The 213,811-nt window shown below is 47.3% G+C and overlaps 4 protein-coding genes across 4 annotated transcripts; all 4 read left to right on the top strand.

Moving 5' to 3' along the window:
• The first annotated feature begins 44,345 nt into the window (after positions 1 to 44,345).
• LOC136609245 (oocyte zinc finger protein XlCOF29-like) lies at positions 44,346 to 48,552 on the top strand. Its single transcript, XM_066589151.1, has 3 exons — positions 44,346 to 44,489; positions 46,489 to 46,586; positions 48,191 to 48,552. The coding sequence occupies exons 2-3, from the start codon at positions 46,509 to 46,511 to the stop codon at positions 48,422 to 48,424; spliced, it is 312 nt and encodes a 103-aa protein (XP_066445248.1). The 5' UTR covers positions 44,346 to 44,489; positions 46,489 to 46,508; the 3' UTR covers positions 48,425 to 48,552.
• Positions 48,488 to 51,261, top strand: LOC136616019 (zinc finger protein OZF-like). Its single transcript, XM_066594196.1, has 3 exons — positions 48,488 to 48,572; positions 49,549 to 49,677; positions 50,234 to 51,261. The coding sequence occupies exons 1-3, from the start codon at positions 48,488 to 48,490 to the stop codon at positions 51,253 to 51,255; spliced, it is 1,236 nt and encodes a 411-aa protein (XP_066450293.1). The 3' UTR covers positions 51,256 to 51,261.
• An 18,532-nt stretch (positions 51,262 to 69,793) lies between these two features.
• Positions 69,794 to 204,258, top strand: LOC136616003 (zinc finger protein 850-like). The gene is made up of 17 exons (XM_066594195.1): positions 69,794 to 69,945; positions 71,907 to 72,004; positions 73,613 to 73,792; positions 73,876 to 73,999; positions 80,812 to 80,943; positions 116,612 to 117,573; positions 118,820 to 118,990; positions 119,777 to 119,928; positions 120,532 to 120,709; positions 121,456 to 121,465; positions 150,634 to 150,737; positions 154,990 to 155,169; positions 155,253 to 155,376; positions 161,050 to 162,279; positions 182,439 to 182,599; positions 190,114 to 190,231; positions 202,502 to 204,258. Exons 2-17 carry the CDS (start codon positions 71,927 to 71,929, stop codon positions 204,166 to 204,168), a joined length of 5,571 nt encoding a protein of 1,856 aa, XP_066450292.1. The 5' UTR covers positions 69,794 to 69,945; positions 71,907 to 71,926; the 3' UTR covers positions 204,169 to 204,258.
• LOC136608494 (gastrula zinc finger protein XlCGF66.1-like) lies at positions 107,032 to 111,775 on the top strand. The gene is made up of 4 exons (XM_066589113.1): positions 107,032 to 107,173; positions 109,185 to 109,282; positions 111,198 to 111,377; positions 111,461 to 111,775. Exons 2-4 carry the CDS (start codon positions 109,205 to 109,207, stop codon positions 111,626 to 111,628), a joined length of 426 nt encoding a protein of 141 aa, XP_066445210.1. The 5' UTR covers positions 107,032 to 107,173; positions 109,185 to 109,204; the 3' UTR covers positions 111,629 to 111,775.
• Positions 204,259 to 213,811: the final 9,553 nt, after the last annotated feature.

The raw sequence follows: 213,811 nt of genomic DNA, 5'->3' as shown, positions 1-213,811 counted from the left end.
TGAGCCGCTACGGGCCAGCTTTTGCTTTTTTTTTTTTCTGGTGGACATTGTGCAGGGCAATCCTCTGCTAGGTTTCTTTAGCTGGTTCCCATTCTTCCTGTGCTTGTATTAGCTTTTAGAAGGTCCTCTTGTGTGGAGCTTAAAGACTAGCAACCGCTCTGGTCTCCATCCAGGCCACGACCCCCCTGAAAAAAGATGAACACATCGGGTTTTGCTTTCTCCCTGTCCACGGCAGTGATTTCGCCAATGGTAATTCGCTCGCGTCGGTTTTGTGCGATGCATATTTAACGCGCACGAATATGAAATACATTCATTTATTCACATGAGCAATTTTTTTCACTCACTCTGCGAGGAAATGTGATCACAGCGTGTTCTAGTTTTGGACGTTCCTGCAGGAGAGATCGCTCATTGTTCCTACATGACCTTGGAAAAAAATACATGGCACTCGTATGCCATGTGACGTGCACGTGACTGTTATGTGACTTTTTCTCATTATATATTAGAAATGAGCGAACGTACTTGTCCGAGCTTGATGCTCGCTCGAGTATTAGGGTACTCGAGATGCTCGTTACTCGAGACGAACACCACACGGTACTCGAGTCAATTCCATTTCCTTCCCTGCATGTTTTGCGCCATTTTCTGGCCAATACAGTCAATGAAGTAAAGGAACGTCAGGCAGCAGGTTTTCAAGTGCAATGTATTTTTATGTATCCTTTGGAGTAAAAGGTAAATGCTTCTGGATACATAAAAATGCATTGCACTGAAAAACCTGCTGCCTGACGTTCCTTTACTTCATTGACTGTATCTGTTGCGATTTGGATCTAATCCCGCTCTAGGCGTGCAGACTGCGTGTATAATAGAAGAACCCCCCCCCGGATTGGTGGTGAGTGCTGTTGGTTTCCTATTTTCTCTGTATTTTCTGGCCAATAGACATGCAGGGAAGGCATTACAACTTCCTCCTGTGAGGTTCCAGCCCTATCCCACCCCCCTGCAGTGAGTGGCTGGGGAGATCAAGTGACTGAGTATATAAAGCAGTCCCGCCCGTTGATCGCCTCAGACACACACGGGCAGAGATGAGGGAGGGTGCTGCTGGTGCTATAGTTAGTGTTGGCGTCTTCAAAAACCCCAACGGTCCTTCTTAGGGCCACATCTGACCGTGTGCATTACTGTTGTGGCTGCTGGGAGCAGTTTTGCACAAATTTTTAGTTTTCCTCTTGGGCTATGCAGACTATTGTGTTCTCAGTCTGCAGCCAATTATACAGAGTATAGGGGCAGTACTGGTCAGGCAAGGACAGTGGTAGTGTAGAATCCTGTCAACAAGTACCCCAAAAAAGCTCCTCCTTAGGGCTACCTGTGAGCGTGTGCATTACTGTTGTAGTGGCTCACTGTTAGCCAGCTAGGCCTTTCTGTAGCCCTGCGTATATTTTTTTCGGCCTACAGTGTGTGTTACATAACCACTGTGACCCTCCAAGTGCAGGCCAATAATTGCCTAATTTTTTACACCGCCCTGTGCGTCCCTTCAACTTCACGCACAGCGTACGCCCACAGCCGCTGATAGAGGGAAAGACATATACACGGCTGTTTGCGTTTTCAAAAATTTTTTTTTAAAAAGCTCCTTCTTAGGGCTACCTGTGACTGTGTGCATTTTACTGCATGGCCGCTGGGAGTTGTAGTGGTTCACTATTACCCAGCTAGGCCTTTTTGCAGCCTTGCGTATAATTTTTTACGTATTGTAGTGTGCGTAACAAAATCGCTGTCAGCCTTCAACTGCACACCACTAATTACATAATTATTCAGACCGCTCAGTGTCTGCTTTATTGGTAATACACCATGCTGAGGGGTAGGGTTAGGCCTAGAGGCCGTGGACGCGGGCGAGGACGCGGAGGTCCAAGTGAGGGTGTGGGCACAGGCCGAGTTCCTGGTCCAGGTGAATCGCAGCCGGCTGATGCGGGATTAGGAGAGAGGCAAGCTTCTGGGGTCCCCAGCTTCATATCACAAATTTTGGGTCCACGTGGTAGACCTTTATTAGAAAATAAGTAGTGTGAGCAGGTCCTGTTGTGGATGGCAGAAAGTGCATCCAGCAATCTATCGACCACCCAGTCTTCTACGCTGTCCACCGCTGCAACTCTGAATCCTCTCGCTGCTGCTACTCCTTCCTCCCAGCCTCCTCACTCTATGAAAATGACACATTCTGATGAGCAGACAGACTCCCAGGAACTGTTCTCGGGCCCCTGCCTTGAGTGGGAAAAACACTTCCTTTCCCACCTGAGGAGTTTGTCGTGACCGATGCCCAACCTTTGGAAAGTTCCCGGAGTCCGGGTGATGAGGCTGGGGACTTCAGGCAACTGTCTCGAGCTTTTTGTGGGTGAGGAGGATGATGAGACACCGTTGTCTGTCAATGAGGTAGTAGTAAGGGCAGTAAGTCCAAGGGAGGTGCGCACAGATTATTTGCAGGAAGAGCAGTTGGACGATGAAGTGACTGACCCCACCTGGTTTGCTAAGCCAACTGAGGACAGGTCTTCAGAGGGTGAGGCAAGTGCAGCAGCAGGACAGGTTGGAAGAGGCAGTGGGGTGGCCACGGGTAGAGGCAGGGCCAGAGCAAAGAAGGACCCAACTGTTTCCCGTGCAGAGGGTTAGGTGTTCAAAGGTGTGGATGTTTTTCAGTAAGAGCGCGGACGACTGACGAACAGTGGTGTGCAACCTGTGTGCACCAAGATCAGGCGGCGAGCCACCACTACCAGCCTCATCACCACCAGCATGCTCAGACATGATGGCCAAGCACCCCACAAGGTGGAACGAAGGCCATTCACCGCCTCCGGGTCACACCACTGCCTCTTCCCCTGTGCCCCAACCTGCCACACAGATCCAATCCCCCTCTCAGGACACAGGCACGAGCGTCTCCCGGCCTGCACCCACACTCTCACCTCCACTGTCCTCCACCCCATCCAGCAATGTCTCTCAGCACAGCGTTCAGCTGTCACTAACACAAGCGTTGGAGCGAAAGCGCAAATATGGCGCCACGCACCCGCACGCACAAGCTTTAAATGTGCACATTGCCAAATTAATCAGCCTGGAGATGCTGCCGTACAGGCTTGTGGAAACGGAGGCTTTCAAAAACATGATGGCTGCGGCGGTCCCGCGCTACTCTGTCCCTAGTCGGCACTATTTTTCCCTTTGTGCCGTCCCAGCCCTACACCAGCACGTCTCCTGCAACATAAATCATGCCCTCACCAATGCGGTTACTGGGAAGGTCCACTTAACCACGGACACCTGGACAAGTACTGGCGGGCAGGGCCACTATATCTCCCTGACGGCACATTGGGTGAATTTGGTGGAGCCTGGGACCGCTCACGTCCTACCCACACCCAGAATAGCGGTTCGTACCTCGGTGCTGGTATCTGCGGCGTTTTATGCCACCTCCTCTAAACCCTCCCCCTCCTCCTCCTCCGCCACCCCTACCTCTCAATTAAGAAGCATGAGCATGTCGCCAGCAGTCTGTATCGCACGTCGCGGCAGCACGGCGGTGGGCAAGTGTCAGCAGGCCGCGCTGAAACTGATCAGCTTAGGTGACAAGAGGCACATGGCCCCCGAACTGTTGCAGGGTCTTACAGAGCAGACCAACCTCTGGCTTTCGCCGCTGAGTCTCCAACTGGGCATGGTCGTGTGTGACAACAAGCTTAACCTTGTGGCGGCTCTGCAGCTCGGCAGCCTCACACACAAGCCATGCCTGGCCCACGTCTTCAATCTGGTGGTTCAGCGGTTTCTGAAAAACTACCCCCACTTGTCTGACCTGCTCGGCAAAGTGCGCCGCATCTGCGCACATTTCCGCAAGTCCACCACGGACGCGGCCACCCTGAGGACCCTGCAACATCGGTTAAGTGGATCTTGGCAGTAACCGCGTTGGTGAGGGCGTGTACAATGTTGCGGGAGACGTGGTCGTGCAGTGCTGGGACGGCACATCGGGAAAAGTAGTGGCGACTGGGAACCGAGTAGCGCGGGGCCGCCGCCGCCATCATGTTTTTGAAAGCCTCCGTTTCCACAAGCCTATACGGCAGCATCTCCAGGCTGAACAACTTGGCTATGTGCACGTTTAACTCTTGAGCCTGCGGGTGCGTGGCGGCGTACTTCCGCTTGCGGTCAAACACGTGCGCTAGCGACGGCTGGACGCTGCGCTGAGAGACATTGCTGGATGGGGCCGAGGATAGCGGAGGTGAGGGTGTGGGTGCAGGCCGGAAGACGGTCGTGCCTGTGTCCTGAGAGGGGGGTTGGATCTCAGTGGCAGGTTGGGGCACAGGGGGAGAGGCAGTCGTGCAAACCGGAGGTGGTGAACGGCCTTCGTCCCACCTTGTGGGGTGCTTGGCCATCATATGCCTGCGCATGCTGGTGGTGGTGAGGTTGGTGGTGGTGGCTCCCCGGCTGATCTTGGCGTGACAAAGGTTGCACACCACTGTTGATCGGTCGTCTGCCGTCTCAGTGAAGAACTGCCACACCTTAGAACACCTTGGCCTCTGCACGGTGGCTTGGCACGAGGGGGTGCTTTGGGAAACAGCTGGTGGATTATTCGCTCTTGCCCTGCCTCTACCCCTGTCCACCCCACTGCCTCTTCCAACCTGTCCTGCGGCTGCAATTGCCTCCCCCTCTGAAGACCTGTTCTCAGTTGGCTTATCACACCATGTGGGGTCAGTCACCTCATCGTCCAGCTGCTCTTCCTCCGAATCCTCTGTGCACTGCTCCCTCGGACTTACTGCCCTTACTACTGCCTCACTGATAGACAACTGTGTCTCATCGTCATCGTCCTCCTCACCCACTGAAAGCTGTTGAGACAGTTGCCGGAAGTCCCCAGCCTCATCCCCCGGACGCCGGGAACTTTCCAAAGGTTGGGCATCGGTCACGACAAACTCCTCCGGTGGGAGAGGAACCATTGCTGCCCAATCTTGGCAGGGGCCCGAGAACAGTTCCTGGGAGTCTGCCCGCTCCTCAGAATGTCTCATTTTCATGGAGTGAGGAGGCTGGGAGGAAGGAGGAGCTGCAGGCAGAGGATTCAGAGTTGCAGCTGTGGACGGCGTAGAAGACTGGGTGGTCGATAGATTGCTGGATGCACTTTCTGCCATCCACGACAGGACCTGCTCACACTGCTCAGTTTCTAATAAAGGTCTACCGCGTGGACCCAAAAATTGTGATATGAAGCTGGGGACCCCAGAAACTTGCCTCTCTCCTATTCCCGCATCAGCCGGCTGCGATACACCTGGACCAGGAGCTCGGCCTGTGCCCACACCCTGACTTGGGCCTCCGCGTCCTCGCCCGCGTCCACGACCACGTCCTCTAGGCCTACCCCTACCCCTCAGCATGGTGTATTACGAGTAGTGCAGAAATAGAATGCTGTAATTAAATGTGGCGCTTATTGGCCTGTGGTTGGAGGCTGACTTCGCTAACAGAACGCACAGCAGAGCCAGGAAAGAATTATGCGCCAGCCTGTAGTGAGACATAGGTGCGTAAGACTGAGCTGCTGGCATTCACAGCGCAGAACCAGTGAAGTGGCCAAAGGCCAGTGGTAGGCTTTAAGTTATTTGCCTCTATTTTTTTTAAATGGTGAGGTGAAAACGCAGACAGACACCGTATATATATGTATACTGCTTCCCTGTGCCGGGATGACGGCGATGACGTTACGGAACGCACAGCAGAGCCAGAAAAGAATTATGCGCAAGCCTGCTGTAACGCTTAGCTGGGTATAAATTAGGGACTACTACCCCCAGCAGACACGCAGTAAACTGCAGACGGTCACAGGCAGCCCAAATACAGTGACTATTTTGAAAAAGCCCACTGCCTATATAGCCAGTATACTTCTTTCCCTGTACCACTGTCCCTGCCTCACCAGTACTGCCCCTATACTCTGTAAAATGACTGCAGACTGAGGACACTATGGTCTGCACGCCCAATATACAAAAAAAAAAAAAGTGCAACACTGCTAAAAGCAGCCTCAACATTACTGCACACGGTCAGATGTGGCCCTAAGAAGGACCGTTGGGGTTCTTGAACACTAAAATCACACCTAACACTCTCCCTATAGCAGCAGCAGCACTTTCCCTGATCTCTCTCAGCGTGCATCTGTGGCGAGCCGCGGGCGGGGCAGATTTTAATACTCAGGTGACACCTGATCTCTCCAGCCACTCACTGCAGGGGGGTGGTATAGGGCTGGAATGTCACAGGAGGAAGTTGTAATGCCTTCCCTGTCTTTCTATTGGCCAGAAAAGTGCGCACATTGCTCAGGGAAGAAAGTGAAAGTAACTCGAACATCGCATGGTGCTCGTCTCGAGTGACGAGCATCTCGGACACCCTAATACTCGAACGAGCATCAAGCTCGGACGAGTATGCTCGCTCATCTCTACCCAATTCCCTTTTTGAAAAAAAAATTTCTTTTTTGCATTACTTTTTTTTTATGTTTTTTTTTATCAATGCAGCCATGTGAGGGCTTGTTATTTTAGTTACAAGCGATAGTTTTCATTGGAACCATTTTTGTGTACATTTTTTTCATCACTTTTATTGCATTTTTTTGGGGAGGAAAAATGAACAAGTATGCATTTTGGCTCAGCTTTTGTTTAGTTTTTGTGTTAAATAGTGTTTGCCTTGCAGGAGAAAAAGTGTGTTCAATAGAGATGAGCGAGCACCAAAATAAAGTCAATGGGTGATTCAATCATTTTTGTATATGACCCATGCTCCGCTAAGGTTTTCATTTGTGAAAATCTTCAAAACCCAAGAAAGTGATTGAAACGACACAGAAACGGATAGGGCAGGCGGGGGGCAACATGCTGGGCTCCATCTCAGGATCCCAGTGTTAGGAGGAAACTTACCAGCAGCGCTGTCGGGTCTCGGCAGCATGCCAGTCCAGCTGCAGGGGTCCAGGCACGATGTTCTTCCTACCAGGTCCGGCGCCGGTTCCCTTAGGGCGGCAGCGCGGCTCTCTGAGCCTTTTCTGTTGTGAGAGGGTGGTCTTCTTCCTCCACCCACCAGCTTGTCATTGGCTCCGCCCCCTTGCTAGGGATAAAAGGCAGCAGCTGGCTAGGTTCATTGCCAGTGTTTGTTTGTTCCTAGTGAGGTTAATTAGGTCTCTCTGGTCCTCTTACCCTTTCTTCAAACCTTGCTTTTATCCTTGCTCCATCCCTTGCTGTAGGTTTTTTCCAGCCTCGAGTTTCTCTCTGTTTTTGTGCTGCTTTTCCCCTTTAGGATCTAGGTTCCCTAGACAGTATAGGGACCGCCGCCCAGTTGTCTCCCTGGGTTTAGCCAGGGCGAGGCAAGTAGGTAGGGTCAGAGGGGTGGGTGGTTTTTAGGGACTCCCAGCCTTCTTCTGTACCCACCTAACATCCAGGTCCCACTATTAAGCCACAACAGCGGCAAGAGTGACCCCCCCCCCCCTAACAATTCTTACTTCGGACAAACCCTCATTAGCAAGGCACACCTTAGCTAACCACCACACTACCTCCAACTAAGCACAATCACTGCCTGCGGGACACACTGCTGCCTCTTCTCCTGGGTTACATGCTGCCCAACCCCCCCCTTCCCCCTCACACGACCCTGCGTCCGCAGCGCACACAAAAATGTCTCTGCGCAGCCTTCAGCTGCCCTCATGCCACACGCTGCCTGCATAGCCACGCCACCCTCATGTCTATTTATAAGTGCCGTCTGCCATTAGGAGGAACCGGAGGCACACATTGCAGAGGGTTGGCAGTGCCATGCAGTGACCCTCTTTAAAAGGGGCGGGGCGATAGCCCACAATGCTGTACAGTAGCAATGCGAAATCCAATCCTGTGCCACCTCCGTCAGGAGCTGCAAACGTAGGCATAGCAATGGGGAATCCATGTGCCCACACAGTATTCATTCTGTCAAGGTGTCGCATAGCTCAATCGACACCGCAAGGGGAAAGCCATCTGCACTCTGCCCCCTACCCAAGTCAGTCAGTGTCTTTGTGCTAGACAGGTCAAACACCGTGATGGGATCTACGTGGGCACCAACAGCATAGGTGGGTCCTAGGAAACCCAAGACATGAACAATTAATAAATCTGAGCGGCCAAACATGGCAGACTTGCACGGCGCCCACGGCATAGGCCTCGGCCAACAGCTTCAGCAATCGTAGGTAGGAAGCGGACTTTCACTGCACCCAGGACATAGGCCTCTGCACAAACCCTCAGCAATCGTGGGCCGAGAGCGGACTCCTATGCTAGCATAGCTGTGCACGTCTCATTAGCGCTGTATTGCTCCTGTAGTTTGTCCCAATGCAGTGCCCTGGATAGTAGAGCTAACGTCAGATGAAATACAGGTGGGCTTCGGCCCACACTGCATGCCCCAGTCAGACTGGGTTTTTTTTAATAAATAGTCACAGGCAGGTACAACTCCGCAATGGGAATTCCGTGTGCACCCACAGCATGGGTGGCTCCCTAGAACCCACCGGCGGTACATAAATAAATCCCAATTGCAGTGCCCTGCAGAGCTGAGCTAACGTCAGCAAATACAGGTGGGCTTCGGCCCACACTGCATGCCCTAGTTAGTCTGGGTTAGTTTTTTTGGGGCCATGTACGTTGAACACCGCGATGGGAACACTTAGTGCAGTCCATAGTATGCACAGACCCCTGTAATACTCCTGTAGCAAAGGTATAAGCTGACCCCACTACCAGTTATGTTGCAGAAGTCTAGGGAGACCCTAGTAACACTTCTGTAGTTATAGTATAGACAGACCCCAGTAACATTTCAGTAGCTGCAGTATAGGCAGAGCCCAGTATCAGCTACATTTCAGTAGTAACAGTATCAACAGACCCCTGTAATATTTCCGTTACAGCAGGATAGGCAGAGCCCAGTATTAGTGGGATTTCCAGAGTAAGAGTATAGACAGATAGACAACACCTATGTGGAAAAGCTAGTATTTTTTTTTTAAATCAATGTTTATTAGGTTTTTTGATACATACATACAGAGAAAGCAATGCAAAGAAGACCAGATGTCACCTGTAAGGGCACCATTTGTACCGCTCTTAGACGTCGCAGCCTGGAGAAGCTAAATATAGCAGGCGGTGAGACTCTGCTAGACAGTATGCTTAGTAAACATGAACATCATGAACATCTATATATATATAAAGCTGAAAGCCCTCACTGACTCACTGACTCACTGACTCACTCACTCGCCAAAAGTTCTCCAACTTCCCAATGTCGTAGAAACATGAAATTTGCCACAAGCATAGATTATCTCCAAAATAGGAAAAGTAATTGGGTCCCAACTCGATTATTCAATTCTATGTGCAAAAGAATTGGCGTCAAAATTTTTCGTACGGAATCTAAATCTCTCACTACCCAATGTCATAGAAACTTGAAATTTGGCACGAGCATTGATTATGTCATAAATAGGAAAAGTTAATAGGTCCCAACTCGATTATTCAATTCTAGCGCAAAAGAATTGGCGTCAAAATTTTACGTGCGGAATGTAATTTTTTCACTTTCCGGTGTCATAGAAATGGGAAATTTGGCACGAGCATTGATTATGTCATAAATAGGAAAAGCTAATTGGTCCCAACTCCATTATTTAATTCTATGCGCAAAAGAGTTAGCGTCCACATTTTACGTACATAATCTAAATCTCTCACTTCCCAATGTCATAGAAGCATGATATTTGGCACGAGCATTAATTGTGTCATAAATATGAAAAGTTAATGGGTCCCAACTCAATTATTCAATTCTGTGCGCAAAAGAATTAGCGTCCAAATTTTACGTGCGGAATGTAATTTTCTCACTTTCCGGTGTCATAGAAACGGGAAATTTGGCACGAGCATTGATTATGTCATAAATAGGAAAAGCTAATTGGTCCCAACTCCATTATTCAATTCTATGCGCAAAAGAATTAGCGTCCAAATTTTACGTACATAATCTAAATCTCTCACTTCCAAATGTCATAGAAACATGATATTTGGCACGGGCATTGATTGTGTCATAAATATGAAAAGTCAATGGGTCCCAACTCGATTATTCAATTCTATGCGCAAAAGAATTAGCATCCAAATTTTACGTACGGAATCTAATTTTCTCACTTTCCGGTGTCGTAGAAACGTAAAATTTGGCACAAGCATTGATTATGTCATAAATAGGAAAGGTTCATAGGTCCCAACTCGATTATTCAATTCTAGCGCAAAAGAATTGGCGTCAAAATTTTTCGTGCGGAATGTAATTTTTTCACTTTCCAGTGTCATAGAAACGGAAAATTTGGCACGAGCAATGAATATGTCATACATAGGAAAAGCTAATGGGTCCCAACTCTATTATTCAATTATATGCGCAAAAGAATTGGCGTCCAAATTTTACGTGCGGAATGTAATTTTCTCACTTTCCGGTGTCATGGAAACGGGAAATTTGGCACAAGCATTGATTATGTCATAAATAGGAAAAGCTAATGGGTCCCAACTCAATTATTCAATTCTATGTGCAAAAGAATTAGTGTCCAAATTTTATGTTCGTAATCTAATTCTCTCACTTCCTGATGTCATTTTATATAAAGGAAACGTCGCATGGTTACCTCCACATGGTGTTTCCTGGGTAGCGCAGAGAACTATGCAAAATGGTGAACATATGTTTTTCCTCAGTATCTCAAAAGTAACCACGACTTCATAAGATTTTCCGTGTGAACACCAGATAAACACCAGTAACAAATTAACTCGGGCGAAGCCGGGTATATCAGCTAGTCTATATATATATAAAGCTGAAAGCCCTGACTGACTGACTGACTGACTGACTGACTGACTGACTGACTGACTCACTCACTCACTCGCCAAAAGTTCTCCAACTTCCCGATATCGTCCCATCTCGATTATTCAATTCTAGCGCAAAAGAATTGGCGTCGAAATTTTACGTACATGATCTAAATCTGTCACTTCCCAATGCCTTAGAAACTTAAAATTTGGCACGGGCATTGTTTATGACATAAATAGGAAAAGCTAATGGGTCCCAACTCGATTATTCAATTCTATGCGCAAAAGAATTAGCGTCCAAATTTTACGTACGGAATCTAATTTTTTCACTTTCCGGTGTCATAGAAACATGAAATTTGGCACAGGCATTGATTATGTCATAAATAGGAAAAGCTAATGGGTCCCAACTCGATTATTCAATTCTTTTTTTTTTTTTTTATAAATCAATGTTTATTGGTTTTGTGAGAATTACAGAAACAAAAACAGTCAGAAATAATAATAAGAGGTACAAACAGCATTCCAATATACTTTTCGTGTCACCTTGGTTATCCCAGTTGGAGACAACCAAAGTGGCTAAAAACGATTCAGAGGGAAAGGAACTTTACTAGAATCAAACACTATGAACCTCTTCTGTGAAAAAGAAGAGAACGAAAAGGGAGGCTGTGGCAACCGCGCTGATAGCCCTGAATATATAAACAGCCACCTGCTGTTTTCTGACGCACAGGACGAATAACGGTACAAATAGGATAAGTTGGGGGTGGAGGGGGGGAGGGGAAGGGGAGGTGGGGGAGAGGGAGGAGGAAGATGGTGCTCTCCAGGATAGGCCAGTCCCGGAATGTCAGTTTGAAATGCTGCCCAAAGGGTTTTTCACCCGACACCATCAGGTGCCGAGAAGATCAACTAGGGAGCAACATGGGCGACAGGGGGGGGAGGGGGGAGGTTTCAAGAGAGGCATCCGTGGTATAGATGGGGTGCCTGTCCGCCGTAACCCTTACGCTTCCTCTATGGCTCAACCCTGAATCGCTCTCCTGATGGCCCGCCAGGGCCCCCAGATCTCTAGGAACCTGTCATGCCTTCCATTGGACCAGCTTGAAAGTTCTTCTAGGTTTGCTAGCATATCGACTCTGGCCCTCCAAAGAGTTAACGTGGGAGGGTCCTTCTGCTTCCACATCACTGGAATAAGGGATCTAGCTGTATCCACCAGGAGAGCAATCAGTCTATGCTTGGTCGGGCGAAAGGTAGGGGTAGGTCTCCACAGGAAGACCACATCAGGGGAGAGCACTAAATCGGGGGAGATCTTTTTCATCTCACCCGCCACGCTGCTCCAGAAGGGAGCTATAATCGGACAGTCCCACCATATGTGGAGATAAGAACCCGTGGAGCTCCCACACCTCCAACACTCATTCCCTGCCACCAGCTTGTGATCGTGTAGCCATTGCGGGGTCCTGTACCACCGCGCCAGGAGTTTATAATGGGACTCCTGGGCGGTAACACAAGCGGAGAGCCCAAATGCTGTTTTTAAAATCGATCTGGTCTCACTATCAGATAGAGTGATGCGAAGTTCTATCTCCCAGGAGATGAGGAAGGCAGGTTTCGTCCGGGAAGGGCGAGATACGTAGTTCTTGCGAATGTGAGCTATTTTTCTCAGGGAGGGAGTGGAGAGGTTACTAATCGCGGTTTCAAAAGGGGTAAGTGGCCTGGAGGAGATGCAGGTTTTCCTGAAATCATTTAGGGTTCTCACCATATGGGTCAGAGTCAGGAAGGGGAGGGGGTGATTAGGTAGGAGCTCATTTAGGGTAGTGAGGGGTGCTTCCTGGGTGAGGGCGAATACATCTTGAAAGTGTTTTTCAGAAAGCATCCTCCAAGCCCGTGTCGAGCATGAGTCCAAAGGAAGATTCATATATTTGTAAAGGGCAGATAGTGGTGTGCGTGGGGAAGGGGGAGGCGCCAGAGTTTTCCCTAGGGCGTCCCATGATTCCATCGCCCCCTCCAAAAGGGTTTTTTTTCTGCGAACCTTACACCTCCTGTTCTCTGGGAACCAGAGGTCCTCCACCAAGGTAGGGCCATAGGACCCTTTTGCTAAGCGCTGAATCAATGGGTCTCTATTTGGATGTGTGAGTTCTATCCAGTGATTCAATAGGTTAGCTAGATAGAATTCACGCGGACAGGGTAGGTCCACTCCTCCCTCCGTGCGCCTCCTAGTCAGAAGGCTGTAGGCCAGTCTGGGTTTTTTTCCCATCCAGAGATATCTGGAGAAAAGTGAGTGGAGCGCCTTAAAGAAGCTGGGTGGGAGATATATAGGGAGGAGCCTCATCTTATAGAGGATAATGGGGATAATATAGGTCTTCAAGATGTTCTTACGGCCTAACCAAGAAATAAAGGGGAGATCGTAAGAACGTAATAGCTTCTTGATCTTCGTTAGGGTGGGGAGGAAATTTATCGCAAACAGGTCCTCCGCCTTCTTCGTTAATTTTATACCCAAGAAGTCTATTGCCGAGTCGGACCACGAAAAGGGGGATATTTTCTTGATAGCCTTGAATCGGGAAGTGGGAATTGAAACGTTTAGGGCCACGGATTTAGTCAAATTAATTTTAAAATTAGAAAGGTCTCCGAAGGTCTCCAGTAGGGAGGTAAGGCGAGGAAGCCCCTCCTCCGGGTTAGTAATAAGAAAGACGATATCGTCGGCATATGCTGCCGTCGACAGGACCTCGTTCTCGATTCTCAAACCCTGTACAAGCGGGTCTAGTCTGATCTTTTGGAGGAGTGGCTCCAGAGCGAGTATAAAGAGGGTGGGGGAGAGGGGACACCCCTGCCTAGTACCGTTTTTTATATCAAATGGTGGGGAGAGAGAATTATTAATCTTAAGCCTTGCGTGGGGCATTGCGTAAAGAGAAAAAATTGCCGATACAAATTTGGGGGGAATGTTAAAATGGAGCAAGACTTGTTCCATGTACAGCCAATTCACGCGGTCAAACGCCTTTTCGGCGTCCGTGCCTATTAAGGCGAGTGGTATGTTATGAGTTTGAGAGAATCTGGCTGCATATAGGAGCCTTAAGCAATTATCTCGTCCTTCATTACCCTCTACAAAGCCCGTTTGTTCTGGGCTGACTAGGGAAGTAACGTGTTTCTCTAGGCGTTTTGTTAAGATTTTGGCCCATAATTTCATGTCGAAATTAATCAGGGAGATGGGACGGTAGCTCCCACAGGACTCAGGGTCCTTATTATCTTTATGCACCAGGGTAATGTGCGCTTCCTGCGCTTGTCTAGGCAGGGGGGTCCCACTCAGGAGAGAATTATAAAGCTCAGTTAGTTTGGGGATAAGGGAAGCACCAAGGGATTTGTAGTATATAAGGGGGAGGCCATCCGGGCCCGGGCTCTTGCCGGGTGGAGACGAATTTAGAAGGTCGCCCACCTCTTGTGGAGTGATCGGAGACAGAAAGGATGCAGCTTCATCCTCTTGGATTTTGGGGAGATTTAAGTCTATGAGAAAATGGTCAATTTGTTTTTTAACGATGGGAATGTTTTCAGCGGAGAGGGGGTCCCGTAGGTTATAGAGGCAAGAATAGAAAGCTTGAAATTCTTTGGCAATTTCGGGGGTGGAGGTGACACGCTGACCTGAGGGGGATTTAATGGCCTTTATGAGATTTCTTGTTTGGGCTTTTTTAATGAGGGACGACGTAAACTTACTACCTTTGTTTCCTTGCGCGTATGAAATGTGTTTGAGGTAGAGATATTTTTTATTAAATTTAGCTACTAGGAGAAGTTTAAGTTCTGTGCGAAGGAAACCAAGTTTTTCAGCAGATGCTTTACACTGGGAGAGTTTAGTCAGGCGCTCTAACTTGGCAATTTGAGAAAGTAGGTCGTCAATGTCCTTTTGCTGCTTCTTCTTTGCCCTGGAGCCAGCGGCAATCAGAAGTCCTCTCATAAAGGCCTTATGGGCCTCCCACACTGTCGGGACTGACAAGTCCTCTGAGGTGTTAAGTTGGAAGAATTCCTCTAGAGCTTTGCTTAACTGGGATCTGTCTTCCGCTGAATCAAGGAGAGATGGGTTAAGCCTCCACCTCCACTCACACGGGAGGGAATTTGGAAGGTGGAGATTCAGGTGGACTGGGGCGTGGTCCGATATGGCCATGGCGTCTATCATAGCTTTTTTTGAGTGTTGCAACAGGGAGGAGGAGACGAAAATGTAGTCTAAACGCTGGAAGGAGGAGTGGACCTGCGAGAAAAAAGTATAATCCTTGGTGGATGGGTTAAGACATCTCCAGGCATCAACTATGTTTAGCTGTGAAATGCACCTAATGAGTTTGCTCAACTTTTTCTGCGAGATTTGGGATTTCCCTGACGAGGAGTCCATATCAGGGGATAGAGTGAGGTTAAAGTCCCCTCCTAAAATGACCTGGCCACTAGCGAAGTGTTTGAGTATTTCTAATTGAGTTGTAAGCCATACTATCTGGTCTTTATTGGGGGCATAGAGATTTGCAAGGGTCACTTTATTTTCGTTAAGGCGTCCTCTCAGAAAGAGAACCCTGTCCTCATCTGCGTAGCGAGCCTCACAAAAAAAATGAAGGGATTTGTGTATTAACGTTGACACACCTTTGGAAGCGGAGGAGGGGTGGGAGCTATGAAAAGCCATCGAGAACTGACCTCCAGGGAGGGATAAGCATCTGTCCCCTTTAAAATGGGTCTCCTGTAGGAACACTACCCCTGAGCCATACCTTTTCAGAAGAAGGGCCACGTGGTGTCTCTTGTTTGGGGAATTCAAGCCGTTGACGTTAAAGGTCGAGAACTGGAGAGGTCCTGTCATCTCGATCTCGTGGGCGGGCAGACGATTTCCTAACTAGGAGAGGAAAAGAGCAAGCAAATTACACAGGTGTAGGCCTAAATATCAAATCCAGGGGGGATCCCCTGGGCGAGCACCGGGTTAGAGGTAAGGAGTGGGGAGAGGAGGGGGAAAGGGGATGGAGCAAAATAGGAGGTAGACACAAGAGGAAAGAGCGGGTAGGGAGGTAGGTTGCAAACCACAACCTAAAATAGAGGGTTAAGGTCAGCGGTTCCTAAAATTAAGGAGTCCGCTGAGGTGTGGGGCGAGTTGTATGGGCCCTACAAAGGAGGTCCAACAACTACTTTGGTATCGGCCTAACCAGATAGGCGCCCGCAGAGGCCCCGACACCAGCAGGTAGAAATAGGGAGCATATAATCGCTACTAAAGGAAGAAAAACAGCGTTAGTGCAAATAATCTGCTTAAAACAGCAACAACGAACAATGTGATCAAAATAGGCGATAACATAAGATCTTCAATAACGAGAAGTGAATGTCAACTTGGAGATACATCACAAAAAGTCGCAATCACCCGGAGGGTCCGAACTGGATAAGTGTGAAGCCACGTCGGCGTCCGGTGGGAGGCATAGTGAGAGTTCTAGATGACGTCACTTCTTCAGTCGTCAGGGGCAACAGGAGGGTCTTTAGCCTTCTTCTTTTTGTTTCTGGGCGACTTAAGGTTACTCGCCACCTGCCAGGATTCTGGGAGGGAAAGCTTTGGAAGCTTAGGGAACTCCGGGAGGGGGAGCCAGTTTGGCAGCTCTATTGGGTCCCTCTCAAGGTGCTCCCAGCAATTACTGAGGTCGTCTGGAGTACGAATCAATAATCTGCGGCCGTTGTATGATATATTAATGCCGAAAGGGAAGAGCCACGCGCAGCGAATGTCTCTTGCTCTGAGGGCTTCCAGAAGAGGTCGCATAATTCGCCTCTTTGTAAGAGTAGCAGGGGATAGGTCCTGGAAAATTTGGATTGAAGAGTCCCCGTATGTTAAATTTTTGTGTTGTCTGGCAGCTTTCAGGATGGCAGACGTGTCCTGGAAGGTGAGGAGCCTGCAGATAACATCCCTGGGGGGCTCTGCAGGTGGGGGAAGGGGTCTAAGAGCGCGGTGGATGCGTTCCACAGAAATTGTCGCCGCTCTGTCTTGCCCAAGTAGCTGGCCAAATATTTCAATGGCAACTTTAGACAGGGCCTCCGCTGCCCAGGATTCAGAGATTCCCTTGAAACGGATATTGCACCTCCGGTTACGATTCTCCAGGTCCTCCTGGAGAATGAGGGCTTTATTTAAATTGTCGTGCTGTTCCTTTAAGACTTTAGCCATGGCCAGGGCATGAGATGTAGCAGAGGCAGAGGCAGACTCCAGCTCCTCAACTCTGCCACCCATCTGCCTTATGTCAGCTTTTATCTCTGTTAGCTCGTTTATGAGGGGGGACAGAGCCTTTGAGATAAGCTCCTTCATAAATCCCCGGGACACAGGGCTGGAATCCTCTTCATCAGAGGAGAACTCTCCCTCCCCCTCCTTACTGTAGGCAGATGCAGCCTCCGAGGCCGGCACTATCTTGATGGAAGGGTGGGGGGAGCTGGAGCTGTGCTCCTTCAGAAAGCGCTGCATCCCCGTCTGGCTTTTGGAGGTCCTGGGTGTGCAGGCTTGTTCTCCAACTTTGTCCCTTACAGGTTTGGGCATTTTGATGCTGCTATCAATGCTGTGGGTCCTCTGTGGGCGCCTCGCTGAGGGAGCTCTGGTCTCAAGCGGCCATCTTGCTCAGGAGTTAGGCCACGCCCCCTCGATTATTCAATTCTAGCGCAAAAGAATTGGCGTCGAAATTTTACGTGCGGAAGGTAATTTTTTCACTTTCCGGTGTCATAGAAACAGGAAATTTGGCACGAGCATTGATTATGTCAAAAATAGGAAAAGCTAATGGGTCCCAACTCCATTATTCAATTTTATGCGCAAAAGAATTAGCGTCCAAATTTTACGTGCGGAATGTAATTTTTTCACTTTCCGGTGTCATAGAAACGGGAAATTTGGCACAGGCATTGATTATGTCATACATAGGAAAAGCTAATGGGTCCCAACTCGATTATTCAATTCTAGTGCAAAAGAATTGGCGTCGAAATTTTACGTGCGGAATGTAATTTTCTCCCTTTCCGGTGTTATAGAAACGTGAAATTTGTCACGAGCATTGATTATGTTATAAATAGGAAACGCTTATGGGTCCCAACTCCATTATTCAATTCTAGCGCAAAAGAATTGGTGTCAAAATTTTATGTATGTAATCTAATTCTCTCACTTCCTGATGTCATTTTATATAAAGGAAACGTCGCATGGTTACCTCCACGTGGATGTTTCCTGGGTAACGCAGAGAACCAAGCAAAATGGTGAACATATTTTTTTTCCTCAGTATCTCTAAAGTAACCACGACTTCATAAGATTTTCCGTGTGAACACCAGATAAACACCAGTACCAAATTAACTCGGGCGAAGCCGGGTATATCAGCTAGCCTATATATATAAAGCTGAAAGACCTCACTGACTGACTGACTGACTCACTGACTGACTCGCCAAAAGTTCTCCAACTTCCCGATACCGTAGAAACATGAATTTTGGCACGAGCATAGATTATCTCCAAAATAGGAAAAGTAATTGGGTCCCAACTCGATTTTTCAATTCTAGCGCAAAAGAATTGGCGTCGAAATTTTACATACATAATCTAAATCTGTCACTTCCCAATGCCTTAGAAACTTAAAATTTGGCACGGGCATTGATTATGACATAAATAGGAAAAGCTAATGGGTCCCAACTCCATTATTCAATTCTATGCGCAAAAGAATTAGCGTCCAAATTTTACGTACGGAATCTAATTTTTTCACTTTCCGGTGTCATAGAAATGGGAAATTTGGCACGAGCATTGATTATGTTATAAATAGGAAAAGCTAATGGGTCCCAACTCGATTATTCAATTCTAGCGCAAAAGAATTGGCGTCAAAATTTTACGTGCGGAATGTAATTTTCTCACATTCCGGTGTCATAGAAACGGGAAATTTGGCATGAGCATTGATTATGTCATGAATAGTAAAAGCTAATGGGTCCCAACTCCGTTATTCAATTCTATGCGCAAAAGAATTAGCGTCCAAATTTTACGTGCGGAATATAATTTTTTCACTTTCCGGTGTCATAGAAACGGGAAATTTGGCACGAGCATTGATTATGTCATGAATAGGAAAAGCTAATGGGTCCCAACTCGATTATTAAATTCTAGCGCAAAAGAATTGGCGTCGAAATTTTACGTGCGGAATGTAATTTTTTCACTTTCCGGTGTCATAGAAACAGGAAATTTGGCACGAGCATTGATTATGTCATAAATAAGAAAAGCTAATGGGTCCCAACTCGATTATTCAATTCTATGCGCAAAAGAATTAGCGTCCAAATTTTACGTACGGAATCTAATTTTCTCACATTCCGGTGTCATAGAAACGGGAAATTTGGCACGAGCATTGATTATGTCATAAATAGGAAAAGCTAATGGGTCCCAACTCCATTATTCAGTTCTATGCGCAAAAGAATTAGCGTCCAAATTTTACGTACGGAATGTAATTTTCTCACTTTCTAAAGTCATAGAAACGGGAAATTTGGCACGAGCATTGATTATGTCATAAATAGGGAAAGCTATTGGGTACCAACTGCATTATTCAATTCTGTGCGCAAAAGAATTAGCGTCCAAATGTTACGTACATAATCCAAATCTCTCACTTCCCAATGTCATAGAAACATGAAATTTGGCACAAGCATTGATTGTGTCATAAATATGAAAAGTTAATAGGTCCCAACTCGATTATTCAATTCTCAGCGCAAAAGAATTAGTGTCCAAATTTTATGTACATAATCTAATTCTCTCACTTCCTGATGTCATTTTATATGAAGGAAACGTTGCATGGTTACCTCCACATGGTGTTTCCTGGGTAACGCAGAAAACTATCTAAAATGGTGAACATATGTTTTTCCTCAGTATCTCTAAAGTAACCACGACTTCATAAGATTTTCCGTGTGAACACCAGATAAACACCAGTACCAAAATAACTTGGGCGAAGCCGGGTATATCAGCTAGTCATCTATAACGGGCGGCTGTATCCGTAGCAAAGACAGCAATGAAAGGTTCAATTAGCCACTTATATCTTTCTATCAAACCAAGACCGACATCGGGGAGGGGAAGATATGTATGGTAAGTAAGAAAGGGTGAAAGAGGGGGGAGGGAGGGGGGCGGATTTGATAGGAAAAGGGAAGGGAGCTTAGTGCTACCAGAAAGTGATTGATATCCAGGATGACGGTCTGGAGGACCGATCGGAGGGTTCTCCCTAAAGGCTGGAGGAGGGGACTCACTCGGTGGTATTTTCTGAGACGAGAGGGGCATCTGATTGCAATGAAAAGGATATTCAAGGTACTGAAAGTCAGCACTCCTCCTCATCTCAAGCTGAAATATGGAAAGGCTTCATTCATATGTTTTCTTTTGTCCATTTCAAAGTGTTAGCAAATAGCAATCCAAGTTTCCAGCTACTACCACGCATCTTTCTTAGGAATTACCAAAGATGATCACAAGTAAAGGCCTCATCATCGGTCAGTCCAAAATCATTCAGGGAGTATGTGGTTCTCAGCTGGCCTGCTTCCACCAAGGATCGGTGCCTGCTGCTACTCTGTCCCTTGCCCTGCAGGGATGCTGTGTTCTATAGTCACCTGTATTCCGACTTCAGCTGTACGCTTAGCTTTGAACTTAGCAGTACCAACAAGTTGAAAGCCACCATTGCTCTACCAGTCGGCAGAAAGCTTCAGCTAGGGATAACGGACTACTACCGTGGTTTTGTTTAGTTTGTTTTCAGAATGTGGCCAGGATGAAGTTGTGGAGTGTAGACATAGTAGCGCGGTTTTATTTAGTTGGTTTTCGGAATGTGGCCAGGATTAAGTGAGCGGTGGTGGGGGTGGAGCTTTCTTATTGTGTCGTTTAAGGTGAAATTTTTGGACTGCGAAAGCATTTGCCAAGAATGTTTTCATTGTTGGAGGAGGAGGGGGATGTTTTTGAGCAGTAAGTGTCCTGTCCGTGGTTATATGCACCTTTCCAGTAACTGCGCCGCCATCATGTCTTTGGGAAGCCTCCATTTCCACAACCCTGTAGCATAGCATAGTATTTTTAACATTTCAGTACTTGCAGTATAGACAGACCCCAGTAACATTTACATTCAAGCAGTATAGGGAGAGCCCAGTATTAGTTACATTTCAGTAGTAGCAGTATAGACAGGCCCCAGTAACATTTCTGTAGAAGCAGTATGGGCAGAGCACGGTATTAGTAACATTTCAGTAGTAGCAGTACAGACAGGCCCCAGTAACATTTCCGTAGAAGCAGTATGGGCAAAGCAGCAGATTAACATTTCCGTTGCAGCAGTATAGGGAGAGCACAGTATTTTTAACATTTCAGTAGTAGCAGTACAGACAGGCCCCAGTAACATCTACGCAGAAGCTGTGCAATATGCAATACTGATACTCCTGAGCTCACACCAGCCACGCAGTGAAATGCAGAGAGTCACAGCTAACCGTAAGGATTTTCTGTTTTCTTTTGGTAATTTTTATGCAATGCAATGCAGGCTATATTGCGCCAATGTGAGTTCCCCGGTATGGGGGTCTGTCACCGTGCGTGCAATTTACAGCAGACACACAGCGGTGTAAAAAATGTTTGAATTTTTATTGGCCTGCAGTTGGAGTGAGACAACGCAAACTGCAGCCAGGAAAAAAATTATTCGGAAGACTGCAAGCACGCCTAGCTGTGCAATAATGAGGTACTACAACTGCCAGCAGCAACGGAGTTAAATACAGACGGCCACAGATAGCCCAAAACAGGTGCTTTTTTGGGGTACTTGTTGACAGGATTCTACAGTAGCACTGTCCCTGCCTCACCAATACTACCCCTATACTCTGTAGAATTGGCTGCAGACTGAGAGCGCAATATTCTGCAGAGCCCAAGATGAAAGAAACAATTTGGTGCAAAGCTGCTCCTAGCAGCAACAACTGAAATTCACACGGTAAGATGTGGCCCTAAGAAGGTGTTAAGAAAATTGTAGATCAATGTATCAGTTAATTGTTCTTTTATTGCATTGTAGGCTAGAAATATATAGCATGGTACTAGTGTAAGTAGTGAAGGGGTTAAACGAAACCCTTCTATAGGCTTGCATGTCTTCTGAGGTAGACAGACGGACGAGATTAGACAGTCTGCTAGACCACCCATGTATGTATGTTTATAGACAATGTATACAGGAAACGCAGTAGACTATAAGCCTCCCATGCATTCCTTTTTCCTCAACTCATAACGGTTTTATTGTATGTAATAGATACACCTTAGGAGGTGTAACTTATGTTAATCATTTTTTGTTTTAGCCTATTATGTATTCTTATTAATCTTGGAGGTATATACTTTTGCTGTGATGTCATTTATGGTATATAATCTTTGACCACCTTAGAATAAATTAGAAATCATCTGATACTGCACAGGCTGGTGTGATTTGTATTTCTCCTGGGCCCAGACTTCTGCACGAGATCTGGGATCGTCTTCTCTTTGATAAACACATAAATTCTCCTTACATTTTTGGTCCTTCGAGCCGGAAACACTCACTGCAGAGGGAGAGGACAGCCTGGCTGTGAAAAGGTGGGTCTGAAGTACTCTCCGATCATTAAAAGACCTCCGTCTTGCTTAGACGTCATTAGAGGCCAGTTGGGCATCCTGTCTGAAACAGTGACGTTTTTCCGAACTAGCCGGAGAATTTAGAAGCCTCCCAGATAACGTGTAGTAAGTATAACAATGGTTAAACTTTTCTTCTCTCTCCTTCTTCTTCTGTATACTTTAGTGTTAGTAGAATTTACAATGTGTATTGTAAATGAGAGGCAAGTATAGACAAATGGGTTGTCAAGGGACAATAGCAGTAGTCTATGTGAAATGTGTAAGGTAAATGAGAAGTATAGACGAATGGGTTGCCAAGGGGCAATAGCAGTAGTCTATGTGAGACCATAGCTATTGTGAGAAGGCTACAGGAAAGAATTAACTCCGTGCGACACGTAAAAAGTGGTTAGATGACGTCATGGGACACAGGGGTGTCCAGGAACTTTACTTCTTATCTTTCTATTACTTTCTCTTTAATATTGTGTTATAGAGTAAATAAGAATATAAAGAGGGCGGCCGCCTACTAACATAATGTACTATTTGTATTGCTGTCTTATATTGCATGAAGCGAATGTGTGAGTGATTGAGATAAGTGGATCCGATACGTGGGCACTGACCTCTAGGACACATTAAGGACCAACCTCGCTGCGCAGGTTGTTTTCGGACAAGCCCCTTATTGTATTCAATGTTCACAGGCCCTACTCGGTGAAATTATAAGGGGTCTTCGTGTATATAGCGAAGCAGCAATTCTGGTAAGGGACCTTTGCATTTTCACTAAACATTTTAGTGGCCAGAGGCTTGTTTTGTGTCGTTTGTCTTGTAAATCGGCGCCAAGAACATGATTACTAACAATGGGAAATACAAACTGTAAGGCATTTTCCTGTGCATGTCTATGTTGTTGTTGTCAATGACAGGAAGTCCTTGAAGGGAATAAGAAGTACATGCACAAGTTAGATCCTGACTATGTCAAATGTTGTGACATAAGTGGGAAAAATATGGATTTAAAAAAAATAAATAAATTAAAAGTTCCTAGTTGTAAAGAATTATGTGATAAAATATGGACAAAATCAGCTAAAAGATCAGCAGAAATACGGATTATCCACTGCTGAAGTCTGGTTAAAAGAAGCCCCAAACTGTCACGCCCATATAAAAATAGACCCCCGACAGTTTGATGAACAATTCAAAGGGTTAATGAGGAGTTCCAATTGAATGAAAAATAGAGAGAGCAGATAGAATAATTCTATGGCCAGATTGGAGTTCTGTAGACAGAAATTAGAATGGGAGGGGAGGAGATGGTAGACCCTTTCCATAGTATAATCAGGGGGAATGACAGATGATCTTAATGCTGCATATAATCAGCCATTAAGGAACACGTTAGTAAGTGCAGTAAAGAAGGGAATAGGAGGTTATATAATGAGGGACATGGTTACCCTGAGGATGGGATCGTTGCAGGATGTTTTGCAATATGCAAAACATGCAGAAAAGTGTTACAAAGAAAAGGGTGAGAAAGTGAGGTTTTTTTTATATGGGGAGAAGAATGTGATATGATGGTTCAAGAAAGTCAGAGAGGTCATTGGACAGCGAGAGGATGTGAAAGCAGAGACAGAGGAAGAAGCAGAGGTGGGATGCAGCTCGGGGATTTAAATGTGTGTTGGAATTATGGGAAGTCTAGTGATTTTGCCCGAGAGTGCCCTGAAAAACAATGTTCTCAGCCACCTTGGGGAAAAATGACTAGGAGGGGTCGATGTACAACACTTGGAGGATCTCATGGCAATTTCTACTGCCTGAGATAGATCTCCAGGTGAATGGGCGGATGATTACTTTCCTGGTGGGCTCAGGAGCCACCAGGAAATTAATACATCCCAATATGTAGCCAATGTTAAATGTAGTAATAGTCATATCCTAGTAAGAGGGGTTAATGGCTGGACCCACAGGGAATCCCTCTCTGAACCAGTTATAACAGACCTAGAGACAAATAAGCCTGTGAAATGTCAGATAATGTAGTCTCGAATATGTCCAGTAAAATTGTTGAGATGAGCTATTATGATAAAATTAGGTATACCTTCACCAGAATACCTCAGGGCTGCTGTGAACCTCCAACAATTTTCTCCCAGGCTATGTCAGCACACTTAGCCCAGTTCCAGCCTCTTAGAGGTAGTCAGCTACTACTTTATGTTGGTAGCCAGCAGCAGACAGTGGAGAGAATTGTGGGGGGACACAGTCGCACTTTTGAGGTTTCTTTATGAGCAAGGCCATAAAGTAAACAGGTAGAAACTCCAATACGGTCAGCAAACGGTTAAATATTTGGGGTATAACCTGTCAGATGAAGGTAGGCAAGCAATTCTGGAGGTCCCAAAACTATGAGCAAATGATGTCCTCTTTGGGAATGACAATGTTACGTGTACTGCTGAGATATGTTGTTCTATTGTGTTTCCAGCAGCACAGCACTCACAGGGTTAATGATTGAGCTGGCTGGGTGTGGTGCTGTCTGCTAGCCAATCCCCTGGTCAGTCTGTATGGCCCCTCAGGTGAGCAGTCATGAATACTTGTCTGGTGGAGTTTGCAGTGTGATCAGGTTCATGTCCATTTGTAAGTTTAAATTCTGTCAGTTTTGTGTTAGTTTGCTGTGTGACCTGCTATCTGTGTCCTGTCCTGTTGCAGCATGCGGTGTGAACGCTGTCCGGTTCTGCTGGACTCCTGGTTAGTGTAGGGACTAGCAGTATAACTAGGAGCCGTGAAGTGGCCCGCTAGCTTCCACATATTGTACAACATGTCAACTAATACCTGGTATTTATATTCAGCTTCCAATCTGGTACTAGTGGTTGCATGTTGTATGCGGTGTATTCTGGGTCTGTCATGTGGCATGTGAATGCATCCTGTTCTGGTGTGTGGCTCCTAGGATCAGCTAGGGCCCAGATCCGAAGACCGCTGGGCTGCCCTTATTAGGGCAATGTCCCCGCTTAGGTAGGGCCACTGTCATCCTCCCTTGTAGCACAGGGTCAGTTGCCTGAAACCGGTGTGAGTCCCGTGTGACCCTGGTAGTACCAGTATGTTTCCCCTTTGGTCATGATCATGTGGGTTCCGTGGTTTTCCTGCCCACACGATCATAACAGACAAACTTCTGCAGCTCCTGGATCTCAAATTCTGCATCTCTGACAGCGCTTCTTACCAGACTCATCTATGATGACCCTCTGGCTGCAGCTGATCGGATCCAGTGAGATGGGCCCTCTGAGGAAGTCTTTGTCAGGTTAAAACAGACTCTGGTGGGCACATCAGTCTGGGGGGCTGCTGAACTACAGCAAGCCCTTTGTGCTAACTGTTGACTCAGGGGAAGGATATATGACCTCTGTGTTAACTCAGGAACACGGTGGGAAGCAGACCGCTGGCATACTACTCTGCAGACTAGATCCAGTGGCCGAGCGCTCCCAGCCTGTGTACAAGCGGTAGTCAGACCTTCTGCCACTATAGTGCTGTCCCCCCACACACTGAGTACCGCACGCAGTTAGTTATACTCTATATCTTAGTCCTTCTAGACCTCCCCCTGCAGGACACTACTGCTCTCACAGCCACACCTGACAACCTCGGGATGTACTACGCTCCATCCATCTACCTTACTGCCTATTTCTTTAGACGGTCCTCCATACAATTGTCTAGGAGAGATGGCACATGAGGTGTTACTCAGACCAGATCTGCAGGATGTATCTCTTGTGGATGCTGAATACACTCTTTGTAGATGGGCGCTGTACATCTCCGTAGAGAAGGGAAAAAGAGAAAAAAACTATCTCGCCTAAATCGTTGTTCAGATGTGCAGCAGTTTTGAGCCATGGCCGTGTCATGTCTCAACAGGGGGGATGGTAGCACTCATATGGACAGTGTTCACAGCCTAGGGGTTTACAAACTACTCTAAAAAATTTTTTTGTCTTGTATTATTTGTGCTAAACAATGCAGAAGGGAGTATAAGACCAGGAGGGGGCGCCGTCCTACACATGGGGGATGCTGGGAGAGCTCTGAGTGTAACTTCTATAGGAGTGACGAGCGCCATACTGGTAGATCTGCTCCCTGACTTATTGACTGCAATCCCTGCTAGCCATCATGAACCGCTCCTGCAGTCACACAGTTTCTGCTGTCACATGGCTAAATGTCTGACCATTTGTCTATGTGTATAGAATCCCTCACTCTCCACTTCGCCATACCGTGCACATCTCCACCCCACCATACCGTGCACATCTCCACCCCGCCATACCGTGCACATCTCTACCCCGCCATACCGTGCACATCTCCAGCCCGCCATACCGTGCACATCTCCAGCCCGCCATACCGTGCACATCTCCAGCCCGCCATACCGTGCACATCTCCAGCCCGCCATACCGTGCACATCTCCAGCCCGCCATACCGTGCACATCTCCAGCCCGCCATACCGTGCACATCTCCAGCCCGCCATACCGTGCACATCTCCAGCCCCTTTACCTTCTGTATCACCCCATTATCTGTAGTATGTAAGCTCGTTGGAGCAGGACCCTCACCCCTATTGTCTCCATCAGCTGATTACTATGTAACCGTGGTTCTGTAATGTTTGTATTTTGTCTTTCTGTATTCCCCCTGTCTATGTAAGCGCTGCGGGATATGTTGGCGCTATAGACAAAGATTATTATAGATGTGTGTCAGATGAGAGACTTGTTGGCATTGCACACGAAGGTATAAGGTGTGGCTAGATGCTTGCCTGGCTTTGATAGTACTCCTAGTCAGGCCACGTCCCTGGCGGCCATCTTAGTGCTAGTCATGGCCTGCGGCCATTTTAGTACTTGCTGTAAGACCTTCAGCCGCCGCCCAGGCGCCATCTTGGCTCCTTACATCCCATAGCTGTACCTTCTACCTGGCATCTCAATGCTTGCACTTGTAGTATACAACACCAGTGATTAGTGCCTTCTCTGAATTGCATAGGAATAGTCAGAAGCCTTCATTACTGTCTTCTGTGTGTTGATGATATGTTGTCTACCTTATTAAGTGTGTGCTATAAGATAGGGTCAGTATGATATTTAGTCGTAGCGAGGAATATGTAAGGTCTCCTTCAGATAAGTGTCAGGTAGTCAGGGGACAGGTTGCTATGGGTGACGGTAGTGAGGGGACAGGCTGCTATGGGTGACGGTAGTGAGGCGACAGGTTGCTATGGGTAACGGTAGTACTGACAAGGATCAGGGATAGTAGGCAGCCGGACAGAAGGGATGATTACATGATGCAGATAGTCCTGGGATGAGACAGTGAGGGAATGAAAGTTTACAGTAGTATTAGATGAAGATGACAATGGCGTGAGTGCTGCTCTGTGTGCTGGGGTCAGCTCACAAATGGTTACATCCTCTGTTACATGGGAATGCTTGTTTCACCCTCACCCCCACCTTTCAGCTTTAGAGTTCAGTGAGAAAAAGGGAGGGGGGAGTGTGACTGACTAGCAATGCTCTGCTTGCTTGATATGAATAGACCTGTAATGAAGAGTTTAAACCTGTGTGAATAGGGAACGTCCATTCTTGCTGTTATTTGTGTACATGTCAGTTCTGTGATTGGTTTGCAGTGAGTTTGATTGTTAAATGGTGTTTTCAATGTGATAATGTCATGTAAGATATAATAATAATGAAGTTGTTGATAATATGAGAGCTGAGTGTGCCTATTACGGGAAGGATATCACAAGCATGCTGCAGTTATCTGTAGGAGTCCAGACACAGCTAAAGCTCTGTTTATCTTACTCCATCACCTCTCCTCGATAAGAGAAATTCCAGAAGGGGGGTTGTTAAGGTTGGAGGATCAAGCGACTGCAGATGATTGGAGTAGTAGTAGTTGTGTGAATCTTTATGTTATGCAGTAAATATTGTGTATAGAGAATGTTAATAATTATATGCGCTAGAAAGACTTGACCCCACGATAGATAAAAGTTAATGACAAGTCTTCAAGCTGTGATGAACGTAAAATGTGTGATTAAGCTTCTTAACTGTACCTACCCCCCACAGATAAGTGATCCATGTTATACATTGAGTTTGCTGTTTCCACCTGTGGGTGGGGACCAAATACCTGCTGTTGCCTCTGATCCTGGGGTTATACTTGCTTCGCGCTGCTACCTGGTAATGGGACCAAGGCAGACTACGGGAGACTGCCTGAGGGATGCTGTGCGGAGAGGAGAACCGTAAGGGCACGCTGTCTCTGGGATATGGCCTGAGCTACAGAGAGCACGTGCAGACGTGTGATGGTTGTGTGGTGACCAGGCCTAGAACAGGTGCCAGGTACAGCCCCTAACGGGATTGTGCTTGGTACAACTGATAATGCCTGTGTACCTCAAGACCTCCGAGGGCAACAGCAAGGGCCGTGTCTGGAGAACTAGGAACACCTCTCCCAAAGGTTCCTCTGACCCATCGGGGTCCCAAGGGGGGTACCAGACGAGCATGGGGCGAGAAATCGGATGGCTGCAGGGGGTTTGAGTCTCTTCTTGTATAGTGGGTAACAGTGAATAAAGATGTAGACTGGATTATATATATAACCAACAGAGATTTGTTAATTATACAAGAGATGCAATCAGGGGCCTAGAGGAACAACTAGGACATACCTTACTCATTGCATGGCAAAATAGAATGGCTCTTGTTATATGTTACTAGCAGAGTTTGTAAAATGATTGGAGGATATTGTTGTACTATCATTCCTAATAACACGGCACCAGATGATACCTGAGCACTGGAAGGGTTAAATGCATAATAAAATGAACTAGCTGATAACTCTGGCATAGACGATCCATTCAGGGACTGGTTGAAAGCTTGTCCGGACATTGGTCACAAGTCATATACTCCACACTAGTCTGTGTCAGTATGTGCCTCCATTCTAGTACTTTGCGGTTGCTGCTGTATTCCGTGTATCTGAGGACTGTTACAAAACCTTATTGACACTTCCATCACCAAAACTATGTTCCAAAATATACAAGATCACGAAGAACAAGATGGCTTACTGGGTCAGGTGACCACCTCTGTCTGACAAGTGATGGGTAAAAGTTGTATGAAGGAAGCGCCATTTTACTTTGATGATTTTGAAGTGGGACATTTTGATTCCAGTGCGTTCTGATTGTACCGGAGGATTGCTCTAAATAACTGATTGACACTTCGATAAGTAAGATTTTATATCAGGATGGACAATCATTTATATATGAAGAAAGGAACATCAATCTCATAATAAATCAAGGCCAAGCTTCTCTTGGAGGCGGGCCTAATTGTGGATACAATTGGTGGAAGAACTTTATAAAGATATATTTGCATAAATGAAATATTTTTATATGAAATAATTACATACTTAGTTTTGAAGTGTGAACCCGGATCTTCTGGCAATAAAGTTTTGGGCCTGATGAAGCCAGGGGGTCTGTGGTAGAGTCATTTTATATGTGTATTTACTATTATAATGGGTTGATGTATTGATCTAAAGTGGGGAATGTTAAGAAAATTGTAGATCAATGTATCAGTTAATTGTTCTTTTATTGCATTGTAGGCTAGAAATATATAGCATGGTACTAGTGTAAGTAGTGAAGGGGTTAAACGAAACCCTTCTATAGGCTTGCATGTCTTCTGAGGTAGACAGACAGACAGACGAGATTAGACAGTCTGCTAGACCACCCATGTATGTATGTTTATAGACAATGTATACAGGAAACGCAGTAGACTATAAGCCTCCCATGCATTCCTTTTTCCTCAACTCATAACGGTTTTATTGTATGTAATAGATACACCTTAGGAGGTGTAACTTATGTTAATCATTTTTTGTTTTAGCCTATTATGTATTCTTATTAATCTTGGAGGTATATACTTTTGCTGTGATGTCATTTATGGTATATAATCTTTGACCACCTTAGAATAAATTAGAAATCATCTGATACCGCACAGGCTGGTGTGATTTGTATTTCTCCTGGGCCCAGACTTCTGCACGAGATCTGGGATCGTCTTCTCTTTGATAAACACATAAATTCTCCTTACAGAAGGACCGTTGGGGTTCTTCTAGACAGGATACCACACTATCTGTTATGATCGTGTGGGCAACCTAAGCCCGGGAGCCCACACGATCGTACCCAAAATGGGATAGAATGGATGGGATGGATGCAGACAGGTAGCACCAGGGTCACACGGGATTCACACAGGTTTCAGGCAACTGACCCTGTTCTACGCGGGAGGATGGCATAGCCCTACCTAAGTGGGGGATTCGCCCCAATAAAGGGCGGCCCAGCGGTCTTCGTATCTGGGCCCTAGCTGATCCTAGGAGCCACTCCACAGAACAAGAGACATACACATGCCACATGACAAAGACTGAACAACAGGATACACAGAGCCAGAAAACACAGCATACAGCAGACAAAATGCAACCACTAGTAACAGATGATAAGCTGAATATAAATACCAGGTATTGGTAGACATTTTGTACAAAACATGGAAGCTAGCAGGCTACTTCACGGCTCCTTGTTATACCGCTAGTCCCTACACTACCAGGGCACATAGCCAGACAGACTCCACCCAGAGCTCACATGTGCACAGATGGAACTCACAGCAAGTCTATGTGTCCTCATACCAGGGCGAATAGACAGTAAACTACACAAGCTGACATAGGGAACCGTGTCAAGTTACACCAACTGACACACAGAACAGACAGTCAACTACTCAAGCTGACATAGGGAACAGTGTCCAGTTACACCAACTGACACCCAGAATAAGACATAAGACCTTTAGAGGTTGCACCTGTACAGGGGGAGGAAAGGGGGGCTGCATGTACTGCAGACTAGGACTACAGGTGTCCAAACAATCTTGGAGAAGCAGAGAGACAATAGACCTACTTGCAAACACAGATCAGGGTGGGAACAAGCTGAACATGACTGATAACAAGTTACAGGACACAGAAGTAACATGAGTGCTCACCTTAGGGTCCAGCCAGAGACTGACCAGGAGCTGGTTTATATGTGAGCACAGATCCAGGAGATTGGCTAGCAGGAAGTACCACACCCAGCCAGATCAATTAATCCTCAACCACCTGACCATGCTGCTAGGAGTACATAGTACAACAAATCCCAGCAGCACACGTAACAGTACCTACCCTTTAAAAAAGGGGCCTCGGGACCCTTTAAGCATATCAAAAATTATGCAACTCCTCCAAAAAACACAGACGCAGTACAGGACTTATCACTACGGGCCTAGTACTGCCGAACATGTCACCCAGGATAGGCGTAGCACAGGACTTATCCATACAGGCAAACACACAAACACCTGTGAAGGAGGCGACAAACGTAACAGATACCATGCACGTAGCCAGAGGGGAAACATGATAACCCACTCTACTGACATAACGTACACAGGACTTATCCATAAGGGCCTAGTGCGGACACCAGCCAGTCAGCAGGAGAAGGGAAAAAAACTCAGGTACATACCATACAGGGGTCTACAGCAAATTATTTCTGCTGGGCGCACCACGCCGCAGGACGGACACCAGGACAGGAATCTAAACTGCATAATGCAGGACGGGTAACAGACAGAGCTGGAACTCAGACAAAACAGGGAAACAGACCCTAACATCCGCCTACCAATGGACAAAGGGGTTAGAATACAGATCGGGCGTCCGCCCACCAATGGACCGATAGCTATACAGGAGTCAGGCATCCACAACCAATGGACTGGTGGCTCAGACAGACAAGGCCCTACATCCGCCTACCAATGGACTAGGGGGACAGGATACAGATCAGGCGTCCGCCCACCAACAGACGGGTAGAAATACAGGAACAGGAATCAGGCGTCCACAACCAATGGACGGGTGGATCAGACAGACAGGAAACAGAAACTGTCAGAAACAGACACATCTAACAAAACGGAGTTTACATGCATACCAAGAACATAGCAAACATACTCAGAACAGAACAAGAACATAGTCAGAACATAGCAGGATAACATATGTGTACAACATACTCAGAACATAACATGGTGTACAACATACAACATAGCAGGATTTCATACTAACATACTCGCATAGCAACATAACATACTACATAGAACATACTAACATATCCAACAACATACACACATATGACATACAACATAAGCATAACATAGTGCCCCCCCCCCCTTTCGTAGATGGGGAGGCGTTATGTTACGACCGTGTGGGCAGACTAAGAATGGGAGCCCACACGATCGTACACAAAAAAGGGTTAGAATGGATGGGATGGATGCAGACAGGTAGCACCAGGGTCACACGGGATTCACACAGGTTTCAGGCAACTGACCCTGTTCTACGCCGGAGGATGGCATGGCCCTACCTAAGCGGGGGATTCGCCCCAATAAAGGGCGGCCCAGCGGTCTTCGGATCTGGGCCCTAGCTGATCCTAGGAGCCACTCCACAGAACAAGAGACACACATGCCACATGACAAAGACTGAACAACAGGATACACAGAGCCAGAAAACACAGCATACAGCAGACAAAATGCAACCACTAGTAACAGATGATAAGCTGAATATAAATACCAGGTATTGGTAGACATTTTGTACAAAACATGGAAGCTATCAGGCCACTTCACGGCTCCTTGTTATACCGCTAGTCCCTACACTAACCAGGAGTCCAGCAGAACCGGACAGAGTTCACACAGAAAGCTGCAACAGGACAGGACACAGATGGCAGGTCATACAGCAAACTGACACAAAACTGACAATTTAAACGTACAAACGGATATGAACCAGCGAGACAGAGATTACACAGCAAAGCTTGCAACAAGACAGAACAGAGCACTGGACACACAGCCAGCTGCATCAGGAACAGGACAGAGTACAGGGCACACAGCCAGACAGACTCCACCCAGAGCTCACATGTGCACAGATGGAACTCACAGCAAGTCTATGTGTCCTCATACCAGGGCGAATAGACAGTAAACTACACAAGCTGACATAGGGAACCGTGTCAAGTTACACCAACTGACACACAGAACAGACAGTCAACTACACAAGCTGACATAGGGAACAGTGTCCAGTTACACCAATTGACACCCAGAATAAGACATAAGACCTTTGGAGGCTGCACCTGTACAGGGGGAAGGAAAAGGGGGCTGCATGTACTGCAGACTAGGACTACAGGTGTCCAAACAATCTTGGGGAAGCAGAGAGACAATAGACCTACTTGCAAACACAGATCAGAGTGGGAACAAGCTGAACATGACTGATAACAAGTTACAGGACACAGAAGTAACATGAGTGCTCACCCTAGGGTCGAGCCAGAGACTGGCCGGGAGCAGGGTTTATATGTGAGCACAGATCCAGGAGATTGGCTAGCAGGAAGTACCACACCCAGCCAGCTCAATTAACCCTCAACCACCTGACTATGCTGCTAGGAATACATAGTACAACAGATCCCAGCAGCACATGTAACACTATCACTGTCCCTGCCTCACCAATACTTCCCCCAAACTCTGTAGAATTGGCTGCAGACTGAGAGCGCAATAGCCTGCAGAGCCCAAGATGAAAGAAAAAATTTGGTGCAAAGCTGCTCCTAGCAGCGACAACTGTAATACACACGGTAAGATGTGGCCCTAAGAAGCACCGTTGGGGTTCTTCTACACTACCCACTGTCCCTGCCTGACCAATACTGCCCCTATACTACGTAGTACAGACTGCAGCCTGAGAACGCTATAGCCTGCACGTCTGATATATAAAAAAAAAATATTGTGCAAAACTGCTCCCAGCAGCCACAACAGTAGTGCACTAGGTGAGCTGTGGCCCTAAGAAGGACCGTTGGGGTTCTTGCAGACGCTAACACTCTCCCTATAGCAGCAGCAGTACTGTCCCTAATCTCTGCCAGCATGTGTCTGAGGCGAGCAGCGGGTGGGGCTGCCTTATATACTCTGCGGTCAGTTGATCTCACCAGCCACTCACTGCAGGGGGGGTGGGATAGGGCTGAAACGTCACAGGAGGAAGTTGTAATGCCTTCCCTGCATTTCTACTGGCCAGAAAAGCACGCAAATTTTTCAGGGAAGGAAATGGAATTGACTTGAACACCGTGTGGTGCTCGTCACGAGTAACGAGCATCTCGAACACCCTAATACTCGAACGAGTATCAAGCTCGGACGAGTATGCTCGCTCATCTCTAGTGTTCAACTTATTGTACAGGATATTATATTACAACACCAAACATTTTTTTTAACAAAAAGTTGGAAAGTGTGCAAAAAAACTTTTTTACTTTTTCTCTTTACAATTGGTTTTTTGAAAATTTTTATGTCCCATGAACCTGCGATGCTATGATTGCTTTGATAATACACTGCAGTACTTCTGCACTGCAATTAGTTAGGTTGGCCTTCTTGAACTCCTTCAAGGGTTTTTCCTTTTTCCTCAAAAAAAACATGGGTATTCGGTCATAAGAGAACTTGTCTGCACATGGGTTACACTCTAGGTCCCTTCAGTAGAAAATCCTGTTAACGAGGAGAGAAGGCAATCGTCTTTAGACAAAATCTTAAATTGTCCATCCAAATGGGCTAGTGAGTCTGGTTGGGGAGCACAAGCGACAGATGGGGAACAGTAAGGTTCCTGTGCAGCTCTAAATGTCTGCTCTAAATCCTAGAGCTATACAGAGCTCAAAGCAGTTTGGGAAATGTTGCTTCCAGCTGAAGATATAATTCGTGGGAAACACATAAAAAATATCAGAGGATCGCGGAGTTTCTCCCATTGTCTTCAATCGTTTGGCTGTTGCCGCTGATCCCTTTGAAAGCAATGGGGCTTCGATGCGAGATCATGCAGCCAGATAGATGATGCTGCGATTTGTTTCCCGCTTAGCATTGTGGTGCCATGTGGGAAAACATTACTCATGTGTATGAAGCTATTCAAAAGAGTGGGGTTCATATTTGTGCATCTCGCAATGCAGAAATCTCACGTGAAGCCATTGGGAGCAGCATGTAGTGTCTTAGACTATGAATACTTATGTACAGGTAGTGAGGGAAGTGGTTCGGCCATCTTTGTTTGTCTAGGTCTGGAGAGTCACTTTAATGACTATTGCAGTCTTAGAATTATTCATTAGAGATGAGCGAGCACCAAAATGCTCGGGTGCTCGTTACTCGGGACGAACTTTTCGCGATGCTCGAGGGTTCGTTTCGAGTAACGAACCCCATTGAAGTCAATGGGCGACCCGAGCATTTTTGTATTTCGCCGATGCTCGCTAAGGTTTCCTTGTGTGAAAATCTGGGCAATTCAAGAAAGTGATGGTAACGACACAGCAATGGACAGGGCAGGCGAGGGGCTACATGTTGGGCTGCATCTCAAGTTCACAGGTCCCACTATTAAGCCACAATAGCGGCAAGAGTGGGGCCCCCCCCTCCCAAAAACTTTTACTTCTGAAAAGCCCTCATTAGCAATGCATACCTTAGCTAAGCACCACACTACCTCCAACAAAGCACAATCACTGCCTGCATGACACTCCACTGCCACTTCTCCTGGCTTACATGCTGCCCAACCGCACCCCCTCCCCCCCACAGCGCACACCAAAGTGTCCCTGCGCAGCCTTCAGCTGCCCTCATGCCACGCCACACTAATGTCTATTTAGAAGTGCGTCTGCCATGAGGAGGAACCGCAGGCACACACTGCAGAGGGTTGGCACGGCTAGGCAGCGGCCCTCTTTAAAAGGGGCAGGGCGATAGCCCACAATGCTGTACAGAAGCAATGAGAAATAGAATCCTGTGCCACCGCCATCAGGAGCTGCACACGTGGGCATAGCAATGGGGAACCTATGTGCCACACACTATTCATTCTGTCAAGGTGTCTGCATGCCCCAGTCAGACCGCGGTTTTTAATTCATAGACACAGGCACGTACAACTCCCTATTGTGAAGTCCCTGTGGACCGACAGCATGGGTGGCTCCCTGGAACCCACCGGCGGAACATAAAAATATCCCATTGCATTGCCCATCACAGCTGAGGTAGTAATGTCGTGCTTAATGCAGGTGGGCTTCGGCCCACACTGCATGCCCCAGTCAGACTGGGGTTCTTTACAAGTGGAAACAGATGCATTTATAATTCCCTGTGGACCCACAGCATGGGTGGGTGCCAGGAAGCCACAAGCGGTACAAAGAAATATCCCATTGCATTGCTCAACACAGCTGAGGTAGTAATGTCGTGCTTAATACAGGTGGGCTTCGGCCCACACTGCATGCCCCAGTCAGACTGGGGTTCTTTACAAGTGGACAGATGTAGGTTAAACTCCGTGTGCACCTACAGCATGGGTGGCTCCCTGGAACCCACCGGCGGTACATAAAAATATCCCATTGCAGTGCCCATCACAGCTGAGGTAGTAATGTCATGTTTAATGCAGGTGGGCTTCGGCCCACACTGCATGCCCCAGTCAGACTGGGGTTCTTTACAAGTGGAAACAGATGCATTTATAATTCCCTGTGGACCCACAGCATGGGTGGGTGCCAGGAAGCCACCGGCGGTACATAGAAATATCCCATTGCATTGCCCAACACAGCTGAGGTAGTAATGTCGTGCTTAATACAGGTGGGCTTCGGCCCACACTGCATGCCCCAGTCAGACTGGGGTTTTTTACAAGTGGAAACAGATGCATTTATAATTCCCTGTGGACCCACAGCATGGGTGGGTGCCAGGAAGCCACGGGCGGTACATAGAAATATCCCATTGCATTGCCCAACACAGCTGAGGTAGTTATGTCGTGCTTAATACAGGTGGGCTTCGGCCCACACTGCATGCCCCAGTCAGACTGGGGTTCTTTACAAGTGGAAACAGATGCATTTATAATTCCCTGTGGACCCACAGCATGGGTGGGTGCCAGGAAGCCACAAGCGGTACAAAGAAATATCCCATTGCATTGCTCAACACAGCTGAGGTAGTAATGTCGTGCTTAATACAGGTGGGCTTCGGCCCACACTGCATGCCCCAGTCAGACTGGGGTTCTTTACAAGTGGACAGATGTAGGTTAAACTCCGTGTGCACCTACAGCATGGGTGGCTCCCTGGAACCCACCGGCGGTACATAAAAATATCCCATTGCAGTGCCCATCACAGCTGAGGTAGTAATGTCATGTTTAATGCAGGTGGGCTTCGGCCCACACTGCATGCCCCAGTCAGACTGGGGTTCTTTACAAGTGGAAACAGATGCATTTATAATTCCCTGTGGACCCACAGCATGGGAGGGTGCCAGGAAGCCACCGGCGGTACATAGAAATATCCCATTGCATTGCCCAACACAGCTGAGGTAGTAATGTCGTGCTTAATACAGGTGGGCTTCGGCCCACACTGCATGCCCCAGTCAGACTGGGGTTCTTTACAAGTGGACACATGTAGGTTAAACTCCGTGTGCACCTACAGCATGGGTGGCTCCCTGGAACCCACCGGCGGTGCATAAAAATATCCCATTGCATTGCCCAACACAGCGGATGTAACATCAGCTGTAATGCAGGTGGGCTAAAAATTCATTTGATTACACTGTAGGCGAGGGCCCACAAAAATTGCTGTATCAACAGTACTAATGTACATCCAAAAAATTGGCCATGGCCAACCAAGAGGGCAGGTGAAACCCATTAATCGCTTTGGTTAATGTGGCTTAAGTGGTAACTAGGCCTGGAGGCAGCCCAGTTTAACGAAAAATTGGTTCAAGTTAAAGTTTCAACGCTTTTAAGAGCATTGAAACATATTAAAATTGTTTAGAAAAATTATATGAGTGAGCCTTGTGGCCCTAAGAAAAATTGCCCGTTCAGCGTGATTACGTGAGGTTTCAGGAGGAGGAGCAGGAGGAGGAGGAGGAATATTAGACACAGATTGATAAAGCAGAATGTCCCCGTTTTGGATGGTGAGAGAGAACGTAGCTTCCATCCGCGGGTGCAGCCTACGTATTGCTTACGTATCGCTGCTGTCCGCTGGTGGAGAAGAGAAGTCTGGGGAAATCCAGGCTTTGTTCATCTTGATGAGTGTAAGCCTGTCGGCACTGTCGGTTGACAGGTGGGTACGCTTATCCGTGATGATTCCCCCAGCCACACTAAACACACTCTCTGACAAGACGCTAGCCGCAGGACAAGCAAGCACCTCCAGGGCATACAGCGCGAGTTCAGGCCACGTGTCCAGCTTCGACACCCAGTAGTTGTAGGGGGCAGAGGCGTCACGGAGGACGGTCGTGCGATCGGCTACGTACTCCCTCACCATCCTTTTACAGTGCTCCCGCCGACTCAGCCTTGACTGGGGAGCGGTGACACAGTCTTGCTGGGGAGCCATAATGCTGGCAAAGGCCTTGGAGAATGTTCCCCTGCCTGTGCTGTACATGCTGCCTGATCTCTGCGCCTCCCCTGCTACCTGGCCCTCGGAACTGCGCCTTCTGCCACTAGCGCTGTCGGATGGGAAGTTTACCATCAGTTTGTCCACCAGCGCCCTGTGGTATAGCATCACTCTCGAACCCCTTTCCTCTTCGGGAATCAGAGTGGAAAAGTTCTCCTTATACCGTGGGTCGAGCAATGTGTACACCCAGTAATCTGTAGTGGCCAGAATGCGTGTAACGCGAGGGTCACGAGAAAGGCATCCTAACATGAAGTCCGCCATGTGTGCCACAGTACCTGTACGCAACACATGGCTGTCCTCACTAGGAAGATCACTTTCAGGATCCTCCTCCTCCTCCTCTTCCTCCTCCTCAGGCCATACACGCTGAAAGGATGACAGCCCAGCAGCATCTGTACCCTCAGCAGTGGGCCAAGCTGTCTCTTCCCCCTCCTCCTCATCCTCCTCATGCTCCTCCTCCTCCTCCTCAACGCGCTGAGATATAGACAGGCGGGTGCTCTGACTATCCAGCGACATACTGTCTTCCCCCGGCTCTGTTTCCGAGCGCAAAGCGTCTGCCTTTATGCTTTGCAGGGAACTTCTCAAGATGCATAGCAGAGGAATGGTGACGCTAATGATTGCAGCATCACCGCTCACCACCTGGGTAGACTCCTCAAATGTTCCAAGGACCTGACAGATGGCTGCCAACCAGGGCCACTCTTCTGTAAATAATTGAGGAGGCTGACTCCCACTGCGCCGCGCAAGTTGAAGTTGGTATTCCACTATAGCTCTACGCTGCTCATAGAGTCTGGCCAACATGTGGAGCGTAGAGTTCCACTGTGTGGGCACGTCGCACAGCAGTCAGTGCACTGGCAGATTAAACCTATGTTGCAGTGTCCGCAGGGTGGCAGCGTGCGTGTGGGATTTGCGGAAATGTGCGCAGAGCTGGCGCACCTTTCCGAGCAGGTATGACAAGTGGGGGTAGCTTTTCAGAAAGCGCTGAACCACCAAATTAAAGACATGGGCCAGGCATGGCACGTGCGTGAGGCTGCCGAGCTGCAGAGCTGCCACCAGCTTACGGCCGTTGTCACACACGACCATGCCCGGTTGGAGGCTCAGTGGCGCAAGCCAACGGTCGGTCTGCTCTGTCAGACCCTGCAGCAGTTCGTGGGCTGTGTGCCTCCTATCTCCTAAACTGAGTAGTTTCAGCACGGCCTGCTGACGCTTGCCCACCGCTGTGCTGCCACGCCGCGTGACACCGACTGCTGGCGACGTACTGCTGACACATCTTGATTGCGAGACAGAGGTTGCGGAGGAGGAGGAGGAGGAGGAAGGTGCTTTAGTGGAGGAAGCATACACCGCCGCAGATACCACCACCGAGCTGTGGCCCGCAATTCTGGGGGTGGGTAGGACGTGAGTGGTCCCAGGCTCTGACTCTGTCCCAGCCTCCACTAAATTCACCCAATGTGCCGTCAGGGAGATATAGTGGCACTGCCCGCCTGTGCTTGTCCACGTGTCCGTTGTTAAGTGGACCTTGGCAGTAACCGCATTGGTGAGGGCGCGTACAATGTTGCGGGAGACGTGGTCGTGCAGGCCTGGGACGGCACATCGGGAAAAGTAGTGGCGACTGGGAACTGAGTAGCGCGGGGCAGCCGCCGCCATCATGCTTTTGAAAGCCTCCGTTTCCACAAGCCTATACGGCAGCATCTGTAGGCTGATCAATTTTGCAATGTGCACGTTTAACGCTTGAGCGTGCGGGTGCGTGGCGTCGTACTTGCGCTTGCGCTCAAACTGTGGCACTAGCGACGTCTGGACGCTGCGCTGAGAGCCATTGCTGGATGGGGCCGAGGACAGCGGAGGTGATGGTGTGGGTGCAGGCCAGGAGACGGTAGTGCCTGTGTCCTCAGAGGGGAGTTGGATCTCAGTGGCAGGTTGGGGCACAGGGGGAGAGGCAGTGGTGCAAACCGGAGGCGTTGAATGGCATCGTCCCACCTTGTGGGGTGCTTGGCCATCATATGCCTGCGCATGCTGTTGGTGGTGCCTCCCCAGCTGATCTTGGCGCGACAAAGGTTGCACACCACTGTTCGTCGGTCGTCAGGCGTCTCTGTGAAAAACTGCCACACCGTAGAGCACCTTGACCTGTGCAGGGTGGCATGGCGCGAGGGGGCGCTTTGGGAAACAGTTGGTGGATTATTCGGTCTGGCCCTGCCTCTACCCCTGGCCACCGCACTGGCTCGGCCTGTGCCCACACCCTCACTTGGCCCTCCGCGTCCTCGGCCGCGTCCACATCCTCTAGGCCTACCCCTACCCCTCAGCATGCTGTATTACCAGTGATTTGATTTCCCAGTCAGGAAAGACAATGGCGCAAGCCTGCAGTAAACCGTAGCTGGTTGCGTCTGATTTTTGTACGTTCCCCACGCAGCACACACGTACACGGAGCCCTTAGGACTGATACAGGCAGGCCAAATATAATTAATTGAATTCGCTTTTTTGCAAAGGGAGGGCCCCACTGCGGATATTCAAAGAACAATACGTTTAATAACTGTGGTGTGGCCCTGAAAAAGTGTCACACAACTTTAGTGTAGCAGAGTTATTAACTCTGGCAGAGCAGGTATTTGCCAGTCAGGAAAGACAATGGCGCAAGCCTGCAGTAAACCGTAGCTGGTTGCGTTTGATTTTTGTACGTTGTCCACGCAGCACACACGTACACGGAGACCTTAGGACTGACACAGGCAGGCCAAATATAATTTCTTTTCCTTTTTTGCAAAGGGAAGGACCCACTGCGTATATTCAATGAACAATAACTTTTAGAACTGTAGTGTGGCCCTGAAAAAGTGACACACAACTTTAGTGTAGCAGAGTTATTAACTCTAGCAGAGCAGGTATTTGCCAGTCAGGAAAGACAATGGCGCAAGCCTGCAGTAAACCGTAGCTGGTTGCGTCTGATTTTTGTACGTTGTCCACGCAGTACACACGTACACGGAGACCTTAGGACTGACACAGGCAGGCCAAATATAATTTCTTTTCCTGTTTTGCAAAGGGAAGGACCCACTGCGTATATTCAATGAACAATAACTGTGTTGTGGCCCTGCCTACACAATTCTGCCCTGTAGTATCAATGGAGGGTGCAATGCTCTGCACAGACGATTTTTAGAAAAAAAAAAAAATGCAACACTGCTAACAGCAGCCAGCACAGTACTGCACACGCTTAAATTTGGCCCTAGAAAGGACCGTTGAGGTTCTTGAAGGCTACACTCACTCCTAACACTCTCCCTGCCTATGCACCACTTCTGTCCCTAATACCGGGTGCAATACCGCGGGAGGGGCCGACTTTTATACTCGGGTGACATCTGATCGCCCCAGCCACTCACAGCAGGGGGGTGGTATATGGCTTGAATGTCACAGGGGGAAGTTGTAATGCCTTCCCTGTCTTTCAATTGGCCAGAAAAGCGCGCTAACGTCTCAGAGAGGAAACTGAAAGTAACCGGAACACCGCGTGGTACTCGTTACGAGTAACGAGCATCCCGAACACCCTAATATTCGCACGAATATCAAGCTCGGACGAGTACGTTCGCTCATCTCTATTATTCATCCTTTCATCACGGGCAGTGGTGAGTTCTACCATGGGAGGTGGTGAGTTCTCCTTCAATGGAAGTGTTCAAACAAAGGCTGGACAGACATCTGTCTGGGATGATTTAGTGATCCTGCATTGAGCAGGGGGTTGGACCCGATGACCCTGGAGGTCCCTTCCAACTCCACCATTCTATGATTCCACGATTAGCCCAGAACAATGGGTACTGTGATTTGCCAGTCCTATAGGGTACAGTTAGCAACCTCACAAGCCCTGGTGAGGTGCTGAGCCCAGTTTTGTGATATCAACATAAGCTCTGCTGGGTCTTCTGCTCCAATATCCCACAGAAGCTACAGAATGCTGCACTGAGCTGTAGAGCATGGGTGTGGGACCTCCTGCATTGACCCACAGGACATGGGTCTGGAGCCTCCTGGCCTTACCTGCGGCACAGGGGCGTTGGGGCCTCCTGCCCTGACCCATGGAACAGGGGCGTTGGGGCCTCCTGCCCCGACTCGCGGCACAGGGGCATTGGGGCCTCCTGCCCCGACCCGTGGCACAGGGGCATTGGGGCCTCGTGCCCCGACCCGCGGCACAGGGGCGTTGGGGCCTCGTGCCCCGACCCGCGGCACAGGGGCGTTGGGGCCTCGTGCACCGACCCGTGGCACAGGGGCGTTGGGGCGTCGTGCCCCGACCCGTGGCACAGGGGCGTTGGGGCCTCGTGCCCCGACCCGTGGCACAGGGGTGTTGGGGCCTCGTGCCCCGACCCGTGGCACAGGGGCGTTGGGGCCTCGTGCACTGAATGTGGATATGATTTCTGCTGGAGTTGCTTGTCTGTTTGTACGGACAATTCTAGCCAGATGCTGCCAGTCACTATCATTAAGCACCCGTAGGTAGTCACTGTGCCATCCACTGTGAGTGGTAGTGCCTTCTATGATGTATCGCCAGTACGCATGTGATCGAGGAAGGCTAAATGCCCACACAAGTTTGAAAATGGAACATCCCACCAGTCTGACGCCCACTATTGTGTCTTGTTTGAACTCCGATAACGTCGTCTTGCCATGAGCATGCTGGCCCTTGTTTATCCTCACTTGCAAGATAACACCTCACAACTTATATAAGCCATCCCTTGAAGTTTCGCCACTTTATCAATTTACATACCGCTATCCCAGGATTTTGGCACATCGGTGTATCAACTAATGTTTATTGCTGTGGCAGAAGCTGGAGGAGCCGGGGGTGTGAGTACTTAGTACTTGGTGTGGTACACCTAGAAGACGCTGGACAGCCGTCTGATCTCATAGTATGGGGTCACTAAGTATCCCAGCACTTTTGTCATGTCGGTGTAATACACAGAAACACTTCAGACAGTTCTACAGTTGGGATACAATATGGCCAAACAGCGAGTAGTAATAATCCAATGGCGTCCTGTTGTGTTGGCACTAACCACGGATGTATGGGACGGGGGCGATAGTAACAACTACAACACCTACAAGTCGGAAAGGGGAATCCCCGTGGCTGAACATCTCCGTCTCTGGTCACGGACTGGTATCAGTGGTACTCATATACTGAAAGCACTCTCTAGCTCCATGTACCCCTGAGAACGCTGGTCGTCTGGTGACAGGTCGGGGGCGCTCTAGTGCTAGGCTTTAGCTTCAGATCTCTGCTGTAGGTATTTATCTCTTCACTACTGGTTGTGGTGCTTTCAGTATATTAGTACCACTGATACCAGTCAGTGACTAGTGTTATATATGCACTAGTTCACATGGTCATACTGGTTTCTATGACTCAGTGTGCATGAGCCATTATGCTGGAGGCGGTGGAGTGAGCGCCGGCTCTACCAGTCCCAATTAAGTGTATATACACCCAATGTGAGGCAGGGAGTCTATATGTTCAGTCCGTATAATCATTGTTTACTGCTGCTGCAGCATAATCTGTTCTTTTTCTATCGTTTTGAGGTGAAATTTTATATGTGATTAATAAAAGTGTACTTTTAAGGGGATCCATTCAGGTTTGTTGCTTCTGGCAAATATATTGATTTTGGAACAAATCCACAAAGTCTTCAATTTCTTCTACTTCATACATAACACAGAAGCTCCATGCTGTGTGTTCACATGACATATCGCCACTTCTTATCATCTGCACACTGAGCTCCATCCCTTATATACTGATCACATGACGGTGACATCATCACAGCTCCTTCTGTCACCACTCCTCACTGCTGAACTCCGCCCCTTATATACTGATCACATGACTGTGACATCATCACAGTGTAGCAGGTCCTGGTCCCTGCTGTTATCAGCCAGCGGATACATATACGCCACATGGTCACTGATATCAGCTACATTCACACCGGTCGGTTGCTGCATTTTACAACAGTACCAGATCTCTGCGTGTGACTCCGGCCGGCAGGTAAGAGACGCCGGAGGGGTTCTGCAATGTTGTTGTGTTTTTCTTGTGTCATTTCTGTACTTGTGTAACGAGGAGAGCCCAGCTCTCTGCAAGGACTTGTGTAGCACAAAGGGTTAACGGGGTTGTACTATAAGGCCATATGCACACGGGTGGAAATTCTGCTGCGGGATTTCCGCCCGTGCACGCCTGCATAGGATTGCATTAAAAAACGCAATCCTAGGCAGATGGCCGCGGTTTGTCCGCATGAAATCGCACGCAGAAAACAAATCGCGGCATGCTCTATTTCCGTGTGGGTCTTGCAGAGGCCCGCACAGAAATGTCACCCCCAGCTCCGCTCTGCGCACATAAAAGAGTCGGAGCCGCGGGATAGGTGAGCATCGCACTGGTCCCTGCAGGGGCTCTTGCAGCGGGATCCGACCCGGCCGTCTGCAGGCGGCCTAACTGAACGAATATGAATTTTGAATAGTCACATGAGCAATTTTCCTCGGAACGCATAGTTTTTAATGGGGCCGGAAGACGCATCGCACGCGTACAACGCGAGGTCTCCCACTGAAAACAATGGGAAAACACTCACGGCTGTGAGCGGCACCGGAGGATCGCAACCTCACGGACGTGATGGGAGGCATTGCTAACAGAAAAACGCCTCGCATCCGCCAGCACATCGCACGGGTGTGAGCGTGATATTGGGACGGGTTTCATGGCTTGATATTGTGCTCAGCCGTGTGTAGGTTTGGCGCGCCAGAATGCGGGGTTGTGGTGATGGCGGTCTCTCTGCTATCCACCAAAACGACAGCCGACAGAATGTTTGGCATGAGACTTTATAATGGGCTCCAGTAGGGAATGATGGTAGCTGTTGTCGTGACGCCAGTTCATAGCCCGGCCTGACCCGCTATGAGCAAAGTTTTTGTGAGGGGATTTGGGGGGTTGCAGACCCTTCCCCTGGAGGGTGGTGTAGTACTCAGTGCCATGCAGGGGGTCTTGGGTGAGACGGAGATCCAGGAGTTAGGGGAACAGGTAACATAATATAACTCAGTTATTCCTAATTCTCAGTGACTTTAGGCCGTTGGCCGGCGGCGGGGGTCCTCTCTGGAGTTGGAGGATTGGGGAACTGTCTGCTTTCTTTAAATAAATTTCTCCTCTATTCACAACTCTCTCTCTATCCTTCTTTCTATATTCAGTGAATGACATCACTGAATGACTGTGATTGGCTCATCGAGTGCCGGCTGTGATAGGCTGCTGGTGCTCGATTAGCCAATCACAGCGCTCGCTTTGCTGGAGGTGGGGTATTCAAAGCTCCGTCACTAGCAGAAGCTGAGATGGCAGATTGGCAGATGGGGAGGAATCTGCAGTTTGCCGCAGCGCCGCTGGAGGCTATCAGGACGCCGTGGACCAGGTAAGGATTTTTTTGGGGGGAAGGGGGCATGATAGCTAGGTCTTATTTTCATTGGAGGACATATATTTCAAGCCTCCCCTAAAAACCCGGTAGGTCTTACTATCAGGGTATGACCTATTTTTGGGGAAGCACGGTAGCAGTAGTATTCCCCCAAAAAGCCATCTACAGTCACAGCCACATTGCCTCCCCAGTATCAGCCATGGGTCAGGTTGTAATGAGTCGGGTCATTTTGTCTGCTCGACTGTTGCCTAAACTCCCATAAAAGTGAATGGAGAGAGCCAAGTATACCCTTCTCTCCATTCATAATCTGCCTGGAAGTGGTGGCCGCCTCACCAAACAGGTAGGGGACCCCCACTCTTCAAATTGGTATGGGTCTTGGAGGTGGCACCTACTATGGCTATATCATATACGCTTGTGTTGGGGATACCCCTTTAAACCATGGGGTTGAGGGCTTTGAGACCCTGCTGCTCTTAATACTCATTAAATGAGGTTCTGTATATCTTACATGATGATGTCCCTTGTATGATTTAGAGTCTTTATTCTTAAAGCCAGCAGTTCTAGAACCCTCCAGTTGATCCATTTTTCTGATGTTCTTATCCAAAACAGTTCTTCATGATTCACTGAGAATGGACAAAGACAGCAATGAGATTACCAAGAGAATATTAAACGTCACCTTGGAGATCATCTACCTGCTGACCGGAGAGGTAAACTTTTGAATATTTTTATGTTCTTTATTGTATTATGTAGCAAGTCAGACAAGGATAAGGGAAAATACATCATAGGAAGTAATAGGAACAATCCAGTGTCCTGTAGAACGGCTTCCAAACCTTCCAAGTGAGGGAGAACTAAAGAACTGAGCAGCAGAGAATGTGAAGATCGGCCACCAATATGGTCAGTTCTGTATGGTGGGAACCAATGAGCTAATAGTAATGTTGTAGGAGCAATGAGAATGGGAAGTAGGCTCCTTGTAATGAGGAGGAAAGGGAGGCAGGAACCAGCAGGATCACCTGGCCGGAGGTTAGCCTGGTCCAGCTAAAATTAATTGTATATCCTTTAGATTGATGATTCCCAACTTTTATTACAGATGTGTTTCACAAATCTTTGTTAAAAAAAAGTATATCAATCCAGGGAATGGCTCTACCCCTCCTGTCCCAGTGATGGTTGATGGAGATCTTTAATTTGGGGTCAGCCACATTTTGGACTCGTTGAGTGAGGAATTCATTACAGTACTTTGTTCATTGGCATGGTTGCGGGCCAGAAGAAAAGACATGGGTTCCGGCCATAAATGTCTATACGAAACGGCTAGTTATGAAGTTTCATAGACCTAATCCAAATGGACCTGGTCCTAAGGGTCCTGAGGCCTCTTCTAGCATAGGAGGTACTGTTGCTGTAGGTTTTGAGTTTTGTTCACAGAAGTCTGGTTTACGCTGGAAATATCAGGACGGGACATCCGTATATATGGAAAGTTCCCCTCCATCTGTTATTTCACATGATACCTGTGCTGGTTTATGTTCTTTGTTCCACTGTGTGAACATAGCCCAGGGACTGTTCAGGGGACTGGTTTCAGTACATCCTGGTCTGATATGACACTGTGGAGAATTGCAAATTTCTCAACGTTATTTAAAGTGGATCTTACATTGTCACTTTAATAAAAAATACCTTGACAATGTTGTGACTACAGAGCATGGCATAGGAGGCTCTGTGTGTTGTGAGGCGAGGCTGTACATGCCTATGGGGGTCTTAAGTAGTGTCTTCCTGTTCATAGAGTGGTTGTCCTGACAAGGATGAAACGTGACAGTGGCACAGTCTACAAGATGTGAAGGAGTTCAACTGGTGCTTCTGACTGTGAAAATAGCGTTGCTAAGGAGGACATTGCCGTTAGGGAATAAGAATGTGCAAATATAATTGGCATAGTGGCATTATATCTGCAGAGTGTGGAGCCATTGCTGATGAAAGCCTGAGTTCCACCCAATGAATAATGCATGGGGAGTGTGATTACTAGAGATTATATAGAGCTGAGCCAGTATTGAGTGCCATTGCCATATGCTGCTTCCATCAGTTGGCCAGCTTGAAGTCTGGTGACACCTTGTCAGTTCTTTGCTTAAGACCTTTCACCATTTTTATAACCCATCTGTGGACTTGGTCTATTTTATCAAGGTATTTTAGTAGATGAGTTCTCCAGAACTGAACCCAGTATTCCAGATGTGGTCTCACTAGACCTCTATACAGCGGGATCACTATCTCCCGCTTTCTACTGATGGATGAATACTTGGTTCAGTTCTCTACATGTCTCTCTCTCCATACACAGGATTACACAATAGTGAAGAAGACATCGGGTGATGGTGCGACTCCCAACAGCCATCTCCATGAGTCAGGAGGATGGAGCCAGAGGCCCATCACAGAGGCTCCACCTCACTTATTGATACATGAACAGAAGATCCTAGAACTCACCAACAAGATCACTGAGCTGCTGACTGGAGAGGTGACCCTGCTGGGAATGCTGGGTAATTATACAGTAACAGCACTAGAGGAGTCTGGGTAATGACGGTGTCATTGTGTGTGTCAGGTTCCTATAAGGTGTCAGGATGTCGCTGTCTATTTCTCCATGGAGGAGTTGGAGTATTTAGAAGGACACAAGGATCTGTACAAGGACGTCAAGATGGAAAACCACCAGCCTCCGATATCACTGGGTAAGAAGAGAGTTACATATGTAGTGGAGAAAACAAATAAATATATTTTGTCATATTTTTTTTCAGACTATTAGATGCACTTTTTATCAGAACAAAATGCTGTGAGCGGTTTGTGTCTAAGGCGGCTTTTACACAGAACAATTATCATTAAGTTTATATCTGGGTGGTGCGAAACAATCATTCAGTGTAAACGCTGCCAGTGAATGAACGAGGAATGACAATTGGTTCGCTTGTCGTTCAGTTTCTGTAGGTATAAAAATCAATTGCCGATCGGCCCGTGTAATCGGACAATCATTCATCTATGAATGACTGCCTGTCTGCTATGAATGGTGGCAGGAGGTGATCCCCAACCTGCTCCATCTCCATTCACTAAGGCTACCTACACACGGCCATACACATTAGACTTTAGTTGTCCAAAACCTGCTATTAATGGTGGGTTTGGCAGCTGGACAAGTCTCTAACGTGTCTGGGGTGGCTCAACTTTCATTTGGCAGAGGATGTTGGAGAAAAGACGAAGCGGGGATTTTAACTTTAATAGCCGGATCCTCCTGTTCCCTGGGAGATGAGAAGGCATCAGAGAACTAAGCCAAAATAACATACAAAAACAGTTGTTTCAGGGTGCTTGCCCCTCATCAGTGTATAGTAGATTTCTGGCGTGACTATAGATGTGGGTTGGGAACGCTATCTTTTCTCCTTAAGTAGAGCACCTACTACACACTGATAAGGGGCAAACACCCTGAAACAGCAGCCTGTGTATGTTGTATGGGCTTGTTTTTCAATTCCCAGTCATTGTTACAAGGCTTTTATAAAGAGTCTAACAATGACTTGCAGGAAAGCTGCCTTCCAATAGGTGGCACTACAGAGGTATTGTTCCATCTCCCTTATTTCAAGGTTACTACAAATTCAATCAATTTCTGTACTTTAGTGATTTAAAAAAAAAAAAACCACGAAATCCTTTTTTTCTTACTCTTAGCAGATAATCCACTTGAGAACTCAGAAGGAAACTTGATGTTATCGTGTAATTATAAAGTAGAAGATGAAGATCTCATGCAGCGCTCTTCAGCAGAAAACCTCATCACCCTTCATGTACAACCTGTTATTAATGGTGGGTTTGGCAGCTGGACAATTCTCTAACGTGTCTGGGGCGGCTTAACTTTCCTTTAGCAGAGGATGTTGGAGAAAAGAAGAAGCAGGGATGTTAACTTTCATAGCCAGATCCTCCTGTTCCCCGGGAGATGAGAAGGCATCAGCGAACTAAGTCAAAATAACATACACAAACAGTTGTTTCAGGGTGCTTGCCCCTCATCAGTGTATAGTAGATTTCTGGCTTGACTAGTGAGAAGCCTCTAGATGTGGGTCGGGAACGCTATCTTTTCTCCTTAAGTAGAGCACTTACTACACACTGATGAGGGGCAAACACCCTGAAACGGCTGTCTGTGTTTGTTGTTCGGGCTTGTTTTTCAATTCCCAGTCATTGTTACAACGCTTGTATAAGGAGTCTAACAATGACTTGCAGGAAAGCTGCCTTCCAATAGGTGGCACTACAGAGGTATTGTTCCATCTCCCTTATTTCAAGGTTACTACAAATTCAATAAATTTCTGTACTTTAGTGATTTAAAAAAAAAAAAAACACGAAATCCTTTTTTTCTTACTCTTAGCAGATAATCCACTTGCGAACTCAGAAGGAAACTTGATGTTATCGTGTAATTATAAAGTAGAAGATGAAGATCTCATGCAGCGCTCTTCAGCAGAAAACCTCATCACCCTTCATGTACAACCACCTCTTATCAGTACATTTCTGTCATATAATTCCCCTAATCATTTGAAACCTTCTCCTGACCAATCACAGCTTGTCAGTACAGACCTGTCATATAATCCCCGTAATCATGTGGAACCTTCTTCTGGCCAATTGCAGATTGTTACCAAACCTACAGCTCCCAAAAGGGGTAAAACATTTCAGTGTGATGAATGTGGAAAGCATCTTCCAAGCAGAATACGTCTTTTTACACATAAAAATGTCCATACAAGGGAGAAACTGTACCGTTCACACTGTAGGAAACGGTTTTTACATAGAGCACAGTTAATTGCACATGAGAGAACTCACACAGGAAAGGAGCCATTTTCACATTCAAAATGTGGGAAATCTTTAATCAAAAAATCAGATGTTGTTCAACATCAGAGCAATCACACAGAAGAGAAGCCGTTTTCATGTTCAGAATGTGGAAAATGTTTTGCACATAGATCAAACTTACTTGTACATGAGAGAGTTCACACAGGAGAGAAGCTGTTTTCATGTTCAGAATGTGGAAAATGTTTTACACGTGGCTCACAATTACTTCTACATGAGAGAGTTCACACAGGAGAGAAGCCATTTTCATGTTCAGAATGTGGAAAATGTTTTGCACGTGGCTCACAATTACTTGTACATGAGAGAGTTCACACAGGAGAGAAGCCATTTTTATGTTCACACTGTGGGAAATGCTTTGCACATAGATCAAACTTACTTGTACATGAGAGAGTTCACACACGAGAGAATCTGCATTCATGTTCAGAATGTGGGAAACGTTTTGCGTTGAAATTAAATCTTATTTTACATCAGAGAAGTCACACAGTAGCGAGGCCTTATGTTCATAATGTGGGAAATGTTTTACTACTCATACCAGTTGTAAATAGCAATAAATAATTTACACGAGGAAGACGTTGTTTGATTTCTGTATGTGGAAAACATTTTACAAGGAAACCAGATTCCTATTTGAAATGTGAAAAATAATGAAAAAAAAGATTTTTAATTCCGTTCATTTTTATTGTGATGACAGATAAAACCGCGCATTGGTTAGATTTACAATTTACATTTCAGATGGTGAATCTGTCCATCAATCTTTTCTTCATACAAAACCACATAAACATGACATTTTAAAGCTAAAGAAACATAAAAGGTGTGGATTGGGTAAAACAAGGAGGGGGGTGGGGTGAGGGGCAGGGGAGAGAGGGGGGGTACATTTCCAGAACCATCACAACCATGACCCGAAAGAACCCATCCCTCTAGACCTTTATTACAATAATAATAATAGCTTTTTAATCCATTTTTAGCCAAGTTTCTCCTAAGCTATGCATTCTTCTCTGCCTTAGGCCTAATAGTTTTTCATACGAGCAATGCTCCAATGTCATACTGATCAAATTTTGGATTGTGGGTGTGTTAGGGGCCTTCCACTCTCTGGCTATTAGCAGTTTAAGGGCTTATTCTGATGACCGTATATCGGCCTGGTTTGCATGCCCCAACGATATACAGCGTCCTTCTCTGCAGGGGAGGAAGGCTGGAAGTGTTGGGAGCAGTGCACTGAGCTCCTGCCCCCTCTCCGCCCCTCGCCACTATTTGCAATGGGAGGGGTGGAGGAGGAGCTAAGTTTTCAGCTTCTGTGTCAGGGGACTGTGAGCTCTGTATAAGTCCATGTCTTTCTGCCCACAGTGAGCTCTGCTGCAGCTGCAAGGAGTGAGAGACACTGCTGGGAGAAAGATCAGGCGCTACCTTAGGTGTCCCTGGTGTTGTGAGGTGATTTGTTGGGCTCTAGGAGCCGGTGGTCAGCAGAAGTTTTCTTACCCATTCCTTGCTTTGTAGCGTCCTCCAAAGACACCGCTCCAACGGGTCTCTGCTCTGTGCGGCGTGTGCCGGCAGCCCACTCCTCCTTCCCTCCTTCACTCGTGCGAGCAGTGAAGAAGCTTGTGAGCCGCTACGGGCCAGCTTTTTCTGGTGGACATTGTGCAGGGCAATCCTCTGCTAGGTTTCTTTAGCTGGTTCCCATTCTTCCTGTGCTTGTATTAGCTTTTAGAAGGCCCTCTTGTGTGGAGCGTAAGACTAGCAACCGCTCTGGTCTCCATCCAGGCCACGCCCCCCCCCACCCCCCCTGAAAAAAGATGAACACATCGGGTTTTGCTTTCTCCCTGTCCACGGCAGTGATTTCGCCAATGGTAATTCGCTCGCGTCGGTTTTGTGCGATGCATATTTAACGCGCACGAATATGAAATCTATTCATTTATTCACATGAGCAATTTTTTTCACTCACTCTGCGAGGAAATGTGATCACAGCGTGTTCTAGTTTTGGATGTTCCTGCAGGAGAGATCGCTCATTGTTCCTACATGACCTTGGAAAAAAATACATGGCACTCGTATGCCATGTGACGTGCACGTGACTGTTATGTGACTTTTTCTCATTATATATATATATATATATATATATATATATATATAATTAGAAATGAGCGAACGTACTCGTCCGAGCTTGATGCTCGCTCGAGTATTAGGGTACTCGAGATGCTCGTTACTCGAGACGAACACCACGCGGTACTCGAGTCAATTCCATTTCCTTCGCTGCATGTTTTGCGCCATTTTCTGGCCAATACAGTCAATGAAGTAAAGGAACGTCAGGCAGCAGGTTTTCAAGTGCAATGTATTTTTTTGTATCCATAGGAGTACAAGGTAAATGCTTCTGGATACATAAAAGTGCATTGCACTGAAAAACCTGCTGCCTGACGTTCCTTTACTTCATTGACTGTATCTGTTAGGATTTGGATCTAATCCCGCTCTAGGCGTGCAGACTGCGTGTTTAATAGAAGGACCCCCCCGGATGGTGGCGGTGAGTGCTGTTGGTTTCCTATTTTCTCTGTATTTTTTGGCCAATAGACATGCAGGGACGTCCTGTGACGTTCCAGCCCTATCCCACCCCCCTGCAGTGAGTGGGTGGCGAGATCAAGTGACCGAGTATATAAAGCAGTCCCGCCCGCTGCTCGCCTCAGACACACGTGGGCAGAGATTAGTGAGGGTGCTGCTGGTGCTATAGTTAGTGTTGGCGTCTTCAAAAACCCCAACAGTCCTTCTTAGGGCCACATCTGACCGTGTGCATTACTGTTGTGGCTGCTGGGAGCAGTTTTGCACACAGTTTTTGTTTTCCTCTTGGGCTATGCAGACTATTGCGTTCTCAGTCTGCAGCCAATTATACAGAGTATAGGGGCAGTACTGGTCAGGCAAGGACAGTGGTAGTGTAGAATCCTGTCAACAAGTACCCCAAAAAAGCTCCTCCTTAGGGCTACCTGTGACCGTGTGCATTACTGTTGTAGTGGCTCACTGTTAGCCAGCTAGGCCTTTCTGTAGCCCAGCGTATATTTTTTTTGGCCTACAGTGTGTGTTACATAACCACTGTGACCCTCCAAGTGCAGGCCAATAATTGCCTAATTTGTTACACCGCTCTGTGCGTCCCTTCAACTTCACGCACAGCGTACGCCCATAGCCGCTGATAGAGGGAAAGACATATTCACGCTATCTAGGCTGTTTGCGGTTTCAAAAAAATTTGAAAAAAAGCTCCTTCTTAGGGCTACCTGTGACTGTGTGCATTTTACTGCATGGCTGCTGGGAGTTGTAGTGGCTCACTCTTAGCCAGCTAGGCCTTTTTGCAGCCTTGCGTATAATTTTTTACGTATTGTAGTGTGCGTAACATAACCGCTGTCAGCCTTCAACTGCACGCCACTAATTACATAATTATTCAGACCGCTCTGTGTCTGCTCTATTGGTAATACACCATGCTGAGGGGTAGGGTTAGGCCTAGAGGACGTGGCCGTGGACGCGGGCGAGGACGCGGAGGTCCAAGTGAGGGTGTGGGCACAGGCCGAGTTCCTGTTCCAGGTGAATCGCAGCCGGCTGATGCGGGATTAGGAGAGAGGCAAGCTTCTGGGGTTCCCAGCTTCATATCACAATTTTTGGGTCCACGTGATAGACCTTTATTAGAAAATGAGTAGTGGGAGCAGGTCCTGTTGTGGATGGCTGAAAATGCATCCAGCAATGTATCGACCACCCAGTCTTCTACGCTGTCCACTGCTGCAGCTCTGAATCCTCTCGCTGCTGCTCCTCCTTCCTCCCAGCCTCCTCACTCTATGAAAATGACACATTCTGATGAGCAGACAGACTCCCAGGAACTGTTCTCGGGCCCCTGCCTTGAGTGGGAAAAACAGTTCCTCACCTGAGGAGTTTGTCGTGACCGATGACCAACCTTTAGAAAGTTCCCGGAGTCCGGGTGATGAGGCTAAGGACTTCAGGCAACTGTCTCAAGAGCTTTTTGTGGGTGAGGAGGATGATGAGACACAGTTGTCTGTCAGTGAGGTAGTAATAAGGGCAGTAAGTCCAAGGGAGGTGCGCACAGAGGATTCGGAGGAAGAGCAGTTGGACGATGAAGTGACTGACCCCACCTGGTTTGCTAAGCCAACTGAGGACAGGTCTTCAGAGGGTGAGGCAAGTGCAGCAGCAGGACAGGTTGGAAGAGGCAGTGGGGTGGCCACGGGTAGACGCAGGGCCAGAGCAAAGAACGACCCAACTGTTTCCCGTGCAGAGGGTTAGGTGTTCAAAGGTGTGGATATTTTTCAGTAAGAGCGCGGACGACTGACGAACAGTGGTGTGCAACCTGTGTGCACCAAGATCAGATAGCGAGCCACCACTACCAGCCTCATCACCACCAGCATGCGCAGACATGATGGCCAAGCACCCCACAAGGTGGAACGAAGGCCATTCACCGCTTCCGGGTCACACCACTGCCTCTTCCCCTGTGCCCCAACCTGCCACACAGATCCAATCCCCCTCTCAGGACACAGGCACGAGTGCCTCCACTGTCCTCCACCGTCCTCCACCCCATCCAGCCATGTCTCTCAGCAAAGCGTTCAGCTGTCACTAACACAAGCGTTGGAGCGAAAGCGCAAATATGCCGCCACGCACTCGCACGCACAAGCTTTAAATGTGCACATTGCCAAATTAATCAGCCTGGAGATGCTGCCGTACAGGCTTGTGGAAACTGAGGCTTTCAAAAACATGATGGCTGCGGCGGTCCCGCGCTACTCTGTCCCTAGTCGCCACTATTTTTCCCGGTGTGCCGTCTCTGCCCTACACCAGCACGTCTCCTGCAACATAAATCATGCCCTCACCAATGCGGTTACTGGGAAGGTCCACTTAACCACAGACACATGGACAAGTACTTGCGGGCAGGGCCACTATATCTCCCTGACGGCACATTGGGTGAATTTGGTGGAGCCTGGGACCGCTCACGTCCTACCCACACCCAGAATAGCGGTTCTTATCTCGGTGCTGGTATCTGCGGCGTTTTATGCCACCTCCTCTAAACTCTCCCCCTCCTCCTCCTCCGCCACCCCTACCTCTCAATTAAGAAGCGTGAGCATGTCGCAAGCAGTCGGTATCGCACGTTGCGGCAGCATGGCGGTGGGCAAGCGTCAGCAGGCCGTGCTGAAACTAATCAGCTTAGGTGACAAGAGGCACATGGCCCCCGAACTGTTGCAGGGTCTTACAGAGCAGACCGACCTCTGGCTTTTGCTGCTGAGCCTCCAACTGGGCATGGTCGTGTGTGACAACAACCTTAACCTGGTGGCGGCTCTGCAGCTCGGCAGCCTCACACACGTGCCATGCCTGGCCCACGTCTTCAATCTGGTGGTTCAGCGGTTTCTGAAAAACTACCCCCACTTGTCTGACCTGCTCGGCAAAGTGCGCCGCATCTGCGCACATTTCCGCAAGTCCACCACGGACGCTGCCACCCTCAGGACCCTGCAACATAGGTTGTTAAGTGGATCTTGGCAGTAACCGCGTTGGTGAGGGAGCGTACAATGTTGCGGGAGACGTGGTCGTGCAGGGCTGGGACGGCACATCGGGAAAAGTAGTGGCGACTGGGAACCGAGTAGCGCTGGGCCGCCGCCGCCATCATGTTTTTGAAAGCCTCCGTTTCCACAAGCCTATACGGCAGCATCTCCAGGCTGATCAATTTGGCTATATGCACGTTTAACTCTTGAGCGTGCGGGTGCGTGGCGGCGTACTTCCGCTTGTGGTCAAACACTTGCGCTAGCGACGGCTGGACGCTGCGCTGAGAGACATTGCTGGATGGGGCCGAGGACAGCGGAGGTGAGGGTGTGGGTGCAGGCCGGAAGACGGTCGTGCCTGTGTCCTGAGAGGGGGGTTGGATCTCAGTGGCAGGTTGGGGCACAGGGGGAGAGGCAGTCGTGCAAACCGGAGGCGGTGAACGGCCTTCGTCCCACCTTGTGGGGTGCTTGGCCATCATATGCCTGCGCATGCTGGTGGTGGTGAGGTTGGTGGTGGTGGCTCCCCGGCTGATCTTGGCGCGACAAAGGTTGCACACCACTGTTCATCGGTCGTCTGCACTCTCAGTGAAAAACTGCCACACCTTAGAACACCTTGGCCTCTGCATGGTGGCTTGGCGCGATGGGGTGCTTTGGGAAACAGCTGGTGGATTATTCGCTCATGCCCTGCCTCTACCCCTGGCCACCCCACTGCCTCTTCCAACCTGTCCTGCGGCTGCAATTGCCTCCCCCTCTGAAGACCTGTCCTCAGTTGGCTTATCACACCATGTGGGGTCAGTCACCTCATCGTCCAGTTGCTCTTCCTCCGAATCCTCAGTGCGATGCTCCCTCGGACTTACTGCCCTTACTACTGCCTCACTGATAGACAACTGTGTCTCATCGTCATCGTCCACCTCACCCACTGAAAGCTGTTGAGACAGTTGCCGGAAGTCCCCAGCCTCATCCCCCGGACCCCGGTAACTTTCCAAAGGTTGGGCATCGGTCACGACAAACTCCTCCGGTGGGAGAGGAACCAGTGCTGCCCAATCTGGGCAGGGGCCCAAGAACAGTTCCTGGGAGTCTGTCTGCTCATCAGAATGTGTCATTTTCATAGAGTGAGGAGGCTGGGAGGAAGGAGGAGCAGCAGGCAGAGGATTCAGAGTTGCAGCTGTGGACTGCGTAGAATACTGGGTGGTCGATAGATTGCTGGATGCACTTTCTGCCATCCACGACAGGACCTGCTCACACTGCTCCGTTTCTAATAAAGGTCTACCGCGTGGACCCAAAAATTGTGATATGAAGCTGGGGACCCCAGAAACTTGCCTCTCTCCTATTCCCGCAGCAGTCGGCTGCGATACACCTGGACCAGGAGCTCGGCCTGTGCCCACACGCTGACTTGGGAGTCCGCGTCCTCGCCCACGTCCACGTCCTCAACATTACTACACACGGTCAGATGTGGCCCTAAGAAGGACCGTTGGGGTTCTTGAACACTAAAATCACACCTAACACTCTCCCTATAGCAGCAGCAGCACTTTCCCTAATCTCTCTCAGCGTGCATCTGTGGCGAGCCGCGGGCGGGGCAGATTTTAATACTCCGGTGACACCTGATCTCCCCAGCCACTCACTGCAGGGGGGTGGTATAGGGCTGGAATGTCACAGGAGGAAGTTGTAATGCCTTCCCTGTCTTTCTATTGGCCAGAAAAGTGCACACATTTCTCAGGGAAGAAAGTGAAAGTAACTCGAACATCGCATGGTGCTCGTCTCGAGTGACGAGCATCTCGGACACCCTAATACTCGAACGAGCATCAAGCTCAGACGAGTATGCTCACTCATCTCTACCCAATTCCCTTTTTGAAAAAAAAATTTCTTTTTTGCATTACTTTTTTTTAATGTTTTTTTTTATCAATGCAGCCATGTGAGGGCTTGTTATTTTAGTTACAAGCGATAGTTTTCATTGGAACCATTTTTGTGTACATTTTTTTCATCACTTTTATTGCATTTTTTTGGGGAGGAAAAATGAACAAGTATGCATTTTGGCTCAGCTTTTGTTTAGTTTTTGTGTTAAATAGTGTTTGCCTTGCAGGAGAAAAAGTGTGTTCAATAGAGATGAGCGAGCACCAAAATGCTCGGGTGCTCGAGTCGAACTTTCCGCGATGCTCGAGGTTTCGTTTCGAGTAACGAACCCCATTGAAGTCAATGGGCGATTCAAGCATTTTTGTATATGACCCATGCTCCGCTAAGGTTTTCATTTGTGAAAATCTTCAAAACCCAAGAAAGTGATTGAAACGACACAGAAACGGATAGGGCAGGCGGGGGGCAACATGCTGGGCTCCATCTCAGGATCCCAGTGTTAGGAGGAAACTTACCAGCAGCGCTGTCGGGTCTCGGCAGCATGCCAGTCTAGCTGCAGGGGTCCAGGCACGATGTTCTTCCTACCAGGTCCGGCGCCGGTTCCCTTAGGGCGGCAGCGCGGCTTTCTGAGCCTTTTCTGTTGTGAGAGGGTGGGTCTTCTTCCTCCACCCACCAGCTTGTCATTGTCTCCGCCCCCTTGCTAGGGATAAAAGGCAGCAGCTGGCTAGGTTCATTGCCAGTGTTTGTTTGTACCTAGTGAGGTTAACTAGGTCTCTCTGGTCCTCTCACCCTTTCTTCAAACCTTGCTTTTATCCTTGCTTCATCCCTTGCTGTAGGTTTTTTCCAGCCTCGAGTTTCTCTCTGTTTTTGTGCTGCTTTTCCCCTTTAGGACCTGAGTTCCCTAGACAGTATAGGGACAGCCGCCCAGTTGTCCCCCTGGGTTTAGCCAGGGCGAGGCAAGTAGGTAGGGTCAGAGGGGTGGGTGGTTTTTAGGGACTCCCAGCCTTCTTCTGTACCCACCTAACACCCAGGTCCCACTATTAAGCCACAATAGCGGCAAGAGTGCCCCCCCCCCTAACAATTCTTACTTCGGACAAACCCTCATTAGCAAGGCACACCTTAGCTAACCACGACACTACCTCCAACTAAACAGAATCACTGCCTGCGGGACACACTGCTGCCTCTTCTCCTGGGTTACATGCTGCCCAACCCCCCCACACGACCCTGTGTCCGCAGCGCACACAAAAGTGTCTCTGCGCAGCCTTCAGCTGCCCTCATGCCACACGCTGCCTGCATAGCCACGCCACCCTCATGTCTATTTATAAGTGCCGTCTGCCATGAGGAGGAACTAGGGGCACACATTGCAGAGGGTTGGCAGCGCCATGCAGTGACCCTCTTTAAAAGGGGCGGGGCGATAGCCCACAATGCTGTACAGAAGCAATGCGAAATCCAATCCTGTGCCACCTCCGTCCGGAGCTGCAAATGTGGGCATAGCAATGGGGAATCCATGTGCCCACACAGTATTCATTCTGTCAAGGTGTCGCATAGCTCAATCGACACCGCAAGGGGAAAGCCATCTGCACTCTGCTCCCTACCCAAGTCAGTCAGTGTCCTTGTGCTAGACAGTTCAAACACCGTGATGGGATCTACGTGGGCACCAACAGCATAGGTGGGTCCTATTCAACCCAAGACCTGAACAATTAATAAATTTGAGCGGCCAAACATGGCAGACTTGCACCGCGCCCACGACATAGGCCTCCGCCCACAGCTTCAGCAATCGTAGGTAGGAAGCGGACTTTCACTGCGCCCAGGACATAGGCCTCTGCACAAACCCTCAGCAATCGTGGGCCTAGAGCAGACTCCAGTGCTAACGTAGCTGTGAACGTCTCATTAGCGCTGTATTGCTCCTGTAGTTTGTCCCAATGCAGTGCCCCAGATAGTAGAGCTAACGTCAGATGAAATACAGGTGGGCTTCGGCCCACACTGCATGCCCCAGTCAGACTGGTTTTTTTTTATAAATAGTCACAGGCAGGTACAACTCCGCAATGGGAATTCCGTGTGCACCCACAGCATGGGTGGCTCCCTGGAACCCACTGGCGGTACATAAATAAATACCAATTGCAGTGCCCTGCTCAGCAGAGCTAATGTCAGATTAAATGCAGGTGGGCTTCGGCCCACACTGCATGCCCCAGTCAGACTGGGGATTTTTATAAGTAGACACTGGCAGGTACAACTCCACTATGGGAGTTGCATGTGCACCCACAGCATGGGTGGGTCCCAAGAAGCCACCGGTGGTACATAAATAAATCCCATTGCAGTGCCCTGGACAGCAGAGCTAACATCAGATAAAATACAGGTGGGCTTCGGCCCACACTGCATGCCCCAGTCAGACTGGGTGTTTTTAATAAATAGACACAGGCAGGTACAACTCCCTTATGTGAAGTCCGTGTGGACCCACAGCATGGGTGGCTCCCTGGAACCCACCAGCGGTACATAAATAAATCCCATTGCAGTGCCCTGCATAGCTGAGCTAACGTCAGAAAATACAGGTGGGCTTCGGCCCACACTGCATGCCCTAGTCAGTCTGGGTTAGTTTTTTGGGGGCCATGTACGTTGAACAACGCGATGGGAACACTTAGTGCAGTCCATAGTATGCACAGACCCCTGTAATACTCCTGTAGCGAAGGTATAAGCTGACCCCACTACCAGTTATGTTGCAGAAGTCTAGGGAGACCCTATTAACACTTCTGTAGTAATAGTATAGACGGACCCCAGTAACATTTCAGTAGCAGCAGTATAGGCCGAGCCCAGTATCAGCTACATTTCAGTAGTAACAGTATCGACAGACACCTGTAACATTTACGTAACAGCAGGATAGGCAAAGCAGCAGATTAACATTTCCGTTGCAGCAGTATAGGGAGAGCACAGTATTTGTAACATTTCAGTAGTAGCAGTATAGACAGGCCCCATTAACATTTCTGTAGAAGCAGTATGGGCAGAGCACGGTATTAGTAACATTTCAGTAGTAGCAGTACAGACAGGCCCCAGTAACATTTCCGTAGAAGCAGTATGGGCAAAGCAGCAGATTAACATTTCCGTTGCAGCAGTATAGGGAGAGCACAGTATTTTTAACATTTCAGTAGTAGCAGTACAGATAGGCCCCAGTAACATCTACGCAGAAGCTGTGAAATATGCAATACTGATACTCCTGAGCTCACACCAGCCACGCAGTGAAATGCGGAGAGTCACAGCTAGTCGTAAGGATTTTCAGGTTTTTTTTTTGGTAATTTTTATGCAATGCAATGCAGGCTATATTGCGCCAATGTGAGTTCCCCGGTATGGGGGTCTGTCACCGTGCGTGCAATTTACAGCAGACACATAGCGGTGTAAAAAATGTTTGAATTTTTATTGGCCTGCAGTTGGAGTGAGACAACGCAAACTGCAGCCAGGAAAAAAATTATTCGGAAGACTGCAAGCACGCCTAGCTGTGCAATAATGAGGTACTATAACTACCAGCAGCAACGGAGTTAAATGCAGACGGTCACAGATAGCCCTAAACAGGTGCTTTTTTGGGGTACTTGTTGACAGGATTCTACAGTAGCACTGTCCCTGCCTCACCAATACTGCCTCTATACTCTGTAGAATTGGCTGCAGACTGAAAGCGCAATATTCTGCAGAGCCCAAGATGAAAGAAACCTTTTGGTGCAAAGCTGCTCCTAGCAGCAACAACTGAAATTTACACGGTAAGATGTGGCCCTAAGAAGGACCGTTGGGGTTCTTCTAGACAGGATACCACACTATCTGTTACGATCGTGTGGGCAACCTAAGCCCGGGAGCCCACACGATCGTACCCAAAATGGGATAGAATGGATGGGATGGATGCAGACAGGTAGCACCAGGGTCACACGGGATTCACACAGGTTTCAGGCAACTGACCCTGTTCTACGCGGGAGGATGGCATGGCCCTACCCAAGCGGGGGATTCGCCCCAATAAAGGGCGGTCCAGCGGTCTTCGGATCTGGGCCCTAGCTGATCCTAGGAGTCACTCCACAGAAGAAGAGACATACACATGCCACATGACAAAGACTGAACAACAGGATACACAGAGCCAGAAAACACAGCATACAGCAGACAAAATATAACCACTAGTAACAGATGATAAGCTGAATATAAATACCAGGTATTGGTAGACATTTTGTACAAAACATGGAAGCTAGCAGGCCACTTCACGGCTCCTTGTTATACCGCTAGTCTCTACACTAACCAGGCGTCCAGCAGAACCGGACAGAGTTCACACATAAAGCTGCAACAGGACAGGACACAGATGGCAGGTCATACAGCAAACTGAAACAAAACTGACAGAATTTAAACGTACAAACGGACATGAACCAGCGAGACCGATCACTCAGCAAAGCTTGCAACAAGACAGAACAGAGCACTGGACACACAGCCAGCTGCATCAGGAACAGGACAGAGTACAAGGCACACAGCCAGACAGACTCCACCCAGAGCTCACATGCGCACAGATGGAACTCACAGCAAGTCTATGTGTCCTCATACCAGGGGAAATAGACAGTCAGCTACACAAGCTGACATAGGGAACCGTGTCAAGTTACACCAACTGACACACAGAACAGACAGTCAACTACTCAAGCTGACATAGGGAACAGTGTCCAGTTACACCAACTGACACACAGAACAGACAGTCAACTACTCATGCTGACATAGGGAACAGTGTCCAGTTACACCAACTGACACCCAGAATAAGACATAAGACCTTTGGAGGCTGCACCTGTACGGGGGGAAGGAAAAGGGGGCTGCATGTACTGCAGACTAGGACTACAGGTGTCCAAACAATCTTGGGGAAGCAGAGAGACAATAGACCTACTTGCAAACACAGATCAGAGTGGGAACAAGCTGAACATGACTGATAACAAGTTACAGGACACAGAAGTAACATGAGTGCTCACCCTAGCCTCCAGCCAGAGACTGACCCGGAGCTGGGTTTAAATGTGAGCACTAGAGATGAGCGAATCTACTCGTTTCGAGTATTTACTCGATTGAGCACTGCAATTTTCGAGTACTTCAGTACTCGGGTGAAAAGATTCGGGGGGCGGCGTGGGGGGTGGCAGCGGGGAACAGGGGGGAGCCCTCTCTCCCTCTCCCCCCCACTCCCCGCTGCAACCCCCCACTCACCCACGGCGCCCCCCGAATCTTTTCGCCCGAGTACGGAAGTACTCGAAAATCGCGGTGCTCGGGCGAAAAAGGGGCATGGCCGAGTAGGCTCGCTCATCTCTAGTGAGCACAGATCCAGGAGATTGGCTAGCAGGAAGTACCACAGCCAGCCAGCTTAATTAACCCTCAACAACCTGACTGTGCTGCTAGGAGTACATAGTACAACAAATGCCAGCAGCACACGTAACAGTACCTCCCCTTTAAAAAAGGGGCCTCTGGACCCTTTAAGCATAACATCAAAAATTATGCAACTCCTCCAAAAGACACAGACGCAGTACAGGACTCATCACTACGGGCCTAGTACTGCTGAACAGGTCACCCAGGATAGGCGTAGCACAGGACTTATCCATACGGGCCTAATGCAAACACACAAACACCTGTGAAGGAGGGGGCAAACGTAACACATAGCGTGCACGTAGCCAGAGGGGAAACATGGCAACCCACTCTACTGACATAACGTGCACAGGACTTATCCATACGGGCCTAGTGCGGACACCAGCCAGTCAGCAGGAGAAGGGAAAAAACTCAGGTACATACCATACAGGGGTCTGCGGCAAATTATGTCCGCTGGGCGCACCACGCCGCAGGACGGACACCAGGACAGGAATGCAAACTGCATAATGCAGGACGGGTAACAGACAGAGCTGGAACTCAGACAAAACAGGGAAACAGACCCTAACATCCGGCTACCAACGGACAAAGGGGTTAGAATACAGATCGGGCGTCCGCCCACCAACGGACGGGTAACTATACAGGAATCAGGCGTCCACAACCAATGGACAGGTGGCTCAGACAGACAAGGCCCTACATCCGCCTACCAATGGATTAAGGGACAGGATACAGATCAGGACGTCTGCCCACCAACAGACAGGTAGAAATACAGGAACAGGAATCAGGCGTCCACAACCAATGGACGGGTGGCTCAGACAGACAAGGCCCTACATCCGCCTACCAACGGACTAGGGGGACAGGATACAGACGGGTAGAAATACAGGAACAGGAATCAGGCGTCCACAACCAATGGACGGGTGGATCAGGCAGACAGGAAACAGAGACTGTCAGAAACAGACACATCTAACAAAACGGAGTTTACATGCATACCAAGAACATAGCAAACATACTCAGAACAGAACAAGAACATAGCAGGATAACATGCGTACAACATACTCAGAACATAACATGGCGTACAACATACAACATAGCAGGATTTCATACTAACATACTCGCATAGCAACATAACATACTACATAGAACATACTAACATATCATACAACAATGCATATAACATAACATATACCAACAGATGTTGCACAACATACTACATAGAACATACTAACAAATCCAACAACATACACACATATGACATACAACATAAGCATAACATAGTGCCCCCCCCTTTCGTAGATGGGGAGGCGTTATGTTACGACCGTGTGGGCAGACTAAGAATGGGAGCCCACACGATTGTACCCAAAAGAGGGTTAGAATGGATGGGATGGATGCAGACAGGTAGCACCAGGGTCACACGGGATTCACACAGGTTTCAGGCAACTGACCCTGTTCTATGCGGGAGGATGGCATGGCCCTACCTAAGCGGGGGATTCGCCTCAATAAAGGGCGGCCCAGCGGTCTTCGGATCTGGGCCCTAGCTGATCCTAGGAGCCACTCCACAGAACAAGAGACACATATGCCACATGACAAAGACTGAACAACAGGATACACAGACCCAGAAAACACAGCATACAGCAGACAAAATGCAACCACTAGTAACAGATGATAAGCTGAATATAAATACCAGGTATTGGTAGACATTTTGTACAAAACATGGAAGCCAGCAGGCCACTTTACGGCTCCTTGTTATACCGCTAGTCCCTACACTAACCAGGAGTCCAGCAGAACCGGACAGAGTTCACACATAAAGCTGCAAAAGGACAGGACACAGATGGCAGGTCATACAGCAAACTGACACAAAACTGACAATTTAAACGTACAAACGGACATGAACCAGCGAGACACAGATCACACAGCAAAGCTTGCAACAAGACAGAACAGAGCACTGGACACACAGCCAGCTGCATCAGGAACAGGACAGAGTACAGGGCACACAGCCAGACAGACTCTACCCAGAGCTCACATGTGCACAGATGGAACTCACAGCAAGTCAATGTGTCCTCATACCAGGGGGAATAGACAGTCAACTACACAAGCTCACATAGGGAACCATGTCAAATTACACCAACTGTCACACAGAACAGACAGTCAACTACTCAAGCTGACATAGGGAACAGTGTCCAGTTACACCAACTGACACCCAGAATAAGACATAAGACCTTTGGAGGCTGCACCTGTACAGGGGGAAGGAAAAGGGGGCTGCATGTACTGCAGACTAGGACTACAGGTGTCCAAACAATCTTGGGGAAGCAGAGAGGCAATAGACCTACTTGCAAACACAGATCAGAGGGGAACAAGCTGAACATGACTGATAACAAGTTACAGGACACAGAAGTAACATAAGTGCTAACCTTGGGAACCCAGCCAGACTGACCAGGAGCTGGGGTTTATATGTGAGCACAGATCCAGGAGATTGGCTAGCAGGAAGTACCACACCCAGCCAGATCAATTAACCCTCAACCACCTGACTGTGCTGCTAGGAGTACATAGTACAACAGATCCCAGCAGCACATGTAACACTATCACTGTCCCTGCCTCACCAATACTTCCCCCATACTCTGTAGAATTGGCTGCAGACTGAGAGCGCAATAGTCTGCAGAGCCCAAGATGAAAGAAAAAAATTGGTGCAAAGCTGTTCCTAGCAGCAACAACTGTAATTCACACGGTAAGATGTGGCCCTAAGAAGGACCGTTGGGGTTCTTCTAGACAGGATACCACACTATCTGTTACGATCGTGTGGGCAACCTAAGCCCGGGAGCCCACACGATCGTACCCACTTCTACACTACCCACTGTCCCTGCCTGACCAATACTGCCCCTATACTACGTAGTACAGACTGCAGCCTGAGAACGCTATAGCCTGTACGTCTGATATAAAAAAAAAAACATATTGTGCAAAACTGCTCCCAGCAGCCACAACAGTAGTGCACTAGGTGAGCTATGGCCCTAAGAAGGACCGTTGGGGTTCTTGCAGATGCTAACACTCTCCCTATAGCAGCAGCAGCACTGTCCCTAATCTCTGCCAGCGTGTTTCTGAGGCGAGCAGCGGGTGGGGCTGCCCTATATACTCTGCGGTCAGTTGATCTCACCAGCCACTCACTGCAGGAGGGTGGGATAAAGCTGGAACGTCACAGGAGGAAGTTGTAATGCATTCCCGGCATTTCTATTGGCCAGAAAATGGCGCAAATTCTTCAGGGAAGGAAATGGAATTGACTTGAACACCGTGTGGTGCTCGTCACGAGTAACGAGCATCTCGAACACCCTAATACTCGAACGAGTATCAAGCTCATCTCTAGTGTTCAACTTATTGTACAGGATATTATGTAACAACACCAAACATTTTTTTTAACAAAAAGTTGGAAAGTGTGCAAAAAACCTTCTTTACTTTTTCTCTTTACAATTGGTTTTTTGACAATTTTTATGTCCCATGAACCTGCGATGCTATGATTGCTTTGATAATACACTGCAGTACTTCTGCACTGCAATTAGTTTGGTTGGCCTTCTTGAACTCCTTCAGGGGTTTTTCCTTTTTCCTGAAAAAAAAACATGAGTATTCGGTCATAAGAGAACTTGTCTGCACATGGGTTACACTCTAGGTCCCTCCAGCAGAAAATCCTGTTAACGAGGAGAGAAGGCCATCGTCTTTGGACAAAATCTTAAATTGTCCATCCAAATGGGCTAGTGAGTCTGGTTGGGGAGCACAAGCGACAGATGGGGAACAGTAAGGTTCCTGTGCAGCTCTAAATGTCTGCTCTAAATCCTAGAGCTATACATAGCTCAAAACATTTTGGGAAATGTTGCTTCCAACTGAAGATATAATTCGTGGGAAACACATAAAAAATATCAGAGGATCGCGGAGTTTCTCCCATTGTTTTTAATCGTTTGGCTGTTGCCGCTGACCCCTTTGAAAGCAATGGGGCTTCGATGCGAGATCATGCAGCCAGATAGATGATGCTGCGATTTGTTTCCCGCTTAGCATTGTGGTGCCATGTGGGAAAACATTACTCATGTGTATGAAGCTATTCAAAAGAGTAGGGTTCATATTTGTGCATCTCGCAAGGCAGAAATCTCACGTGATTTTATCGCCTGTGTGAAGCCATTGGGAGCAGCATGTAGTGTCTTAGACTATGAATACTTATATACAGGTAGTGAGGGTAGTGGTTCATCCATCTTTGTTTGCCTGGGTCTGGAGAGTCACTTTAATGACTATTGCAGTCTTAGAATTATTTATCCTTTCATCACGGGCAGTGGTGAGTTCTACCATGGGAGGTGGTGAGTTCTCCTTCAATGGAAGTGTTCAAACAAAAGCTGGACAGACATCTGTCTGGGATGATTTAGTGATCCTGCTTTGAGCAGGGGGTTGGACCCGATGACCCTGGAGGTCCCTTCCAACTCTACCATTCTATGATTCCACGATTAGCCCAGAACAATGGGTACTGTGATTTGCCAGTCCTATAGGGTACAGTTAGCAACCTCACAAGCCCTGGTGAGGTGCTGAGCCCAGTTTTGTGATATCAACATAAGCTCTGCTGGGTCTTCTGCTCCAATATCCCACAGAAGCTACAGAATGCTGCACTGAGCTGTAAAGCATGGGTGTGGGACCTCCTGCATTGACCCACAGGACATGGGTGTGGAGCCTGCTGCCCTTACCTGCGGCACTGGGGCGTTGGGGCCTCCTGCCCCGACCCGCGGCACAGGGGCGTTGGGGCCTCGTGCCCCGAACCGCGGCACAGGGGCGTTGGGGCCTCGTGCCCCGACCCGCGGCACAGGGGCGTTGGGGCCTCGTGCCCGACCCGCGGCACAGGGGCGTTGGGGCCTCGTGCACTGAATGTGGATATGATTTCTGCTGGAGTTGCTTGTCTGTTTGTACGGACAATTCTAGCCAGATGCTGCCAGTCACTATCATTAAGCACCTGTAGGTAGTCACTGTGCTGTCCACTGTGAGTGGTAGTGCCTTCTATGATGTATTGCCAGTACGCATGTGATCGAGGAAGGCTAAATGCCCACACAAGTTTGAAAATGGAACATCCCACCAGTCTGACACCCACTATTGTGTCTTGTTTGAACTCCGATAACGTCGTCTTGCCATGAGCATGCTGGCCCTTGTTTATCCTCACTTGCAAGATAACACCTCACAACTTATATAAGCCATCCCTTGAAGTTTCGCCACTTTATCAATTTACATACCGCTATCCCAGGATTTTGGCACATCGGTGTATCAACTAATGTTTATTGCTGTGGCAGAAGCTGGAGGAGCCGGAGGTGTGAGTACTTGGTGTGGTACACTTAGAAGACACTGGACAGCCGTCTGATCTCATAGTATGGGGTCACTAAGTATCCCAGCACTTTTGTCATGTCGGTGTAATACACAAAAACACTTCAGACAGTTATATAGTTGGGATACAATATGGCCAAACAGCGAGTAGTAATACTCCAATGGCGTCCTGTTGTGTTGGCACTAACCACGGATGTATGGGACGGGGGCGATAGTAACAACTGCAACACCTACAAGTCGGAAAGGGGAATCCCCGTGGCTGAACATCTCCGTCTCTGGTCACGGACTGGTATCAGTGGTACTCATATACTGAAAGCACTCTCTAGCTCCATGTACCCCTGAGAACGCTGGTCGTCTGGTGACAGGTCGGGGGCGCTCTAGTGCTAGGCTTTAGCTTCAGATCTCTGCTGTAGGTATTTATCTCTTCACTACTGATTGTGGTGCTTTCAGTATATTAGTACCACTGATACCAGTCAGTGACTAGTGTTATATATGCACTAGTTCACATGGTCATACTGGTTTCTATGACTCAGTGTGCATGAGCCATTATGCTGTAGGCGGTGGAGTGAGCGCCGGCTCTACCAGTCCCAATTAAGTGTATATACACCCAATGTGAGGCAGGGAGTCTATATGTTCAGTCCGTATAATCATTGTTTTCTGCTGCTGCAGCATAATCTGTTCTTTTTCTATCGTTTTGAGGTGAAATTTTATATGTGATTAATAAAAGTGTACTTTTAAGGGGATCCATTCAGGTTTGTTGCTTCTGGCAAATATATTGATTTTGGAACAAATCCACAAAGTCTTCAATTTCTTCTCCTTTATACATAACACAGAAGCTCCATGCTGTGTGTTCACATGACATATCGCCACTACTTATCATCTGCACACTGAGCTCCACCCCTTATATACTGATCACATGACGGTGACATCATCACAGCTCCTTCTGTCACCACTCCTCAATGCTGAACTCCGCCCCTTATATACTGATCACATGATGGTGACATCATCACAGCTCCTTCAGTCACCACTCCTCACTGCTGAACTCCGCCCCTTATATACTGATCACATGACTGTGACATCATCACAGTGTAGCAGGTCCTGGTCCCTGCTGTTATCAGCCAGCGGATACATATACGGCACATGGTCACTGATATCAGCTACATTCACACCAGTCAGTTGCTGCATTATACAATAGTACCAGACCTCTGCGTGTGACTCCGGCCGGCAGGTAAGAGACGCTGGAAGGGTTCTGCAATGTTGTTGTGTTTTTCTTGTGTCATTTCTGTACTTGTGTAATGACGAGAGCTTAGCCCTCTGCAAGGACTTGTGTAGCACAAAGGGTTAACGGGGTTGTACTATAAGGCCATTTGCACACGGGCGGAAATTCTGCTGCGGGATTTCCGCCCGTGCACGCCTGCATAGGATTGCATTAAAAAACGCAATCCTAGGCAGATGACCGCGGTTTGTCCGCATGAAATCGCACGCAGAAAACAAATCTCGGCATGCTCTATTTCCGTGTGGGTCTTGCAGAGGCCCGCACAGAAATGTCACCCCCAGCTCCACTCTGCGCATGTGTCGGCTAGCCGGCCCATCAAAGAGTCAGAGCCGCGGGATAGGTGAGCACCGCACTGGTCCCTGCAGGGGCTCTCGCAGCGGGATCTGACCCGGCCGTCTGCAGGCGGCCTAACTGAACGAATAGTCACATGAGCAATTTTCCTCGGAACGCATAGTTTTTAATAGCGGCCGGAAGACGCATCGCACGCGTACAATGTGGGGTCTCCCACTGAAAACAATGGGAAACACTCACAGATGTGAGCAGCACCGGAGGATCGCAACCTCACGGACGTGATAGGAGGCATTGCTGACAGAAAAACGCCTTGCATCCGCCAGCACATTGCACGGGTGTGAGCGTGATATTGGGACGGGTTTCACTGCTTGATATTCTGCTCGGCCGTGTGTAGGTTTGGCGCGCCAGAATGGGGGGTTGTGGTGATGGCGGTCACTCTTCTATCCACCAAAATGACAGCCGACAGAATGTTTGGCATGAGACTTTATAATGGGCTCCAGTAGGGAATGATGGTAGCTGTTGTCGTGACGCCAGTTCATAGCCCGGCCTGACCCGCTATGAGCAAAGTTTTTGTGAGGGGATTTGGGGGGTTGCAGATCCTTCCCCTGGAGGGTGGTGTAGTACTCAGTGCCATGCAGGGGGGGGGGGGGGGGTTAAGGGAACAGGTAACATATAACTCAGTTATTGCTGATTCTCAGTGACTTTAGGCCATTGGCCGGCGGCGGGGGTCCTCTCTGGAGTTGGAGGATTGGGGAACTGTCTGCTTTCTTTAAATAAATAAATAATTTTCTCCTCTATTCACAACTCTGTCTCTATCCTTCTTTCTATATTCAGTGAAGGACATCACTGAATGGCTGTGATTGGCTCATCAAGTGGCGGCTGTGATTGGCTGCTGGTGCTCGATTAGCCAATCACAGCGCTCACTTTGCTGGAGGTGGGGTATTCAAAGCCCCATCACCAGCAGAAGCTGAGATGGCAGATGAGGAGGACTCTGCAGTTTGCCGCAGCGCCGCTGTTGACCATCAGGACGCTGTGGACCAGGTGCGGATTTTTTGGGGGGGGGGGGGGGGGTGATAGCTAGGTCTTATTTTTAGGGAGGCCTTATATTTCAAGCCTCCCCCAAAACCTGGTAGGTCTTACTATCGGGGTTAGGACCTATTTTTCGGGAAGCACGGTAGCAGTAGTATTCCCCCCCAAAAGCCATCTACAGTGACATGGGTCAGGTTGTAATGAGTCGGGTCATCTTTGTCTCCTCGACTGTTGCCTAAACTCCCATGAAAGTGAATGGAGAGAGCCAAGTATACCCTCTTCTCCATTCATAATCTGCCTGGAAGTGGTGGCCGCCTCACCAAACAGGTAGGGGACCCCAACTCTTCAAATTGGTATGGGTCTTGGAGGTGGCACCTACTATGGCTATATCATATACACTTGTGTTGGGGATACCCCTTTAATCCATGAGGTTGAAGGCTTTGAGACCCTGCTGCTCTTAATACTCATTAAATGAGGTTATGTATATCTTGCATGATGATGTTCCCCGTATGATTTAGAGTCTTTATTCTTAAAGCCGGCAGTTCTGGAACCCTCCAGTTGATCAATTTTTCTGATGTTCTTATCCAAAACAGTTCTTCATGATTCACTGAGAATGGACAAAGACAGCAATGAGATTACCAAGAGAATATTAAACTTCACCTTGGAAATAATCTACCTGCTGACCGGAGAGGTAAACCTTAGAATATTGTTATGTTCTTTATTCTATTATGTAACAAGTCAGACTAGGACAAGGGAAAATCCATTCTAGGAAGTAATAGGAACAATCCAGTGTCCTGTATAACGGCTTCCAGACCTTCCAAGTGAGGGAGAACTAAAGAACTGAACAGCAGAGAATGTGAAGATCGGCCCCCAATATGGTCAGTTCTGTATGGTGGTAACCAAGGAGCTAATAGTAATGTTGTAGGAGCAATGAGATTGGTAAGTAGGCTCCTTGTAATGAGGAGGAACCAACCAACAGCCAGGAACCAGCAGGATCACCTGGCCGGAGGTCAGCCTGATCCAGCTAAAATTAATTGTATATCCTTTAGATTGGAGATTAACAACTTTTATTACAGATGTGTTTCATAAATCTCTGTTAAAAACTATATCAATCCAGGGAATGGCTCTACCCCTCCTGTCCCAGTGATGGTTGATGGGGATCTTTAATTTGGGGTCAGCCACATTGTGGACTCGTCACACAATCGTCGAGTGAGGAATTCATTACAGTACATCGTGCATTAGCATGGTTGCGGGCCAGAAGAACGACATGGGTTTCGGCCACAGATGTCTATACGAAACGGCTAGTTATGAATTTTCATAGACCTAATCCAAATGGACCTGGTCCTAAGTGTCCTGAGGCCCTTTCTAGCAGAGGAGGTACTGTTGCTGTAGGTTTTGAATTTCGTTCAGAGGTCTGGTTTACGTTGAAAATATCAGGACGGGACATTCGCATATATGGAAAGTTCCCCTCCATCTGTTATTTCCCATGATACCTGTGCTGGTTTATGTTTCCACTGCGTAAACATAGCCCAGGGACTGTTCAGGGGACCGGTTTCAGTACATCCTGGTCTGATATGACACTGTGGAGAATTGCAAGTTTTTCAACGTTATTTAAAGTTGAGCTTACATTGTCACTTTAATAAAAAATACCTTGACAACGTTGTGACTACAGAGCATGGCATAGGAGGCTCTGTATGTTGTGAGGCGAGGCTGTACATGCCTATGGGGGTCTTAAGTAGTGTCTTCCTGTTCATAGAGTGGTTGTCCTGACAAGGATGAAACGTGACAGTGGCACAGTCTACAAGATGTGGAGGAGTTCAACTGGTGCTTCTGACTGTGAAAATAGCGTTGCTAAGGAGGACATTGCCGTTAGGGAATAAGAATGTGCAAATATAATTGGCATAGTGGCATTATATCTTCAGAGTGTGGAGCCATTGCTGATGAAAGCCTGAGTTCCACCCAATGAATAATGCATGGGGAGTGTGATTACTAGAGATTATATAGAGCTGAGCCAGTATTGAGTGCCATTGCCATATGCTGCTTCCATCAGTTGGCCAGCTTGAAGTCTGATGACACCTTGTCAGTTCTTTGCTTAAGACCTTTCACCATTTTTGAAACCCATCTGTGGACTTGGTCTATTTTATCAAGGTATTTTAGTAGATGAGTTCTCCAGAACTGAACCCAGTATTCCAGATGTGGTCTCACTAGACCTCTATACAGCGGGATCCCAATCTCTCGCTTTCTACTGATGGATGAATACTTGGTTCAGTTCTCTACATGTCTCTCTCTCCATACACAGGATTACACAATAGTGAAGAAGACATCGGGTGACAGTACGACTCCCAACAGCCATCTCCATGAGTCAGGAGGATGGAGCAGGAGCCAGAGCCCCATCACAGAGGCTCCTCCTCACTTACCGATACATGAGCAGAAGATCCTAGAACTCACCAACAAGATCACTGAGCTGCTGACTGGAGAGGTGACACTGTTGGGAATGCTGGGTAATAGTACAGTAACAGCACTAGAGGTGTCTGGGTAATGACAGTATCATTGTGTTGTCAGGTTGCAATAAGGTGTCAGGATATCGCTGTCTATTTCTCCATGGAGGAGTGGGAGTATTTAGAAGGACACAAGGATCTGTACAAGGACGTCAAGATGGAGAACCACCAGCCTCCGATATCACAAGGTAAGAAGAGAGTTACATATGTAGTGGAGAAAACAAAAAAATAATTATATTTGTCATATTTTTTTTCAGACTATTAGATGCACTTTTTATCAGAACAAAATGCTGTCAACGGTTTGTGTCTAAGGGGGCTTTTACACGGAACAATTATCATTAAGTTTATATCTGGGTGGTGCGAAACAATCATTCAGTGTAAACGCTGCCAGTGAATGAACGAAGAATGACAATTGGTTCGCTTGTCGTTCAGTTTCTGTAGGTATAAAAATCAACTACCGATCGGCCCGTGTAATCGGACAATCATTCATCTATGAATGACTGCCTGTCTGCTATGAATGGTGGCCGGAGGCGATCCCCCAACCTGCTCCACCTCCATTCACTAAGGCTACCTACACACGGCCGAATGTGATATCTGGGCGTGACACTCAGCCCAATATCGCGCTCAGGCATATGCAATGTGCTGGTGGATGCAAAGCAGCTTCTGGGAATCAGCGATCCCCTGGCGAGTCTTCTAGCCGCGGCGGGGGATCGTCAACTGTTTCCTATTGAAATCAATGGGCAATGCGATTTATGAATATGACTCCATTCAAATGAACGGGGTTCGTATTCATGCAAGATTTATGCGTCTCGCAATGCAGAAATCTTGTGTGATTTTCTCGGTTGTGTGAAAACAGCCTAAGTAATTATCACTTCTGTTTTAAAAGGACAGAAGCCGTAATCTTCAAGACGACTTTGGGACACTTAAGTGGACAACAATCATTCCGTGTAAAAGGACCCTAGAAGCCCCCCCATACACATTAGACTTTAGTTGTCCAAAAGCTGCTATTAATGGTGGGTTTGGCAGCTGGACAAGTCTCTAACGTGTCTGGGGTGGCTCAACTTTCCTTTGGCAGAGGATATTGGAGAAGAGAAGAAGCAGGGATGTTAACTTTCATAGCCCGATCCTCCTGCTCGCCGGGAGATAAGAAGGCATCAGAGAACTAAGCCAAAATAACATACACAAGTAGTTGTTTCAGGCTACTTGCCCCTCATCAGTGTATAGTAGATTTCTGGCTTGACTAGTGAGAAGCCAATAGATGTGGGTCGGGAACGCTATCTTTTCTCCTTAAGTAGAGCACTTACTACACACTGATAAGGGGCAAACACCCTGAAACAGCTGTCTGTGTATGTTGTCCTGGCTTGTTTTTCAACTCCCAGTCATTGTTACAAGGCTTTTATAAAGAGTCTAACAATGACTTGCAGGAAAGCTGCCTTCCAATAGGTGGCACTACAGAGGTATTGTTTAGAGATGAGTGAGCACCAAAATGCTCGGGTGCTCGTTACTCGAGACGAACTTTTCGCGATGCTCGAGGGTTTGTTTCGAGTAACGAACCCCATTGAAGTCAATGGACGACCCGAACATTTTTGTATATCGCCGATGCTTGCTAAGGTTTTCGTTTGTGAAAATCTGGGCAATTCAAGAAAGTGATGGGAACGACACAGCAACGGATAGGGCAGGCGAGGGGCTACATGTTGGGCTGCATCTCAAGTTCCCAGGTCCCCCCCCCCCCCCCCCCCACGACCCAGTGTCCACAGCGCACACCAAACTGTCCCTGCCCAGCCTTCAGCTGCCCTCATGCCACGCCACCCTCATGTCTATTTATAAGTGCGTCTGCCACAGGAAAAGCAGGCACACACTGCAGAGGGTTGGCACGGCTAGCAGCGACCCTCTTTAAAAGGGGCGGGGCAATAGTCCACAATGCTGTACAGAACCAATGAGAAATCCAATCCTGTGCCACCTCCATCTGGAGCTGCACACATGGGCATAGCAATGGGAAACCTATGTGCCACGCACTATTCATTCTGTCAAGGTGTCTGTGCCAGGAAGCCACTGGCGGTACGTAAATATATCCCATTGCATTGCCCATCACAGCTGAGGTAATGTCATGTTTAATGCAGGTGGGCTTCGGCCCACACTGCATGCCCCAGTCAGACTGGGGTTCTTTAGAAGTGGACACAGATGCATTTACAACTCCCTGTGGACCCACAGCATGGGTGGCTCCCTGGAACCCACCGGCGGTACATAAATACATCCCATTGCAGTGCCCAACACAGCTGATGTAACGTCAGCTGTAATGCAGGTGGGCTAAAAATTAATTTGATTACACTGTAGGCGAGGGCCCCAAAAAATTGGTGTACCAACAGTACTAATGTACCTGAGAAAAATTGCCCATGCCCAACCAAGAGGGCAGGTGAAACCCATTAATTGCTTTAGTTAATGTGGCTTAATTGGTAACTAGGCCTGGAGGCAGCCCAGTTAAAATAAAAATTGGTTGAGGTGAAAGTTTCAACGCTTTAATGAGCATTGAAACGTCTAAAAATTGTTTAGAAAAATTATATGACTGAGCCTTGTGGGCCTCAGAAAAATTGCCCGTTCGGCGTGATTATGTGAGGTTTCAGGAGGAGGAGGAGGAATATTATACACAGATTGATGAAGCAAAAAGGTCCCCTATTTTGATGGGGATAGAGAACGATGCTTCCATCCGCAGGTGCAGCCTACGTATTGCTTAGGTATCGCTGCTGTCCGCTGGTGGAGAAGAGAAGTCTGGGGAAATCCAGGCTTTGTTCAACTTGATGAGTGTAAGCCTGTCGGCACTGTCGGTTGACAGGCGGGTACGCTTATCTGTGATGATTCCCCCAGCCGCACTAAACACCCTCTCTGACAAGACGCTAGCCGCAGGACAAGCAAGCACCTCCAGGGCATATAGCGCGAGTTCAGGCCACGTGTCCAGCTTCGACACCCAGTAGTTGTAGGGGGCAGAGGCGTCACGGAGGACGGTCGTGCGATCGGCTACGTACTCCCTCACCATCCTTTTACAGTGCTCCCGCCGACTCAGCCGTGACTGGGGAGCGGTGACACAGTCTTGCTGGGGAGCCAGAAAGCTGTCAAGGGCCTTAGAGAGTGTTGCCCTGCCTGTGCTGTACATGCTGCCTGATCTCCGCGCCTCCCCTGCTACCTGGCCCTCGGAACTGCGCCTTCGGCCACTAGCGCTGTCGTATGGGAATTTTACCATCAGTTTGTCCGCCAGGGTCCTGTGGTATAGCATCACTCTTGAACCCCTTTCCTCTTCGGGTATGAGAGTGGAAAGGTTCTCCTTATACCGTGGGTCGAGCAGTGTGTACACCCAGTAATCCATAGTGGCCAGAATGCGTGTAACACGAGGGTCACGAGAAAGGCATCCAAACATGGTCAGCCATGTGTGCCAGGGTACCTGTACGCAACACATGGCTGTCCTCACTAGGAAGATCACTTTCAGGATCCTCCTCCTCCTCCTCAGGCCATACACGCTGAAAGGATGACAGGCAAGCAGCATGTGTACCCTCAGCAGTGGGCCAAGCTGTCTCTTCCCCCTCCTTCTCATCTTCCTCCTCCTCCTCACCGCACTGAGATATAGACAGGAGGGTGCTCTGACTATCCAGCGACATACTGTCTTCCCCCGGCTCTGTTTCCGAGCGCAAAGCGTCTGCCTTTATGCTTTGCAGGGAACTTCTCAAGAGGCATAGCAGAGGAATGCTGACGCTAATGATTGCAGCATCGCCCCTCACCACCTGGGTAGACTCCTCAAACTTTCCAAGGACCTGGCAGATGTCTGCCAACCAGGCCCACTCTTCTGAAAAGAATTGAGGAGGCTGACTCCCACTGCGCCGCCCATGTTGGAGTTGGTATTCCACTATAGCTCTACGCTGCTCATAGAGCCTGGCCAACATGTGGAGCGTAGAGTTCCACCGTGTGGGCACGTCGCACAGCAGTCGGTGCACTGGCAGATTAAACCGATCTTGCAGGGTGGCAGCGTCCGTGTGGGACTTGCGGAAATGTGCGCAGAGCCGGCGCACCTTTCCGAGCAGGTCTGACAAGCGTGGGTAGCTTTTCAGAAAGCGCTGAACCACCAAATTAAAGACGTCGGCCAGGCATGGCACGTGCGTGAGGCTGCCGAGCTGCAGAGCCGCCACCAGGTTACGGCCGTTGTCACACACGACCATGCCCGCTTGGAGGCTCAGCGGCGCAAGCCAGCGGTCGGTCTGCTCTGTCAGACCCTGCAGCAGTTCGTGGGCCGTGTGGCTCTTCTCTCCTAAGCTGAGTAGTTTCAGCACGGCCTGCTGACGCTTGCCCACCGCTGTGCTGCCACGCCGCGCGACACCGACTGCTGGCGACGTGCTGCTGCTGACACATCTTGATTGTGAGACAGAGGTTGCGTTGGAGGGGGAGGAGGAGGGTGCTTTAGTGGAGGAAGCATACACCGCTGCAGATACCAGCACCGAGCTGGGGCCCGCAATTCTGGGGGTGGGTAGGACATGAGCGGTCCCAGGCTCTGACTCTGTCCCAGCCTCCACTAAATTCACCCAATGTGCCGTCAGGGAGATATAGTGGCCCTGCCCGCCTGTGCTTGTCCACGTGTCCGTTGTTAAGTGGACCTTGGCAGTAACCGCGTTGGTGAGGGCGCGTACAATGTTGCGGGAGACGTGGTCGTGCAGGGCTGGGACGGCACATCGGGAAAAGTAGTGGCGACTGGGAACTGAGTAGCGCGGGGCCGCCGCCACCGCCATCATACTTTTGAAAGCCTCCGTTTCCACAACCCTATACGGCAGCATCTCCAGGCTGATAAATTTGGCTATGTGCACGTTTAACGCTTGAGCGTGCGGGTGCATGGCGGCGTACTTGCACTTGCGCTCAAACACTTGCGCTAGCGACGGCTGGACGGTGCGCTGACAGACACTGCTGGATGGGGCCGAGGACAGCGGAGGTGAGGATGTGGGTGCAGGCTAGGAGACGGTAGTGCCTGTGTCCTCAGAGCGGGGTTGGATCTCAGTGGTAGGTTGGGGCACAGGGGGAGAGGCAGCGGTGCAAACCGGAGGCGGTGAACGGCCTTCGTCCCACCTTGTGAGGTGCTTGGCCATCATATGTCTGCGCATGCTGGTGGTGGTGAGGCTGGTGGTGGTGGCTTCCCGGCTGATCTTGGCGCGACAAAGGTTGCACACCACTGTTCGTCGGTCGTCTGCACTCTCGGTGAAAAACTGCCAGACCTTTGAGCACCTCGGCCTCTGCAGGGTGGCATGGCGCGAGGGGGCGCTTTGGGAAACAGTTGGTGGATTATTCGGTCTGGCCCTGCCTCTACCCCTGGACACCGCACTGCCTCTTGCAACCTGCCCTGCTGCTGCCCTTGCCTCCCCCTCTGAAGACCTGTTCTCAGTAGGCGTAGCAAACCAGGTGGGGTCAGTCACCTCATTGTCCTGCTGCTCTTCCTCCGAATCCTCTGTGTGCTCCTCCCTCGGACTTACTGCCCTTACTACTACCTCACTGATAGACAACTGTGTCTCAACGTCATCGTCCTCCTCACCCACTGAAAGGTCTTGAGACAGTTGGCGGAAGTCCCCAGCCTCATCCCCCGGACCCCGGGAACTTTGCAATGGTTGGGCATCAGTCACGATAAACTCCTCTGGTGGGAGAGGAACCACTGCTGCCCAATCTGAGCAGGGGCCCGAGAACAGTTCCTGGGAGTCTGCCCGCTCCTCAGAATGTGTCATTGTAATGGAGTGAGGAGGCTGGGAGGAAGGAGGAGCAGCAGCCAGAGGATTCTGAGTTGCAGCAGTGGACGGCGCAGAACTGTGGGTGGACGATGGGTTGCTGGAAGCACTTTCTGCCATCCACGACAGGACCTGCTCACACTGCTCATTTTCTAATAAAGGTCTACCGCGTGGACCCATTAATTGGGCGATGAATGTGGGGACGCCAGAAATGTGCCTCTCTCCTAATCCCACAGCAGTCGGCTGCGATACACCTGGATCAGGAGCTCGGCCAGTGCCCACACCCTGACTTGGGCCTCCGCGTCCTCGGCCGCATCCACGTCCTCGAGGCCTACCCCTACCCCTCAGCATGCTGTATTACCAGTAATGCAGAAACAGAACGATGTAATTAAATGTGCCGCTTATTGGCCTGTGGTTGGAGGCTGACTTCGCTTACGGAACGCCAGGAAATAATTTTGCGCAAGCCTGCTGTAACACTTAGCTGGCTGCGTATGAATTTGGAGAACTACTACACCCAGCACAGACCCAGAACACTGAGGACACTCCCAGGCAGCCCAAATAGATTTTTTTTCCACAAATTTTTTTGCAAAGGCCCACTGCCTATATTCAATCAATAATATGTCTTCTGTCCCTGCCTAAGCACTTCTGGCCCGGGAGTATTACTGCAGGGCGCAATGCTCTGCACGGCCGATATACCAAAAAAAAAAAAAGTGCAACACTGCAAAAAGCAGCCTCCACAGTACTGCACACGGTTAGATGTGGCCCTAAGAAGGACCGTTGGGGTTCTTGAAGCCTAAAATACTCCTAACGCTCTCCCTATAGCAGCTCCAACAAGATAGCACTTTCCCTCCTCTATGTCAGAATGCATCTGTGGCGAGCCGCGGGAGGGGCCGATTTATATACTCGGGTGACACCTGATCTCCCCAGCCACTCACTGCAGGGGGGTGGTATAGGGCTTGAACGTCGCAGGGGGAAGTTGTAATGCCTTCCCTGTCTTTCTATTGGCCAGAAAAGCGCGCTAACGTCTCAGAGATGAAAGTGAAAGTAAACCAAACATCGCGTGGTACTCGTTACGAGTAACGAGCATCTCGAACACGCTAATACTCGAACGAGTATCAAGCTCGGACGAGTACGTTCGCTCATCTCTAGTATTGTTCCATCTCCGTTATTTCAAGGTTACTACAAATTCAATTAATTTCTGTACTTTAGTGATTTTAAAAAAAAAAACACGAAATCCTTTTTTTTCTTACTCTTAGCAGATAACCCACTTGAGAACTCAGAAGGAAATTTGTTGTTATCGTGTAATTATAAAGTAGAAGATGAAAATCTCATGCAGCGCTCTTCAGCAGAAAACTTCACCACCCTTCATGTACAATCTGTTATTAACGGTGAGTTCAGCAGCCTGACAATTCTCTAACGTGTCTGGGGCGGCTCAACTTTCCTTTGTCAGGGGATGTTGGAGAAAAGAAGTGGGGATGTTAACTTTCATAGCCGGATCCTCCTGTTCCCTGGGAGATGAGAAGGCATCAGAGAACTAAGCCAAAATAGCATACATGTTTCTGAGTGCTTGCCCCTCATCAGTGTATAGTAGATTTCTGGCTTGACTAGTGAGAAGCCTATAGATGGGGGTCGGGAACGCTATCTTTTCTCCTTAAGTAGAGCACTTACTACACACTGGGGGGCAAACACCCTGAAACAGCTGTCTGGGTATGTTGTCCGGGCTTGTTTTTCAATTCCCAGTCATTGTTACAAGGCTTTTATAAAGAGTCTAACAATGACTTGCAGGAAAGCTGTCTTCCAATAGGTGGCACTACAGAGGTATTGTTCTATCTCCCTTATTTCAAGGTTACTACAAATTCAATAAATTTGTGTTTCACTTTAGTGATTTAAAAAAAAAAATAAAAATCACGAAATCCTTTTTTTCCCCTTAATCTTAACAGATAATCCACTTGCGAACTCAGAAGGAAACTTGATGTTATCGTGCAATTATAAAGTAGAAGATGAAGATATCGTGCAGCGCTCTTCAGCAGAAAACCCCATCACCCTTCATGTACAACCATATTTTATCCGTACAGATGTGTCATATAATCCCCCTAATCATGAGGAACCTTCTCCTGGCCAATCACAGATTGTAACCAAACCTACAGCTCCCAAAAGGGGTAAAACGTTTCAGTGTGATGAATGTGGAAAGCATCTTCCAAGCAGAATACGTCTTTTTACACACAAAAATGTCCATACAAGGGAGAAACTGTACCGTTGTTCACACTGTAGGAAACGGTTTTTACATAGAGCACAGCTTATTGCACATGAGAGAACTCACACAGGAGAGGAGCCATTTTCACATTCAAAATGTGGGAAATCTTTAATCAAAAATTCAGATGTTGTTCAACAGCAGAGCAATCACACAGGAGAGAAGCCGTTTTCATGTTCAGAATGTGGAAAATGTTTTGCACATAGATCAAACTTACTTTCACATGAGAGAGTTCACACAGGAGAGAAGCCATTTTCATGTTCACACTGTGGGAAATGCTTTGCACATAGATCACACTGTATTACACATGAGAAAATTCACACACGAGAGAAGCTGCATTCATGTTCAGAATGTGGGAAACGTTTTGCGTTGAAATTAAATCTTATTTTACATCAGAGAAGTCACACAGTAGCGAGGCCAAATGTTCATAATGTGGGAAATGTTCATAATGTGGGAAATGTTGTACTACTCATACCAGTTGTAAATAGCAATAAATAATTTACACGAGGAAGACGTTGTTTGATTTCTGTATGTGGAAAACATTTTACAAGGAAACCAGATTCCTATTTGGAATGTAAAAAATACTAAAAAGATTTTTAATTCCATTCATTTTTATTGTGATGACAGATAAAACCGTGCATTGGTTAGATTTACAATTTACATTCAGATGGTGAATCTGTCCATCAATCTTTTCTTCATACAAAACAACATAAACATGACATTTTAAAGCTAAAGAAACATAGAAGTGTGGATTAGGTAAAACAAGGAGGGGGTGAGGGGCAGGGGAGAGAGGGGGGTACATTTCCAGAACCATCACAACCATGACCCGAAAGAACCCATCCCTCTAGACCTTTATTACAATAATAATAATAGCTTTTTAATCCATTTTTAGCCAAGTTTCTCCGAAGCTATGCATTCTTCTCTGCCTTAGGGCTAATAGTTTTTTATACGAGCAATGCTCCAATGTCATACTGATCAAATTTTGGATTGTGGGTGTGTTAGGGGGCTTCCACTCTCGGGCTATTAGCAGTTTAAGGGCTTATTCTGACGACCGTATATCGGCCTGGTTTGCATGCCCCAACGATCTACAGCGTCCTTCTCTGCAGGGGAGGAAGGCTGGAAGTGTCGGGAGCAGTGCACTGAGCTCCTGCCTCCTCTCCGCCCCTCGCCACTATTTGCAATGGGAGGGGCGGGGCGGAGCTAAGTTTTCAGCTACTGTGTCAGGGGACTGTGAGCTCTGTATAAGTCCATGTCTTTCTGCCCACAGTGAGCTCTGCTGCAGCTGCAGGGAGCGAGAGACACTGCTGGGAGAAAGATCAGGCGCTACCTTAGGTGTCCCTGGTTGTGACACCCTGCTTCCGTCTGATCACGGGCTCCCTGCTGGTGCAGGGTGAGGTGATTTGTTGGGCTCTAGGAGCCGGTGGTCAGGAGAAGTTTTCTTACCCATTCCTTGCTTTGTAGCGTCCTCCACAGCCGCCGCTCCAACGAGTCTCTGTTCTGTGCAGTGTGTGTCGGCAGCCCGCTCCTCCTTCCCTCCTTCACTCGTGCGAGCAGTGAAGAAGCTTGTGAGCCGCTACGGGCCAGCTTTTGCTTTTTTTTTCTGGTGGACATTATGCAGGGCAATCCTCTGCTAGGTTTCTTTAGCTGGTTCCCATCCTTCATGCGCTTGTATTAGCTTTTAGAAGGCCCTCTTGTGTGAAGCTTAAAGACTAGCAACCGCTCTGGTCTCCATCCAAGGCCGCCACCCACCCCCCCCCCCCCCTGAAAAAAGATGAACACATCAGGTTTTGCTCTCTCCCTGTCCACGGCAGTGATTTCGCCAATGGTAATTCGCTCGTGACAGTTTTGTGCGATGCATATTTAACGCGCACGAATATGAGATCCATTCATTTATTCACATGAGCAATTTTTTTCACTCTGTGAGGAAATGTGATCACAGCGTGTTCTAGTTTTGGACGTTCCTGCAGGAGAGATTGCTCATTGTTCCTATGTGATCTTGGAAAAAAATGCATGGCACTCGTATGCCATGTGATGTGCATGTGACTTTTTTTCTCATATATATTAGAAATGAGCGAATGTACTCGTCCGAGCTTGATGCTCGCTCGAGTATTAGGGTACTCGAGATGCTCATTACTCGAGACGAGCACCACGCGGTACTCGAGTCAATTCCATTTCCTTCCCTGCATGTTTTGCGCCATTTTCTGGCCAATACAGTCAATGAAGTAAAGGAACGTCAGGCAGCAGGTTTTTCAGTGCAATGTATTTTTATGTATCCATAGGAGTACAAGGTAAATGCTTCTGGATACATAAAAATACATTGCACTGAAAAACCTGCTGCCTGACGTTCCTTTACTTCATTGACTGTATCTGTTGGGATTTGGATCTAATCCCGCTCTAGGCGTGCAGACTACGTGCTTAATAGAAGGACCCCCCCAGATTGGTGGCGATGAGTGCTGTTGGTTTCCTATTTTCTCTGTATTTTCTGGCCAATAGACATGCAGGGAAGGCATTACAACTTCCTCCTGTGAGTTTCCAGCCCTATCCCACCCCCCTGCAGTGAGTGGCTGGCGAGATCAAGTGACCGAGTATATAAAGCAGTCCCGCCCGCTGCTCGCCATAGACACACGTGGGCAGAGATTAGGGAGGGTGCTGCTGGTGCTATAGTTAGTGTTGGCGTCTTCAAAAACCCCAACGGTCCTTCTTAGGGCCACATCTGACCGTGTGCATTACTGTTGTGGCTGCTGGGAGCAGTTTTGCACAAATTTTTTGTTTTCCTCTTGGGCTATGCAGACTATTGCGCTCTCAGTCTGCAGCCGATTATACAGAGTATAGAGGCAGTACTGGTCAGGCAAGGACAGTGGTACTGTAGAATCCTGTCAACCAGTACCCCAAAAAAGCTCCTCCTTAGGGCTACCTGTGAGCATGTGCATTACTGTTGTAGTGGCTCACTGTTAGGGCTACAGAAAGGCCTAGGTGGCTATGTATATTTTTTTCGGCCTACAGTGTGCGTTACATAACCACTGTGATCCTCCAAGTGCAGGCCAATAATTGCCTAATTTTTTACACCGCCCTGTGCGTCCCGTCAACTTCACGCACAGCATACGCCCACAGCCGCTGATAGAGGGAAAGACATATACACGCTATCTAGGCTGTTTGCTTTTTCAAAAAAAATTGAAAAAAAGCTCCTTCTTAGGGCTACCTGTGACCGTGTGCATTTTACTGCATGGCCACTGGGAGTTGTAGTGGCTCACTATTAGCCAGCTTGGCCTTTTTGCAGCCTTGCGTATAATTTTTTACGTATTGTATTGTGCGTAACATAACCGCTGTGAGCCTTCAACTGCACACCACTAATTGCATAATTATTTAGACCGCTCTGTGTCTGCTCTATTGGTAATACACCATGCTGAGGGGTAGGGTTAGGCCGAGAGGACGTGGCCGTGGACGCTGGCGAGGACGCGGAGGTCCAAGTGAGGGTGTGGGCACAGGCCGAGTTCCTGGTCCAGGTGAATCGCAGCCGGCTGGGTCCACGTGGTGTCAGGGTAAATTCTGCGTACAGCACCAATCAGGCCCACCCCAATGCCCTGCTGCCGGCGGTAAAGAAGAGACACCACACACGGAGGTCTGGTATAGTTCCTCACACGGGGACATGACTGTGCACTTTATTACAGATTACATGGGATCTTATACCCTTTGGTCTCATCACTAGGAATGGGTGATGGGCTCATTGGCTCAAATTCACCACATAACCATATATGGGAAGTCCAGATTTCCAGCCTGAGACAGTGAAAGTTATATACATAGTTGAACAGTCGTTATCTAGATATGGCGCTTCTGGGAAAACAGCCAAGTACGCGGCCTTCGTGCTCGGTTCTGTATCATCTCTGAATTTCTGGAAACATCTCTCTCAGCCTTGCAAACTTTTGGAATATCTGATGTAAGGCGACATATAAGTTTTTCTCATTTTAACTTTGAATAGAACTTGCATACAGGTATAAAAGCATAAAAAACATATGGCAATATATACATATACCCTCACAAACCCCCCTAAAAACTTATATGGAGATCAAGCACCAGACCTTGCACTCTTCCTCGGTCGCCTCTCCCTTGCGTCAGGGTTTTCCCACTGCCCGTAAGTCCCTACTCCTAAAAGCGGGGATCCCTACCTCACCTCAGAAGGAGGCCATGGATTCCCTGGGCTCATTTCCGGGCATCCATACTCTCTATCTGTACAAGTTAACACCCCACAGGGTGTGCCCTTGCTCGAACCTAAGGTCTTCTGCACTATCCCTAGGCAAATGGGAATTCCACTGACAATCCATCTTAGGAGATCGGGGCGGCGCAGTACTAGTACATTTCTCCATTCTTCTGGTAATGTACGTGGTTGGCATTATCGGAACTGGCTCTTCATCTTTTTCAAACAAGGGAAACGGTGTCACATTGTCCAGTCCCTTACTCATACTCTTTTTGGGATAATACACGCACAGGAAGTTACATACCCCACCTCTTTCTGCTAAAATCATATCCAGGGCCACTCTATTTTGGAACGCCATGGATGCAGTGGGCCCTAACTGGTCAGCTAACCCTTGCAAAGCATCCCTGGTGTAGTTTACAAACCTCTGCTGATTGTAATAGATATAATTCATCCGATCTACAATATTAACAGTGACAGTAGCAAGTAAGGACTCAAAACCTGCTTTAACCTGATCTCTAGAATTAAATTCATCTGGCACCCCCCTTGGCACTCCTCTTGCATCTATGTATACATGTGGATCAAAGTTACCACCTGGAGCGTCAACTTCTCTCTTAGCACGATGCGGTGTTGGATTATCACCCTCAGTGTAGTCTACATATTGCACATTTGATTGTATTAATTTGTTCTGATCTCTGAAACACGGGGCTAGTGTACAGTAGTCAAAGGTGTGTGTTAGAGGAATTGTACCACATTATAGCATGTAAAGGATATGCAGGATCATGAGTTTTTTCAGTGCAAAGTGTGGATCCAAGTGGGGTTTCCTTCGAGCTTGACTGCAGTTGGGGTGGTGAGCAACATCTGGTAGGGACATTCAAACAAGGTTTCTCTCTCAAACTTTTTCACATAGACCCTGTCACCTGGTTTCAGATTGTGACACTCATCTGTAGGACCTGGGAGAAAAGCAGAGACTACAGAATGCATTATTGACAATTTCTTGGAGAGGCCTATGACAAAATTACCAAGAGAATCATTCCCCAAACTCTGATACTGTGGCATGTACCCTCCTGGAGAAAAGAAAAACTAATGGAAGACACTAAATTCAAGATTTGCCCGTTTCCTTCATTGCCTTTTGTATTTACTTTCCCCCTACTCCGCGGACGGTAGGGTGTGTGAAAAGCCTGGGATATACCCAAAGCAGACATGATGTGTTGCATTATTTCACCTGTGAAGTTTGTACCTTTGTTTGACTCAATCACTTCCGGTGCCCCGTATCTGCAGATTACCTCATTCATGAGCTTCTGAGCGGTTACCTGCTTATTTACTTTGGTAACAGGGTAGGTCTCCGACCTGAAAAGACATCAACAACAACAAGCACATATTCATACTTCCCAACAAGTAGGAGCTGAGTGTAGCCAATTTGCAATCCCTGAAATGGGTAGAGTGGCCCCGGCAAGTGTTATGTGGCAAATTTTACTTCTGCCCTGTTGCTTACGGCAAAGATCATGCAAAATTGGACAAATGATGAAGCAGCTACAGAAAACCCAGGAGCCCCCCGTCCTTGTTCAAGCGTCGACATCATTGCTGCTTTGAGAGGTGCGTCTTTCCGTGCGTCAGCTGGGCCATCATGGGGCACAGGGGCCGTGGTAGGCAAGTGCTGTTGACTGCTCGCCATACACCGTCTCTTTTTAGTCCATTTTTCCTTTTCTTCCTTGCTGGCTTGTAACTGTAAAGTCTTTAGCATATCAAAGTCCAAGTTTTTATCAAAGTCCAAGTTTTTATCAAAGTCCAAGGTTTTTATCAATGTCCAAAGTTTAGTCAAAGTCCAAAGTTATTGTTAAATTCTTCTTTTCTTCTTTTCTTCCACGGCTTGAGGGCCGCTGCCTTGCTGTGTGGTCTGTGAGGGTGTTGCCTCTTGTTTCTCCAGTGTAGGAATTGGTGTGAGCTCTCTACTTTGTCAGGTAGAAGTAGGGCCTCCATGAGACTCTGCACTGCTGCTTCATTTTTAATTGGCTGTCCTGCTGAGGTAAAAAAACTGTCTGGCCTTCCATGTTGGGCCGTAATCATGAGCTATGCCAAATGCATACCGGGAGTCAGTGTAAATGTTTGCCGTCTTACCTCTGCCACTCTACACGCCTCAGTGAGTGCCTTTAGTTCCGCTTCTTATACTGCAACATGCGGAGGCATTCTGCTTTTAGGACATCTTGTTGTGTGACCACTACATATCCAGTGTGGCGTCGTCAATCACCCCTGGTACCATCTATAAAAAACAACTCAAAATATGCATTGTTAACAAGGGCTTTCAGTAACTTTTTAAAACTAAAATTTTCTTGTTGCATCACTGCCAGACAATCAGGCTGATATTCTATTTCAAAAAGATCAGAATCTTGTTGCAAAAAATTTAAAAATGGTTGATTTGCAATACCTAGATCACCTATGCCTTCTCCTCCCCCCCTTTGAACCAGGGTACTCAATTGTAAGAAGAGTAGCCGGGTTTAAGGTAGTACAACATTGTAAAAAGATTTGATGGATGCAGATAAGGCCTGTAAGATGCTAGCACCAATAACAGAGACATAAGTTACATCGGGGCAGAATATTCTACAAACATCTATTAATATTTGAAATGTGATATCCTTTAAGCAAATTCATTATTAGTCTGATCCTGCCTGCATGTCTTATCAAATTTGAGAGAGAAAAAAACAAAAACAAAACAAAAAAAACTTTTACTAGCTGCTCAAGATCCTCACCCCCTCCCTTGTGGACAAGAGGGATGAAACATTACATCCTTTACATCATCTAGCTCCACCCCTTCGATACTGGTTGCTTGCGTCTTTTTTCACAGCTTCATTTAAGCTCTACAGTCTAAGCATCCACATCACAACCAAATAAAGTCTTATGCATTGGGGGGGACTTTTATACCCAGTCAATACCTGTATCACACATTTTACATTCACCACAGCCTGAACACGGGTCACTAACTCTCATCCATCCATGTGCTCAAGTCTGCCCCGTCACCCCCCATTGAAGGTATCCCAGTACATACAGATGCACAGACAAAAAAAGTTTGACAAACATACATACATCAGTTGAAAAACATTGAGGTGAGTGCTATAATGTTATAAAGTACATGATTCTATTGAGATGAGATTGTGAATGAGCACTATTTTTGACAAATTATGGGAAAAAGTTTGCTGAGACATTTTATCTTTCTTATCTACTTAAGCTATTATATGCTGTATTAAACGCTGAAGTATTTTAGAATGCGTGGGTATTAGAGATGAGCGAACGTACTCGGTAAGGGCGATTTCGCAATCGAGCACCGCGATTTTCGAGTACTTCACTACTCGGGTGAAAAGTACTCGGGTGCGCCGGGGGGCGGGGGTCACTGTGGCGGCGCGGGGGGTAGCAGCGGGGAACAGGGGGGAGCCCTCTCTCTCTCCCTCTCCCCCCCACGCCCCGCTGCAACCCCCCGCGCCGCCACGCTGACCCCCGAATTTTTTCGCCCGAGTACGGAAGTACTCGAAAATCGCGGTATTCAGGCGAAAAAGGGGCGTGGCCGAGCATGTTCGCTCATCTCTAGTGGGTATCTTTCAGCCCCCCTTGTGTTTCTTTCTCTGTATTTGACCCTGAGCTGAAAGCCCCCACCTTTGCAAAATAAGCCTTGAGAAGCTAGACTAAGACACTGCAGCTTCAAGTAAACAACCCTTCTCTCACTAAAAGCAAGCTCAGTTAACCATTTGCACACATATATACATATACACATACACATACATATATATCTATTATCTATCTAGTATTATACACCTTTTCCTCTCTCTCTCTTTGCCAACAAATCACATGCATTGTAACCTTCTTCTCGACTTTGCTTGTTCCCCATATTTCTCTCCCTACCTAACTGCCAATGTAACCTTCAGTAGACACTCTCCCGACACCCTCTTGATCACTTACTGTACTTTCTAACATTTCACTTACGGATACTTTCTTAATACGTGTACATACTTAACTTTCTCTGACTGTCTCTCACTCTAGCACTTTCTAGCAACCATTGGTCTTTCAAGGTGCCCTTCTTGGTCCTAAAGACCTCCTCCCAGTCACCATGCTGTAATCTACCTTGCGGGTCCTTGTTACACATTTTCATAAGTTTTCTTACATTTTACAGATTGGGACCCTTGTCTCTCCTACTGTCTCTCCTCCATCAATTGATCCACACGGCGGCGGCCCATAAAGGGCTCCGTCTTCTTTAATAAGGTCTTACGCATATTAGAACAACAACAACAATAATAATAATAACACGCTCCATAGAGTGCATCCTTCTGACCCGAATTGTCAGCCGCTTATATATGGCAAAACAACCGAAGGCATCTCCTTCTATGGAACTAGTCCCATAGAGTGCGTCTCCTCCTCAGCTAAACTATCAACAACTAACTAAATTAAAACCGAGGGTCCCTTCTTCTATGAGACCTATCTCATAGAGTGCATCTCCTCCTCAGCTAAACCATTAACAACTAACTAAACTAAAATCAAGGGTCCCTTCTTCTATGAGACAAAATGAAAAGTAAGAGAAAAAAAATTCTGCAGATACAACAAACAATCTCCACTATCGTTAAAACGCTACGGACTTCAAAGTACAAATAGACTACAGACTAGTTCCTGGGTGAGCGATTGGTGCGCATATCACGGTCAGTGGTCCGTGACGGCAAACCTGAAGCCCACACGAGCTACCGTGTAGAACTCTTAACCCAACCCGTCCGGTCACAAACCACAGATAGTCCCTCCCGCTGCAAGACTCTCAGCGTAAAACACAACATAAATATATGCCGGTCTTACCTGGAGTTCTGTGAGTTGATCAGGCTCGGTTTGCAGCAGGACGGCTTCCCTGTGGCGTGGATCCGGGTGGACTGCGCTGTACGGCTCCGGTTTTACCGCCCCACGTTGGGCGCCATTGTCAGGGTAAATTCTGCGTACAGCACCAATCAGGCCCACCCTAATGCCCCGCTGCCGGCGGTAAAGAAGAGACACCACACACGGAGGTCTGGTATAGTTCCTCACACGGGGACATGACTGCGCACTTTATTACAGATTACATGGGATCTTATACCCTTTGTTCTCATCACTAGGAATGGGTGATGGGCTCATTGGCTCAAATTCACCGCATAACCATATATGGGAAGTCCAGATTTCCGGCCTGAGACAGTGAAAGTTATATACATAGTTGAACAGTCGTTATCTAGATATGGCGCTTCTGGGAAAACAGCCAAGTACGCGGCCTTCGTGCTCGGTTCTGTATCATCTCTGAATTTCTGGAAACATCTCTCTCAGCCTTGCAAACTTTTGGAATATCTGATGTAAGGCGACATATAAGTTTTTCTCATTTTAACTTTGAATAGAACTTGCATACAGGTATAAAAGCATAAAAAACATATGGCAATATATACATATACCCTCACAGTGGTAGACCTTTATTACAAAATGAGTAGTGTGAGCAGGTCCTGTTGTGGATGGCAGAAAATGCATCCAGCAATGTATCGACCACCCAGTCTTCTACGCTGTCCACAGCTGCAACTCTGAATCCTCTCGCTGCTGCTCCTCCTTCCTCCCAGCCTCCTCACTCTATGAAAATGACACATTCTGATGAGCAGACAGACTCCCAGGAACTCTTCTCGGGCCCCTGCCTTGAGTGGGAAAAACAGTTCCTCTCCCACCTGAGGAGTTTGTCGTGACCGATACCCAACCTTTGGAAAGTTCCCGGAGTCCGGGGGATGAGGCTGGGGACTTCATGCAACTGTCTCAAGAGCTTTTTGTGGGTGAGGAGGATGATGAGACACAGTTGTCTGTCAGTGAGGTAGTAGTAAGGGCAGTAAGTCCAAGGGAGGAGCGCACAGAGGATTCGGAGGAAGAGCAGTTGGACGATGAAGTGACTGACCCCACCTGGTTTGCTGAGCGAACTGAGGACAGGTCTTCAGAGGGTGAGGCAAGTGCAGCAGCAGGACAGGTTGGAAGAGGCAGTGGGGTGGCCACGGGTAGAGGCAGGGCCAGAGCGGAGAAGGACCCAACTGTTTCCCGTGCAGAGGGTTAGGTGTTCAAAGGTGTGGATGTTTTTCAGTAAGAGTGCGGATGACTGACGAACAGTGGTGTGCAACCTGTGTGCACCAAGATCAGGCGGTGAGCCACCACTACCAGCCTCATCACCACCAACATGCGCAGACATGATGGCCAAGCACCCCACAAGGTGGAACGAAGGCCATTCACCGCCTCCAGGTCACACCACTGCCTCTTCCCCTGTGCCCCAACCTGCCACACAGATCCAATCCCCCTCTCAGGACACAGGCACGAGCGCCTCCCGGCCTGCACCCACACTCTCACCTCCACTGTCCTCCACCCCATCCAGCAGTGTCTCTCAGCACAGCGTTCAGCTGACGCTAACACAAGCGTTGGAGCGAAAGCGCAAATACGCCGCCACGCACCCGCACGCACAAACTTTAAATGTGCACATTGCCAAATTAATCAGCCTTGACATGCTGCCGTACAGGCTTGTGGAAATGGAGGCTTTCAAAAACATGATGGCTGCGGCGGTCCCGCGCTACTCTGTCCCTAGTTGCCACTATTTTTCCCGGTGTGTCGTCCCAGCCCTACACCAGCACGTCTCCTGCAACATAAATCATGCCCTCACCAATGCGGCTACTGGGAAGGTCCACTTAACCACGGACACATGGACAAGTACTGGCGGGCAGGGCCACTATATCTCCCTGACGGCACATTGGTTGAATTTGGTGGAGCCTGGGACCGCTCACGTCCTACCCACACCCAGAATAGCGGTTCTTACCTCGGTGCTGGTATCTGCGGCATTTTATGCCACCTCCTCTAAACCCTCCCCCTCCTCCTCCTCCGCCACCCCTACCTCTCAATTAAGAAGTGTGAGCATGTCGCCAGCAGTCGGTATCGCACGGCGCGGCAGCACGGCGGTGGGCAAGCGTCAGCAGGCCGTGCTGAAACTAATCAGCTTAGGTGACAAGAGGCACATGGCCCCCGAACTGTTGCAGGGTCTTACAGAGCAGACCGACCTCTGGCTTTTGTCGCTGAGCCTCCAACTGGGCATGGTCGTGTGTGAGAACGACCGTAACCTGGTGTCGGCTCTGCAGCTCGACAGCCTCACACACGTGCCATGCCTAGCCCACGTCTTCAATCTGGTGGTTCAGCGGTTTCTGCAAAACTACCCCCACTTGTCTGACCTGCTCGGCAAAGTACGCCGCATCTGCGCACATTTCTGCAAGTCCACCACGGACGCTGCCACCCTCAGGACCCTGCAACATAGGTTGTTAAGTGGATCTTGGCAGTAACCGCGTTGGTGAGGGCGCGTACAATGTTGCGGGAGACGTGGTCGTGCAGGACTGGGACGGCACATCGGGAAAAGTAGTGGCGACTGGGAACCGAGTAGCGCGGGGCCGCCGCCGCCATCATGTTTTTGAAAGCCTCCGTTTCCACAAGCCTATACGCCAGCATCTCCAGGCTGATCAATTTGGCTATGTGCACGTTTAATGCTTGAGCGTGCGGGTGCGTGGCGGTGTACTTCCGCTTGCACTTAAACACTTGCGCTAGTGACGGCTGGACGCTGCGCTGAGAGACATTGCTGGATGGAGCCAAGGACAGCGGAGGTGAGGGTGTGGGTGCAGGCCGGGAGACGGTCGTGCCTGTATCCTGAGAGGGGGGTTGGATCTCAGTGGCAGGTTGGGGCGCAGGGGGAGAGGCAGTCGTGCAAACCGGAGGCGGTGAACGGCCTTCATCCCACCTTGTGAGGTGCTTGCCCATCATATGCCTGCGCATGCTGGTGGTGGTGAGGTTGGCGGTGGTGGCTCCCTGGCTGATCTTGGCGCGACAAAGGTTGCACACCACTGTTCGTCGGTCGTCTGCCGTCTCAGTGAAAAACTGCCACACCTTAGAACACCTTGGCCTGTGCACGGTGGCTTGGCGCGAGGGGGTGCTTTGGGAAACAGCTGGTGGATTATTCGCTCTTGCCCTGCCTCTACCCCTGGCCACCCCACTGCCTCTTCTAACCTGTCCTGCGGCTGCAATCGCCTCCCCCTCTGAAGACCTGTCCTCAGTTGGCTTATCACACCATGCGGGGTCAGTCACCTCATCGTCCAGCTGCTCTTCCTCCGAATCCTCTGTGCGCTCCTCCCTCGGACATAATGCCCTTACTACTACCTCACTGATAGACAACTGTGTCTCATCGTTATCGTCCTCCTCACCCACTGAAAGCTCTTGACACAGTTGACCCCGGGAACTTTCCAAAGGCTGGGCATCGGTCACGACAAACTCCTCCGGTGGGAGAGGAACCAGTGCTGCCAAATCTGGGCAGGGACCCGAGAACAGTTCCTGGGAGTCTGCCTGCTCCTCAAAATGTGTCATTTTCATGGAGTGAGGAGGCTGGGAGGAAGGAGGAGCAGCAAGCAGAGGATTCAGAGTTGCAGCTGTGGACGGCGTAGAAGACTGGGTGGTCGATAGATTGCTGGATGCACTTTCTGCCATCCACGACAGGACCTGCTCACACTGCTCAGTTTCTAATAAAGGTCTACCGCGTGGACCCAAAAATTGTGATATGAAGCTGTGGACCCCAGAAACTTGCCTCTCTCCTATTCCCGCAGCAGTCAGCTGCGATACACCTGGACCAGGAGCTCGGCCTGTGTCCACACCCTGACTTGGGCCTCCGCATCCTCGCCCGCTTCCACGGCCACGTCCTCTAGGCTTACCCCTACCCCTCAGCATGGTGTATTACGAGTAGAGCAGAAACAGAACGCTATAATTAAATGTGGCGCTCATTGGCCTGTGGTTGGAGGCTGACTTCCCTAACAGAACACACAGCAGAGCCAGGAAAGAATTATGCGCCAGCCTGTAGTGAGACCTAGGTGCGTAAGACTGAGCTGCTGGCATTCACAGCGCAGAACCAGTGAAGTGGCCAAAGGCCAGTGGTAGGCTTTAAGTTATTTGCCACTATTTTTTTAAATGGTGAGGTGAAAAAGCAGACAGACACTGTATGCAACGTATATATGTATACTGTTTCCCTGTGCCGGGATGACAGCAATGATGTTAAAGAACGCACAGCAGAGCCAGGAAAGAATTATGCGCCAGCCTGTAGTGAGACGTGGGTACGGAAGACTGAGCTGTTGGCATTCACAGCGCAGAACCAGTGAAGTGGCCAAAGGCCAGTGGTAGGCTTTAAGTTATTTGCCTCTATTTTTTTAAATCGCGAGGTGAAAACGCAGACAGACACCGTATATATATGTATACTGCTTCCCTGTGCCGGGATGACGGCGATGACGTTACGGAACGCACAGCAGAGCCAGGAAAGAATTATGCGCAAGCCTGCTGTAAAGCTTAGCTGGGTATAAATTAGGGACTACTACCCCCAGCAGACACGCAGTAAACTGCAGACGGTCACAGGCAGCACAAATACAGTGACTATTTTGAAAAAGCCCACTGCCTATATAGCCAGTATACTTCTTTCCCTGTACCACTGGCCCTGCCTCACCAGTACTGCCCCTATACTCTGTAAAATGACTGCAGACTGAGGACGCTATGGTCTGCACGCCCGATATACAAAAAAAAAAGTGCAACACTGCTAAAAGCAGCATCAACAGTACTGCACACGGACAGATGTGGCCCTAAGAAGGACCGTTGGGGTTCTTGAACACTAAAATCACACCTAACACTCTCCCTATAGCAGCAGCAGCACTTTCCCTAATCTCTTTCAGCGTGCATCTGTGGCGAGCAGCAGGCGGGGCAGATTTTAATACTCGGGTGTCACCTGATCTCCCCAGCCACTCACTGGGGGGAGGGGGGTGGTATAGGGCTGGAACGTCACAGGAGGAAGTTGTAATGCCTACCCTGTCTTTCTATTGACCAGAAAAGTGCGCACATTTCTCAGGGTAGAAAGTGAAAGTAACTCGAACATCGCGTGGTGTTCGTCTCGAGTGACGAGCATCTCGAACACCCTAATACTCGAACGAGCATCAAGCTCGGACGAGTATGCTCGCTCATCTCTACCCAATTCCCTTTTTGAAAAAAAAATTTCTTTTTTGCATTACTTTTTTTTAATGTTTTTATTTTATCAATGCAGCCATGTGAGGGCTTGTTATTTTAGTTACAAGCGATAGTTTTCATTGGACCCATTTTTGTGTACATTTTTTTCATCACTTTTATTGCATTTTTTGGGGGAGGAAAAATGAACAAGTATGCATTTTGGCTCAGCTTTTGTTTAGTTTTTGTGTTAAATAGTGTTTGCCTTGCAGGAGAAAAAGTGTGTTCAATAGAGATGAGCGAGCACCAAAATAAAGTCAATGGGTGATTCAAGCATTTTTGTATATGACCCATGCTCCGCTAAGGTTTTCATTTGTGAAAATCTTCAAAACCCAAGAAAGTAATTGAAACGACACAGAAACGGATAGGGCAGGCGGGGGGCAACATGCTGGGCTCCATCTCAGGATCCATGTGTTAGGAGGAAACTTACCAGCAGCGCTGTCGGGTCTCGGCAGCATGCCAGTCCAGCTGCAGGGGTCCAGGCACGATGTTCTTCCTACCAGGTCCGGCGCCGGTTCCCTTAGGGCGGCAGCGCGACTCTCTGAGCCTTTTCTGTTGTGAGAGGGTGGGTCTTCTTCCTCCACCCACCAGCTTGTCATTGGCTCCGACACCCCTTGCTAGGGATAAAAGGCAGCAGCTGGCTAGGTTCATTGCCAGTGTTTGTTTGTACCTAGTGAGGTTAACTAGGTCTCTCTGGTCCTCTCACTCTTTCTTCAAACCTTGCTTTTATCCTTGCTTCATCCCTTGCTGTAGGTTTTTTCCAGCCTGGAGTTTCTCTCTTTTTTTGACAGTATAGGGGACCGCCGCCCAGTTGTCCCCCTGGGGTTAGCCAGGGCGAGGCAAGTAGGCAGGGTAAGAAGGGTGGGTGGTTTTTAGGGACTCCCAGCCTTCTTCTGTACCCACCTAACACCCAGGTCCCACTATTAAGCCACAATAGCGGCAAAAGTGCCCCCCCCCTAACAATTCTTACTTCGGATAAACCCTCATTAGCAAGGCACACCTTAGCTAAGCACCACACTACCTCCAACTAAGCACAATCACTGCCTGCGGGACACACTACTGCCTCTTCTCCTGGGTTACATGCTGCCCAACCCCCCCTCCCCCCCCTCCCACGACCCTGCGTCCGCAGCGCACACAAAAGTGTCTCTGCGCAGCCTTCAGCTGCCCTCCTGCCACACGCTGCCTGCATAGCCATGCCACCCTCATGTCTATTTATAAGTGCTGTCTGCCATTAGGAGGAACCGGAGGCACACATTGCAGAGGGTTGGCAGCGCCATGCAGTGACCCTCTTTAAAAGGGGCGGGGCGATAACCCACAATGCTGTACAGAAGCAATGCGAAATCCAATCCTGTGCCACCTCCGTCAGGAGCTGCAAACGTGGGCATAGCAATGGGGAATCCATGTGCCCACACAGTATTCATTCTGTCAAGGTGTCGCATAGCTCAATCGAGACTGCAAGGGGAAAGCCATCTGCACTCTGCCCCCTACCCAAGTCAGTCAGTGTCTTTGTGCTAGACAGGTCAAACACAGTGATGGGATCTACGTGGGCACCAACAGCATAGGTGGGTCCTAGGCAACCCAAGACCTGAACAATTAATAAATCTGAGCGGCCAAACATGGCAGACTTGCACCGCGCCCACGACATAGGCCTCAGCCCACAGATTCAGCAATCGTTGGTAGGAAGCGGACTTTCACTGCACCCAGGACATAGGCCTCTGCACAAACCCTCAGCAATCGTGGGCCTAGAGCAGACTCCAGTGCTAACGTAGCTGTGAACGTCTCATTAGCGCTGTATTGCTCCTGTAGTTTGTCCCAATGCAGTGCCCCGGATAGTAGAGCTAAAGTCAGATGAAATACAGGTGGGCTTCGGCCCACACTGCATGCCCCAGTCAGACTGGGTTTTTTTTATAAATAGTCACAGGCAGGTACAACTCCGCAATGGGAATTCCGTGTGCACCCACAGCATGGGTGGCTCCCTGGAACCCACCGGCGGTACAAAAATAAATCCCATTGCAGTGCCCTGCTCAGCAGAGCTAACGTCAGATTAAATGCAGGTGGGCTTCGGCCCACACTGCATGCCTCAGTCAGACTGGGGATTTTTATAAGTAGACACTGGCAGGTACAACTCCCCTATGGGAGTTGCATGTGCACCCACAGCATGGGTGGGTCCCAAGAAGCCACCGGTGGTACATAAATAAATCCCATTGCAGTGCCCTGGACAGCAGAGCTAACATCAGATAAAATACAGGTGGGCTTCGGCCCACACTGCATGTCCCAGTCAGACTGGGTTTTTTTTATAAATAGACACAGGCAGGTACAACTCCCTTATGTAAAGTCCGTGTGGACCCACAGCATGGGTGGCTCCCTGAAACCCACCGGCGGTACATAAATAAATCCCATTGCAGTGCCCTGCACAGCTGAGCTAACGTCAGAAAATACAGGTGGGCTTCGGCCCACACTGCATGCCCTAGTCAGTCTGGGTTAGTTTTTTTTTGGGCCATGTACGTTGAACACCATGATGGAAACACTTAGTGCAGTCCATAGTATGCACAGACCCCTGTAATACTCCTGTAGCAAAGGTATAAGCTGACCCCACTACCAGTTATGTTGCAGAAGTCTAGGGAGACCCTATTAACACTTCTGTAGTAATAGTATAGACGGACCCCAGTAACATTTCAGTAGCAGCAGTATAGGCAGAGCCCAGTATCAGCTACATTTCAGTAGTAACAGTATCGACAGACCCCTGTAACATTTACGTAACAGCAGTATAGGCAGAGCCCAGTATTAGTGGGATTTTAGTAGTAAGAGTATAGACAGATAGACAACACCTATGTGGAAAAGCTAGTATTTTTTTTTTTTTAAATCAATGTTTATTAGCTTTTTTTTGATACATACATACAGAGAAAGCAATGCAAAGAAGACCAGATGTCACCTGTAAGGGCACCATTTGTACCGCTCTTAGACGTCGCAGCCTGGAGAAGCTTAAATATAGCAGGTGGTGAGACTCTGGTAGACAGTATGCTTAGTAAACATGAACATCATGAACATCATCTATAACGGGAGGCTGTATCCGTAGCAAAGACAGCAATGAAAGGTTCAGTTAGCCACTTATATCTTTCTATCAAAACAAGACAGACATCGGGGAGGGGAAGATATGTATGGTAAGAAAGAAAGGGTGAAAGAGGGGGGAGGGAGGGGAGGCGGATTTGATAGGAAAAGGGAAGGGAGCTTAGTGCTACCAGAAAGTGATTGATATCCAGGATGACGGTCTGGAGGACCGATCGGAGGGTTCTCCCTAAAGCCTGGAGGAGGGGACTCACTCGGTGGTATTTTCTGAGACGAGAGGGGCATTTGATTGCAATGAAAAGGATATTCAAGGTACTGAAACTCTGCACTCCTCCTCATCTCAAGCTGAAATATGGAAAGGCTTCATTCATATATTTTCTGTTGTCCATTTCAAAGTGTTAGCAAATAGCAATCCAAGTTTCCGGCTACTACCACGCATCTTTCTTAGGAATTACCAAAGATGATCACAAGTAAAGGCCTCATCATCGGTCAGTCCAAAATCATTCAGGGAGTATGTGGTTCTCAGCTGGCCTGCTTCCACAAAGGATCGGTGCCTGCTGCTACTCTGTCCCTTGCCCTGCAGGGATGCTGTGCTCTATAGTCACCTGTATTCCGACCTCCGCTGTACGCTTATCTTTGGACTTAGCAGTACCAACAAGTTGAAAGCCACCATTGCTCTACCAGTCGGCAGAAAGCTTCAGCTAGGGATAACAGACTACTACCGTGGTTTTGTTTAGTTTGTTTTCGGAATGTGGCCAGGATGAAGTTGTGGAGTGTAGACATAGTAGCGCGGTTTTATTTAGTTGGTTTTCGGAATGTGGCCAGGATTAAGTGAGCCGTGGCGGGGGTGGAGCTTTCTTATTGTGTCGTTTAAGGTGAAATTCTTGGACTGCGAAAGCATTTGCCAAGAATGTTTTCATTGTTGGAGGAGGAGGGGGATGTTTTTGAGCAGTAAGTGTCCTGTCCGTGGTTATATGCACCTTTCCAGTAACCGCGTTGCTGAAAAATTGTCGCGCCTGGGGACCTAGTAGCGCAGCCTCGCCGCCATTATGTCTTTGGGAAACCTCCATTTCCACAACCCTGTAGCATAGCATAGTATTTTTAACATTTCAGTACTTGCAGTATAGACAGACCCCAGTAACATTTACATTCAAGCAGTATAGGGAGAGCCCAGTATTCTTTACATTTCAGTAGTAGCAGTATAGACAGACCCCAGTAACATTTCCGTAGAAGCAGTATAGGCAAAGCAGCAGATTAACATTTCCGTTGCAGCAGTATAGGGAGAGCACAGTATTTTTAACATTTCAGTAGTAGCAGTACAGACAGGCCCCAGTAACATTTACGTAGAAGCAGTATAGGCAAAGCAGCAGATTAACATTTCCGTTGCAGCAGTATAGGGAGAGCACAGTATTTGTAACATTTCAGTAGTAGCAGTATAGACAGGCCCCAGTAACATTTCTGTAGAAGCAGTATGGGCAGAGCACGGTATTAGTAACATTTCAGTAGTAGCAGTACAGACAGGCCCCAGTAACATTTCCGTAGAAGCAGTATGGGCAAAGCAGCAGATTAACATTTCCGTTGCAGCAGTATAGGGAGAGCACAGTATTTTTAACATTTCAGTAGTAGCAGTACAGACAGGCCCCAGTAACATCTATGCAGAAGCTGTGCAATATGCAATACTGATACTCCTGAGCTCACACCAGCCACGCAGTGAAATGCAGAGAGTCACAGCTAGCCGTAAGGATTTTCTGTTTTTTTTGGGGGGGGGGGGGGATTTTTATGCAATGCAATGCAGGCTATATTGCGCCAATGTGAGTTTCCCTGTATGGGGGTCTGTCACCGTGCTTGCAATTTACAGCAGACACACAGCGGTGTAAAAAATGTTTGAATTTTTATTGGCCTGCAGTTGGAGTGAGACAACGCAAACTGCAGCCAGGAAAAAAAATTATTCGGAAGACTGCAAGCACGCCTAGCTGTGCAATAATGAGGTACTACAACTACCAGCAGCAACGGAGTTAAATACAGACGGTCACAGATAGCCCTTAACAGGTGCTTTTTTGGGGTACTTGTTGACAGGATTCTACAGTAGCACTGTCCCTGCCTCACCAATACTGCCCCTATAGGGAACAGTGTCCAGTTACACCAACTGACACCCAGAATAAGACATAAGACCTTTGGAGGCTGCACCTGTACAGGGGGAAGGAAAAGGGGGCTGCATGTACTGCAGACTAGGACTACAGGTGTCCAAACAATCTTGGGGAAGCAGAGAGACAATAGACCTACTTGCAAACACAGATCAGAGTGGGAACAAGCTGAACATGACTGATAACAAGTTACAGGACACAGAAGTAACATGAGTGCTCACCCTAGGGTCCAGCCAGAGACTGGCCAGGAGCTGGGTTTATATGTGAGCACAGATCCAGGAGATTGGCTAGCAGGAAGTACCACACCCAGCCAGATCAATTAACCCTCAACCACCTGACTGTGCTACTAGGAGTACATAGTACAACAGATCCCAGCAGCACATGTAACACTATCACTGTCCTTGCCTCACCAATACTTCCCCCATACTCTGTAGAATTGGCTGCAGACTGAGAGCGCAATATTCTGCAGAGCCCAAGATGAAAGAAACAATTTGGTGCAAAGCTGCTCCTAGCAGCAACAACTGAAATTCACACGGTAAGATGTGGCCCTAAGAAGGACCGTTGGGGTTCTTCTAGACAGGATACCACACTATCTGTTACGATCGTGTGGGCAACCTAAGCCCGGGAGCCCACACGATCGTACCAAAAATGGGATAGAATGGATGGGATGGATGCAGACAGGTAGCACCAGGGTCACACGGGATTCACACAGGTTTCAGGCAACTGACCCTGTTCTACGCCGGAGGATGGCATGGCCCTACCTTAGCGGGGGATTCGCCCCAATAAAGGGCGGCCCAGCGGTCTTCGGATCTGGGCCCTAGCTGATCCTAGGAGCCACTCCACAGAACAAGAGACATACACATGCCACATGACAAAGACTGAACAACAGGATACACAGAGCCAGAAAACACAGCATACAGCAGACAAAATGCAACCACTAGTAACAGATGATAAGCTGAATATAAATACCAGGTATTGGTAGACATTTTGTACAAAACATGGAAGCTAGCAGGCCACTTCACGGCTCCTTGTTATACCGCTAGTCCCTACACTAACCAGGCGTCCAGCAGAACCGGACAGTGTTCACAAATAAAGCTGCAACAGGACAGGACACAGATGGCAGGTCATACAGCAAACTAAAACAAAACTGACAGAATTTAAACGTACAAACGGACATGAACCAGCGAGACAGATCACTCAGCAAAGCTTGCAACAAGACAGAACAGAGCACTGGACACACAGCCAGCTGCATCAGGAACAGGACAGAGTACAGGGCACATAGCCAGACAGACTCTACTCAGAGATCACATGCACACAGATGGAACTCACAGCAAGTCTATGTGTCCTCATACCAGGGAGAATAGACAGTCAGCTACTCAAGCTGACATAGGGAACCGTGTCAAGTTACACCAACTGACACACAGAACAGACAGTCAACTACTCAAGCTGACATAGGGAACAGTGTCCAGTTACACCAACTGACACCCAGAATAAGACATAAGACCTTTGGAGGCTGCACCTGTACAGGGGGAAGGAAAAGGGGGCTGCATGTACTGCAGACTAGGACTACAGGTGTCCAAACAATCTTGGGGAAGCAGAGAGACAATAGACCTACTTGCAAACACAGATCAGAGTGGGAACAAGCTGAACATGACTGATAACAAGTTACAGGACACAGAAGTAACATGAGTGCTCACCCTAGGGTCCAGCCAGAGACTGGCCAGGAGCTGGGTTTATATGTGAGCACAGATCCAGGAGATTGGCTAGCAGGAAGTACCACACCCAGCCAGATCAATTAACCCTCAACCACCTGACTGTGCTGCTAGGAGTACATAGTACAACAGATCCCAGCAGCACATGTAACACTATCACTGTCCCTGCCTCACCAATACTTCCCCCATACTCTGTAGAATTGGCTGCAGACTGAGAGCGCAATAGCCTGCAGAGCCCAAGATGAAAGAAAAAATTTGGTGCAAAGCTGCTCCTAGCAGCAACAACTGTAATTCACACGGTAAGATGTGGCCCTAAGAAGGACCATTAGGGTTCTTGTAGACAGGATTCCACACTATCACTGTCCCTGCCTCACCAATACTGCCCCTATACTCTGTAGAATTGGCTGCAGACTGAGAGCGCAATAGCCTGCAGAGCTCAAGATGAAAGAAAAAAATTGGTGCAAAGCTGCTCCTAGCAGCAACAACTGTAATTCACACGGTAAGATGTGGCCCTAAGAAGCACCGTTGGGGTTCTTCTACACTACCCACTGTCCCTGCCTGACCAATACTGCCCCTATACTACGTAGTACAGACTGCAGCCTGAGAACGCTATAGCCTGCATGTCTGATATATATATATATATATATATATATATATATATAAAAAATATTGTGCAAAACTGCTCCCCGCAGCCACAACAGTAGTGCACTAGGTGAGCTGTGGCCCTAAGAAGGACCGTTGGGGTTCTTGCAGACGCTAACACTCTCCCTATAGCAGCAGCAGTACTGTCCCTAATCTCTGCCAGCATGTGTCTGAGGCGAGCAGCGGGTGGGGCTGCCTTATATACTCTGTGGTCAGTTGATCTCACCAGCCACTCACTGCAGGGGGGTGGGATAGGGCTGGAACGTCACAGGAGGAAGTTGTAATACATTCCCAGCATTTCTATTGGCCAGAAAATGGCACAATTTTTTCAGGGAAGGAAATGGAATTGACTTGAACACTGTGTGGTGCTCGTCACGAGTAACGAGCATCTCAAACACCCATATACTCGAACGAGTATGCTCGCTCATCTCTAGTGTTCAACTTATTGTACAGGATATTATTTAACAACACCAAACATTTTTTTTAACAAAAAGTTGGAAAGTGTGCAAAAAACCTTCTTTACTTTTTCTCTTTACAATTGGTTTTTTGACAATTTTTATGTCCCATGAACCTGCGATGCTATGATTGCTTTGATAATACACTGTAGTATTTCTGCATTGCAATTAGTTTGGTTGGCCTTCTTGAACTCCTTCAAGGGTTTTTCCTTTTTCCTCAAAAAAAAAACATGGGTATTCGGTCATAAGAGAACTTGTCTGCACATGGGTTACACTCTAGGTCCCTCCAGCAGAAAATCCTGTTAACGAGGAGAGAAGGCAATCGTCTTTACACAAATTCTTAAATTGTCCATCCAAATGGGCTAGTGAGTCTGGTTGGGGAGCACAAGCGACAGATGGGGAACAGTAAGGTTCCTGTGCAGTTCTAAATGTCTGCTCTAAATCCTTGAGCTATACAGAGCTCATAGCAGTTTGGGAAATGTTGCTTCCAGCTGAAGATATAATTCGTGGGAAACACATAAAAAGTATCAGAGGATCGCGGAGTTTCTCCCATTGTTTTCAATCGTTTGTCTGTTGCCGCTGGCCCCTTTGAAAGCAATGGGGCTTCGATGCGAGATCATGCAGCCAGATAGATGATGCTGCGATTTGTTTCCTGCTTAGCATTGTGGTGCCATGTGGGAAAACATTACTCATGTGTATGAAGCTATTCAAAAGAGTGGGGTTCATATTTGTGCATCTCGCAAGGCAGAAATCTCACGTGAAGCCATTGGGAGCAGCATGTAGTGTCTTAGACTATGCATATTTATGTGTAGGTAGTGAGGGAAGTGGTTCAGCCATCTTTGTTTGTCTGGGTCTGGAGAGTCACTTGAATGACTATTGCAGTCTTAGAATTATTCATCCTTTCATCACGGGAGGTGGGGAGTTCTCCTTCAATGGAAGTGTTCAAACAAAGGCTGGACAGACATCTGTCTGGGATGATTTAGTGATCCTACATTGAGCAGGGGGTTGGACCCAATGACCCTGGAGGTCCCTTCCAACTCTACCATTCTATGATTCCATGATTAGCCCAGAACAATGGGTACTGTGATTTGCCAGTCCTATAGGGTACAGTTAGCAACCTCACAAGCCCTGGTGAGGTGCTGTGCCCAGTTTTGTGATATCAACATAAGCTCTGCTGGGTCTTCTGCTCCAATATCCCACGGAAGCTACAGAATGCTGCACTGAGCTGTAGAGCATGGGTGTGGGACCTCCTGCATTGACCCACAGGACATGGGTGTGGAGCCTCCTGCCCTTATCTGCGGCACAGGGGCATTGGGGCCTCCTGCCCCGACCCGCGGCACAGGGGCGTTGGGGCCTCCTGCCCCGACTCGTGGCACAGGGGCGTTGGGGCCTCGTGCCCCGACTCGCGGCACAGGGACGTTGGGGCCTCGTGCCCCGACTCGCGGCACAGGGACGTTGGGGCCTCGTGCCCCGACCCGCGGCACAGGGGCGTTGGGGCCTCGTGCCCCGAGCCGTGGCACAGGGGCGTTGGGGCCTCGTGCCCCGACCCGTGGCATAGGGGCGTTGGGGCCTCGCGCACTGAATGTGGATATGATTTCTGCTGGAGTTGCTTGTCTGTTTGTACGGACAATTCTAGCCAGATGCTGCCGCTCACGATCATTAAGCACCCGTAGGTAGTCACTGTGCCATCCACTGTGAGTGGTAGTGCCTTCTATGATGTATTGCCAGTACGCATGTGATCGAGGAAGGTTAAATGCCCGCACAAGCTTGAAAATGGAACATCCCACCAGTCTGATGCCCACTATTGTGTCTTGTTCGAACTCCGAGAATGTTGTCTTGCCATGAGCATGCTGGCCGCTGTTTATCCTCACTTGCAAGATAACACCTCACAACTTATATAAGCTATCCCTTGAAGTTTCACCACTTCATCATCAATTTACATACCGCTATCCCAGGACTTAGAAGACGCGGGAGAGCCGTCTGATCTCATAGTATGGGGTCACTAAGTATCCCAGCACTTTTGTCATGCCGGTGTAATACACAGAAACACTTCAGACAATTATATAGTTGGGATACAATATGGCCAAACAGCGAGTAGTAATAATCCAATGGCGTCCTGTTGCGTTGGCGCTAACCACGGATGTATGGGACGAGGGTGATAGTAACAACTACAACACCTACAAGTCGGAAAGGGGAATGTGGCTGAACATCTCGTCTCTGATCACGGACTGGTATCAGTGATACTCGTATACTAGCTCCATGTACCCCTGAGGACGCTGGTTGTCTGGTGACACATTGGGGGCGCTCTAGTGCTAGGTTTTAGCTTCAGATTTCTGCTGTAGGTATTTATCTCTTCACTACTGGTTGTGGTGCTTTCAGTATATTAGTACCACTGATACCAGTCAGTGACTAGTGTTATATATGCACTAGTTCACATGGTCATACTGGTTTCTATGACTCAGTGTGCATGAGCCATTATGCTGGAGGCGGTGGAGTGAGCGCCGGCTCTACCAGTCCCAATTAAGTGTATATACACCCAATGTGAGGCAGGGAGTCTATATGTTCAGTCCGTATAATGATTGTTTTCTGCTGCTGCAGCATAATCTGTTCTTTTTATATCGTTTTGAGGTGAAATTTTATATGTGATTAATAAAAGTGTACTTTTAAGGGATCCATTCAGGTTTGTTGCTTCTGTCAAATATATTGATTTTGGAACAAATCCACAAAGTCTTCAATTTCTTCTACTTCATACATAACACAGAAGCTCCACGGTGTGTGTTCACATGACCATCAGCACAGATCCTCCCGCCACTACTTATCATCTGCCCACTGAGCTCTGCCCTTTATATAATGGTCACATGACAGTGACATCATCACAGGTCCTTCAATCACTTCTGAACTCCGCCCCTTATATACTGATCACATGACAGTGACATCATCACAGTGTAGCAGGTCCTGGTCCCTGCTGTTATCAGCCAGCGGATATATATACGCTACATGGTCACTGATATCAGTTATATTCACACCAGTCAGTTGCTGCATTATACAATAGTACTAGACCTCTGCGTGTGACTCCGGCCGGCAGGTAAGAGACGCCGGAAGGGTTCTGCAATGTTGTTGTGTTTTTCTTGTGTCATTTCTGTACTTGTGTAACGAGGAGAGCCCAGCCCTCTGCAAGGACTTGTGTAGCACAAAGGGTTAACGGGGTTGTACTATAAGGCCATATGCACACGGGTGGAAATTCTGCTGCGGGATTTCCGCCCGTGCACGCCTGCATAGGAATGCATTAAAAAACGCAATCCTAGGCAGATGGCCGCGGTTTGTCCGCATGAAATCGCACGCAGAAAACAAATCGCAGCATGCTCTATTTCCGTGTGGGTCTTGCAGAGGCCCGCACAGAAATGTCACCCCCGTCTCCGCTCTGCGCATGTGCCGGCTAGCCGGCACATCAAAGAGTCAGAGCCGCGGGATAGGTGAGCACCGCACTGGTCCCTGCAGGGGCTCTTGCAGCGGGATCCGACCCGGGCGTCTGCAGGCGGCCTAACTGAACGAATATGAACCTCATTCTTTTGAATAGTCACATGAGCAATTTTCCTCGGAACACATCATTTTCATTGGGGCCAGAAGACGCATCGCACGCGTACAATGTGGGGCCTCCCACTGAAAACAATGGGAAACACTCACAGCTGTGAGCAGCACCGGAGGATCGCAACCTCACGGACGTGATAGGAGGCGTTGCTAACAGAAAAACGCTTTGCATCCGCCAGCACATCGCACGGGTGTGAGCGTGATATCGGGACAGGTTTCACTGCTTGATATTCTGCTCGGCCGTGTGTAGGTGTGGCGCACCAGAATGGGGGGTTGTGGTGATGGCGGTCACTCTGCTATCCACCAAAACGACAGCCAACAGAATGTTTGGCATGAGACTTTATAATGGGCTCCAGTAGGGAATGATGGTAGCTGTTGTCGTGACGCCAGTTCATAGCCCGGCCTGACCTGCTATGAGCAAAGTTTTTGTGGGGGGATTTAGGGGGGGTTGCAGTCCCTTCCCCTGGAGGACGGTGTAGTACTCAGTGCCGTGCAGGGGGTCTTGGGTGAGACGGAGCTCCAGGAGTTAGGGGAACAGGTAACATAATATAACTCAGTTATTCCTAATTCTAAGTGACTTTAGGCCGTTGGCCGGCAGCGGGGGTCCTCTCTGGAGTTGGAGGATTGGGGAACTATCTGCTTTCTTTAAATAAATAATTTTCTCCTCTATTCACAACTGTCTCCTATCCTTCTTTCTATATTCAGTGAATGACATCACTGAATGGCTGTGATTGGCTCATCGAGTGGCGGCTGTGATTGGCTGCTGGTGCTCGATTAGCCAATCACAGTGCTCGCTTTGCTGAAGGTGGAGTATTCAAAGCCCCATCACCAGCAGAAGCTAAGATGGCAGATGGGGAGGACTCTGCAGTTTGCCGTAGCACCGCCGGTGGCCATCAGGAGGCCGTGGACCAGGTGAGGATTTTTTTTTTTGGGGGGGGGGGGGGGGGGGGGGGAGAAACGATAGCTAGGTCTTATTTTCGATGGAGGCCTTATATTTCAAGCCTCCCCCAAAAACCCGGTAGGTCTTACTATCGGGGTTAGGACCTATTTTGGGGAAGCATGGTAACAGTAGTATTCCCCCAAAAGCCATCTACAGTGACATGGGTCAGGTTGTAATGAGTCGGGTCATCTTTGTCTCCTCGACTGTTGCCTAAACTCCCATGAAAATGAATGGAGAGAGCCAAGTATACCCTTCTCTCCATTCATAATCTGCCTGGAAGTGGTGGCTGCCTCACCAAACAGGTAGGGAACCCCACTCTTCACATTGGTATGGGTCTTGGAGGTGGCACCTACTATGGCTATATCATATATGCTTGTGTTGGGGATACCCCTTTAATCCATGAGGTTGAAGGCTTTGAGACCCTGCTGCTCTTAATACTCATTAAATGAGGTTCTGTATATCTTGCATGATGATGTTCCCCGTATGATTTAGAGTCTTTATTCTTAAAGCCGGCAGTTCTGGAACCCTCGAGTTGATCCATTTTTTCTGATTTTCTTATCCAAAACAGTTCTTAATGATTCACTAAGAATGGACAAAGACAGCAATGAGATTACCAAGAGAATATTAAACTTCACCTTGGAGATCATCTACCTGCTGACCGGAGAGGTAAACCTTAGAATATTTTTATGTTCTTTATTGTGATATGTAAAAAGTCAGACAAGGATAAGGGAAAATCCATTCTAGGAAGTAATAGATACAATCCAGTGTCCTGTATAACGGCTTCCAGACCTTCCAAGTGAAGGAGAACTAAAGAACTGAACAGTAGAAAATGTGAAGATCGGCCCCCAATATGGTCAGGTCTGTATGGTGGTAACTAGAGATGAGCGAACGTACTCGGATAAGCACTACTCGTCCGAGTAATGTGCCTTATCCGAGTACCGCTGTACTCGTGCTGAAAGATTTGGGACGCTCCGCTGCTGACAGGTGAGTCGCAGCGGGGAGCGGGGCAGAGCGGGCGGGAGAGAAGGAGAGAAAGATCTCCCCTCCGTTCCTCCCCGCTCTCCCCTGCAGCTCCCCGCTCCGCAGCGCGTCCCGAATCTTTCAGCACGAGTACAGCGGTACTCGGATAAGGCACATTACTCGGACGAGTAGTGCTTATCCGAGTACGTTCGCTCATCTCTAGTGGTAACCAATGAGCTAATAGTAATGTTGTAGGAGCAATGAGAATGGGAAGTAGGCTCCTTGTAATGAGGAGGAACCAACCAACAGCCAGGAGCCAGCAGGATCACATGGCCGGAGGTCAGCCGGGTCCAGCTAAAATTAATTGTATATCCTTTAGATTGGAGATTCCCAACTTTTATTACAGATGTGTTTTACAAACCTTTGTTAAAAAAAAGTATATCAATCCAGGGAATGGCTCTACCCCTCCTGTCCCAGTGATGGTTCATGGGGATCTTTAATTTGGGGTCAGCCACATTGTGGACTCGTCGAGTGAGGAATTCATTACAGTACTTTGTGCATTGGCATGGTTGCGGGCCAGAAGAATGACATGGGTTCCGGCACAGATGTCTATACGAAACGGCTAGTTATAAATTTTCATAGACCTAATCCAAATGGACCTGGCCCTAAGTGTCCTGGGGCCCTTTCTAGCAGAGGAGGTACTGTTGCGGTAGGTTTTGATTTTCGTTCACAGAAGTCTGGTTTACGTTGAAAATATCAGGACGGGATATCCGCATATATGGAAAGTTCCCCCTCCATCTGTTATTTCCCATGATGCCTGTGCTGGTTTATGTTTCCACTGCGTAAACATAGCCCAGGGACTGTTCAGGGGACCGGTTTCAGTACATCCTGGTCTGATATGACACTGTGGAGAATAGCAAGTTTCTCAACGTTATTTAAAGTTGAGCTTACATTGTCACTTTAATAAAAAATACCTTGACAACGTTGTGACTACAGAGCATGGCATAGGAGGCTCTGTATGTTGTGAGGCGAGGCTGTACATGTCTATGGGGGTCTTAAGTAGTGTCTTCCTGTTCATAGAGTGGTTGTCCTGACAAGGATGCAACGTGACAGTGGCACAGTCTACAAGATGTGGAGGAGTTCAACTGGTGCTCCTGACTAAAAAAACAGCATTGCTAAGGAGGACATTGCCGTTAGGGAGTAAGAATGTGCAAATATAATTGGCATAGTGGCATTATATCTGTAGAGTGTGGTGCCATTGCTGATGAAAGCCTGAGTTCCACCCAATGAGTAATGCATGGGGAGTGTGATTACTAGAGATTATATAGAGCTGAGCCAGTATTGAGTGCCATTGCCATATGCTGCTTCCATCAGTTGGCCAGCTTGAAGTCTGATGACACCTTGTCAGTTCTTTGCTTAAGACCTTTCACCATTTTTATAACCCATCTGTGGACTTGGTCTATTTTATCAAGGTATTTTAGTAGATGAGGTCTCCAGAACTGAACGCAGTATATCAGATGTGGTCTCACTACACCTCTATACAGCTGGATCCCAATCTCTCGCTTTCTACTGATGGATGAATACTGGGTTCAGTTCTCTACATCTCTCTCTCCATACACAGGATTACACAATGGTGAAGAAGACATCGGGTGACAGTACGACTCCCAACAGCCATCACCATGAGTCAGGAGGATGGAGCAGGAGCCAGAGCCCCATCACAGAGGCTCCTCCTCACTTACCGGTACATGAGCAGAAGATCCTAGAACTCACCAACAAGATCACTGAGCTGCTGACTGGGGAGGTGACACTGCTGGGAATGCTGGGTAATTATACAGTAACAGCACTAGAGGTGTCTGGGTAATGACAGTATCATTGTGTTGTCAGGTTCCTATAAGGTGTCAGGATGTCGCTGTCTATTTCTCCATGGAGGAGTGGGAGTATTTAGAAGGACACAAGGATCTGTACAAGGATGTCAAGATGGAGAACCACCAGCCTCCGATATCACAAGGTAAGAAGAGAGTTACATATGTAGTGGAGAAAACAAAAAAATAATATTTGTCATATTTTTTTCAGACTATTAGATGCACTTTTTATCAGAACAAAATGCTGTGAACGGTTTGTGTCTAAGGGGGCTTTTACACGGAACAATTATCATTAAGTTTATAGCTGGGTGGTGCGAAACAATCATTCAGTGTAAACGCTGCCAGTGAATGAACGAAGAATGACAATTGGTTCGCTTGTCGTTCAGTTTCTGTAGGTATAAAAATCAACTACCGATCGGCCCGTGTAATCGGACTATCATTCATCTATGAATGACTGCCTGTCTGCTATGAATGGTGGCCGGAGGCGATCCCCAACCTGCTCCACCTCCATTCACTAAGGCTACCTACACACGGCCGAATGTGATATCTAGGCGTGACGCTCAGCCCAATATCGCGCTCAGGCATATGCAATGTGCTGGTGGATGCAAAGCAGCTTCTGGGAATCAGCGATCCCCTGGCGAGTCTTCTAGCCGCGGCGGGGGATCGTCAACTGTTTCCTATTGAAATCAATGGGCAATGCGATTCATGAATATGACTCCATTCAAATGAACGGGGTTCGTATTCATGCAAGATTTATGCGTCTCGCAATGCAGAAATCTTGTGTGATTTTTCTCGGTTGTGTGAAAACAGCCTAAGTAATTATCACTTCTGTTTTAAAAAGGACAGAAGCCGTAATCTTATATATATCTTATAGCTAGGTCTTATTTTTGGGTGAGGCCTTATATTTCAAGCCTCCCCCAAAAACCTGGTTGGTCCTACTATCGGGGTTAGGACCTATTTTCGGGGAAGCACGGTAGTCACAGTAGTATTCCCCCAAAAGTCATCTACAGTGACATGGGTCAGGTTGTAATGAGTCGGGTCATCTTTGTCTGCTCGACTGTTACCTAAATTCCCATAAAAGTGAAAGGAGAGAGCCAAGTATACCCTTCTCTCCATTCATAATCTGCCTGGAAGTGGTGGCTGCCTCACCAAACAGGTAGGAGACCCCCACTCTTCACATTGGTATGGGTCTTGGAGGTGGCACCTACTATGGCTATATCATATATGCTTGTGTTGGGGATACCCCTTTAATCCATGAGGTTGAAGGCTTTGAGACCCTGGTGCTCTTAATACTCATTAAATGAGGTTCTGTATATCTTGCATGATGATGTTCCCCGTATGATTTAGAGTCTTTATTCTTAAAGCCGGCAGTTCTGGAACCCTCCAGTTGATCCATTTTTTCTGATTTTCTTATCCAAAACAGTTCTTAATGATTCACTGAGAATGGACAAAGACAGCAATGAGATTACCAAGAGAATATTAAGCTTCACCTTGGAGATCATCTACCTGCTGACCGGAGAGGTAAACCTTAGAATATTTTTATGTTCTTTATTGTGATATGTAAAAAGTCAGACAAGGATAAGGGAAAATCCATTCTAGGAAGTAATAGATACAATCCAGTGTCCTGTATAACGGCTTCCAGACCTTCCAAGTGAGGAAGAACTAAAGAACTGAACAGTAGAAAATGTGAAGATCGGCCACCAATATGGTCAGGTCTGTATGGTGGTAACTAGAGATGAGCGAACGTACTCGGATAAGCACTACTCGTCCGAGTAATGTGCCTTATCCGAGTACCGCTGTACTCGTGCTGAAAGATTCGGGACGCTCCGCTGCTGACAGGTGAGTCGCAGCGGGGAGCGGGGCAGAGCGGGCGGGAGAGAAGGAGAGAAAGATCTCCCCTCCGTTCCTCCCCGCTCTCCCCTGCAGCTCCCCGCTCCGCAGCGCGTCCCGAATCTTTCAGCACGAGTACAGCGGTACTCGGATAAGGCACATTACTCGGACGAGTAGTGCTTATCCGAGTACGTTTGCTCATCTCTAGTGGTAACCAATGAGCTAATAGTAATGTTGTAGGAGCAATGAGAATGGGAAGTAGGCTCCTTGTAATGAGGAGGAACCAACCAACAGCCAGGAGCCAGCAGGATCACATGGCCGGAGGTCAGCCGGGTCCAGCTAAAATTAATTGTATATCCTTTAGATTGGAGATTCCCAACTTTTATTACAGATGTGTTTTACAAACCTTTGTTAAAAAAAAGTATATCAATCCAGGGAATGGCTCTACCCCTCCTGTCCCAGTGATGGTTCATGGGGATCTTTAATTTGGGGTCAGCCACATTGTGGACTCGTCGAGTGAGGAATTCATTACAGTACTTTGTGCATTGGCATGGTTGCGGGCCAGAAGAATGACATGGGTTCCGGCACAGATGTCTATACGAAACGGCTAGTTATAAATTTTCATAGACCTAATCCAAATGGACCTGGCCCTAAGTGTCCTGGGGCCCTTTCTAGCAGAGGAGGTACTGTTGCGGTAGGTTTTGATTTTCGTTCACAGAAGTCTGGTTTACGTTGAAAATATCAGGACGGGATATCCGCATATATGGAAAGTTCCCCCTCCATCTGTTATTTCCCATGATGCCTGTGCTGGTTTATGTTTCCACTGCGTAAACATAGCCCAGGGACTGTTCAGGGGACCGGTTTCAGTACATCCTGGTCTGATATGACTCTGTGGAGAATTGCAAATTTCTCAACGTTATTTAAAGTTGAGCTTACATTGTCCCTTTAATAAAAATGCCTTGACAATGTTGTGACTACAGAGCATGGCATAGGAGGCTCTGTATGTTGTGAGGCGAGGCTGTACATGTCTATGGGGGTCTTAAGTAGTGTCTTCCTGTTCATAGAGTGGTTGTCCTGACAAGGATGCAACGTGACAGTGGCACAGTCTACAAGATGTGGAGGAGTTCAACTGGTGCTCCTGACATTGCCGTTAGGGAATAAGAATGTGCAAATATAATTGGCATAGTGGCATTATATCTGCAGAGTGTGGTGCCATTGCTGATGAAAGCCTGAGTTCCACCCAATGAGTAATGCATGGGGGAGTGTGATTACTAGAGATTATATAGAGCTGAGCCAGTATTGAGTGCCATTGCCATATGCTGCTTCCATCAGTTGGCCAGCTTGAAGTTTGATTATACCTTGTCAGTTCTTTGCTTAAGACCTTTCACCATTTTTATAACCCATCTGTGGACTTGGTCTATTTTTATCAAGGTATTTTAGTAGATGAGGTCTCCAGAACTGAACACAGTATATCAGATGTGGTCTCACTACACCTCTATACAGCTGGATCCCAATCTCTCGCTTTCTACTGATGGAAGAATACTGGGTTCAGTTCTCTACATCTCTCTTTCCATACACAGGATTACACAATAGTGAAGAAGACATCGGGTGACGGTACGACTCCCAACAGCCATCTCCATGAGTCAGGAGGATGGAGCAGGAGCCAGAGCCCCATCACAGTGACTCCTCCTCACTTACCGATACATGAGCAGAAGATCCTAGAACTCACCAACAAGATCACTGAGCTGCTGACTGGAGAGGTGACACTGCTGGGAATGCTGGGTAATTATACTGTAACAGTACTAGAGGTGTCTGGGTAATGACGGTATCATTGTGTTGTCAGGTTCCTATAAGGTGTCAGGATGTCGCTGTCTATTTCTCCATGGAGGAGTGGGAGTATTTAGAAGGACACAAGGATCTGTACAAGGATGTCAAGATGGAGAACCACCAGCCTCCGATATCACAAGGTAAGAAGAGAGTTACATATGTAGTGGAGAAAACAAAAAATAAATATATTTTGTCATATTTTTTTCAGACTATTAGATGCACTTTTTATCAGAACAAAATGCTGTGAACGGTTTGTGTCTAAGGGGGCTTTTACACGGAACAATTATCATTAAGTTTATAGCTGGATGGTGCGAAACAATCATTCAGTGTAAACGCTGCCAGTGAATGAATGAGGAATGACAATTGGTTCGCTTGTCGTTCAGTTTCTGTAGGTATTAAAATCAGCTGCCGATCGGCCCGTGTAATCGGACAATCATTCATCTATGAATGACTGCCTGTCTGCTATGAATGGTGGCCGGAGGCGATCCCCAACCTGCTCCACCTCCATTCACTAAGGCTACCTACACACGGCCGAATGTGATATCTAGGCGTGACACTCAGCCCAATATCGCGCTCAGGCATATGCAATGTGCTGGTGGATGCGAAGCAGCTTCTGGGAATCAGCGATCCCCTGGCGAGTCTTCTAGCCGCGGCGGGGGATCGTCAACTGTTTCCTATTGAAATCAATGGGCAATGCAATTCATGAATATGACTCCATTCAAATGAACGGGGTTCGTATTCATGCAAGATTTATGCGTCTCGCAATGCAGAAATCTTGTGTGATTTTTCTCGGTTGTGTGAAAACAGCCTAAGTAATAATCACTGCTGTTTTAAAAAGGACAGAAGCCGTAATCTTCAAGACGACTTTGGGACACTTAAGTGGACAACAATCATTCCGTGTAAAAGGACCCTAGAAGCCCCCCCCCATACACATTAGACTTTAGTTGTCCAAAACCTGCTATTAATGGTGGGTTTGGCAGCTGGACAAGTCTCTAACGTGTCTGGGGCGGCTCAACTTTCCTTTGGCAGAGGATATTGGAGAAGAGAAGAAGCAGGGATGTTAACTTTCATAGCCGGATCCTCCTGTTCCCTGGGAGATGAGAAGGCATCAGAGAACTAAGCCAAAATAGCATACATGTTTCTGAGTGCTTGCCCCTCATCAGTGTATAGTAGATTTCTGGCTTGACTAGTGAGAAGCCTATAGATGGGGGTCGGGAACGCTATCTTTTCTCCTTAAGTAGAGCACTTACTACACGCTGAGGGGCAAACACCCTGAAACAGCTGTCTGGGTATGTTGTTCGGGCTTGTTTTTCAATTCCCAGTCATTGTTGCAAGGCTTTTATAAAGAGTCTAACAATGACTTGCAGGAAAGCTGTCTTCCAATAGGTGGCACTACAGAGATATTGTTCCATCTCCCTTATTTCAAGGTTACTACAAATTCAATAAATTTTTGTTTCACTTTAGTGATTTAAAAAAAAATAAAAATCACGAAATCCTTTTTTTTTCTTACTCTTAGCAGATAATCCACTTGCGAACTCAGAAGGAAATTTGATGTTATCGTGCAATTATAAAGTAGAAGATGAAGATATCGTGCAGCGCTCTTCAGCTGAAAACCTCATCACCCTTCATGTACAACCATATTTTATCCGTACAGATGTGTCATATAATCCCCCTAATCATGAGGAACCTTCTCCTGGCCAATCACAGATTGTTACCAAACCTACAGCTCCCAAAAGGGGTAAAACGTTTCAGTGTGATGAATGTGGAAAGCATCTTCCAAGCAGAATACGTCTTTTTACACACAAAAATGTCCATACAAGGGAGAAACTGTACCGTTGTTCACACTGTAGGAAACGGTTTTTACATAGATCACAGCTTATTGCACATGAGAGAACTCACACAGGAGAGGAGCCATTTTCACATTCAAAATGTGGGAAATCTTTAATCAAAAATTCAGATGTTGTTCAACAGCAGAGCAATCACACAGGAGAGAAGCCGTTTTCATGTTCAGAATGTGGAAAATGTTTTGCACGTAGATCAAACTTACTTGTACATGAGAGAGTTCACACAGGAGAGAAGCTGTTTTCATGTTCAGAATGTGGAAAATGTTTTGCACGTAGATCAAACTTACTTGTACATGAGAGAGTTCACACAGGAGAGAAGCCATTTTCATGTTCAGAATGTGGAAAATGTTTTGCACGTGGCTCACACTTGCTTGTACATGAGAGAGTTCACACAGGAGAGAAGCCATTTTCATGTTCACACTGTGGGAAATGCTTTGCACATAGATCACACTGTATTACACATGAGAAAATTCACACACGAGAGAAGCTGCATTCATGTTCAGAATGTGGGAAACGTTTTGCGTTGAAATTAAATCTTATTTTACATCAGAGAAGTCACACAGTAGCGAGGCCTTATGTTCATAATGTGGGAAATGTTCATAATGTGGGAAATGTTGTACTACTCATACCAGTTGTAAATAGCAATAAATAATTTACACGAGGAAGACGTTGTTTGATTTCTGTATGTGGAAAACATTTTACAAGGAAACCAGATTCCTATTTGGAATGTGAAAAATAATGAAAAAAGATTTTTAATTCCATTCATTTTTATTGTGATGACAGATAAAACCGTGCATTGGTTAGATTTACAATTTACATTCAGATGGTGAATCTGTCCATCAATCTTTTCTTCATACAAAACAACATAGACATGACATTTTAAAGCTAAAGAAACATAGAAGTGTGGATTAGGTAAAACAAGGAGGGGGGTGGGGTGAGGGGCAGGGGAGAGAGGGGGGTACATTTCCAGAACCATCACAACCATGATCCGAAAGAACCCATCCCTCCAGACCTTTTTTTTTTTGTTTTTGTTTTTTTTTATTATTAATTCACTTTTTATTGAAAGAGTTTTTCATACAGGGTATTCAACCTTACATAAGTACCAACTGTTTGTCCAGAATTCAATAACATGGAGTACAAGGAGTTTCTTACAAAATTGTATGCGAGTGTTACCATCATAACATTATATCCTTATTAAACGGACATGTATCTGAACTGCCCAGCCTGGTCAGACACCCGGCTCAGAGGCTTTATTTATCTGGCCAGAGTGGGCATAGGTCATCACTTTCAAGTACCTATACTTATAAAACCTTTACAACTTATCAGTAGGGTAAGGCTTAAAGGTTAGGGTGGGGGGTACCAAGAGGGGGGGCGGGGGGAGGGGAAGGAGAGGGGGAGGGGGAGGGGTGGTCTCAAATCTCCGTATTCAGACTTCAACCTTTGGTTCTGCGCTTGACGCAACTTAGGTGGGCGTGGTACATAAACCGTTGTCTCCCACGCGACACCAACTTTAATCAATTTGTGGCTAACAATGTTATTTCCCCATATCTCTTAAGACCCTAGGGCGATTTTCAGGTTTAGTCGCATGTGTGCGGGCGGTCACGTCCCCACCGGGGGGTGCGGGGACGCGAGCGCCCGAGCGACATCCTCCCGACATATCCTAGTTGGTAGCTCTCTAGACACCCTGAAGCTCTGTGGTCTTGCAAGCGGAAGGGGGTTGATCAGTCATGTCTCAAGTCTGGTGGGATGCTATGGCTCGGTGCTGGTGTGAGAGAATTGTTCTAGTGTATGGCATTTAAGGGTTGAGTTTGTTGTGTGAGGTGGATTATTTCCAGCTAGTGTCTTTACTTGTTCGCTACTTGGGTTTGTCTCTATTTCAGCGCAGTCTGGTCTCCTCTCAAGTGGTATTAACTGGAGAGAATATTATAGAGACTCTGGTCGAGCTACTCGCCTCGAGTTTAGAGGGGTCCGCTCCGGGGAATCAGCCTTGTGATGTGGTGCTAGAGCAAAAGTTTACCCAAGGCGACCATATTGTCAAGAATGCTGACAAAGTATGTCCAGCTAAGGGTCTCCTCAAACTGGTATATCTGGTTGAGCTTTGTTTTCCACATCGTAATGGGGGGGGGGGGGTGCTGGGCTTTTCCAGTGGAGGGGGATTAACGCTTTAGCTGCCGCCACCAAGAATGCGGCTAGTTTGTCCTTTAGGGGATTGAATGACTTATTTGGTCTATTTAAAATTATCGTGTCTGGAGTTAAGAGAATTGCTTTTCCCAGGATTCTATGCATTTCACTTTCAATCTCTGACCAAAAGGGTTTAATTATTTTGCAATTCCACCAGATGTGTAAGTAAGATCCCAACTCCTCCTGGCATCTCCAGCACCTGTTTGATTCTGCAAGTCTGTAGTTATACAACCACTCAGGGGTTTTATACCATCTGGACAATAGTTTGTAGTTGTTTTCTTGGAGGCGAACGCATGGAGAGACGCCATAAGAAGCTTTAAATATCGTTTTAATTTCTGCTTCCGATAACTTAATGTCAAGCTCCTTCTCCCACGAGGAGATATAAGTTGGTCTGCCCAGTGTGTGAGGCGTTGTAAAATTTTTGACTAGAGAGGAAATTTTCCTGGATTCTGTATTTTGTGATTTTATTTTCAAATTCCGTTGTTGGTCTTGTGGAGGGGTGATCTTTTTTAAATGAAGCGATTGTGTTCGCAATGTGCGTAATGTGGAGAATTTGTAGTTTCTTTTGTAAGCCTAGGGAGTTAATAATAGTGGTGGGTTCCTCATGCATAATGTTTTGAAGGTCATGAATTGTGTTTTCTTCAAAAATGTTCCAGAGGTTCTCCGGAATCCAGGTCTTAGGATTTTTGATGGTGTTGGGGAGCAGGCTTAAAGGTGCGCATGGTGATGGCAAGGGGGCCAACTTGTGGGATAGGGCGTCCCAGGTCTCGCAGATACCCCTCAGCAGGATACTAAAATCTTTGGCTCGGTATGTTTTTGGGCAGGGAAGCCACAAATCTCTTATAAGGTTGTTACCATAGGTTTGTTGTGCGATTATTTTTTTTTTTTTCCCCTTAATTTATGGTTTTTGGTCGGGGCTACAATTCCCAGCCATCTGTTAAGGTTTATTGCCTTGTAGTATTCCAATATGTTAGGGAGGCCCACTCCTCCGTGTTGTCTTCTTCTAGACGTTAAAGAGTATGCAAGTCGCGGGCGTTTGCATTTCCAGAAGAAACGTGAAAATTGTGAATTGATTTTCTTGAAGAAGGATTTGGGTATGTGTATTGGTAGCATTTGTAATTTGTATAGGATTTTAGGTAAAATATATGTTTTAATGAGATTTTTCCTCCCAAACCAAGAAATTATGGGTAAGTTATATGTGGTAAGGAGTGATGTGATTTCTGTTATTAACGGTCCCAAGTTGATTTCATAAAGTTTGGAGAGGTTATTTGTAATTTTGATACCTAGATAATCTAATGAATGATCTGCCCATATAAACGGGGATGATCTCTTCACTTCTTCTGCCCTGTGGGGGGGGGGGGGGGGGCAGCGAAATATTAAGTATTACCGATTTGTTTATATTCACTTTTAGGTTGGAGAAGCTGCCGTATTCATCTAGCAGGAGATTTAAGCTATTGAGACCCTGTGCCGGATTTGTGATCGGGAATAGCACATCATCTGCGAATGCAGCAGATTGTATACAATCCCCTCCAACTTCCAAGCCTCGAATTTCTGGGGATTGTCTAACCGCCTGGAGGAGAATTTCCAATGTAAGGATGAATAGTGTGGGGGAAAGTGGGCATCCCTGGCGCGTGCCGTTTGTTATGTTGAATGGTTGGGATAGGGTATCATTAATTTTTATTCTGGCGTAGGGTTTTGCGTAGAGGGAGAAGATGGCGTCGGTTAGTTGGCGAGGGAAATTAAATTTGCCTAGAGTCGCTCTCATGAATGACCAGTTTACTCTATCGAAAGCTTTTTCAGCATCGATCCCCAGGAAAATTAGGGGGATGTTCTTTTTCTTAGCATATTGTATCGAATGCAGGAGTATGGCGGCGTTGTCCTTTCCCTCTCTACCTTTAACAAATCCTGCCTGTTCATCAGAGACTAGTTTGGGTATAATTCTGCTCAGGCGATTAGCAATTATTTTTGCCCAGATTTTTATATCTACGTTCAGTAGAGAGATTGGGCGGTAGTTGTTACATAGGGTTGGGTCTTTGCCTTCTTTATGTATTAAGGTGATGTGGGCTTCCTGCATTTGTGTGGGGAATGTGGCTCCGTTCATAATTGCGTTTAACGTAGTTCTAAGATGGGGTTCCAGACTTTGTAGTAGTGTTTTATAGTAGCCTGTAGTGAGGCCATCGGGGCCCGGACTCTTGCCGTTAGGGAAGCTATTTATTACTTCTGTCAGTTCTTCTTGACTCACAGGGGTCAGTAGATCTGTGGCATCTTCTGTGTTAATTTTGGGGAGAGTGAGCTTTTTAAGGAATATCTCCATGTTCTTGTGTTTTCTTTCAAGATCTATTTGTGTGAGTTTACCTTCAATGTTGTATGGATTTGTGTAGTAGTTATGGAATTCTGTCGCTATATCTTTAGATGATGTAGCTTTCCCTCCCGAGTCTTTTTTAATTTCTTTGATATGGGTTTTTTCCCTCGCTTTTTTAATAAGGGTTGACATCAGCTTGCCACCCTTGTCTCCGTGTGCATAGATCTTTTGTTTGTAATTTATAGAGGATTTAGTGAACTTTTTGTCAAGGATTGACCTTAATTGATCTCTGAGGGAATTTAGTTCGGTTTGTGCCTTTTCTACGAGTGCTAGTTTTCTTTTTCGCTCTAAGACTGCAATTTTTGTTAATAGGTCATCTATTTTCTTTTGTTTCTGTTTCTTAAGTTTCGAACCCAGGGAGATAAATAAGCCTCTCACGAAAGCCTTGTGCGTTTCCCATATCAAGGGAGCATTTGTGTTGTCTTTTGAATTAATTTCAAAAAATTCAGAGAGATTTTTTATCAGCTCTTGTTTATATTCCTCTTCTCTTAGTATCGACTCGTTCAGAGACCATCTCCATTCCCCTAGGTTGTTCGAAAATATATTTAGACTCGTGTGCATTGGGGCGTGGTCTGAAATTGTTATGCAGTCTATTTGGGAACTGTGTATTGCTTTTAGTAGATTGTTTGACACAAAAATGTAATCGAGTCTCTGATGTGAGGTGTGAATGTGCGAGTAAAATGTGAAATCTTTTTCTCCTGGGTGTCTAAATCTCCAAGAGTCAGTTAAATTTAGATCCTGCAAGGCTAAATTAATTTTTTTTTAGAGCTCTCTGCGAGACCTGGGACTTGCCCCTTGAGGTGTCTAGCAACGGGTTTAATGTCACATTTAGATCCCCGCCCAGAATCACGTGGCCCGCCTCAAAGGCTCTCAGTGTATGCAGAGTATCCGCGAGCCACTTGGTTTGGTTCGTATTGGGCCCATAGATGTTAGCTAGGGTGTATGGGACTCCTCCTATTTTACCTTTAACGAATATAAAGCGTCCCTCTGTATCCGTTAGTTGTTTTTCACACTGAAAGGGGAGATCTTTGTGAATTGCAATAGTAACTCCCTTAGAGGCTGAGGAGGGGTTGCAGCTGTGGAACTATTGTTTAAAATAGTTTTTTGGGAGGGTTGGAATCTTGTTACTTTTAAAATGGGTCTCTTGGAGGAATACGATTTTGGTTTTGTTTTTTCTTAATAGCCATATCATATGGTGTCTTTTGTTAGGGGAGTTTAAACCTTTAGCGTTAAAGGTGGTGAATGTTGTGCTACCTGTTTGGGGGGATGTGGGGTATTTCTGTTGTTTTTTCTGTTTGTGTTGTGGGGTATCAGCATTGTTAAGATGTCTCGCAGACATATTTCTGGGTTCTGTATACGTATAGATTTGCGCGGAGAGTGAAGGTGGAGGGGAGAGCGGGTTAAACTGTTAGCAGAAGGTCTGCAGTTAACGTTGGGTTCTTGACTGGGGTATAGGTGTCCAGTCTACTGTTGTATGGTCTGTGGTTGTTTTGTGTGGATCAGAAGCACCCCGGCAACCTCCCCTTGCAGGTCTCTGTTGTCGGTGTCTTTCTCATCTCGGTGCTGCCCTTGAATAAGGGTGAATGTTGGAGTTCTGTGTGTGGTAGGTTCACTCACGTGTGTGGCCTACCCTGCTGGCGCGTGGTCGGATGTTATTCTCAGTTCCGCCTGTGCCGTCTGGAAAATTTCTCTCCGCCCTCTGGGCGGGCACCTCCCTCCATTGGCAAAGACCTGGTGTTTTGGCTTAACCTGGGTATGGAGAAAGGCTAGTCGGAGCAGCAGAAAGTGGACGAGATGAGAGGTAGAAGGAAAAAAAAAAGGCACGTTAACTTAAAACAATAATAAGTGCAACTGTATCCTTCGTTGCCCACATGACACATTCTGCCTAGAAACTTCTTATAACTAGAGTACGCAGGTGAGCCAGCTTGATCAAATAGCTCTCGCGCTGTGATCCCCGGGCAGGGAGGGAACCCGGCGGGCCAACCCCCGTACGACCCCCAGGCCCCACCCAGCCCCAGGACCCACTCCTCCAGTCCGATCCCCCCCATGCACAATCCCAATCATTTAGGGCTAGTACACTTCCACCAAAACGGATATCACTTAAAATACTTTGCTTTAACGTCTGGTGCTCATACCCTCTTCTTATGCTGGTTTGGAAGTGCACGAGGAGGAAAGCACAAGAACTCCTTCATGCATACTTGAGTCATGCGAGGGGAAGCCCACCAACGTCTCTTTTGTAATAACGTTGCTGGTGAAGAAGGCAGTGTGAAGAAGGCCGTTTAATTCTCAGAAAGTAAAAGTCTCATGTCTGAGTCTCACTCTCATTGGTCCACAGCGCCACTCCTCCGGGAGGCCATGACCACTCCAACAACAAAGAAAAGTCTCTTAAAGTGACCTAAGATGAGGTTTTTGTGCCATGTTTTTTGCTTCTGGGTGATTTGAACTTTGTTGTTAACTTCCAAGGCTCTACCTCCGGAAGCGGGGGTATAGTTAGATCGTATTGTGTCGGCATCCAGGAAGGAATACCTATTGGATCTATTTTCAGTTGTTGCCAAATCGCCTCGAGATCTTCCGGGGTTCTGACCGTCAATCTGTGTCCTGCATCATTGATTGCTAGGCCAAATGGAAACAGCCAGGAGTATTGAATTCCTTTTGATTTCAGAGCTACTAGAAGCGGTTGCAGTATCCGCCTTTTTGCCAGAGTGGATGGCGCGATGTCTTGGAAGAAGAGTAATGTCGCGTCGTTATATTTAAATGTCTGGCGAGTTCTTGCGGCATTTAAAATGGCACTTGTGTCTGTGAAGGAAAGCAGGCCGCAGATTACATCCCTTGGCGGGTCTCCATTTTTTGGTTTGGGTCTGATTGCTCTGTGTATTCTTTCGATTTGGATATGTGTGACCCTCTCTTCTCCCAGTAAGTCTGTGAAAATTTCTTCAGCCACTTTGCGTAAGGATTCTGCTGCCCAGGATTCCGGGAGACCTTTTATCCAGATGTTGCAGCGCCTGCTACGGTTTTCTTGATCTTCGATTAAGGTAAGCGCTCGGTCAAGGTATGAGCGGTGGACCCCCACTACTTGCGTGGTGGCTTTTGCGTGTTCTATGATGGCTGAGCATGAACCTTCCAGGTCCTCCACTCTGTGGCCTATTTGTTGTAACTCGGTTTTGATGTCCGCCAGTTCTGACATTGGTTGGGTGACTTTCAGAAGTGCTTTTTGAAGGAAAGATTTGGATATTTGGGCACTGAGGTCACACTCTTCTTCTTCCATATCGCTATCTAGCTCTGAGTCTGGGGTTGCTTGGTCAGAAGTGTTTTGTGAGGGAAGCAATTTTGCGGTGGTGCTTGGAGATTGTAAGCTTTTCTTTTTTAGAATTTCTGCATGTCAACTTTATTTTTTTGTCCTCTTGGTGTATTTGGTGGATCGCAGCTGCGATCTCTGCTACCCTTCACCATTTTGTGCGATTGTAAGAGGTTTGTTGGAGTTTGTTTGACGGTCAGAAAGGTCCCGAGAATCAGCCGTGTTTTATTGTGCCCGGCGTTATGGGTCAGGTCAAGGTGCAACTTCCTCCACACTAGTTAGAATTCAGCCTGTCACCTTTGTAGGCAAGTTTCAGCCCATGGAAAGATGGTGTTGCAAGATGACAGAGGGAAAATTGAATTTTGCGGTTTTGGCAGACTTATTTCTATAGTCCTAAAAAATTTTGTCGCAGATCTGTGTGTTACAGTTCCGTAGGGAGTTTGAATTATGCTTTTGGAGGGGTTTCTTCTTTTCTGTGAGCCAGTAAGCTATTTGCTTGTTGGTGATGAAAAATTGTTTAGTGGGTTGCAGTGCTAGCCCACGTGCGTCTGAAGACTTCAAAAATTGAAAGAGTTATGGAGCTGGGTAAACCAGCTCCGAAAAAATTAGGGCAGTACCCTTTAATAAGACTTTGTCTTGCTGTAACTTGTGCCGTTTGGGCTGACAGCTCCTTTAGGATAGAGCCTCTGCTCTCTCTAATGGCCGCAGGCACGGTGGGGGAAGAGGGTGGGGGGGGCGGGATGGCGGGAGATTCTGGTGGGAAACGGGTTTGCTGGCGGGGAGCTGGCGTTCAGGTTGAAATGAACGATCCCTTAGCCCTGGGGAGATTGCCTAGTATGTGGGAAGGCTTATCAGGGTCTCCGGTACTCACAGCTTTTGTGATCGTTGTTTTCTCTCCTTCCTGCCTGTTGCCACGGCTCCCGCTCGCGGGGCTGTCTGGGGGAGCGTCCTGTGAGCTGCTCCTGTTCTCCGGGCTCTCCTCAGCTCCTCTCCGCTGGCGCTGCCGGTAGAAGCTCACCGGGGATCCTCCGCTACAAGGGAACAGTTCCCTAGGGGCTCCTCCGTGCGCACCGCTCTCTCTCCTCTCCCCCGCTCCCGTGCAGGACTCCGTGCCGGCTCAGCGCTCCGAGACTCCCGATGTCCCGATTTCGTAGGGAGACCGCTCTAAATAATCCTCACACTGCAGGAAAGTTCTTTCTGTTAGTGTGGGAAGCACTTGCTGTCTGAAAACGCCAAAAGATGCCTTAAAAGCCTCTATGGCTCCGGAGCCATGTTTCAGTGCGTCCTCACACTCTGCAGGCTTGGCCACGCCCCCTCCCTCCAGACCTTTATTATAATAATAATAGCTTTTTAATCCATTTTTAGCCAAGTTTCTCCAAAGCTATGCATTCTTCTCTGCCTTAGGGCTAATAGTTTTTCATACGAGCAATGCTCCAATGTCATACTGATCAAATTTTGGATTGAGGGTGTGTTAGGGGGCTTCCACACTCTGGCTATTAGCAGTTTAAGGGCTTATTCTGATGACCGTATATCAGCCAGGTCTGCACGCCTGTAGATATACGGCGTCCTTCTCTGCAGGGGGAGGAGGCTGGAAGTGTTGGGAGCAGTGCACTGAGCTCCTGCCCCCTCTCTGCCCCTCGCCACTATTTGCAATGGGAGGGGTTGGGCGGAGCTAAGTTTTCAGCTACTGTGTCAGGGGACTGTGAGCTCCGTATAAGTCCATGTCTTTCTGCCCACAGTGAGCTCTGCTGCAGCTGCAGGGAGCGAGAGACACTGCTGGGAGAAAGATCAGGCGCTACCTTAGGTGTCTCTAGTTGTGACGCCCTGCTTCCGTCTGATCGCGGGCTCCCTGCTGGTGCAGGGTGAGGTGATTTGTTGGGCTCTAGGAGCCAGTGGTCAGGAGAAGTTTTCTTACCCATTCCTTGCTTTGTAGCGTCCTCCAAAGCCGCCGCGCCCAACGGGTCTCTGCTCTGTGCGGCGTGTGCCGGCAGCCCGCTCCTCCTTCCCTCTGAGCTGGATTATGGTTTTCTCCAGCAGGTTTCGGGGTATTTTGTAGCTTCCAAATTGTATAGTGTGCACACATCATCGACCAGATCAGACACAAATGCTGGTCTAAACCGGGAGAGTCTCCCCAATATGTAGAGGCTCAGGCTTTTTATTATAACACATGACACCTGCCCTTTAAAGGGGGTGCAACAGATTACATCAGTAACATAAAAGATTCTCATTTGTCGGATCATATAGAATCTCCCGCCTCTCTGCCCACCCTTCCTCAAGTCTTGATGTAGCTTGGACTTTGTCCTAGCTGAAGGAATTTCTGTGTGCGTGACAAGCCATTGTTTAAACAGTGTCTGTGGGGGGGGGGGGTGGTAGAGGGCTAGGAAAACACCCAGTATGTAATACTATGACCTTTAACTCTTTCCTTATGCAGCAGAGTTCCACATTAGGCTGAAGTCATTACAATAGCAAAATACATTTGGTTTATACAAATCAATAGACATTTTACACTGACTAATAATCATGTCTAGCACACCTCCTTCACTCGTGCGAGCAGTGAAAAAGCTTGTGAGCCGCTACGGGCCAGCTTTTGCTTTTTTTTTTTTCTGGTGGACATTGTGCAGGGCAATCCTCTGCTAGTTTTTTTTAGCTGGTTCCCATCCTTCATGCGCTTGTATTAGCTTTTAGAAGGCCTTCTTGTGTGGAGCTCTGAGACTCGCAACCGCTCTGGTCTCCATCCAGGCCCCCCCCCCCTCCCCCTGAAAAAAGATGAACACATCGGGTTTTGCTTTCTCCCTGTCCACGGCAGTGATTTCACCAATGGTAATTCGCTCGTGTCAGTTTTGTGCGATGCATATTTAACATGCACGAATATGAAATCCATTCATTTAAATGGATTTATTCACATGAGCAATTTTTTTCACTCACTCTGCGAGGAAATGTGATCACAGCGTGTTCTAGTTTTGGACGTTCCTGCAGGAGGGATCGCTCATTGTTCCTACGTGACCTTGGAAAAAATGCATGGCACTGGTATGCTATGTGATGTGCATGTGACTGTTATGTGACACTTTTTTTTTCTCATTAGAGATGAGCGAGCGCACTCGTCCAAGCTTGATGCTCGCTCGAGTATTAGGGTACTCGAGATGCTCGTTACTCGAGACGAGGACCACGCGGTACTCGAGTGAATTCCATTTCCTTCCCTGCATGTTTTGCGCCATTTTCTGGCCAGTGCAGTAAAGGAACGACAGGCAGCAGGTTTTTCAGTGCAATGTATTTTTATGTATCCATAGGAGTACAAGGTAAATGCTTCTGGATATATAAAAATACATTGCACTGAAAAACCTGCTGCCTGACGTTCCTTTACTTCATTGACTGTATCTGTTGCGATTTGGATCTAATCCCTGTCTAGGCATGCAGACTACGTGCTTAATAGAAGGACCCCCCCCCCCCCAGATTGGTGGCGATGAGTGCTGTTGGTTTCCTATTTTCTCTGTATTTTCTGGCCAATAGACATGCAGGGACGTCCTGTGACGTTCCAGCCCTATCCCACCCCCCTGCAGTGAGTGGCTGGCGAGATCAAGTGACCGAGTATATAAAGCAGTCCCGCCCGCTGCTCGCCTCAGACACACACGGGCAGAGATTAGGGAGGGTGCTGCTGGTGCTATAGTTAGTGTTGGCATCTTCAAGAACCCCAACGGTCCTTCTTAGGGTCACATCTGACCGTGTGCAGTACTGTTGTAGCTGCTGGGAGCAGTTTTGCACACATTTTTTGTTTTCATCTTGGGCTATGCAGACTATTGCGTTCTCACAAGTAAGTTTCATAGAAGGGGAGGCACTGGTGTGAGAAACTTGCTGCTTTATTGTTTAGAAATTGTGCATATTCACAGAAAAACAAGGACCGGTTTCAACTCTGTCAAGAGCCTTGATCACCTTCTGCGTTCTCAGTCTGCAGCCAATTATACAGAGTATAGGGGCAGTACTGGTGAGGCAGGGACAGTGGTAGTGTACAATCCTGTCAACAAGTACCCCAAAAAAGCTCCTCCTTAGGGCTACCTGTGAGCGTATGCACTACTGTTGTAGCGGCTCACTATTAGCCAGCTAGGCCTTTCTGCAGCCCAGCGTATATTTTTTTCGGCCTACAGTGTGCGTTACATAACCGCTGTGACCCTACAAGTGCAGGCCAAGAATTGCCTAATTTGTTACACCGCTCTGTGCGTCCCGTCAACTTCACGCACAGCGTACGGCCACAGCCGCTGATAGAGGGAAAGACATATACACGCTATCTAGGCTGTTTGCTTTTTCAAAAAAATTTGAAAAAAAGCTGCTTCTTAGGTCTACCTGTGACCGTGTGCATTTTACTGCGTGGCTGCTGGCAGTTGTAGTGGCTCACTATTACCCAGCTAGGCCTTTTTGCAGCCTAGCGTATCATTTTTTTACAGACTGCAGTGTGCGTAACATAACCGCTGTCAGCCTCCAACTGCACGCCACTAATTGCATAATTATTCAGACCACTCTGTGTCTGCTCTATTGGTAATACATCATGCTGAGGGGTAGGGGTAGGCCTAGAGGACGTGGATGCGGGCGAGGACGCGGAGGTCCAAGTGAGGGTGTGGGCACAGGCTGAGTTCCTGGTCCAGGTGAATCGCAGCCGGCTGCTATGGGATTAGGAGAGAGGCAAGTTTCTGGGGTCCCCAGCTTCATATCACAATTTTTGGGTCCACGTGGTAGACCTTTATTGCAAAATGAGCAGTGTGAGCAGGTCCGGTCGTGGATGGCAGAAAATACATTCAGCAATGTATCGACCACCCAGTCTTCTACACTGTCCACTGCTGCAACTCTGAATCCTCTCGCTGCTGCTCCTCCTTCCTCCCAGCCTCCTCACTCCATGAAAATGACACATTCTGAGGAGCAGGCAGACTCCCAGGAACTGTTCTCGGGCCCCTGCCTTGATTGGGAAAAAATGGTTCCTCTCCCACCTGAGCAGTTTGTCGTGACCGATGCCCAACCTTTGGAAAGTTCCCGGAGTCCGGGTGATGAGGCTAGGGACTTCCGGCAACTGTCTCAAGAGCTTTTTGTGCGTGAGGAGGATGATGAGACACAGTTGTCTGTCAGTGAGGTAGTAGTAAGGGCAGTAAGTCCAAGGGAGGACCGCACAGAGGATTCGGAGGAAGAGCAGTTGGACGATGAGGTGACTGATCCCACCTGGTTTGCTAAGCCTACTGAGGACAGGTCTTCAGAGGGGGAAGCAAGTGCAGCAGCAGGACAGGTTGGAAGAGGCAGTGGGGTGGCCAGGGGGAGAGGCAGGGCCAGAGCAAAGAATCCCCCAACTGTTTCCCAAAGCACCAACTCACGGCAAGTCTCCGTGCAGGGGGCTAGGTGTTCAAAGGTGTGGATGTTTTTCAGTAAGAGCGCGGACGACTGATTAACAGTGGTGTGCAACCTGTATGCACCAAGATCAGCCGGGGAGCCACCACTACCAGCCTCATCACCACCAGCATGCGCAGACATATGATGGCCAAGCACCCCACAAGGTGGAACGAAGGCCACGCACCGCCTCCGGGTCACACCACTGCCTCTTCCCCTGTTCCTCAACCTGCCACACAGATCCAATCCCCCTCTCAGGACACAGGCACGAGCGCCTCCTGGCCTGCACCCACACTCTCACCTCCACTGTCCTTGACCCCATCCAGCAATGTCTCTCAGCGCAGCATTCAGCTGTCGCTAACACAAGCGTTGGAGCGAAAGCGCAAATACGCTGCCACGCCTCCACACGCACAAGCATTAAATGTGCACATTGCCAAATTAATCAGCCTGGAGATGCTGCCGTATAGGCTTGTGGAAACGGAGGCTTTCAAAAACATGATGGCTGCGGCGGTCCCACGCTACTCGGTCCCTAGTCACCACTAATTTTCCCGGTGTGCCGTCCCAACCCTACACCAGCACGTCTCCTGCAACATAAATCATGCCTCACCAACGTGATTACTGCGAACGTCCACTTAACCACGGACATGTGGACAAGTACTGGTGGGCAGGGCCACTATATCTCCCTGACGGCACATTGGGGGAATTTGGTGGAGGCTGGGACCGAGTCAGAGCCTGTGACCGCTCACGTCCTACCCACACCCAGAATAGCGGGTCCTACCTCGGTGCTTTTATCTGCGGCGTTTTATGCCACCTCCTCTAAACCCTCCCCCTCCTCCTCCTCTGCCACCCCTACCTCTCAATTAAGAAGTGTGAGCATGTCGCCAGCAGTCGGTATCACGCGGCGCGTCAGCACAGCGGTGGGCAAGCGTCAGCAGGCCGTGCTGAAACTAATCAGCTTAGGTGACAAGAGGCACATGGCCCCCGAACTGTTGCAGGGTCTGACGGAGCAGACCGACCTGGCTTTCGCCGCTGAGCCTCCAACCGGGCATGGTTGTGTGTGACAACGGCTGTAACCTGGTGGTGGCGCTGCAGCTCGGCAGCCTCACACACGTGCCAGGCCTGGCCCACATCTTCAATCTGGTGGTTCAGCGGTTTCTGAAAAACTACCTCCACTTATCTGACCTGCTCGACAAGGTGCGCCGCGTCTGTGCACATTTCCGGAAGTCCACCATGGACGCTGCCACCCTCAGGACCCTGCAACATCGGTTTCAGCTGCCAGAGCACCGACTGCTACGTGCGACGTGCCCACATGGTGGAATTCTACACTGCACATGTTGGCCATCCTGTACCAGCAGCGTAGAGCAATAGTCGAATACCAGCTGTAACATGGGCGGCGGAGTGGTAGTCAATCTCCCCAATTCTTTACTGAGGAGTGGGCATGGATGGCAGATATCTGGCAGGTCCTCGGAAACTTTGAGGAGTCTACCCAGACGTTGAGCAGCGATACAGCAATCATTAGCGTTACCATCCTGCTGCTTTGCCTGCTGAGAAGTTCACTGCAAAGCATAAAGTCCGGCGCTTTGCGGTTGGAACAGGAGACGGGGGATGACAGTATGTCGCTTGATAGCCAGACCACCCTCATGTCTATATCTCAGCACGTATGGCAGGAGGAGGAGGAGGGGGAGGAGCAAAAGGAGGAGGGGGAAGAGACAGCTGGGCACACGGCAGAGGGTACCCATGCTGCTTGCCTCTCATCTGTTCAGCGTGTATGGGCTGAAGAGGAGGAGGAGGATCCTGAAAGTCATCTTCCTAGTGAGGACAGCGATGTGTTGCGTACTGGTACGCTGACACACATGGCTGACTTCATGTTTTGCTGCCTTTCTCGTGACCCTCGCGTTAGACGCATTCTGGCCAACACGGATTACTGGGTGTACACCCTTCTCAACCCACGGTATAAGGAGAACCTTTCCACTTTCATTCCCGAAGAGGAAAGGGGTACGAGAGTGATGCAATACCACAGGGCCCTGGTGGAAAAAGTGATGCTAAACTTCCCATGTGACAGCGCTAGCGGCAGAAGACGCAATTCCGAGGGCTAACTAGCAGGGGAGGCATGGGAATCAGGCAGCATGTCCATCGCAGGCAGGGTAACACTCTGCAAGGCCTTTGCCAGCTTTATGGCTCCCCAGCAAGACTGTGTCACCACTCCCCAGTCAAGGCTGAGTCGGACGGAGCACTGTAAAAAGATGGTGAAGGAGTACGTAGCCGATCGTACCACCGTCCTCCGTGATGCCTCTGCTCCATACAACTATTGGGTTTCAAAGCTGGACACGTGGCACGAACTTGCGCTGTACGCCCTGGAGGTGCTGGCCTGCCCTGCCGCTAGCGTCTTGTCAGAGAGGGTGTTTAGTGCAGCTGGGGGAATCATCATGGATAAGCGTACCCGCCTGTCAACTGACAGTGCCGACATGCTTACACATAAAGATGAACAAAGGCTGGATTTCCCTAGACTTCTCTTCTCCACCGGCGGAGAGCAGCGGAACCTAAAGATTCTTTTAGCTGCAACCGGAGAAAAAAGCATTCTCTATCACCGGAAAAAAAGGGGGAATTAGCTTTGTCAATCACTCTTGGATATTATTACTCCTCCTCCTAAAACAGCATGTCATCACGCTGAACTGCCAATTTTTCTGCGGCCCAAAAGGCTCTGCTTATAAAATTTTTTTTACAATTTTTCAAAGTTTCAAAAATATTGATACTTTAACAGAAACCAATTTTTTCCAGGGCTGCCTCCAGGCTCTGTTACAAATTAAGTAACAGCGTGCTGTATCTTTAAAAAATGTTTCTGGGTTTCACCTGCCCTCGCGGTTGATAAATTTTTCAGGGGTACACTTGTACTTTTGGTACACCAATTTTTCTGGCCCTCGCCTATACTGTTATCTAACTAATTTTTCCGGCCTTCGCCTACACTCATGGTACACCAATGTTTCAGGGGTTTGCCTATACATTTGCTACAGAAATGGTACTGGGGTCTGTCTATACTTTTACTACAGGAATGTTACAGGGGTCTGCCTATTCTTCTGCTACAGAAATGTTACTGAGGTCTGCTTATACCTTTGCTACAGAAATGTTACTGGGGTCTGCCTATGCTTTTGCTACAGAAATGTTACTGGGGTCTGCCTATACTTTTGCTACAGAAATGTTACTGGGGTCTGCCTATACTTTTGCTTCAGAAATGTTACTGGGGTCTGCCTATACTTTTACTACAGGAATGTTACAGGGGTCTGCCTATTCTTCTGCTACAGAAATGTTACTGAGGTCTGCTTATACCTTTGCTACAGAAATGTTACTGGGGTCTGCCTATGCTTTTGCTACAGAAATGTTACTGGGGTCTGCCTATACTTTTGCTACAGAAATGTTACTGGGGTCTGCCTATACTTTTGCTACAGAAATGTTACAGGGGTCTGCCTATACTTTTGCAACAGAAATGTTACAGAGGTCTGCCTATACTTCTGCTACAGAAATGTTACAGGGGTCTGCCTATACTTCTGCTACAGAAATGTTACAGGGGTCTGCCTATACTTTTGTTCCAGAAATGTTACTGGGGTCCGTCTATACTTTTACTACAGAAATGTTACTTGGGTCTGCCTATACCTTTGCTACAGAAATGTTACTGGAGTCTGCCTATACCTTTGCTACAAGAATGTTACAGGGGTCTGCCTATACTTCTGCTGCAGAAATGTTACTGGAGTCTGCCTATACCTTTGCTACAAGAATGTTACAGGGGTCTGCCTATACTTTTGCTACAGAAATGTTACTGGGGTCCGTCTATACGTTTGCTACAGAAATGTTACTGGGGTCCGTCTATACTTTTACTACAGAAATGTTAATGGGGTCCGTCTATACGTTTGCTACAAAAATGTTACTGGGGTCTGCCTATACCTTTGCTACAAAAATGTTACTGGGGTCTGCTTATACCTTTGCTACAAAAATGTTACTGGGGTCCGCCTATACCTTTGCTACAGAAATGTTACTGGGGTCTGCCTATAGCTTTGCTACAGGAATGTTACAGGGGTCTGCCTATACTATGGGTGCACAAAGACTTCCCGTCGCGGTGTTTTCCCTATCTGGCACAAATACATTGACTGACTAGGGCAGATGTGTGGGCCGAGGCCAAGATCCTTGCCGGGGTGAAACTCTCCCATGTTTGGACACTCTGATTTCTTCCTGTGTAATACCATCTTTGTGCACTAACAGCATAGGCGAGCCCTAGGAACTCAAAGACTTCCTCTTGCGGTGTTGAGCTATCTGACACCTACACAGAATGAATTGTGTGGGGACACATGGATTTCCCATTGCTATGTAACTCAGGGCACCTTGGGTCACACAAGGTGGAAGTTGGGACCGAGCCTGACCCAGGGCCCGCTCACATACTTCCCACACAGACTATAGCGGGTCCTGGCCATGGTTTCTTGGCCTTGTTATGCCACCTCCTCCTCCTGCTTGGGGTCAGGGGATCAGCACTGGGCCACATGTATTTTCTCTTGTGCTACCACAGTTATCTGAGGCACTGGTTTGGGCCAAACAGAAGGAGCGTTACTGCATTAATGAGACATTCACTGTTGTACTAGCATTGGAGTCCGCTTTATGCCCACGATTGCTGAGGGTGTGGGCAGAGGCCGAGGTTTCTTGGTGGAGTGAAAGTCTGCCATTTTTGGGCACTGTAATTGCTTCGTGTTTAATACTTTCCTTGGGTTCCTTTGGCTCGCCTATGCTGTGGGTGCACAAAGACTTCCCATAGCGGTGTTTTACCTGTCTGGCACAAATACACTGACTGACTTCGGTGGGGTGCAGAGTGCAGATGGCTTTCCCCTTGCAGTGTTGATTGAGCTATCTGACACCTACACAGAATGAATTGTTTGGGGACACATGGATTTCCCATTGCTATGTAACTCAGGGCACCTTGGGTCACACAAGGTGGAGGCTGAGACAGAGCCTGACCCTGGGCCCACTCACATACTTCCCACACAGACTATAGCGGGTCCTGGTTATGGTTTCTTGGCCTTGTACTGCCACCTCCTCCTCCTGCTTGGGGTCAGGGGATCAGCACTGGGCAACATGTATTTTCTCTCCTGTTATCACAGTTATCTGAGACACTGGTTTGGGCCAAACAAAAGGAGCGTTACTGCATTAATGAGATGTTCACTGCTATACTAGCATCGGAGTCTGCTTTATGCCAATGATTGCTGAGGGTGTGGGCAGAGGCCTATGTCCTGGGGGAAATGCAACTGCGCCAGTTTTGGCCCGTGGAACTTCTTCCTGGTTAATCCAGTCTTTGGAGCGGTGAAAGCAACCGTAACTGATTTAATGAGACGTTCACTGCTGTACTAGCATCGGAGTCCGCTTTATGCCCACAATTGCTGAGGGTGTGGGCAGAGGCCTATGTCCTGGGGGAAATGCAACTGTGCCAGGTTTGGCCTGTGGAACTTCTTCTGGTTAATCCAGTCTTTGTAGCGGTGAAAGCAACCATAACAGATTTATTGAGGCGTTCATTGCTGTACTAGCATCGGAGTCCGCTATATGCCCACGATTGCTGAGGGTGTGGGCAGAGGCCTATGTCCTGGGGGAAATGCAACTGCGCCAGGTTTGGCCCGTGGCATTTCTTCCTGGTTAATCCAGTCTTTGGAGCGGTGAAAGCAACTGTAACTGATTTAATGAGACCTTCACAGCTGTACTAGCATCGGAGTCCGCTATATGCCCACGATTGCTGAGGGTGTGGGCAGAGGCCTATGTCCTGGTGAAATGCAACTGCGCCAGGTTTGGCCCGTGGAACTTCTTCCTGGTTGACCCAGTCTTTGGAACGATGAAAACAACTGCAACTAATTAAATAAGACGTTTACAGCTGTACTAGTATCGGAGTCCGCTTTATGCCCACGATTGCTGAGGGTGTGGGCAGAGGCCAAGGTCCTCGGCGGAGTGAAAGTCTGCCATGTTTGGGCACTGTAATTGCTTCATGTTTAATAATTTCCTTGGGTTCCTTTGGCTCGCCTATGCTGTGAGTGCACAAAGACTTCTCATAGCGGTGTTTTACCTGTCTAACACAAATACACCGACTGACTAGGGCAGAAAAGTAGGCCAAGGCCCTTAGCAGGGTGAAACTCTGCCATGCTTGGGCACTCTAATTTCCCCATGGGTAATGCCATCCTTGAGTTCCTTGGGCTCGCCTATGCTGTGAGTGCACAAAGACTTCCCATTGTATTGCTTTACCTATGTGGCACAAATACACTGACTGACTAGGGCAAAAAATGTGGGCCGAGGTCCTTGGCGGGGTGAAACTCTGCCATGTTTGGGCGCTCTGATTTCTTCTTGTGTAATACCATCTTTGTGCATCGACAGCATAGGCAAGCCCAAGGAACTCAAAGACTTTCCATTGCGGTGTTGCGCTATCTGACACCTACACAGAATGAATTGTGTGAGGACACATGGATTTCCCATTGCTATGTAACTCAGGGCACCTTGGGTCACACACGGTGAAGGTTGGGACCGAGCCTGACCCAGGGCCCGCTCACGTGCTTCCCACACGGAGTATTGCTGCATTGTGGAGATGGACAACCACTCACACTGCCTCTTGATAATGAGGGGGGTGGCTGCTTGGCCTATACTCCCACACAGCGGTGTCCTGCACAGGTGCTATTCACCTGTGGCAACCTTCAAAACTGTGCATTCTCGCTGCCCTCCAACTCACAGCCCCGCCAACCTTTATGCCCACGTTTGCGGCTCCTGACAATTTTGCGACGGAGGTGGCACGGGATTGGAATGATGATCGTACGTCAATTTATCATCAAATCTTAACAGCATCGTGGGCTATCGCCCGCACTTTCAAAGAGAGTCACTGCCTGGCCCTGCCAACCCTCTGCAGTGTGTGCCTCCGGTTCCATCTCATCCAGTACGCACTTATAAATAGACATGAAGGTGGTGTGGCTATGAAGCGAGCGTGTGGCATGAGGGCAGCTGAACGCTGCGCAGGGAAACTTTTGGGTGCGCTGTGGACGCAGGATCGTGCTGGGTGGGGGTGGGGGGGGGTGGACAGCAATATGTCAGGACAACTGGGCGGCGGTCCCTACCCTCACTAGGGAAGCAGGACACGGGAAGACAAACAGACACTGAAGACAAACAAACGGTAGAATGGTCAGACAATCCGGGTCGGCAACAGGAGGGTACACAGTACAGAGGGGGAGGCAAAAACGTAGTCAAAGTCCAAAAGCAGAAGTCAGAAAAGCCGGGGTCACAAGAGCAGTCAGAATATACACGGGTGCAGCTGGAGAACCAAACTAACACTGGCAAGGGCTGGAAGGAAAACACACACTTTTAACTGCTGTCAGAGCTCCCGCCCCAGCAGCTGATTGGGGCGGGGAGCCTGACAGCAGCAGGGCCCATCAAGGAGGTGCTGGGGACACGCCCCCAGCCTTGCTCAACAGACAGTTACCAAGGAAGCATGCTAGGTCGTCAAGGAAATAGAGAAGCACCTGTTGCCTCCCTAGCAATCCGACGGCGACCAGTTTTACAGCGGCCTGGGGAGATCACTAGAACCGAGGCTGCCTTACGCCGCACTCCTGTAACCTGGGTGGCAGGACCGGTGGTGTGGGCACGGCGGCCCCAAGAGTTGCTGGTTCTGACAGTACCCCCCCCCCCTTTTTACGGGGGGACACAGGACCCCATGGCCAGGAGCGGGAAAGCCCTGTGCAATGATCGGACTAGGCGTGGCGCATGAACATCCCTGGCAGGGACCCACGTCCTATCCTCAGGGCCAAATCCTCTCCAGTGGACCAGGTACTGCAGCACACCTCTAACCCGTAGGGCATCAACAAGCCTTTCTACTTCGTACTCCAGTTCCCCCTGTACCAGAGAAGGAGGGGCGGGTTCTGGGTGGGTAGAACTGGAGTCACGTACTTTTTAAGCAAGCTTTTATGAAAAACCTTGTGGACCTTCCAGGAGTCAGGAAGTGACAACTTATACGACACTGGGTTGATAACCTGCAAAACAGTAAATGGGCCAATGAACCGAGGAGCAAGTTTCAGGGAGGGAACCTTAAGTCTCAGATTCTTGGATGACAATAAAACTTGCTCCCCGACCACAAAAGGTGCCGAGATAGTACATCTTTTCTTAGAGTATTTACGCAGTTTCTCTTCGGAACCCTGAAGGTTCTTACGAACCTGGGCCCAAACTGTGCACAGTTCCTCAGAGGATATGTCAGCGACCGGATTGTTCGAGACAAAAGAGGTAGAAAGCGAGAACCGGGGATGGAACCCATCGTTACAAAAAAAGGGTGACAATTGGGACGACGAGTTAACATGGTTGTTAATAGCAAATTCGGCGAGAGGTAAGTAGTCTGCCCACTGAAACTGGTTATCAGAGACAAAAAGTCGCAGGTACTGGATAAGTTCTTGATTCATCCGTTCCGTTTGTCCGTTACTCTCGGGATGGAAGGCGGAGGAAAAAGACAAATTAACATTTAGATTTTTACAGAAAGCTCGCCAGAAGTGAGCGACGTACACAATATCCTCGGGGATCCCATGTAGCCGAACAATCTCCTTGATGAACATTTCAGACAGAAGTTTGGTATTAGGCAACTTGCAAAGTGGAACGAAATGTGACATTTTAGAGAAATGGTCAACTATGACCCAAATAACCGTATTCCCCAGCGAGGATGGCAGATTAGTAATAAAATCCATGGACAAATGGGACCATGGCCTGGACGGAATGGGCAAGGGAAGAAGAGGACCCTCAGGACGTCTCCTGAGATTCTTCCCCCTTGCGCAAACCGGGCACAAGGACACAAATAACCGTACATCCCTGGCCATGTGCGGCCACCAATAGACTCTGGATACTAACTCTAGAGTACCCCTGATACCGGGGTGACCAGCTAGGACTGAAGCATGTGTCTCCTCTAACACTTTCAATCTCAGTGACAACGGAACAAAAAATTTGCCTTCCGGAAGGGCTTCAGGGGCGGATTGTTGAGCGGCGTGTATGAGAGGTGAAAGGTTGAAGGAGACAGCAGCGAGGACCACCCAAGGGGAGAGAATACTCTCAGGCTCAGACTCGGAAGGTTCCGGGGAACCAAAACTCCTAGACAGGGCGTCTGCCTTGACATTCTTAGAGCCGGGTCTATAGGTAACAACAAAATTGAACGAGAGAAAAATCTCTTAACGGAATCTAAATAGGTGAGGTTTTTATGGTCTGTGAGTACTGTGATCTGGTGACGAGCTCCTTCCAAAAAATGCCTCCACTCCTTGAAACCCCACTTAATAGCCAGCAATTCCCGGTTGCCTATGTCGTAGTTCCGTTCGGTGGAAGAGAACTTTCTAGAAAAATAGGCACACAGTCTAAGGTTAGTGAGTGTGGAGGGACCTTGGGACAGTACCGCTCCCACACCAAACTCTGAGGCATCCACCTCCACAACAAACGGGCAGGACAGATCCGGCTGTACTAGGACGGGCGCTGAAGAGAACGCCGCCTTTAGGGTATCGAAGGCCCTAAGAGCATCAGAAGACCAGGTACTCACATCTGCTCCCTTTCTGGTGAGGTCCGTTAGAGGTTGTACGCTCCCCTGAGGTCAAGTTTAGAAAACCATTGGGCACCAGTGACCTGGTTGAGGAGGTCAGGAATGAGTGGAAGAGCATACTGATTTCTGACTGTGATCTTATTTAGCTCTCTATAATCTATGCAGGGCCGGAGACCCCCATCCTTTTTCTCGATGAAGAAAAACCCGGCACCCACCGGGGATTCTGAGGGCCGTATGTGCCCCTTGGCCAAGCTGTCCTGGATATAGTCCCTTATGGATTCTCTCTCTGGAACCATAACATTATAAATGCGGCCCTTGGGAAGTTTGGCCCCAGGAATCAAATCGATTTTACAGTCCCATTCTCTATGAGGGGGCAGAGCTTCAGATAATTGCTTGGAGAACACGTCCGAGAACTCAGAGAGGTAATCTGGTAGGGGAACCCCCTCGCAGGTGGAGATACCCACCTCCACCGGACATAGGTGGTTGGCACAGCGGGGACCCCACTCTACCAGTTCCAACGTGTCCCAATTTACTACCAGATTGTGCTCCCGGAGCCAGGAGAGACCTAGGACGACGTCCACAGACAAATCTCGCATCACCAGAAATGTAGAGGTTTCAACATGTAGGGCTCCTATAGTAAACCTTACCTCAGGGGTAACCAGATTAACTACCCCTGCCTGCAATGGAGTGGAGTCCACTCCTGAAACAAAAATCGGAGTCTCTAAGTGTAACAAAACCCTGGACAGTTGAGCAACGAAATTAAAATTAACGAAATTTGCAGCAGCCCCAGAATCAACGAAGGCTTGCCCAGTACGGTGGAAAGAATGCAATTCTAGGGTGCAGGGCAATAACATCTTGGACAACACAGGGAGTACCTTGGCTCCTAGACAGTCCTCCCGACAACTGCCTAGCAGCTGAAGTTTTTCCTGCTGTGGCTTCTTGGCGCAGGTTGCAATGCGGTGACCCGGCTCCCCGCAGTAGAAGCAGAGATTCTTCTTCAGGCTATATTCCCGTCGTTGCTTGGGATTCATGGCTCCCAGCTCCATGGGCTTGGTGGTGGGAGGTGAAAAAGTCGGGTCCGTAGAAGAAGTGGGCGTGGGGAGGGAAGTGGTCTGCGTGGCGTGTCTGGCCCTCAAACGTTGGTCGGCACAAATAGCCAGCGACATGGCTTGCTCCAGGGTTCTTGGCTCCGGGTGGGCCACGAGTAGGTCCTTAAGACCCTCAGACAGACCGGCCAAAAATAAGTCTTTTAGGGCAGCATCATTCCACCCGGATTCCGTACAATGTTGGCGGAATTGGGAACAGTAGTCCTCCGCCATCTTGCAACCCTGGCGCAGGGCCAGAAGTTTGGAGACTGCGTAGCAGGCCCGGTCGGGTTCGTCATAAATTTGACCCAAGGCGGAAAAAAAGGCGTCAAGGGATAGTCGGGCGCGAGAGCCAACTGGTAACGAGAAGGCCCAAATTTGGGGCTCTCACCTCAGGCGGGTAATTACAATTCCCACTTTCTGGTTCTCAGTACCAGAGGAGTGGGGTCGGAGATCAAAGTAGAGCTTGCAGCTCTCTCTAAATGCAAAAAAATGATCTCTCTCTCCGGAGAAGCAATCCGGAAGCGTGGCTCGAGGTTCTGACATCGCTGCTGGAGCGGAAGGGGGCTGCATGGGACCTGCAGCCGCCACTTGTTTCTGTAGCTGCAAGCGGGCGGTTAGGTCCTGGACAAGGTTCGTAAGGACCTGGACCTGGTTTGCTAAAGCCGCCACAGCCTCCAATGAGGGGTTCAAAGTTGCCGGGCGGATACAAGGGTCTGACCTTCCTTCGGTCAGTTACTGTCCGGACAGTGTCCGGGATATGGGGGTCCCTGAGAAATCCCGCAACCCCTGTCCCTGCCTACTTGCTTCCCTGGGCTAACCCCCAGGGCGACAACTGGGCGGCGGTCCCTACCCTTACTAGGGAAGCAGGACACGGGAAGACAAACAGACACTGAAGACAAACAAACGGTAGAATGGTCAGACAATCCGGGTCGGCAACAGGAGGGTACACAGTACAGAGGGGGAGGCAAAAACGTAGTCAAAGTCCAAAAGCAGAAGTCAGAAAAGCCGGGGTCACAAGAGCAGTCAAAATGAACGCGGGTGCAGCTGGAGAACCAAACTAACACTGGCAAGGGCTGGAAGGAAAACACACTTTTAACTGCTGTCAGAGCTCCCGCCCCAGCAGCTGATTGGGGCGGGGAGCCTGACAGCAGCAGGGCCCATCAAGGAGGTGCTGGGGACCACGCCCCCAGCCTTGCTGAACAGACAGTTATCAAGGAAGCATGCTAGGTCATCAAGGAAATAGAGAAGCACCTGCTGCCTCCCTAGCAACCCGGCAGCGACCAGTTTTACAGCGGCCCGGGGAGATCACTAGAAGCGGGGCTCCCGTACGCTGCACTCCTGTAACCCGGGTGGCAGGACCGGTGGTGTGGGCACGGCGGCCCCGAGAGTTGCTGGTTCTGACACAATGCCAGCATGTAACCCAGGAGAGGCAGCGGTGTCACCCGCAGGCAGTGATTGTCCTTGGTTGCAGGTAGTGTGGTACTTAGCTAAGGTGTGCCTTGCTAATGAGGGTTTGTCTGAAATAAAAATTGTTAGGGGGGTGACGGCAAACTCTTGCCCCCATTTTGGCTTAATAGTGGGACCTGGAAGCCTCAGATGCAGCCATGCATGCTGCCCCTGCCCTTCCCTATCCGGTTCTGTGGTGTTTCCATGACTTTCTGAGGTTTTCCAGTGTTTCACAATTCATGACTTATGCGGAGCATCGGTCCCAAACAAAAATGCTTGAGTCGCCCATTGACTTCAATGGGGTTCGTTACTCGAAACGAGGTCTCGAGCATTGCGAAAAGTTTGTCTCGAGCAACGAGCACCCGAGCATTTTGGTTCTCGCTCATCTCTAATATACACCTAACGTGAGGCAGGAAGTTTATAAGTTCAGACTCTTTCAGTCTGTATAATCATCCTTTTCTGTTCTTTTTATATCTTTTTGAGGTGAAATTTTATATGTGATTAATAAAAGTTTACTTTTAGGGGGATCCATTCAGGAAAGTTGCCCTTGCCAAAAATATTGATTTTGGAACAAATCCACAAAGTCTTCAATTTCTTCTACTTCATACGTAACACAAAAGCTCTACGCTGTCTGTTCACATGACTATCATCACAGATCCTCCCGCCACTACTTATCATCTGCACACTGAGCTCCGCCCCTTATATACTGATCACATGACTGTGACATCATCACAGGTCCTTCAGTCGCCACTTCTCACTGCTGAACTCCGCCCCTTGTATACTGATCACATGATGGTGACATCATCACAGTGTAGTAGGTCCTGGTCCCTGCTATCAGCCAGAAGATATACATGCACAAATACAGCACACTGATATCCGCTACATTATATAACAGTAGCAGAGCTCTGCGTGTGACTCCGTCCGGCAGGTAAGAGACGCCGGAGGGGTTGTGCAGTATAGTTGCATTTTTTTTTATACTGTAATTTTATTTGAAATTTATGAATTTACAATAATGCAGTAAACATTAATTAGAAGGAATTTCAGTTCCTTTAATTCTAAACAAATGCTGTTATACACAAATGCACAATTATACAGATTGGGGGAAGAGAGAGAGAGAGAACATAGCAGAAGAGCAAGGTAGAACACAATCCTCTCGTTTGAGTCTCGGTCAAATCTTGAAATTGAATTGTAGAAAATAACCTGAATATTGGTGGCCTGGCCAGGGCCTAACTCGAAGGGGGGCATAGATGAGGGGGGGTCCTGGAGACAAGGAGGTTGTTCCCATTGGGCAGACACTCCAAAGGGCAGCTTTGGGCTACAAGGTAGAGTTGTAATAGGTGTTTTTGTAACTGTTATCAGAGGGAGCTAGGGATCTGTTATCTTCTGGAGGGATAGTATATTCCAGCCATGGGGTTCAGATTTTCAGGAATTTCCCATGTGTATCAGCTAAAATAGAAGTCAGTTTTTCATTAATTAGGTACCAATCCATCCTGCGCTTGACCTCTGTAAAATCCAGGGAAGCTTTGCACCATGAACGGGCGATAACTTTTTTCGTGGCCAGGAAAAAGAAGGAAATTAGTTTCCTAGAGTCAGGGGGGATATTATCAATACGCTTGTTTAATAGAGCCTCCCAAGGGTTTTTGTGTAGCTTATGGCCTGTGATTGAGTATGTTAGGGAATACACTCTAATCTATAGCCTTTTAACTTGGGGGTAGGACTACCAAATGTGGAGCATATCTCCCGATGCCGAATATCCGCAAAAACAATTGTGTGTGTGTGTGTGGGGGTGGGGGGGGGGGGGGGGGGTATTCAGGTACTGTGTGGGCTATTCGGTCGGGGGTTACCTACTAGCGGAGTAAGATTTTAAATAAAGTTTCTAACATTATTATGTTTCTGGCACTACTCTTAGTTGACTCCCATATCTGAGTCTAGTCCTCTTCAGAAAGCGTTTCACCTAGATCTTTTTCCCAGCGCACGCCATAAGGTAATTGTCTACAATAGGATGAATGCACGAGTCACTAGAGTAAATTTGCGAAATGAGACCTCTTGTGTGCGGGTATTTATGACAGTATATTTCGAGTTAGAGTCAGTGAAGAGTGCGTATTATTAGGGAGAGAGGGCGTAAGATGTTTTAGTTGAAGGTCTCTAAACTCTAAACTTTCATAGATCGTAAATTATATTTTCCTTTTAGAGTAGGGAATGGGGTGGGTCAATTAATAGAAAGAAGTGGTATACTGTAATGAGGCCTGCTCTTGACCAGTTTACAAATGATTGTGGTGAGTCCATTCCTGATGGGAACATAGGGTTCCGCAGGTGTGGCATAAGAGGCAGGTGTGGGAATATTTATTTCCTTGAATACTTTATTTGAGTCCCAGAAGTGAAGGGAGTGATTCATAATGGGGTTGTTGATTGGAGGTCTATGTTTAGGCAGTATCCATAATATGGAGTCTATAGTAAGGGAATGAGTTTATGTTGCTTCTAGGGATACCCAAAGAGGAGTGTTAGAGTCAGAGTGTAATAGAGCCAACTGAGCCACCTGGGCTGCCTGGTAATATTTTGCATAATTAGGAACTCCAAATCCTCCTTTCCGCCTGTGTCTAAACAGGGTGGACCGTGAACCCCTAGGAACAGAGTTGCTGCAGACAAATCGAAGGGACACCTGCTGAAGAGTTTTCAACATATGTCCTGGTACCTGAATCTAAAGTAGTAGAATAGCTTAGGAAGAAGCGTTATCTTTAAGGCGCTGACTTTCCTAATCCAGGAAATGTGGTACCAACTTCAACTTTCTAGGAGCAACCTTGTTTTGTAGAGGAGGGGATGTAATTTTGGCTATATACGGATGTATATGTGTTTATTAGGTGAACACCCAGGTAGCACAGCGAAACCATTGCCCACTGAAAAAAGAAGTTTGTCTGGAGCAAGGCAACTGACTTCAGGGGGAGTGTAAGGTTAAAAGCTCTGGATTTTGTGTTATTGATTGTTAAACCAGAGAGAGACCCAAATCTGGTCAGTTCTGCTATTAGGTTGGGTATGGTGATGTATGGGGAAGAAATGAACATTAGGAAGTTGTCTGCGAACAGTAAGAGTTTGTGGTGGACCAACGCAACCTCAATCCCCTTTAGGATTAGGATTATTGCAGAGTTTAAGAGCTAAACGTTCTATGGCCAGGATGTAAAGGGGACAGAGGGCAACCCTGATGGGTTCTCCGGTGGATCAGAAATATATAGGAACAGAATCCCCTGTAGTGCACAAAGGCCCTGGGGTGGGCATATAGTATCCCCAAACACATGGGGAACTTGTCAGGGAACCCCCTAATGCTCAAGGACCGAGAATAAGTATGCCCAGCCTAAAGTATCCAGAGCTTTGTGTATGTCAAAGGATAGCAGCATTGCTGGGATGCCCCTGGTTCCGCAGAGGTGAGTGAGGTGGGTCACTCTTCGAATGCTGCCTGGAGCCTGACAGCCTAGGACAAAGCCTACCTGATCCTTACCATCTAGCAAAGGGAGGGCTGTATTCAAACATGCCGCTATGATGGTGGTTAGTAGTTTCACAACCATGTTTATTAGGGAGATAGCTTTGTTTGTCGAAAGGGTCTCTCTGGTTTAGGTATCATAGATATCGCTGCCAAAAGGGCTGTTTGGCCGACGTGGTAACCTTCTCTCATAGCATTAAAATAGTCTGCGATATAGGAACACAGGATTGGTGAAAACGTTTTGTAAGACAAGGCTAAATAATCGTCTGGGCCCGGCCTTTTGTTGACTTTCAGTGCTTTTATGGTGTTAGTTAGTTAATTCATCTTGGTTAATTTTAGACGTGAGATTATTAAGTAAAGATTCCTCAAGTGTAGGTAGTTTTATTTCTTGAAGGTAAGAGGAGATTTGGTTTATGGGGAGGGAGTGTTGCTGTAAGTACAGCCTAGCTAGGAACTGTTTGAATTCTTTAGCTATCATAATTGGGTTTGCATTTTGGTTTATGCGAAGTTTATAAAAGGGGCTTATGTTAGGGTATGAACAGAGTCTATGAGCGAGGGGTGTGGAGGGTTTTTTGTTAAGTATGTAATATCGCTGGCAGGACCAACTTAATTTCCATTCTATGGAATCGGTTAAGGCAAAGGTCTAGCTTGGCTCTAGCCCAGAATAACGCTTGAAGATTATTTTTTAGATGGGTGTTTTTTGGCCTCCTCTTCAAGTTGCGAGAATCTCTTCTAGTTACAGTTGCCATGACATGCGTTCCCATTTACCGTGGGCTGCTATCTGGATTAGGTGACCGCGGATCACTACTTTGTGTGCTTCCCAGGGGAAATGGGGGAGGAAGCGGGCTGGCTGTTAATTTGGAAGTATTCCTCCAGCTTTGGTATTAAGAAGGAAACAAACTCAGGGATTGATTAAAGAGAGTCGTTGAGGGTCCAAGATGTATTCAAGGGCTTAGACACCAGGGAGTTACAGGTGACAGACATTGGGCTGTGATCTGACCATGGGACCGAGAGGATTTTTGACTTTGATATCTGTGGTAGGAAGGTGTTGGGTGCTAGGATATGGTCTATTTGCCTGTATAGGGAGTGTGGAGCTAAAAAATGAGTAAAATCCTTGGTGGTTGGGTTCAGTTCCCACCATGTGTCTACTAGGTGGTATTGCTGAAGGAGAGATTTAATGTTGTGCAAAATCAAATGTTGGGGTAGTGGAGAAGGAGCAGTAGGAGTGGTAGTGTTCCTGTCTAGATTCGGGTTAAGAATGCAGTTCGGATCACCACAGAGAATAACTGTGCCTGTTTTGTTGGTCTCCACTAGTTCAAAGAGTTTTGTGGGGAATTAAAGCCCTGTACTTTGTGTAATATAATATTTAAATCCAAGGGGGGTACGAGGAATATTATGGATGATAGCTGTCTCAGAACATCCGCCCCATAGGAAGGGGAACAGGGAAAAGGGAAGGAGGGGAAAGGAAGAGGGTCAGGGGGGAACAGGGTGCAGCCAACATGTAACAATAGTTTTAGAAACGAACAGCTAATGCGGGTCTCATTATTACTGAAAGGTTTGGAGATGGGAAGCCACTGCAACACAGATGTGGAGTGGTTAATAGTACTGATAGCTAAGAGGTAGATAAAGACCCTATGGGAGGGGGGGAGGAGGGAGGGTGAACCGGGCAAGAGACAACCTGGCTGTGAAAGCAAAGTGCTAACTGTTATTATATTTTGACTAGTTTGGAGGATTCTGTGTACAGTTCCACTAAGCAGTCGTCGCCAGAGTTAATTTTGTCTTAATATATTCCCCTTTATTCGTTTAGTAGAGTCTTCTTGGGTTTCTTTGCGGGATGGTCCCTTTCATGTTGGAATGAGGAGGAATGTCCGCAGCAGACAAGGATAAAAGGTGCCAGGAGGTTTTCAGGCTATGTCCTCTTTTGGGGTGCTGCGATTGCCTGACTGTGAGTTATGCTTGAGAGTTGCGGCAATTTTCTCTCTGGGTCCAGATGTGGGTTTAGAACGTGAGAAGGGGGTAGGTGTTGAAGCTTCAGAATGCGGATGGGAGGTTGGGTGAGCTGCGGCCTTCCGTGGATCAGGTAGGCTGCGCTTTGAAGGGGCTAGATGGCTCAGACCATGAAGAGCTGTCAGGACGTGCTCCCCCCCATAGTTTCTTTTTTTTCATCATTTTTGTACTTGTGTAACGAGGAGAGCCCAGCTCTCTGCACAGATTTGTATAGCACAAAGGGTTAAAGGGGTTGTACTATAACTGCAGGTTATCCACAGTATACGGCCGTTTTTATATGGTTGAGAAAATCTTGCTCGAATATGAACCTCATTCTTTGAATTGAGTCATACATGAGCAATTTTCCTCAGAACTCATCGTTTTCAATGAGACTGAAAAACACAATGCACAGCATGCAATGCAAGGTCTCCCACTGAAAACAATGGGAAACACTTGGCGATCCTCTGATGCGGTTGGAAGCCACACTGGAGGATTGCAACTTCATCAAAGTATTGAGAGGTGTTATTACTGAGCAGGGGCCTGTATGGGGGCTTTCTTATTGAGTGAGGGCCTGTATGGGGGCATTATTACTGAGCAGGGGCCTGTATTGGGGTGTTATTACTGAGCAGGGGCCTGTATTGGGGCATTATTATTGAGCGGGGGTCTGTATGGGGGCATTATTACTGAGCAGGGGCCTGTATTGGGGTGTTATTACTGAGCAGGGGCCTGTATGGGGGCATTATTATTGAGCGGGGGTCTGTATGGGGGCGTTATTATTGAGCGGGGGCCTGTATGGGGGCGTTATTACTGAGCGGGGGCCTGTATACGGGGCGTTATTATTGAGCGGGGGCCTGTATTGGATTGTTATTATTGAGCGGGGGCCTGTATGGGGGCGTTATTACTAAGTGGGGCCCCTTATGGGGGGCATTATTACTGAGTGGGGGCCCATAAAGGGGGCGTTATTACTGAGTAGGGGCCCGTATGGTAGGCATTATTACTGAGTGGGGCCCAGTATGGGGGGGGGGGGTCATTATTACTGAGTGCAATCCATTAAAGCAAACCTCTGAGCCTGCAGAAACAAAGATGGCCACACCACTTTTCTGACTACCTGAAGAACACTGTGCATTAGTATGCATCAGTAGTCTGACACTACATGCGGATATGATTGACCAATGTTGCTCATCTGGTCAATCAAAAAAGGCGTAGTGTCCTAGACTGATGATGTACACTGATGCACAGTGTGCATGAGGTAGTTGGAGAAGCGGTGCAGCCATCTTTGTTTCTGGAGCAGAGGATCGCTTTAAGCTGATCTGAGGGCTCGGCCAAATGAGAGCGGCATCTGCAATTACCAGCGCTGGCCATTACACAGGGGTTGAAGTTTTTTACTTCCACTGCATAGCTGTGTTGTGGTGCTGCCAGCAGACACAGCGTGCGTTGCAGTGCAGCGTCCAAGGAGCGGGCGCACAGCTGAGGAGATGGTAGGGAAGATGAGGCTGATTATGTCACTGTGGCTCTACCATCTCCTCCACTGTAGGTAGCTCGGGACCAATCCAAGTTACTGCTGGGGGAAGTCACAGGGAAAGGGTAACTAGCGGTTACCTTAAAGGGGTTGTCCTGCGAAAGCAAGTGGGGTTATACACTTCTGTATGGCCATATTAATGCACTTTGTAATGTACATTGTGCATTAATTATGAGCCATACAGAAGTTGTTCACTTACCTGTTCCGTTGCTAGCGTCCTCGTCTCCATGGTGCCGTCTAATTTCAGCGTCTAATCGCCCGATTAGACGCGCTTGCGCAGTCCGGTCTTCTTTCTTCTGAATGGGGCCGCTCGTGCCGGAGAGCGGCTCCTCGTAGCTCCGCCCCGTCACGTGTGCCGATTCCAGCCAATCAGGAGGCTGGAATCGGCAATGGACCGCACAGAAGACCTGCGGTCCACCGAGGGTGAAGATCCCGGCGGCCATCTTAGCAAGGTAAGTACGAAGTCGCAGCAGCGCCGGGATTCGGGTAAGTACCGGACGTTTTTGTTTTTTTTACCCCTGCATCGGGTTTGTCTCGCGCCGAACGGGGGGGCTATTGAAAAAAAAAAAACCCGTTTCGGCGCAGGACAACCCCTTTAAATCTTCTTGGCAATCGTGACCCTACCGTTCCGTCCTCTGCGGTGAAACTTGTTGTAGGAAATAACTTAGTCCACACACAGGGATAACTTTCTGAACAAACCGGGAACGGTCGGTAATGTCTGTTTACTGTAACTTGATAATAACATCCACGGTTTAACAGTAGATTGGCACAAATATAACAGAAGAAATTGGTGTGACAATGTGGACTTCTCGGAGCAATCCGGACAATCCACAGTCTTAGTTATCTGTGAGATCCCGCTCCTGGAGACTTTCTTTCTCTCTCTCCAACTCTTTACCGGTCCACACTCCCGCTTCCTGTGTCTTCATCAGCTGAGCAACAATCCCTTCCTCACTCAGTGTTTAATGGTAGCACTAACACATCTCAGGTAGAATAATCCCAGGCCAAGCAGTAGGGAATCGCTAAGCTGCCTCCATTCTTCACATACACACACAGACCGCTAAGATAGTGTCTGTGTGTGGGCAGACTCTCACAAATAACTCTTGCTCCTAGCATCCTTGCAAAAACATATGTAAATCACAAGGTCACATGACCCCCACTCTTCACATTGGTATTGGTATCAGAGGTGGCACCCTCATCTGCCAGACATTTACAGCACATACTGTGGATATATCATGTATGTTTGTGTTGTGGATACCCCTTTAATCCATGAGGTTGAAGGCTTTGAGACCCTGTTGCTTTTAATACTCATTAAATGAGGTTCTGTATATCTTACATGATAATCTCCCACGTATGATTTAGAGTTTTCTCATAAAGCCGGACATACTGGAACCAGCTGATCCATTTTTCTGTTCTCATCCAAAACAGTTCTTCTACTAAATGATTCACTGAGAATGGACAAAGACAGGAATGAAGTTACCAAAAGAATATTAAACTTCACCTTGGAGATCATGTACCTGCTGACCGGAGAGGTACATTTTTCCATATTTCTATGATCTTTAATGTATTATGTAACAAGTGGGGCTAAGACAAGAGAAAATACATTGTATGAAGTAACAGGAACAATCCAGTGTCCTGTATAACGGCTTCCAGACCTTCCAAGTGAGGTCAAAGAAAGAGCAGAAAATGTGAAGATCAGCCACCAATATGGTCAGTTCTCTATGTTGGTAACCAATGAGCTAATAGTAATGTTGTAGGAGCAATGAGAATGGTAAGTAGGCTCCTTGTAATGAGGAGTGAAGGGCAGCCAGGAACCAACAGGATCACATGGATGGAGTTCGGTCTGAAGATTTGGACTTTTGCCTCTCATTTTACATTTATATAGAATTGTAGACCATTGGCAGCAGGAGGAGCACATGGTCCAACTAGTCTGTCCTTATATTATTTCCTTTCTATTCCTCTCTTGGCTATGTTTATCTCTGGTAGGTTTACAGCCACTTACTGTTGATTTTCCAACATCTTCTCCTGGAAGTTTGTTCCAAGCCAACATCTACTACTCTTTCACTAAAATAATATTTTCTGACATTTTTTTCAGAAATTTCTGCCGACTAATCTCAGATTATGTCTCCATCAGGTTTCCCCATTCTTTTGGTTCCTCTTTTTCAGGGGTGTCACACTCATTTTCACCAAGGGCCACATGAGCATTATGGTTGCCTTCAAAGAGCCGGTTACAAGCCTCATTCACACTATTTGCGCTCTGTTTTACCTACATATTTTTTATGTACATAAGTCTGACAGCTTATATTTTAAATTGCACCCCATATCCTCACAAGGAAGAGTCTCAGAGGGTCAGAATTGTTAATTCCAGATTGCAGGGAGACCCTCAGGCCTGTGGCTTTTCCTTACCACCCACTTCTGAGGCTTTATCTTCTGTGGATAATTTAATTTCTGCTTTGGGTTTGATCTATGGTGATCCTGATAGGGTGTCTCTAGTCGAAGGTAAACTCTCAGGTCTGCGTCAGGGCAGGTCTTGCCTTGATGAGTTTTGTGTAGCGTTTCATCGCTGGGCAATTGAGACTCAATGGAAGGATCCTGCACTACGAAGTCAGTTTTGTGTTAGATTAAGTGACAAAACTATGACAGGCGACAGAAAACTGTTAGCTATTTGGTTGGCCTTGGAGGAGTGGCACCATCTTCTCAAAGGCGCCCAACACAAAGTGATGGCCTTCACTGACCACAAAAATCTGATATACATCGAATCAGCTAAGAGTCTTAATCCAAGGCAGCAATGGTGGTTATTGTTTTTTTCTCTTTTTTACTTTGTGGAGATTTAGTCGTTTCGGCGATGTCATGAGATTTGGAGGGATAAATTCTTAAGGCACAAGATTTACCTGAGGGAAAGCTTTTTATTCCTCTGCATTTAAGACTACAAGTTCTTTCGGAGGTGCACAGTTCGTTTCTGCCAGGTCATACTATGATTAATAACATTCTGAAACTATTTACGAGAACTTTTGGTGGCCATTTTACATAGTGATGTATTTAGTTTTGTTTCCGCGAGTGAGGTTTGTGCCAGAAGTTAATCGCCTTGTAATGTCCCAGCCGAGAAGATTGTTACCTTTACTGATACCTGTGAAATAGAGATGAGCGAGTATACTCGCTAAGGCACATTACTCGAGCGAGTAGTGCCTTAGCCGAGTATCTCCCCGCTCGTCTCTAAAGATTCGGAGGCCGGCGCGGGTGACAGGTGAGTTGCGGCGGGGAGCCGGGGGGAGAGAGGGAGAGAGAGATCTCCCCTCTGTTCCTCCCCGCTCTCCCCCGCCTCTCCCCGCTTTCCGCTGGCCCCCGAATCTTTAGAGACGAGCGGGGAGATACTCGGCTAAGGCACTACTCGCTCTAGTAATGTGCCTTAGCGAGTATACTCGCTCATCTCTACTGTGAAACCTTGGACTCATTTGTCCATAGATTTCATTACAGATTTACTACTTTCTGAGCGTAACATGATCATCTGATTTGTTGTTGATTGTTTCAGCAAGGTGTGCAATTTCGTGGCTCTGCACAGTCTCCCTAATGCTAAAACTTTGGCAAAATTGTTTGTTTCTCATATCAAGAGACTACAGAGGTTACCTATTAATATCGTCTCCAACCGAGAGGTCCAGTTTGTTTCCAGGTTTTTGTGTACTCTTAATGGCCATCCTCAGACTAATTGACAGACGGTAGATGTAATCAAAGTTTGAAACAGTACTTGTGATATGTTTTGGATAATCAGCAGGATTTGTCAGAGTTTTTACCTTCAGCAGAGTTTGTTCTAAATAATAGATCATTAGAGTCTACAGGCACATCAATTTTCTTTTGCAATTATGAATGTCCTTCTAAAACCATTTCAGAGAGTCCAGGAGTGGAATAAATTCTCTTCTAATATTAAGGCAGCTTGGGATGAAATCCAGAAAAACCTTAGGAGGTTGGCACAAAATTACAATTGGGTGACGGATAGCAGGCAGTCTGAGGGGGTTAAAGGGGTTGTCCCGCGAAAGCAAGTGGGGTTAAGCACTTCTGTATGGCCATATAAATGCACTTTGTAATATAGATCGTGCATTAAATATTGGCCATACAGAAGTTCTATACTTACCCCCTCCGGTGTTGGCGTCCCCGTCTCCATGGCGCTGACCGAAGCCTTCTTCTGCCTGGATTAGACGCGCTTGCGCTGTCTGCTTCTTCTGTCCCACTGAAGGGGCCGCTCCGTCGTGCTCGCGCCACACAAGTCTTCTGCGCATGCGCAGAAGACCTGTGCGGCGCGAGCACGCTGGAGCGGGACAGAAGAGGGCAGACAACCCAAGTGCGTCTAATCCAGACAGAAGAAGGCTTCGGTCGGCGCCATGGAGACGGGGACGCCAACACCGGAGAGGGTAAGTATATAACTTCTGTATGGCCAATATTTAATGCACGATGTATATTACAAAGTGCATTTATATGGCCATACAGAAGTGCTGAACCCCACTTGCTTTCGCGGGACAACCCCTTTAATTTCTTGGTGGGACATTCGGTTTGGTTATCAACTAAAAACATCAAACTCAAACAGTCTTTCAAAATGGGTCCACAGTTAATTGGTCTTTTGAAAATCATGGAAAGAATGAATTCTATATCCTTTTGATTGGAGATTCCCAGCTTTTTGCAGATTACAGATGTGTTTCATAAATCTTTGTTTAAAAAGTATGTCAATACAGGAAATTGCTTGACCCCCTCCTGTCCCAGTAATGGTTGATGGGGATCTTCAATTTGAGGTGAGCCGCATTGTGGACTCTTGTTGAGTGAGGAATTCGTTACATTACTTAGTGTATTGGCATGGTTACGGGAAGGAAGAAATGACATGGGTTCCGATCACAGATGTCAATGTTGGTCATCTACTTATGAATTTTCATAGACGTAATCCAAATAGCCCTTTCTAGAAGGTGAGGTGCTGTTGCGGCAGGTTTTGATTTTCATTTACAGAGGTCTGGTTTATGCTGTAAATATGCTATTTTGGTCCGTGAAAACGCTGAGTATTTCACAGACTGAAACTGCATACACCCGTGTGAATGAGCCCTAAATGTAACTACTCCTTACTGTGGTTGTGTGCTGTGGCAGGTTTTGGTTTTTGTTCACTGGGGTCTGGTTTATGCTAGTGCTGTTTTGGACTTTCCTCCCAGCTTCCTCTAGCACTGGTGGAAGTGTCTATGGGAGTGTTCTGCTACCTGTTGCACCTGCTGAGCAGTTAGGGAGGACTTTTATTCCTGTCTTGGCTGTGGACCTTTGCTGATTATTCTCAGTCTTCATCTGATGGTTGTTGGAATCAGTCCTGGACCTTGGTCTTCTGTTTTTCCCTGCGCGTCTCAAGCTATGTACCATGGTTACTGGTGGTAGTTGTATTCTTACTTAGTTGTTTACCTCTGTCCTAGTTAAAGCAGGAGTTTCCCACAATGAGTAATGCATGAGAAGTGTGATTACTAGAGACTATATAGGGCTGAGCCAGTATTGAGTGCCATTGCCATATGCTGCTTCCATCAGTTGACCAGCTTGAAGTCGGATTACACTTTGTCAGTTCTTTGTTTAAGACCTTTCACCATTTTTGTAACCCATCTGTGGACCTGGTCTATTTTATCAAGGTATTTTAGTAGGTGAGATCTCCAGAAGTGAACACAGTATTTCAAATGTGATCTCATTAGACCTCTATACAGCAAGAACACAATCTCTCACTTTCTACTCAGGGATGAATACTGGGTTCAGTTTTCTGCATGTCTCTATACGCAGGATTACACAATAGTGAAAAAGACATCGGGTGACGGTACAACGCGCAACAGCCATCTCCATGAGTCAGGAGGATGGAGCAGGCGCCAGAGCCCCATCACAGAGCCTAACCCTCACTTACCGATACATGAGCAGAAGATCCTAGAACTCACCAACAAGATCACTGAGCTACTGACTGGAGAGGTGACACTGCTGGGAATGCCGGGTAATTATACAATAACAGCACTAGAGGTGTCTGGGTAATGACGGTATCATTGTGTTGTCAGGTTCCTTTAAGGTGCCAGGATGTCACTATTCATTTCTCCATGGAGGAGTGGGAGTATTTAGAAGGACACAAGGATCTGTACGAGGATGCCTTGATGAAAAACTATGAGCCCCCTATATCACAAGGTAAGAAAAGATCACTCTATATCTTTCTATCTGTAATTTAGCATAACTAAGTTTTTTATTTATATAATATGCACACACGGTCTTTCTCAGACTATTACACGTACGTTTCACCAGAAAAAATTGGGCTGAAAAGTTCATGCTTCTAATGGTCTGAAGTTGAAATAGTATTCTAGTTCCTCAGTAATTCATTGATGGGGACCCGCCCCTAGTGATCCTGTCCACCAGGTAACCATCTGTCCCTCTGTCAGGGCAGAAAGTAAAAGTACCAGCATCACTCCCATTGAAATAAATGGGAGCGCCATGGTTTTATTACTGTTCTTCTTTATGGTTAGGACAGGTCGTCCAGCTTTAAAGACAATCTATTGTGTCACTATCCATATTAAAAGCTAATAGTCTCTTGCCAATACATCTTTTTAAAGGAAACTTGTCAGCATATTTGAACAACGTAAACCAAGTTATGCGGCTCAAAGGTGGGGTAACGGGAGTCCAGGGAGTTATGTCTCATACTCACCGGGTCTCCTGCTTCCAGTGCCTCCGAGAAGTCCATGTGTGCACAGAGCTTGACTCTTCCGATAGCTGTTTGTTTGTTCATCTCCATTGGAGTGCGCGAACACAGATCCATCTGAAAACAGTCAAGTTGTGTGCGTGCATTGACTTATCATTGGAACAAGGGTGAATATGAGACACAGCCTCCTGGACCACCTGTTCCCTCATCCTTAAAGGGGTTCTGACACTAGAAAAAAAAAAAAATTGTACTCACCTTGCCTGGCCAGGACCGATCGCCAGGCATGTCCCTTCCAGCCGGCATCTTCTTCTGTGGCTTGTAGAAGCAGAGCAGGAGCGGTCAAAATGACCGCTTCCTGCTCTGCTCCGTCCGTCAGCCACTTCCGAGGTGAACGGACGGGCCGCCCACAGCAAACACGTCACAAGCAATGCTTGCTGTGGGCGGCCCGTCCATCCTGGCTGAACTCCGAGATTCTGCGCATGCGCAGTGGAGACGCGGCCCGTCCTGACTCCTGTCAGAGGGCACCTCTCCACTGCGCATGCGCGCGATCCCGCAGCGGCACGGCTTGTGGAGGAAGAAGAGGAAGAACAGCGCCTGCCGGGAGATGACCCCCCCCCCAGATGTCAACAACAACAGGAGACAAGGTAAGTATCATGTTTTTATGCTTTAACAGCCATTAAATCGTGGGTTCCCTGTGTCCTATAGGCAGACCAGGGAACAATGGCTGCTAACGCATAAAAACATTATTCATGTCAGAACCCCTTTAAGCCCCATAACAGAGTTTCAAACATGCCAACGGGTTCCCCTTTTAAAAGGTGCAGTAAACCAGTATGTAGCTGATCCAGCTTCCTGCGAGAGTGCTATTTACTGCATTAATAAAGCCACTTTCACTCAATAACTATTTTACTAATGCAGTAAATTGTGCATTTTGATTAAAATAGCACTTTCCCTTTTTTAAATAGGGGCTTTTGGGAAGGAGCAGGATATGCTAGACTGCACTCCAGTGTGGCGTTAGGTCATTTATGTGATTTATTCTTTAGAGTGTCATATTTACAATTTTTGGATCAAGTGAAGATCATGATCCCCTAGGACATAAATTTCACTTGACACAAATGATGTATATGTACCCTGACCAATATTTTTAGTGATAACGAAATCCATTAGCATAAACAGTTAGGGCTCCCTCACACAGGCGTATGTGTCCTGTGTATTACGTGCGTATTTTTCACGCAAAAAAAATATATAGTACACAGCAAATACACATGTACATCTGTATTTGCTGAGTATATTAAGTCCCCATAGCCATCCTGTTTTCTTTTTTTACACACGTAATACACAGGTGCGAGAGGCCCAATAGATATAATTTGGCTTTTAGCACTGCATATCATACAAGTGAAACGTACACACAGGACACATATGCCCATGTGAGTTCTGATAAAGGTGGAGGCACAGTCCTCATAGATAGAGACTTCTACGATGCTGAAGCACTGAGGATCTTGGGTGAGATTGACCACTATAAAAAAAACTTTAAAAAAAACTAGATAGCAACCTAATACCTATGATCATAGCTCGCTCCATGGCCTAGTGGATAAAGCATTTACTCCAAATTGTCTGTCCGAGAATGGGAAAGATTTCATTTGCATCACTAACCCAGAAGTGCCTTATTTTTCTTTTTTTCTCCAAAATACACAAAAATATCTCTAACCTGCCAGGACGACCCATTATCCCTTGGGGTGGGCACTATAACCAGTGGGCTTTCTGAATAAATGGACCATCATCTAAAGAGATGCTTCACATATCTTACAGCATACCTTATCTCTGATGGTTTCCGGTGTAGGGAGTTGTTTGGTATATACAAATATCCTCCACTCCTTGGGGGTCCAAGCGATTAAACATGCTTTAGATCAGAACCATGTGATGCCATAACACTGAGGAACATTTATTTTAGAAGCAATTGATTTTATTTTACACAATAACATGTTGTTTTTAATAATCAATTTTTTTTTATAGACAAAGGGTACCGCAATGGGGACGAAATTTGCCCCAAGTTATGCAAATTTATGTATGGTGATATTTTAATAATTTAGGATGGTACCTTGGTAGACTTGAAAACATTTGTTAATATTCTTAACCAAAATCAGTAGGGGTTAGAATTTACTGGTACCTATGACTCGAGAAGTAGAAGTCTTCCAAGACCTGGAGTTATTAATACTATCTACACTAGAACGATTTTCTAAACTGTTGACACAGTTATCTCTAATTCTCAAGCTGCCATGCTAAGAAATGGAAGGTTAATTATATCCCATATGGACAGTTCAGAAGAATCGGGAGAAACTGTTAAGGTTTTTGTTGAACAATCAGACATTTTAAAGTAACATTTATCGAAATGGGTTACGCCAAAGAAATAGTAGACTCCTCCTACTTCAGAGTTTTAAGACATGGACAAATCACATGCCTGTCTACCACGATGAAAGAAGAAAAATACCTTTTAAAGCCCTAATCATCACTCATTTTAACTCTCAGAATTCACAATTCAAAACTATCATTTCAAGGCATCCAAAAAATTTTGATGACAGGGGACTAGAGATGAGCGAGTATACTTGCTAAAGGCAAGCATTGCCTTTAGCGAGTACCTGCCCGCTCGAGACCAAAGGTTCGGGTGCCGGCATTGGGGAGCGGTGAGTAGCGGCAGTCAGCAGGAGGGAGCGGGGGGGGGGGGGGGGGGAGAGAGGGAGAGAGAGATCTCCCCTCCGTTTCGCCCCGCTCTCCCCCACAGCTCCCTGCCCGCCGCCGGCACCCGAACCTTTGGTCTCGAGCGGGCAGGTTCTCGCTAAGGGCAATGCTCGCTCGAGCAATTGCCTTTAGCGAGTATACTCGCTCATCTCTACAGGGGACCCTTTCCTCACCAATGATATTTCCAAAAAACAATAGTGATTTTTCCGTTAAAATAGAACCTTAAAGAACATTTTAGCTCCTACTTGTCCTCACAATCATAAAATCTGAGATTTTAAAGGGCTTTTTTTTAACTGTGAGGTTCGGAATTGTAAGTGCTGTTTTAATATCTATCATGGAAGGAAATAATTTTTCTTCTAGTGAGCGAGAATGGACTGATCTATCTGATATAATTTTTTAATTCTGTTCCAAGTTATATCATTTATCTCTTAGAGTGTCTGTGTGGCCTCAAGTATAGCAGGAGGACTATCAATGCTCTTATGACTAGAAAAAATAAACATTGTTTTAATATTTTAATTGGATTCAAAAAACACAACGTATCCCAAGACTTTTCCAGTGAGCACAATAAGGCTCTCTCTTTGATGCACATCAGCCTACTGGAGAAAGTAGCACAGGGCCATTTTTCAAGACTTAATTAAAAAAAAAACTGGATATTTCGCTCAATACGCTTGTACCAAGCAGCCTGAACGCTAGAGAAAATATAATAATAATAGTCCAGAATCTCATAGATTTTATTCTACTCCTGTTTTTATCCTTCCAATCCCACTTTAAAGTCTAAAAGTGAGTCCTGGGGGTTTAGGGTTAGTGGGGTTTGGGTTACAAGTAGAGATGAGCGAACGTACTCGTTAAGGTCGATTTCGCAATCGAGCACCGCGATTTTCGAGTAACTGACTACTCGGGTGAAAAGAACGAGTACGTTCGCTCATCTCTAGTTACAAGGTTATCTTCACTTGTTCAATCAGGGGGACATAATCTTCACTTGATGCAAATTAGTTTTAGTATTTCGTGTGGGGATATTGATTTTTAAAATAAAATAGGGAGGCATTGTGTGGTACGTTGTCTTTAAAATGTACAAATATATAAAGTATGAAATTGCTCTCATAGAAAGATTTAAAATGCTGGAATCACACATTTTGTCAGTTTTTGAGCAGCAAACAAGAGTAGATTAAAAAAATGCAAATGATAAAGAAAGGACTTTTTACTGCTAGAACCACTTCTGGCTTTGGCTCAAAAATTTCATCACAAACCACAAATCAAACTGTCTGGAAAACAAAAAACTTTATTTTCACCCTAAGGGCTTTTACCCACTAGCGTCTATTTTTTCGTGCGCTGCGAGAGCAAGTGGAAACACTCGCCTCGCGGCGCAAGAAAAATGCTGCAATATCGCTCTGTGTTCTCTATGGGGCCAGCGGCAGCAGCGCCAGCCGCATTGAAAACATAGGGAGTATATCGTTGACTTCTGCCACAGCTGTGACAGGGGGACCTTGGGGATGAAGAAATCCTCTGCCACAGCTGTCAGCGATATTATACCATTGCTTTCAATAGGGTCAGCGCTGCTGCTGCCGACCCCATTGAAAGCAGTGGGTTGTGGGCAACCCCCGCAGCATGATTTTCAGGGAAGGGATTGAAATATAAGCCCTTTCCTGAAAATCATTCCTAAGTGGTGGAAAAAAAAGAATTAAATACTCACCCCTCCGACGCTTAGGCGCATCCTCCGGCTCAGCGCTCAGCCAATTACAGGCAGCGCTTAGCTATTTATTGATGAATAGCTGAATTGATGAATTCATTGAGTGAAAAACAGCAAATGAGTATAAAAACATTGAAAATCACTGTTTTCATAATCGTCGCTGTCGCATCGCAGGGAAAAATATCGCTAGTGGGTAAAAGCCCTAATGGAAATATTATAAATCCTGCTACTTTTGTGATTTCAAAAGATCATTAAGGGACCTTTCACACAGGATGGAATAGGCCGCACGACGCACCGCAGGCCGCAGTATATTCTGCACCAAAATCCGCAGTTAGACCTGTAGATTTGGTGTGGAATTCCCCTGCTGCAGATTTAACTAATTCCTGCGCTGTAATTCCGTCCCGTATGAAAGGTCCCTATTAGAGATGAGTGAGCGTACTCGGTTCGGGTGTTTTTGCACTCGAGCACCGCTTTTTCCGAGTAACTGACTAGTCGGACGAAAAGATTCGGGGGGGCGCCGGGGGGCAGCGTGGTGGAGCGGGGGTAAGCAGTGGGGAACAGGGGGGAGCTCTCTCTCTCTCCCCCCCCCCCACTCCCCTCTGCAACCCCCCGTTCACCCCCGCCGCCCCCCGAATCTTTTCGTCCAAGTAGTCAGTTACTCGTAAAAAGCGGTGCTTGAGTGCAAAAACACCCGAACCGAGTATGCTCGCTCATCTCTAGTCCCTATGTCTATTTTTATTTCTAACAGAAAATCCCAGTGTGAACTCTGACAGGATCTTTAAAGTAGAAGATGAAGATATTGTTTGCCACTCATCAGGAGAAAATCGGATTGCCTTCCATACACATCCAGGACATCACAGTACAGATCTTTCCTATGGTCCCAATGAGCGCTCTAATGGGATCTGCAAAGTAGAACATGAAGATATTGTTTGTCACTCTTCAGGTGAAAACCTAATTACTCATCATACACATCCAGGACATCACAGCACAGATCTATCCTATCATCCCAGTGAGAACTCTGATGGAATCTTCATGTCATCGACAAATTTTAAAGTAGAAGAAGAAGAAAATATTGTGTGTCACTCTTCAGGAGAAAACCTCATTACCTTTCATGCACATCCACTTCTTGACAGTACAGATCTATTATATAGTTCCCATAATCGTGAGGAACCTTCTACTGATCAATCAATTGTTGAAACAAGTAGAAGTTACACAGGGGGTGAAATATTTCAGCGTGGAAACCAGTTTTCACAAAGTTCAGGTATTTTTACACACACAATAATTCACACAGGGGCGAAGCCATTTTCGTGTTCGTACTGTGGGAAATGTTTTGAATATAAATCACTTCTTGTTATACATGAGAGAATTCACACAGGAGAGAAGCCATTTTCATGTTTAGAATGTGGGAAATGTTTTGCATATAAATCACTTCTTGTTATACACGAGAGAAGTCACACAGGAGAGAAGCCGTTTTCATGTTTAGAATGTGGGAAATGTTTTGCATATAAATCACTACTTGTTATACACGAGAGACGTCACACGGGAGAGAAGCCGTTTTCATGTTTAGAATGTGGGAAATGTTTTATGCTAAAATCAGATCTTGTTAAACATCAGAGAATTCATACAGGAGAGAGGCCGTTTCCATGTACAGAATGTGGTAAATGTTTTATGCTGAAATCTGATCTTGTTAGACATCAGAGAAGTCACACGGGAGAGAAGCCGTTTTCATGTTCAGAATGTGGGAAACGCTTTACACATAAATCGCATCTTATTGCACACAATAGAATTCACACAGGGGAGAAGCCATATTCATGTCCAGAATGTGGTAAATGCTTTACATATAAATCACATCTTGGTAGACATGAGCGAAGTCATACAGGGGAGAAGACATTTTCATGTTCAGAATGCAGGAAATGTTTTACTACTCATGACAAATGTAGAGATCATCAGGGACATCACACATTGGGGAAGCCGTTTTGAGGTTGTATATGTGGAAAAATTTTACAAGGACAGCTAATTATTAAAAGATACATGGGAAATGTTGAAAAGGGGAATTATCCTGTTAATTCTGTTTTAACTAGCCCTTCATGATGGCACCCGGTTAGACTTTTCTCCCCACCTTCTGTAGCTACAGGAACATGGAGAGTTTAAGTAGCACCTATCCAATACAGTCTCCAGTGTTTTTAAAATTACTACACTGGATCTATGTAACACCTCTTCATTTCTAGTTTCATTGATGAGAACAAGCGGAAAGGAACTAGGAATGTTGTTGTGAAGGGCTTGTGAAAACCAACAGAAAGGATAATTCCTGATTTTCACTTCGCCCCCTCTTCATGACAGCACCTAATTGGAGATATAACAAATGAGTGGAGAACAATTGCCTGCAGGGCTTTTGGCTGAAGGCCATATCTCTGTTGGCCATCATGTCTAATCTATAGTGCTTGATGAAAGGATTTGGATTGGCCCAGGTCACAGCCCTGCAAATCTGTTGGAGAGATACATTTGCTCCATCAGCTCAGGTAGAAGAGACCACTATTGTGGATGATACTTCAAAAATTACCCGCATTCTGGCTGTAGAATTTATTTTAATCAACTTTCAAAAAAGAAAAATACATTAATTTTCAGCATGATCTCCCTGCTTTTCAATATACTTTGTCTATTTGTCAACAAGCATTTGTGTTCCCTCATTAAAAATGTTTTAGGCTGAGCCGTGAGCCACAAATGCACCCCTGTCTTCACCTGTACATCAGATGTGATTTTTTTATCCTCTTAGGCCTTCTTTCAGGGGACCAAACAGGTGATAGTCCAATGACGCTAGATTAGGACAATAGGGAGAATGCTTTAACATGGTGTTGTTTTGGTAACCCATCTTGCACAAACCTTTTGAAACCCAAATCTGTCATGTATTATTGCATAGGCAGAGCTAAGGCTGATTTGCACTCTGCTCTTTTTTCATGCAAATCACAATTGGGGCAGCTGGTTTTTCTTGCGCTGTAGTTACAACTTAACTGACATAACATGTTGCAACCTACACAGCAGTGACTGGGGAAACAGCAACCTACAATGGAAAGTGTTAATAAGACAGTGCGGCCATTAGGAGTTGGAATATAGCTGGAGCGTGGATAACTTTTAACTCGTCCTCATAGAAACTTTCTTCACCTTGTTTTTCCCACCCAACGGAATGAACAAGTTGCCATCTTTTCTCCATGGCTCTATAGGTGCCAGTTATTGTAAAATTGGTCATCTAACATCTTGTGTTTGAAATACTTTCTTTGCTTTTGGTTTTTGCGCTGCTGTAAAATGAGGGAAAGATGATCTGATTTAAATGAAAATCCAACACCACTTTTGGAAGAGAGGATAGAGCTAGAGCTAGGATGATTTTTTTTTCATCTAGAAGTTTCATAGACTGTTCTTTGATAGAAAAAGCTTGTATTGCACCCATTCTATGGGCCATAGGAATGGCTACTAAGAAAATCATCTTCCAGGATAAATGCTTAATAGTGGCTTCCTCTATTGCATCAAACGGAGAAGGGAATCTGTCATCAGATTCATGCTGCCCGAACCAAGGGCAGCATGTACCAGAGACACAGAAGCCTATCACTCCCGTAAGTGCCTTCTTCTGAAAAGCTGTGTTGTTTTGGAATAAATGCATTTTGAAGTTTGACTCCAAGTCATGGGGCCGGTCTGTCCCAGCCTCTCCTCACCCACTTAATGGAGACTGGCACCTCTTGCTCTATACACAAACAGAAAAAAAGGTGTCAGTCTTCATATGACAGGTGGGGAGAGGCCAGAGCGGTCCACTCCCGTGACTCAGAGTACAGCTTCAAGTCTAACTTCAAAGTGCATTTACTCTAAAATGCCACAGTGTATCAGAATAAGGTACTTGTGTGGGTGATAAGCTTCTGTCTCTCGGCTTCATGCTGCCTGTAGTCCAGGCAGCGTGAATCTGATCACTGAATCCCTTTAATCCTAGTGAAGTCATATTTAGGTCCCATGGGGCAATATATATCTTTAAGGTATGCCTTATTCTGTTAGCTGCCTTAATAAATCTACTAATCAGTCTATCTTCCGAAAGAGGAGTACCAAAGAAACTGATAGGGTTGCAACTTGAACTTTGTCCAAATCGTCCTACAGAAATCCAAGAATGGATAGTATATAAGGATTTTGTTGTTTCCAAATGCAGTATTGTGTCCAGTATTTCTTGCAGTTGCTGGACATAAGGTGGGGAGCACCTCCAATTGGGTGATGTCATGTAAGGGGGAAGATGGAGTAAAAAAATAATTAACACATCAGGTTATGCAAAATCATAAAACAGACTGAAAGCACTTTTTCTGTGTGGAATTAAGGTGCCTATACCCATTAGACTGAAGTTCATCTGGATGTTCGTCAGTTGACCAAGGAAATCCTTCGTCTAAAGAAGTTGGACGCATTTTTTGTTGGATAATCTGATAAAAGATCTTTCATCCAAAAAAGATCTTCACCTTTAGAAGAACATTCTCAGAAAGTTTTTGTCCATCACCTCATGCCATTGAACATGTAATGGCCAGTTTGAAAGACTGTGACATCCAATATGGACTAAGATATGTATGGCTGCGTCTGTTCACCAGACAATGGCCGAATCGGCGGCATATGCTCTTTGCTGAAAAATGCAGCCAATCGGCATGAACATTTCACTGGTTAAATCTCTGTATTACTGCAGTCCCAGCACTGATTGGCGGTTCAGTAGGGCTGCTATACAGCACAATACAGTGCTGCATGTGCTGCTACATGCGCTATGGTGCTATCTCCTTGGATGAGTTGCCTGAGGTCGTCTCTATTTTATGTTTGGGCATGCTGTGTATACTGTACATGACTCTGAAGCTCCTGTCCTCATCATACTAGTAGTAAGTGATTTACATTCTCCAGCAGCCCTTTCTGACTTTTATATTTAAGGACTTGCTTTATCTGTATTCGTTATCTGCTTATTTTTATGTAATCACCATTTTGTATTATTTCTGATTAACATTTTAAAGGCTTCAGAACCAGTTACCAGTTTTCCATAAAGTTATGGTTTCAAAATATAATATTTTTAACGTACAATGGTCGTCTCAGAACTAATTAATGCTGTATATTGCGGGACTGCTGTATAAAGCAACTCATCTTTTCATCTGACTTTGTTTTAAACTTAATGTACTTTTTTTTTTAAACCCCCTCCCAACATCTGGCGTACATGTATACTGGATGCCAGATGTCATTGCATAGAGCGATTTTTGGGAGCCAAGCCAACTCTATGTGTGGTTGTTTTTGACATCTGACACCCGGCTGCAACAGCAGTGCTCAGAGATAACTGTGATCCCTCTGTTAACCCTTTTTAGACGACGCTATCAGCTCTAGCAGTTGCATTTAAATGGCACAACACGGGCATCTGTCACCTGAACGACCCACCTGTGATGAGATTGTGGGCTGCTGTTTGGTTAACCTGGCAGCCTGGGGCCTTATGAGCCTCGTGTGGTGCAGAGTGTAAGCTCTTGCCTACGACCTGAAGGTTGCAAGTTCGATCCCCGCATGAATCAGGTAGCCGGCTCAAGGTCGACTCAGCCTTCCATCCTTCCGAGGTCGGTAAAATGAGAACCCAGCTTGGTGGGGGGTAATAAATAATAATTACCTGAAAGCGCTGCGGAATAAGTTGGCGCTATACAAATACCATGATTTGATTTTTTTTTTTTTTTATGAAGGTCCCCAGACCTGTCATGGATTCCTTTCTATTAAGGCTATAGGATGCTTGTAAAAATATATGCTGTAATACTGAAGTATTGCAGTATATTGCACATGGGATCAGACAATCAACAGTTCAATTCCCATAAACAAAACAAAAAGTAAAAAATAATAGATTTTTTATGGCACATATAAAAAATATAACCCCCTACCTTTTCCCAATCGCTGTATTAAAACAAATAATAATTGGTATAATTGCATCAGTAAAAGTCCTGTTGATTGAAATATCACATTATTTTATCAGTACATCATTAGAAAAAAATATATCATGCTAGATTTGCTCTTTTTTTGGTCACCCCATCTTCAAGAAAACAAAATTAAATGAAAAGCATCAAAAAGCTGTTCCCCAAAATGGTACCAAAAAAATGACAAGTCACCCGGCAAAAGGAGTAGCCCTCACATAGCTGCTTAAATGGAAAAATGAAAAAATGAGGTAAAAATATGGCAACAGGAAATATTTATTTTTAAAGATATTTTTTACATTCGTACAACATAAAAAGCTATATAAGTTTAGTATTGTCATAATCATACTAAGTCACAAAATAAAGATAACGCATCATTGTAAAAATTAAGCCCCTCCTTACCCCCCAAAAGTGGCGAACTTGCCCTTTCTTCTCATTTCTACCTACCTAAATAAGTTAAAAAGTTTTAATAATGCATTGTACAGGATTAGAGATGAGCGAGCACCAAAATGCTCGGGTCCTCGTTATTCGAGTCGAGCTTTTTGTAAAATTCGAGAGCTCTATTCGAGTAACGAACCCCATTGACTTCAATAGGAGACTCGAGCATTTTTGTATGGGACCCGCCGGTTGCCGAACTTTTTTTTTCTTTTTCTCTGTGTTCTCTCTCTCCCTCTACCTCTCTCTCGCAGCGGGGAGGGATCAAATCTGACACGTCAGCGGCGGGGAGGGGCCAAAACTCAGGCGGAGTCGAACACAGCGTGATGCTCGCTCGAGTAGTGAGCACCATCGAGTATGCTAATACTTGAATGAGCATCAAGCTCGGAAGAGTACGATCGCTCAACTCTATACAGGATGTTAAATGTCCCAGCGAACTATACAATGCATGCCGCAAAAAGGAAGCCTGCATGCAGCTAGGTCACTGACTTTTTGAAGAGCTGGTAAGATCCATCATAACTCTCACACAAACATCTCACCTGACAGATCTATGCCTGAAGCCCTAAATACATTATTGCTTCTTTAGGGACCTTTCACAAATGCATAATATTTCTGCAAGATGCACCTAAAGAAGCAGAAGCGATCTGAATGTTTACATGCAGGTTGGGGAACTTTCATATGGGATGGAATTAGAGTGCACAATGAAGCAAATTCGCAGCTGTAGAATGTTCCATCAAAATCAGCAAGCCCTAATGCAGATTTTCATACAGAATTGAAGGCAGGTTTTCAGCCATTTCCAATTTCACATCAAAATCTGCACATAGCCTGTTTCAAAGGTCCCAAAGTACCTCAGGTGGCAAGACCGTTCATCTAATCACGTCACAATTCTAATCATTTGCATATTTGCCTGAGATGTAACTGCATGCCGAGTTTTGTAGCAAAACTACAACTTCTTCTAGGGGTGGTGTTAATGACAAAGATTTTATGTTAAATCAATTCAGCAGGTCAGTCCGATTTACGTTGTTACCAAATTTATATAGTTTTTTTTAAGGTTTTGATTAGAGATGAGCGAACACCAAAATGTTCGGGTGTTCGTTATTCGTAACGAACTTCCCGTGATGCTCGAGGGTTCGTTTCGAACAACGAACCCCATTGAAGTCAATGGGCGACCAGAACATTTTTGTATTTCGCCGATGCTCGCTAAGGTTTTCATGTGTGAAAATCTGGGCAATTCAGGAAAGTGATGGGAATGACACAGTGACGGATAGGGCAGGCGAGGGGCTACATGTTGGGCTGCATCCTAAGTTCACAGGTCCCACTATTAAGCCACAATAGCGGCAAGAGTGGGCCCCCCCCCTCCCAACAACTTTTACTTCTGAAAAGCGCTCATTAGCATGGCATACCTTTGCTAAGCACCACACTACCTCCAACAAAGCACAATCACTGCCTGCATGACACTCCACTGACACTTCTCCTGGGTTACATGCTGACCAACCGCCCCCCCTCCCCCCCACAGCGCACACCAAAGTGTCCCTGGGCAGCCTTCAGCTGCCCTCATGCCACACCACGCTCATGTCTATTTAGAATTGCGTCTGCCATGACGAGGGACCGCAGGCACACACTGCAGAGGTTGGCACGGCTAGGCAGCGACCCTCTTTAAAAGTGGCGGAGCGATAGCCCACAATGCTGTACAGAAGCAATGAGAAATAGAATCCTGTGCCACCGCCATCAGGAGCTGCACACGTGGGCATAGCAATGGGGAACCTATGTGCCACACACTATTCATTCTGTCAAGGTGTCTGCATGCCCCAGTCAGACCGGGCTTTTTAATTCATAGACACAGGCAGGTACAACTCCCTATTGTGAAGTCCCTGTCGACCCACAGCATGGGTGGCTCCCTGGAACCCACCGGTGGTACACAGAAATATCCCATTGCATTGCCCAACACAGCTGAGGTAGTAATGTCGTGCTTAATGCAGGTGGGCTTCGGCCCACACTGCATGCCCCAGTCTGACTGGGGTTCTTTATAAGTGTACAGATGTAGTAAAAACTCCGTGTGCACCTACAGCATGGGTGGGTGCCAGGAAGCCACCGGCGGTACATAGAAATATCCCATTGCATTGCCCAACACAGCTGAGGTAGTAATGTTGTGCTTAACCCTTTCCAATCCAATTTGTATATGGTTTTCCTAGGGGGCTTACTCTTTTTCTGCCGTTATACAACGGCGCTATATGCTGGCTAAAGCCAGTACTGCATGAGCTGACACGTAGGATAGGCTCCGACAGCAGAGAGGCTGGCAATATACAGTAAGAGAACCCCGACGGACGTCTACCAACAACGGAGCTGTACAGCCTTAAACCCTAATGTCTTCACAGGTCACACAGTGGACTGGAAAGGGTTAATGCAGGTGGGTTTCGGCCCACACTGCATGCCCCAGTCAGACTGGGTTTCTTTATAAGTGGAAACAGATGCATTTATAATTCCCTGTGGACCCACTGCCTGGGTGGGTGCCAGGAAGCCACCGGCGGTACATAGAAATATCCCATTGCATTGCCCAACACAGCTGAGGTAGTAATGTTGTGCGTAATACAGGTGGGCTTCGGCCCACACTGCATGCCCCAGTCAGACTGGGGTTCTTTAGAAGTGTACAGATGTATTAAAAACTCCGTGTGCACCTACAGCATGGGTGGCTCCCTGGAACCCACCGGCGGTACACAAAAATATCCCATTGCATTGCCCAACACAGCTGAGGTTACGTCAGCTGTAATGCAGGTGGGCTAAAAATTAATTTGATTACACTGTAGGCGAGGGCCCACAAAAATTGCTGTATCAACAGTACTAATGTACATCCCAAAAATTGGCCATGGCCAGCCAAGAGGGCAGGTGAAACACATTAATCGCTTTGGTTAATGTGGCTTAAGTGGTAACTAGGCCTGGAGGCAGCCCAGTGTAACGAAAAATTGGTTCAAGTTAAAGTTCCAATGCTTTTAAGCGCATTGAAACTTTTAAAAATTGTTCTGAAAAATTATTTGACTGAGCCTTGTGGCCCTAAGAAAAATTGCCCGTTCAGCGTGATTACGTGAGGTTTCAGGAGGAGGAGCAGGAGGAGGAGGAGGAGGAATATTAGACACAGATTGATGAAGCAGAAATGTCCCCGTTTTGGATGGTGAGAGAGAACGTAGCTTCCATCCGCGGGTGCAGCCTACGTATTGCTTACGTATCGCTGCTGTCCGCTGGTGGAGAACAGAAGTCTGGGGAAATCCAGCCTTTGTTCATCTTGATGAGTGTTAGCCTGTCGGCACTGTCGGTTGACAAGCGGCTACGCTTATCTGTGATGATTCCCCCAGCCGCACTAAACACCCTTTCCGACAAGACGCTAGCCGCAGGACAAGCAAGCACCTCCAGGGCATACAGCGCGAGTTCAGGCCACGTGTCCAGCTTCGACACCCAGTAGTTGTAGGGGGCAGAGGCGTCACCAAGGATGGTCGTGCGATCCGCTACGTACTCCCTCACGCTCCTTTTACAGTGCTCCCGCCGACTCAGCCGTGACTGGGGAGCGGTGACACAGTCTTGGTGGGGAGCCATAAAGCTGGCCAGGCCCTTAAAGACTGTTGCACTGCCTGGGATGTACATGCTGCTCGATCTACGCACATCCCCTGCTACCTTGCCCTCGGTACTGCGCCTTCTGCCACTAGCGCTGTCGGCTGGGAATTTTACCATCAGCTTGTCCGCAAGGGTCCTGTGGTATAGCAACACTCTCGAACCCCTTTCCTCTTCGGGAATCAGAGTGGGCAGGTTCTCCTTATACCGTGGATCGAGCAGTGTGTACACCCAGTAATCCGTCGTGGCCAGAATGCATGCAACGCGAGGGTCACGAGAAAGGCATCCTAACATGAAGTCAGCCATGTGTGCCAGGGTACCAGTACGCAACACATGGCTGTCCTCACTAGGAAGATCACTTTCAGGATCCTCCTCCTCCTCCTCCTCCTCCTCCTCCTCAGGCCATACACGCTGAAAGGATGACAGGCAATCAGCCGGTGTACCGTCAGCAGCGGCCCAAGCTGTCTCTTCCCCCTCCTCCTCATCCTCCTCATGCTCCTCCTCCTCCTCCTGTACGCGCTGAGAAATAGACAGGAGGGTGCCCTGACTATCCAGCGGCATACTGTCTTCCCCCGCCCCCGTTTCCGAGCGCAAAGCAGCTGCCTTTATGGTTTGCAGGGAATTTCTCAAGATGCATAGCAGAGGAATGGTGACGCTAATGATTGTAGCATCGCCGCTCACCACCTGGGTAGACTCCTCAAAATTACCAAGGACATGGCAGATGTCTGCCAACCAGGCCCACTCTTCTGAAAGGAATTGAGGAGGCTGACTCCCACTGCGCCGCCCATGTTGGAGTTGGTATTCGACTATAGCTCTCCGTTGTTCATAGAGCCTGGCCAACATGTGGAGCGTAGAGTTCCACCGTGTGGGCACGTCGCACAGCAGTCGGTGCACTGGCAGCTTAAAGTGATGTTGCAGGGTGCGCAGGGTGGCAGCGTCCGTGTGGGACTTGCGGAAATGTGCGCAGAGCCGGCGCGCCTTTACGAGCAGGTCTGACAAGCGTGGGTAGCTTTTCAGAAAGCGCTGAACCACCAAATTAAAGACGTGGGCCAGGCATGGCACGTGCGTGAGGCTGCCGAGCTGCAGAGCCGCCACCAGGTTACGGCCGTTGTCACACACGACCATGCCCGGTTGGAGGCTCAGCGGCGCAAGCCAGCGGTCGGTCTGCTGTGTCAGACCCTGCAGCAGTTCGTGGGCCGTGTGCCTCTTATCGCCTAAGCTGAGTAGTTTCAGCACGGCCTGCTGACGCTTGCCCACCGCTGTGCTGCCACACCGCGCGACACCGACTGCTGGCGACATGCTGCTGCTAACACATCTTGATTGTGAGACAGAGGAGGAGGAGGAGGAGGAGGAGGGTGCTTTAGTGGAGGAAGCATACACCTCCGCAGATACCAGCACCGAGCTGGGGCCCGCAATTCTGGGGGTGGGTAGGACGTGAGCGGTCCCAGGCTCTGACTCTGTCCCAGCCTCCACTAAATTCACCCAATGTGCCGTCAGGGAGATGTAGTGGCCCTGCCCGCCTGTGCTTGTCCACGTGTCCGTAGTTAAGTGGACCGTGGCAGTAACCGCGTTGGTGAGGGCGCGCACAATGTTGCGGGAGACGTGGTCGTGCAGGGCTGGGACGGCACATCGGGAAAAGTAGTGGCGACTGGGAACTGAGTAGCGCGGGGCCGCCGCCTCCATGATACTTTTGAAGGACTCAGTTTCCACAACCCTATACGGCAGCATCTCAAGGCTGATGAATTTTGCGATGCGGACGGTTAACGTTTGAGCGTGCGGGTGCGTGGCGGCGTACTTGCGCTTGCGCTGGAACACTTGCGCAAGCGACGGCTGAACGGTGCGCTGAACTACACTGCTGGATGGGGCCGAGGACAGCGGAGATGAGGCGGTAGTGCCTGTGTCCTGAGAGGGGGGTTGCATCTCAGTGGCAGGTTGGGGCACAGGGGGAGAGGCAGGGGTGCAAACCGGAGGCGGTGAACGGCCTTTGTCCCACCTTGCGGGGTGCTTGGCCATCATATGTCTGCGCATGGTGGTGGTGGTGAGGCTGTTGGTGTTGGCTCCCCGGCTGAGCTTTGCGCGACAAAGGTTGCACACCACTGTTCGTCGGTCGTCAGGCGTCTCTGTGAAAAACTGCCAGACCTTAGAGCACCTCGGCCTCCGCAGGGTGGCATGGCGCGAGGGGGCGCTTTGGGAAACACTTGGTGGATTATTCGGTCTGGCCCTGCCTCTACCCCTGGCCACTGCACTGCCTCTTGCAACCTGCCCTGCTGATGCCCTTGACTCCCCCTCTGAAGACCTGTCCTCCTGAGTAAGCGTTGCACACCAGGTGGGGTCAGTCACCTCATCGTCCTGCTGCTCTTCCTCCGAATCCTCTGTGCGCTGCTCCCTGGGACTTACTGCCCTTACTACTACCTCACTGCAAGACAACTGTGTCTGATCGTCATCGTCCTCCTCACCCACAGAAAGTTGTTGAGACAGTTGGCGGAAGTCCCCAGCCTCTTCCCCCGGACCCTGGGAACTTTCGAATGGTTGGGCATCAGTGACGATAAACTCCTCTGGTGGGAGAGGAACCGCTGCTGCCCAATCTAAGCAGGGGCCCGAGAACAGTTCCTGGGAGTGCTCACGCTCCTGAGCAGGTGTTATTGTAGTGGAGTGAGGAGGCTGGGAGGAAGGAGGAGCAGCAGACAGAGGATTCGGATTGGCAGCAGTGGACGGCGCAGAACTGCGGGTAGACGATAGGTTGCTCGAAGCACTTTCTGCCATCCAGGACAGGACCTGCTCACACTGCTCATTTTCTAATAACCGGCTCCCGCGTAGACCCATTAATTGGGCGATGAATGTGGGGACGCCAGAAACGTGCCTCTCTCCTAATCGCGCAGCAGTCTGCTGCGACACACCTGGATCAGGAGCTTGGCCTGTGCCCACACCCTGACTTGGCCCTCCGCATCCTCGGCCGCGTCCACGTCCTCTAGGCCTACCCCTACCCCTCAGCATGCTGTATTACCAGTGATTTGATTTCACAGGCAGGAAATAAATTGGCGCAAGACTGCAGGCCAAATATAATTTTTGCCCTTTTTGGAAAACGAAAGGCCCCACTGCCTCTAGTGAATGAATTATCTAAGTTTAATAACTGTGCTGTGTCCCTGCTTATGTGTCACAGAACGTGAGGGTAGCAGAGTTATTATAACTCTGGCAGAGCAGGTATTTTTTTTCCCAATTAAGGAAAGCAAATGGCGAAGCCAGCAGTAAAGCATAGCTGGGTGCGTCTGATTTAGCACTGTTCTTCACGCAGCTCACACGTCTCCACCGCCCGTAAGGACGGACAGAGGCTGGACAAATAGATTTGTTTTCAGTTTTTTCCCACCAAAAGGCAGCACTGCGTATATTCTATGAACATGAGAAGTTTAATAACTGTGCTGTGTCCCTGCTTATGTGTCACAGAACGTGAGGGTAGCAGAGTTATTATAACTCTGGCAGAGCAGGTATTTTTTTTCCCAATTAAGGAAAGCAAATGGCGAAGCCAGCAGTAAAGCGTAGCTGGGTGCGTATGATTTAGCACTGTTCTTCACGCAGCTCACACGTCTCCACCGCCCGTAAGGACGGACAGAAGCTGGACAAATAGATTTGTTTTCAGTTTTTTCCCACCAAAAGGCAGCACTGCGTATATTCTATGAACATGAGAAGTTTAATAACTGTGCTGTGTCCCTGCTTATGTGTCACAGAACGTGAGGGTAGCAGAGTTATTATAACTCTGGCAGAGCAGGTATTTTTTTTCCCAATTAAGGAAAGCAAATGGCGAAGCCAGCAGTAAAGCGTAGCTGGGTGCGTATGATTTAGCACTGTTCTTCACGCAGCTCACACGTCTCCACCGCCCGTAAGGACGGACAGAGGCTGGACAAATAGATTTGTTTTCAGTTTTTTCCCACCAAAAGGCAGCACTGCGTATATTCTATGAATAATAACTGTGTTGTGGCCCTGCCTATACAATTCTTTCCCTGCAGTATCAATGGAGGGTGGAATGCTCTGCAGAGGCGATTTTGAGAAGCCCAAAAAAAATGCAGCACAGCTAACAGCAGCCTGGACAGTACTGCACACGGATAAATATGGCCCTAGAAAGGACCGTTGAGGTTCTTGAAGGCTACACTCACTCCTAACACTCTCCCTGCCTATGCAGCACTTCTGTCCCTAATGCCAGGTGCAACGGTCTGCAGAGGCGATTTTGAGAAAAAAAAAAATCCCACTGCTAACAGCAGCCAACACACAGCTATCAGTGGCCCTAATAAGGACCTTTGGGGGGTCTTGAAGCCTACACTAACTACCAATTCTTTCCCTACAGCAGCTCCGGTATAAACAGCACTGTCCCTCATCTAACTCACACCGCATCTGAGGCGAGCCGCGGGAGGGGCCGACTTTTATATTAGGCGAACACCTGATCTCGCCAGCCACTCACAGCAGGGGGGTGGTATAGGGCTTAAACGTTGCAGGGGGAAGTTGTAATGCCTTCCCTGTCTTTCAATTGGCCAGAAAAGCGCGCTAACGTCTCAGGGAAGGAAGTGAAAGTAACCAGAACACCGCATGGTGTTCGTTACGAATAACGAACATCCCGAACACCCTAATATTCGCACGAATATCAAGCTCGGACGAACGCGTTCGCTCATCTCTAGTTTTGATACTTTTTCTAAAAAAGATGTGCACATTCATGGTCTGCTAACATTGTTTTTTTCTGGCAATGGTGCTGCTTGATTTTATTTTTTCAGGATGAATAATACTTTTTATGGGTACTATTTTGTGATCTGCACTACATTTGATCATTGATATAATACACTGCAATACTCCAGTCTGAGCCTTACAGGCCACTATAGATGGCAGACCCGTAGCAGCAGATAGGGACATCGTGATCACATTGCAGGGGTCCCATGGATGAAAGAGGGAGCCCCCTCTCTCTGTCAGCCTTCTACATGCTGTGGTCACATTGACCATGGCATGTAAAGCGTTAAACATTGGGGATCGGCGATTTCTGTCTCATCTCTGCTGTTAGAACAGGTGCCCGTGTTTCTGCTAACATTGAAGATCCATACTGGTATTGTGCTGAAGAACTTTAAAAATTTGTGCCATCAGAATATAGTTTATTAGTGACCGCTGTAAAAAGGTATATGGGTGGTTACTGAGGGGCTACTGAATGTAAAAGAGGAATAATATGGCAATGACGTACAATATTTTATGTAGATCCAATGTAAACCGTTAACTATATGCAACAAAAACAAATTAATTAAATATGAAGGTGCACATAAGCCATAGCTGTGAGAATTTCAGTAACAAACGTGCTTCAGCAGACGTTTAATATCTGCACAACTGTTGTATATAGTAACCACATAAAATTGCAAGGTTCTTAGCAGATTTTGATCAAAACATATGGTCCAATTTGCCGCATCCATGCAAACCTTAAAGGGATTATGTTACCAGTTTCATGACGTTCGACTCAGAGCTGAGCGTTAAGTCATGGAGGCAGGCCATGCTAGTGACAGTCTTCTCCCTATACAGAAACGGGGAGAGAGCTTTCAGTCTGCATGATGCAGGCAGGGAGAATCTAGCACAACCCGCCTGCAAAACTCAAAGCTCAGTTAAGAGTCAAACTTCATCAACCTGTTGACAGAATCCCTTTAATGAATGGATTCCTAGCTTTATAGGCACCCATCCATTAAGGGTTGCCTGGACATGGCAGATGGGCCCACATGTATTGATCAAACCTGAGCTAGGAACCTTGCATTTTTTATGCAGTTAGCATAAACCACAATTGTGCAGTTTTACACAGATATGTGTATGAGTGCAGAAGCACATGGTTTTTCCTACCTTACCATAATATTAAGATGTCCTTAATTCTATATCATATGCATAATATTATCACAGTCAATAAATGCTTTACCCTAGCCAGGAGTAAATAGTTCCACAGCTGCTGGTTGCAAATAGGAGTCTCCTCTGAAGTAACTTAGTCTTAGCAGTAACTTTGGTTAACAAAATTACTTAATCTGCTAACAGAAATATGTAGTAACTGTATAATGATCTGCTTCTGGGTAGGAGTCTCTTGTCGTAACCGATGCAGATTTGTAGCGTAGTCAGAAAGCCAGAGGTTGGCACATGGGTAGTATCAGTTAGCAGTACAAAAGGAGCAGGCACTTGACATAGTCAGTGGAAGCAAGGGGTCAGTATATAGGTAGTAGCAGTTTGCAGTATGGAGGAGCAGGCAGGTGGTGGAGCTTACAGTGTCTGGGAGCACAATAATCACACAATGAGTGAGTGGAAGGGCCAAGCCTTATAGGGAGTCCAATCATGGAAGAGTGCAGAGCCAATTAGGTACTAGATCAGGAACAAGGAGCAAGGGAGCTTATCCAGAGAGCTGGATAGCTCTACCCAAAGAGCCACCACCTGGAGCACAGGAGCTCCGGGGCTTGAGTCCTGACAGTAGCCCCTCCTTCCAGAATGGCCTCAGGACATTCCAGGAGTCAGTGTTCCTGCATATTTCCCATGAAAATCTGCAGTGAGCCTAGGGGCATGGAAATTTTCACCCATGAATTCTCCTCTGGTCCATAGCCTTTTCACTGCACCAGGTATTGCAATTTACCTCTGCACATTCTCGAGTCCAGAATTTTGTTCACCATATATTCTTTCTCTCCTTGGACTCATACTAGTGGAAGAATTCTTCCAGCAAATGTGTTCTCCTTGAATGATTTGATTAGTGACACATGGAACACCAACTGGATTCTAAGTCTGCCAGGGAGTTTTAGGTAGAAGGTGACCTGGCCCACCTTTGCAGAAATCTGGAAAGGCCCATTAAACATTTGCTCCAATTTGGGAGAGGGCAAATTCATTTTTAAGTTTTTAGTAGACAGCCACACCTTATCACCCACCTGGAAGATAGGGAGACGCTCCAAAGCTCCATCTTCTGCCTTTTTGTAGCGTTCTTGGGTCTTTTGTGGCATATTTTTCAGCTTTTTTTGAGTTTCCCATAATGTAGTCAGCCTATGATTGACCATAGGGGTGGTAGTATTCATGGGAAGGTCAGGAATGAACACCAGACATAAGCCAAGGTTAGAACAAAAAAAGGATCTTTGGGACGTAGAACTATAAGCGCTGCGGAATATGTTGGCGCTATACAAATAAAGTTTATTATTATTATTATGTCTGGAGTTGTTATAGGCAAACTCTACTGTAGGTAAGTAGTCCACCCAATCATCCTGGAGGTAAGAAATGAAACAGCAGAGGTATTTTTCAAGAGTCCCAGGTAAATCGTAATCCCTAGCCCAGTACAGAAGCTTTTGAAAATTTCGAGGTAAACTGAATCTCTCTATCAGAAACTACATTATCAGGAATGCAATTCTGCCTAAATATCTCCCTGATTATTACTTCTGCAGTTTGTTCAACTGTAGGAATCTCATTGGGGGGAATAAAATGGGACATTTTTGTGAATTGGTCCACCACAAGGATGGCAGTTATTTCTTTAGAAGCGGGAAGACCCACAATAAAATCCAGTGATATTGATCTCCAAGGCCTGTATGGTCCTGGAAGTGGTTGAAGAATTCCTAATAAAGAATATCATGGTGTCTTATTTCGTGCACCCTTTACACAAGAGGCAATACATTTTTTCACATTCCTACAATTAGGCCACCAAAAGGAATGAAGCAGTAATTCCAGAGTTTTCCTGACTCCTGGATGGCCAGTAAGTTTTTAGATTCATGGACTAGATTAGGGACTTCAAGTGGAACAAAATCAGGAACATACAGTCTATTTTCCTGCATCCAAAACCCCTTCATAAAAGAGAGATGCTCATCCTTAGAAGGGTGATTGAGAACGGGGTCATTTTGGTACCCATCTTGGAACTTAGGAGTTCTTTTGAGTCAAGTATTCCCAGAAAGGTTTGGGGGTACAGTCAGTATTAGACTCCTCCCCTGGTTCAGTAAGAATCCTGGACAAGGCATCAGCCTTGCCATTTCTTGAACCAGGCCAATAAGAAATGATAAAATTGAATCTGGAGAAAAACAAGGCCCAAAGTACTTGTTTTTCCGATAGTCTTTTAGCCGTGCGGATAAACTCTAGATTCTTGGGGTTAGTAAGGACTACTACAGGATGATTGGCACCTTCCAAAAGATGTTTCCATTAGGAAAGGGCAACTTTAATAGCTAATAGTTCTTTGCTTCCAATATCATAGTTTGTTTCAGCAGGTGATATGATATGAGACAGAAATGCACATGGGTGCAGTTGCATCTTGTCTCCGATTCGTATAGACAAGACAGATCCCACAGCAGAATCTGAGGCATTCACTTCCACAACAAAGGGTAGTACCTGATTTGGATGAACCAGTACTGGTATAGAAGTGAATAGAGCTTTTAGTTTTTCAAAGGCACCCTGTGCCTCTGAAGACCATGAATATGTTTTGGCTTTCTTTGTGAGCGAAGTGATTGGTAAGATAATTTTTGAGAAGTCTTTTATAACTCTCCGGTAGAAATTCGCAAATCCTATAAAGTGTTGAACATCTTTTAGTTTTCTTGGAGTGGGACAATCAACCACAGGTTTAATTTTGCTAGGGTCCGTACTCAGACCAGCTGGGGAGATTATACAATCCAAAAGATATTGGATCCTGATTTGTTCAAGCTCACATTTTTCCAGTTTGATATAAAGATAATTCCTTTGGAGATGTTCCAAGAGTAGCTGGCCATGCCTGCAATGTTCCTCCAAGCTGTCCGAAAATCTAAGAATGTGATCAAGGTAAGCAACAACAAATTGATCCAAAAAAATCTTGAAACACATCGGTTGCTCGGTGTTAAATGCTGGTTGACTGAAAGACTAGATGGGGTGATTCCCAAATACCCACAGCTTCTCCTTTTTATGTTCAGTAAGTCTCTGATCAATTCAAATACATAACCGATTAAAGTCCTCCAAATTGTCAAGGGTCTCAACTCTGAACAAGCTCCTCTTTCATTGGCTCAGATAATCTTTGTCGGAATTGACTTTTGGGCAGCTAGGTTCCATGTGGTATCAGTCACCTAGCAATGAAATTCTGCCATATGTAACCTATCCTCTGCTGTGGCACAGCAATTTGGGTCCTTAAAGACTTGATTCATAGCGGTAGTGAAGGCATTGAGATTGTCAAGGAGGTTACTGTTTGTTTCCACATAAGGCGAGGCCTATGCAAGCGCCTCATCTGTGAGAAGGTTGATGTAAAAAAATACCCTTTTTCTGTCACTGCTAAATGGAGTAGATTGCATCTGGAAGTAGATATGCCACGGGTTAAGGAACCCTCAGTCAATCCCGAGCAACGTTTATGGGCAGTGCCATGCAAACAGCAGAACCAGAATTGCGCAACTCCAGAAGTTGCTCCTGTGAACCACCTATCTCCCTTTGTAGGTCAGAAACCTTTCCCTGTTTGGTGGCACAAAACTCTTAAAGCTCAATATCCTGTTTCCTCAAGGTGGTCACAGCAGACTCCATTTTGGGTGTGGTTATTCGGTAACGATCTGGTTCTGTAGCAGTTTGCAGTATGGAGGAGCTGGCAGGTAGCGAAGTCAGTGGAAGCCTGAGGTCAGTACACAGGTACTAGTAGATCGCAGTATGGAGGAACAGGCAAGTGGTGGAGCTTAACTACTGGCTGGGAGTACAATAATCACACAAGGAATGAGTGGAAGGGCTAGGCTTTATAGGGAGTCCAGTCATAGAATAGGGCGGAGCTAATCAGGAACTAGATCAGTTGCAAGGATTCAGCAAGAAAGCTTATCCAGAGAGCTGGATAGCTTAGCATGAAGAGCCGCCGCCTGGAGCACATGAGATCCTGGATTTGAGTCCCAACACACTGTTCCCTGACCAAATTATTAACACAGTATCTTTGGGTGGTTGTGAAGTGAAGATGATGTTACAATAATACATTTTACTGGGGAAGATCCTGGGTGATGGTATTCACGACTTCATACTACAGAAATGTGAATATCTGGATACTGTTAGTCTCAATGGTGGTCTTTCTTCTGATGACAGCTCAGCACTTGCAGTAGGTAATTGCAGATCGAGTTTCCTTTATCAATTGACAGACCTCCCTGTAGCTCTCATGCTGAAACAATTGAGTGGCAGCACTCCAGGAATGTGAGTTGCACTCTCTCCGGCACAGGAAAACCCAGCTCTCCAGCAGCACTGGGCCATCTCACTCCTCACAAGGCTCTCTGCAAAAACTTCTCAGTCACTACACAGTCTGGGAACAGAACCTACCTTTTATACCCAGCTAAGCAACAGGGCCGCTCACTCCTTGATAATTCACTATAGGATACGGACAGCATAAACACCATTGATTTGCTTTTGGGATATTCAGATATGGGTGGAAAAAATCACAGCGTGCCCTATCTTGGTCCATATTACGCCAAATGCCGACTGCAAAAGTGGAGAGCCGATCCTTCAGCGTCCAGACCTCGTTGCGGGCCACATAAAAAGACAAGGAAGGTTGGATTCGGATTAGGGGCCTCAAGTTTGACACAGGAAGAACCTTACAGAATGTAAGAACAAGTACAAGATTGTATGAAACAGTGTATAATAGTACATACAAATATGTGTAAACTGTACTGGAAATAACCCGCTGCTGCTACCTCCTACACCGGGGCAGCATCAGCACCCTTCCTGAAGAACTTCATGGTAACAGCACAGCACAGCACAGTGGTGAATAGGTTAAACACACTGATTCATCATTTTCCCAATCTTGAGCTCTGCCCCCTTAAATACTGATCACATGACAGTGACATCATCACAGGTCCTTCAGCCACCACTTCTCCTCCTCCTCACTGCTGAGCTCCGCCCCCTTATGTACTCATCACATGGTGGTGACATCATCACAGGTCCTATTGCAGTGTAGCAGGTCCTCATCCCTGCTGTTGTCTCTGTTATCAGCCAGATGATATATATACACATATACAGCTACATTATATTACAGTATCAGACCCCTGCGTGTGACTCCGGCCGGCAGGTAAGAGACGCCGGAGGGGTTGTTGCAGAGAAGGTCTTGCGGAGCGCGCAGACATGGTACATGTTTTCAGTACTGCCATAAATTACACAGTAAGCGGCGGCGCACACGGGGTGATAAATGTGACGTGTTCTCCGGTCAGACCGTCCTACTGATCCGTCATCGGGCGCGGGGAGTCGCTGCTGGACACTCGGCGGTATTGTTACCATGGAAACCGTGTAATGCCCAGCGAGTGTTGATCCCCATGATTGTAGCGGGGTGTCAGCGCTATGTGACAGCGGCTGCTGGCGGCACGGACACTGAGCCGCAGTGTACCGTTATACCACGGTGTGGGAGGTGCGTCCCGCCAGCGCCATAAATGTACAGTGCAGGAAGGGGTTAAATACCAGCTGATACGGAATATCCCCCACACAACAATATATCTGCTGGGCTCCCCCTGCTCTATAGTAGAAGGCTGACAGATCAGACGGCATGTTCATCGGGATGGGTTCCCTTTACATATAATGCAGACCTCAGCTGCTGCAGAACCTCTTTTCATGCTCAAAGTTCCCATTAAGCACTGATCACATAGTGGGTACCATGTTCCTTTAGATGCTAGCAGTAGTATTCCCCCAAAAGCCATCTACAGTTGACAGCCACATTGCCTCCTCAGTATCAGCCATGTGTCGGGTTGTAATGAGTCGGGTCATCCAGGGGCGTAACTATAGAGGATGCAGGGGATGCGGTTGCACCCGGGCCCAGGAGCCTTAGGGGGCCCATAAGGCCTCTCTACTCCATATAGGGAGCCCAGTACTATGACTAGAGCATTATAGTTGGGGGCCCTGTTCCAGATTTTACATTGGGGGCCAGGAGCTTTAAGTTACGCCTCTGGGGTCATCTTTATCTGCTCAACAGTTGCCTAAATTCATAATTTGCCTGGAAGTGGTGGCCGCCTCACCAAAGGGGGTTAAGGATGTAGATATGGGCACTGGAGGGAGTATCCATATCTATCAGACATTTTCCACATATAATGTCAATTTGCCTTGTACTGTATGTCTAGGTTAGTAATACCTGTTTCCATACATGTGGTGACGGCTCTGAAGACCCCGTTTCTCTGAATGTTCTATAAGGGGGGTACTGTATATCACACATGATGATGTCCCAGTATGATTTAGAGTCTCTCCTTCTCTCATAAAGGGCCGGCAGCACTAGAACCCTCCAGTTCCTCCAGTTCTCTCATGTCCTCATCCAAAATGGTCCTCATGAATGACCCACCGAGGATGGAGAAGAACAGCAGTGAGATTACCAAGAGAATATTAAACATCACCTTGGAGATCATCTACCTGCTGACCGGAGAGGTAAACTTTTCTGTATTTCTATCACCTTTATGGTATTATGTAACGAGTCAGACTAAGGAAAGAGCAAATCCATTCTAGGAAGTATTGTTGAGCAACCCGATCCAGTAGAACCCTATTTCACGTTGAACTTTTCCTGCATTTATCTGAACAGGTAGTTCGTCCTGGCCAAACAGCAGAAGAAGAATTATGGTGGCTTGGTGGTTAGCATTGTGGCCTTGCAGGGTTGTAGTCCTAGGTTCAAGTCTGACCAAGGGCAACATCTGCACTGAGTTTGTATGTTCTCAATGTGTTTGTGTTGGTTTTGCCCCCGACTCCAAAAACATGCTAATAGGTGAATTTAAAAATTGTGAGACCAAATGGGTACAGAACATATAAAGTTATGTAATGTGCTATACAGATGTTGTCACTAGGACCCCAATGCTGCAAGGCAACATTGCTAAGCGCTGATCTTCTTCCTCTAGGGGTATTGATGAATATTTGGTGCGAACTAATTTAGACTGAACTGAACTTTTTCCTATTCAAACCAACCAGACGTTTCAAAAGTTTGCTTATCTCTAATAAGAACAACCCAGTGTCCTGTGTAACCGCTTCCAAGTGAGGGAAAACAAAACAACTGAACATCAGAAAAGGAAGATTGGCCAAAAAAATATGGTCATTTCTGTATCCTGGTAAACAGTGAACTAATAGTAATGTTGTATGAGTAATGAGAATGGTAAGTAGGCTCCTTGTAATGATGAGCAAAAGGTCAGCTGAGAATCAACAAAATTAGAAGGCCAAATTTGGCCTGGAGTATTCTGACTCAATAACATGGCTGTAAGCATATCGGCTGAACTAACTTCTTTTGTAGTTATGGACCAGTACTCACAGCAGGTATATTTTGTCAGACAGCATCCAACTCGACTGCAGAGGCATGTGAGAAGATTCCAGGGTTTATTCAGGAAGAAATCTTGTAGAATGCACATTCAGCAGTAGGTAAAAAGAATGATGATTAGCCAAGGCACAGAGTGGAGACCTAACACATAGGCTATAGACAGGAAACTCCCTAGCAGGAGGAAAGGGAAGGGTTATGCAACACAGGGGGTACAGAGAACCAGGAGGGACAAACTAAAGAAGGCAAAAACTTGCAGATACAGTACAGGTTATACATGTCAATGAATAGAGTCAGGTAGGTGAGACATGACACTCCCCGTCTGAAATCTTTAGATTTCACTGAATACTGTTTTGACATAATGTCCTTCAAAGTCCAGAAATTCTTGTTCAACCTAAAAAACAAATAAACAAATGGAACAGCAATAATAAATGAACAAGTCAACTGTTGTGGCAAAGTAATCCAGAGGTGGACTTCTTCAGGTTCTCTCAGTTGCAGTCTGCGGTGATATGCTCCCCGCCATGAGCTGTGTAGGATAATCATGGCTTCCTCAGGTGACTTCCTGCCTTGGAAGAAAAAGCACTAGTTTAAATTCTGCTACTGTAGGGTGTGCTTTACACATATGCCAACCACTACACTTTGATGATGCGTTCTTTGCAAAACACTGAGCAATGTGAATTAGTCTGCCAATAGCTTGCACGAGAGATCTCCATGTCGAGAAACGCTCAAAGCGATGTGACTTCAGCTTCACCTTAGAAGTTATGGAAGTGTAAAGTGTAGAACTTAGGGCTCTGATTTCCTTGTCAGACGCAGGGTCCACCAGATCATAGATGGCATTGGTAGGTAACAAACATGGATCTTCGTATAGAAAACTTGGAGGTGAAGACCATATGTGGTCTAGCAGATTTGATGTTGGTGCGGCTCTTGTTCCCCGGTCAGCTGGATCAAGTTCTGTGGGGATGTAATGCCACTGGTTAGGGGTGGAGAAACTTCTGATCCTTTCTACTCGGTGTCCTACATACACGTGGAATTGTTTTGTTTGGTTGTGTATATAACCGAGAACAACCTTACTGTCTGTGTAAAAGGTGAATGAATCAAATGCGACGTCCATTTCATCCCTTATCACTTCGGCAATCTCTACTGCTAGCACGGCTGCACAGAGTTCAAGTCTTGGTATGGAATGCGCAGGTTTTGGGGTTAGTTTGGCCTTACCTAGTACGAATCCACAGTGTAGCTCATTGTTGGCTCCTGAGATCTTCAGATAGGCCACTGCGGCTATGGCTTCCATTGATGCATCAGAGAAGATGTGTATTTCCCTTTTGACAGCAGCTGAAAGAGAACTGGGAGCATAACAGCGCGATACTTGGAGTTGTTCTAATACTTTCAAGGACCTTTTCCATTTTTCCCACCTTTGTTGTTTCTCGACAGGTAAGGGAGCGTCCCAATCCATATTCTCAGCAGTAAGCTGTCTCAGAAGTATCTTGCCCTGAATAGTGATGGGGGCTATGAACCCGAGAGGATCATAAAAACTGTTCACGACCGATAAAACTCCACACTTGGTGAAAGGTTTGTCACAAGCTAATACTTGAAATATAAATGTATCTTGTTCGATATTCCAGAGCAATCCTAGGCTGCGTTGTATAGGAAGAACCTCAGAGCTGAGGTCAAGGTCCCGCAAGTTGATTGCATGATCATCAGATGGAAAGGCCTTCATTACTTCCTTGCTGTTGGAGGTAATCTTGTGTAGCCTAAGGTTCACGACAGACAGCATTTCCTTGGTTCTGGTGAGGAGATCAATCGCCTCTGCGCTTGTGGGTAAGGATTTAAGTCCGTCGTCTACGTAGAAGTTCTTCTCGACGAATTGTCGAGCATCCGATCCGTGCTCCTTCTCACCTTCTTGGGCTGTCCTTCTCAGTCCATAGATTGCTACAGCAGGTGATGGACTGTTGCCAAAGACATGTACCTTCATCCGGTAATCTTTGACCTCTTTGCTGACATCATTGTCCTTGTGCCATAGGAACCTGAGATAGTTTCTGTCATCTTCCTTAACGATGAAGCAATGGAACATCTGCTGGATGTCAGCTATAACCGCAACGGGTTCTTGTCTGAAGCGAATTAGAACGCCCATGAGGCTGTTGTTTAGGTTAGGGCCTGTGAGGAGAAGGTTGTTGAGAGAGACACCTTCATGCTGAGCACTGGAATCAAACACAACTCTGATTTGTACAGGTTTGCGGGAGTGATACACACCAAAGGACGGAAGGTACCAGCATTCTTCTCCTTCCCTTACCGGTGGTGCAGGTTCTGCATGGTCTCCATCGAATACCTTCTGCATGAAGTCTAGGAAATGTTTTTCCATTACTGGTTTTCTCTCAAGAGTGTGTTTCAGAGAGGAGAATCTAGTGGTAGCTTGCTGCCTATTGTTAGGTAGCTTTACTCTTGGAGAATGGAAGGGTAAGGGAGCTACCCAGCTATTGGAGTCATCTTGGGTGAATTCCCTTTCCATGACCTTGAGAAATTCAATGTCTTCTCTAGCAGGTGCCAACTTGTTATCGTCACTTGTTGTATTGAACACTGTTGATCCGAGACTGTCATCCCAGAGGAAAGTGTTTGTACTGTCTTGTTGGTCATGGTGCCACTTACTGTTAGTCAGTTTCTCCTTCACCCGATAATGGTGTGGGCATGGATGAAAATAAGTACTGCGACCATTTGGCAAGATGTGTGTTTTAAATGAGGAAATCTTGGTTGGCTTTTTCATCTTGTCTATACAGACATTGCCTATGATGACCCATCCTAAGTCAAGGTGCTGGGCAAATGGTGCATCATGAGGTCCATTAATTTGCTGACGTATTTTGTGCACCCTAAGAATGTCTCTACCCAGCAGAAGTAGGATCTCTGCGCTCTTGTCAAGGGCTGGTATTTCGTTAGCTATAGCCCTTAGGTGGGGATGATGGAAAGCGGCCTCTGGTGTAGGGATCTCTCCCCTATTGGATGGTATCTGATTACATTCAACAAGTGTGGGCAAGGGTATCTCAAGATTGCCCTTAAGAGAGGCTACTACAAGTCCGCTGGCTCTTCTCCCCGAGACCTCTGTCACTCCAGTACATGTACCCAAGGTGTATGGGTAAACATCTCCCTTTATGTTAAACAAATCAAAGAGTTCTGACCTTGCAAGTGATCGGTTGCTCTGGTCATCGAGGATGGTGTACACCTTCATAGTCCTTTCTGGTTGACCCTGGGGGTACACATCGACTAGGCATATCCTTGCACAGGACTGGTCGCAAATGCCTTCTCCACAGACTTCTGTGCATGAAGAAGATACAGTGGTAGGACTTGCTGCTTGATCTGTGTTCTCCCCGCCATACGTTGGTGGGGTAGGGAAACTTGTAGCTGGTGCAGTACTAGGTTGAGATGGGTGAAGAGCTTGTACATGATCTTCACAACCACACTCAATGCATTTGATGGCATTTTTACAGTCTTTAGAAATGTGTTCAGTAGAAGCGCAACATCTGAAACATACCCCAAACTTCTTTAGAAGCTCCTTGCGTTCTTGGAGTGGTTTCTTCCTGAAGCCGATGCACTTCTTGAGGGGATGAGGCTTCTTATGTAAGGGACACAGGCGATTAGGGTTTTCAACCTTTTCATCTTGATTGCTTTTGTAACTGACTCCCTGTGAAGCTGACAAAGTAGAGGGAAAAATATCAGTCTTTTTTACTGACACTGGACCTCTGCGGCCTTTGTAGTCGACGCGTGAGTTGTCAGACTTGAATGGATGTGGACCGGGATTGGATTCCTCATAGGAGAAGCTTGGGTCGTTCTTGGATTCTGCAATGTTTTTGATGAACTCACAGAAGTAGGAAAATGGAGGAAAAGAGACTTGATTTTCTCTCTTATATCTTGACCCCAGAGCGGTCCACTTCTCTTGAAGGTTGTATGGCAGCTTTGACACGATTGGGTTTACTCCACGAGCAGTATCCAGGTAACTGAGGCCAGGTAGGTGAGTGTCTCCCTTGGCCAGCTGTAGCTCTAGCAGTAAGTCACAGAGCTCTTGGAATTTCTGATTGTCTTTAGCAGATATCCTTGGAAAGGTTTGCAGACGTTTGAATAGAGCATTTTCTATTGCTTCAGGACTACCATAGGTTCTCTCCAGTCTCTCCCAAGCGGCTGCAAGGCCTGCTGCTGGATTTTCAATGTGGACAGATCTGAGTCTCTTTACTCGTTCTGTAGACTGTGGGCCAAGCCACCGGATCAGTAGATCTAGTTCTTCCGAAGCAGTAATACCGAGATCGTGAGTTGCAGTTCTGAAGGCACATTTCCAGCCTCTGTAATTCTCAGGCTGGTCGTCGAACCTTATCAGTCCTGTCTTGGTGAGCTCACGACGTACCATGTATCTTGCAAACTCTGACATGTCAGTTTTCTCTGACTTCAGGTGTGAAATTGGTTGAGTGGTGCTGATCACATCGTTTGTGGTGTTTTGCGTGAGAGACGTAGGTACATATGGGGCTGTCAGGGTGTTCAGCCTGGGAGCTGGTTTGAAGTCCATAGGTTTGGTGACATATGGATATGGAACCATGTAATTGCTAGAGGTTTGGAGAACCGCTGGTATTTTGAATTGTCCATGAATACCGGTATATTGAGCTTGCTGGGGTGCAGAGCCTTGGTGCTCCATATAGGATGGAAGGTTGGTGTGAGGAACGAGCAGAGTTCTGTGCTGACTTTGCATGCCTGGTGCTGTGGAAGAATGTGCGGCCTGTCGCTCTGGAGAGACATCTATTTTGTCTGGAATGTTTGTGGCAGATGGGGAATTGAAGCATTGGCTTAGTACATAGTCTCTTGTACGCTCGAGAGGTTCCTCTGCATCCAGTCCGCTGAAGTCAATGCTGTCTCTTTCGCTCTGACTCGTGGCTTGTTCTAAAACTCTTAACCTTGCTACAGCTGTAGCATGTTCACATTGTTTCTCCAGAGCCTCTATTTCCGCTTTTCTATGTGCAGCTTCCACTTCTGCTTCTGCTTTCTTATGTGCAGCTTCCACTTCTGCTTCTGCTTTCTTATGTGCAGCTTCCACTTCCGCTTTCTTATGTGCAGCTTCCACTTCTGCTTTCTTCTGCGCAAAGACGGCCTGTATCTTAGTCGCTTCCGCTTCTACGCGTGCTTTTAGAAGCTGCTCACTGAGGGCCGAATGCTTTGAAGATCGTGACCTAGATGTACGCTTGGAGTGCCTGGTAGAGTCAGAAATGTGAGATGACACCTTCGGAAGTTGCGCAATTCTCACTTCTGTCTTAGACTTAATGTCGCGTACTAAGCCGTCTCTTTCTACACTGAGATGTTGGAAGCTTTGCAATTCCTCTATGGAATCCTCTGTGTTTAATTTTTTCAAAGTGTTTTTGTACTCCTGGACTTTTATATTATAATGTTCATACGTTGCACGAAGCTGTTGCAGGGCTCCCTCTAGTGGTGACACATGGAGTGAAGACAGACTCTGCTGGATGTTGGAGACATGACTCAGTAATGTTTCCCACAGTTTTAAAATGTCAGAGGAAAGTTCCTGCTTGAGACTTTCAAGGTTCTCGCTAACCTTCCAGGTTGGCTTATTAGAGCGCTTGTCTCTCTCACTAGGCTACAGACTAGGGTCCATGCTAGCTTGTGCCTCAGAGTGTTCTTCAGCCATGATGCAGCACACAGGATGGAGGTATCACTGAGGAGAGTTAAAGCTTGGTGGGAGATTATGAGCTGCAGCTGTGGTTGTATGTGGAGCTGCTGGAGGAATCTTTACAGCGGTGTCTGGCTGTATTTATACATTCTTTTTACTATTCTGACTCAATAACATGGCTGTAAGCGTATCGGCTGAGGTAACTGCTCTTGTAGTTATGGACCAGTACTCACAGCAGGTATATGTTGTCAGACAGCATTCAACTCGACTGCAGAGGCATGTAAGAAGATTCCAGGGTTTATTTAGGTAGAAATCTTGTAGAATGCACATTCAGCAGTAGGTAAAAAGAATGATGATTAGCCAAAGCACAGAGTAGAGACCTAACACATAGGCTATAGACAGGAAACTCCCTAGCAGGAGGAAAGGGAGGGGTTATACAACACAGGGGGTACAGAGAACCAGAAGGGACAAACTAAAGAAGGCAAACACTTGCAGATACAGTACAGGTTATACATGTCAATGAATAGAGTCAGGTAGATGAGACATGACATGAAGACTTGGATTTTTGCCACTTGTTCATGTCTTTTTGTAGGTGAGGTCTCCAGAACCGAACACAGTATTCCAGATGTGGTCTCCCTAGGGCTCTATACAGCGGGATCACAATCTCTCGCTTTCTGCTGAGGGACAAATAGTGTGTTCAGTTCTCTACATGTCTCCCTCCATACACAGGATTACACGATGGTAAAGAAGACATCTGGTGACGGTACGACTCCCAACAGCCATCTCCATGAGTCAGGAGGACGGAGCATGAGCCAGAGCCCCATCACAGAGGCTCCTCCTCACTTACCGATACATGAGCAGAAGATCCTAGAACTCACCAACAAGATCACTGAGCTGCTGACTGGAGAGGTGACACTGCTGGGAATGCTGGGTAATTATAAAGTAACAGCACTAGAGGAGTCTGGGTAATGACTGTATCATTGTGTGTGTCAGGTTCCTATAAGATGTCAGGATGTCGCTGTCTATTTCTCCATGGAGGAGTGGGAGTATTTAGAAGAACACAAGGATCTGTACAAGGACATTATGATGGAGAACCACCAGCCTTCAATATCGCAAGGTAAGAAGAGACGTACGAGAGATATATACTGTAAGTAGTGTAACGTGTGTGTGTGTGTTTATGTATATAAATATATATATATATATATATATAATCACTTCCTTCATCCATTAAGCTCTCCATAGCATCGCGCTCCTTACATTGCCTCCCTCATCTCAATCCACCAGCCCATGCTCTCCACTCAGCTAATCAAATCAGATTAAGTGCCCCTTTAATTCGAACCTCTCATTCCCGCCTCCAAGACTTCTCCAGAACAGCAGCAGTCTTCTGGAACGCGCTACCCAAAACTATCCAGGCAATTCGTGATACACGAAACTTCAGACGTGCCCTAAAAATGCACCTCTTCAGGGAGGCATACCATATCTCCTAAACTAAACCTTTCTTTACTCCACCTGATAACATGCTCCCTGACCTACTGACTACAATCCCTGCTAGCCGTAATCAACCATCCCTGCAGTCATACCGATTCAACCACTACACGGCTTATGTCTGACCATTGTATATGTGTATAGCATCCCTCACTTTCCACCTCGCCACACTGTGCACATCTCCAGCCCCTTTACCTTCTGTATCACCCCATTATTTGTAATATGTGAGCTTGTTGGAGCAGGACCCTCACCCCTACTGTTTCCATTAACCGATTACTGCATGTAACCATGGTTTTTGTATCTTTGTTTCTTGTATCTGTTCTCCCCTGTTTTGTAAGCGCTGCCAAATATGTCGGCGCTATATAAATAAAGATTATTGTATAATGTGTGTGTGTGTGTGTGTGTGTGTGTGTATATGACATATTTTAGAGTAGGATCAGTGCAGAGAGCAGGAGCAGCCAGGAATCACAGTGTGTTAGGAAGACAACCAGACATAGCGATAGAGAAGACAGCTTTATTGGCAACATGCTTCTGTGCTGAAACGGCATCTTTGTCTTGATGAGATATAGCAAAGGAGAATTTAAAAACCACAGGTACCTATAGGCAGGTGATGTCAGAACATGTGACACCTGTAACAGGTTTCATATGCTAAGCAATAAAATAACAGATGAAACTGGCAATATGATAAGAGAACTTTACAGGTATTAAGTAGATAAAAACAATTAAATTAACGTAAATCACTTTATACCAATCAAGAAGCCACTGTGAGAACATAGTATGGGGATAGAGATTTGTTTGGGATCGGCAAAGGTGTTTAACAGGGCTGCATCCTCTCACCCTTTTTGTTTAACCTATATGCGGAAGTGATCATGCGGAAAATTGACCTAAACGAATTTGAATCGTGGTGAAAATAGGTGGCAGAAACATCAACAATCTCCGTTATGCGTATAACACAACTCTGCTTGTAGAAACAGAAGCAGGTTTCAAGCAGCTGATATATAAGATTAAAACTGGAACTGAAAAAATTATGACAACTGCAAAAAATGGTCAAATTCAAATCAAAATGAGGTCATAGAATGCATCTGAGACTTCATCTTCCATGGCTCAAAAATTGACCAGGCTGAAGAATCTATGCCAGAGATAAAATGTAGGATAGCACTGGGGTGATGCTAAACATGCAGAAAATCCGGAAAAGTTGGGATATCGGCATCGCAACCAAATGCAGGACAGTGCAAACCATTGTTTTCCCCACAGCCCTGTATGAATGTGAAAGTGTTAGGGTTGTGCTGGCTGGGATCTGTTGTACCACATAGGTTTCTAGCAGCACAGCCCCACAGGTGTGGAATGATTGAGCTGGCTGGGTGTGGTGTTCTCCTATTCGCCAATCACCACTAGTTTGGTTGCAGTTAAATATCCTCCCTCTGCAAGAGGAAACTCGTTTCCCTTCACTCTAGGGTTGGTTGGTCTTGCATGCCTGTATCTGCGTTATGCGTCTGAACAGGGGCTAGTCTAGTGTTTGTGCAGGTGGCCAGACATTAGGTGTGGATTGCCCTGTTTTGTGTATCTGGTGTGAACACATGCCATGTTCTGTATGTCTGTGCAGGTAGCTAGATATTAGGAGTGAATTGTCCTGTTCTATGTGGTTGTGTGTCTGGCATGCTAACCCTAGTGTGTTGCTGTGTAAATTGTGTTCTGTGTGCCAGTCTGTTCTAGTTCTGTGTATTAAACCTTCAGGGTTGGTCAGGACTAAGGTTCCAGTGCGGGGCCGCCTTGATCGAGGCGATCGCCTTGCTTATTAGGTAGGGTCCTGCCATTCTTCCTGCAGTTTGGGGTTAGTTGTCTTGCTAGTGTAGGGACCCGCAAGACAATGAGGAGCCTTGTTCACGCCTTGCGGGCTTAAGTATTTTGGCCAATACAGAACCAATAGCTCGTACTTTTACAGCAATTTCATCTGTTATGTATACACAGGTATGCATAGCGAGTGTGTGTCGTAATTCGGTTCCTGTTGGTGTCTTGGTCACGTTAGTGTGGGTCCTGTGTTTGTTTGCCCACACGAACATAACAGAAAGCTGGACTACGTATAGAAGGAGGATGGATGTGTTTGGGCCGTGATGCTGGCGAAAGCTTGCAGGAAGGCAATTCACGCAATGGTACACAATCCCAACCATATGCAGTAAATCTGCACAATCCATGTAACATGTCAGACAGTTTGAGTTTAATCTAATACCCGTATTAAACAACTTTAAAGGAGTGCAATAAACTCTATGCACTTAATACAGCTGCGTTATTCATTGACTTTCAGATAGAGATATCATTGGAGTCATACACAACTCTGCGGTCCATTTATATTCACTCAAAACCTTTTCCCCATTTTTATTTTACCTTTGTTGGGAATTGCTGTAAATCGTAAGAAATAGAGATGCGCGAGCACCAAAATGCTCGGGTGCTCGTTACTCGAGTCGAACTTCCCGCGATGCTCGAGGGTTCGTTTCGAGTAACGAACCCCATTGAAGTCAATGGGCGACCCGAGCATTTTCGTATGGGACCTATGCTCCGCTAAGGTTTTCATTTGTGAAAATCTGGGAAATTCAAGAAAGTGATGGGAACGACACAGAAACGGATAGGGCAGTCGAGGGGCTACATATTGGGCTGCATCTCAAGTTCCCAGGTCCCACTATTAAGCCACAATAGCGGCAAGAGTGCCCCCCCCCCAACAATTTTTACTTCTGAAAAACCCTCATTAGCAATGCATACCTTAGCTAAGCACCACACTACCTCCAACAAAGCACAATCATTGCCTGCATGACACTCCGCTGCCACTTCTCCTGGGTAACATGCTGCCCAACCGCCCATTTCAGTAATAGTAGCAGTCAAGACAGGCCCCAGTAACAATTCCAAAGCAGCAGTATAGGGGGAGCACAGTATTAGTTCCATTTCAGTAGTAGTAGCAGTCTAGACAGGCCCTAGTAACATATCACTAGCAGCAGTATAGGGGGAGCACAGTATTAGTTTCATTTCAGTAGTAGTAGCAGTCAAGACAGGCCCCAGTAACAATTCCAAAGCAGCAGTATAGGGGGAGCACAGTATTAGTTCCATTTCAGTAGTAGTAGCAGTCTAGACAGGCCCCAGTAACATATCACTAGCAGCAGTATAGGGGGAGCACAGTATTAGTTCCATTTCACTAGTAGTAGCAGTCAAGACAGGCCCCAGTAACAATTCCGAAGCAACAGTATAGGGGGAGCACAGTATTAGTTCCATTTCAGTAGTAGTAGCAGTCTAGACAGGCCCCAGTAACATATCACTAGCAGCAGTATAGGGGGAGCACAGTATTAGTTCCATTTCAGTAGTAGTAGCAGTCTAGACAGGCCCCAGTAACAATTTCGAAGCAGCAGTATACGGGGAGCACAGTATTAGTTTCATTTCAGTAGTAGTAGCAGTCAAGACAGGCCACAGTAACATTCCCGTTGCAGTAGTTTAGGGAGATAACAGTCTCTTGCACATTTCAGTAGCTGCAGTATAGACAAGGCCCCAGTTACATTTATGTAGCAAAAGTGTAGGCCAACCCCACACACCTTGCTGTACCATGAGTGCAGGCGAAGCCCATAAACATTACTAGGATTACACTGTAGGCGAGGGCCCAAAAAAATTGGTGTACCAACAGTACTAATGTACCTCAGAAAAATTGCCCATGCCCAACCAAGAGGGCAGGTGAAACCCATTAATCGCTTTGATTACTGTGGCTTAATTTGTAACTAGGCCTGGAGGCAGCCCAGTTAAAATAAAAATTGGTTCAGGTGCAAGTTTCAACGCTTTAATGAGAATTGAAACATATAAACATTGTTTACAAAAGTAATATGACTGAGCCTTGTGGGCCTAAGAAAAATTGCCCGTTCGGCGTGATTACGTGAGGTTTCAGGAGGAGGAGCAGGAGGAGGAGGATGAATATAATACACAGATTGATGAAGCTAAAAGGTCCCCGTTTTTTATGGTGATAGAGAACGATGCTTCCATCCGCGGGTGCAGCCTACGTATTGTTTAGGTACCGCTGCTGTCCGCTGGTGGAGAAGAGAAGTCTGGGGAAATCCAGGCTTTGTTCATCTTTATGAGTGTTAGCCTGTCGGCACTGTCGGTTGACAGGCGGGTACGCTTATCCGTGATGATTCCCCCAGCTGCACTAAACACCCTCTCTGACAAGACGCTAGCCGCAGGGCAAGCAAGCACCTCCAGGGCTTACAGCGCGAGTTCAGGCCACGTGTCCAGCGTCGACACCCAGTAGTTGTACGGAGCAGAGGCGTCACAGAGGACGGTCGTGCGATCGGCTACGTACTCCCTCACCATCCTTTTACAGTGCTCCCGCCGACTCAGCCTTGACTGGGGAGCGGTGACACAGTCTTGCTGGGGAGCCATAAAGCTGTCAAAGGCCTTGGAGAGTGTTCCCCTGCCTGCGCTGTACATGCTGCCTGATCTCCGCGCCTCCCCTGCTACTCGGCCCTCGGAACTGCGCCTTCTGCCACTAGCCTTTTCGGATGGGAATTTTCCCATCAGTTTGTCCGCCAGGGTCCTGTGGTATAGCATTACTCTAGAACCCCTTTCCTCTTCGGGTATGAGAGTGGAAAGGTTCTCCTTATACCGTGGGTCGAGCAGTGTGTACACCCAGTAATCCGTAGTGGCCAGAATGCGTGTAACGCGAGGGTCATGAGAAAGGCATCCTAACATGAAGTCAGCCATGTGTGCCAGGGTACCTGTACGCAACACATGGCTGTCCTCACTAGGAAGATCACTTTCAGGATCCTCCTCCTCCTCCTCATATCATACACGCTGAAAGGATGACAGGCAAGCAGCATGGGTACCCTCAGCAGTGGGCCCGGCTGTCTCTTCCCTCTCCTCCTCATGCTCCTCCCCCTCCTCCTCCTCCAAAACCCGCTGAGATATAGACATGAGGGTGCTCTGACTATCCAGCGACATACTGTCTTCCCCCACCTCCGTTTCCGAGCGCAAAGCGTCTGCCTTAATGCTTTGCAGGGAACTTCTCAAGAGGCATAGCAGAGGAATGGTGACGCTAATGATTGCAGCATCGCCGCTCACCATCTGGGTAGACTCCTCAAAGTTTCCAAGGACCTGGCAGATCTCTGCCAACCAGGCCCACTCTTCTGTAAAGAATTGAGGAGGCTGACTCCCACTACGCCGCCCATGTTGGAGTTGGTATTCCACTATAGCTCTACGCTGCTCATAGAGCCTGGCCAACATGTGGAGCGTAGAGTTCCACTGTGTGGGCACGTCGCACAGCAGTCGGTGCACTGGCAGATTAAACAGATGTTGCAGGGTCCGCAGGGTGGCAGCGTCCGTATTGGACTTGCGGAAATGTGCGCTGACCCGGCGCACCTTTCCGAGCAGGTCTGACAAGCGTGGGTAGCTTTTCAGAAAGCGCTGAACCACCAAATTAAAGACGTGGGCCAGGCATGGCACGTGCGTGAGGCTGCCGAGCTGCAGAGCCGCCACCAGGTTACGGCCGTTGTCACACACGACCATGCCCGGTTGGAGGCTCAGCAGCGAAAGCCAGCAGTCTGTTTGCTCTGTCAGACCCTGCAGCAGTTCGTGGGCCGTGTGCCTCTTCTCTCCTAAGCTGACTAGTTTCAGCACGGCCTGCTGACGCTTGCCCACCGCTGTGCTGCCACGCCGCGCGACACCGACTGCTGGCGACGTGCTGCTGCTGACACATCTTGATTACGAGACAGAGGTTGCATAGGAGGAGGAGGCAGAGGAGGGTGGTTTAGTGGAGGAAGCATACACCGCCGCAGATACCAGCACCGAGCTGGGGCCCGCAATTCTGGGGGTGGGTAGGAGGTAAGCGGTCCCAGGCTCTGACTCGGTCCCAGCCTCCACTAAGTTCACCCAATGTGCCGTCAGGGAGATATAGTGGCACTGCCCGCCTGTGCTTGTCCACGTGTCCGTTGTTAAGTGGACCTTGGCAGTAACCGCGTTGGTGAGGGCACGTACAATGTTGCGGGAGACGTGGTTGTGCAGGGCTGGGACGGCACATCGGGAAAAGTAGTGGCGACTGGGAACCGAGTAGCGCGGGGCCGCCGCCGCCATCATGTTTTTTGAAAGCCTCCGTTTCCACAAGCCTATACGGCAGCATCTCCAGGCTGATCAATTTGGCTATGTGCACGTTTAACGCTCGAGCACGCGGGTGCGTGGCGGCGTACTTGCGCTTGGGATCAAACAGTTGCGCTAGCGACGGCTGTACGCTGCGCTGAGAGACATTGCTGGATGGGGCCGAGGACAGCGGAGGTGAGGGTGTGGGTAAAGGCCGGGAGACGGTCGTGCCTGTGTCCTGAGAGGGGGGTTGGATCTCAGTGGCAGGTTGGGGCACAGGGAGAGAGGCAGTGGTGCAAACCGGAGGCGGTGAACGGCCTTCGTCCCACCTTGTGGGGTGCTTGGCCATCATATGCCTGCGCATACTGGTGGGGGTGAGGCTGGTGGTGGTGGCTCCCCGGCTGATCTTGGCGCGACAAACCTTGCACACCACAGTTCGTCGGTCGTCTGCACTCTCAGTGAAAAACTGCCACAACTTTGAGCACCTCGGCCTCTGCGGGGTGGCACAGCGCGAGGGGGCGCTTTGGGAAACAGTTGGTGGATTATTCAGTCTGGCCCTGCCTCTACCCCTGACCACCGCACTGCCTCTTCCAACCTGCCCTGCTGCTGCACTTGCCTGCCCCTCTGAAGACCTGTCCTCAGTAGGCTTAGCAAACCAGGTGGGGTCAGTCACCTCATCGTCCAGCTGCTCTTCCTCCGAATCCTCTGTGCACTCCTCCCTCGGACTTTCTGCCCTTACTACTACCTCACTGATAGACAACTGTGTCTCATCGTCATCGTCCTCCTCACCCACTGATAGCTCTTGAGACAGTTGCCAGAAGTCCCCAGCCTCATCCCCCGGACCCCGGGAACTTTCCAAAGGTTGGGCATCGGTCACGACAAACTCCTCCAGTGGGAGAGGAACCATTGCTGTGCATTCTGGGCAGGGGCCCGAGAACAGTTCCTGGGAGTCTGCCTGCTCCTCAGAATGTGTCATTTTCATGGAGTGAGGAGGCTGGGAGGAAGGAGGAGCAGCAGCCAGAGGATTCAGAGTTGCAGCATGTGGACGGCATAGAAGACTGGGTGGTCGATAGATTGTTGGATGCACTTTCTGCCATCCATGACAGGACCTGCTCACACTGCTCAGTTTCTAATAAAGGTCTACCGCGAGATTGTGAGATGAATCTGGGGACCCCAGAAACTTGCCTCTCTCCTAATCCCGCAGCAGTCGGCTGCGATACACCTGGACCAGGAGCTCGGCCTGTGCCTACACCCTGACTTGGGCCTCCGCGTCCTCGCCCGCGTCCACGTCCTCTAGGCCTACCCCTACCCCTCAGCATGGTGTATTACGAGTAGAGCAGAAACAGAACACTGTAATTAAATGAGCCGCTTATTGGCCAGCGGTTGGAGGCTGACTTCGCTTACGGAACGCACAGCAGACCAGGAAACAATTATGTGCAAGCCTGTAGTGAGACCTAGGTGCGTATGACTGAGCTACTGGAATTCACAGCGCAGAACCAGTCAAGTGGCCAAAGGCCAGCGGTAGGCCTTAAGTATTTTGCTTCAATTTTTTTAAATGGTGAGGTGAAAAACCAGACAGACACCGTATGCAGCGTATATATGTATACTCTTTCCCTCTGGCGGGATGACGGCGGTGATGTAACGGAGACAGCAGAGCCAGGAAACAATTATGCGCAAGCCTGCTGTAACGCTTAGCTGGGTAATAATGAGCGACTACTACCCCCAGCAGACACGCAGTAAACTGTACACGGTCACAGGCTTGGCTGGGTATTAATTAGCGACTACTACTACCCCCAGCAGACACGCAGTAAACTGAAGACGGTCACAGGCAGCCAAAATATAGTAATTTTTCCCAATTTTTGGGAAAAAGCCCACTGCCTATATAGCCTGTATATGGATTTCCCTGTTGGAGGATGACTGTGGTTATTGAAAGCACAGTGCAGCCAGAAAAAATTATGCGCAAGGCTGCAGTAACACCTAGCTGGGTAATAAGTGAGCGACTACTACCTCCAGCAGACACGCAGTAAACTGAACACGGTCACAGGCAACCCAAAGATTTTTTTTTCCACTTTTTTTGAAAAAGCCCACTGCCTATATAGCCAGTATACCTCTTTCCCTGTACCACAGTCCCTGCCTCACCAGTACTGCCCCTATACTCAGTAAAATGACTGCAGACTGAGGACGCTATGGTCTGCACGCCCGATATGCAAAAAAAAAAAAAAATTTGCAAAACTGCTAAAAGCAGCCTCAACAGTACTGCACAGGGTCAGATGTGGCCCTAAGAAGGACTGTTGGGGTTCTTGAAGACGAATATAACAGCCTAACACTCTCCCTATTGCAGCTACAGCAAGACAGCACTTTCCCTAATGTCTCTCAGCGTGCATCTGTGTCGAGCCGCGGGCGGGCCCAGTTTATATACTCGGGTGGCACCTGATCTCCCCAGCCACTCACTGCAGGGGGGTGGGATAGGGCTGGAACTTCACAAGAGGAAGTTGTAATGCCTTCCCTGTGTTACTGTTGGCCAGAAAACGGCGCAAAATTTTCTGGGAAGAAAATGGAAGTGACTCAAACACCTCGTGGTGCTCGTCTCGAGTAACGAGCATCTCGAGTACCCTAATACTCGAACGAGTATCAAGCTCGGACGAGTACGCTCGCTCATCTCTAGTAAGAAATCATCTATCTACATAAATAAGATATTACACCCAAGAAAATTTGCCAAAGGGTGTTGGACCATGAGCACTTATACGGACCGGGTCTGAGCAGCAGTCACGTGTAATAACTGAAGAGGCTGGGAAAAATAACTATGGAGAACATCATAAAGTTCTCTAAATCACCGTCAAAGGCCAGTTCGACGACATGAGACCTAGCACATTCCAGGATTCAATGACTGCTCTGTTGGTGTTACTGGGGACTGTCAGGGAATCAATGAAGGAAGGTTTTTCCGAAGAAGTGATTGGTGAGGTCCTCAAAACATCCCCAGTGGGAAAATCACCAGGCCCAGACGGGTTCACCCCCGGGTTCTTCAAAATGTTTAGAGAAGAAATCACCCCCTTCATGAAAGCCACATTCAACCAAGTATCCCTAGGACCTCCATTCCTAGGCCAGCCCTTAATAGCTCACATTATGGTGATACCTAAACCTAGGAAAGGCCCATCCCTGTGCTTGAGTCACCACCCTATATTATTAATAAATGTAGACATAAAAATCTTCTCAAAAGTGCTAGCCAATAGACTGGGACCCTCCCTACCATATTCCATCAATAATGACCAAGTGATATTCATAAAAGGAAGAGAGGCGAGGGACAACACAAACAAGACCATGCTTCTGATAAGCAAAGCTAAATCTCTAAGTAGACATGAAAAAAGCCTTTGACCGAGTGCACTGCGGATTTCTTAGAGCCTCCCTAGGACAACTGGGCATTGTGTTCGTGAGTAAGATCTTAGCCTTATATAATGACCCGCCAGCACAGAGTTAATGGCCTCCTGCCCAGATTGTTCCCTATTAAGTACGGGACTAGACAGGGATGCTCCCTGTCACAACTCCTGTACACCATTGTGATGGACCACCTAGCATTAGCAATAGGGAACAACCCCGATATAAAGGGCCTTCAGATTGGCCCTCACATATGTAAAATGGCTCCATATGCGGACGACTTCCTGATGTACATGACCCAGCACTGCCTGTCATTCCCATTGATCCTCCTATGTAAAAATAGCTGTGACTCCTCAGTTTAGCCTTACTATCTATCATCTCAGGGCATTTTGCTCAACTAAAAAAGGGACTACTGAGGAATTTTTTGACAGCAGCAAGAACAGTGATTCCCTGCCATGGGTGGAGACCCCCACCCGCCAATAATGTTGGAGTTCATCCAAGAACTGAATTTCCTTAAGTGTCTGGAGAAAAAGAGAATAGAGGATTATCCCAACTTAGACCTGGGAATTGTGGGTCTCCTTTCAGGACTCCCCAGAATTTCAGGACATATTGGGGTGAGGGGAGGAGACAAGACACAGGGAAGGCTCATGACACAACCCGCCCTCCCCACTACCAACTTGAACCAGTACCTACCTCCCCCTTCTTTTCTTCTTTCTGCTCCTACCTGGTTATATCTGTTTTTAATATAATTCTCTACTCTCTTAAAGATTGAATTGGCAGTCTTACTAATCATCTCTAATTACTAAATCTTTGCTATAACAAAGTTCTGGTTAAAATTCTTGAGTTTGACAGGGACTGGGTTATAAAAGGATCACATATAGGTCCCACTGCATGGGTTGGTTGGCCATTAGAAGAGCTCTTTCATAAAGATCACAACACCAGAAGAGCCAGGAGAGGCCTCCTAAACATCTATGAGCCACAACATCCATAGTTGGATGGACACTCAATGATGGACTCTATTGAACTTAGAAAGGGGTTAGCTCCAAACTTTCCTGTTAAAGCTCCATGCCCAGATAGACAATGGACCTAACCACTACATAGCTACGGTTATAAATCATAATATTGGTTTACACCAACATAAAAAAACATCCCCCTAGCAGCCGCTATCAGCTCCTCTGCACAAGGCCCCCGGCATTTGTCTTCAGGCAAGGCTTCCTGGTCAGGGGTTTGAAAAACTCTGCCTCCAGGAAGAGCTGCCTTTGATTTGCTGAGCCATGGCGCTCAAGAACCAATCAGAGCCAGCGCTCAATGAACCAGTCATAGCCATTCATTGACCAGGAAGCCTTGCCAGAAGACAATTGCCAGGGACCTGCCGAACAGAAGTGCGTAGCGGCTGTTAGGAGATGTTGTTTTTCTCTTTACGCAGCTATGGCTTATTTTCGGGTGGGACTTCTATTTAACGCCCCCCCCCCCAAAAAAAAAAAAAATCCCGGCAAAAAAAGGCTAAAAAATTGCAATATCACTGAGAGGAAACGCAGTGATATTGCAAAGAACACTGATGCGATATTCCTGCAATTTTCTAACAGGGATATCATTATATCACTGTCACCCATGTGAAAGAGGCCTATGGCTAAGAAGGGGCTGCAGCTTGCAGTCTGGGGTTAAATTTGAATAAAAACGGCATTAGGTTTAATAGTAAAAAATGAGAAGAGTTGGAGGGGTGGCACATTCTGCAGAGGGATATTGGTACATGCAGTCTGAAAAGAATCTAATGCTCCTCTATGTATATACCTATTTTATTCCTTGGTTCCTCTGACGTAACCACGACTTCATAAAATTCGCCGTGTGAACAGGTAAACACCTGTACCAAACTAACTCAGGCAAAGCCAGGTATATCAACTAGTGTATGTTTAAATGTCATGAAGGGGTAATTGCATGCAAAAAATATAATTTTCAATATCAATTATCCGATTAAAGTAAGGCATACGGTATGCCAGAATCGCAGGACATGTAATTTTGAGCTCAGCTCCTGCAAAATGCTGGGTCATCTACATAATGGTATGCAGCTTTTTTTAAGATTTATATTTGCAATACTTGTTAGTGTGGTACTGATTTTTCGAATAAAATTGAAAAACACTCTTTTAAACGTTAGTTGAAAAAAAATCTCTCAAAAGTATCCTCATACCAAACTTTAACTAACTGGAATCATATATAGTTTTTTTCTGTCTGTTTTTGAGCCACAAATAGGAGTGGATTACTAAAAATAAGAACTGATAAAGGAAGGACTTTGTGCTACTTCCTTCAGGATCCACTTCTTGCTTTGGATCAAAAAACTGCATCTTAAAACAAAAGTGTTTCCAGCCTAATGTGAATATTATGCTTGGTTACTTTGTGATTTGCAAAAAGTAATTAAATCAATTTTTAATCCTAACAGAAAATCCCAGTGAGAACTCTGAGGAAAACTTCATGTTATCGCCTAATTATAAAGTAGAAGCTGAAAATAATATGTGTCACTTTTCAAGAGAAAACCTAATTACCCTTTACGTACATCCAGGACATCACAGTACAGAGTATGAGAAGCCGTACTCCTGTCCAGAATGTGTGAAATGTTTTATGCTGAAATCAAGTCTTGTTAAACACCAAAGAATTCATACAGGAGAGAAACCATTTCCTTGTTCAGAATGTGGGAAATGCTTTATCCTGAGATCAGAGCTTCTTAGACATCAAAGAATTCACACAGGAGAGAAGCCATTTTCATGTTTAGAATGTGGAAAACGTTTTACGGAAAAAACGAATCTTGTTACACATGAGAGAATTCATACAGGGGCAAAACCATACTCATGTTTAGAATGTGGGAAATGTTTTTCAAAAAAATCAAATCTTGTTGCACATGAAAGAATTCACACAGGAGAGAAACCATTTTCATGTTCAAAATGTGAAAAACGTTTTTCAATAAAATCAAATCTTGTCACACATGAGAAATTTCACACAAACAAAAAGCCATTTTCATGCTCAGAATGTGGGAAATGTTATATCCTTAAGTCACAGCTTGTTCGACATCAGAGAATTCACACAGGAGCAAAGCCGTTTTCATGTTCAGAATGTGGGAAATGTTTCATCCTGAAATCAGAGCTTATAAGACATCAAAGAGTTCACATAGGAGAAAAACCATTTCCATGTTCAGATTGTGGGAAATGTTTTAGTCTGAAAACGGAGCTTGTTAGTCATCAGAGAATTCACACAAAAGAGAATCCATTTTCTTGTTTAGAATGTGGAAAATGCTTTACAGAAAAATCAACTCTTGTTGTACATCAGAGAATTCACACAGGAGAGAAGCCATTTTCATGTTCGGAATGTGGGAAATATTTTTCAAGAAAATCAAATCTTGTTGAACATCAGAAAATTCACACAGGAGAGAAGCCATATTCATGTTCAGAATGTGGGAAATATTTTTCAAGAAAATCGAATCTTTTTTCACATCAGAAAATTCACACGGGAGAGAAACCATTTTCATGTTCAGAATGTGGGAAATGTTTTATCCGGAAATTGGAGCTTGTTAAACATCAGAGAATTCACACAGGAGAGAGGCCATATTCATGCTTAGAATGTGGGAAATGTTTTATCCAAAAATCTGATCTTCTTAAACATCAGAGAAGTCACACAGGAGAGAAGCCCTTTCGATGCTCAGAATGTGGGAAATGTTTTACAGAAAGATCAGTTCTTGTTAAACATCAGAGAAGTCACACAGGAGAGAGGCCATATTTCTGCTCAAAATGTAGGAAATGTTTTATCCAAAAATCAGATCTTCTTAAACATCAGAGATGTCACACAGGAGAGAAGCCCTTTCAATGTATAGAATGTGGGAAGTGTTTTACAGAAAACTCAGTTCTTGTTAAACATCAGAGAAATCACACAGGAGAGAAGCCGTATTCATGTTCAGATTGTGGAAAATGTTTTACAGAAAAATCAACTCTTGATAAACATAGGATAATTCATTCAGGGAAGAAGCCATATTCATGTTCAGAGTGTGGAAACTGTTTTACTACTAATATCAAACTAAGGGATCATCAGAGACATTGCACAGTGGAAAAGCAATTTTGATATTCGACATGTGGAAAAGGTTTTAAAAGGCAATTCGTTTCTTCAAAGAAACCATATTGTTTGGAATTTGGGAAAAAAAACTGCAGATTATTTACAGACATTAAACAGTCAGTAAAATGTGTATTTTGTTTATTGAATTAGCCTGTCTCTGTGAAGCACGCAAAATTATAGTTAGCTCCTTAACGAGTTAGCCCCTTAACAGTTACGTTCCATGCGTTCAGGATTTGTGTGGAGGGGGATTGGGAGGCAATCCTACTCCATACGATATGCGCGTCAGCTATTTCTTACAGCTGACACCCACAGTTAATAGCCGTGAACAGAGAGAACACTGACCATGGCTGTTAACCCTTTCAGTTTCTTCATACACATAAAATTCTGTTCTGGAAGGGATAGGGTGTCATTTCCAATATCTGGGCATCAGGATCGTAAAATAACATAGTAATATGATAACAGTATATAAGGCTGAAAAAAATACATATATCCCTTGTGAGGGATAAGCCAATTTTCCTAATTTGTTCCTTGTGAGGGATAAGCCAATTTTCCCCATTTTAGAAAAAACAAAATCCTTCTCGACTCAAATCTGGCATTCAGAATACCCCCTGGATTAACAACCCCTCTGAAGTAATTAGTGACTATAACTTGTAATATTGTTACACGCAGGAATGACTTCCAGACCCCCCTAAACTCTTTTAGTGAGTTCATCATCACCACCTCCTCAGGCAGAGAGGTCCATAGTCTCACTACTCTTACAGTAAAGAACACTCTTCTCTATGTTGGTGTAGAAACCTTTCCTGTAGCTGTAGAGAGCGCGCCCTTGTAACAATCACAGTCTGGGGTATAAATAGATGATGGGAGAGATCTTTGGTTCAAAAGATTTTTATTCACATTTTCAACATACAGATATTATTACAAAACATCATACAGATATTTTGTATGAGCTCGCATAAATTGCAAGAGAAAAAAAAAATTCTAACAGCTCAGTTAAGGCCTGTCATGGCATTACCAAATTCAACATCAGGTGAACATCAAGAGAGAAAAAAAGAAAGAGAAAATTAGGTCTTACACAAAAAGAAAACAAAAAGAAGCAAATTGTAAGACAGTTGACGACACAACAGACACCAAACAACAGACAATTAGACTAGGGTAGGATAGGGGAGATGGTTTAGAGGGGGAGGAAGGGGGGGGGGTCTGCACCCACAGAACAGAGAGTGGGACCCATGCCCAGCTGCAGTTGAATTTACCGGATCCTCTCTCTATATCTGTCCTGTATCTACCCAAGCATTGAATCTCTCCGAGGATCGGAAAGAAATCCATACCTGCCATATTTTATAAAACTATGGGCTCCACTCTCGTCTGCCTTCATCTCATCAAAGCGCGTAAGTTCATTGAGCTCCTTGACGATGGGGTGGTGGACCATCCCAATCTTGGTATGATTCTTCTGGTCACTAGGATGAAGAAATGCAGAATACTGCTTTTGGTCTTTTTGATAGGACCTGGGAAGACTGAGAGCAGGGCCATTTCTATTGTTAATTTCACCTGTGGCGAGCAGATAGTGTTGTGGTCCTCCATCTCTTCCCTCCACAGGGTGGCCACTGCTGGACAGCTCCACCAAATGTGGGACATGTCCTTTTTGTCTCTATTACACTTCCAACACATGGGTGACGTAAGAGCGAAAATTCTGTGTAAATGGTCAGGAGTCCAATACCACCGAGACAGAACCTTGAAATTTAGGTCTTGCAATTTGCATGCGGATGAAAATTTGTGGCACAGGACCCAGGCCCTCTCCCAGTCCTCCTGTTGGAGGCTCCGACCCAGCTCCCTCTCTGGGACTCCGTCTCCCGAGTCAGCAGCAGCCTATATATTCTGGATATCATATGTCCCTGTGAAACTGGTGACTCACATATTTGCTCAAATGCAGTGAGGGGGCCGTAAAGATTCACCTGGGGGGTCAGGGCCCCCACAAAACCTGTCAGTTGAAAATATTGCAACCACAAACCAGAGCGAGGTCCACCCTCCCAGTGATCTCCGCTAGCAGCCTCAGGCCCAAAGGAGTCATTACGTCCAGGAGGCGAGTGATCGGTAGACCCAAGACAGGGGGTCCTCGCATGGAGGCCTCAATCTGCGGATTAAAGACCAGGGGGTGAGGGGTCGCGGAACTGACACCAGGCCATTGGACGGCACAAACTCTCTCCAGGCTCTAAGAAGTTGTTCAAGGAAAGGGGAGATGTTCTGCTTCCACCCACAGTTTCGAGCTCTCCCTCTTGAGAAGATCCAACATACAGTTGTCAATGCTGGCTTTGTAGTAGAGGGACAGGTCGGGTAAACCCAATCCCCCCTTCCCTTTAACTCTCATGAGAAGGGAAAACGCATTCTAGGTTTCCTCCCTCTCCATACGAACGTCGTGACTAAGTAGATGCTTGGGAGTTTTAGTGGAATCGTCAGACAAAAATAGAGGGATCTGGCTAAGGAATGCATCTTGAAGGCATTGATCTTCCCGCACCAGGAGAGGAGTAGGGTTTTCCATTTATTGAGCTCTCTCTCTAAATTAGTGGTGAATGGCATAAAGTTTAAATTAAACAACTGGGAGACATCCGCGGGTAGTTGTATGCCCAAGTATTTTATTGCTGAGTGTTTCCAGTGGTAGGGGAACTGGGCCTCTAGATGTGACGTCTCGGCCTGCGGCAACGAGAGATTTAGTATTTCAGATTTTTTGGCATTTACCTTATAGCTACTAATTCTACTGAAGCATTTAAATTCTTGATGTACCGCTGGGAGTCCAATGCGTGGGTTAGATAGATAAAGGAGCAGATTGTCTGCAAAGAGAGCCATTTTATGTTCCGTGTCGCCAATGCGATATCCCGAAATCGAACGGTTTTGGCGAATTGTGTTTGCTAATGCTTCCATAGTAAGGACATAGAGGAACGGGGACAGAGGACATCCCTGCCTGGTCCCATTCCGTATCTGGAAGGCGTCCGACAGGGCCCAGTTGACTCTGATTCTGGCAGAGGGGCAACGTTATAGGGACATGATCCATTCATGCATTCGTGGGTTGACGCCAATCTTAACCAGGGTGGTAGACAGAAAGTTCCAACTGACCCTGTTGAACGCCTTCTCCGCGTCGACCACCAAGAGACACAGGGGGCTGTTGAACTGTTTGGCTCTGGCTATTAGGGACAAGGATTTGATCGTGTTATCCTTAGCTTCTCCACCAGGGATAAAGCCCACCTGCTCCCTGTGGATCAAGCGTGTGATGGTGGCTTGTAGACACGACGCAATCAGTTTTGCAAATAATTTGATGTCTATGTTGGGAAGGGAAAATGGTCTATAATTGCCGCACACCGAGGAGTCTTTGCCCAGTTTGAGGATGACAGAAATATGTGCCATAAGAGCCTGGGCTGGAAATGGGCATCCATGCCCCACCGCGTTAAAGGTCCTCGGTACCAGAGCCAAGATGATCTCCCGAAACAATTTATAAAATCTGTCTGTGAAGCCATCGAGGCCCGGGCTCTTACCCACTTTTAATTTTTTTATGGATTCTGAGAGTTCAGAAGAGGAAAAATCTGCCTCCAAGTCCCCAGACTCCTCATTCGTCATACAGTCAGGACTGTTAATGTCAAAATATGCCTCGGCCTCCGCAATCACACTCTGGTTACTGGACTGGGGGTCCCCTTGATGTTATAGAGCTTAGTGTACTAGCTCTTGAATTCCTCTAAGATGTCTGAAGTAGAGTGGACCAGACCTTCCCCACCTGACTGGATTTTGGGAATGTACATTAAGGGTGTTCTGGGATGAAGGGTTCTCGCTAACCATCTTCCACTCTAGTCCCCATACTCCAAGGAACCACAGCATAACCTGTCCCTCAAAGCCAGGGACCATTGGTCAAGGATGCTCAAGTTTTTTTACTTAAGTGTGGAAATTTTTACCTTGAGAGCTTCCCGTTGGGACCGTTCTTTTAGCTGCCTCTTTGGACTGTAAACTTTGTATTAGTTTGCCCAATTTCGCAGAGTTATCTTTTTTAAGTCTCGAGCCACGAGCGATTAGAACTCCCCGAAGGACGCATTTCCGTGCTTCCCATTGTATGGGAGCTCCCGTGTCGTCACTCTGGTGAGTTTCTATGAACTCTGCTATTGCTTTTTTGATGTCTAGTATGCATAGGGCATCTTTAAGCAGATTGTTCTTGAGCCTCCAGGAGAAACCCCCCCGGGCGACTGCCCCAGTTCAAAAATTCAACATAGACCGGCGCACGGTCAGACCATATAAAATTGCCGTGGAGCATCTCGAGAAGCAGTCCAAAAAACTCTGCAAGACTAAAAGGAAGATCACCCCCTAGTATGATCCTGGAGCCTTCCATGAATTCTGCCAGCGTTTGTAGAATTCTTGATGCACGTGACCTGTCCCAGGTTAGGAAGAAAGACATTAGCTAAAGTTACAATAGACCCGGCTGCATCGATTTTCAGGAAAACCTAACGCTCATCTGGATCCGTTTTAGAATCTAGAACTTGGTGTCTAAACTCTTTGTGTAGAGCTATCGACACACACCCTGCTTTTTTAGAGGAGTGGGGGCCATGAAACCAGGTGGGATAATATCTGGAACAACAGGAGGGAACACTGTCTGTTCTAAAGTGTGTTTTCTGGAACACGGCCACCATCACTCGCTTCTTGTGGAAGTGGTAGAGTATGTGGTTTCTTTTCTGTGGAACATTTAGGCCGTTAGCATTGAAGGTACTACATGTTAGGTCACCCATAATGTCTGAGAAAGAAAAGACCTTTTAAACATATGTCCAGCCGGCTGCTCAGGAAGTGGTTGGGGGGAGAGGAGAAGAGCAGAGGAGGGGGTAGGGGAGAGGGTGAAAAACAGTAGGAAGGCGAGACGAAGACAATCAACATATAGGACAAATGGTTATGATTGTACAACAGACAGCGACGGCCAACTTTGCCCTTGCTACCCGGCGAAGCTTTAGAAGCCGACAAACTGTCGAACAAACATTATTAAACTTCTAAAATAAACATTATCAACCCCTAACAGGTCCGGGACCCCCCTCGGACAAGCTCAGGTCTTTTTGACAAAGTAGAAGAGTGCGAACTACGATATTCCCTTCATGTGAGATCACCGATCAGAGACACGTGTGTCACCGGTGTCTTCTGTCGTGATGCTCAGCGTCGTGGCCCCTGGCCTGCCCTTTGCCACTCCTTTCTAGGTGGAGGAATTGGCAGGGAGCATAGGCTCGGCCACTCAGGGAGAGACACAGAAGGTAGCTCGAATGTGGTCAGAAAGTTGGGTAGGTCTCACAAGTCTCTAAATGCGGCCGATTTGCGCTCTTTGTTGGCGTGGAGCTGAAATGGGAGTCCCCACTCCTGAAGAAGTGCCAGCAACAGTTTCAGGACCTTGCGTAGCAGGAGAGTGCGACGGGAGAGATCTGACAGGATCAGTAGCAGGGTGCCACAGAAGGACATTTCTTCTGCTCCTCTAGTGCACTGAAGGATCTGTTCCACAATAGAGTAGAAGTGGACTCTGCATACTACGTCTCTAGGTCTGTTGGGGTCGGAGGATTTCGGATCCAGGGAGCAGTGGATTCGATCAATCTAAATAGTGGAATCAAGTGGTTTCTAAAGCAGATCGTTAAAGAACTCACAGGCCCAAGTCTTAAGCTGGGAGGAACCAATGTCCTCAGTAGGACCCCTGATCCTCAGATTGTTTCTGCAATGACTGTTCTCTAGATCGTCTATCATAAAATACAGCTCTGAAATCTGTTGTGACTGCTGGTGCAGCTCCTGCGAGTGTGAATCCATGGTATTAAAGATTTGTTCTTGGGCCTCCTCCATCTCCCCCACCCTCTGCCCAATGTGGCGAATATCATGCTGCAAAGCGACAATGTCCTTTTTATGTGATGCTTCCATCTTTGAAAGAAATCATTAATTTCGCTTTTAGTGGGCAGGGCACATGGGTGCTCTCTCCAGTCCCACTCTACTTGAGGAACATAGGGCCCGAGGCGTGGGGCGCACAGTCGTGAGGGCTCAGGCCTCTCCCGCCCAGAATATGGTGCTAGCAGACTGTTCACAGTGGGCGCTGGATCTGTATGTGAATCCCCTCCGGTTGGGGGTTGATAGGACTATAATGTTGGGGGTTGATGGGCTATAACCCTCTGTGTGAGATCTCCCCTCTCTCCCCCCCCTTGTATCCTCCTGCTGGTGAGAGGTTCTGGGGGTGTCAGAGTTAGCTATTGTCTTCACTCCTGAGCCTCCATCTTTCCTGGTAGGGGCTAGGAGCTGTGGGGAAGTCCCCTTTATACATTCCTCCTGAGGGGTAGCAGTGGACACATTTCTCCTCACCCCCGAGCCTCCCTCTCTTCTGGCAGGGACAGGGGGTTGTGGAGAGACCCCCTCTGCACTGTCCTCTTGTGCTGAAAGCCGGCTGGGCCCCCTGTGCAATGTGCTGTGGTAGACTGTTTCCCCTCTGCAGGGCTTCCCGCCCATTCCCTCTCTGCTGCGGGCTCGTGGCCGGGCAGAGGACCCAGAGGTACTCCACCGGACACCATGTTCCCTAACTGGAAGCTGTCACCGCTCTCCCCAGGATCTTCTCCTCTGGCTGCCGCCTCTCCTGCTCTCTCTGCAGTCTGCACCCAGCCGGTCATATGTGTGCCCGTCTCCTCTTCCGTCGGCGCCATCTTGGCCGGCTCCCCGTGCACCATGGAGTTTCCTGCAAGCTAGAGGTAAGCGGAGAGGCTCCCTCCTTGTGCGCCGGGGTCTTTTTCAGGCCCTCCTGGGTCTTTCTTTTCCCCATCGGTGCCGCTGTGGGGGTCCCGTTGCTGCTTGGGGTCGGTAAGTCGGTGCCTGGGGCGATGCAGGGGCATGTCCTAGTAGCTCATCCACAAGCCACACACCCCGGGAGAGATCTTTGCATTGTCCCTTGATATTTTTATATTCAGTATTTACCCCAATTTTGATAACCTCTCTGGGTATTGTAGCCCGCCTATTCCATTTATTACTATAGTTGCCCGTTTTTAAACCCCCTCAAGCGCTTATATGTCCTTCTTGAGTACCATTGCCCAAAACTGTACACAATATTCCATGTGTGGTCTGACCAGTGACTTGTAAAGAGGATGTTTTCATCATGTGCCCCTAGACCTCTTTTGATGCACCCCATAATCCTATTTTCCTTAGCAGCAGTTGCCTGACACTGGTTGCTGCAGTTAATTTGCAGTTAACTAAAATCTACAAGTCCATTTCCATATCAGTTTTGCCCAGTGGTTTCACATTTAGTGTTTAATGGTGACATGAAGCCACCACCAACTAAAATTTTTCATTTTACTGAAGCATTTATCCAAAAATCCTGGTCACATACTGGTAGGAACTCATTGCAACCATTCACTGAGCTGTAATTATGGAAGTGATGACAGGTGAGAATCCAGAGAGCAAGAGAGCAGGGGCAAGGGATGCATCGGAGCTGCAGGAGGATCCATCAGTGGGGAGGAGAGCTGGTCCCAGATTGGCAGGCGGCAAGTTAGAGCAGACACTGGTGAGAGAGGAGCAGGTCCTGACACTGAAGCTGCGCCTGGCATGTGATGTCATCGGCAGCCTGAAGAAGAGCTGTGAGGAAGATGACTCCTGCTGATAAGTATATTCTTCAGTGAGAAAGTGTGAACAAGTGGTGTATAAGTGAGTGTGTTTGAACGAGCAGTGATTATGATATAGGAAAAAAAAAAGTGCCAACGTGGGCACGTGAGGAGGCGTGACTGGGTAGAGGCACGTGAGGAGTGTGATCTAGTTGATTTTTTTTTCTTCGTTATTTTTAGGTTAAATTATAGATCCCCATTTAGAATGTGCTTCATGCTTGGCAGTGCTGGCCAGTGCGCATCTTGTGCCATGTATACAATCTTTGACCAGCTGATTGAGGGTACATAGTGCTGTGCGAGCTGTGAGTATGTCACGCATTTGGAAGCCCAGATCCTGGATCTAAATGAGCGGCTTGCAACACTTAGATACACTGACAATATGGAAGGAGTTTGTTGCTCATTGAGCAGGCACTCGCTAGGGTAGAGGTGGGGGTGAATGGTAATTTGGGAGAGCAGGATGAGCAGGCAGCTAACTATGTGACAATTAGAAGGGGTAGAGGGAAGAGAGCCAGGGAGGCTAGTCCTGAACTGGCACATCCCAACAAGTTTGCAAAGTTGGCAAATAAGGGGGATGCCATGACAGGGTTAGCACTGCTACAGCACAACATGCCCTCTGACCACCAGGAAGATGACTGCTCTAGTAAGAAGGGGAAGGAGAGTGCAGGGCAGGCTCGACAGGTTCTAGTGGTAGGGAACTTAATAATTAGGGGGACAGAAAAGGCAATCTGCCACTAAGACTGGGATCGTCAAACAGTGTGTTGTCTTCCTGAAGCTCAAGTTCGACACATTGTGGATCAGGTGGACACATTACTGGGAGGGGCTGGTGAGGATCCAGCGGTCATGGTGCACATTGGCACCAATGACAAAGTCAGAGGTTAATGTAGGACACTTAAATTAAGGGATCTATACTATCTGTACCATGAGCCACACTAGAAAGGCAGTGGGAGATTAGGGAGGTAATCCAGTGGCTCAAGAGTTGGTGTAAGCAGGAGGAGTTTGGGTTTCTGGAGAACTGGGCTGACTTTGCAGTCGGCTACAGGCTCTATCATAGGGATAGGCTGCATCTCAGTGGGGAGGGTACAGCTATGCTGGGGGAGAAGATTGCTAGAAGGTTGAAGGAGTGTTTAAACTAGGGACTGGGAGGAAAGGCAAGAAGATAAGTAGTGGGGAATGCAGTGTAGGCAGTTCTGGGATAAAGCAATGGAAATGGGGGTCAAGGGTTAGTACAGTTAAAACTGACAGAGCAGCAAATAGGCCCATAAGTAGCATAAATACAAACAGTAACCACCCACCTGAATAAATTGTATTGCTACAAATGCAAGAAGTCTGGTCAGCAAACCAGGGAAGCTTTAAGCGAGCATATCTGAGGAAAACTACGATATAATGGGAATAACAGAAACGTGGCTTCATGACAAACGCAATTGGGCGGTGAACTTACAGGGTTCCAATCTCTTCAGAAGAGACTGAGGAAACCAGAAAGGGGGAGAGCAATGTCTGTATGTTAAATTCTACTTTATGCTGGGGCTACGAGAACACGTGGAATCTTTATGGGTGGAAATATAGGGAGAAAAGACTAATAAAATCCTGATAGTAGTTTTCTATAGGCCACCAAAATTAGAAGAGGAAACTGAAAACTTATTAATAAGAAGAAGTGTAAAACCACAACAAAGTAATTATTCAGATGTAATATGGGAAGATGAAACCTATGAATCTCACAAGGGTGATAAGTTCTTGAGAGCAATTAAAGATGCAACTTGTACGGGAGCAAACTAAAGGAAGTACCATTCTGGACATATTACTAACCAACAGACCGGATAGAATCATAGGGGGTGCAGATTGAGGGACACTTGGGAAATAGTGACCACAATATAATTTCCAGTTGTCATTCAGTAAGAAGCGTTATCAGTGAGTGACAAAAAAACTGAGCTTTAGTTAAAGGGGTTGTCCCGCGAAACAAAGTTGGGGTATACACTTCTGTATGGCCATATTAATGCACTTTGTAATGTACATTGTGCATTAATTATGAGCCA

Source organism: Eleutherodactylus coqui, chromosome 1 (genome assembly GCF_035609145.1).
Source record: "Eleutherodactylus coqui strain aEleCoq1 chromosome 1, aEleCoq1.hap1, whole genome shotgun sequence".
NCBI classification, from domain to species: Eukaryota; Metazoa; Chordata; class Amphibia; order Anura; family Eleutherodactylidae; genus Eleutherodactylus; species Eleutherodactylus coqui.
This window is presented reverse-complemented; position numbering and strand designations above follow the sequence as displayed.

Excerpts from the sequence above, each read along its gene's own strand:
- LOC136608494 (XM_066589113.1), top strand. The coding sequence starts at position 109,205 with ATGGACAAAGACAGCAATGAGATTACCAAGAGAATATTAAACTTCACC. Across the intron at positions 109,283-111,197 it reads TCTACCTGCTGACCGGAGAG|GATTACACAATGGTGAAGAA; the intron begins GTAAACCTTAGA and ends CTCCATACACAG. Across the intron at positions 111,378-111,460 it reads CTGAGCTGCTGACTGGGGAG|GTTCCTATAAGGTGTCAGGA; the intron begins GTGACACTGCTG and ends TTGTGTTGTCAG.
- LOC136616019 (XM_066594196.1), top strand. The coding sequence starts at position 48,488 with ATGGAGGAGTTGGAGTATTTAGAAGGACACAAGGATCTGTACAAGGAC. Across the intron at positions 48,573-49,548 it reads CCAGCCTCCGATATCACTGG|ATAATCCACTTGAGAACTCA; the intron begins GTAAGAAGAGAG and ends TACTCTTAGCAG. Across the intron at positions 49,678-50,233 it reads TGTACAACCTGTTATTAATG|ATAATCCACTTGCGAACTCA; the intron begins GTGGGTTTGGCA and ends TACTCTTAGCAG.
- LOC136616003 (XM_066594195.1), top strand. The coding sequence starts at position 71,927 with ATGGACAAAGACAGCAATGAGATTACCAAGAGAATATTAAACTTCACC. Across the intron at positions 155,170-155,252 it reads CTGAGCTACTGACTGGAGAG|GTTCCTTTAAGGTGCCAGGA; the intron begins GTGACACTGCTG and ends TTGTGTTGTCAG. Across the intron at positions 182,600-190,113 it reads TCTACCTGCTGACCGGAGAG|ATAAGATGTCAGGATGTCGC; the intron begins GTAAACTTTTCT and ends TGTCAGGTTCCT.
- LOC136609245 (XM_066589151.1), top strand. The coding sequence starts at position 46,509 with ATGGACAAAGACAGCAATGAGATTACCAAGAGAATATTAAACGTCACC. Across the intron at positions 46,587-48,190 it reads TCTACCTGCTGACCGGAGAG|GATTACACAATAGTGAAGAA; the intron begins GTAAACTTTTGA and ends CTCCATACACAG.